This window comes from Lacerta agilis, chromosome 10 (genome assembly GCF_009819535.1).
Source record: "Lacerta agilis isolate rLacAgi1 chromosome 10, rLacAgi1.pri, whole genome shotgun sequence".
Lineage (NCBI taxonomy): Eukaryota > Metazoa > Chordata > Lepidosauria > Squamata > Lacertidae > Lacerta > Lacerta agilis.
Window position 1 is genome coordinate 47,334,523 of NC_046321.1, and position 288,358 is coordinate 47,622,880.

Here is a 288,358-nt window from a genome sequence, read left to right on the forward strand (position 1 = left end):
GCTCCCTGTAAAATGTAAATTCTATTTTTCTACAGCTTGAACAAGTTTCCTCTTACCAAACACTAATGAGAGCTACAATTTCCAAGGGATACAAATTCAGTGGTGATTAAAAGTTTCTGCAGATAAAATATTAAATATTCCGTGGGCAAAGGGGGTGCTGGTGCTGGTATTACTGTGATCCTGATGTCTGTGTTTTTTAAAAACCTTCCAAGAACCAATAAAATCTGTGGAATTTCCAACATCCTGATGCCCACACATAGGCGCCAAGCAAAGAAGTGTTAGAAAATGCATCAATTTCATTACTGCAAGGACATCGTGGCAGAAATTCAAGCTTGTGTAATGCTGCAGAGTTTCAGAGTACAGATGAAAAGTAAAAGACACATACTTCAGCGAGGATAGGCTCCAGCCATATGCTGATCAGTTGCTGAGTGTTTATTAAACTTAGCTCTCAAAAGATGGGTAATAAATGCATAGTTCAATTATGCATGCTAATTTTAGCAGGCAGCCAATTTGAAAAGCAGGCAGATCAAAACAAAATGTGCAAGCATCGAGAGACAGCTGATAAACAAGGATTGTTACAGCAGGATTTGGGTCTACATCTGAGGCAGTTTAAGTGCTTGGGAGGATCGGGATGCAGAAGCCCATTTGGAAAAAGGCAACTGACCAACCGGATCAACCTAATGGAGAGGCATTGTGGTGTAGCGGTTAGTGTGTCGGAATCTAGCATTGCCTGAGCTCTGCGAATGAGGCTTTCTCCTGATTGAAGTGCAGAGTGTTTGAGGACTGGGACATTTGCAGGGAAACAAAAATGCTTGTTTACAAAGCTATTGTACTAACAACATTACTGTATGCTTGTGAAACACGAACCACTTACAAACTCCATCTCCAACTCCTCAAAAGATTCCATCAACCATGTCTCTGAAAATTTTTACAAACCACTTGGGAAGACAGGTGAACTAATACCAGTGTACTGGAAGAAGCAAAGATCACCAGTGTGATTCTTCTACACCAGCATCATTGGACTGGTCATGTTGTGCAGATGCCTGATTATCGTCTTCCAAAGCAACTACTGTGTTCCAAACTTAAAAATGGAAAGTGTAATGCTGGTGGTCAACAAAAGAGGTTTAAAGACTGTCTCAAGGCAAATCTTTAAAAAATGTAGTATAAACACCGACAACTGGGAAACACTGGCCTGCAAGTGCTCCAGTTGGAGAACAGTCTTTACCAAAGGCGTCATGGACTTTGAAGACACTCAAACTCAGAACGCAAGGGAGAAACGTGCTAAGAGGAAGGCATGCTTGGCAAATCCACACCGTGATCAACTCCCGCCCGGAAACCAATGTCCCCACTGTGGAAGGATGTGTGGATCCAGAACTGGCCTCCACAGTCACTTACAGACTCATTGTTAAAACCATGTTTATGAAAGACAATCTTACTTGGCTACGAGTGATTGCCAAAGAGGAAGAAGTGGTGTGTCGGACTAGGACTCAGGTTCAAATTCCCATTTGGCCAGGAAGCTCACTGGGTGATCTTGAGTCAATCACTGCCTCTCAGTCTAGCCTACTTCACAGGGTTGTTGTGAGGGATTAAATGTGGAGGGGGAGAGCCAAGGATAACTCCCTTGAGCTCCTTGGAGGAAAAAAGTGGGCATTAAATAAAATAACTAGCAATTTGTTTATTTATTATCTAACAAGGGAAAATAGAAAATACAGTGGTACCTCTGGTTAAGAACTTAATTTGTTCTGGAGGTCCGTTCTTAACCTGAAACTGTTCTTAACCTGAGGTACCACTTTAGCTAATGGGGCCTCCCACTGCTGCCACGCGATTTCTGTTCTCATCCTGAAGCAAAGTTCTTAACCTGAGGTACTATTTCTGGGTTAGCGGAGTCTGTAACCTGAAGCGTCTGTAACATGAAGCGTCTGTAACCCGAGGTACCACTGTAAACACAATTACACCTTGGTTTTGTTTCTCAGTTTTCTTTTTTATTAGCGGACACAGTGTTAATTCCTCAGAGTAACAAAACAACACAGAATTTGCTATTCTATTTCATGCATTCAGTCCTCATACCACAAATGGCCAACAAAGTCTATTCCCTTGGTGGCATTGCCCAAGTTGCCTGCTGGGACACCCAAATGCAGGGGCAACCAGATATCAGGCTTGGTGGATCTATTTTGTTTTCTGCTTGGACTTTGAGATCCACCAACCAGAGCAAGATGCAAAACGATGGCACCAGGCGATGAGGGTTGGGCTTCTGTATACTTAGTATTAAGCACCTGTTCAGCCCAAGGATTTGTGTTCAGGTCCGGAATAGCTTTCACAGTCCTTTCACATGTCAGTCAATCCCTGGTTCCCCACCCCCCCAAGCTTTTTATGTTTCAGCAACCTGATTTGAGGAGGTGGGAAGTCTTTTTGCGAATGATGAACTCTTGCTGATCTACTGCAAATCACCCTGAGATCTACCACCAGATGCTGAGTTACCTTCTGCCCATGCTTGCCCCAGTCCATATTTACACCGGAGTTCATCAACACTGCAAATGCTGCAGCCTGCTAGCTTTAAGAACATTCCCAATATTGGTTCTTTGGCATCGCTTTGGTTTCGGCAAAGATCCTGACTTGTCCCACCAACACTGCATTTTAACCTTTTGCTCCTAAAGGAGAAGGGCAGGATTTTTAATCGAGTGGCAATTCATCTCTAATTATGGAAAACGTAATTAGGTATTATCACCTAACCGCAATTACTTGTGGAGAAAGTCACATGTCCCTAAGCAGTGACCCATGCTACATTATCAGTCTGATGTTATGAATGGGCGTTTGTCTCTGGAAGCTAGCCAGCAAAATTAAAAGGGAATCAACATGCTTCTTTCAAGTCCAGCTGTTGATGTCATTGGCTCTATGCATCAGTAAATAAAAGCCGGGCTTTCATTGCCGTTGCTTATGAGGAACCCTTTCACAAATACATTGACTGTTGACATCAGGCCTGTCTTGTTGACAACACTCATCAAGTGAGGTTCCAAATTGTGGGTAGACCATGTATAATACACTACCCTCCAGATGTCGTGGATTCCAATTACCATCACCCATAGTCAGCATGCCAGTGGCCAGGGAGGAATGGAATTGTAGTTCATATTACCTGGAGGGCACCACATTGGCTACCTGCAGTGGATGGTCTGTAGGATGTAGCAGATCCACAACAGTTTCCCACACCAGTCTGCAAACAGAGGGGTTCCTTTGCTGCCCCACTATCATCCAAGCCTTAGAAGGCACGGAGGAGGATGTTCTGGAGTGAGACTTACCATGTTCAGCTAGTGGATGACACATTCTCTGGCCAATTTCTATATATCAAAGTGCCCTTTCAAAACAGTTGCAAAGGACAACTTCAGCTCTCTTCCACATGCTGGAGTTAGAAGGACCATTTCAAGTTTCAAGGCACCACCAAAGCAGCATTTTAAACCTGCAGGTTGTCATCTAGTACACTATTGCACTTTTGAAAGAAGCAATCTATAAAGGAATGTTTGATATAATACAATAGGCACAAGTCATTATAATACAAGTAGAAAACAAAGCCATAGAAAAAAAAAGCATGTTGAGCACCGTTGGGCTACAGGTTGTATCTCTTGTTCTTTAGACTACGTAAACTGTCACTTACAAAAAAGTTAACAATGAAATCTGACCACAATTGCTTGTTTCGCTCTTTCCCAAAGAGATGTTATTAGGTTAAAGAGTTATTCTTAGGTATGGGAGGATCTCTTATTGGTTGCAGGGGGCTTGGCTGTTCATTTAAATGTGCGCTAAGGTTTTCTGACGTCAGGAGGGAAGAATTAAAGACGATCTCGCTCAAGTCTGACTTGATGGATAAAAAATGTGGATCTTCACAGCTTAAGGGCTCCTCTGCTAAAACCTGGGTGTTCTCTCGCGTCATCGCCACATCGGATGGCGATTTCCTTTTCATGCGTGTGTACGATTTGTCAAGATTTTCCATGCCTTGGTCGGTTTTCTGAAATCGTCCAAAGAACCAGATGAAGAAGCCAAACAGTGCGAAAGCCAGTAGACATGGAATGAAGGCCAGACATTTGACATCTAGGCTTGCACCAATGTACCGGCTATGCAGAAACATGTCGCCTTCGGCGTAGGTCCTGTTGGTCAAAGGGTTAGTGTTGTTTGACCTCCATTCCCAAGACAGTTTGGTTCTGTTGAGGTCCTTCAAGCTTTCTGAGTCTTCTACTGTGTAAATCTTCTGCCCAGGACCAATATATTGACCATATTCATGGGGCTTGTAAAATATTTGATTCTTCCACATGTTCAGATCCAAGATCAAAACAAGGAATATGATTCCATAGTTAAACCACTTGCCTGTAGCAGAAAGAAAAAAGTCACTCAGAAGAATATGAAGAGAGCATTTTCAGTTAATTTGTACAATGAGGTTTGAATTAAATACGCAGTAGAGTCAGATTGGTGACTGAAAAAGTTTTACTGTTTCAGAATAATGCCTCGTTTTATAATAAATCATTTGGGAACGGAAACCCAAAAGTACAACAAATTGAATTCATCTGTAGGTGACCTGTGGGTTTAAAATACTAGGAGATGCAGTGTAGATCAATAAACCTAAAGAGCAGCTGTTTTGGGACACAAAAATCCTTTCAGAAAAATAAAGGCCACATCTAAAGGACCATCTTGCAGGTTACTAAAGTGTTGCTAGGACTGAACACTCATTTGTTCAGAATTAGTGCTGCTGCTACAGTGGTGAATACTAGATTCTATGCAACTTACTTCAAGGAGAGCAGAAGGCATTTATGCAGCAGAAAATTCCAGTAGTCAAGCATTCAAGGCTAGAGATTTGTAGCAACTGGTCTATGGCATGCTTGCCTAACACTGCTGTTGTATCTGATGCTTGCATCTTATTAGGTGATAATAATAATAATAATAATAATAATAATAATAATAATAATAATAATTCTTTCCTGCCCGTAACGATCAGGTCCTGGGGAGGTTACAACAATTTAAAAATACAATATTAAAAATTGTTTACAATATATTATGATCAAGAGAAGAGGATGCGTCTTGAAAATCTAATCTATTTTAAAAATCTAGATTAATAAAATATTGTAAGAGAGGGGGGTGAGGGGTGAGTCCTAAAATATATATCAATGGGCTATTGCAAAGAGGTGCATCTTCAATATACAGCAGAAAGGGTATGATAAAGGTGCCAAGCACACCTGTTTGTGGAAGGAGTGCCAAAATTTAAGAGCTGCTACAGAAATGCTTTCTCCTGGGGCCACCACCCTCAAGTTCTGAGCATGGTGGAACTACCAAGGACTGTGAGGAAAGATTCATCGCCACCAGTGCCACATGGTAGGTGAGATAGTCAGTGGCTGAGCTAGTTGCTCTGGCTCCTGGAGTGATGCACATGCCGTGCACTGAGGGGCGGGGCGATCGTGCCAGGAGGTGCCATCTGGTGCAGCAGCGATTGTGTCTGGGGGGATTTTGTCACCCCCCTCAAGGATGACACCTGGGGCAGACCGTCCCCACCGCCTCCCTTCCTACACCCCTGGTGACAATGTGAGTTCACCACATTTGGTCAGGTTCAGACTGAGATTTACCCCACCAGCACTAGTCACTGACACTCCCATCACATTGCATATAGGTCATTGGACTACCAATGTGACCAACATACTCCATAGCAACCATGAAGGGGAAGGAACCATTGTGTCCATGGCTCTGCTCATCTCATCCTTCCACCAGGTGAGGAGAGCCCTGACAGGAACATGAGACATATCTTTAAGGAGCAGGGGAAAGGGTTAGAGGAGAATTTTTAAGAACCCTGTATTTGTCTTCTCTAAACTTACAAATTGGACAGTATTGCCAAAGCTTAGTGTTACAATTTCCTGATCAAATCTACTCTGACTGCTCTTGCCCTCCTTAAAACGATTGTGTTCTTCAGCGGGGCAGCCTTCGCATATGAAGCAAAGAGCTTCTTTGTTGCTTACTATGTCACCACAAAAACTCCATCTTTACTCCCCAAAGGTGGCAACCACACAATCACAGTGCCTGATCTCCTGCTACGAAGGAAACGACCTCATCATAAATGTGTTCAATTAGCTGCCCCTCAGGTGCTCCAATCTGCTGAATCTATGTGAACTGCTGTTTGGATGCTCACTGGTCAGATGTCCTGGGAATTGCCAGAACATGTGAACACACAAATTGCTCTGCCTTTTTCCCTCTGTCCTACAACGAGCCACCCACCTCTCCTAATAATAGCCAGCTTCCATGGCTCTATCGCTTCTAACTTATGAGGAGGGTTCTCTCCTCCCACCTGGTCAGCATAAACCCTGTGTGGCTGCATTTCAGGAGGAATTTTTTCCCGGATGTCAAAGCCATTTAGGCCTTCTGTTTCCCATCCCCGGAATGGAGCAAAAAGAGCAAATTAAGGACCAGCTCTTTGTGTGGATTTCCAGGAGCTAACGTTTCAAAGCGCTGCTGTTTGTTTAGCTCTCTCATCTCAGTTACAGCCATCGCAAGGAGCATCAAACGCTTCTGCCTGTATCTCCAGAAAGCACTTTGCTGCTATTGAGTGCCTTGCGAGTATGTTTGCAGACACACATACTGTACACAGATGAACAAAACAGGAATCCCTCAGAGACCTTCTGGAACAACCGCTCTGCTTGGATTGCTTCGCTTTGACCTCTGACCTTTCTATTTTTGCCCACAGGGTCCCTGAGGCATCTCTGTGTCTGGAGTGCCTGCAGTCAGTCCAGACACGCATCCTCCGCCTTCACTGTAACCACCAGCCTCCCTATTCTGATAACAACCAGCAGCGAGATTCTTTCAGAGTCTGGCAGATACAATTTGGTTGCTTAAAACACTGGGTTTCCTTTGCTGACCTTTATTTCTAAATCTGCGGGCATTTTCTAGCATGGTACATATTGATCTCCAGCATATCTATTTCAGTTGGAATGACTGTAAGTGTATTGTCAATCTTTATACCACAACGGAAACTCAGAAGCTGTCTTATACCAGCTCAGATTATTCATCCACTGAGCCCCCTGTTTTCTCTTTCAGCGGTAGCTAATGTAGAAACTCTCCATTGTTCCTGATGATTGGCCGTGCTGGCTGGGGCTGCTGGAAATTGGAACCCAACAACTTCTGGAGGGTGTGGTTTTGACTATCTTGGACTTGGATCTGCAGTCCACGGTCTCAGGGAGCAATTACCTTTCCTATCGACTGCTACAAGATTCTTTCTTAACTGTACATGCCTGTCAGGCTTCAGGGAATCGGCTTCCTTCCTCGTGGCAGTAGATAAGCAGAATAAAGGAAAAGGAGTCTTCTTACCAGTTAGAAACTTTAATAATCACAGCAAAAGAACAAAGGACCCATTTCCTAGGAATGGCAGTGTTCCCAATTAAGGATCCCGCCCCCTTAGGTCTTTATTAATCTACATCACTTCTACGTCTTGTAATCTGAGTTTGTACCCTTTGTGCTTTGTGTGCTTTCTGTTCTGCCACTTTCTCAGCTCTTCTTGACCTTGGGGTGGGGATTGGGGTGGAGGAATGCTTTCCAGAGACAGTGAATTTGTTAACCCTCTCTCTCCCAGTGTTTCATCTCCTAGCTGTTCCCCATCCAGTATTTCCCAGTTTCTGCCTTCTGAACTATGTCCCTCTGCAAACCACTGTTTCAAATCTATGCTGTCCTCCTGCTCCTGGGAAGATTCAGGATACAGACACAGAGGAGGGGGAGGGGGAGGGGGAGGGGGAGGTTCCCACCATTCCTCCACAGTGCAGCCCTCCTCCGCACGGACTCTGACAATGCCATGGTTTTAACCTGGGACATTCTGCATGCAATGTGTTTTCCTGGAAGCAAAATGGGAAGTGCCACTCTGCCCTGTTGCTGCTGCCACCAGCACCAGCACCGCCATACCTGGTCCTGCCGCTGCCACATGTACCACCCACTGCCACATCTGCACTGGCAGAGAAGCGGTGCTGGCTCTGGTGTTGATTTAAAGTGAGCTCTCAGCTGAAATCATGCAAGATCTTGTGCACTCTGCAAGTTCTCGTATGATTTTGGTGAGATCTTGACCGAAATCATGGAGATGCTCATTAAAGAGACTGAAATAACACCCCCTTGCTCGATATTGCAAGTGTTTATATATTTGAATCTGAATTACCTGGACCTTTATAGATCCAGACTATGTATCCAATGTGGCTGGATAATAAATTGAATTTTTTTAATTATTATTATAAAGGAACTAGTCTAGCCCCTGAATCTATTTTAACAAGGAGAGTGGATAACCAAACTCACTTCTAAGTCCTACAAATCTCCCAGGGTACCATGGAAACTAGGCTATGCTGTGTATTTACATAAACTGCTGCCTAGGAAAGAAAGCACATGCGTTTGCAATGAGCCATCTGTCAAGGGAAATCCAGATGAGTTAAGCAGATGCAAAAACGCAAGATCTCTCTATGCACACAGAAAGAAGAAATAATGGAAGCAAGACCGAAAAAGATTTAACATGGACTAAAACACACATTTGGAACTCCTCGCTACAAAGGGATTTAAGGATTTAAGGAGAAGTCATAGTGTGGGGGATGTTACCGGAGCATAAAATAATAATGGTGTACATTAGGGCACAGCCATCGGTATTGTTGATGGTCTTGACAGAGACCTGATGAGCAATGTTGGAGAGTAATTGGCACTGACCTTCTCCAGTCTTGTGGTTCCCTCACTTGATAGTTCAATTTGAGGATTAAGGGGACAATTAGTAAAAAGAGGTGTTCCATTCCATGACACACTGACTCCACCGTGCACAATTAACATATGTCGTGCTCAGGGATTTCAAGATATTTTTTCTTGTTTATAGACCACGTGGTTGAGGTGATAGATTTTGTACTGAACACGTTGATTTGATGTCCATTAATGGAGCCAATCTAACAAGAACAACAGCTTGAAGAGAATGAAACGGGCTTCAGACACCGTGCCCCGCCCCACCAGCACATTACAGGCAATTCACACTTATCTGGTCACACACTCACAGCCAATCAGGTATCACATTTATCAACCTGATTTTTACAGAATGCCTGGTAGCTGAAAATGCAAATTTGGCATTCCTTTCGCAAACTGATTATACTCAGCCTGTGTGCTAAAGGTAAAACAAAAGCAAAATAACCCTCGTCCCATAAAATCAAAACCAAAACCAAACCCATAAGAAGTGGGTGGATCTCATACGGTCTGGAAAGATCGAAAGAAAGCTGCTGAAACCAAGACAATTCTTAGAGACTCTGAAGTACAACAGGAAAGGGTGTCCAAAGGGTAAAATTTCAAGCGACAAAGGATGTTTGGTGGGGGGAGGGGAGTGTAAATACTAAAAAGACACATTTCTAAATATTATTCAGAAAATGAAGAAAGATGCATGTCCTTTGACGTTGTTGATCTGGGTTTGGGGCCAAATAATTTCTTTGAGTATCTGGTGTGGTGGCCTAATATCACACCAGGGTCAGGAGCCATTTCAAATTCAGTCAGGATTCCAGAAAATCCAAAGTCTGGACCGAACTAAACTCTAAAATAGCTTCTGAAATGTGACTTAAAATCTGAGCTTGCTGGGAATTCTGTATTTATCCTGGACAGAAATAATCTAATGCAGGGGATAGTCCACGTGATGCCCTTCAGATGTTGTGGGACTCCAACCTCCATCCATTCCAGCCACCATGGACAGGGATGATGGAAGCTGCAACCGAGCAGCATCTGAAAGGAACCATGTTGGCTCCCTAGAACTGTTCTCTCTGTGTTCTGCATGCTAATCCTATGCCAATGATCTGAAAAATACATCACAAGCAACTTCTGGCTTTTCATAGACCTCTACTGAATCATTGCTGGATACCTTTAACCAGCCAGTTCCAGGCCAATTCATCCTCCAAGTGCCACCAATTATTTAGATGTCCTGCCAGCTACAAGCACAGAACCATTTCCAATTCCTCCTGTGAGTTATTGCTGCACAATTGGAGGACACATTCCTGGCAGTGCCAGAATACTGGGTAACAGGCAGGGATGTCCTCCAACAATGCTTTTTTTCAAAGTTTATTTTTAAAAAAAGAGAGAAAGAGAGACCATTTTCATTTGGCTGTTCTTCTATGACAACAAAATGCTTCAGAGAAGGCATGATGTAAAGCCTATTGGCTGGTCCATGTGTGTCATGAACTTCTCCCTTGGAGAAAGAGAGAGGGGAAAATAGAAGAATCATGGGTAAATTGTGTTGCTGTCAGTTTGGTATATTCCCTTCCTGTTTTTATTTTAATCTGCTGAACAATACCCATTTCTTGTTGCCAGCTTCTGTGATCTATGCATGGTCTCAGCAGATTTCATAGCTACGGCATTCATTTTGCACCAAATGGACTGAAAAACAAACATAGCCCCTTCATATACAGAGTACATCATTTCCAAAGAACCTGTTTGATCAGTAATTCACATCACCTGAAATATTTTCAGGTGTTGTATATATTCACCTAGATTTGGACAGGGAATCACAGTGTGTCTGCAAGCAACACAGAAAGCTTAGAAAGTTCCAAAGTTTGAGAACTGAGCTCAAAACCCAGCATTGCTTTAACAACAGATGGGCCTAGCAAAGCCCACCCAAAGGGATTTTCTCATGCCGAGTTGATGTGCTTTATGATTCTCCTAAAAAATGGCACAGAGCTGAGATAAAGCAGGCTCTTGCAACTCAAACGATGTGACATGAATTCAAATAGACTGATTTGTCTAGGAAATCTAATAAATAGAACTTATTAATTCTGAGCTGGAAGAAAAAAAAACCTATTCTACAATCCCTATTCATGTGCTCATTCTCCAATTAAATTATGCCCTTCACAAAAAAATATCCTCATTAGTTTATAGAGGCTGGGAGAGGGAAGAGACATTGGCTAACCACAAACAGCCTACTTTTGAAGAGCACTAGAATGAAAACAAAGAACATCAAATTCCAACTGCCATATTAATGTATCTCATTGCCAGTGGCATTTCCTTAATTCCCAAATAATCAATATTCCAACAGCACCTCCTGTTTCCTCTTGATTGCTGCATTCACTCGAAAATGTTTAATTATCTTTGCTATTTTGACCAACAGTAGATCTTTAAATGCCACAGCCTGCACTATAATTTCTTTACCTGTGGTTTAGATCTGCTACACCTTCTCCCACTAAACATACTGGCAGGTGACCCCCTATGGAGGGGTACAGAGGCAGCAGTGTGTGGAGGAATGACTCATGGTTTCAGTTGTTTTTACAAGAATACACAGAGTATGTGAAACAAGCAAGATGAACTTGAGCTCTAAATACAGGGTGGTAAATATGGCCTAATAGGCATTACTGAAACTTGATGGGATGACTGGAATGTAGAAACTGAGGGGTACAACCTGCTCAAAAGGAACAGATCAAACAGAAAGGGAGGAGTAGCAGCAGTAGTAGGTCCAACAAATTTCTCAATTTCCTCAACTGACAATTTCATTTCCGAGAAGGTGGAAGAAGCAACAAGGGTGTAATCTCTCTTGGACCTGGGACTCATCAACAGGGAGAAACTGATCGATGAAGTGAATATACAGGGAACCTTGGGAGGAAGTGATTATGTCCTCTTGGGTTTCATTAGACACAGGCAAGGGAAAACTGAGCAGTCAGACATGTACTTTAAGAAAGCTGATTTCAAAAGCTTAAGGGTCAGAAATGGTCAGAAATGGTCCCATGGTCAGAAATACTTAAAGAGAATGAAGTCCAAGATGGTTGTCAGTTTCTTGACACAGATATCTATGTTTCCATTCCTTTCTTACAAAATTAGGACAAGCCTTACCAAAAACACACCTCTCTGAAATCTGACACATATTACTCGGCTCTTATAAGATCTGCACTGGTTGCCAATTCGCTACCAAGCTCAGATTAAGTTGTTAACATTGACATATAAAACACACATACAACTTGGCTCCCAAGTATCTGAAGGAACACCTGCTCCTACACTGACCTGCCTTGGGTAAGATAAGTGGGGGTGGCGCTGATGGCAGTGACACTGCCGACTGTGGTTTCAGGGGTAGTGGCATGTGAGAGGGCTTTCTCTGTCATGAAATGACTTGCACCATCCCTGTATGCTTTTCAATGATTAGTCAAGGCCTGCCTCTTTACCCCAGGCCTTTGGGCATATTTCCTTCTCCTTTCTAGCTATGCACTGATGTACATTTCAGCTGTCCTGAAATCTCCTTGCTGCCAACTTGGTGATCACTTGTTTATAACCAGGAAAGATTAGGTTTTTTTATATGGAGTTACCACTGAGGTTTTTTACATTAATATGATTGGATTTATTAGGTCTTTTAATAATGGGTAGCTATAGTTTTATAATCTGATTTATACTTGGCTTTTACTCATTTGTGAACCGCCTTGGTATTTTTCTCAAAATGAGAGGGGGTGTATAAATTCTAAAAACCACAACACTGATCAGGCTCCCTCATGATGGTTGCTAATACATAACAAAGAATGTGCACATTCATTGATGAATATCATGTCATCTAAATGCCATTTTCCCATCCTAAAGCACGACTATTTGGAAATTCAGATTCCTCCTAACATTGGAGACTGTTTCTGCTATCAGAAAGTTCTTCCTGATGTTTAGTTGAAATCTCCTTTTTTGAAACTTGAATCCATTGGTTTGGGTCCTACCCCCATGAGCAGGAGAAAACAAGCTTGTTCCATCATCCACGTCAAACTAGACATGCAAGACTCCGACTCTGAAGTGTTACAGTCCTAGAGGAGCTTTTCCATGACTGTTGATGGAGATTAAGCTCAAGCAAAGCAGAATAAGGTTGGATTCTGGACTATACCTCTTCAGAATCACTGCGGGGGGCGGGCGGGGGGGGGGGACAGACTGCATTCCCAGCCTAGCTTAATATCAAGAAGGGGATAGCAAAGAATGTTACATACCTGTTATATGTATATGATACTCCTCCTTTAAAAACTTCTTGCAATAAGGTAATCTAAACTGAAAGTGCGCAGCAGGCAACCCAGGTAGATTGACATCAACATCACCCATAAAATGTGGAAACTCCCAGTCCTGGTGACAAAGAACAGAAAAGAAAAGAAACCACCCAATTACTATTATTTATCCTCTGAAATATTCATTTAAATTTACTATTTGTACCATCGTGGCTGTGAGTCCTGGAAGAGCTCTTTGACTTTTCCCACCTGGTCTGGGAAGGCAGGGCCCTGACTGACTCCAGCTACAAAAGCTGGGGCTGCTGAACAGACTCTTTGGCTGGGGTATGTATCTTCTGGTCTAAGAACCTGATGGTAGGGAATCACAATCATGCATGCGTCTATTGACGATTCAACCACCAGTATCGTCAAAGGGAAATCTAAATAGGTCCCAATTCAATTTTTTGTGAGAGAATTCATTCACTTTAAATTCACCCAGTACACCCTGTTTATCTCCTCATGCCAAACAGGGAATAGTCTTCTTTGGTCAGTGACCTGAGAGTACCTTTGAGTGCCTTGCAGTCCATTAACTTTCAAACCTTGAGCAGCAGCTGGCGGTACAGAATTAATACAGGCAGATTTCTTCAATTGTTATAAGAAAAGAAAGAAAGGAGCAAAATTGGGCCCCTGCTGAGCTTCATTACAAACTATAATCAGAAATTGATTCTTTTCATTTCCTGTAATAGGTCTTGCTGCCATAATTAAACTGTCAGATCATGGATAGATAATTTAGCAAGCAAGCACCTGACTGCAGAATTCACAGACAAGCATAGCTGCTGCTAAAGGCAGTACAGATTCATAGTCAATACAGAGAGGCTGTGAGTCTAAGACCACACCCCTAGACATTGGATTGGTCTCTTCCTAGTCACATTCATATATTGCCTTCTACGAGGATTCCATTTATTTTGCCGGGTGGCTGTGTGCCTTTTGAACCTGGTAGGGCTGCTAGGAAGTTATGGGGTGTGTGGCCACAGTATTCCAGTGTGCCACATAATATCAGTTTTAGATTTGAACATGGAAGCTGTCTTCTACTGGCCTGGACCAACAGCTAGTTGGTGTTTATACTGAATGGAAGCAGCTCTTAAGGGTTTCAGACAAGGAAGCATTTCCCAGCTCTACCTGGGTGATGCCAGGGATTCAACCCAGCACTTCCTGAATACAAAGCAAATCCTGTACCACTGAACTACGGCCCACACCTCTATTTCTTCCTGATTTGGCTAAGAAGCATTGATAAGCTTAACTTCCAAAGAAGGACATCAACAGAATCTCTCTGTGTGTCGTTGTTGCCTAGATGCTGGGATGCATCCTGGGAATACTTTGTAAAAAGCAAGAGCATAACAAATATTATCCTACGTCACGGCCAGTGAATCATACATACGTATTCCATGCCAATCCTTCTGATGCAGTTATAATAATGTGTTTTCCATTTGCTTCCTCAAAGGATTGGGTGATACTCTCCCCACCTTGTTTCCAGTAAATTGCAGCGGGCTTTTGTCTGTTCCTAACTTCCTGCTGGTCAGCACATCCCAATGTCCCTTAAGACAGTTGTTGTTCAGTCGTTCAGTCGTGTCCGACTCTTTGTGACCCCATGGACCAGAGCACGCCAGGCATGCCTATCCTTCACTGCCTCCCGCAGGTTGGCCAAACTCATGTTAGTAGCTTCGAGAACACTGTCCAACCACCTCATCCTCTGTCGTCCCCTTCTCCTTGTGCCCTCCATCTTTCCCAACATCAGGGTCTTTTCCAGGGAGTCTTCTCTTCTCATGAGGTGGCCAAAGTATTGGAGCCTCAGCTTCAGGATCTGTCCTTCTAGTGAGCACTCAGGGGCGATTTCCTTGAGAATGGATAGGTTTGATCTTCTTGGGACTCTCAAGAGTCTCCTCCAGCACCATAATTCAAAAGCATCAATTCTTCGGCGATCAGCCTTCTTTATGGTCCAGCTCTCACTTCCGTACATTACTACTGGGAAAACCATAGCTTTAACTACTTAAGACAGACTGCTTCCCTAATATCCTTAAGACAGACTGCTTCCCTAATATCCCGCTGAGGTTTCTGCAAGTAGCATGCAGGCATCAGCTCCTGAAATCCTGCAGCCACCCTATCATGTTGCCAGAGTTTAATGGAAAGTCACTTTAATGTTTCTGCTTTGCCGACTGTTTTTTTTAAACTCAGTATTTCACCCCATTTTAAAATACTTCATTTATTTATAAATAAATAAATAGGTGCACAGCATGTTTACATTCATACACATAAAGGTTGGTGGGTAAGGTCTAGGTCAGCGGTCGGCAATTTTTTTTAGCCGTGGGCTGGTCCACTGTCCCTCAGACCTTGTGGCGGGGTGGAGAAGTGGCACTGGGGCGGGGAGAGCTGGAAGAAGAGGGAAGAAGAAGAAGAAGAAGAAGAAGAAGAAGAAGAAGAGGAGGAGGAGGAGGAGGAGGAGGAAGAAGAGTTTGGATTTGATATCCCGCTTTATCACTACCTGAAGGAGTCTCAAAATGGCTAACATTCTCCTTTCCCTTTCTCCCCCACAACAAACACTCTGTAAGGTGAGTGGGGCTGAGAGACTTCAGAGAAGTGTGACTAGCCCAAAGTCACCCAGCAGCTGCATTTGGAGGAGCGGAGACGCGAACCCGGTTCCCCAGATTACGAGACTACCGCTCTTAACCACTACACCACACTGGCTCACACTGCGAGGGGGGCAAGTAGTCCTCCTCCCCACCCCACCCAGCCGCTGCACTTACCTTTCCAGTGGCTGCCACTGCTGCCTCCACCACCACCACCACTGCTGCTGCTTCTTGTTGGTAGGCAGAGCGAGCTCGTCCGTTCCATTCTCTGGTACACAGGAGCACCAGGGCGGTGGCGGCAGTGGCAGAGGGAAGATGAGCGGTGCGAAAGGGCTGGCTGCAGAGAGGGGCTGCTTAAAATGGCGCTCAGCCCAGGCCCCTTCCTCCTCTATACAGGGTGGGGAGAAGCCAGAAGGAGGGAGGGAGGAGGTGCTGCCGTGGTGTGTGTGTGTGGGGGGGGGTGGAGTGGTGCAGGGGGGGGGGAAATGGTGCAGCCCGAATGAACAGAATCCCCACGCCAACCCACAGACAGTCCGCCGGCCGGATCCTGAAGGCAATTGGGCCTGACATCTTGAACCTCAAGAAAGATGCACAAAAGCTTCAAACAGGTGTGGGATGAAACTGACACTGCCCGCAACTGTGCAACAGGCTGTATAATGGAGTCCCTGCGATGCAGTTTCACACAAACACACACACCTCTTCACAAATAAATTTGCCTAACAACAACAACAACAACAACTTATTATTTATACCCCACCCATCTGGCTGGGTTTCCCCAGCCACTCAGGGTGGCTCCCAACAGAATATTAATAATAGTAATAATAAAACCATAAAACATCAAACCATAAAAACTTCCCTAAACAGGGCTGCCTTCAGATGTCTTCTAAACGTCAGATAGTTGTTCATTTCCTTGACATCTGATGGGAGGGTGTTCCACAGGACGGGTGCCACTACCAAGAAGGCCCTCTGCCTGGTTCCCTGTGATCTCACTTCTCACTTCTTGCAGGGAGGGAACTGCCAGAAGGCCCTTGGAGCTGGACCTCCGTGTCCGGGCTGAATGATGGGGGGTGGAGATGCTCCTTCAGGTATACTGGGCTGAGGCATTGCACATTTAATGCTTTTCTATGACTTTCTTATATAGGCAATCCCCCATTTATGTGGGGGTTACATGTGCCAGTAAAATTGTGTATATTTGAAACACCATTGAAAAATCCTGCAAACACCCCATTCTCTCCCTACCTCGTCCCATTTTGCCTCTTTTTGTGATGTTTTAGGGTCACTTCCGGGTTTGTGTAGCCAACTTGGCGACCTCAGGTGTTGTGAAATACAGTGTCCATCAGTCCCATTCTGCACAGCCAACAGCCACGGATGATGGGAGTTGTAGTCCAAAATAACTGGAGCACACTGTTTTGCTTGGCCCTTGCTACATCCTTATTTTATATGGTTATTTGAAACCCCCTTCCGTTGCTCACTTTTTTAAAATTAAAAAGGTGTTTACATTGTGAATCGTTTTGAGTTCATTTGGGTTGTAAGCTTTTAAAATCAATAAAATGAAACAAGTATCTTAGTTAAACTCCCGAGAATTGTTCTCCAAGAGCAGGGAAATGAAACTGACAAGACTTTCAACCCTCAGCTCTGCAGCACGTCCAAAGGCATTTTTACAACAGAAATAAAATTGACAACCTCTCGTCAGGGGAAGTGGCTTCTCACTCCCTGCAGAGGTGAGAGTCTTGTCAGTTTTGCCTCCCTTTGTGCACACATTTTTTGGATCACAAAAGCAACATGGAGCAAAATGTTGTACACTATCTTCTCTGCAGCCAAACAGGTGCCAGTCCAATAACAGGGGAGAGCATAAATGAGACTCTCTCTCTCTCTCTCTCTCTCTCTCTCTCTCTCTCTCTCTCTCTCTCTCATATCAGTCTGTCTGTCTGTCTGTTTATCTATCCATGCATCCCCCTATCTGGCTCAGCTCCTGCACACTGCACTTGCCAACCCTACATACCCCCTTGATAAGGCCCCCTGCCAGCAGTGGCGGAGGAAGCGGGTGCAGGGAGGGCGGTCCGCCCCGGGTGTCTTCGCTAAGGGGGGGGTGACATTTGGGATGGCACGCACCCGCGATCCCCAAGCCTACCCCCACCCGTCATGGTAAGGGGGGAGCTGTGTGAATTGCCGGTGGCATTCCGCCCTTCCCCCTTCGTTTTGACAGCTTGGGAGTCGCAGGCAGGTGGCACACCGAATGTCCACCACAGATGGCTCACTCTGTACCCATGAGCAGCTCGCTCTGCCCCCGTGGGCGGCTTGCTCTGCCCCTGGCTGTAGGGCGCATGCACCGCTCTGTGCATCTGAGGGCCTTTCCCGTGCCTGGGAGGGCACCCTCCGTACCCTGCACCCCTTGGGAGCGTGCCCGCCCTCCACACCCTGAACCCCTTGGGAGCGTGCTCTGCCACTGCCTGCCAGTTCCTCACCTCACCTCACCCCACACAATTCCAGCTGCCCTCTCATTCCCCTCCTTCACTGCTTCTACTCTCTGTGGATAAATTTAACAGAGAATCGTCACTAGCAACACCATCAGTGGCACTGCAAACTGCCAAACATGATTATATTTTACATTGGGTTTTGTATGTGTGTGTGTGTGTGTGTGTGTGTGTGTGTGCATGCGTGCGTGCGTGCGTGCATGCATGCCCCACCTTCTCTATGTATCAATCTTTATGGCCAGGAACAGGGATGGGGGAGAAATTTGATTCAGTTTTGATTCACATTTGATTCACATTTAAAGGCAAACCTATCCAATTTGCACTTTCTTAAACCATCAACCAAACGAAACACAGCTATCCCTCAAAAGCCACCTTTCTCCAAATTATGCAATGCAGTTTTCCAGTCATGTGCATAAAATTGTATATATTAGTAAAAATCAGGGGGGAAATGCATTAGATTGTAGGGATGGCTTTGCAAAAACGTTTATACTGAAATGAGTGTATTAGGAGAAATTTGCACTAAAATGCTAAAGAGTTTTCATTATGGCATTGGAAACCCAAAATGCACATAGAACAGCAATGTGTCTATAATACTAGGGGAAACTGCTTTGCGAAAATGTCTATATTAGGGGAAATTGCATACAAAATGTGTATATGATGAGGATTTTTTGTAAAAGCAAAATGAAGCAGAAATTGGTATAGAATAAATGACAATGGACACAGATATATATTAATATCTACCACAAATCCTGTCGTGGAGGGTGTCACAGAAGGACAGAAAGGTTTTTTCCCAGCCCAGCTGTTGCAATTTTTTCTTTTTTTAAAAGATGTTGTTGGGATATAATTACATGCATTGGATGCAACCTCTAGTTTTCTCCTCCCTATATTTTAAATTGTGCCGAGAGATTAGCGAAGTCCATCATTTTGGGGCATCCTTTTTAAAACTGAAGTTTAAACTGCTTTGATCAAAGGAGGAAGACAACTCAAGTGTGGCATCCAATGAGCGAGTCCACCGAGTTCAATGACAATTTTGCTCCCTAAAAAGTGTCCGTAGGATTGCAAATTAACAACATTTTATCCCTATTTTGAAAAAAAGAGGGGAAGAATTTCTAAAGTCTGATTAAAACCAACGCCATTTTTGACAAGTTCCTCAGTATGAGGAGACGCCACCCTTTTCTGAACGATAAAGGGGAAAAACTCCAAGGAATCATTAATCGAGATACATTAATTCTAACACCAGCAAGCTCCCTATCACACAACAATCATTAACATGCCAGGATACAAATCAAAAGATGCAGGGTAATGAAGATACATCATGCATAGAAGCATTATATAAAAAAACCCAACCCTAATCTAATACAAAAATGCATCACACAAAACATAAATGAGAAAGAAATGTCTGTTAGAAGAGTCTGTTTAATTATTGAGGTTTTAAAAAAGCACAACTTTTTAAAAACTTATACCCATGTCTGAAATTACTCTTATTATTACCCTGAGATTCACTAAGTTTCAAAGGACAACTCTTATAAATGTAGGTTCCTTTCAAGTCCAATTAAAGACCAGGGTTGTTGTCTGATAGCCATCATTTTATACCCAGTGCATTGTAACTCACACCCTTCAGTTTACACTACGTGATTACTATTCAGACAGCAAAGGTTAAATATGATATGTGACGTTCCTGTATTCTTGAATACTCCAGTGTGTAATTATGTAGACTTTTGTTGAGCTGCATGGCCATTCTCTAGGTTAGAGAGCATGCTGTGCAATGCCTAGCTTCACATTAGCTACTGGGCACTGAATTCCTAAGTTAGATTGCACATAAGGTTCTGTAATTGTACAAATAAATGTGCACAGCCACACCAACGGGTCACATTTGTCCCTCTGAAAACACGCACACGAACCATTCATTTGAATTCACTAATAGTCGAAATTTGATTCAGTCTGATTGTGCCTTGTAGCAACAGATCCCAATTAAGACTTAGAGGGATTAATACATTCATAACTTCTACATAAATAATAAGAGGACACGTTCAAAAGTTATGTATTTTTCATTTTGAGATGTATTGGGTCCCTTTGGGGGAATTTTCAAGTTATGGATATATAAATATTCTCAACCTTGACACAAGCAAATTAAACAAATCAATAAAGAAATTTTGAAAGGGTAAATAACAAAACCAGTATGAGTAGCCTACCTGATTATAGAGGAACTTGATGTTCCCAGGGAACTGTTTTGTCCCCAAAATAATTTTCACCTGCAAATGTGCCCCCGCCCCTCAAAAAAGGCTGTTTAAAATAGAAATGTCAGCTGCAGTTCATATTCTTTGGCTCAGAGTATGAAGCTTTTAACTTATAATTTTTGTCTCATATGGGAGGGAAACTTTATGACCCCAACATGAAGTTCTCCTCTGTCTCAGATGTCAAACGAGAGCTGAAGAACTCAGTTGATCCTTCCTACCCTCATCAGAAGCTCCCTCCCATCAGAAGCCCCAGGCACCTCACTCAGTGTTGCAGTATGGAGGGGTTTGAAGGAGGAAGAGCTTGCAAGGAGGAAGAAGGGCATAGGGCTGGAGCAGCTGGAAAGGAGTCAAACCTATCACTGAGAGCATGGTGGGGATTGATTTGACTAGGATCATCTTGGAATAAACCAACTCCAAGATTATAAATCCCTTTTGGCCCACGGGCACCTCTGGAATGTTGAACGAGTACCATAGTTACCACCTCCTCTACAAGCTTCTCCCTCCCTTTCCATCAAACAAACAGAAAGAAAGAAAGAAAGAAAGAAAGAAAGAAACAAAGAGAGAAAGCACATGTTTGCACTTGCACATGAGGACACATAGACATTGGATTTCCAAGGGTCAAAGTCAGATCCAGTTGGATAAAAACAAATCTGATTTTATATGGAGTCATAACCTCCCCAAAGGACCATCAAATTAAAGTTTGTGGTCATAGATTGCATCTATACAGTCTAACCTTGGTTGTCGAACGTAATCCATTCCGGAAGACCGTTCAACTTCCGAAACATCAACCAAGGATCAAAGGGCGGTCAGCAAAGTCAATGGAGAAAAAAAGAAGAAAACTCCCCGGAAGCCGTAGCGCTTCCAAAAATCATTCGAAAACCAGAGCAGATACTTCTGGATTTTCAGCATTCGGGAGCCGAAACATACAATAACAGAGGCGTTCGGGAGCCGAGGTTTGACTATAATAAAATTATAATAACTACAGCACCACAAACGCATTGATACAAGGCCTGGATCCTCAAGGATCTTCATCATTTTTTACATAGGAGAACAATAATAACCTTTGAATCACAGAGCACATCTGGGAACACAGAGTTGACAAGATCTGCTGGAGGCTTTGAGGGTACCCCTTGTAAAAACTGTGATGGCGCATAAGGATCTCTGCTTCAGATTCCAGTGCTGGAAGCCACTTTGTTCACGGTTTTATAGTTTGGTCGCTGGAGATGGATGTGATCTGGGATGGTGGTTGGTGGTATGGGGGACTGGTAAAGAAAAGAATGCCATGGAAGGACGATGGTGATGGGGGCAGGACTAGCAAGTGCCACCATGGCTCGGTGTAGAGCTTCTGCTTGCCGTGAAGAAGTTCCCAGGTTCAAATCGCAGCATCTCCAAGTATGACTGGAAATGTCCCCAGTCTGAAACTCTCGTGTGCTGATGTCAGTCAGTGAAAGCTATGCTTAGCTACTATAGGTAAATCAATGGTTTGACTTGGTACAAGACAGATTCGTATTTTTCATCACGTGATTGTCATTGTATGAGGTCTGAACACCTGAATAAGAGTTTTATTCCCGCTTCCTTCCAAATCTGTTGAAAATCTGTTGCTATTCAAAAAAAAAAACCTCAGATAAACCCCTCTTCATGTTGTTTTGTTCCTTTAACATATTTTAATACAAAACAGAACAGGATCGCCCAGTTGTTCCTTGAGACTAATTTTGGCTTCCTTTTTTTTTTTTTTTTACCTCCAGCCTCAACTGAGCTGAGCACTCGTCAGGTTCTTTCTTCGGTTTACGGACAGTTTTTTTGCAGTTAATTTTGGAGTTAGAGAAAGCAATGAGATGTAATGCTATATTATTTTGCACTCGGGAAATAACTCAGTCCTGTCATGTCCGTTAGGCTTTCCCATAAGTCACCGCCAACTGTAACACACATTTTGTTTTTCCTTTGCTATTTTGTGGGGGGGAATTAATTACTTTAGCAGATTGTGTTATTATGGAGCTTGGGAACTTTTCATGGACATCCCCATGCTGATATGTGCAGTTGCCAATTCTCTTAAACTAAAGCCTCTTGCAAAAGAAATAAGTCACGAAAGGGGATATTTAAAGGGTCCCTGTGAATTACTACTACTACTAATAAATTAGTCACTTGTTACACAGAAAGGTCTCCAAGCAACTTATAAGCAGAAACGCATCATAATATTACCAAAAACAAACAAACCCATATCCCCAGAAATCCCATCTGAAATTCATGAAAACCCCCACAAAGCCAGCTCTACCTGTTTGTATTTGTTAGAAAATATATTTTACAAAAAATAGATTGTATGGAGGGTAAAAACCTATGTACAGTCGAACCTCTGTTTATGTTACTCTCTAGTTATGTAAACTTCAGGATGTGCGTGTGGCAAATCCAGAAGTATTTTACTGGTTTTTGCCATGCGCACATGCGCAGAAGAGGTTCTCAGGTTGCAGAAACCTCTGGATCTGACCGGACCTCTGGAACGCATCCTGTCTGCATCCCGTCTGCAATGCAATGTAACAGCTGCAAAATATTGTGACTCCAATTAAGGTCACAACAATGCTGGACCATTGCCTTGTCAATTTGATAACTTCCTTTAAAAGTGAGCGTGAGTGTGTCTTAGGTAGCGGCTGGAGGTTGGCTGGTTGTTTCACCGTTGTTTTGCTGAGCATGGAAACTTCAAGCAGATGCTGTCCAGAGGAGCTGGTGAGGACAGACAAGCTGTAATTTATGGACTGCCTCAAAGGAATTTTAGAAGCATGAAGATCCTCTCTTGGGCTCAAGAGAGTGAAACACACTGCATTTGACTTGATATTATGCATAAATAATACGGCTTGTAACAGTTGCCACCCTGCAAGTAAAGAGTCATTTTCAAAGACGTGTGTGGAGTCTGGGCTTCGATGGTGAAACCACTGCATCACTTTGCACGACTCAGAAAAACAGCCATGCCCATTACATCAGCAGGAAGCTTCGGCAGCCCATTAACAGCAACCCTTTCTCGTGTTGCCACCCTCTGGACCTCTTCTGAGGAGGCCCACAAATACGAACTCTTAGCTAGAATATCAGAATGGTGATCAGAGATTGCCAAATTCAATATAGTTACTAATCAGCCTTATTATTTACTCAGCGCTAGGCAAAGGGGAGGGGGTATTCCACAAAGATCCCTTTTAACAGCCAAATGCATAGAATTTTTCAGTAACTGGAATTACAGTCGATCTAGCTTTAAGGCACAGCTTTTGTAGTTTATAACAACCATGAGAAAGATCTTCCCCACAATATCTCAGTGGGAAAATTCCTTTCATAAACTCTTCCCCACAAGCAAAATATTTTCTTTGTTCATATCAAAGACTGAATACATTGGCAGGCCATTGATTGGTGCCATAAATGTTATGGGCTTACTGACGAACAGTCTTTAATCATTTGGCAGCAATTAGCCTCTGGCCCAGGTTTTACACTCAACTAAAGGTTATAGGTTTTTCCTCCACAGGCCCCTCTATGTGAGTTAAAAGATATGACAGTCAAAGTTCGCAACAGAATATTACAAGATCAAGGCAAAGAATGTGTAGCTGTGACAGTTTTCAGAGCACTGCAGTGCACTAATGTCATTTTATTAATTACAACAAGGCTCGCTGCTTAATTAATTTTTAGGATTATATTTATCCTGCATCATTTCACTTAGAAAACAAGCAAGTTATCTCCTAGATGTTTCCCCTAGACAGCACAATGCAGTGCAGATTTACTCAGAAATAAGTCCCATTGCTTTCAGTGGGGCTTGCTCCCAGATTAAGTCCCAAGCAGGACTGGGGAAATCTCTTGTCTGAAGCCTGGACGAATCACTGCAAGTCAGTGCAGATAGCACTGGTGCCTGACATGGTACGAGGCAGCTTCCTCCTCTTCTTCTTCCGGTGGGCCACTGAGAAAAGCCCTCCCATTGGCACCAATGAGTAGTCCCATCCCCGCCGCTCATTGGCGTTGGGGGAGGCTGTTTTAAAATTAAGATCACATCTCAGAAAGGAAGGCTTAATCCTCCCCAGATGTTGCCGTCCATGCCAAATGCCAATCATCCACACATACACCTGGTCTTTTTTTTTAAAAAAAACAACAACACCTTGATTGCTAATTATGTTGTTAATGTAACACAATTAGGCCCCAAGAAAAAGAATGACATATAGCTAGCAATCACTTTTCTTGAGCCCTCAATCATTATATTCTGGATAAAGGTAGGGGGTATTTAGTTTGAAATCCGCGATCCCTAGGATTGTCATGGATCCAAAGCTATTTTTCTACCTGTGTGGTAAAGGAAAGGGGACCACAGCTCCCTCTTTTTGTGGGTTCCACATAGGGATTTTGTGGAACCACATAAAGATTGTTCAGGAACTGGTCTGCAAACTGTTTGAGGTGGGGTTGCTGTCTCCCTACAAAAGCAAATATGTAGCTTGGGGGTACACTTACCTGAAACCCAGGGGCCAAGCCAATGTGACTGTTACTGTGCCCACACTGTGCTGACCTCCCTGCTGCCTCACCCCTCTCCCTGTTGGTTAGCTGGTAGAAAGCTCTGCACTGGAAAGCCAGGTAAGCAATGCTACCCCAACTTGCTGGCTGCTACTGGCAAAAAAGCAAAAAAGCATTTTCTGTGGGTGGTGTCCCAATGATGGTATACCCCACTGCCAGTACAGATTGTGTAGGGCAGATTAAATTGGTTTTTAATAAATACAGATTTAATAAATTAATCCATAATAGGAAGATGTCATGGACTAGCTGGATGCAGAAGAGTCGTGAGAGGCACCAGCTGGGGAAACCCACAAGGGAACCCCCAGAGAAAGAAGGTTCAGAGCCAAGGGTTTGGCACTGTGATGAGGATGAATGGTCAGAGGAAGACTTCTGGGGGAGAAGGTGTCAGAATCTGAAGAGGCAACAGGGTTTATTGGGCAAGAAGAGGCTGTGGCAGAGGGCAGCCCAGAATCAGAGGCTGAAGCAGAGGCTGGAGAGGAGTGGGGGCAGGCTGCTGAAGAATCCAGGGGGTCTCCCCCTCCTGCTGCAACCAGCTCCCCTCCCTTCTGGTCTCCAAGAACACACAGAGAAATGAAGAGGGTGGAGCGACAAGACAATGGAGCCTTAGAGAGTGGTGGGAAGGTGGGACTTTCAGCCGTCACAACTGCCTCACTGGGACAAGAGCTACTGGGAAGAGTTGCTGTGACCACTAGGACATTGAGTGCTTTATTATTTTATTGCTGACCTATGCCTGTCTCCAGCTCCTGACAGAAGAAGGCCAATGGGTTGAGCTGACCCTGCGTCCTATTCAGAGTAGACCTCCTGAAACTAAAGGATCCAAGTCAGTCATGTCCATTTCAATGAGTTTACAACCCTGGCTCTGTACCACCCCTACCCCCAATTTCACCATAGCCTCTTCTTCTGATCATTGATCCTTTACAAGAGGTCTTGGCTCAGTTAATGGCAGCTTGCCAGTTCTACTGGTACCACAATCTTTCATTACACCGAGATTCTGAAATCCAGAATGATTTTAGAATTTCAGGTGGGGATACTTTTTTGGGCATCCTAGTTAACCACTAAGATCCTGAAGTTGAGGCTCCAGTACTTTGGCCACCTCATGAGAAGAGAAGACTCCCTGGAAAAGACCCTGATGTTGGGAAAGATGGAGGGCACAAGGAGAAGGGGACGACAGAGGATGAGATGGTTGGACAGTGTTCTCGAAGTGACTGGCATGAGTTTGGCCAAACTGTGGGAGGCAGTGAAAGATAGGCATGCCTGCATACCGACAACTTGGGAAAAATTAGGGCATTTGAATCAACCCACCCAAGGACTTTCTGCTTAACTGTCGGATTGGCCGAATCTGCTGGATCAAAGAGAAGGGATGCAATGGGTGTTTATGTGAACATACATCTTAGATCAGCAGCCTGCAACCTCTTAACCTCATTAATGCCAAGCGGAGCTGGCAATTTGGCTACCTCCAGCCAAGCTGTCCATGGCTTAGCTGATTCAAATAAAACAGATTTCAATGCCCAACACAACCATAGTTCTTGTATCTCCACCACAGGGGTATCCTTCGACATCTGTGATAAGGAACACTTTTCAATTTATTGTGCGTCATTTACTCAAAGTTTTGTCGTGAGAGCAATAAGGACACAGTAGCCTCCCACCATTAATGCAGGGTCTACCAGTTTTATTGTTTCTAGCAATAACACGCAGCTTCATAAAACGAGCACACTGCCTGGGTTATTACACTGCACCTTCCGCACAACTATTACATTGCTCATTCATGGCAATTCAAGGAAATGAAATAAGCTCCTTTTACTGAAAGCCTGGGAAGCTTATTTTCCAAATAAAAACAAACAGATCATTCTTCTCCCCCTTTTATTCCGAAGCAAAATGTTTCAGGCGTAGCCGGGATTTATACTGCACACATAAATCAACCTCCTTAACCAATGAACGGGATCATAAAAGCAAATATAGGGCTTCAAATGGGAGTTTAAAAATCCAAAAGGGAGGGGAGAATAAATCTGTTCAACATTATTCCCTCTGACCCCAGTGCTGAAGCTTCCTTACTGAACGGGAGAGCAGAGAAATGCAATTTCAGCTCTTTTGATACCAGCGCAATATATCTGCCTCTGCCAAATCCATGCAGAAAACATAGATTTCATCCTAAAAGGCTTTCTGTGTTTAAAAATCACACACACACACACACACACACACACACCCCAACAAGAACACATAGCCATCCTGGTTCTAATTGCAGTAACTCAAGCTGGTTTCGACAAACAAAGCAATGTAGTTTGAATATCAAAACTTTTCTTCTCAGAATGCTCCAGTCCTTTGGCAGGGGGGGTGGGGAGGCATGATGTGGAATCTGAGAGATGGCATTGGAATCCGGTTGCGAGCCTTGAATGAATTAAAGGCCTCCTGCCAGTCAGATGAAAGCCTATTTATAGCTCTCAAAAGCAACGACTCCGGTATAATTTTAGAAAATGACGTGAGTGGGATGATGGGCAAACCTTCAGAGGGTTCAGTAATTTGGTTTAGATAAGGATTCATCCTTTAAATGCATTCCTGAAGCACAGCCAAGCTTTTGATGGACGACTTCTTGTGACCCCTCCTTCCTCATCGTCTAGATCCCTGTCCTGCTTGATTGCTGATGCAGCACCTTATTAAAAGAATTCTTGGGGAAACTCCCATTGACAGTCTTCTATTTTTGAGATCTCTCTCCCTCCCTCCCTCTTACAGAATCATAGAATTGTAGAGTCTTTTCCCAGCTCAATCCACAGCTTCTCTCCTGTATACATTAGATCTGCAGCTTAGAAAAGGGGGAATACCACGACATACATACATACATACATACATACATACATACATAGTGACTGACACGTAGTCAGGAGCTGGTTGCAGGTGAGCTGTGCCAGAAGCAAGCTGAGGGCAAGCTTGGCAGTGGCACTTTATTGGCAGAAAATGCAGAACCAGGGACTTCCGGCGAGGACGCCATGCTGGGCGGTCGTGGGTTGCTTCGGTAGCGAGGCAACCCAGGCCAGCCCGGGGGTTGGAGCCCTGCTACCGCACAGCGGGGCTCCGATAAGCCGTGGGAAGAGCGTCCCACGGCTTGGGCTCTCCAGCGAGCCCACTATGGCGCTGAACTCTTCTCCCGATCCCCTTGTAAAAGGGGAAAAGGAGTGAAGAGTCCACAGCGTCGGGCTGTGGAGGCATTGCCCCAACCGGGCGGGGATGCGGCGGCTGCCGCCTGCATGAGCGCGTCGTTCTACCTGTTTTGCATTTAAAAGAAGGAAACTGGAGGCCGTGAGTACGAAGTTAATTGGCTTTAAAATTTATGGCATTTGGCACTCCAGGAGGATCGTAAAAAAGGAGCCCGTTCCTCCTCCCTTTGCTGATCGGAGAAGATAACATTGTTGTGAGCTGCTGCTGCAGTAGTGGATACAAAGTTTCTATGGAACTTTTAACAAGTGAGACTGGTTGAATCCCCGTTGGGGGAATTAAGAGTTCGGAAATATCTCTTTTTGGAAAATGATGGACTGCATTCTTTTTACCCTGACCTGGGGGAAAATGGCGGCTGAAAATTATAGTTGAAGATGGAAAAGTACTGAAACTTGATACCCTATGCCTACTTCTACCATGCTTGGTTTCGTTTTTAAACTGGCGTTAGACTCTGAATTGACTCATGAACAAAGGATTATTCTTTTGAAATTAGAACTGTTAAGCCAGAAATTAATTTTGCTGAACCAGGATCTTGAGGAAAAGTTATATATTACAGGAAAGACCTTTGCTAAATTGGAAAAAAATCTTGCTGGGGAACTTGAGGAAATTTTTGAGAAACAAAGTACAGTGACTGCGCAACTCCAAGAAGCTGAAAGACCCTATTGGTGTGAGAGACCTAGGGTTGGAATACAATTTATATCCAATTTCTGGGGTGGGAGCCCGGAAATGATGGGCAAAAGACTTGTGAAACTACAATTTCAAGATGAATGCAACTGTGAAATGGAGATGCTGGAAGATGAAGATATGAGTTTCCTGGAGCCCCCTGCAAGGATATTTATGGACTGTGTCTGGTCTGTTGGTTTCAAAGGAAAAGAGGACATTCTGGGTAATGTTGTGGTAAAAAGATGGAGAAATGTCGGGGAAGCGACCCCGAGATTGCGAAGGAAAATGGTTAGAAGAGGGATAGGGTGAGATTATTTAAAATATAAACAGGACGGCTCACCATGGTACCCTGAAGTCAGTGTGTTAAGAGTTTAAGATTTTGAACTAGGGAAGAGATATTGGACATGTTTATTAGCAGCAGTTTAAGAAAATAAGATGTAAGATTGGAGCTAAGAAGTAATAGGTTATATCATGAAGTTAAAAATAAAAATTAAGAAGTTTGTTTGTTATTATGAACATTATATGTAATAATTGAACATTAAGAAGTTTGTTTAGACAATTTTGATGATTTTAAATTTATATATGAGAAGTTAGATGTAAGATTGGAGCTAAGAAGTAATAGGTTATATCATGAAGTTAAAAATAAATATTAAGAAGTTTGTTTGTTATTGTGAACATTATATGTAATAATTGAATATTAAGAAGTTTGTTTAGATAATTTTGATGATTCTAAATTTAAAGATGAGAAGTTATCAAAGTGGATTGGAATTGGAAACAAAGGAGAGAGGACGGGGGAAGTCATTTAGTAAGATTTGAAACAAGAATTTTTTTTTTTAAGATGAATAAGAAATATTGGTGTTTGTTTTGTTGTATTTGTTGTTGTATTGTTGTTTTGTTTTGTTTGTATTATGTGGAAAACTAATAAATTCTTTGTAAAAAAAAAGAAAAGAAAAGAAAAGAAAATGCAGAACCAGTCAGATACATTTTGGACTGCGCCCTTTACACATCCTCCAACCACGTGGTCGTGGGATGACACCACGTTATTTTGGTACCTGTTTCCATAGCATCACTTTCCCCATGAACAAGGCTTAATCAAAAGCAGACAAAGGTCACAGAAACAGGGCACCGGCAGGCTGCTAAGGAAGCAAAAGGTGAAACCGAGGGCATGGTGTCCAGACTGCCGCAGCTTGTACATGGGTGGTGGTTTGCCTCGTGCCCATGGCCAATTCCTACACATACATACATACATACATTTAGATAGATAGATGTAGATGATAGATAGATAGATAGATAGATAGATATACAGTAAACAGCCGACTCATATAAAATATTGAGGTGGTGCATACACCAATGTATGCAAATAGAACATAAAATATCCTAAAAGGAGTTCACTCAGCACATAGTTAAACTATGGAATTCCCCCTCCCCCAAGAAGTAGCGATCAGCACTACCTTGGATGGCTTTAAAAGTTGGGACAAATTTATGAAGAAGAGTGTCATCAACAGCTACCAATCACAATGGCTATGTTCTACCTCCACTGTCAAAGGCAATATGCCCCTGAATACCAGTTGCCAGGAGTCACAAATAGATTGTGTGCTGTTGCACTCAGGTCCTGCTTGTGAGCTTCCCATAGGCATCTGCATGGCCACCATAAGAACAGGAGGCTGGGCTAGATAGGCCATTGTTTGGAATATGTCGCCGAACTATGAAAACGCCTATTGTCTGTCTGGATCGATGATAGAGAAAGAGGTGTGTGTGTGTGTGTCTGCGTGTAGAGACCTCTCACTCTTGTGTAGTTGAAATGAAAACCGGCTGTAGAAATTAAGTGTCACTTTCACTGGCCTTCCCACTTTCCCCTCTGGCCCTGCCCACCATTGGGATGTGGTCACCAAAAGACCTTTCTTGGGCTGAAAAAAGGCCCCCCAAGGCTGGTACAAAGCATTGGCAAAAAGGGGTGGGAGCCAGGGAAAGGTAGTCCGCTTCCTATGGGAGAAGACATAATAGACATAAAAACATTTATATGGACATAGAAATAACATGATCAGCAAGAGGAATTTAAGAAGGTGTAGAGCCATCAAAGCTGAGATGGCGGGCGATAGAGCATTCCCTAGTTCAGGGGTGGCCAACTCCCAAGAGACTGCGATCTACTCACAGAGTTAAAGACTGGCAGTGATCTACCCCCTTTTGGGGGGTTCAGGTCAAAGTTTTTGAGCTTCTTTTAGGAAGGAGGGAAGGCCGTTTTCTTAGGGGAGCCAAAGTTGTTCAGCTTTTTGGGGGGAGCCTCTGATCTACCAGTGATCTACCTGTTGGACATGGCTTCTCTAGGTCAAGTAGCCCACAAATTTGGGCTACATATCTGTTGTCTAGCAGCAGTGAAGGCTTGGCTGTGGTCTAAACCACTGAGCTTCTTGGGCTTGCTGATCAGAAGGTTGGCAATTCAAATCCCCACAACTGAGTGAGCTCCCATTGCTCTGTCCCAGCTCCTGCCAACCTAGCAGTTTGAAAGCAGTGCAAGTAGATAAATAGGTACCACTGTGGTGGGAAGGTAAACGGCATTTCTGTGCTCTCTGTTGCACCAGAAGCGGTTTAGTCCTGCTGGTCACATGACCCAGAAAGCTGTCTGTAGACAAACACCGGCTCCCTTGGCCTAAAGCAAGATGAGCGCCGTAACCCCATAGTCACCTTTGACTGGACTTAACCATCCAGGTGTCTTTTACCTTTTTATCAGTAGGCTTGGACAAGTGGAGAACCACCCCACCCACATCTCTCCCAGCAAGGGGCAAATGGAAAACATCAAGTGAAGTTTCAATAGGAGGTCAATTCAGGTTGATCTGCTGGGGCACAGCTGGCTATGTCAGTCTCCCTGGGAATCACAATGGGATAGGAACCTGGCAAGCTACTCCTGCAAGGAGTGTGTTATTCTGATATCTTTTAATAAACTTGTGGTCTATTAAAACCTACCAACTGATACCTGTTCATTTATTCCTTTTCCCATGCAAGGGTGTTTGTGTTTGTTTGTTTGTTTGTTTGTTTGTGTGTTACAGTTAAACTCATTTTACCAAAACTAAGCCATTTAAAATGGGCACTCAAGTTAGCAAAACATCTTTGGGAAAGAAGGGATCGTCTGCTTCAAAGCTTTGCACAAATGATAAATCAATTGTCTCATTGGAGGAGCAATTCACCAAGTCAGAATAATGAATGAGCCCTTGTATCATTGTGTTCCTAGTGGAGACATTATGCCAAATGATATGATTACTCCATCTGAACCATTTATAAAAAGTCAATCACAGTGTGGATCATATATTTTACACAGTTTATTTTGACATCCACCTATTTTTTATTCTTTGACACAAAGGTCTGAGCTATAACCTTTCTGTCATGTCTGCAGAATGAACGTTGCTAACTGAAGTTGTTGTGTTCCCTGCATTATGCCATTTGTATTAGCAAACACCATGGGGAATAAAGCTCAGAAATTGCCGCTTTCAAAAACTGACAATAAAACATGACTTTTTAACCTCTTAACTTTCTTTTTTCAACTCGGAAATGGATTGATAAAAAAATGTAGCAAATAAAACAAACATGTCTAATTCCAACTGAAGAAGTGTGCATGCACACGAAAGCTCATACCAAGAACAAACTTAGTTGGTCTCTAAGGTGCCACTGAAAGGAATTTTTTCTTTATTTTTTCTTTTGTTTCGACTACGGCAGACCAACACGGCTACCTGCCTGTAACTATGTCTAATTCCAGTCATAGTGGGCAGCTTTTATAACTGAATGAACAACGAGATGATCTGGAACTTCCCTGCTTCTGTGGATAGGCATAGCTGTACTGATACTTTTTATTTTTATTTGTTTAGTCACTGGGTATCAACTCAAGTATGCAAACGTTATGCATATAGGGCAATATCTGGGCCATCAGCTCTCGCACACTAGAAGATGGAAGACATAGCCTCCAACCTTTCTCCGATGAAAATAGTGATGTCTTATTCCATAACACCATCATCAACAACTATTTTATTATTCATACCCCACCCATCTGACTAGGTTGCCTCAGCTGCTCTGAGCGGCTTCCAACACACACACACACACACACACACACACACACACACACACACACACACAAAATAAAACATTCAGAAAACATCCCCATATAGGCATGCCTTCATATTTCTCCTGAAGGTTGCATAGTTAGTTATCTCATTGGTTGGGGGCTTGCATAACCCCATGCCCGCCAACATTTATCTGATGAAAATAGGGATGTCCTAAGGAAAAGTGGGACTTTCCGAGATCAAATCAGCAACCGGGACAGTTTCTGTAAATCCGGGACTGCTCCTGGAAAATAGACACTTGGAGGGTCTGTGAAGGAAAAGTGCTTTTAAGAACACAAAACACCTGCATTTAAATATGCATTGCTCTGATGACACAGCCAACACACATCAGTGATACAAGGATAAAAGTATTGGGAACTTCTGGTCCTCCCAGTGTTGTTAGGCTGGGGGTCTCATCATCCCTGGCCACTGCTCATGCTGGCTGGGACTGATGGAGTTGGAATCCAGCCACATCCTGAGGGTCTTAGGTTCCCTACCTTGTATTTCCTCTGATATAAAAGCAGTCAGGGTTTCTACTTCCTCAAATAAGCAACAAGGACTTGGTTGCTACTCCCACAGAAGGCAACACTAAAACTCCTCCTGCTTACAGTGACCGATATCAGCCATCAGAACAGAAGTTAATTTTGTGGGAGCGATACATTAGCTATTCTTTATGCCTCCCCTTTTTATCTAATTAGGCTTCAGTGGAGGAGAGCAGTTCATTCTCCAACTGTAATTATATATAGTTTTCAGTCTACGTTTCTCAAGACACTGTTACACACACACACACACACACACACACACACACACACGTAAAATTAAATCTGCCTCGTACTTGACAGCCCCTGAGGTCAAAGTCTTCCAATGGATGTGACAGGTAGAAATCTGCTCCAAAAATACATTTAATTGAATTTTACTCTTCTAATCAGAAAAGGTATTTGTGGTATTACTTGTATATATACTAAGGGAGGAAATGCACTGTTAGAAACATATCTGCTTGCCTGTTGGAATGATCTATCCTATCCATTCCCCATATGCTGTTCTGGAGTTTTCCTGACCACATGGGCCAATTTTGGGATGTAGAGGGGCATGCAGAGAGACCAGGAACTTTTGACTTCTCTCTTTCGACTATTTTTGCTCCAGCTGGTCATAATAAGAACTCTGCAGCTAACAACAAATGCCCAAGTTTGCCTTTCTCCTTCTCCTTCCCAATCATCTTTCCTTTTGTGCCATGTCAAATCCAAGGGTAGGGACAGACCCATTATTGATACCTTTATTCCAGTCGGTTCAGCAGGAGAGCAGCGTAGCAGCGGAAGAGATGTAAAATGCTGTGCACAAACCCATAAATAAGATATAAGCAACACATGCAAATAAAACTTTGAGAACAGATTAATTTTGCGACGTTAAATTTATGTACAGAACGAGGGAGGCAAAGTCTCTTTTCTCTCTTTAGTGTCATTACAGATCATTTCAAGGTGTTTTTGTTCTAATACTATGCAAACTTCAAACATGATCATGCCTTTCAGAAGCCATAGAGGCTGGATCAATTCTGTAGTATCTTCAACAAAAAGTAAGTGATTGTGTGTGTTGACATTACCACAAGGAGACATCCTTGTCCATTTGCACCTTAGAGTCATAGAATTGTAGAATTGGAAGGGACTTCAGGGGTTATCTAGTTCAACCCCCTGCAATGCAGGTAATCTCAATATGCGGTCTCCCATCCAGTTTGAAACCATACCGGACCCTGCTTAGCTTTGCAAATGTGCTAGCAGAAGATAAAATACCGCCACAGCTCCCATGGCTTTATAAGATAAATGTTGTTTGGCATGCTTACTTAGCTAAGATTAATCCATTACCACGCAAGCCAAATTCCATAATATAATTGTAACACAATCCAGTGAGAACGCAGTACTGTAATAGCTAAGGTGGAAACTTTACAAACATGTTTTGATTCTGACCAGTGGGATGCCAGAAGCCATGCTTGCATTAAAACTGTTATTGTTCATTTTTATTATTTTAAAACAAGTTGAAAATGTATTATATATTTTTTAAAAAAATTCAAGTGTACAGTTTTGGAAGAGTTTAAGCATTTTTGGGAAGGAACTGTAACATTCAATTGCTATGTAAATGAAGTGGGCAATTTTTATTTTTATTTTTTAAATCCCTACCTCTGTATGGTGAAGAGAAGCAAAATTACCCATTAATGGCAACAATAAAGTATTATTATAACAGATGCTAATATACCTAACGTAGTCATTATTGCAAGGCACCTAGTGATTAAGCATGCATATCCCTTTTGTTATGCAAAAATGGCAACAGCTTTATGGTACATTGCAGGCGCTCAAAGGCAATAAAAATAAGTGTGCCTTTCAACTAAGGTACTCTCCAGTAGCCATCAAACTTCCTGAGGAAGCACAAACAACTGCCATTTAATCGGCTATGCAGAAAAGAAGCAATCAGACACACAACGTTACTCATATTTTATCCTGCTGTTTCTGTATATGCTAGCGCTAACAGCAAACAATTTCTTTACTCTGGTGTGCACTGTGCATGCAGTTGCTAATATGCATCGGTGTGCCCAAGGAGGATTATGTCTATGAGATCCCATGGTCCCTGCGACAAGCCTGAAAGGTGCATTTCAAACAAGAGCTTAACATGTAATTATTTTAAGGTAGCGTTCAGAGAATGGGAATAAATGGAGTAACAGGGCAGTTCGGAAGATGAATGTAACAGTGTGACATGAGCTAGACAAAGAGAAGCGAATGCTTACAATCCACTTTTTGAACCCCAACGCACGTCATTCAGGTCTCCTGCAAATTGTGCCCTTTCAGACTGCGGGTGACGAATTACATATTTGAATGTTGAAATTTCATCGTGCCAGAAAACTAGCATATCAGGAAGATAGGGAAGCTAAAACCCTTTCAGTGACATGCACTTTTCTGTAGGGGATTTTTTTGATAGGAACGAGAGCCTTCAAACCAATAAACATGACTGATTTGATATGCGTTCTGTAGTGGTCCAGATTCAAGAGGATTGAGTGGATGAAGGATGGAGAGAGATGTGCGTTTTGCTTGGTTGGAATGTAACCTTCTGCAAAAAGCTAGGAGTAACACCCATTTCTCTGCCTGTTTTTGGCTCTCTCTCTCTCTTTCTCTCTCTCCCCCCACCCTTGTTGGTCTGTGGCCCCTGGAACTGCAGCCTTCAAGCTGAGAAATGTTCCCCACCCCTGAATTAGATAACAAAGGGGAGGCGCAGAAATCTTAGTACCTGCAGTTTGCTTCCTAAAAAGGTAACATTAACCTTTATCGTTGTTAAAGCATAACAAATTCTAGTATATATTCACGGGCAAATTAAGACATTTCTGAGCATTTGTTCTTGAGAAAGAAACTCTTGACAACCAATCCACCTACTGTCGTTGTAATACAGGCAACAATGAGGAAGCACGAAGCACGAAAGGCACATCTTAGAACAATGGAGTCAATCAGAGAAAAATTACAGCAGATGGATATTCTCTGCAGAGGCCAATCACTGTACCAGAATAGCTGCGAGAAAACGGGGAGGGGAAGACAGAAAGCAAGCAAATTTTGCCATTTCAAGCTTTCTATTATTTTGACACAGTTGTATTATCAACCTTGAAATATCCATCCCCTCCCGAGCTGCAAATAATGTGTGTAACAGCAATGACTGGTGGGAACGCTTCATTAAGGCATTCATTAATGCTTTAATGAAAAGCATTAAATAGCCATGACTGCTGACCAATGGCCAGAAGGAGAGAACCCCCTCTCCCCTCCTTGGGGAGAGCACTCCACAAATGAGGAGCCATCGCTGAAAAGGCTTGTTCTCATGTTCCCACCCTCCTGACATCTCATGGAGGAGGCACATAAAGAACATCTTCAGGTGATGATTCCAGGGTCTGGGTCAGTTCCTATAATGACTGGGGCAAGTTCACATGACCATTTGATGTTTGCCCAGATGCTTGTTATCTCATCTTTCAAACGTACTATGCCTCACTAGCTGTTAAGTCCCCATCACGCTTCATAAAGCTGTACTGGACAACTAGGTTATTTTCATGTCACAATCTTGATGCTGGAAAAGCAATACCCTAGGACCGTACTTGGAATGCTTACGTTGACTTTGTCTCTTGGCATGGCAGTGAGCCACAGATTCAGCTATGTTCTGAAAACAACATGGCTGTTAACCTTCATTACAGTGGTACGGGATCCCAACTAAAACGTAAGTAGCTGCCATTTCAATGTATTCTCTTGTTTGCTTTTTCAGTGCTTGCGGGTATGTGGGTATAGCAAGAGAGGCAAAGCTGTAGGCCTCCAGATGTTATTGAACTACAACTTCTCCCTGATCATTGGCCATACTAGCAGGGGCTGATGGGAGTTGGAGTCCAGCTGGAGGTCCATAGGGTAGCCACCCCTGTGGGGTTGTAACCTTAGAGACCATGTGTTTCATACTAATGGCACAGAAGCAGCAGTTCCGGAGGGCAAGTTTAGATCTGTTTCAGAAGTTGTGAGTTGAGTTTGGACAATGTTGACCTGATGCTTGGGAGATGCTTGGGCTATGAGCAGGGCATACCTGCTTTAAACCCCCCCCCCAGCATGAAACAGATACTTTGGATATTAGATTCAAGAGATGGCATTGCTTTTCTGTCTCCTCTCTGTGCCCCCTTTGTAAAATGAGCTCCGATCTAAGGCACAAGGTCACCGCTTTCACTTTTTGTTGCAGGTCTGGCCATGTCCAAACCTGAAAATATTCCGAGCCCTTGAATTTAATGTGCTTCTTCTGGTGCAATTGTTCTGAGGGCTTAAGCAATAATGAATTATTTCTCTACAAGATAACTTCAGTTACACCTCTAACTGATCTGCTATTACAGTAAGGTCAGACATGTCACACTGCCTGATTAATGGAACGGACTTACTGAAACTGTTCAGAGTTAAGATCCCAATTACAATACAGGTCATAAATCCCTGTATTTTTCTCAGTACAGAATCCCACTTACTTCTAATGTGTGCTTGAAATGATCTAACTTTAGATTGTTCTCTGTTTCACAGAAATGTTGATGCAGATGTTAGAAACGGGACAGAAACTAAGACTTTCCCCCGTGGCATTACAGTTACTTTCATTACCGATATTGTTACCTTTACCAATAAACTATCAATACATGCTTAGCAGGAAAGTGTGATCTGATGGGCACATCTTAATTTGAAGAAAACTGATTTCAAGATACTTTAGCCCAATTTTGCTACACTTAAGTTACAAGTAAACTTCAGTGTTACTGAAAAGTAACAATTTTCAGTGTTACTGAAAAGTAACAAAAGTAATAATTCTTTGTTGTATTCTCAGAATGATGAAGGAAGCAAGGATGGAAGTGTAAGGTGCACATGGACTTGATAGATGCCATCCATCATGTGAAACCTTGATAGGAAGGTCAAGGTACATATGAAAGCAAGTGGAGAAGTGAAAAGACATAGGAAACACAAATCTGATTGATATGAGGTCAACAATTAACCTTGATTCCCTGCACCAAATTAATTAAATCCAGATGGGAAAAGTCGGATAATTTGATGAGGTGGGTCAGATAGACTAATGCGTGTCAGGATAGGTCAAAGAGAATGTCGTCCTTGGAGGTAGTCAAAGAAATAAATTTTGAAGCACTGAATGGAAGGCTGAGTGTATCAGCCCATAAGGGTATCTCATAAAGAAGGAGCTGAGGGTTTCATTGATTTGTTGTTGTGCTCATTATTACTGGGCATCCATATCTGTGCCCTGTTTTCTGAAGAAGTTACACAGAATGCCATTTTATGTAAAAAGGTTATCAAGCACCTGGGCTTGCCAAAGCCTCAGGGTCAAACTGCACATGGCACTAGATGCATCATTAAAAACTATGGGTTGCATGCAATGTTAGTGTTGTAATCGCCATGCCAAAGTGGGTCTACTCTGAATATAACTAACATTGGATAAATAGCATTGGATGCAACCCTGTGACAGGGGTGTTTTTTATTGAATAAAAGGCACAAGAGCAGGGAGGAGTTCTATTGGGACCATACTACACAGCTGCATTTTCTGTCTCCTGTTTGTGACCAATGCTACCGGTATTTTTCTAGAAAAAGAGGTGCCAGAACTCATCATGAATTATTATTATTATTATTATTATTATTATTATTATTATTATTATTATTATTATTTATACCCCGCACATCTGGCTGGGTTTCCCCAGCCACTCTGAGCGGCTTTCAACAGAGCATTAAAAACAGAATAAAACTTTAAACATTAAATACTTCCCAAACAGGGCTGCCTTCAGATGTCTTCTAAAAGTCAGATAGTTGTTTATTTCCTTGACATCTGGTGGGAGGGCGTTCCACAGGGCGGGCGCCACTACCGAGAAGACCCTTTGCCTGGTTCCCTGTAACTTTGCTTTTTGCAGTTAGGGAACCACCAGAAGGCCCTCAGAGCTGGACCTCAGTGTCCGAACAGAATGATGGGGGTGGAGATGCTCCTTCAGGTATACAGGTATAGGTCACATGAGAGGTGCCAAAGCTGAGTTCTGGTGAGTTCCGGCTGAAAAAAAAATCTATGGTTGTGACCAGTTTCCCCCTCTGTTGCATCCAAACTGCAAAGGACAATTTCTCATCATCATCATCAACAACAACAACAAAAACCATGAACAATCCATCTGTTTCAAGTAAATATGTGCCTGAGACCACAGCCGAAATTTCTATCGGCTGTTCATTTAGATTCCTAAGCTTTGTTGTCCCAGTTCTCACTATGGCTTCTGCCCACACACAAATTCCAGAAGTTTATTTGCCGCTACATCAATTTGCATCAAGCAGAATTGACATAGTATTGCCTACATATTGGTAAAGCTGTTTTCTCTCCCACCCCCTCTCGGAGTGTACAGTGGCACATATGGAACGTAGTATATTTGCACTTAAATTGGCTCCATCAGCTTGAGGCCAATAATTCTTGTAAAGTGAGATGAGCAAACAGCAGTTAAAAATATAAGCGCAGCTACAAAAATCCGTGAAGCCTTCTTCGCAAACTGCACATTCACTTGTTTAGTATCATGAAAAGTACTTCGCTGTCTGGTGTGGCCCCATGGCACAGAGGAAAGTATGAGAATATCACAACTATACAGGAGGGTGCTGACTAACTTGGAAAGATTCATACAGTTGAACCCTCAGGTGGATGCAATATTCACATACACTGCCTGGTGTAGTGATATTGCACAAGTGGAAAACAGGTCCTATATGTGTGTACATGCTGGGGGCTCGGTATCACGCTGGCCTCCAAAACCCCACCCCCCAACTTTTGGTCCATTGCCTTGCATGACGGGATATGATGCATTTCAAAAATGTTGCTGCGATGGCGCCAGTCACAGTTGCATTGTATTGAGTTGAAAAGGGACATGAATATTGGGCTGAAATAAACACCAAATCCTAACCATTCCAGCAGGGATTCAATATAACAATTTCTGCCGCCGCCCCAACGTTGAGAATGACTTTTGCACACTAGGGGTTGGATTCAAACTTAGTCATCTTTAGAGTAGACCCACTGACTTAAATCTTGTTTCAATTCTAGATGATTGGTACTTACAGCTGAGTGAAAATGGCCTCCCAGAATCCCCCATTCTATTTTGGGCAGTGAAATTGGGTTGAGGACAATTCGCCAAACATGATCCAGGGGAGAACTGAAATTGTCCAATAGTTTAGGAACAGCTTAACAAAAGAAATTTTCAAGATATATTGAGAGGATATGGCTCACTTTAATGTTGAATTAAACTCTGGGTGACAGCCAACACGTATGCCAAGGAGACCCACTGAAATCAATTGACTTAAATATTTAGATTCTGTTACTTAATTGCCTTAAGTAACTGTATTCTGAGAGTGGCTAATGCTGAATATCACCCTCTATGATTATTAGTTCATGTTGGCAGATTAAGGAAGCAGAGGACTGAGAGGAATAGGGACCAAGCACATGGCTTCTGCTAGTAATATTAAACTAATATTAAGCAATATTAAGACTGGATCTACAGCTTCATTCAGGAGTTCAAAAATATTGTTTTTCAAAAAAAAAATCTGTTCGAAAATTATTTACTGAGAAACTGTGGCTCATTACCGTGGCTCATTCTGTTTCTATTACTAAAGTTAGTTGCAGATAAAGTGGTAACAATTTAGAGGAAATCACAGGAAATGGTGTGCAGCATGAGTAGCCAATACGGTGCCCTCCAGATGTTGGACTACAACTCCCTTCAGCCCTGGCAGGATGATGATTATTCAGGGATGATGGGAGTTGTAGTCCATATGATAGCCGCCACATTGTCTTCTCCTGTTATATAAGATTAAATAATCCAGAAGTGGAAACTAACATTCTCAGTACAACTGAACCAAATTTATATGAGCATTTAGGGCACTTCTGGTTGGTCCCTAGTTTGGTTAGAAGGCCTTTACTGCAATTATTATTATTTCAACCTGTAATTTAATACCAGCCTGAGTCGGCCTAACTTTATTGCAATGGCAATTTGAGGGTGCTGGAGACACCTTGTAAATAAGATGAGTCACCTCCTTTGTGTGCATCCTGGATAAATATCTTTAAATAAATAACAACTCTGCTGTGCAAACATCATTCAAAAATGCAATTAAACTTAAGACTTACTCTGCACAGTAATATATATATATATATATATATATATATATATATAGGAGCACTGAAGCCAAGGATTTTCAAATGAAGTTTCCCTCTTAGCTCGATACCCTCAAGGTCATATTGTGGTGACTTCATTTTTCATAGTCAAAGGAATGATTTAGTAATAATGGTGGCAGCATCCTGTGCCTTCACTATAATGATATTCAGTGTTGCATAGGATAATGTAGGGGCTATTCGTATTCATGTTTCTCATTGCGGCCACACAAAGTGGATCCATTTGTTAGAAGCTCTCTTGCATCTTATTAAACACAATGTGAAGTGGGGGTTGGGGAAGCAAAACAAAAGTGGAAGGAAAACTGCATCACATTTTAAAAGAGCCAGTAACACTTTCATAGTTTTCTCCATTAAACCAAAGTTCAGAGGTAAACTATTAAGCCAGGTTTCTGCCCACTGGAACCAACCATTACATCACATATTGCTTTGCCATTCTCAGTAGAACTGCACTGAAGGATAGAAGCGCAGGGTGGTTGGGAGAAAAATGGCCAGCGATACCAACTCAGTCTTTGCCCTCAAGATGTTGGACCAGCCAGCAGGTGCTGGGAGTCGTAGTTCAAAACATTTGAAGGGAAACCACATTGGCAAGGGCTGGTCTAACTAGTGGTGTAGCATGGGTGGGGGCACAGAGCTGGGCTCCATAGAAAACGACTTCTCCATGTCAACTAGGAAGTGACATCTCCGAACAACCAAACAACTCTTTTCTTATCTCTGCAGCTGCGATCTCTTGGGTGATATGGAGACTGCTGGGCAGTTGAATGCGCATGAGTACTCTATCAATCTCCCTTCCTCTCAACCTCCTCCACATGGCCCTGGGCACTGGCAACATACGCTATGCCACTGGGTCTAACCCTTTGAATCATCCACACAGCTGCCACCTACAGAACATCCTACTCAATCCAGACAACAAATGGTGAATAGAAAGAGACTGGAGATGGCTTAGACATATTCTTCTTCTATGTTTCCCCACCAGTTTTCCTGGCTACAAGACCCCAAGGTTAATGAGAGAAGACCTTATGGCTGGCAGTTGTTCTGATGCACTGCCAGCAGCAGCTGCCACACCCACACTATGCTAAGCTCCCTGTGCCTTGCCCCTTCTCCCCTTGGCAGCAATGCTCACCATCAGGAAGCCAAGTGAGCAACACCATCCTGCCTTCACCAACCTAGCAATCTCTGCCAACTACATTGACTCTAAGGCCACCATGGTTAGAAACTAAGTGATAGATACTGTACACTGTGGGCCTCCTCGTGTGGTTGACTCCATCCCCCGTAAGCACCAGTCAGCATGGCCAATGATCAGGGATGATGGGAGATGTTGTCCGACAACATCCTAAGGCACTACATTGGCAAACTCTGCTCTAAATAGAGTCAGTGACCAAAAAAAAGTCAACCAAAACCAAATAAAATTCTTACTTTGTCTGCCACAGCCCTGTGTGTGTGTGTGTGTGTGTGTGTGAATATTCCAATGGTGGCATAGTTGAAAGACCACATGAAGACATTTTTGCTCTTCTCTTGTGCAGGACTCCCAATGCAGCAGTGAAATTTGAAAGAGCAAAGTCTGGATGGTCTACAAGAAAATATCTCCTTGGAAACACTGGTTGGTAGGAAGAAATCTGACACAACAAGCTGCCGCTAGACTGGGTGAGAATTTGCTGGCACAAAGAGGGGGAAGACTGCCTGTTGAGAATGGTTGTTAATTCCTTTTCACTGTGGTGCGTAACCACAGATTGTACATTGATAGTTTTGTAAACCTTGCTCGGTATGTTATTGCACCCTTACAATGGAGGCCTTTTATCACAAAACAAAATTTCCTCCGTTCCTTCACTTCCATTTTGGCAAATGGCAACTGCCCATTTCTACAGTCACAAAACCCTGGCAAAACAAAGCTGGCAATAATAAGAGGTTGTGGTTTTTTAAAAAACCAAGTAGCTTTTAAAACCTCCCCCCCCCCCGAGAACACTGATGTAATGCAAACCTATTAATAGCGGCTGTGAAACAAACATTTATTTGACTTTTTAAAGCCTTGGCAGAACAGCAGAAGCTGGAGTGGGGGGACTCTAGCAAGAAAGCAACTTCAGCACTCCCTGGAAGAAATATTGAGACAATGTACCTGCATGACAATCAGAAGGTCAAACACTAAGATGAAGGAAGCCAAGAAGGCCCGCGAAACCTCGTCGCTTGGCAGGAATCCACGGTTCAGCTTGTCCCAGCTGATCCAGTCAGTTGTGATGATGAGCACAACCACTGAGGTCAAAGTAAACAGAACCGTCCTGAATGGGGAGAGCAGAAAAGAGGTCATCAAATCACACAGAGGATGGGTGGAATTACAAGGTTGCTTTTATCTATCTTGCAAATGCTTTTAAAGGATGGTGTTTTTATCCACTTGAAATTGCTGGATGACCTTCTTTTAAAACAGGGGCAGGGAATCTCTCATATCCACACACACACACACAAAATTAAATTTTCTGTTTTACAATTTAGAATATTCATTTAAACATCCTTATAAAATATCAATGACTTCCCTTCTTCTCTTTCCATGGTTCATTTTGCATAATATAAATCGCTGCATATTTTACATAAACTAAACCATTCAGTATTCCATTGTTACATCCATCAAAACGTATTTACACTGTTGAATTAATGCTGCCAATGTTTTCAAGTGTATGCAATTTCCTCCCATACATTCAATAAACACTTTCCAATTTTCTTTAAATGTATGTTCTTCTTGTTCTCTTATTGTATATGTTAGGTCTGCATGCTGCACATATTCCATCAGTTTAAGTTGCCATTCTTCTTTAGTTGGGGCCTTTCTTGTTTTCCATTTTTGGGCTAATGAAACATGGGCTGCAGTGGTGGCATACATAAATAACCTTTTTTGACACCTGGGAATTTCCATCTGAATTATCCCCAACAAAAAGGACTCTGATGGTTTTTTAAAGTGCTTTTAAACAATTTTTTTCCCAATTCATTATGGATTATTTCCCAATATCCATTTACAGGTCCACCACATATGAAAGAAAGGGGCAGGGAATCTCAAGCCCAGGCCTGGGCAAACTCTGCCCTCCAGATGTTTTGGGACTACAACTCCCATGATCCCTAGCTAACAGGACCAATGGTCAGGGATGATGGGAATTGTAGTCCCAAAACATCTGGAGGGCTGAGTTTGCCTATGCCTGCTCAAGCCTGTGGGCCAAATGTGGCCCTCCAGGCATCTCTGCCTGGCCCTTGGAGCTGTGTCCAAGCCACACTCCCTCTATCAACCTCATACTATCAACCCTTCACATCCACTATCCTGGGAATCTTGGGAGCTTTAGTTTACCCCCACAGAGCTACAATTCTCAGCACCCTCAACCAACTACAGTTTCCATGATTCTTTGGGGGAAGGTTGTTGTTGCTGCTGCTGCTGCAGCAGCTGTTGTTGTTGTTTCAATTTACATCCCCACCCTTTCTCAAAAGATCCCTGGGTGGTGTACAACATTAAAGACACATTGCAGAATATTGATGATAAAACATAATGGAAAGCATAATGAAAAGCATACTGACATGCGCTTTCAAAATACAGTGTGCATGTGAAGATCACCAACTTTCCTCGAAGAAAAGCTGGAAAATATGCCACAACCCTTTGGAGCTTCAACTATTTACGGAGTCCAAAAAAACTTACAAAGTTATAGGCATTAAAGGCTAAAACCACTGCGCTACTACTTCCTCCACACTATTAATCAGTTGTAAACATATTCATTTAAAAAAAAATCAAATTACAGAAATACTTGATTTAACAAATGAAACCCAGGGTTATTTGGTAGGGAACACAATATTATTTATGCAGTTCAGTTCACATCATTTTGCCATGCAATGGCTTGCTTTGGGCTGTCTCTGCATAATAGCTGTGAATCCCTCTTCACAATGCACTTTAGAATGTTTGAGACAGTAGAAGAGAAAACAATAATTCTGGATGTCAATGCACATGTGCAATTACAGAGCAGATAAATGCCTGGGCATATGCATAAATAGCATGTCAGCAAGTCAATATTTGCTTCTGCTTCCGATTGGCGCTCTCGCAATTGTTCCAAGGCATCCCCCCCCCCCCGTTAATTTTTTTCTCTGAGAGAGGAAAAGGAGAAAACACCAAGAATGCTTTCTTCGATGTTTGCACAGGTGACCAGTGCTCAGTGCTCCTGAAAATCAATGTGCCAAAGAACCCACACAAGTGCGGATGCTGACAGAGGCTAAACAAAGCAAACAGCAATATGGTCATGTATGCCTAGAGACTACTTTTGGACTGTGCGCAGGAATCAAATACAAAACAAAGCAGAATGATATAAAGCACCACTACAGCATTTGTCATATCCTCTAATATTTCTCCGGTGAAAATAGGTACGTCCTAAGGAAAAGCGGGACATCCCAGGATCAAATAGGAAACCGGGAGAAGCTTATGTAAATCTGGGACTGTCGTTAGAGAATAGGCAAACTTGGAGGGTCTGCTTGCCTGAGAAAAGTCACCCAGGTTCAATTCCTGGCAGCTTGAGGTAGGAATGGAAATTGAAAACTTGAAGAGGACAGTTAATGTACACAATGCTAAGCTCATGGACTAAAGGCTTCACTTGATCTAAGGCAAATTGATATGGGCAGTATCCGATGAAGTACTTCTGCTAGCGCAGGATTTGCACTTGTGCAACGGAACCTCTTCCTTTCTTCTTCTGGTGCACCTCCATGTCCTACCCAAATCTGATCCTGACACACAAGGAGAGGGAAAAGAGGGGAATTTCCACTGTGCAGCCAATAATCCTTGCATCAGCAGAAGTACTTGGTTGGAGTCCACTCTCTATGTTTGAGTCATGATATGCATGTTTTCTACTAACACCTGGAAGCTCTAATCACCTGGGGTCACTCTGACCACTTCGTTACTTTTCATTCAAAAGATATATGCCAAGTTTGAAGGAAGGTTGCTGGCAAATCATCCATGCAGAACTATTCATTCTTTTATGTACATCTCACTTAAATCTTTGGAGATTCTCCACTTACTGTTCTGATATGAATGCATGATATACACAGAGTCGATAATGTTGTTGCTTGAACTGTCTTTTGAAATTTAAAATAGAAATAGAAATTATCCAGCAAAAATGTACAGGAAAGGGTTACAATAGGAGACAAACAATATAGCGCTTATGCAAATAATGCCGCCATGTAGATATTTCATTGAATATATAAAAATGTCACTGTATTGTTGGAAGGCAATTTGTCTGTTTTTTCAAAGAATGCAAAGAGATTGAGATTGGCTCTGAGAATTTTGTCTAGAAAACTGGATAAAGGAGGCTGGAGACTCTCAAATGTTGACAGGTACCATGATGCATTTCAGCCTTGCCAATTACGCAATATTATCTGGGAAGCTAAAAAGTACTCAATTAAAATAGAGCATCTAACGTTGAATAAGAACTCTGTGGTCTTTACCATTTGAAGATATACCAACTTCTTTTCTTAAAAACAACAACCACCATAATCCATTTAAGCTCTCCACATTTCAGTTTTGGCATAAATGGCAGTGGAGGCTATCACTAGTATGTTCTCCTTTGATTCCTAGTGACAGGAGTCTTATTGATGGGCCAGAGAGCTGGGTCTCCCAGGCTGATTATAAAGCTCCCTCAGGCTCAGACAGGTGCAGGAGGACCTCCAGGTAACACGGTCCCAAACCACTTAAGAGATTTAAAAGTGAGGTCCAGCACTTTAAACTGGGCTCAACAACAAATTGGCAGCCAATGTAAATAGAACATAATTTGTGCAATATCCTCTTATCATTTGAGCACTCTTGTTGCCATCTGGAGGAGCTAGCAAACAGCACAGATGTCATTGAAAGACCTTTGAAGAAGGCAGATATCACCCTATCTCCTGCTTACAAGAATTTTTATCCAGCATTTGCAGCTAAATTTAGCATTTTCTCCAAAGCCTAATGCAACCCTCCTGTCTCTGCCAAAATCTTCGTACTAGAGCTTTGATTATCTGTTCAAATCAAGAGACAAGATGAAAGCCCCAGTTTGACTAGTTTCCTCATTTTAAGTATGACGTCTCAGTTTTGTTTTTAGCCATAGGAACTGAGTGTATGCTGTATTATCTTTTTTCATACCGCCAAAACTTGGAAATGTAAGTTTCCCCCTCATAGTATGGTGGCTAAACTTTATTATTGGGGAAAAATTGAAGGAGCAGAAATGGCCATCTAATCCAAAAATAGATGTGCCTATAGAAGGTTTTCTTGTTGTTGTCTGCACAATGCCTACATGTATTTGACCTTATTGAGCTATGTATACTTATTTATATAAGAAAATCTAAATAATTGCTCTGCTAACCATACATATCACATTTAAAACAGAGAAACATAATTAGGGTTATTACAAAAAGTGAAAATCTGGGCACAAAAGTTGTTAAGGTGTTTTTGAGAGAGAGAGGTGTGGTTTTTTGCAACCCCCCCCTTTAAAATCACCAAAAATCAACACTTCCGATATTTCTCCCAATTTTTGGAATTTCCGATCAGATGCTATTTCCTATGGACGAATCCTGCATATGTCCAGGGAATTCCAGATGTATGGCCCTAAACATATTCAACTTTCCATCTGAATATATGTGCATGGACATAGATGCATTCACACAGATGTCTGGTTCGTGTGGCATGGTAAGCAAAACTACCGGGATTGTGCAAAAAATCTGTCTCCTGGGTGTTAGTCTTGTGGTCCAATCAACATCAGCGATCACCTTGCAAAATCCTGGCCAATGCACTAACACCCATTGGTTCCCAATCCTGGTTCTAATTTTGCTCAGTAACTTCTCAGTGGTCTAGGGAGTAAAGCTGACACAATAAAAAACAAAGACTCCCAATTTTAACAAAAAACGAAGCACTCAGTTTATTAATATACAAAGCTTAATAGAATTAAATGACATGAACATGATAGTAATTCACTCCCACTTTGCTCCTCCCTTTAATTCAGTGAGGCACAGCAGCTAAGCCAATGTATGTCTTAGTGTGCTGTCTGAATCTGGACTCATGGTTAGGTTCTCTTCTCCTTAAGCACAAGTTCTAACCAAGAGCAAACCTTGGCTTGGTTCATGTTAAGGAGGAGACAGATTAACCATGAGCCTGGGTTAGGATTACAAGCTAAGACATCACAGCTACAAAGAGAATTTGTGAGTTCACACTAAACTATGGCTTGACTTAGCAATACGTGCAAACGTGGTCACCCACGGAAACAAGCTCCAAAGAATTACGTGTTTATGGATTAATAAGGAAACATAGGCAAATAAGTTTACAATGCCACTGAGAATTTTAATACGAAAACTATAGAATTAGTTTAGGGCTGTACACTTGATTAAATATTTTTCATTGGATTAACTATCAAGCAAAGGTGATGTTCAGTGAAGCAAACTTTGTCACATACTTCCTTTTCTAAACCAGAACCCAAGCAACCAGGGGCGTTGCTAGGGGGTGCGGTGGGGGCGGCATGCCCCGAGTGGCAGGTGTGACAAGCGGCGGGTGGGGGTGACAAGCGGCGGGTGGGGGTGACAAGCGGCGGCCCCTCCCACCACTCCCCACGGAATGCCGGTCACCCTGGGAGCAGCAGCGCTGCACGGACGGGGTGCTCCCTCGGCCGTGCGCTGTTGCTCCCGGGGCGACGGAGCAAGCGGCGGCGCATGGGGGTGACAAGCGGCAGCCCCTCCCGCCATTCCCAAGCGCTGCCGCTCCCTCCGTCACCCCAGGAGCAACAGTGCACGGCCGAGGGAGCACCCCATCCATGCAGCGCTGCTGCTCCCAGGGTGACCAGCAGCGTGGGGAGTGGCAGGAGGGGCCGGCGCTTGTCAACCCCATGCGCTGCCGCTCGCTCAGTCGCCCTGGGAGAAGCAGAGTCGGACCGCCGCTTCCACAGCCTCCTTTTGAGCCGCAGAGCTTAAAAGCGGGCTCTTCGGCTTAAAAGCGGGCTGCAGAAGCGGCGGCGGCACTCCCGGAAACACCCCGGTGGCGGGGCATCGTGACGTCACAATGTGGCGTCACGACGTCCCGCCCCCGGGGCGTTTCCTTTGCCGCCCCGGGTGCCGCGGAGCCTAGCTCCGCCACTGCAAGCAACCGTGGGTTGCTGTACACCTCATTCCTATTGTGGGATCTTTGCTTGCCCTTCGTGGAACCATTTCCCAGGCCCTGGGTTAGGAAAGGGGTACACAGAGTTCAACTGTTAGCTCCTTCTGACATCAATTACCTGCTGGGGACCTGAGGAGCTTATCCAGTCTTACTTCTTCTCTGTTGGGAGAAGCAGAAGAAGAAGGGACTTCAGTTTAATTTCCCCCATGTTCCTGAAACAGTTGAAGGATGCTATCGAAGGACCAAACGTCAGAAGGACAGCTAGGTATGCCCAGAGTGTGGACTACAGTGGAATCTCAGGTTACGTACCGTATGAACACTTTGGGTAACGAGCTCCACTAACCCGGAAGTAGGGGCTCCTGGTAGCAAACTTTCCCCAGAATGCGAGCGGAAGTCATGCAGCGGCGATGCAGTGGCAGTGGGAGGCCCCGTTAGCAAAAGCGCGCCTCGGGTGAAGGTCAGTTTTGGGTTAAGAATGGGCCTCTGGAACACAGTGGTGGAGCTTCATGCTCCGGCACCGGTGGGCGGAGAGCAGGCGGGGCAGGGCTGGCGCGTGTCCTGGGGGCATGGCATGCCGCCTGCAGGGGCGTGACGCACATCCTGGGGGCGTGATGCACTGCCCGCAGGGGCATGGTGCACGTCCTGGGGGCGTGGCGCCCAGCATGGGCGGGGGGACAGTTGCGATGGCACCCCACTGGGATCGTGTTGCCAGGGGCGGTGCACTCTGCCAGTGTCGGAATGAATTAAGTTCGTAACTGGAGGTACCACTGTACTTGAATTCAGAGCCATGGTTATCAATATCCAGCCTTTTCTGGATAACATTGAAGTAAGGATAAAAAGAATTCATTTAATCAGGCTGCAATCCTAATCCCCAATTCATACTGCCGGAGGGTTTAGGATTAAGCAGACATCCCCACCCACCAGCCACTGCTTATCTCCATTGGCATGGGGTTCTGTCACTGCAGAGGCCTATGCTTCCAACAGGGGAAGCGTGGGAGGAGGAATGTAATGGAAATGTCTTACCATTACGAAGGAGCAATAGAGAGGAGGAGCAGAGTTGGCTATGGTACTATAGGCTACAAGGGCACTCTATTCCCAGGAAAGGAGCCTGTCTGTTGAGCTGCTGCAGCAATAAAAATGGAAGGGTTGCCCTCACCTTTGGCCTTGGCGAGAGGCCAGAAAGAGCCAGCAGGACTGCTGACGTAGTGGAGAATCTCCTACTGCATGCCTCCCTAGACCCTCTTAGGACTTCTCAGCCCACAAAGCAAAGCCATTTTTAAAATAATTTCTGTTTCATTCCCTATGACACTAACGCACCACAGCCCAAATAGCTTTTGAAGATAAACAAATGTGCCCTTCAAGCTCATCCCCATCAATTAATCAAAGTCAGCTCACCAACCAATTAAACACATTAAAGTCAACAGCCCCCAAATTAATATATCACACACTTCTGTCTCACTGGAAAAAAATACACATTATACATTCATGCTGAATACAATATCTGCATGGTAGCAATTTATCATGCACAGTCCTTCACAACCACGTTGGAAGCTTTAAATAGTGCACCGTGGAAATAAAAGCTTAGGTAAGGGCAGGTTTGATGTTGCTTTTCTCGATACTTAGAAAACGTTTTGCAAGACGGAGAAAAGAATTTTTGCCTTTCATGTTTTCATTCCAGAACTAGAACCGACTCCGATGAACAGCAAACAATAACCAGTGAGCACAATGTGCTATAACGTCTCGTGTCCAAATGCCACTGTCTTTTATTCTGCCCGTTTTATCCCTCGTTCCTTTGACACATTTTTTCACCTTCATTGGATGATCTGTTCTCTCGGTGAAAACTCAGATGCATACAAATCTCTCCTGATCCGAGTGGCTTCTTTTCAATTAAAAAAGCCAAGGTGTGTACATTTATCTGCATGCGTGGGTTGGCTCTCTTCATTGGAATGAAAGTAGACCCCTGTAGGCACATCTGAGTGCACATTGATTTCTGGATTACACTGTTTGCTTGGTAGCAAAACTACTGACTGTACAGAGTAAGCCTGAACATATTTACTAAGAATGCGAGTCCCACTGAGTTCAGTATAACTTGGTTAAACGTGTTTAGGAGGCTGCAACCCTATGTCCACTTACCTGCATCCAATGGGACACACACCTGAGTACACATATATATCAAATTACAACATGGACTGGGGGCTGTGAACAGATATATTTTGAGAAGAAAGCCTTATAGCAGATCTCTACTCGTGGTCTTTGGTCAGAGTTCATTCTGCCTCAACCTGGTGCCCTACATATTGGATGCTTCTCACACGCATCTGGTTGGTACAGGATGCTGGAGTAGATGGACCATTGGTACAGGATGTGAGTCCAGGATGCTAGGCTAGATGGCCATTGGCCTGATCCAGTAGGCTCTTCTTGTGTTCTTATGCTCTTAAATGTTGCTACAGGACCCGTCCGCCTTAGCCTGCCTGCATGGCCAATGCCAGGGGGTGATGGGAGTTGTAGACCTAAACATCTGGATGGCATCAGGGCAGAGAAGGCTCTGTTAGAAGTATACAGAGAACTAGGCTCAGTAACAACCACTTCTTCCTGTTCCCCATTGAAATTGGCTGTGCAGAGTGAGAAATGGGTTGGTCCCACATGTCTTTTCCCCCACTCTTCCCCTCTGTTCAGAAGCAATGAAAATAAATAAATAATAAAAAAACAGAATGGAAAAGGAAAAAAAAAACCTTTAAAAAATCTATCTGGGGCTCCCTTAGCCACAGGCACTCTGCTGTAAGGCAGCAGGTTTTAATTGCCTTCTAAGATTAGATGGTCTCAAAGAAAGACAATGATTAGTGTTGCCCATTCCAATGAATAGTTTCTCCATTAACTTTTCACAAGCATTCTGTATCCATGGAAGCAACAACTCATTCCTTTCTCTTCTGCTAGATTGAGGGGAATGCATTTTAATTAATTAATTAATCAATTAATGAATTAATTTCAGACTTGTATAAATTGCATATATAAATACCCCATCCAACGCACAACCATTCAATTACAATCTATTCATCTTAATCACATATATCCATTTACTATCCTTATTATAAATTACCCATAAAAAATAATTATCCTTTATTCTTACCTCTTTATATAACTCGATAATTGAAGGAACTTTGCATCAAATGAGCTCACAATAAATACTTCAGTTTTAATTATTTGGAAATGTAGTCTAATTCATTGCTCCTAGAACAGAGCCTTTACTACAATAATTAAAGAAATTCTCCATGTATTCTAATAATGTGGTGCAGAATGAGGAAAGACATTGTTAAGAATATAACCTTAGATCGGAAGGGGGGCGGGTACAGAGGCCAGTATAGTGGTGCCAGTTTTCAAAAATTATTTATTAATTTCATTTATTCTCGTACTCTTGGTCATCCAAGATGCACATGCTCTGTACAGATCTCTAACTCGATAGCTAGTCTAAAAGCAGAGAGGGTTGGTGGAACAGGGTAATATTGAATGGCTTTCAGGGACTGGCTGGATGAGAAGTGCTGGAAGCTGCTTAACCAATAGCCTCCCAGGTAAGCCCAGAGGGAGAGGATTTCGATCCTGGCTCCTGGCAGTGGGAAACCAGCCACACCCCAGAGGAAGGGAAGAGCTGGGAAGTACTGGAGTCTGGGAGCTTGGAGGATGATGAAGAGGAGGAAACTGGCAGACTGCAAGCCTTCCCTCCATCCACTCCCAGAACGAGGCGTCTGTTGCATGTTGCTGACCACAGAGCCAGGCAGACACAGAGAGGGTCCCTTGAGGCTTGCTGTAGACAGAGGGAGGGGCCGGACATAGAGGGCAAGGGATTGAAGAGAGAGTTATAAGCCAGTCCAGGCAACTGCTTCATCTAGATAGGAGCAACCCTTAGAAGTCTCCATGCGTTCTCTGTTCTGCTTCCTTAATAAACCAACTGTATGTTAGCCAAATGGGATTGTCCTCAGAAGGCGGTCCTTCTTGCGACTGGGCCCCTGGACACACCCCTGACTAAGTAGGTTTCGAATCTAGGTCTAAGTTTCATTTCTCTAAATTGGCATCACGGGTCACAGCCAATCAGGAAAGGAGTGGATGGGGGTCGTTGAGGAATTGTTTAAGCATCAGCGCAAGAGCGCCCTAGGCACCTGATTGGCGCTGCTGAACACCCGCCCTCCCACCCTTAGTGTAGGTTCTCAGCCTTGCTTTAGGCTATGTGTGAGTCACCTGCCTTGGGACACGGGGCGGGTGGGAATTTTTATTCATTTGGCAAATTGGCACTGGCCACTTGGTTTTTTGCCTACAGAAGAAGAAGAAGAAGAGGAGGAGGAGTTTGGATTTGATATCCCGCTTTTCACTACCCGAAGGAGTCTCAAAGCGGCTAACATTCTCCTTTCCCTTCCTCCCCCACAACAAACACTCTCTGAGGTGAGTGGGGCTGAGAGACTTCAAAGAAGTGTGACTAGCCCAAGGTCACCCAGCAGCTGCATGTGGAGGAGCGGAGACGCGAACCCGGTTCCCCAGATTACGAGTCTAATGCTCTTAATCACTACACCACACTGGCTCTCTTAGCAATCACCACAACTTTCCAGGTATGGCGGTTAGGCATTGGCTTAATTTTGTGTGTGGAGGGGAGGTGTGGCCATCACCTGCCCCTCAATGATCAAAAAGTATTCCGTTAAAGGAATCTGGGGGTCCCGGATCTCGTCCGAAGTCCACTTGATGGGCTAGGGCCATGCCGGGATCACAGGAACCTCGCGGTAAGCTTCTGTCAGGCAAAACCCCGATGTTGCTGCCCCAATGGGATTACCTATATAGGCTCTGTCAACTGGGGCAGTAGTCCATTATAGTATTCAGCCCATGCCTATGCCAATACCATTCACATTTAATTTGCAATAAATAAAGTTGTGGCCTTAATGTTACCCATCAACCTTAATTCTGTGTCCGTGTGTAATTATTTCATGGGGAGCTGGCTTGGGGCCTTAAGACGCAAGTGTTTGGCTCTCTTTCTCTGATCTGCGAATGACCTGCCCTCCTTGTCGGCTCCCTGACAATGGCTTCTTGAGGTGCTGCAGAGTGTTTTTTTTTGTCCCAAAATATCTCTTTTTATCTTACTTTACTTTTCACACCATTCCTTCATGCTCTACACGATGTACAGCAAATTAGAAAAACAAACAAAAATATTATCTCTTCAATGGAAAACCCCAATGCCTGTAACTAAGCATAAGCATGTGCAACATACTTTTCCTGTTTATTTTTGTTTCCATTTCCTTTCCTATGTTCTTTCCCCAAGGTTGACTTTCAGATGGTAAGACCCTCAGGAGGACAGGGACCTGTCACTTTGTTTGTTTGTTTTTATATTTTTTTATTTTCTACAATAAACAACAATATACAAATAACCAACAACAATTAACAAAAAACAAGAAAACACATCAAACACATTAAAGTAACATAAGAAATAACAAAAGAAACTTATACAAACCTAAACAGGAACATTAAAATATCATTGTTTAAATCTAATTCCAAATCTTCTTTGGGGGGACTTCCCCCACTCTCTCGACTGCGTTCAATATTAATATACTTTGGTAACTTTGAGGGACCTGTCACTTTGCACTCTGTAAAGCGACGCAGGTGAAGACTGTTCAAGTTGGACAGCCCCCAACTCAGGGCCACATCCTCTGTCCTGTGGGGAAGAACATCAGAAGCAAACTCCTGCTTCAGCAAAGCTGGTTGTTTTTGTTTCAAGTGTTCAGTTTTTAGGGGCTCTGTTTTAAGTTCGTAAATGTTGTCAGCCGCTTTGAGGACTGTCCTTGAAATGCTGCATATGAATCTGCTCAATAAACAAATCACTCCTTCATTCACATAGATGCACATCTAAACGTCTCATTGCCCGGCTTTGATACTCAGCTAAGAAAATTGCATCTGCGTGGCAAATTACATCTTAAATCCTGAAAACACAATATAATTTGGTGCAGTTTTTGTAAATGATGGTGTGATGGTGGAAGAAGTCTCTCACGAGAACCGCTGAATAAAATGTAAATAAAAATAAAAAGAGCAGAGGCTACTGCAGACTGATGCATTATGTTTTAATTTTAAAACCATACATGTACATTTAGTTATTTATTTTAATTATTGCATTTATTTCTCACCTTTCATTGTTCTTCCCCTCCTCATTTAATCCCCTGGGAAGTAGGTTAGGCTGAGAAGCAATAGCTTTAATATACAGTGGTACCTTGCTACTCGAACAGCTTGGCTCCCAAACAAATTGGCTCCTGAACGTTGCAAACCTAGAAGTGAGTGTTCCGGTTTGCTAACGTTTTTCGGAAGCCGAACTTCCGACGCAGCTTCTGTGGCTTCTGGTTGAGTGCAGGAAGCTCCTGCAGCCAATTGGAAGCCGTGCCTTGGTTTCTGAACCGTTTCAGGAGTCGAATGGACTCCCGGAATGGATTAAGTTCGAAAACCAAGGCACCACTGTGCATATATTTGCACCTGATATACATTTATTGCATTTTCTCTCCTCTTCCATCTACTTTCAGGGAATAAATCAAATGCTGTAGCCCAATTAATGACCCATGTTCTGTGTGACAGATTTCATTTCCTAAGGTTCATACCTTTAACATGGAGAGAGTCCATTAATTCAGAGTCAATAGTCAAACACACTAGTAGAAAGATTAGATCTTTACTTGTGGTCTTCTCCCCTTTTATGAACCCTAATATGTGTGAATTCATTTCATTTTCATTTTTATTTGTTAATTGAACTTGAAAATCACTTTGGCACTAAATGACATTCCAATGAATCTTTGAGGTCTGCTGCATAGTTACTGAAATTAGAAGTTTTGCTGCTGATTTCAAAAGGTTCCCAAAGCTTACAAAAAAAAATGAAATGAGTAGGTAATGAGGCATAAAGTAACACATTTTATATCATCAGGTACTATGAAGTACTAAGTTGCATGTCACTTGAGATTAAAATTATAAGCAACCGAACTAGAGCACTGGGTTTTTGGTGCTGTTAGTTATTACTCAAAATACCAAATGTCACTTGATCTTATTTTCATTAATATTCATATTAAATTCTAAAAATGATATTTATGTTAATTCAATGGAGAAACACTTAAGAGTATGCATAAAACATAGGTTTATGCAGGGGGGGAAATCAGATTAGGTAAATACATTACATGGTGATACATTAGATTTTAGAGAGCACCGTATTTTTTTAAGTGTCCTTGAACTTGCATTGGCCATCATTTGCCCAAATGAAAAGTGTTTATCTATTTCAAACACCAGCTGATTTAAATTAAACTCCTCAGCCTTAAGCTTTAACTTGCAAATACCAGCATTTCCTATCTATGACATAGAGAAACAGCCTATGAAAAGTTCATGGTTCTCCTTGTGAAAAATATCCTCTGTCCTTACCCTAGCATGTGTGGAATGATAACCTGAGCTTTCTGTGAATTATAGGCTTTCCCCTGTTCAGCTGCCAAAATGAAACTTAATGACTAAACTCCAGCAAAAAGCAATTTGAAAAATGATTCACGGAGAGAAATATTCAGATTATATTTTAGTAGCCTAGATGAATGATGACTCGAAAGTATGGAGCAGTTCACCCTAGGAAGGCGTGGTGAACATTACACTGAGGAACTGTGGGATACTTTTGACCCATCCTACGCTGTCTATCGTTTGCAGAAAATACTGTTTCTTTCTAATCAGTTTAATACAATAAGATGTGAGTTCTACTTCTTTGTTCAGCATCAACTGCAGGAAATGGTGGAGCTGATTTTTACAGCCATTTGCTTCAAAAGAGTGGCTAAGTTCTTAAAAACAGTTTGTGTCCACTTTCTCTTTCTCTTTCCCTTTAACAAAAAGAATGAACATCACCAAGCAAACTGTCCAAATTTGTTTTTATCTTAATTATACCTGGAGAGGCTGGAATGATTGTTTCCTGATCCAGACCATTTCATTAGGACAAAATGTAACATCTCTAAGCTTAGATCATATGTTTTCAGGAGGAACTCTACTCAGAGGTCACAAAGTTGAAAATCAGGATTCCGGGTTGCGTCAAAAGTAAGTCACTATCCTGTTCAAATGACCAAGCAATCTGTTATGGATGGGGTCAACTTCAGCATGTATTTGGGCGCAACTGGGGCCCACATCTTTTAGCCCCATTCTTTTTCTTGCTTATAGCCTCACCTCCACAAATGGCTACTTATATTTGATGAAGAAAATGTTTGGGGACTATTCCCCAAATATCAGAAGCTTTCCTTACAGCAGTGGTTTTTAACCAGTGTGCCATGGCACCCTGGGGTGCCTTGAACGGTGGTCATGGGAGCTGTGGGCAACACTGGCCTCTGTTCCTCCTTCCTTCCCTCTCTCCTCTGATGTCCTCTTGCGTCTCTGCCTCCCAAAGGCTTGCGCAGCTGTTTGTTGCAGCAGCCCTAGCTACAAGCTCCCGAAGCAAATGGTGCCTCTGGGGCTGGCCAGAGGGTGCTTTCCAGGCCCCTGTGGGGCAGTGTGAGGGAGCACCTTTCTTTGGGGCAGGGGGCAGCTCAGAGACCAGGGGCAGCAGCAGTGGCTGCCCGGAGGACTCCCAAGGAGAGGGAAGAGGAGAGGAGGCTGAGGGAACACTCCACAAGGAAGGGTGTTTGAAAAAGGGTGAGAGGCTACCAGCTCTGTAGGCAAGGGGTGACATAACTGGACTCCTGATTCCCACAAGGGTGCTGCAGAAAGAATGTAGTTGGTCAAGAGAGCCGTGGACTCAAAAAGGTCGAAAATCTCTCCCTTGCAGGCATAATAGGGACAGAGGTTCCAAAGAAGACAACAGCAGCTAGAATATTATATACACAGAAATGGAAAGAGCAGGTCCCAACAAAGGAAGAGTGGCTTTTGGAAAGTAACGGGCTACACAGAAATGGCAAAGATGGCAGCAAAATTAAGAGATCAAAATGAACTTTTTACAGGAGAATAGAGGCCTTTTGTGGCCTGTTAAAAAAAATTACTAAAGTCAAATGAAAGAGTGGAAATCCTTTCCTTTGCAATACTCCAAAACCTGCCAAAAAGCTTACTAGGTTTTTATTGCTAATTTTCTGAAAGTTTTAATAAAACACAGTTAATTAAAGTGCTTTTCACATTCAAATATATTTCATGATATATTAATGGCAGCAGCTGACATTGCCTTCTGGGTCACAGCCTGCAAGAAAGATCTTAGTTCAATGAGATCCGATAGGAATGCCTTGTAAAAGTTCCACTCCCACTGCCAATAACCACCTCTAATGCAGTGTTTTTCAACCACTGTTCCGCGGCACACTAGTGTGCCGCGAGATGTTGCCTGGTGTGCCGTGGGCAAAATTGAAAAGGTTGCAGGCGCGGATGCCGAAGCGGCACTCGCAGCCGCCCAAAGGCTGGCTGCGCCCAAAGGGCTCCCACCACATGAGGACGGTCACCGGCTCGTCACCCTCGTCGTTGCCGCGGCCCCACGCGGGCGGCAGCTCCCGCAGGCTGCTGGCGGTAGAAGGCCAGCACGGTGCAGCAGGACAGCCCGACCGCCAGCAGACGCCGCTTCAGCCCCAGCACCCCCGGGTATGAGAAGCCGTGGTACGGCCAGGGCGCGCAGCGCGCAAGCCGGCCTCTCAGCCGACACAACAAGCCCGGCTCCGGGGGATCCATCGCGGGCCGCCGTCCCCGCCGCCGCCGGCTGAGGGGATGAAGAAGGTGCCGAGGGCGCATCGTGGTCTTTTGGCGGCGTTTGCCACCGCCTCCTGCCCAGCCCCGCCTGCGAGGGCGCCGAGAGGTGCATCCCGATGGGTCCGGGGTTGCAGGCCCGCCTTCCCCAGAGGGGGCCGCGGGCTCTCCGGCCTCCTCCAAGCCCTGCTTCTAGCGGGAGGGTGGCCACTCCAAGGATCCGAACTCCTTGGAAAGCCGCCGGACACGACCTGGTTGCTCCTTGTCCCTTTGTTTGTTTGTTTGTCTGTCTGTCTGTTTGTATATGCCAATTTCCTTGGGACGGGCAGAGATTCAGCCAGGACAGCTTCCCCCTCCGCCAGCACAGCGGGAGAAGGGATGGCACGCACCTGTTGGATTTTTGCCTGCTGTAAGAGGTGGAAGGTGTGAGCCCGCGAAATCATTTTCCTCCATATATTCAATAAACATTTCCCAATCTTCTTTAAACGTATGTTCTTCTTGTCTTTTATTCCAGTCAGTTCCAAATGCATACCATACATGCTCAAAGGCATTGTATAGATCAGGCATAAGCAAACTCAGCCCTCCAGATGTTTTGGGACTACAACTCCCATCATCCCTAGCTAACAGGACCAGTTGTCAGGGATGATGGGAATTGTAGTCTCAAAACATCCAGCCAGAATATCAGCTTTGTGTTCAGCCAAACAGACCCAGGTTGCGCACTGAATAAAGTATTTTATAATTTTTCATATTTCTGTTTACTTACTATTTCATAATAAAGTAATTATAAAATACTTTCTTCGTGTTTATTTGATTCCTATTCAAGAGAATTACTTTATATATAGTCAATATAGGCACAGAGTTAAATTTTTTAACATTTTCTAATGGTGGTGTGCCTCGTGATTTTTTTCATGAAACAAGTGTGCCTTTGCCCAAAAAAGGTTGAAAAACACTGCTCTAATGAACTGATTGCACAGATGTCCCATTATGCTTAATGTGCTTCCAAAACTAGTTTAATTTAAACTCTGGATTATGGCCTCTTTTCTACAGCCAGTAGAACCTGTTGGCTACAGACAAGATATTAGAGTTTTTTCTCCAATGGGAGAGAGATGTGTTGGAATGTAATGATAAAGTGCTGTCTAAAATGTATAAGATATTACTGGAATGAGGGACAAAGGATGAGCAAGTAAAATCTTCGATGATACATTGGGCAATAGATATTGGATATAATATAGGTATGGAAGCATGGGAACGATTGTGGAATACAGATATAAAATTTACAGCATGCTATGGTTTAAGAGAAAGCTACATGAAAATGTTATATAGATGGTATCTAACACCGAGTAAACGTAGGGGGGTGTATAAATCAAAACTGAATAAGTGTAGGAAATGCAAAGAGAAAGAAGGTACTTTCAATCATGTGTGGTGGTCTTGTTGTAAGGTTAAAACTTGCTGGGAATGATATATAATGAATTGAAAAAGATGTTTAAAATAACATTTGTAAAAAAACAAAAACAAAAAAACCAGAAACTTTTCTTCTGGGAATTATAGGGGTAGAACTACCTAAAAAGTATAGAAATTTATTCATGTATGTGACTACAGTGGTGATAATGTTATTTGCCCAAAAATGGAAAGAAAAAGTCCCAATGAAAGAAGAATGGATACAAAAACTTATGGACTTTGGTCCATAAGGACCCACAAAGGGGAGGAAGAAGTCCATGGGAATTTATGGAATTCTGATTTTGTTTTGGTTGTTTGATAACTGTTTGTAAATTTCAAAATCTGAAAATTAAATAAATTTTTATAAAACAAAAACCTATGGACTATGCAAAAATGGTAAAACTTACTGGAAAAATAAGAAATCAAGATAACAAACTTTTTTATATAAAAGAATGGAAATGGTTTATTGAATATTTACAAACAAATTGTAAACAGATAAGGACATTAGCAGGATTATTGCAATAACCTGCAGTTTCATAAGAGTATATAATTAATGTAGATGAATAAAAGAATAAGTTAAGTTAATTCAGAATATGCAGGAAAACAATAAAAATAAATTTAAGGAAACACAGAAAGAGGAGGAAGGAAGTCGAGTTTTGAAATGTTAAAATGACTGTTAAACTAGTGAAATGTATATAACTTAAAATAATAAATACTTCTTAAAAGATATTGGAGTTTCTTTGTCGTATTGGGCATATCAGTCACAAAATGAATGGGATTTGTTGTATTTTGCCTTTTCTGCACTTTGGAGAAAATAGAATTGCCTGGAATATTATTGCTGTCATCATCATCATGTGTGGGCAGGTCCATACATTACCAGAAGGCCCCTTAAGAGATGTAATGCTTTACAATATTAAATTCAAAGCACCCTTTTTAGAAACTATCAGGGTGTGTTGGGGTAGTGTTTATGGGCTTTTGTTGGGGCCAAGATTTGGTATTGGTGAAGCAATATTTTTGCTGCTTTTGTGGTTATGTTTTTGTATATTGTTGCTGGAATTTATTGTGAATTGTAAGGGGGGTGTTACATTTTACTGAATATCCTTAATGATATGCTTTCATTAACTTATTGGTTATTTTGTTATATTTTATAACAGGGGTAGGCAACCTAAGGCCCGGGGTCCAGATCCGGCCCAATTGCCTTCTAAATCTGGCTCGTGGATGGTCCGGGAATCAGCGTGTTTTTACATGAGTAGAATGTGTCCTTTTATTTAAAATGCATCTTTGGGTTATTTGTGGGGCATAGGAATTTGTTCCCCCCCCCCAAAAAAAATAGTCCGGCCCCCCAAAAAGGTCTGAGGGACAGTAGACTGGCCCATGGCTGAAAAAGGTTGCTGAAAAAAGTCTAGGTTATCAAGAAAAATGTCTAGGTTATCAAGTCTAGGTTATCAAGAGTTTGAGCACACCTGAGAAAGGTGAGTCACTTTTCAGTGAGACAACCGAATGCAGTGAGGAAACCCTCTCTAGATGCAAAGGGTCGAGTGTATTGTCTCCCTCTCCAACTGGCCAAGGACTGCAAAACACAGAGACCTGCTGCGCCAGCAAATTTTGAGTTTCAGCTTTTGCTACAGGGGACCTAACCATCATCAATCATCATTGGGACGGAGCTATGAAGGCAAAACAGCCTTTACAAAATTGGACCCAGGAGTTTAAATCATGTTGGCGAGCTTCCTCCCACATCTTTTTTCTCAGGGACAGACCCTTCAGAGTTGGACTCTCAGCCCTTTATCATGACATGCAAGGTACAGGTTTTAATATAACAACACAAGGATCGTTATTTTGTACATAGGGTGTGTTTAGGACATCGGTGCAAGCAGAGCATAAATGTTTTTACCCATTGTAGACACAAGAGAAGGAATCGTTTGGAGCCATTTACAAGAAAGAAACGAATGAAACCACTGGCAATAACAGAACGTTAAATCTACTCCAGGATTGCTAGCGTTTGGGTTTTGCTTTAACGGGAGCCTGAAACTGAGTTTTCAACCACACTTGGCTTTGCTTTACTGTTTACTTTAGATAAATTGCCTTTGCTTCTCCGTGCCACTATCAGTCAGTGGTGCATGTCATTACTGGAGCAGAAACTGTCATTCTGCTAATGGTATCACTAAAATAACACATTAGGATGATATTGTTTTCATATGGGGGATATCCATACATCTCCCACAAGTAATTACATTACCAGCAATCCTCTTAAACTATTGGTTTTGCTCAGATGCTTTGCCAGTAGTACTAAGTCTAATTATTGGAAAATCCCATTACTAGAGGTGTATGAATCAACAATAAAGGAACCATCTGAACTAACAGGAGTGCCTGAAAGTGTTATTTCCAAGTGGCAAAAATTCCTAATAGTTGGGAGCCTTGTGGGTTTGAGCCATGGACAGGAAAGGGTTGTAAGGTAGGGAGAACAATAAGTGATTTCTAATAAAGGAAAAAGTCTGTGGGCGAGTTCCCTTAGTAACATTTGGAACTATTATCTGATATCGGTGACGTGCTGGAGCCACAGTGTTCTAAACCAAAAATCTATTTCAAGTATCTTTAACATCTGAAATGAAAGGTGCAGAAAAGGAACTGCTGACCTTCAGAATAATAGCTGACCCTATTATATTGCTCTGCAAAGAATGGCAATTATCTGGAAATATTATCACTAAAGTTCTGAAGAACTCGTTTCATTTCTGAGGTCTTTTTCTACTGGAGCCTCTGAACTGGATGCTGGTACAAATGCCACTTTGTGAATCACAAATGCAGCGCTCTGGAAATCATATGCAGTTCTATGCTGATGGCCCAGGACATCAAGCAGGATGAAGGCTTGTTTGCCTTACCACTGACAGCAGTACCAAAGGTTATTTCTGAATCTTCTGGTGGAGAATCCACAGTGTTTCTGAGCATGTTTATGAGCTGCATGCAGGTCAATCAATTAATCCAAAGAAGCTTAACCCAGAAAAGATGTATTGATGGTAGGTCACCCAGAAATGAGAGAGGAACATAGGGTGCTGCCTTCGACCAGATAGATGGACTATTTGATCACCTCAACAGTATCATCTTCAGGCTCTCAGGCAAAGGTTTTTACTATCACTGGTTAACGTAGGAAGCTGCCTTATACTGAATCAGTACATTACACCATCAAGTCCTATATCTATATTGATCAGCAGTGATTCTCCAGGGCATCAGGCAAAAAGTCCTTTCCAGACCTACCTGAAGATGATGGGGATCGGACAAGGGACTTTGTTCATGTAACAAATGTGCTCTACACTACTGAGTTATTATGACCAATCCTAGTTCGGGACTGTGGCATTGCCTTTGCTGGATGAGCTCACAGTGTCCTGGAAGGATAAGACATATGACACACATGAGATACAGTATGGCTCCCCCAAAAACGTGGTTTTTCGGTGCCATGCCCTTAAAAAGTGCTGCCCAAAATCACGTGAGATCATGGTAGTCATTTGGGCTGCTGTCCTCCCGCAAGAAAAAACAGGATGTCCCTTTTTTCACAGGGCAGTTGGTGGGTACAGGGTTTGTCACTGTTAGGAGTAGGACAGGAAACTAGATGAGCCCTTTCTCTGATCCAGCAGGGTTCTTCTTGTCTTCTTATGCCTGAACTGATTTATGAAATTCATCCATTTTTGTGTACCAGCTCTCCAAGCTGTTGCTTTCTGCAGTCATTCCAAAACAAAGTCAAATCAGAAGACCCTAATTATTCTAGGGATTTCCCCTCCTCCTTCTCCTTCAGCTTGACTCAGTTATCTAACACATCGGTTGCATAAACTAATGTGAGACAAACAAACTGATGGCATTCATTCAAGCAGCTCTTCAACTCCAGGCAGGTATTATTTTGACTCTGCTTAATTCACTTCTTACTTGAAAGGGGGTGGATGGGATGTGACCAGCTTGTGATACGTTTCTTCTCTTTCTTCAAGCTATCACTTGAGTGGTTCTATTTCATGCGCCAAACCCATCGAAAAAGTATCGGTAAACTGGTATGTTATTATTACTTTGCTTGTTGATGCTGATTGTGTTACATTCTTGTGGCATTGTGATTTTTTTTTCACTAAAAGGGCAAGATGCAAATATTTTAATAAATTTTAAATAAATCAATGAACAGCTAACCATATAAATAAATTTCTGATCCATGTTACATAAGCACAAGGGCTAAAAAAACAACAGCATAGGACATGATCCACTCAATGCCTGTATATGTGCAACACTTGCACTGCTCTCTTTACAGATGAGAGATGAGAGTATGATATGGAGGTGTTTGAGAAAGGGAAGGGGGGATTAACCAACTCTGAGTTTAAATGTTTCATCAATAGATGAATGGCCTCCTTTACTTTACTTCCTTTATTTGAAATGTAAGTCTTCCTCCTTCTTGCAGCTGTATTCATGTGTATTCAACAACAACAACAACTCATTGGTGCAATAATTGCTGAAGACATTGCCAAAAACATGAAGGCCAACAACAATGAAATATTCAAGACATTAGTAGCAGAACTCTTGGATGACAAGAGAGTCAATGGTGTGCTAAAGGAAGATAAGGATCTTGCAGAGAAGCTTTACCAATTTCAGGATCTATTTCTGTTTCCTGAAACAATGATGTAGAAAAAAATAACTGCAGCTTTATGAGTCAGTCAGAATTTGTACATATATACTGTATGTGATGTAGCTGCCACAGATCTCCAAAATGTTTTTGGATCATTCAGTAGTTGCATGGGGCGGGGGCAGGAACGGTGAATAAATTAAAACCCAAAATAAAAGCCTCCGGCTGATGTGTTTGAACTTCACTGCAAACATTATTCATACATATTTAATTGTTCCATTGAGACTTTGACGGTTCTGGAGAAGTTCCAGGCATTATTTCCATTCCATTAGTAAGCCTGTAGCCTGCATACTCCTTAACCCAAAATGATTGATTCCATAAACGTCTTACCACTTACTGACCTGAACACTAATTGAAGTTGTGTATAGATTAAAACAAAGTGTATGGGTTTTTTTCCTGAAGCCAGCCAAAATATGTTGAAATCTCTGGAATTCTGTGTGGCAGATGACAAAAGTGGAATTTCTATAGTGTCTCAAACACACACACACATGCTTCCTGTCTATGAAGAAAGCTTTTCGAGAAATAACTGCTAAAACTAAAATGATGGGTTGCAAAGGAATAACCCACTCACATCCCTTTCATAAACAGAAGTTGAAAGAGAAAGGCATAGCTAACCCTTCTTTGAAACATTAATATCATGTTACATATTCTTTCATCTGCACTTGCATCTTCTCAATTACTTTGTTTTGGAAAATGCTATACATTCTTCATCTCAAAATGAAACTAAATAATTGGAGATAAGTTTATCGTCTAGGGTTCATTCAAACAAACATGCAAAACACTATTTACTAAGGTTCTGTTTAAACAGAGAGTGCACGAAATGTACAAATTATTTTAGCACTAAGCTAAAAGAAATCCCTTAGAAAAAGAATTCTGAGAAGAATGAGAGTGATGCCAACTCAGTTTCAACCTTGGTTGGACTCCAGTCTCACAAACTGACTTCACTTGACTAACTAAAATGAATGCAGTAGAAGAATAACAGAAAATGTGAACAAAACAACACACAAGCCAGGAGCGCACAACAATGTGGGGGTGGGGGTGGTGCAGATCTCCTGGCAGCTGAGACTGCTGCTTGCACTGGTGGGGAGAATGGGAAGGGTGATGAAGTGGGAAGGTCAGTGCAGTGCAAACATACCAGCAAAGTACAATCCAGCCAATGCATTTGTCCCATTATGAGGTAGAGGGACCTCCCTACCACCTTATCCTTCTACCTCCTAGTAAGCAGCAAGACTCAGCTGTCGGGAGGTCATGTAAGCATTGCTGCCACAACATGCTGTACACTACTAATATAACCACCATCAGCACAGAGAATTTTGCTTCCCAGAAAAAGTATACAAAGCTGCAGCTTGGAAGAGATTTTGGGGGAAGCTGTTACAACATGTGGGCACCACCACTGGCAAGGTCCTGATCCACATATTAACAAATTACACCCAATCTCACACAGAAAAATAAATATATGCCAAAGATATTGCTAAACTAAAATACATTGTGGTTTTATGTTATTATATCAACATAAATTACTCTTGTTTTCATTATGACATTTTTGCAATCCACCTTTGGACCATTTGGTGAAGAACCATTTGGCTGTAAGTAGAAATGATAAATAAAAAAGCACACACTTTTGATTCCTTTAACAGCTTTTGCAGCTAAGCTGACTTACGCATGGTTACTTCTTTCTATAATATCTATTTGATATGACTGCATGTCAATCTGCAGCAGCTGATCAATGGGCATTTGGCAGTCAGATGACAAATGTCTAAAAACCCTACAGAGATCTGGTTGTGAGAAGCTGGCAAAGTGATTCAGATTCAGTTTTCAGCATGCCATGACTACAGTCTGTAAAGTTACTTTCTGCTGCCAACTTCTCTTTTTAGAGGATTTCAGGTGCCCTATAAAAATCTGAGTCATGCTGCTGGTTATTTTTAGGGATGAATGGATTCCCTTCATTTCGTAACTGTTCTGAGGTTCTACCATTCCTTTGATTCTCTTTTAGAAGAATTCCAGTCAGAGATCAGGACTTCAAAACATCCATTGTTAAATTCAGTCTGTGGACAGTGCATGATAGGGTCACATGTCACCCCCACTTCCTCCTCCCTTGACCTTTCCTGTGTTGAGTAGGAAGATTTGAAGGACAGAGGTTTTCTCCCTCTTACACTTGCCAATCCTGAATCCAGTTGGGATGAGGTTCAGATCAGACAACAAGAATCTCTCTCTCTCTCTCTCTCTCTCTCTCTCTCTCTCTCTCTCTCTCTCTCTCTCTCCACAGAAAGTAATTAAAGTACAGCATTTGCTAACATAAGTCTGTGATGGCCACTAGTGACTTTGAGAAGGAGATTAAAAGGAAAATGTGGCTTTCAATAGCTGCTCATCATGTATTACCTCCAGGATCAGAGGCAACCACCTTTGAATGCCAGTTGCTGGAGGGCAACAACAGGAGGCAGGCATTGTCCTCACATTCTGCTTGTGGGCTTTCCAGAGGCTTGGCTACTGCAGGGCACAAGGTGGTGTATCAGAAGGACCTTAACCCCACAGCCTCTTCTTCAGAAAGAAGCAGCTGCTTCTCTCCATGCCTCCAGCAACCTTCCCTTGCCCTCAGGCTTCACCATGGACAAAGTGGAATTCCTGACAAATAATCAAGGTTTGTCTCCTCTTGCCAGCTTTATGATCAACTGTTCTAAGCCTCAGACATCTAGCTTACAATGTCCCTAGGAGTATATATATAGGATCGTATTTTTCTGCACTTTATTCCACCAATACAATATAACCATGCTTCATTTCCCCACAAAAGTGATTATAAAGCTGCCATGTATATTCCCTTTTTTGTTGGCCCGATCTCTCTACCTATAATTATTATGTGGCTGGATTTGTTATTCCCATGATTTCTAATGAATTCTGCTCAATGAGCTATCTGATGAATGAATAAACACCAGTGTATCCCATCCTTACGTCTTCTTTAGACAGAAATATATTCTACTGATTGTCATTGTTCTACCAGATTTTCCTGTTATAAACATTCTCTTCCAATATCAGGCACTTTTTCAGTTCTTTCTCCTTGGCTTTGAGATTTCTAGAACTACATATGAGCACCTCTATATTTTGTCTCCCTTTAGATGTCATTTTTGGAAGTGATTTTGCTATGTTACCTTTGACTGGTTGAATCTCCCCAGTCTCTGGGCTCCTGCAGGTGCCCTGCTTATTCCACATTGATTCTGATTTGCTTGCACAAAGTTTATGAGGAGGTTAGACTATGTCCAGTCTGCATTGGATGCAATCATTATGATTAGTTTGTGGTGAGGTTATACAGCAATGAGCATTCATGCTGATTTGCTTGTGCAGTGGTTATGCCTGTACATATTCCAGTTAATCGTTCACTCTCTCCACACTTTTCTATGCATTTCCCTGTCACTTTCCTAACCTCAGAAAGCCAGCTTTTTTAAAAACACTGGTTTTATTATGCCAGAGCAACAGAGCACTTTTAATCCACTTTAACTATGCAAACCTAGATTTCTGGTGTGCTCTGGATCCCCCACACTCAAACTGCTGATAGTCAGGAGATGACCTGTGTATACAGCTGCTTCCTACCAATTCTTGCTCGCTAAGGAATGCTGGCGGCAGAAGCACCATCTGCCTTGGTGTAGGAATGCCATCGTCTGGAGCAAAGGGATTAGGCTGGTAGAGGAAGAAGCTGTAGATATCTGCCAACAGTCAGATGGCTTGCCTGGAACAAGAATTCCTCCAGAGCCAGGTCAGAGGAGCAGTGTTCTTTTAGAACTATGAAAAATAAATCTCCAAGAAAACACAAACCCAAAACCAACCCATGAAATATTGCAAGGATTTTTCTTTTAAGCCAGAGATTATATCGTAGCAGTTCCAAGAGTATGCTTAAGTCTCTCTCTCTCTCTCTCTTTCTTCAATCAATCAAAGAAAGATGTTTGTTTCACACACAGTTGTCTTAAGGAAAGAAAGGAATCACTTGTGATACATAGCATTTGTTTTGACTCAAGGACATAAGATGGGAATTGGCTTCTGATGATATCATGCCTGCATAGTTTTAAGACTATCTGGAAAGCTATATATGCTTGTATTGAGCTCCGGTGACAGTACAGCATTCATAGGTCACTGCAACTCCACCTGTTCCAATCACTGACTACTCTGATAACTTTGTAGACCGGAATTTAGCAGCAATGCTAGTCCAATGGAACAAGAACAGGGCAAAATTACTAGGTGCAAGAATTAATTAGTAGGTGCAATAAAGGTATTGCAGTATGTGCTCTGCTCTACTTTAAATCAGATCAGATTTAGCCATCCAGAAGTCTGTAAAACAAGGAAGAAATTGTGTCATCAAGATCTTGTGCAATGTCGAGAGACTGAAATTTCTCCTAAGTAGGCACAACAATAATATGATGATGATGATCACTGGTGCCAGCTCCCACAAGAAACCAGAAGTAGCGTTGAGATCACGTGAGGCCTTGGATGCAACCTCTCAGGCCCTCTGAGGCCTCAGAAGTGCATCGGAAGCCACCCAGTCACCACTGTGGCCCCCACAATGTAACATGATGTCATGGTGAGGGATGTTGTGCACCCATTGTCTGGGGTCCAAGTCGGCGCCTCTGATGGTAATCAGGGCAGTAGTAGTAGTAGTAGCATGAGGAGGGTTTCTTAGCTGCCCTTCACCATGTTTTAAATAAATAAAATGTTTAAGATTACCTTGGAACTCAAACCCCTTTCCCCCAGGTCATGAGGCATGCTTTGCCTCACACAGGATGCCATGTTGGGGGAACACCATCACTATGTCGAGGGACACAACAGCAGGCCATGCCCCTTCCATGCTAGCAAGCCTGCTGGCCACACCATCCCAATCATACATGTAGCATTCATGCAAAGAGATGTTAGCATTGTTACAAAAGTTGGCCACCCCACCCCCAATCTTTGCTGAGCTGTGGCAAGATCCCAGGAGGGTTCCCGGCACTCACCCTGGGTCTGTATTCCTTTGAGAATCAAGACCTGCCAAAGACTGACATAGCTTTAAGAAATATGCTTCATTCACATATTTACACCTGACTTTGGATGGAGGGAGTCCAGATCTTACAGCATGGTCATCTCAAGAGGGGGTTTGTTTCCCACAGCAGTGCAGCCCTGAAGGTCCAAGGCATCTCAACAGAAGTGTTGCTGAAACTAAGCTCTAGGCACAGCCTTTCTCCTCTGGTCTCTCACTCTAAATCCCTAATCAAGCAGATTGAGGTGAGCTCCTCCTCTGGGCCTGTATGACGCATTGCTCAGTGTGGCGTTTGCCCACTCATTATGGTGATGTCATATGGGGGAGATAGTGAAAGGGTTAATAGGCTGACCAATAAAAACCCAGGGACAGAGTCTAGCTGTGGTTAAGACTCAGCACAGGGGTTTTGGCAGTTAGTTTCAGTTGGAAATCAAGGGAGTTCGGTTGGGAACTGGGAGGTGGTTGGTTCAGTTGGATTCTTGCGGGTGGAAGGTATAGGAAGGTATAGGAGTTAGAGTGAGATAAAGACAGTAGTGAGACTGAGTGGATAAAGTGCAACAGTGTATTTAATATTGAAAGCTTGTTGATGTGTGTTAAATAAACTCTTGTTATTCTTTATTTAACCTAATCCTGACTCAGACTCAGTGTTTACCAGACAGAACCTGGTTGGTGGCAGTGGTATAGTGGTGGCACAGGGTCAATAGTCTGTGGAACAACTGGGGGCCCTGTGTGATCACCACACTCAGCAATAGAAGAGCCAGCAGGAGCTTCTCCTTCCTTCCTTCCTTCCTTCCTTCCTTCCTTCCTTCCTTCCTTCCTTCCTTCCTTCCTTCCTCCTCCTCCTCCTCCTCCTCCTCCTCCTTCTTCTTCTTCTTCATCTCCTCCTCCTCCTCCTCCTCCTCCTCTCTCTCTCCGATCACTCAGGTTTCCTGCTTCTATCATCTCCCTTCTGTTGACCGCTCCTCAGTGTCCCACCTTCATCCAGCCAGTTTGAGCCCTCACAGGAGAGCTCTCTCCCTCCTCCAACCAGGCCCTGACATCTATCCTGTACTAACTGCCAGTCATCAAACTGCTCATGAAAATCTCTTGAGATCTGGAGGTGGTGGTCAGCACAGTCACCCACATTCAAGAGGAGAACCTCCAAAGGCCCTTGGCACCCACAGAAGCTCCCTCCAGCCTAATCCATTAACCTAGTATCAAAAACGTCTCAGTAAAAAAAAAAGTGCCGTTTATCAAAGTCATCTCTCATTCTATTTATTTCAGATGCGTTGAGAATTCAAATGAGTAGCTCAGTTCAATCCACCTAAGGGCAAAGCAATCCTACCAAGCAACAGTAAAACAAACACACATCAAAAAAAATCTTGTTTCTTAAAAGCCGGGAAAAGAGGCGGACTCTGGAGGTCAACCAATTAGAATTATTTCAAGGAGAAAGTTTAATCAAAAGGAAGGAGGGGAAAGATTTAGTAATATTCTCCACCTCAGCCACATGTATCCAGCTAAGCTAATGCAGCTCGAGCAACTAATGCAATTTAAATGTACACTAGATCCATTTTAATGCAGTCTTCGGGCAGCCCCTCTTCCCTGACTGCCTTTGTCGTTAATGCAATCAAATTTATGTTACGTTGTGGCAGAGGAAAGTGGTTCCTGATGGGAAGCAGGAATGCTCAAAAATATTTTTCTGTGTTCAGATGTGGGGTTTGTCATTTGAAAGCCCCCCCTTCCATCTTTCCCTCACTCCCTTTCAAAAGTCAGGTGTCACTCTGTGGGAACACATGGGGATTTGCCCATTAGCAACGAGAAAGGCTTACACTTGTGTCGCGGGAAGCACTGCCGTAAATTAGAGTCAAGGTTCATCACAAGGCAAGCTAATCCAATTCCAAAGGAGAGGGCTGTGAATGTGCCATAGCACAAAAGGATGAGAGGCACTTACCAGGCTACTGACAACACCATTATTTTAAAGGCTCTTTAAGCTGGGCCTTTGAGTGCATTCGTCGGTACAATAAATAGATTGTATAATCTTCAGCATAAAGACGCGGTATGAGCAAGGTAGCTCAAATCCATGGATGTGAAAGGTTTGCATCATATTTGTTGTTCTAATAATTTTTGGGCATCCATTCAACTATGTCTTTGTGTGATGGGGTTTTAAAGCAAAATGAGGGTGGGAGAGAACAAAGGGAATAAAAAGGAGGTGCATTAGACAGCAAGGAGACCCTTCTGAGTAATACCCCTCCTCACTCTCTCACTATATATAAAGGTCTGGTGACTTCTGTTTCAGTTCCACGTGTCTTTAAGGGGTCACAATATTTGGTTACAATTTTTAATGTTACTTATCTGCCCATCTTTCTTTTTCACTCTGCTTATTAAGAAGGCTGTTATTGAATGCCTGGCATGTATCCCATAAATAATGTCTTTATTTAATGAGTGGTGTTGCCTAAGGCAATTTTATTTCATTGCCCACAGCAAGAAATGAAGGCACTTATGTCACCCTTTATATTTTAAAAATCCCCATTAGATCAGCTTATTTTTGAAGATGAAATGATGCCTTGCTTACACTTAATCCAATTTAACATTCAAGACATTTGTGGCAAATTATTTCAAGGTAAAAATAGGTAAAGAAAACTTTATATCATGATAAAATCGATCATTGATTCGATTCTGATAAGAAAAGACATGCTGGATCAGACCAAGGATCTAGCTCAGCTTTCCTCAACTTGAAACCCTCCAGATGTTTTGCGCTACAACCCTCGGAAGTGGTTCAGAATTATATATTTACATGGTATATTCTGTACAAGTACACAGACAACCAACCGTTTGCAATAATTGAACTGTGGTTATTTCCTACCAGAATAAAATGATCCTGGTGTTGCCCCTCTTCCAGAAAGCTCTGGCAGACTTTCCCCAGTCTGGATAAGGCTTGTCCTGAAGCATCATATCTGTGACCTGGAGGGAAGAAAGAGACAGAGACTAGTTCAAGCTGAGGTAGTTCACTTCAGTCTCTCATATATATATATATATATATATATATAGAGAGAGAGAGAGAGAGAGAGTGTTTGTAATGTATTCCCCAAGCCAGGGGACAAAGTTGCACAAGCAATTATGCAGCCCAATGCTATGTGTGTTCACTCATAGATAAGTCCCAGAGAGGTGGTGGTGGTGGTTGTTCAGTCGTGTCCGACTCTTCGTGACCCCATGGACCAGAGCACACCAGGCATGCCTATCTTTCACTGCCTCCCACAGTTTGGCCAAACTCATGCTAGTTGCTTCGAGAACACTGTCCAACCATCTCATCCTCTGTCGTCCCCTTCTCCTTGTGCCCTCCATCTTTCCCAACACCAGGTTCTTTTCTAGGGAGTCTTCTCTTCTCATGAGGTGGCCAAAGTACTGGAGCCTCAACTTCAGGATCTGTCCTTCCAGTGAGCACGCAGGGCTGATTCCCCCCCCCCCCAATTTTTTAAATTGATTTTATGATATTAAGCACTTTACAATATCGTTAATTTTTATCCTCCCCCCCCCCCCACTGGGGAAAGCAAATTTTCACTCCCCTCTCTCACCGGGAAAGTCAATAAATATTTCGCATTTAACAACAATTAACATACTTAATATCATTCTATAGGCCAGATATTCTTCCTTTCCTCAAATTCATTTTCCCGTTGACTTCCTCAGCCCACCCCCTTTGAATTCATTATCTATCCTCTTTACAGTTTTCCAAATTCATAGACATATCTATTTTTACCCCAACATTACACTTTTCTTTCCATTTCCTTACCTTTTTTTAACAAAATCATATAAAACAAAAACCATTTTCCTCCTTGTTTTACCAATCCTATTTCCATTTAAACTAACTCCTTTTATATTCTATACCTCAGCTCCTAGCTTCTTCTGAAACTTTCCTAAATCCTTAGCAATTTCCCTTACTCCAACCTAATTTTATACTCCTAAATTTCTTCTTTTTGCACCCTTCCCTTCCTCCAGTCTCAATTTTTTTTGCTATTCTTCCCACCTCTATCCTCCTAATATTTTAACACACTTCATTAACGCCAAAATCCAGATCCAACCGTATTAACCACATATAGAGGGGGAAACAATCAAAGTATATCCTTTTTATCCCACTCCAACCCTCACAAGCTCCTGAACCCGACAATCAGTCAATGCTCTTTGCCGTTTTCTTCTCTTCTTTTGCAGTATGCTGTTTCTCAGATCATCATCTTTACTTGATACAATCCAAACTGTTTGCAATTCTCTTCCCCTCTTTTGCAATTTGCTGTTCTTTACATCCTCGTCTTTACAGATTCCTTCATCTGTGTCTTCATCTTTGCAAAACAGTCCTTCTGGGTTAGATTCCACACCACTCCTTCCTATTATTTGTTGTACACTGCTTAACGAAAAGTCTATAGCTGGTTTTATTTCTTTCACTTTTCCCTCCAATTCCTTAAGTTCCTCTGGGGCTGGCACTGTCATCTCCAAAGTCCGATTCGAGGCTCTCATAGTCTGTTCCATCTCTTATAGCAATTCCAAAGTCTTTTTTTAAAAAAAAGTATCAGACCATCTTTCCTTTGTCATTTTCAAGGTCAAAAAACAACTTTGTAGTCAAAACAATCCATTACACTGTAACACCAACCACCATAATGTCCAGATTTCTTGCTAAATCTTTCAAGACCTCAGAAAAAGGGTAACTCTTTTCCAAATCCAAATTTGCAGCAATTAAATCTTAGCTCTCTTCCCCCCTTTTTGGGGAAACAGTCACAGAAGTTTTTCTTCTTTTACGCAATTTTTGGCAACAGTCTTGGTTACACTGTTACACTGTTCCTTCTGTTTCAACTGTAAGGGACCAACCTCTGTAATTTTAAATCCCTTACTTCTTCCAAATTGTTTTCAATTGCTTTTTTTACTCACAGTTTGAATGGTTCCAGTCCAAATTTAACGGAGAAATTGAGTGCTCCTGGCAATCAGCAGTCACAGCTTCATGCAGCAAGGGTAGCTACTGGATCCACAGTGCTCCATCTCCCGCCTCCCTCACTCTCAGCAGCTCTTATTAGAGCTTACTGGGGAGCAGGGGAGACATAATGAGCACCCGCCGGATCACCATGCCCCCAGGATGCTCTTCCTGGGGTTCTTTGGGGGTCCGCAGCGCGGTTGCAGATTCCCCTCCCCCTTGCTGCGTCGGGGAATCTCGGAGCAAAATTCCCCTGACTGATCGCTATGGTGCCCAACCAGAAGTCTCAGGGCTGATTTCTTTAAGGATGGATAAGTTTGATCTTAATGTGAACCCCTTGTGCCTCCTTTAATTCCTCCTTGTCCATGCACCATTCTCCTCCAACTGCTGCCATCTCACACTTTCTTTTAAAAAAATATTTTAATTGATTTTCCAATATCGTTCCAATAACAGCCTCATTATAACAATGCAAATTAATTTTATCCAATTAATACAATTATTAAAACCAATTATTAATATACCAAATTATACAACTTAGCTATAAAGTGCTTGTTGTGACCTAGCGCTGTTGTCCAATTTTGAATGGATTACCGCTAGAGAAAGGGTTACTAGCCGCTGACCAATGAACTGGCAGAGTGAGCAGGCTTGATTACCATTTGACTGTCTGTGTCCACCAAGCACAGCGGCACAACAGAGGGGTGGCACCTAATCAACCGAGATCAAAAGGAATAGAAGCAATGGCTGAAAAATGGAATTCATTGAAAATGTGGGGTTTCCTTTCATGGTGCACCTATCGATTCCCTTGCTTTTGATCTCTGTAGAGATCAACATGGGTCCACTGTTGTAATTCTCTGAGAATGCTTCTCTGTGGAGAGAGGACTTTTTAAGTTCCCTGTTCTGCAGTCCTTTGAATTTTCCTACCACTGAGAGAATAATCCCTGTGCCTCTTTCACAAGAAAACTTTGGCCACATTTGCTTTCGCAGTGAAACTATAAAGCCCGCCATCCAGCTTAGAATGAGCAACTGCCGCTGCCTCCACATTTCTGCAGCTGTGTTATTTGGTTCCACCAGCATATTTCAGGGCCCGCTAAGTCTTGCCATGGAGGTTATATGCCATTGATCCTCATGTATGAACCAGATCTCTGTCTCTAAGGACAGGTTTTCAAAAAGCGTTTTAAAGTGCCTTTGACACGCAGGAAATTATGGAGCCATGTGTGTCCATGGAGTTGTGAATGCTTTCATGTCTTGCAACAGTAGTGTAAACTCAAACAGGAAACGGTGTAATGTGACACGAATACCAGTACGCCAATGTTTGCTCAAATTCTTGTTTATTGTTGTAACAGAAAAAGAATACAAAATACTTTTTAAAATGCTATACCATACTTTAGTTTCGTGGATTGCAGGGGGCTGGACCAGACGACCCTTGGGTCCCTTCCAACTCTACAGTTCTATGGTGAATGCACAATGAGATGTGACTTAAAAGGTTTGCTGCAACAGGCCCTAAGGAATGGCAAAATTCTTTGGATGTCATAGTGACTATAGTTCTATTGTTCTTCTCCTTAATTGCATGAACAAAGAAAGCAGAGAAGGGTGTTAAAGATTGATTCAAATGATCTGAAATATTCATAAAAACCCATCTAAAAATATAAAGATCTATGATACCACAATTCTAGGCAGTTACTATGGAAAAGAAGCCTAAGAAATCCAGATTCTGGATCCATCATTTAGGAAGAGAATAGCCCTCTTACAATCAATGTGCTAGTAGTACATGCAGTGTTATAGTAACTCAAAACCTCAAAGTGGGCTTTGATTCCCAACCACAGACTGCAACAGAAATGTCACAATTGGAGTTTGCATTGCTTCAGACTTTTGGAAGTCCATCTAAATTCAAGATGACTGATTTGCCGCATATGACCATGAAGACACACACAATTCTGTTCCAATCTAACTAGGAAGTGGCATCTAGAGAAATCTTGGCTTGGTACTCAAGACTGCAGTCCAAGCAAGTGAAGCCTGAGAGTCCTCCATACAGAAGACCATATGCCACCTGTGATCTACTTTCCATTATTAATGCCAGTGAAAATTAAGCAGAGCAAAAAAGAAACCCACACAATGTTTTCTTCTTAAAAAAAAATGTGGGGGATGAAAAAAGCTAGTATTAATTTTTAATCTGTATATTTAAACAGACCATCTGTTAATCAGCTCCCAATTTATGGTTATTTAAGAAAAAGGGGGAGAGGAATTAGAAACAAGAATCAATATTAGCCAATCCTATTTGATTGCCTCATCCTTAGAATGCTCAAAAGCCATAAGGTGAGAGAGAACTTGTTTTGAAATTGTAAATGAATGAGCATGAAATAGCCCACTCTTCTGGGCCAGAGTTCAGGGTTATAAACATGATGCTATGGCTGCAATCTGCTACATACTTCCTGGGAGTAAATCCTATTGAACTCAGTGAGACTTGTTTCTTATTTGACACGCATAGGATTGCATTCTTAAGTGTAAATGTTGAAAGCAACTCCTTTTGCAAAAAGAAGAAAGTGGAATTAACCTGCAGATAAATACGTCCATCTTTTCAGTTTTGAAATTCCAGTTGCTGGGTGATTATAAGGACTCCATGTTCTGTTGGACGTGGGGAAAACGTGTTCAAGTATCTGTAGCATTTAAGCATATATTAATAATGTAATGAACCAGGCATCTGTAGCTCATAAAGCACTCACTGTGTTATGAGATCTAAAGAGGCACGTCTGCTTTTATCTCAGATTGTCTGAGTCTAACTTCAGCTGACAGTGAACCTTAAACAATTTACACTGCCTTGATTCTCCTGTAGTCTCCCGCTGCCCTTAAGCTTAAAGAACAGTTTGGGGATAGGTTTCCACCATAACTGTCTGCCATCCAAAGCAATGCCCACTTGAATCTTCCCCACCAAGAACAATGCTGATAGGCAAGTTCAATGGCACTATCATTGCTGACTGAACTTAATTATAAAACATGGCAGGGGAAGAAAACTGAGTTAATGATGGTGGGCAAACCATGTAGCTGAAGAGTAAGGCTATTACCATGCCTGAAAGTTGAAGCTAACCATGGTTGCATGTATTTGGTAGCTATGGTATAACTTCTAGCTCACCATCTCCCAGAAATGTTCAGTGGCATACAGGGATGGTCAATCTGTCAGTTTTGGTTTCTCTAGGTTTCTCATCCCCCCCCCCCAGTCTCAAGTTCCATTCTCCACACCTCCACCTCACATTGCAATTTTTAAAATGTGTTTCAAATAAAATCACCAGCAAATTTTGAATATGCACCTTTGTCTGTGTGTGTGTGTGTGTGTGTGTGTGTGTGTGTTTCATTTTTCTACTATACACCTTTTTGCAAAATGCTTATCTCTAATACGATGCATTTTTTAGTCAATTCATGCATTTGCTATGCACCCTTCCCCCTAATATATGCATTCTTGTACACATGGCTGGCAAACTGCCCTGCAAAAATGGAAGAAGTGGAAATATCTAAGAATGGCTGTTTTTGTTCACATAGTGTTTTGGAAAGTGCAAATTAGGGAGGTGTGGCATTAAGTACAAACCTAATTGAATATCCCCTCCATCCATAGCAGCATATGAACATAGGAAGCTGCCTTAGGGACCATTAGTCCATCTACCCCAGTGCTGTCAACACTGACTGGCAGTGCCTTGCACAAAGCCTGCAACGTTCACTGAAGCCATTACTGCTTATTACCGGACGGCTACACGGGAAGTCCATGCAGCAAACTTTCAGTAGACCGCAAGATTATTGAGCTCCCTCTTTCCAAAAGCACCCCATTGTGCTGCCTAAGGAGATACCTCCACAACTTGGAGCAACTTCAGACGCAACAACCACTGCTGCGGCATGAGAAATAGCTATCAGAAAACAAAGCCCAAGTTCTGGTGCATGCTTGCAAGTCCTTGCACAGACCTGAAGGAGTCCTTGAGAGCATGACTTATTTCTACAGTGAAGGCATGACTAATAAATGCCACTGTCAAATACAGAACTGTGTGCACTGAGAACAAAGAATCCAGAAGTAGGAATGTCTCTATGCTTTCCCTTTGCTCTAAGAACACTTAGTATCAGCTGGATGGCTAGACCATTCAACAGCAATCAGTTAACCAAATTTCTTATTAATCCATACCATGCTTTGGAAGTTAATATTTCTGGCCTACGAGGAAGTATTTATAGCATTAAATAGCTCCTGGCACTTGAGAACACAGCTCTAGTTGACAGTCATACAGAAGCATCCCTTGATCTGCAGACCCTTTTGCAAAGTCCTCTGGGCCCAGGCAGCTAATGATATAGTTCACTCTGGGACAGAGAGAGAGAGAGTGTGTGTGTGTGTGTGTGTGTGTGAGAGAGAGAGAGAGAGAGAGAGAGAGAGAGAGAGAGAGAGAGAGAGAGCGCTGGCAGAAAAGGCTACAGATAGATTCAGATAATAAAACAGCCAGGCCACAGAAAATGCCCCTCCAACAATCAGCAGTATGTAATTTCTACTTCTACAGTGGTACCTTGGGTTTTCAAACACAATTCATTCTGGAAGACTGTTAGAGTTCTGAAACATTCGAAAACCAAAGAGTGGTCTGCAAATTTAATAGAGACAATTGAGAAAAATAACATACACACTCAGTGGAAGCTGTTCAACTTCTGAGGCACATTCAAAAACGGAATCATTTACTTCCGGGTTTACAGCGTTCAGGTTCCAAAACGTTTGTCAACGGAGACGTTCGAAAACCGAGGTACCTCTGTATTTGCATTTAGCAACTGAAAATCCCAGGAATAGACAATGTTTAAAATCCAGTAAGGCAATGTTGCTCTCTTGGATAGAGACACATGACTGTCCAAGACTTCCTAACCTAACACCCTCTCTCCCTCTTCAGCCACCAGGTTCTCTCTCAAAATTATACTCCCTCACAGTATTAGGGATTCACAGTGAAGGGAAGTGCTGTCTATGGTGCTGATGCCGTGACCTATGGAGAAGAAACCCATGTGCGTGTAAAATGTGGCAAGTGTCGGTATTCCAAAGTGCTTTTTAATTTTTAGAACAGCTTCGGTGTACTTCCATCAATGATGAACTAGAGGTCAGCAATGTTTTGCTTTGAAATTGCCTGGACATTTGATGTTTATCTCTTTGGGAAGAAATAAATTAATGCTTTGATTCAATGAGTGTAGCATTATAAAATCAGCTACAATTGGCAAGCTGAGAACTACAACCTGGAGCTGGGGTGGCAGGCCAGATCTGATCAGAGGGCTGGATCCAGAATTGCCTAACCCTTTGTGGGCTCACCTGCCCCTCAACCTCCTGACATGGTTTAGAGTTCAAATAGAAAAAGGCTTCCTTTGCATCCACAGCTTGAATTCAAGTCATTCTTCCTTTGCAGCCCCAGCCTGAATTGATTGAATCCAAGCTGCAGCTGCAAGGGAAACATTCCCCCCCCTTGCAGCTGGTGCTTTCTAAATTTAATGCATCTTACTGTCGTCATGCAGAGCAACAGAAAAAGGTGCCCATTTTTTTAAAAAAAAAATGTTAAATTTTGGCTGCAAAGAAAGAATCAGTGCGTTCCTGATCTTTCCTTTGCAAGCATCCTGAACCTTCCCAGGGCTGATGTCTTATAATGTCAGGCATGCGACTGGTGGGAATGGTCCACTCCATATGGCCAGGAGTTTCCCCAATTACTGCCCTAGAGAATGAGTGGTCTACAAACATTCATGACATTGTGCATTGGTACTATTTTGAATGGGGTGACTGAAGGTCATTGAAGAGAACTTGCACGATGGAACAACCACCCAGAAGTAAACCTGAATTCTCAAGAATTTACTTACGATTTTTGTTGTTGCTATTATATATTTAATTATACCCAGCCTTTTCCCCTGACGGGACTCAAGGCAGCTTACAGATTAAAACTTACTTACCAATTTATAATTAGATCCCACCTAGATCTAGGAACCCAAGGTTGCACAGATGTAGTTCTGAGATGGTCCACACGCAGTGTGCTCCTGATCTAGAACCCTTGTAAACTGCTTTGAGGTTCATGGAACAAGGTGAATTAGATGTCTTAGCTATCCAAAATACCTGTGGTCCTCCAAAGGTTGTTGTAGTACAATGCCTATTGTCCTTGGTCTTTGATCATGGTGGCTGAAGCTAATAAGAACTGGAGTCCAATAACATCTGGAGAGCCATAAGTTTCCCACTGGTATCTCAAAAGATGACAGTAGTGACTTGCCTTGAGCGTATTTCTGCAGTACAGCAGTGAAGACATTGATATTTTCCACTGGCACTGCCCAACTCAGTCTATGGTACACTGGCATAAGTGTAATACTCTTACAAATGAGCAAATCTCATCATGCGACATTTTTAGACACAAGTCACTGGTGATTGTACTCTCATAAAAAACAAGGCTGTGAAGTGATGCTAAAGGCATTCCATTTCTGGATGAAAAGTTTATATAAGCAGGCAGGTCCTGAAAAATAATTTTTAAAAATAAAATCTGACCCATAGCCTTAGTAGGACAGATGATGTTATATACTGAAATATTTACGTAAGGTTGTTCTCAAGTTGTTTGACACTGGGCTATTGTTAGCATATATATTTTGGGGGGGGGGACAACACTTAACAACAGAGGTGTAGCCTTTAAAAAATTAACTCACTCCTCTTAGTATTATTGATCCCTATGCAAGCTCTACTGATATAATTACAGTCTACAAAAGCAGCAGGGCTTGCTTGGTGGATTGTGCCCTCAGTTCCAGGAATACACTGAATTGTAATAAGCATTTGCAAGAAGCAAGTTTATTGCTGGTTGAATTTTATTCAATTTTCAAAGTGTTGTCTCCAAGGCACTTTCTGGAAATTACTTATTATACATGCTAGAAGGATGCAATCTGCTACTGAATGATCAATTATTTCAATTGTATGCTTTAAAAGAATGATATTCAAGTAGGGGATATTATTCAAGAGTAGAAAAAGATAGGGAATATTCTGCCCACACACCCAAACTATCAAACAGCTGATCTTTTTCATCTCGGAGCTCAAGCATTTATTTTAAGTCCTATCATCAGATCAATGTCAGGTCACTCGCAGTTAAATTGGCTGACACCGTGGTAGTCATTAAAGAGATGCATTCAGTAAAGAAAAAAATCCAATTACCTTTTGCATTACAGGAATCAAATTCATTTTCTGATGTTCATGAAGGACAGTCATTTGTGGATGCTGGTACATCAAAGGAAGTACTTGACATTGTCACAACATACCTAACAATAACATGGTCTTGTTTGGACTAAAAGGATGTGATCATTGTCATTCCAACAATTCGTTCTGGCTTCTACCACTATGTGCGTTTTGGGGGACGGGTGAAACCACACTTTTAAACGTGGTAATTTAGTTAATTAGCAATAAGTAGGCACCTATAACAGAAACTTTTTGTTCAACCTACAACTGCTATTCACATAATATTCTTTATCATTATATTCCTTCACAATGAAATATATTATCCTTTACTCTTCTCATTCTGCTTGTTCAGGTTTTTCCCCACAGTGCATAGGGCAGTATCCAACTTTCTTGTTCTGTCAGCACAAGGATTTATGCTTGTGCAATGGGACTCCCCCCCATCTTCTCTCCCCATGCCCTCCCAATATCGCCAGAACAGATTTAGGAGGTGCACAGAGGGAGGGGGGGAGTTTTATTTAACAAGAGCAAACTCTTGTACAGATGGGACCATTACTTAACACTACCTTGAATACTAGCCAAAAGCTAGCACTTCATTGGACCTCTTCTTCGCCTTTGTCCTGCTCAGCTTTCATCATCAAAAAAGTAAACAAATTCTGTTTTGTTTTTTCATGTGAATTTGTTCAATTGCACCCATTAATCTAGAGACGTGTGTGTGCGTTCGTGCGCATGCTAAATTATTTTAGAAAACAAATGTAAAACAACCTCTCTGTACCAGGATCAAGTTCATCATCAAATCCTTTACCCTCTTTTGCAGCACAAAGAACCTATTCTTTTTACAGTACAGTTAGGTGTGATTGTGCAGGATCAGTACTTGATGGTTTTTAAAAATAACATTAAAAAATCCTTGATGGCAGGAAAAGGTAAAAAGCAGATATATAATGCAGGAAATGTGGAAATTAGCTCCAAAGCAGTGAGAGACACGGCACAGGGTGAATGAACTGGGTCAAGATTGCTGGTTCAGATGTACCCCAGTCATATATCTCAGAAATCTTGTGATCTGTTTAGTAAACAGTCTTCTGTGTTTGATCTGACTAGGAAACGGTGGAGCCTATAACGCAGGGGGTTTGCAATCTGATGTACAAGATAATACTTTCAACTGGCAGGAATAATCGTTACATATATGGCATGATCAAGAGAGAGAAAAGAGGAGATCAGATATTGTTTTCTCGTAAAGCTTGGAAATGTCACTGCACTAATTGTGTTAGCTTATAATGGCTCAATGCCATATATATATATTCTTAGGCTCCCTTTGTGCATAACTATGATCTATCAGAGGAAACAGAGTACTTCAAAATTACACAGCGCACGTTGATTCATGTTTGTTGTTCTTGAAAGGCACAAAGGGCACAGTCAAATCTGTACTCAGTGAAAATAGAAAATTAGCATTTCATGCACTTCCACGAAGGACCACAACATCTATTTTTCAAAACACACTCTACAAAGGCAATCTAAAATTCTTCAACAGGTCATTGCTCTTTCTCGTTAGGAAAAGCTTAAAATACAGTAATTTGTTATCAGTACAGGTTTTGTAGGAGGTCCCACATAATCAACTATTTCCTAGGAAGTGGATTCTAGTATACATTACAGAGTCTGTTCTCTCCGTGGTTATGATGGAGTATGTATTATCGAATGCTCCAGCTTTGTAGGATTATAAAAGATATCATAGGATAACACCATAATATTATGAAGCTGTTTTTGTAGTGGTTGATCATAGGTTGTATGACAAAAGTCATACATTGCGTTGACAAATGTCTCCTTGATCCAGCTTCTGTCAGTGGAACAGCGAGGGAGGAAATTCCAGAAATCCCCCCTTCTCTCTGTGCTCTTCCCAAATAGAGGGTTAGGAAGCCCTTCAGAACACTATGGGAAGTTCACAGGGTCTGCTAGCGATAGGGAAACTGGTCTCTCTTCCTATTCTAGTGGGATCAAATAGGTTTTTAACAGCAGAGAGCCACTGTGTTCTATGTACCAGTGTATTATATACAATTCCCTGAATTCCCACTTGTGATGGATTTCAGGAAGTGGGAATTCTGTAACCACGCAGCAAACTGGATGTCAGGTTGTGAATAACTATACTCCCAAAGACAACTTATATTGGCAATCCAACCACGACTCTTTACTGAGCACCCCCTTCTTATGATAGCAGCCCAAGTTGTTCAGGTTGAGAACCAATCTGGTCGGATGGGATGAATGTTAGATTTCAACATGGGAAACACTGGATTAAAACCCACCTCATCTGAGTTGCGTTATAAACACTCCTACAAATTTCTTGCCTACAATGTTAGTCACAATGCCTTTTTGTTGCCTGCTTACATGAATTAAGTTGCTGGCTACTCATTAAAATGTGCCTTTGCCTTATAGATAGATATTCACAGAATGACCTACAATTAAGCTATGTATTTAAAGAAGTCCAGCTTCTCAGAAAAAAGAAACAGGGTTTTCTTCCCCCAGACTGCCACGCAGTCAGATTTTTATTAGATTTGCTGCTTGTAATTTCTAGACAGTTATTACTATTCCTGTGTTCATAGCAGATATGTACAATCTTTGCTTTACAGCTGCTCTTGTTTGTCATCTCAGCTTACTTGATTAAGTTTTTTTAATCAGTGTTTTGCATAGGATTGTGCACCTTCTGTTGGAAATCATGCTTGGCTGGTATTTAGTAAAACCAATTGACTGATGTTTTATCTAGGCATGCCCTTTCCTGATCCTACCTCTTAGAATCAACAGTCTTTAACACTGACTTTTCTTTATTTACTGTGCTATAATATAGACCTGACAGTCATTTTTAAATCTTTCCATAATGATGTTGGTAAGCAGCTCCTGATGATGCCATTAAGCTGTTTACATCTAGCATTTAGCTTAATGCCTTAGAGAATTGCAGGATTTGACTGCCTTTTTAAAAACTTGTCTTTCAGCCTGATTCAATGAGCGCAGGGATATTTAGGTTTGGGTAGAAAATTGCCTGCAAAGCAAGGCAAAGTCACGTGTGGCACTGAATTGCCATTATAATGTTGACACATCCATTTTGGGACATTATGATGGGTTAGCACAATGCAGTGGTGCTCTCATGTTGAGTGTGTGGTAGCACACAACACTGTTACTTAGAGGGAAAATATTGCCATAAATATTTTCAAAGTGCCTTTAATTTATCATTGCAGGGTGGTGTGCAACAACATTAAAATCACATACAATATAGAAAGGAGTGGATAACTTTTTGTGGACACACTGTCCCACAGCAATCTCCAAGCTTCACGTGCATCAAAGTGTTTGTGGTGGAAATATAAAAGTGCTCATGGCTAGGACTGGGTGATTGTCAGGCGCCAGAGAATCCAACCTCCCAGGGTAGGTTGCCAGGAATGGATAAGACAAGAAAAGTTCTTACCAATGCTTTTTATTCAATATTCACAGAGAGAGGCTTGGAAATCTATCTATCTATCTATCTATCTCTCTCTATCTATCTATCATCTATCCTGCTTTATATTTTTAATAAAAACCTCAAAGCGGTGTACAGCAGCTTAGAAATGCTTAGAAATACAGCCTCTTGTAACAATGGGGTTGCTCCAAGTGAAACCCCACCCCTTCCATCTCTCCCACTTCCTCATGAGTCATCGCTACGGGTGCTGGAAAGTGCCTTTTGCCTTTGAGATCTCTGCTCTCCTATTTTCAATGCCAGCCGTGTTCTGGGAGGGGGTGGGTCTGGAATGCTTTCTAAAGACACTGAGTCTGTCAGCTGTCTTCCCCCTGGTGCTTCTTCTGCTTCTGCTTCTTCCTCCTCCTCCTCTCCCATTATTTCCCAGCTTTTCTCCTCATCTGCCTCTGATCTGTAACCTCCCTCAACCCCCTGTTGTAATTCTGAACTGTCTCCTTCTTCTCTGGAAGGGTCAGGCTGGGGAGGCGGTTCCTTTGCCCATTCCTCCTCTGCCCAGTCCCTGACAGCAATGTATCGATACATCGTCCAGAACCAGTCTGAGGGTCAGATTGCAATGGCATTTTGACCCAGCAGTATATCATAGGTGGGCCTTGCTGGCCAGCCGCACCTTAGTGACTGGCTGCTTCCTTCCTCCTTGCACCGGGCACTGGTGGCTGCAGGGGCGCCTACACCCCGGTGCCTTGTGGGGCCAGAGCCATTGCTCCTTCCTTTTTGACACCTTTAGGCACCAGGCAAAAATGTTCCATTTTAGCTAGACTTTTGGTTCAGATGTTATTGGGTTGTTGTTTTTATTTTGATTATATATATATATTGTGGTTTTAGATTTAGATTTTGTTCTGTGAACTGCCCTGAGACCTCCAAGTATAGGGCGGAATATAAATTGTAATAATAATAATAATAATAATAATAATAATGTATCACTATATTGCAATGTTTAGCCGATGATGAATCACAGTGTTGAAAACCTGATATCACCCAGCCCTACTCATGGCCAGAGTGCAAAAGTGGATGCGACCAAAATGTTATTTCCCCCCTCCCAAAGGATAACTGAGGGCTCTTGGGGGCACAAAACCTTTTTGGAATCACCAAATTTCATCAGCAAAGCTTCGTGAGTCACAAAAAACCCAATGGCACCATGGGGGGAGAGTTATAGAAGCAATCCATAAATGTATCTATGCTATTTAAAAAAAAAAGCATTGGAAGGGGCTCGATGGGGAACTACACTTCATGGAGAGCCAGCGTGGTGTAGTGGTTAAGAGTGGTAGACTCGTAATCTGGGGGACCGGGTTCGTGTCTCCGCTCCTCCATGTGCAGCTGCTGGGTGACCTTGGGCGAGTCACACTTCTTTGAAGTCTCTCAGCCCCACTCACCTCACAGAGTGTTTGTTGTGGGGGAGGAAGGGAAAGGAGAATGTTAGCCGCTTTGAGACTCCTTTGGGTAGTGAAAAGCGGGATATCAAATCCAAACTCTTCTTCTTCTTCTTCTTCATATAAAACCACAAACAGTAGTGTGCCTGTCACGGAGACAAGCCTGGATCGGGAAGGGAGTGTGGGAGGAGGAACAGTGAGGGAAACGGGCTATCGAGAACCGATCCCATTAATCTCAACAGATACGTCCGATGACGACAGCCCTCTCTTAGAATTATCGCCAGAAGAAAGGGGGAGTGCTGATGTCAGTAATAAGCAGGGGGGGGAAAGCAAAAGAGGGCGGAAGAAGTTTTCTCGTCACTTCCGAAACACCCGGAGATTATTGTGCTGGAAAAGGCGGGAACCGGAAGAAAGCAGTTGAGATGTTTGTAGCCAAAGTATGCAGACACGCTTTGTAGCTCTGTAAATAATTAGGGCAATAAAATGCTTTGAAAACCGAGAAACGTCCCGGCTGCTGCCTCATAGCAACTCCAAAGGCAAGGTTGCCATGACAACACATCTCAACTCTTCTGCGTTGCTGTGAGGCGTTTGAAAGGGAGAGAGATGGATGCAGTCCAACAGCAGTTGCAAGCGGCGAGAGCCAGCTGGGAGATTGAAGCCAAGAAGGCGATTGAGAAGGTTCGGGAGGAACAGGGAGCCAGGATTGCTGATTTGCAAGAGATAAATAAGCGTTCTGAGCTTAGAGCTGCCAAACTGGAGGAAGATTTACGAGACCTTAGTATTCGGCGGGACGAAGCGCGCAAAACAGGTGGAGGAGGGGCCACAGCAGTCGTGACTCAGAGGCAACAGCTTGCATCCGTGAGTAAGTTTGATGGGGACCCCAGGGGATATTTGGGGTTCAGGACTGAGGTGGACTATGCCCTGAGGATGCGAGGGAAGGACTTTGAGACTGATGCGGAGAAGGTGGCCTTTATTATTTCGCACTTGACGGGGTCAGCGAGAGAATGGGTACGCCCACTTTTGGCAAGTAACAACCCAGCGCTGGGGAATCTTCAGGATTTCTTGGATGCCATGGCGGCTCATTACACAAGTGACATTGATCAAGAGATTACTAAGCAGGAACTCATGAGCCTCAGGCAAGGGAAAGGGACTGTGAGAGATTATGTGGCGAAATTCACCCTTCTCTGCCATAAACTGGGATGGGAGATTTTAGCCCCTCAAACTGAAGCGCTTTTCCAGCAGGGGCTGAACCCGGAAATTCTGGATGAAATAAGCAGGGGGCCGAGGCCTAAAGACACGGATGCCTATATTAAACTGGCTCTGCAAGTGGGGGTTCGGCAGGAACTAAGGGCATGGGAAGGGCGGAGTGTGCCCGGCAGTAAGACATTCAATGCTTACAGGCAGACTTCCCAGGGTGTTCAGCCGGTTCAGGGCAACAAGCAGCACCTGCCCCCCGAAGAGCCAATGGAAATCGGTCGTTTGGACACGAGGGAAGGCCCCAAAGAAAAGCCTCGCAGGGAGCTGCTGGGCAGGGGGGAGAAAGAGACGCGCAAATGCTTTGTGTGTGACAAGCCGGGGCACCTAGCGCGGAATTGTACGCAAAAGCGAGTGTGGCAAGGCATGGCAGCGGCGGCGGGGCAAGAGGCAAGAGGGGGGGCACAGGAGCAGGGAAACGCCAACGCCTGGTTGGAAACAAGAGAGGGGAAGACCAACCAGGCGGAACGCAAGTAAACCCCCCACAACGGCAGAGTGCAGTGGTTCCAAGGGAGCCCAGGCCGGGAATTGTGCTGATGGTACGGCTGGAATTGCCAAATGGGTATCCCCTCGAGGTAGAAGCGTTACTAGATTCGGGCAGCTCTGCCTCTTTCATGTCCGAAAGTTTCGCCAAAGCCCACCAGATCCATTTGTTGCCTCTGGACTTTCCGCTGATGGTGACCACAATTGATGGGAGAGAGCTGCTGGGGGGCCAAGTGAGGCTTCAGACACCGCCCATGAGGATGAGCGTCTCGAGGCATCAGGAAGTGATTGCTTTCAATGTCACACACCTGTCGGGGGCGCCGATCATATTGGGCATGAGTTGGTTAGATCTTCACGATCCGGTCGTGGCCTGGCACCAGAGGTCGCTCACCTTTGGATCTTCGCATTGCACGGAGAATTGTCTGATGGAGGAGGGATCGTCGGAGACAGGGGGCAGGATCGCCACAGTACGGTTGGAAGATTCCAGGGGAATTCCGCCACAGTACGAAGAATTCAAGGACGTGTTCAGTGAAAAGGAAGCTAACAAACTGCCCCCCCATAGGCCGTATGATTGTCAAATTGAGTTGCTGCCGGGGGCAAAGTTGCCTGCAGGAAAGTTGTATTCCATGTCGGAGCAGGAGTTGCAGGAGCTGCAGGAATTCCTCACACTGAACTTGCAAAGGGGGTTCATACGAGAATCCAAAGCGGTAGGAGGGAGCCCCAACTTCTTCGTGGACAAGAAAGGCACGGCGCAAAAACGCCTTATATGTGACTACAGGATTTTGAATTCGCGAACGAAACCAACTGCCTTTCCGATGCCCAGGATCGACGACTTGTTGGCGGCAGTGCGAAAAGGGAAGATTTTTACGAAGTTGGACTTACGAGGAGCTTACAACCTCATAAGAATCAGAGAAGGAGATGAGTGGAAAACAGCCATGTTTACCCCGTTTGGCACCTACGAATACACAGTGATGCCATTTGGATTACAGGCCGGCTCCCACACCTTTCAAGCCTTTATGCACTATGTGCTGGGGCCTTTGTTGTACCGGAGCTGTGTATGTTTTTTGGACGATATCTTGATTTATTCGGACAATGAGCAGCAGCATGAGCAGCATGTCAGACAGGTGTTGCAGAAATTGAAACAGCATCATCTGTATGCGAAGCTGGAGAAATGCCAATTTCATGTCCAGCAAGTGGACTTTCTGGGGTACAGGGTGTCGGACAAAGGCCTGGCAATGGACGGGGAGAAGGTCAAGGCAGTGTTGGATTGGAAAACACCCAAGACCAGAAAAGATGTACAACGCTTCATTGGGTTCAGCAATTTCTACCGCAAGTTCATCAGGAATTTTGCGCAGCTTACTAGCCCGATAACCGCCACGTTGAGTACTAAGAAGAAATTTCAGTGGACTCCAGAGGCGCAGGAGGCTTTTGAGCAGTTACGCAAGGTATTCGCCTCGGAGGAACAGCTGTTGCACCTCGACACGGAGCGGCCCATACGCATGGAGACTGATGTGTCGGACAGGGCGGTAGGAGCGGTACTGCTGCAACAGGATGCAGCAGGCGACTGGCGACCCTGTGCGTTCTTCTCGAGAAAGCTCAGTAAATCGGAACGCAACTACACCATCTGGGACAAGGAGCTGTTGGCCATTGTAGCGGCGCTCAAAAAATGGAGGCATTTCCTTATCGGAGCCAGTCACCAGATCCAGATCTACACGGATCACAAGAATCTGGAGTACTGGAGAACCGCCAGAGTGCTCAACCAGAGACAGCTAAGATGGGCGGAATTTTTTGCAGACTTTGATTTCAGGATACATTATGTCCCGGGGGGCAAGAATGCGAGGGCGGACGCCTTGTCTCGCAAGCCGCAGTACCTAGAGGACGAAGGAGTGCCGGAGGAGAAACATGTGATGCCACCCAGCCGATGGCAGTGCGCTGGAGCCAGGGATCAAGAGTCTCTCATACGACGTCTAACTAGGGAAGATGCGTTTGCGCAGCAGAAATTCAGAGACCTTCAACAAGGTACAGGGGTGGAAGACGGCTTCTTAGCCAAGGATGAACTGTTGTTCTACAAGGGAGCATTATATGTCCCGGGAGATCAGTTGAGGGCGAAGGTTCTCAAGCAACTGCACGATAGTCATTCGGCAGGGCACCCGGGACAGCGAAAGACCTTGCAGTTGGTCACCAGGGATTTCTGGTGGCCAGGGGTGCAGGAGGACGTCAAAGGCTACGTGCAAGCTTGTGATTTGTGTCAACGGGTCAAAAGTGACAATAGACCTCCTGCAGGACTGCTGCATCCCATGCCCACCCCGGGGAGGCCATGGGAGATGGTGTCTATTGACTTTCTCACAGATCTGCCGGCGTCTAAAGGCAAGACGGCAGTGCTGATCGTAGTGGACATGCTCACCAAGATGTGCCATTTTGTGGCTTGTCCAAGGGCGGTGTCGGCAGAGGAGACCGCCAGGTTGTTTGTAGACCATGTCTTCAAGCTGCATGGAGTACCCTCGAGGGTCGTGAGCGACAGAGGCCGCCAATTTACGTCGCGGTTCTGGCGCAAGCTCATGGAGCTCCTGGGCGTGGAACTCAACTTGTCGACGGCCAGGCACCCGCAAACGAATGGACAGGCAGAGAGGGCCAACGCTATTCTGCAGCAGTACCTACGTTGCTACGTTAGCCAACGACAGACGGACTGGCCAAAGTTCCTAGCCTTAGCGGAATTTGCCTATAATAACTCAGTTAATGTTTCCACAGGGATGACACCCTTTCTTGTGAACTATGGAGGACATCCGAAGTCGTTCCCGAGGGGAGAGGATCGGGGCCCGAGCGTGCCAGCGGCAGAAAATTTTGCGGAGGAGATGCTCCACCTGCACGAGCAACTCAAGAACACGCTGGACAGGGCCAAAGAAGCCTATAAGAGGGCTTCGGATCAGCATCGGAGGGAGGGGGAGGTCATCAGGGTGGGGGACAGGGTATGGTTGTCATCCAGGGGGCTGCCCACCAGAAGCAGGTGCAAGAAGTTAGAGCACAGACGTTTGGGACCCTTCGAGGTAGTGGGCCAGGTCAATCCCGTAGCCTTCAAGCTGAGGTTGCCCGACGACATGAGAATTCACCCCGTGTTTCACAGAGCGCTGTTAACACCATACAGGGAAGGGCATCCGTATCAGGGGGAAGGGGGGGTGACAATAGGGCATTCAGTGGAGGAGGTGGGGACAGGCAATGAGGCCACTGAGATCCTCGATTCCAGGTGGAGGGAAGGGCAGGTGGAGTACTTGGTGGATTGGGAAGGGGAGGACCCAGAGAGCAACACATGGATGCACCATGATAATATTCAGGAGGAGTATCTCAAGGCTGAATTCCATGCGTTATTCCCACAAAAGCCGGCCCCACCGGGGTATGAATGTTGGCAGGGTCATCAGGAGGAGGGGCTGGGGGACCAAGGGTACAGCAGAGGGGAGGAGACAGAGGAACCCCATTCGGAATGGTCAGAGGAGGAGGTTGACGAGGTAGTGTCATTCGCACCTTTTACGACGGAACAGTGGAAGACGGTTTTTGAGTCGGATGACAATGAGGATACAGACTTCCTGGGGTTTGTCACTCCACCGTGCACGCAACAGTGGCAGCATGGGAGCGGGGAGGTGGAGACTGTTAGCACGAATATACACCCTCCGCTAGAGTCCAGGGAATCCGGGGAGGAAGGGGGCCTGGAGGAGGGAGTGGATGTCACGGAGACAAGCCTGGATCGGGAAGGGAGTGTGGGAGGAGGAACAGTGAGGGAAACGGGCTATCGAGAACCGATCCCATTAATCTCAACAGATACGTCCGATGACGACAGCCCTCTCTTAGAATTATCGCCAGAAGAAAGGGGGAGTGCTGATGTCAGTAATAAGCAGGGGGGGGAAAGCAAAAGAGGGCGGAAGAAGTTTTCTCGTCACTTCCGAAACACCCGGAGATTATTGTGCTGGAAAAGGCGGGAACCGGAAGAAAGCAGTTGAGATGTTTGTAGCCAAAGTATGCAGACACGCTTTGTAGCTCTGTAAATAATTAGGGCAATAAAATGCTTTGAAAACCGAGAAACGTCCCGGCTGCTGCCTCATAGCAACTCCAAAGGCAAGGTTGCCATGACAGTGCCCAAACCAACCAAGATTTAAAACCAACAAAGGTTGGAGAGCGGGGGAATCTCAACACAACTGGAAGTCAAGACCAAAGCAAATTGGATCCCAGCACCTGATTCAGCAAAAGTGGCTGCTATGAGAATTAGACGATAATAGGGAAGGAATGGGGGACAACCTATCGATCAGATAAGGATTCCGAAAGCAGCGCAGCCAATTACATCTATGCAGTCCTACATGTCTAATATGCATCACAAAAGTTTTAAAATGAAACCATAGCCATTGGGCAGTTTGGGACATAGATTCCCCCCACTGGTGCAACACTCTGTGCTGTCACGGTCACCCCTATCTGTAGGGCCAGAGGCATTAAGCTTTTGAGCCGCTCCCTCTTTCAAGAATAAACACTGGCATTTAAGTGCATTCTCAGGTTCCCTTGCAACCACTGCCTTCCTTCAGGAAATTCATGAGGCAGGGATAGTATGACCTTTAAATGGCCCCTTGAAACTTTTATGTATACCCAAGCTTCCCTGGGCTTTGGGTCTTAATTTTTAATGTTTTTGTTTTGTACACTGCACGGTTTTATTTGTGCTACACAGCTGCATTAGGGTTTTATCTCATTTATATCTAGTTTTTCCAGGACGTTTTCCTAAATGTTGCTGTTGTATTTTTATTTTTATGTAAACATCTTGGGGGTTTTTTATATCATATTTAATAAAATAAATACATAAATAATTAATCCTCTGCTACTGCCTTCTCCCCATTATTGTCCTGGCCAGCATGAGCGGATAGAACTTCATAGATAGATAGATAGATGGATAGATAGATAGATATTTGCATCAGCCACTAGCTTTTGAAATTTTACTATAAAATACAAACATGCATAAACAACTAAGCAGGTAAAATTACACTGGCTCCAACCACCAATCTTTCCAGGCCCTGGTTTAGGATTGCATACCCTCCAATGCTTCTCTGCTGAAAATAGAGACATCCTATTCCATTACTACTACTACTACTACTACTACTACCACTTTCACTATTATTTTATTTATTTATACCCTACTCATCCTGTCTGGGTTGCCTCAGCCACTCTGGGTGGGCAGCTTTCAGCATATATAAAAACATAATAAAAAATTGAAAAAACTTCCCTATACAGGGCTGCTTTCATATGTCTTCTAAAGGTTGGCTCGGGGGTCACATAACTCCATTATGGGCATCCTACCAGACCCTCCAACATTTCTCTGATGAAAACAGGGACATCCTAAGGACATTCCATGGGACCCAGGTGGCGCTGTGGGTTAAACCACAGAGTCTAGGGCTTGCTGATCAGAAGGTCGGCGGTTTGAATCCCTGCCACAGGGTGAGCTCCCATTGCTCGGTCCCAGCTCCTGCCCACCTAGCAGTTCGAAAGCACATCAGAGTGCAAGTAGATAAATAGGGACCACTCCGGCGGGAAGGTAAATGGCGTTTCCGTGCGCTGCTCTGGTTTGCCAGAAGCAGCTTTGTCATGCTGGCCACATGACCCGGAGGCTGTCTGCGGACAAACACCGGCTCCCTCGGCCTATAGAGTGAAATGAGCGCCACAACCCCAGAGTCGGACACAACTGGACCAGATGGTCAGGGGTCCCTTTACCTTTACCTTTAAAGACATTCCATGATCAAATCAGAAACTGGGGTGGCTTCTGTAAATCCAGGACTGTCCCTGGCAAATAGGGACACTTGGAGGGTCTGGGATTGCTTTGCCTGACTACATCTACAGTTGGCATTCACACAATCCAATAATAAATCATCAAAAACTGTGTCTATAAGCAAAAACCAGCACTGTTTAAGACCACATATACTGGTCGCAGCATCTTCTATATTCTTAAAAACGAATTCATAACAATAAATTGCCTGAAACTGTTTACTTATTTTCCATGGAATTTACTTCAAAGTAGAAATGCTTCATATTTCAGTGCCAGCTTGAAATATTAAAAGCACTACTGGTATATAACAAGACCGTCACACTTTAATTTGGTATTAACTGACAACAGAAAGTTTGTTTTATAATGGCTAGGAAACAATCAAATACCGGTATTAAGAGGGGGGGAAACTTGTCATGAATTACTTTTCTTCGTATCAGTAATATTCATCAGCAGATTTCCTGTTGCCATCTGTGCCTACAAAGAACCAAAAAACCCAACAACAACAAAAACCCAACAACAGAGGAACTAACACCTAATTACATTTTTTGAAGGTACTACTGCAGCACAGATTAGATTCAAACTCTCTCTTACAAATATTTTAAATAGCTGATTAAAAAACACACAAATATATTATTTGTGTTGTCTTGTCAAATGCACACACACAGTGTCAAAACTATATTTTTAGCCGTGGAATCTGCTAAAGCCCACACCAATTTGCTTTTTATTTATGATGGCAAATGAAAGAGAAGAAATCTCGGGGAGCTGAGCTTCTCTCACAGTGCTTCAAAGCCTCTGTTCCTACACAGCTGTTCCTTCTATCATGAGGTTTTGGGGTTTTTTAATGTTTATTCTACTGGGTTTATATTGATCCCCTCAGTAGCTGAACCTTAATTGTCTCGGGTTTTACTCTTATAAACAAGCCATCGAATTTTGTGGAAATGCAATTTAAAGACTAGAGCAGAGATAGTTGAGAACAGAAGAACCATCATTTTTGATAAGACCAAAGGACGATCTAATCCTGCATCCTAAAGTGGCCAACTAGATGTTTTCAGGAAGCTCACAAGAAGAACATGAAGATAATAGCCCTCTTTCACTGTTGACACCCAGCAACTGCAAGTAGAATGTAACCATAGTTACTAATAGCCACTGATATGCATTTATCGAATCCTCCTTTAAAACTATCTAAGATATGTTTGAGTCTTACAGTGAAGTTTGACTTTTCTAGCACCAATTAAGGGCAATCCAATTGCATGTCACACAAGCTATCACAGGTCAGAACCCCAGTGGACTCTGGCCTATGAACACTTATAGCACAGGAAATGTACAAGAGTATTTATTTTCTTCTCCAGCAGATAGCCCTTCTGGAATCTAAATTTCAGCCCAAATTAGTAGGAAGGAAGAAACAACCAAATAAACTTGCAGAGGATTCTGCATCCCTAACAAGAGGTTGACTCTTTAACCCTACAGCAGAAGCAGGCTTTGGTCTTCCAAATTTCAGCAGCGCTCTGTGCAAAGCCAAAATTTGGTGCCCTCCTGTCTCTTGCCTTGCACTCTGCTCAATTCACTACACCATAGTTGCAATGCCTGGCAGCACCCCCTAGGCTCAGCACCCAGTGCAGCAGAAGCAGTCATGCTGCCCTAAATCTGCTTCTGCCCACAGCAATCAGAAACAAGACCAGGAGTTTGACTGTAGGTGAACTAAATAATCCCAACGAAAGCAGGCTGCAAAATACTTGCCATAATAAGAAGTGAAACAACCTACCGTATTTTTCTGTGTATAAGACGCCCCCATGTATAAGACGCCCCCTATTTTGGGGGACTCCAATTTAAGAAAACACACCTCAGCACTACCCATGTATAAGACGAGTCCCAATTTTAAACCTTATTTTTTGGTTTTTTTAAAAAATCCTAGTCTTATACACAGAAAAATACGGTATTTACTGGTCAACAGTAATGGAATGGGCAGGAGCCTTGGGACCTCTCAGGAATCTAGACTGAGGGCTTATCCCATGCATTACAAAATGTATACAAAGTTAAGGCATTTGTTTCAATGTAGCAATTGGATTTTAAACATTTGCAGATTCTAGACCGTATGGGATTATGTGGCGCACTTGGTTGGCAATGTAGTATGGTTCTATGTTGGGGGTTCCCCGTCCTCCTACTGAGGAGGGGAGGTGTAGGTATTGGGGGATTATTCTTGGTTTTTTGTGTGAGAAGATAAACAAGTGGTTCCCCCCCCCTGCCATTTGTGGAGTTGGGTTGGTGGAATCCAGATTGGAAGGGTTTGGAATAGGTAGGCTAATTTTGGAAGGGTGACCCTCTAGTTATGGTTGAACTACAACTCCCATCATCCCTGACCACAGACTGGGGCAGATGAAGTCCAACAACATCTGGAGCCCACCAGATTTAACATCCCTGTTCTAAATGCACGTATGGGTTAGGAAGCCACACTTATCTTGGTACAGGTAACAGTGGGGCTTCAGGATGGCTCACTCACAAAGGTTGTGCCTACTTCCCATTGATTCATCTTAGTCTAACATCCACAACAACAAACAATAAAATTCTTCAAACTATAGTACCTATGTTAGCAGCAGAATTATAAATACCACCTTAATACGTTTTAATGCTAAATTTAACTCACTGTGGATTTTGGTGGCACTATTTTCATCACACAGAATGCAAAAGGTCTTCCATCTCTATTATTTCCCCCCTCAAACCAAAAATAGTGCAGAACAAATCAGGATTATTCATTGTGTGCTATTAAATTCAATTGCAGACATTCCCAGTTATTTAGAGCTTTTTTAAAAAAAATGTTTTAAAGCCTTTCGTAATCTCTCAGTTTTGAGTTAAAATTGCCTCAGAATTACCCCCTCAGAATTTCCATTTTTGAAGACTTTTATTATATGCTAAACAAACTATCTACAGATCTGCTTATTGCATAGTTGGAAAGTGGAAGGCCGCAAACAAATGTATTGCCACAAATGTATTTGCACACTTGAATGCTTTCTGCTGTACTCTAAAATACTTTTATAACCGTTTATGACTTTAAAGTGGAGTGCGTAAGTTTATATTGTAGACCTGGCAACTGATTCAAACTCTTCAATTGATAGGTCATCAGCCTTTCAGCTGGGCTAATTGTAATGCACTAGTCAAAGTTAATTCTGCCATTTGCCGTCCTGATATAGTTATTGGTTGAATTGTGGGAGAAAAGCTCATGCAGTCCCTTTAATTTACGGCTATGCTTTCCATCCAGCATATGGCAGTCACTACGCTTAAAAGCAACCAATTCTGCTAATTCAAAGGACTAAAGATCAGTCTGCAACAAAGAGAAAATTCAAAGGAAGCTACATCTGGCAGTACAATGAAGGCATCATCCGATTACTCCTTTATTGCAGGCCCATTTTCATGTGTGCACTAAAGTGAACTGGGGGGAAAAATAGATGGATCCCTGTCAATCGCTACAAATTGCTTCCCCCTGCTGCCAAATCAATCAGATGGTTAGTTCACAGAATTCTTCGTAGGCTGGAGATGGCATTTGGCCATGCGAATTACACCTTTATAAGGTCCGTGCCCTTGTCTCTTTAAAAGCAAAAGGAAGAAAACAGTGCCTAATCATAAAATAAGGAGGGGTATGAGACACCTGATGGTCAAGTGATTATTTTTAACAAAGCCCCTCCCCTTGTTGACTCCTAATTAAGATTCCTCCTCTTCCCCCATTTCAATTAAAAAAATAAAAAGCTCTCCCTCTGTCTCTCTCACATACTTAGCAACACTGAGGCATCGTGGGGAAATTAATGGGTGCCTAGACCTACTAAACCACAGAGCCTAGGGCTTGCTGATCAGAAGGTCAGCGGTTTGAATCCCCGTGACAGGGTGAGCTCCCGTTGTTCAGTCCCTGTTCCTTCCAACCTAGTAGTTCGGAAGCACATCAAAGTACAAGTGGATAAATAGGTACCGCTCCGGCGGGAAGGTAAACGGTGTTTCTGTGCGCTGCTCTGGTTCACCAGAAGCAGCTTTGTCATGCTGGCCACATGACCCAGAAGCTGCCGGCTCCCTCGGCCAGTAAAGCAAGATGAGCGCCGCAACCCCAGAGTCGTCCTCGACTGGACCTAATGGTCAGGGGTCCCTTTACCCTTTACCTTTAGACCTACTAAAGCACTGCCACCACAGCCAGGTAAGTCTGCTAGGGCCAGCTGACAGAGGCAAGCATCCATCATAGGTGAGGGCCCCTCAAACCTTGAGCCAGCCCTGACTGCCACACCCAAAGGGAGGGCAGGAGAGAACTGCACCAGCTCACTTGCTTATGTACATAATGCCAAACCATCTTAACCCTACCAAAGTCTTGTACAGAAGTGAATGGTGAGGAGGAGTGGTGACACATACCTGTTATTACTGCCTCCAGCGGCGGAGGCAGAGGCTAGCCATCATGAATAGTAGCCATTGAAATAGCTTTGTCCTCCATTAATTTATCCATCCCTAGCCATCCATTAGCTATCTATATGCTGCGTGAATGAGTCATTTCTTTTATCTGTCCTGAATCTTCCAACATTCACCTGCACTGGAGATCTGCAAGTTCTAGTGTTATGGGAGAGCAATAAACTAAGAAACTTTTCTCTATCTGCTTTTCTTTCTTTCTTTCTTTTTTGTATGCCATGCATAATTTTATCAATTTCTATCATATCACCTCTTACTGGCTTTTCCGCTAAACTAAAACGTCCCAAACTCTGTAAATTCCGCTCCATTCCCTTGATCATTTTGTCTGCCCTTTCCTGAACCTTTCCTGAACCTTTTCCAGTTCTACAGCATAGAGATAGATAGGAGATCCGGAGCTATTTTGCTCTTGCAAAAGCAAACTGAAATGTAACAACTGAAACTATTCTTAACCATTATTATTATTATTATTATTATTATTATTATTAGGTTTTTTGTACATGTTGGGAAATTAAGTGCAATTGTGAATGCTCAGTATATATTAAAACCAGTTTTGTGTGGGTTTTTTAAAGGAAACTCCAACTTTCCTTTCCTTCACAAGGCAAGCATTTATATAGCAATGGGATATTTCATTTTTTTATTTTTATTTTTACTATAAAGATTTTGTTAGCCAAGTTGCAGGAAACGTTTTATGGGGGAAGCATACAATTGGAAATGTGAGTTTTCAGACAAAACGTCAGTCATTCTAATGAGTACAAAAAAATCTTGCTATTTGGCATGTGGAAGGAGGAAAGGAGGGAAGTCAACTTCTCCCTTTTCTGTTCCCTTTCCCCCCCTCTTTTTAAAGCATGGATTATTTGATTCTGTGTGAAGAAAGGGTCTGGCCAAGATGACACCTTCTGCTTTCAAGTAATTTTACATTTTATACTAAGCAAAAAGAGAGAGAAAGAATAATCTATGGTCTGACCTGGCAGCAATGCATCCATTAGCTAGAACAGAATGCATAACAACCATGTTACCATAGGGTCATTACTCTGGATTTTACAAAGCTGAACAATAGGAGGTAAATTGTGGGCCTTCCATCTCAGCTCTGTCTAGGAGGAGGGGCAGAAAGACAAATGCCCTTCTGGAAACACTGTGCATTATGTGGGGGTGAGCAGTGCCAACCCTCTCTGAGAGGAAATGTAGGACTTTGACATATACTTACACCACACACACACACACACACACAGAGAGAGAGAGAGAGAGAGAGAGAGAGAGTGTTAGAAACACATAATTACATTTCCAAAGAATGCTAAAGCAAACCCTGTTGCGGGATTCAAAACCGCATTCATACCTATGGAACCACGGAAGATTATACAGAAACCAAGGATGCGCTTGCTCTGAGGAAATCCCCAAACCACTTTAAAATATTCCTGGGTTCAGAAAACAGTTTGAGGGGTTTGCATGGGAAACGTGTGAGAAGAAATCTGCTGCAAATATTTTCACCGATACATGCATTGTATTGTATACATACTTGATCCTATTTTCTGCATTTTTGTACTGCAGGGTTGCATTGCAAAATTCAGAGATGTGCGAATTTCTTGGGATGGCTGTGTTTTAGTTTGCATGTTTGTTTCAAACAGTGAAAATCAGATGGGTTCGCCTTAAAATGTGAACTGGATTGACTTTCTGCTCGATCCCTGCTCCCTAGTAAGTGAGGTTAGGACTAGAGATGGGAAGGCCTGGGAAAAAACCGGAAAAATTGGGGAGGGAATCCATTTCCTTCTGCTTTTTTCCAAAGTGCTTTGGGAAAAAAACCTGGATTTCCCCCCCAATTTTTCCAGGTTTTTCCCAGGCCTTACCATCTCTAGTTAGGACTGAAGGTTTATTCAGGATGCAATCCTAAATATGTCTACTCTGACATAAGTCCGATTGAATTCCAAAGGGCTTACTCCCAGGTAAGTGAGGTTAAGGTCTGCAGCCTTACATCCTTATTGTAAATATGGATGTTCTGCCTTTCATCAGCAGAGCTCAAGGTGTCCAACAAACAAAATGAAAGCATTAATATAATAAAAGCAAAACACTAAAAAGACAAGTAGGTTTGTTTTTTTTCAATGGAGAGTAAAATCTGTTAACAAATCCACTGAACTTCCAGCCAAGTTAAATACAGTTTGGTTTTAAAAATCTATGACCCTAAGTCTTCCTAAGAAGAAAGGCCTTAAAAAAATATGGCAGAAAGTCATTGAGGAAGGGCACACAACCACGAAGGCCTCATCTCACTGGTCCCAGTCAGATTTATCTCAAGGAATGTCTGGACATGCACTGAGGTGTATGGTGTGTTACAACAGGGGTGGCCAACCTTGTACCCTCCAGATGTTGTTGGACTCCCCTCAGTCCCAGCTAGCATGGCCAATGGTACAAAATATGGCCAGTGTGGTGTAATGAAATACAACATGAGAGACCAGGGTTTGAGTCCCCACTTGGCCATGAAGCTCACTGGGTGACCTTGGGCCAGTCATTGTCTCTCAGTAAAACGTACGTCACAGGGAGGGGAAACGATGTACACTGCATTGAGCTTCTTAGAGGGAAAGGTGATATGTAAATAGAGTAAGTCTACAGTATAGGCAAACAAATAAATAAAACATCCGTTTTGTATTGTAGCATCAAACTAGCTTATCACATTTCCTCGAAAGGCAAATGTGGCAAAATTCCCTGGCCCATTACATTACCCAATTATGCCCATATCAACTGTTTTCTATCAAAACATTCTTGGAGAGAGCTCAGATCCAACCACAACTTTCAAACACTCATGGGAGCTGGACACAACAAGTTCTTATCTTGGTCCATCCATTTCCTTTTCACTTTGGGGAAGAAAACAACACACACTCCATCTGCAAGGCAATATGGAAAACAAGCATTCTGCCTGCCTCATAACTCGGGACTCTGCCAAGCTGTAAAGCTTAATCACAGAGAACTGCCCAGCCAAGACACCCACTTCCATATGCTGCTAGTTCTTAGCAGGTTACCCATGGTGATTGGATACATTTGTGGCATGCTGCTAGATGGTGTGTGTCTGCGTGGGGCGGGCAGATTGTGAAGCAAAACCTGATATTTAGGGAAAGGGGGGAGGGGACCGACAAAACCGCAGAGGCTAGCCTTGCTTAGCAATGCAGGTCAGCTGGAATGTATCACCCCAGTGCTGTCTAATGCTAACAGTTAATTTAAACTACCCAGTTGCTGCATTGGATGTTCCTCAATGGGCTAGTATGTATTATAAAATGACAAGTGTGATCCTATAACAAAATGTTGCAGGTCGTCTCCGGCATGTAATAGGAATGCTTCAGACAGGCAGGAAAAGGAAACTTGTGCTGCTATTCAGGACTCAGAAAGGGGGTGAAGGGAGGAAGACGGACATTTCACCCCCTATCCTTCTGAAACCTTCTTCTGGTGTGCTGCATGCCCTCCCTGGTCTTCATAGTTATGCAGCACAGCCAAATGGTGGTTCTGTTGCCCTTTTTCATATCACCACACAGGTGCATTTCTGATAGTCACAGCCACACAGGAGCTCCTTTCTTGTGAACTCACCTGAGGCCTGGCTCCAGAGAATGACAAGGCTAAGACATGGTAGGCCATGCCGAAGTGTACCCACTGTTTTGTCTCATCTTCTAGACCAGGTGTGGCCAACTCCCAAGAGACTGCGATCTACTCACAGAGTTAAAAACTGGCAGTGATCTACCCCCTTTTGGGGGGGTTCAGGTCAAAGTTATTGAGCTTTTTAGGGGGGCCACAGTTATTCAGCTTCTTTGGGGGGAGCCAATGATCTGCCAGTGATCTACCGCAGACGTCCAGTGATCTACCGGTAAATCACAATCTACCTATTGGACATGCCTGTTCTAGACCATATGGGATTATGTGGCGCACTTGGTTGGCAATGTAGTATGGTTCTGTGTTGGGGGTTCCCCATCCTCCTACTGAGGAGAGGAGGTGTAGGTATTTGGGGTTTATTCTTGTTTTTTGTGAGTGAGAAGATAAACAAGTGTATTCCCCCCCCCCTGCCATTTGTGGAGTTGGCTTGGTGGAATCCAGATTGGAAGGGTTTGGAATAGGTAGGTTAATTTTGGAAGGGTGATCATTTTGATCGTGGCTATTTTATCTGAGAGAGTGAAGTTAGTATCACTCCATCTCTACAGGTCTTTGTTAATTTGTCACCATACGGGTTTGGAATTTGTGATGGTATGGTTTGTTGAGGTTGTACTCTCAGGTATCTGAACTTGGTGCCGCAGAGTTTTATATTTATGAGTCTGAAATCGATGGAGGGGATTGGAGTCTTAATACTTCTCTCATCATTCTTTATACCATCAAAAATTAAAAGCCCGAGACACTTCCGTAGGCTCTGATGGAACATTTTAGGACAAAGGGCTTTCAAACCAAAACACCAGTTGCTGTTCAAATTGTACTATAATGGGTGTCCAGGAGTAAATGAAAATAAACTATACAGAAAATGGTTAGATTTTGAATGAGCAGCAGCAGAATGCATGCAAATAGAAAAATGAAAGAATTCCGCCCTCTGAACTATTAATCTTCTAAATGGGCCATTTATGAGCAATGCAATATCTGAACCTTTAAATATGCAATAAATAAATGGCTTGCTGCTTTCCTTCGGCAGGCTTGACGAAGGGATGTTGTCGTCAGATCAATAGTGAAGTGACTCGAGCGCAAAGGGAAATTCTTGCTGCGCAGGGAGGGGGTGGGCTTTTTAATGTCAGGGCAGATTCACTTGAATAGCTTTTCCACAGCCATCTCACCATCCCTATGCCCACATAATCTCAGCATTAGCATCCTAGATTAACCCATGTTTCTAGACTCCGCAGGGAAAGAGAGGAAAATATGACAATAGTATCCATATTATCCTGACTTCTCCACACCATCTGTCTTATTCCTTCTCTCTGACTCACTGGTATTTCATCTTAGGTGACCCGTTAGTCCCTCAAAAGGAACATGTTTTGCACTCAGATCCTCCTGCCTCCCACTGTTTTGGTCATTGCATGGGATAGGGTTATCTTTCAACACCTCCGAAGCTGACAGCGATGGGGGGGTCATGTTTCATGCCTCACTTTGCTTCTCTTCCTACATTCAAGCTGTTCCCGTGTTTTCTGTTTTTATCTTTAGAAGTATCCTCTCCATAAAAGCACTTCTCCAAGCACCGCTCATATCCCATCGAGCCTCCTTTTCGCTGGCTTTTCGTACTGCGATTGTTGAGTCAAAATAGCCCTGGGTAAACTCATATTTTCTCTCTCATCACTCTGCTCCTTGCCTCTGTACACAGGCATTTCCGAACTCCAGCTTCTGATGTTCTCTGACACTTTACCCTTGAAATCTTATTCTCCCTTACTTCTTACTACCATTTTTATCTTGCTTCTGGGCAGAGGTTTGTCTACCACCATCTTCTTTCAACTAGTCCCCTGCCTCCAACTTCTGCCAGGTTTCTCGGTATATTTGTGACAACCACCAAGCCAATTCCATTTATCTCCTCAGTCCCCATTCAAAGCTTTTCAATGTCTGCCGTGCCACTGCCACGTGATCTTTGCATGCTCTGTTAGTGGCTGTTCATCCACTGCATCTTGCATACATATATTATTATACCATGATGCAATGGAGAGAGAAATGAGCAACCTTTCTTAAAACCAATGATACCTATTGAAAAGGGTATCTCAACACTGAGTATGGTAAGTCTCTCATGCCAATTATACCTTAATAATTATGAGAGAATTATTCATTTAAAACGACAACAGCACCCTGAGCTTTACGTAGTTGGGATCCAGGTCAAAATACTATATTAAAAAATGCTATAAGCACATTTTTGACAGGTGGAAGTGTTCACATTTCATTTGACAAAAATGTCTGGATGTATATTTAGCATGTACAAAAGCACAATAACAGGCTAGCGGCTCCCCCAACCCCCGGGGAATTTCAGTCAAAGTTAATGGACTTACAGCAGCCAGCGATTTGGCCCACCATGCACTTTGTAATTTGCTCTAATAGCCTGGCGAAATTATAGTCTTCATGACTGACTAGGCGGCAAGTGTGGTCATGTCCCTGCTGTGCTTCCTGTCAATCTTTCAGCCTCTGCTAGGCTCCACTATGTTCTTTGGGGTGGCTCTGAGGGAAAGCTCGATACAATTTAGTCAACCATTTAAATTTTATTGACAGTTTTGACACACAGATCTCTCTGGGCCGCCTAGACTAGGAGACCAGCAGACCGCAAGGCGGCTCCAGAAGGGCTGAGGAGATAGCGACACTCACAGGCACCTGGGGCCTATGAGGATTCTAACCTCAGGAGGGGCCTGGCTGTGAATGACAAAACGCAATATGTAACAGGCAGGATGCTTACACCACTGGTACTGTTATCCTTGGCACAAAGACACACACAAAAAGCACACTGAGTTACGAAAGCGACACTGACCCACCTGCCAGAAAGCCGGCACAGCAGCTGCGTCCCACCCAATGAGCTTTTCTACCAAGCATGTGTGTAGGTATAATAATTATGGGGAAAGCTAAACAGCTAAGTATGTTTGGGAAGAAGAAGAAAAAAAATTGGACTGCACCAACAATAACCTATAAGCCCACAGATGCCTCCTAGTTACAGGACTTGGTTTTCTCCATCTGAATGTTCAAAGAAGGGCTGTGCCAATTTCAAAGCCTTGTTGCGCAGTTCAATTCTATATCATCCCTGATGAAATGCAAACCCATTTTTATTTCCACAAGTGTAGGAGGGTAGCAATACATTCCATGATTTGCAGAGGTGGATTGCTGTAAAGAAAATGCACAAATAGCTTTTTAATGGAGATTTCAGAAGGTACTCTGGGAAACTTGTGAGGGAACTCGGCAGCCTTTCTATCAGTTTAAGTGTTTGAAATCCCCATTCTAAGCCGTGTAAAACAATAATAAAGAAAACTCAGCAAAGACAAGATTAGATTGCTCTGTTTCGAGACCGTTTTACCAAATGCAATATTCAAATGAATTTCAGTATGAATCCATTTACACTTGCCAACATTCGTCTCAGTCATATTAAGTAATTTATGGAGGATTTCCCCCCCTTGGTACCTCTGTAAGAACAGAATGGGGGAGGGGGGAACCCTGACTGCTTTTATTCTGGAGAAAAAGCAGTTGCTGAGTGCCAATATGGATTGATGTTTGTGCCATATTTTTGCTGAAACTGAACTCCTACCTGCACCCAAAGGTGTTTATTTGGAGCCAAAATGCAACCAGGAGAGAAAAAATATTGTGTACTGTCCCAGTTAGGACTGCGATCACATTTTGAACCGGGGCACCATGGCTGTTTTTTCTCCAAATAAAAGCAACCATCTTGAGCCTGCATGTTTAGACATGTCCCTCCCCTCCCCGTTTCCAGGCAAAGCAGGTGATTTTGTCTAAGCAACTAAGGGACCAAATTCAGTGCTGCTTCCTGCCATAGGCTAAGTTGCAAGAGGGTAGTATCATAATGAAATACAGTCACTCTTATCTCAGCATCGAAATTAAAAAAAACGAAACGAAAAAGGATGTTGCACTTAGCTGCAAGCCCCATTTTCACACTTTCTATTTCCAGAAATATTCTCCCCTCCTCTCCCTGTAACAATTAAATCTTACCATTTAACATCCCCATATATTCTTTTACTTTCTCAGGTCTCACCAAGCCGAGGCAGAATTTAAGGATTAAGCAAGCCTTTTGCTGTGTGTCCCTGCCATCTGCTGCTAATCCTTCCCTCTGGGGGATGCAGAGGGTTTTGTTTGATCATCTATTTAAGCCATTCAAGTTCTTCTGCTCAATTTGCATGGTCAATTGAATCCTTCTCTGATGATAACATCAGCCTTACTACTGTAATGTTGGGCACAGGCCCCTTCCATACGCCCCCCGTTTGTCACATTTGTTGAGGAGGCTGGTGAGCAAGAAGATATAAATACTTGCCAGGTAGAATTGAAGGGTTATACTTCTTCCGAGCAAAATTTTAGGAAACAGGGCAAATCCCTGCATCTGCCTGCCCTGTTCTTTATAAAACGACTCCATGTTATAAAGAAGGGATAGGCAAAACCTTCCAGACATTGTTGGAAGCCATTAACTCCTATCAGTTCAACTTAGTGTAGCCAGCGGTGAGGGAGCTGGAGTCCACAAGATTTGGAGACCCCACAAGCTGTTCTCCACTGTCACAGCATGCTGCCACAGCTTCCTGTGGCTATTATGGGGTGGGTGTGGGTGTGTGCTTTTTGCATATGTGCATATAAATATATAACATATGAATTGTTGCTGTTTGTGTGAGATAATGTGTTGTATGCGCTTTTAATAGAATAATGTCTTTATAATTTTTGAATGTAAGTCACTGGGAGATATTGGTATCATGGGATATATTAATAATGCATCGCCGTATGCGGCCTCAGGAACATGTTTGAGTCTAAAGCAGATCACTGATGAACTAACATGAGGCACAATGAATTCTGGGGAGAATATGAGGCAGAAGAAAAGCGTTTGGAAATGGAACGGTCAAAGTAGTCAGAGTAGCTTCCTGGTGATGTGATTTGCTGACACAGAAAAAGCAAATGTCGGTTGGAACATCAGTTGTGAAAAGGCCATAGCTTCTGAGAGGAATTGTAAAAAGCAGATTAGAAATCTGTTCTCAAATGCTCCAAGTTGAAAACTATTATTATTATTATTCCTTAAATTTGTATACCACCCTTCATTAAATTTGTATTTTGCTTTTCTTCATTGGCCAATACATACTTCACAGCACCCTGCCGTCTTCCAGGAGCTACAGCAAGATGTTCTGCATTTGAACTAAGAATAATGTACACCTTGACGGACCACTCCAATGTAGGGAGCTATTTACAGATATACAGAACTTGCGTTCTTTGACTCAGATGTGCTGGCCACTTCAGTTTCAGTTGATGCTGAAACCTGTTCGCTTGTTTGACTATGACCACTGAATGATTCACACAGGTTGACTAGTTGGCACAAGTGGCTTCCTGGTTGTAACCATGGGTCCTTTCCATCTCCAGATGTGCACTAACAAAGCAGCTGGGACACTGGATACCCAGAAGAGCTCCCTGTAAGAAGAAATGCCAACAATGGAACAGGAATTCAGTCTGTCCTGGATGAGGTTGTACTTCCCTTAGAGAAGAGATGCTGGACTACATAGGCCATTGCCCTGATCCAACAGGCTATTCTTATGTTCTTCAGATCCAGTGATGTTTAGTGTGTGATTTCACAGAGTTTGGGAAACACTGTGTTAGTATATTGAACAGTTGGCTAAGCAGAAATCCCTTTGGAGATGGAGAAAGAAAGAGAGAGAGAGAGAGAGAGAGAGAGAGAGAGAGAGAGAGAAACTGTACAAGAAATCCCCACCCCCAAGAACAGGGTCCCAAGCATTGTGCTTGCTGCTATGAATAGCACCTCACTACCCCTAACGAGGTCATTCGTTACATCCCTGAGCAGCGATGCTTGCACCAGGCGACTTTAGCTATATATCTTATCCGTTTCATTTTTTCCATTTCACGCTTCACAGTTTAATTTCATTTCCACCTCTGAAGTACAGAGTTGTTAGCTGCACTGTACTTCAGATGCTGCTGCAAATTCAATTATATCTCAGAGGAAGAAAAACAATCAGAAAGATGGACTTTGATCGTAACCGGAATTGTCATGCCCAATTTCTTGACACAACAGTGACTCACTGACGACGTCAGTTGGAGACTTTGGGGCTTCCCCAACTGCTGTCCTGAGCCTGCATGGAATATGGAATCCTCAGGAAATGGGTAGCAATTTCATATATATTTGCTGCCCTATGAACATGGCAACTTGAAGCTGGTTGTAAAAGAAATTGTTCCACTTGTCCTTTACTAAATGGTAAGAAAGGAATGGCATTTTGTAGAAGAGGAGATCTTCCTCCATTTTTGACATGACTTAGCATGATACTGCTAGTAGCTATTGTCCTTCTCCCATGATCCCTTGGGTCCTACCATTAGGAACTCCAGGCCCCTGTCTCTCAGGACTCTTTCAGGCAACCCCTCAAACCCAGATCCAGCTCTCTTTCCCTGGGCCACACATCTCAGTGGCCCTGCTCTGGATATCCTTTGAGTGCTTGAAAATTATAATAGTGTGTTTTTGCATTGCAATCATGCCTCTTGCTTGCCTGGATGGAGTGATGTGTGAGTTTAGAAACATCTGACTTTTGCATGGCTGGAATGTCGCCTATCTGCACAAAAGACTGACATCCATTGTCTGGCTCCTGGAAGGTTCCCAATGAAGAAATATACCCTTGGGGCTGAAAAACGTTTTTTGTTCCCCACCTCACCCACTATGGAGGCCAAACTCAAAGTACATTCTACTCACGCATCCTCAAATTAACAGAACAGATTAATGAGAAAAGAAAATCTGGAATGGACAGAAGAGCCAGGGAAGGAACTGGCAATTATTGGATGAAGTTGTTGTTAGCTTTCAGGACACTAAGGAAAAAGTTGTTCTAAAGGCATAGTGTGGTGTAGTGGTTAGGGCAATGGCTTGTATCCAGTTGTGCCCCTCCATGGACAAAAGCCTGTTTGATCGGGCAGAAGCTTCTGCGATTGGCAGAGGGGGGTGATTATTGCAAATTCCCCCACTTTCCTGTAGTCCCCCTTTCCTGTAGTCCCCCTTACTAACAGAAGCCTCTGCTGGGTCACATAGCATAGAAGAACACAATTACAGTAGATAAAATGCAATGGGTCTGCAGTTAAGAAGTTGGGTCCAAATTTCTGCTCTGTCATGAAGCTCCCTCGGCATTGTTGAGCCAGTCATTTCAGCTTAACCCATCTTGTATACGCTAGTTAGATGGATTAAAGGAGATCAACCCATAGATCATGCTACCCTGACGCCCTTGGATGCAGGCTGTATAACACAATTATAAGAGGAAAAAGGAAATGACAGAGAAAAGCGAAAAAATGTAGGTATCAATGATATACAGCACATGATTACACATTGAGACATACAAAGAATATGTTACTGTTGGTTTAATGTGATTATTTGGCATTCCATTAGTTTGCAGGTTTCTTTCTTTGCACTGCAGAAACTCCAACGGATACCAAGATAGTGGAAAGGGGTATGGTAAACACATGCATTAAAAATTATACATTTCAAGTTCAAATATTAACTCAGTCCTCAGGTCTGCTTTCAATTGGAGAATAAAATGCAAAATCTATTACAACATGGTACCTGACTTGAAGACGGAGGTCTTTAAATCAAAATCAATGTGCACATTCAGGACATCATTGTTCATTTCATGTTCAAACCCCTTCTCCATCCTTATTTCCTTTCCAGGAGCATTCACTGAACATGCACACCAGCTTTGATCCTGATATATCTGTCTTTGAGGCAGAGATTACATTACAAACAAACAGAAACTTACAAATGAAGCCTCTTGTCTTCCAGGTGTCTTCTCATTATCCCTAAGCCAGTGACTTCATTTAGACATGGCCCTAGAATAATGCCAAACAAGCCACCTGATTCCATTACTACAGATTGCCCAATCAATCTCTTTCTAGGAATAAATGAACAAAACAAAAAGGATAAACACAAATCAACGTGCATTCAGCTGTTAAACACACAATGTGAGCTTTGGCCCTTTCATGTAAATACAGATGTGCTTTGAACATCTGCTTGGGAAATTTCTGTTTATATTTCATGTGTTCTTCAAAAAAAAAAAGTGCAATTCAAGAATGCCATTATCATGGCTTTGCTTCATTTTATACCACAAACATCTGAAGAGTTAACTTGCTTCAGAAACTTTGACAAAATGCCATGCAATAAACGAAACCTATTGCGGAAACAAAGGTTCTTAACTGTCTCTTGTGTAGCTTCACCTTGATTGGAGGACACCACAGAATATAAAGCACCACCTCAATAGATCTTCATTACTGAGGTTACCACCCACAAAATTGTTGACAAGCCACTGGAAAGTGAGACGCAGCACCAGTAAAATGCTAAAATGGCTTGCTTGGGAGCGACAGGAGGTTGGAGGGCTAAGAGGCCAGACAGATAAGGTTGCGGAGATTAATGAGCAAAAGTTTCATGAACACCTTTCTTCAAAGACATCCATGCACTCATGGTAACCTTCATTCAAAAACACATACAATCCTTCGATCAGATTTAACTCCATTTTACTACCTGACTATGCAACTTACAAGGAACCCACGTGGTGCTATGGGTTAAACCACAGAGTCTAGGGCTTGCTGATCAGAAGGTCGGCGGTTCGAATCCCTGCCATGGGGTGAGCTCCCGTTGCTCGGTCCCAGCTCCTGCCCACCTAGCAGTTCAAAAGCATGTCAAAGTGCAAGTAGATAAATAGAGACCACTCCGGTGGGAAGGTAAACGGCGTTTCCGTGTGCTGCTCTGGTTTGCCAGAAGCGGCTTAGTCATGCTGGCCACATGACCCGGAAGCTGTCTGCGGACAAACGCTGGCTCCCTCGGCCTATAGAGCAAGATGAGCGCCGCAACCCCAGAGTCGGACACAACTGGACCTGATGGTCAGGGGTCCCTTTACCTTTGTTGTTGTTGTTCAGTCGTTCAGTCGTGTCCGACTCTTCGTGACCCCATGGACCAGAGCACGCCAGGCACGCCTATCCTTCACTGCCTCTCGCAGTTTGGCCAAACTCATGTTAGTAGCTTCGAGAACACTGTCCAACCATCTCATCCTCTGTCATCCCCTTCTCCTAGTGCCCTCCATCTTTCCCAACATCAGGGTCTTTTCTAGGGAGTCTTCTCTTCTCATGAGGTGGCCAAAGTACTGGAGCCTCAACTTCAGGATCTGTCCTTCTAGTGAGCATTCAGGGCTGATTTCTTTGACAATGGATAGGTTTGATCTTCTTGCAGTCCATGGGACTCTCAAGAGTCTCCTCCAGCACCATAATTCAAAAGCATCAATTCTTCGGCGATCAGCCTTCTTGATGGTCCAGCTCTCACTTCCGTACGTTACTACTGGGAAGACCATAGCTTTAACTATACGGATCTTTGTCGGCAAGGTGATGTCTTTGCTTTTTAAGATGCTGTCTAGGTTTGTCATTGCTTTTCTCCCAAGAAGCAGGCGTCTTCTAATTTCGTGACTGCTGTCACCATCTGCAGTGATCATGGAACCCAAGAAAGTGAAATCTCTCACTGCCTCCATTTCTTCCCCTTCTATTTGCCAGGAGGTGATGGGACCAGTGGCCATGATCTTAGTTTTTTTGGATGTTGAGCTTCAGACCATATTTTGCGCTCTCCTCTTTCACCCTCATTAAAAGGTTCTTTAATTCCTCCTCACTTTCTGCCATCAAGGTAGTATCATCAGCATATCTGAGGTTGTTGATATTTTTTCCGGCAATCTTAATTCCGGTTTGGGATTCATCCAGTCCAGCCTTTCGCATGATGAATTCTGCATATAAGTTAAATAAGCAGAGAGACAATATACAGCCTTGTCGTACTCCTTTCCCAATTTTGAACCAATCAGTTGTTCCATATCCAGTTCTAACTGTAGCTTCTTGTCCCACATAGAGATTTCTCAGGAGACAAATGAGGTGATCTGGCACTCCCATTTCTTTAAGAACTTGCCATAGTTTGCTGTGGTCGACACAGTCAAATGCTTTTGCGTAGTCAATGAAGCAGAAGTAGATGTTTTTCTGGAACTCTCTAGCTTTCTCCATAATCCAGCGCATGTTTGCAATTTGGTCTCTGGTTCCTCTGCCCCTTTGAAATCCAGCTTGCACTTCTGGGAGTTCTCAGTCCACATACTGCTTAAGCCTGCCTTGTAGAATTTTAAGCATAACCTTGCTAGCGTGTGAAATGAGTGCAATTGTGCGGTAGTTGGAGCATTCTTTGGCACTGCCCTTCTTTGGGATTGGGATGTAGACTGATCTTCTCCAATCCTCTGGCCACTGCTGAGTTTTCCAAACTTGCTGGCATATTGAGTGTAGCACCTTAACAGCATCATCTTTTAGGATTTTAAATAGTTCAGCTGGAATATCATCACTTCCACTGGCCTTGTTGTTAGCGAGGCTTTCTAAGGCCCATTTGACTTCACTCTCCAGGATGTCTGGCTCAAGGTCAGCAACCACATTACCTGGGGTGTATGAGACCTCCATATCTTTCTGGTATAATTCTTCTGTGTATTCTTGCCACCTCTTCTTGATGTCTTCTGCTTCTGTTAGGTCCTTTCCACTTTTGTCCTTAATTGTGGTAATCTTTGTACGAAATGTTCCTTTCATATCTCCAATTTTCTTGAACAAATCTCTGGTTTTTCCCATTCTGTTATTTTCCTCTATTTCTTTGCATTGCTCGTTTAGAAAGGCCCTCTTGTCTCTCCTTGCTATTCTTTGGAAATCTGCATTCAGTTTCCTGTATCTTTCACGATCTCCCTCGCATTTTGCTTGCCTTCTCTCCCCCGCTATTTGTAAGGCCTCATTGGACAGCCACTGTGCTTTCTTGCATTTCTTTTTCATTGGGGTGGTTTTCATTGCTGTCTCCTGTATAATGTTACGAGCTTCCATCCACAGTTCTTCAGGCACTCTATCCACCAAATCTAAATCCTTAAACCTGTTCTTCACTTCAATTGTGTATTCATAAGGAATTTGATTTAGATTGTATCTTACTGGCCCAGTGGTTTTTCCTACTTTCTTCAGTTTAAGCTGGAATTTTGCTATAAGAAGCTGATGATCTGAGCCACAGTCAGCTCCAGGTCTTGTTTTTGCTGAGTGTATAGAGCTTCTCCATCTTTGGCTGCAGAGAATATAATCAATCTGATTTCGATGTTGCCTATCTGGTGATGTCCATGTGTAGAGTCGTCTCTTGTGTTGTTGGAAAAGAGTGTTTGTGATGACCAGCTTGTTCTCTTGACATAACTCTATTAGCCTTTGCCCTGCTTCATTTTGAACTCCAAGGCCAAACTTGCCAGTTGTTCCTTTTATCTCTTGACTCCCTACTTTAGCATTCCAATCCCCTATAATGAGAAGAACATCCTTCTTTGGTGTCATTTCTATAAGGTGTTGTAAGTCTTCATAGAATTGATCAATTTCAGTTTCTTCAGCACTGGTAGTTGGTGCATAAACTTGGATTACTGTGATGTTAAAAGGTCTGCCTTGGATTCGTATCGAGATCATTCTATCATTTTTGAAATTGCATCCCAGTACAGCTTTCGCCACTCTTTTGTTGACTATGAGGGCCACTCCATTTCTTTTACGGGATTCCTGCCCACAGTAGTAGATATGATAGTCATCCGAACTGAATTCGCCCATTCCTGTCCATTTTAGTTCACTGATGCCTAGGATGTCAATGTTTATTCTTGCCATCTCACTTTTTACCACATCCAGCTTTCCAAGGTTCATGGTTCTTACATTCCAGGTTCCTATGCAATACTTTTCTTTACAGCATTGGACTTTCCTTTCGCTTCCAGGCATATCCGCAACCGAGCGTCCTATCGGCTTTGGCCCAGCCTCTTCATCAGCTCTGGATCTACTTGTACTTGTCCTCCGCTCTTCCCCAGTAGCATGTTGGACGCCTTCCGACCTGAGGGGCTCATCTTCCAGCGTCATATCTTTTATATGCCTGTTGTCTTTGTCCATGGAGTTTTCTTGGCAGGGATACTGGAGTGGCTTGCCAGTTCCTACTCCAGGTGGATCACGTTTGGTCCAAACTCTCCACTATGACCTGTCCATCTTGACCTGTCCATAGCTTCCCTGAGTAATTCAAGCCCCTTCGCCACGACAAGGCAGTGATCCCTTTACCTTTACCTTTATGCAACTTTCACACACCTTCTTTCTCCGCGTAGAGATTTGCTTTATTACTGAAGGCAAATAGAAGCACAAAGGTTTGGATTCCAAGCTAAGTGAATGGAAGTAAATGAAAGGAAAGTGTTTCACTCCTTCCTTCCCCCATGTGCCCTCTGAAAAACCTCTCCAAGAGGGTTGGGGCCCTCTTCAACTGGGGGTAGTGTCATGGGGCTTCTAAAGGACAGGTAAAGGTAAAGGTAAAGGGACCCCTGACCATTAGGTCCAGTCGTGTCCGACTCTGGGGTTGTGGCGCTCATCTTGCGTTACTGGATGAGGGAGCCGGCATACAGCTTTCGGGTCATGTGGCCAGCATGACAAAGCCGCTTCTGGCGAACCAGAGCAGTGCACGGAAATGCCGTTTACCTTCCCACCGGAGCGTTACCTATTTATCTACTTGCACTTTGACATGCTTTTGAACTGCTAGGTTGGCAGTAGCTGGGACCGAGCAACGGGAGCTCACCCCGTCACGGGGATTCGAACCGCCAACCTTCTGATCAGCAAGCCCTAGGCTCTGTGGTTTAACCCACAGCGCCACCCGCACTGACAGGTACATTGACCCAAATCATCCTTCTGTTCAATTATCTTGGTATCCGAGCCTATATCAGCATAGATCCAGTAAATACTCCCCAGAGACAAATGTATGGATTCTTTAACAGAAATGTGTAAATAAGAAATGCACCATTTGTAAAAGTGAAGCCAAAAATCCAGGAATTTGCTATTCCATAAGAATATAGCCATGGGGGGATTTTCTTTAAGAAGAGTTTGGATTTGATATCCCGCTTTATCACTACCCGAAGGAGTCTCAAAGCGGCTAACATTCTCCTTTCCCTTCCTCCCCCACAACAAACACTCTGTGAGGTGAGTGGGGCTGAGAGACTTCAGAGAAGTGTGACTGGCCCAAGGTCACCCAGCAGCTGCATGTGGAGTTTACTTAATATTCTTAGAAGGGTTAGAAAAAAGAGAGAGGCTCAGTTTGAGGGCAGTCTGGGACCTCCAAACACACTGCCGAGATTTGTGCCCCATGGAGGTCACGTCGACACTTGTTAACACAGCGGTTTGACTTCATTCTTGTAGGTGCACTCCATTGTCTGTTGACAGATGCCAACAAAAACTAGGTTTTGGATTAAGTTAATTAGCTATTATGATTATGTAGTGCTGTTTGTCACAGACATTTTATTAGCTGTTTCCTAATCACCAGCGTGGGTGCACTGCCTGTTGCACTTTGGTTGAAAACTGAACTTCTTGAAAGGCAACCATGATCAAACAATGTCTGTTAACCACTAAATCATGCAACAACTTTCTTCCAAAAAAATATTTAAAAATTAACACATAGAGGACAAGATGGGAAGAGACTACACTCATAGTCAGCTGAATGATAAATGGTTTTCTGGAAACTCTGAGATGCCAACATCCATCCCTGCAGCAACTCTGTTCTTGTTCTTCGAAATCAGTCCCAGGCGATGATTTGTTGTGTGCTTGTTTTTCATGGTCACCAAATCAAAATACTGTAATTTGTTTTGGACACTCTGCTGTAGACCACAACGTCTGAAAGCAAATGTATCCTTGATCCTTTTTTCCCCTCCACAGTTTTGATTTGCTCCAGATAGATAGAAGATAGATGACAAAAATTTAGATCATTTCCCCACAGACATGGAAATCAACAAATCTGGTACTGCTTGCTTTTAATTCTTACATCATTCCTGTCAAGGGTGCTTCCCAGTCAAAGAAATGCACACAGCAGAGAACTCTTTATTCTGAAAGTGGCTTCTGCAGCTGTGGGTACTTATGCACACCAATTTAATGCCCAGGCAGCTATTCAAGGGTCCACATTCTATGGAGCAGTTGCAGCAACTGGGAACCACTCCCCCTCCCCCAGTTAATGCACCTTAGCCCAATGGGCTGTGCGCATGTAGCTGGAGACTCTATCCACTTCATTTCTCTCCTGGTTCTGGGAGAGAGTGGTCCAGGAGAGGGTGGGGAAGCACCCAGCCCTTCACTTGCCTGGCCTGCCTCTTTCTCCAGCTCTGAAGCTTTCCCATCTTTGATTCTTGCCTGCTGGCTGGTACAGGTTGCCACAGACCCCTGCCCCCCTCTCCCAAATCAGACTCCAGCTCCACTTCCACTGGTGAACACTCATCAGTGCCCGGCCAGTCCCTGACAATTCACTTAAAGGTAAAGGGACCCCTGACCATTAGGGCCAGTCAGTGACGACTCTGGGGTTGTGGCGCTCATCTCGTGTTACTGGCTGAGGGAGCTGGCGTACAGCTTCCACGTCATGTGGCCAGCATGACTAAGCCGCTTCTGGCAAACTAGAGCAGTGCACAGAAACGCCATTTGCCTTCCCGCTAGAGTGGTACCTATTTATCTACTTGCACTTTGACGTGCTTTCGAACTGCTAGGTGGGCAGGAGCAGGGACCGAGCAACAGGAGCTCACCCCGTTGCGGGGATTCGAACCGCCAACCTTCTGATTGGCAAGCCCTAGGCTCTGTGGTTTAACCCGCAGCACCACCCGTGTCCCTGACAATTCATTTACACACACACACCAAAAAAGGCCAGCATTTAGGTAACGGTAAAGCTAAAGGACCCCTGGATGGTTAAGTCCAGTCAAAGGAAACTATGGGGTTGCACTGCTCATCTCGCTTTCACACCGAGGGAGACAGCATTCGTCCACAGACAGCTTTCTGGGTCATGTGGCCAGCATGACTAAAGCACTTCAGCCACAATGGAAACCAGAGCACCGGAAACAGCATTTACCTTCCTACAGCAGTGGTACCTATTTAGCTACATGCACTGGCATGCTTTCAAACTGCTAAGTTGGCAGGAGCTGGAACAGAGCAACAGGAGCTCATCCCATCACAGGGATTTGAACCGCTGACCTTCTGATCGGCAAGCCCAAGAGGCTCAATGGTTTAGACCATAGCGCCACCCGGGTCCATTTATGTGAATAATGTCTATCACAAGGCCCAAGGATTGCTAGATAAACATTCCAGCATTGGTTTTTCCTCCTTGCTCATCTTTTGCAGTCATATGGTTTTCAAGCTAAGTGGCAGGTGTGCATGTTCGGCCTGTTCAGACAACCGTTTTCTAAAGGTTTGGATCAGGGGTGGGAAACCTGCAGATATTTTAGGACTACAGCTCCCATCGTTCTTGACAGCTGGCCATGCTATATGTGTCTGATAGGAGCTGGGGTCTTTATTCATCATATTACTGCGATGCATTTCTACAGCAAAATAGGTATATTATAAAGGCCAAAAAGATATTTTACTTAAATAAATAAAAAATCATGGAAATAAATAAGAGAAACAGAAGTAGAATGTCAGCACTGAATTACCTATTGAATCTGAACAATCTAGGTTTTCATCCAATGCAGCAGTGAGTAACTGTTCAATCAATACAAGGATTTCTACTTATAAGCAGGACCTTCCCCACCCCACCCACTCCAAAACGTGTCCTGCGCCCTTCCCAAATCTGTTCTGCAGTGTTGGGGGCAAACCCAGAACAGTTGTAGGGAGTGCACAGCAGGAGGAGGAGAGTGGCGAAAGCCCCATTATCCTTGCACTGACAGAAAAGTTCCTTACCACTGCATTGGATACAAGTCTCAGTACCGAGCCTGCCACTAAAACGTTAAGCCACGTAAAAATGTCAACACTTTCTAGAGGCAAGTAAGGAAATGAGACTTTTTTTTTATTTTCAGGTGGAAGATTGCATTACCTCCCTTTCCCCCATCAAATATATGTATAAAAAATACCCAGTCACTGACAACAGTTAATATTTATTCCATTATTCCATTTCACAGCAACAATGAAATCGGCTTCTGCATTCCTAGCCAGGACTCATATTGACATCAAGGGAACAATTCAGCACCTAAGTCATTCTGACTACAGCAGCTTTGTATTTCCAATGCACAAAAACATCCAGCTGTTATTCATCATGCCACTGTGACCTTGGGGCTTATTTGGTTCGAATTGCGCTTTTAAGGCCTTCTGACTATTCTGGATTTCAATCACCAATTACACTTTTCTGGTTCAACTTTCCCTCCCCCCCCCCCCCCCCGCTTACCATCCAAGCTGTGACAAAGTCTCCCATCCAGGTCCCCACGGCTGCCACCTTCATAAAACTTTCGTTCCTGATTCCCATGAAGTCTGTTACCACGTACGCCCTGTAAATGCAAGCACATATACGGTTACGTTACAAACATTCAGGCACAGCAGAATTAAGGATGATTCGCCTTTACTGGCACAGAGAAGAAAGGAAAATAATTTGTCTATCAAAAAGTGCTTTGTTTTGCAGTCTAGATATATGTTTGCTCATTTGCCTTCATATCCTTTCTTACTTCATGCTAGCATACAAGCAGTTCCATGTGCACTTACCTTCAAGTCCCATTGAAGTCAATGGAACACAGTTTTGAATGTTGAAAAGAAAAAGCAGAGGTTCATATTCAGAAAAATCTAGAAGTGGTATTCACAAAATGATATATATATGACCTTTGTTTAGATTAATTCTATTGTGTTTTATATAGTGTATATATATATATATATATATATATATATATATATATATATATATATATATATAAACATATATACTATATAAAACACAATAGAATTAATCTAAACAAAGGTCATTGGCAACCTTACCCATCATCAATATTCTGGAATTGCCTATGTAAACAGAAAAGTTTTGAGCTGGCGTCAAAAACACAGAACAGTTAGCACATGTCTAATTTCAAGAGGCAGAGCAGGCACCCAAAACATTAAGCTCTACTCCAAGTAGCTACTGAATATGTGGAACATGCAGAGGTTCCCATCTGAAGAACTCAATAATCATATAGGTCAGAAGGGGGTTTCTTAGGTATCCTGGTTTCACGAGCTTTGTGAACTATTAATGAAGGGTTGGTTATATCTGCACCTGAGGAGATTCAGTTAAAAATGTGATATAATGTTAAACCACATGTGAGGTGAAAAGTGTTAACCAGCTGAGGGTGGAGTCATGTTTGAGCTGTGTCCAGAATCGTTCTGGTAACCTAGCTGAATGAATGGCATGGTTTCTTCTTGCATTAGAATTGTCCCAAAACCTAGCAGGAGAAGGAATCACATTAATTCCCAACCCACTTGGTTCTTCATAACAGCAAGAAGCTTCCTAATGGAAAAAAATAATGCACAACTGTGTTAGAGGTATTTTGACAAAGGAAAGCGGTACCTGAAAGATTCCTGCATTGAACAGGGTTTTGAATTAGATCGGGATGGGAAACCTATGGCCCTTCCAACTACTGTGCCCCCCGCATGCATGGCCAATAACAGAAATGATGGAAACTGTAGCCTGACAATACCTGGAGGTCCTTTTCAAGGTCCTTTCCAACTATGATTCTATGGTTTCTAACAAATGGAGTCACCCTTGGGACATATGAGTTTCCCAAATCTGTATAAACTGCTTTTAACTTGAGAACCAAATTTTGCAGGATTTTTATTTTTTAATTTTTTGCTGCAAATTTTGAGGGCTACTTTTGCAGCTAAAAGCCAAAATGGGATCAAAGTGACTGGATTGCCTATTATATTTTGTCTTGCACAAAGGAAGCTGTAGGAGTTCACAGTTTGGACTGGAGTTTGTAGTTCTTCAAAGTCTATGAATTGTCCTCTTTTAGAGTCAGAATATGAATGGGCAATGCAGGGGGTAGGTAACAAAATCGGACCCATTCCCCATGGGTCACATTTCAGAAGCTGCTGGGGCCAACCACCTGCCAATCACCTGATGCCACAAGGACAATGATGTTAGGTGACCCATTTTACTTTTCCCAACTGGTTTGAAAGACATGGGGCTTTGCGGGTACAACTGCATCAGGTGGGTGCAGATTGGCAAAATATGTCTTGCTGGTCAAAATGTGACACTGACAGGCTTCAGCCCTCAAGACAGATGTTCCCCACAGCTGGGTTAATGGAAACTGTTTAAGGAAAACCCATAAAGCACTGTGTGTTGGGCCACAATCAGTCATTGAAAGTTCTATGACACCACTGTAGACAGTCATGGCTTCCCCCAAAGAATTATGGGAAATGTAGTTTGTTGCGGATGCTGAACGTTGTTAAGAAGAAGAAGAAGAGTTTGGATTTGATATCCCGCTTTTCACTATCCAAAGGAGTCTCAAAGCAGCTAACATTCTCCTTTCCCTTCCTCCCCCACAACAAACACTCTGTGAGGGAAGTGGGGCTGAGAGACTTCAAAGAAGTGTGACTAGCCCAAGGTCACCCAGCAGCTGCATGTGGAGGAGTGGAGACACGAACCCGGTTCCCCAGATTACAAGTCTACCGTTAAGAGAGCCCTATTCTCCCAACAGAGCTACATTGAAATTCTCCATGAAGAGCGATTGATGGTTAAACCATTCCGGTAATTATATCTGTGTAAGAGAGATAAGGATCCAGCTTGTTGTCCAGATTCAGTTTCTTACCTCTGAGACAAATTACTCCTATATTAGGCTAATGTAGAGTCAACTGTAGACATAGAAATACTGTACCCTTAGGGCAAGAATTTCATTACAAATATTCTCATTTTAACTAACTAATTTATTCATAATGCTAACACATTTACAATTTGTTTTCTTTTTTCTTTTTCTTTTTAATTTACCCTAACCACACATTAAGGGACGCGGGTGGTGCTGTGGTTTAAACCACTGTGCCACTTGCACCTGCTGATCAGAAGGTTTGAGGCCCCTTGACGGGGTGAACTCCCATTGTTTGGTCCCAGCTCCTGCCTACCTAGCAGTTCAAAAGCACACAGTGCAAGTAGATAAATAGGTGCCGCTCCGGCTGGAAAGTAAACGGCATTTCCATGCATTTCTCTGGTTTCGCCAGAAGCGGCTTAGTCATGCTGGCCACATGACTCGGAAAAACTGTCTGTGGAGGCAGACAAACGCCGGCTCCCTTGGCCTGTAAAGTGAGATGAGTGCTGCAACCCCAGAGTCGTTCGTGACTGGACTTAACTGTCAGGGGTCCCTTTACCTTTACCTTTACCTTTAACCATAGATTAGGTCATTTCCCCACTTCCCAGTACATCTATGCTAGCTGCTGTACTCATTATTTAACAGCATATTTGGCCTAGTCAAGTCACTGGGTGTGTAGGAGGGAAAAAAAGTAGACTGCAAAGCTCTCATTTTGATCCATTCCAAAATAAAATATATATAAAACAGGGGATTATTTAGCTGCCTTGGCAATATATAGGTTGCCAAATTAACTTCAAAAGCTGTTTTGGAAAACATGCAACTTTTTCACATTTTTATCTAAACTTTAATAGCATTCATTTTTTAGCAACAAGTTATTTCACACCAGCTGCTTTTGAACAAAAAAGGCACCCCAAGTAAGGTTTGTTTCTTTTCTGGAAATATAATGGGCATAGATGCTACTCTATTTATATGCCCTTGCCACTTGCAAAGCATAAGGAACCTCTGTTATAAGACATGCCATTAACAGGTATACTTGCTGCTAAATTCAGTGTATTTTGGTTAGATAGAAAATGCTTTCCTCCCCTTACTAAAAGTACATTTAAGACCAAACAATACAGCTGAACTCAATGTTTTCTAGACTTTTTGGATTAGAAGAAGAGTTGGGCAGTGGACAGGGGTTCACACCTCCTATCTGAAAAAGTCCTTAAGCTCATATTTTTGTATGGCTACTTATAGACATGCCTTCCTTTGCTGCTGCTTTGGAAATCTCTTCCCCCCCCTTTCATTATTCTCAAGTAATTCAAGTAAACCAAGGATCACTTACTGAATAGGAGAATATCGAGATGCAAGACAGTTATTTTCAATTTCACTATGGTCAAATGAAGCCCACTGAGAGTTGAGGGCAAATCTATATCTATTTAAGTTACAGTGATCCTAGTCAGTCAGGGATCCCAAAATGACCACTCCTACAACATTTTTGCAATGACACAACGGTCCTAGTCAATCAGGGGTCCCAAACACAACTCTCACAACACTTTTGCAATGATAACTAAAAGCTAATAAATTGCAATTTGTTACTGGCCGCCTCATTAGGTTACAAATTTTAATTGATCTGTTCCTTCCCTGCCCCAATGATAGAACTGTGATAACTGTGATAACAGCAAGAAGCAGGGGCTGCCAAGTAGCCCTGCCCCCAAAGTTGTTTATTCCCTGCACACAAATGTCTGCGTAAACAGCACCAACACCTGTAGGGAGAGATTGTTGAAGCATATAGAGGTTTCTCAAGAATCTGGGACATCCATCACTTAGGATTCCAGATTCTGGGTAAGTCTTCACATGTACAGTACAACAATATGTACAAAGACACACTTCCTATAGACATTTGTACTGTTTACACATATGGGGGGGACATATAGAGCTACTCATTGTGGCCCCACTCCCCTGCTCTTAAGATGTTGACTGTCTGAATAGGGCTAGCACTGAGACTGATTTGGTAGGAAAGATTTGTATTCAAACCATCATATCAAATCTCTTTTGTTTAGGAGAGAGGGTTCAAGTTTTTACTGTGGGCTACGGCCTGTTTTGCCCTTATGTCCTATGAAAGGTAAGATAAAGGTCCTCTGGACGGTTAAGTTCAGTCAAAGGCAACTATGGGGTTGTGGCACTCATTTCACTTTCAGGGCGAGGGAGCTGGCGTTTGTCCACAGACAGCTTTCTAGGTCATGTGGCCAGCATGACTAAACTGCTTCTGGCACAATGGGACACCATGATGGAAACCAGAGTGCACAGAAATGCCGTTTACCTTCCCGCCACAGCGGTACCTATTTATCTACTTGCACTGGCGTGCGAACTGCTGGGTTGGCAGGAGCTGAGACAGAGCAATGGGAGTTCACCCCATTGCGGGGATTTGAACCGCCAACCTTCTGATCGGCAAGCCCAAGAGGCTCAGTGGTTTAGACCACAGTGCCACCCATGTCCCATGCATTTAACTTTATGTTCTATGTCTATCCAGAAGTAGACTGAGTTCACTGAAGATTAATCTCAAGTAAGTTTGTACGTAGACTGGTTCATGCACATAGAATCATACAAGGGAAGGGACCCTGAGGATCACCTAGTCCAACCCCCCCCTCCCGCAATGCAGGAATATGCAGCTGTCCCATATAAGGATCAAATCTGCAACCACGGCGTTATCAGCACCATGTGATATCCAGGCTGAATAGGACTTTTCATGTGATAAAGCCAAATAGCATTACAGAATGGTGACTGGCTCAGATAGATCACCATTGTTATCATTTGTGTAGGTTGGAGAGTCCACTTAGGTTGCTTATCATTATATGAACACAAGGGGAAACACAGGAAGTTGTACACCCATGATGTGGACTTCAAACCAATTTTGGATGATGTATTGATACATCACCCAGCCCTACTGGTTTGTCCCATAGTTTCTAGTCTCAGGCTCCAGGCTCACCTCAAAAAACTGCCCCCAATATAGGCTCATGTCGATGTGCTGCTTGGCTTCTCCACGTGAGACTCATTGGTTCCCAGCATAGCATGATTCAAGAAAGTACTGCTACTGCCATCAGAGCACTGTGTATAAACCACCAAAACGAAGGGACCAGTTCACACAAACACACACACACACACACACACACACACACACACACGGCTTTTGCATGAGGCCACATCTAAAATAGCTCCTACTAAAAAGAAGCTATGGACCAGACTCTCCTACATCCACATTCAACAAGCTGTCTGCCACCCACTCTGACCCACAATCGGATCATTTTAACCTGATCTTTGTTTAGCTTGCAATACGCATAGGGAAGCTGTGGCAGCAAATGCAAGACAATTTGAGAAAGGATACAACCGTGGACTGGAGAGAACAAAATAAAGAGATGTCGTACCAGAACCACAGAGTTCTCTCAAATCAGAGAAATTTTCTATTTGAGAGATCACAAGATTAAATGAATGAACCACAGACATGAACAATTTAAATCATTTCAGCGGTTCAGTCTACTTTGATTCAGTTTATAGTCTAACTCCTGTAGCTCTTTATAAATAAACAAAACAAAACAAAAAGCCAGAGCCTCACGAGGGACGGGTTACTGAATGTTGCTTCCATTCCAGTATATGTGACAGTTCACATCCTGCACCATTCTCTTTCCTGTGCCTACACGGTATATCCAGTTATGACACATACAATGTGCTTTTATTAAAGGATGAAGTGTTTTACAAGAAGAAACATCAGTGGCGCAGAACTCATAATTCCATGGATTAGCTTGCTGCCAGGTCTATAAGAACAGCTTTATAAAAAGCCTTCAGGACAGGCTTAAAATTATATGTATTTAAAATAAATACAAAACAGACAAAGTTTCCTTGTTTGTTTGATGTGTGAAATCACAGCTAGGGTGTATTTTCCCCCCTTTGGTTACATAGGCTTAGAATTGTGTTTGCTGTCCACATTAAGTCCCCAAGGTGTTAATTAGCCAGATACATTTCTCCATCTAAGTACACAAAACAACCCAAAAACAATCCTGTGAACCAGTTCAGACACAGGAATTTCAAAGAGTACAGAAGGATATTCTAAATCCCAGTCTCCTGAGGCAGTGGAAGCAAACTGCTGTTTAGTTTTTGCTTAGATCTTTAACTTTAACATGCTGTACAAAAAGTTTATTTTTTTGCTTAAGCCTACTCTTTAAACAAGAAGCTGCTAAACAAGGTGTTTGGGGAGATGCAAAGTCTCTTTCTAACCAAAAGATCTAGGATATATGGGACGCTGATCATTCCATAAATGCTATGATTCGCGCACAGCAGCACCTCTCTTTATAAGACAGTCAAATGGCCAGCATTAGGTCATTTCAGCATTTGGAAAAATGCCCTGTCAATTTCTTTCCTGTATTAACTGCAACTGGGGGGGGGGGATATGCAGGGTGGGATAGACAAAGGGAATGCTAACTCTGCTAAGTATCTCAAGATGCATTGTTGAAACACTTCAGGGCTGCCATTTTGTCAGGTTACCTAATCGAGTGCATTGTAATTTCACACTTTACAAGAAGACAACTCCATTGTGCAAGACTGTGAATAATGAAGAGTGTGGGTATAAGAGCATTCCTAACCATCAGCCCATATGCAAAGTCGCTGGGACTGTACAGCACTAAGGGATAGCTGCAAAATGATGCCAACCCCAGAAAGTTAAATAACAGCTGGTACTACACAGAAATAAGTCCCATTGTGTTCATTGGCACTTACTATAGGTAAGCCTGCGGCATTACAAAAATAAAAATAAAAATGGAAAGCATTCCTTTCTGTTTATGGGACAATTCACACACTCACATTCATTATAGTCCGACTCAGAGCTCTGCTGGTGCAAGGGCATAGAAACTTTTGTTTCTTCTCCTTTCCACTCCAGCCCCACTCCCTCTCAAAATCAGCTCTGGCGGGGGCGGGGTGGGTCAGGGGACACTCTGGTGCGGGTTGCAGAGTGTACTTCGGAGCAGCAGGAGGGCAGCCATGTATTCTCCCCTGAAAGGATTCTACATCATGACATAACATCGCTGAAAAGGAGCACTATGGGTGAGAAATGACCCCAGAGCAACAAGGAGGCCTATAGGTATCTTGTTGTGCAGCATATATGGCAATGAAGCCTTTGCTACTGGGCATTAAATACAAGTGCTTCACCCCGGGGTATTTTAAAGAAATGTCTCCAGCCCGTGAAACTGCAGGGATTTTCTCACTTCATTTCCTCCCCCTCCAGAAATATGTCAATATAGGCAAAGATAAAGGGACCCCTGACTATTAGGTCCAGTCGCAGATGACTCTGAGGTTGCGGCGCTCATCTCGCTTTACTGGCCGAGGGAGCCGTCATACAACTTCCAGGTCATGTGGCCAGCATGACTAAGCTGCTTCTGGTGAACCAGAGCAGCGCACGGAAATGCCGTTTACCTTCCTGCCAGAGCGGTTCCTATTTATCTACTTGCACTTTGACGTGCTTTTGAACTGCTAGGTTGCCAGGAGCAGGGACCGAGCAATGGGAGCTCACCCCGTTGTGGGGATTCAAACCACCGACCTTCCGATCAGCAAGTCCTAGGCTCTGTGGTTTAACCCACAGCACCACCCGCCAATAAATGTTAGGAACATAAGGAGCTTCAGGAGGCGAGAGGGTTCTTGTGCTTGAATTCTGCTTGCGGGTTTCCCACAGGCACCTGGTTGGCCACTGTGCAAACAGAAGGCTGGACTAGATGGGCCATTGGCCTGACCCGACAGGCTCTTCCTCTTAGATCATTGGTCTATCTCTCTCTTTTTTTTTTTAAAGATTTTTTATTATTTTCCAATAAGACAAAGAATAAACACAACATAAACATAAACATAAACACAATAAAAACACAATACATAAACACAATAAAAACAATAACAATATCAATAAACATAAAGAAAACCATACAAACCTTAACTAACACCTATCTTTGTACTTTTCCTGTTTTCAACTTTTCTACTAGGGGACTCCCCCTGTTCCCTCCACTGCCTTCAAAATCATATATACGTTGTAGGTAGCTTTATATCTTTTTCCATTAACATTTACATTATTTCTTAATACTCTTAAGTATACTTACTCCAATATAAATCAATATAGATCATAGCTTAAACACAATATCTTAAAAGATTCTTTAACAATTGAATCATTGACAAAAAATTTTTTTCTTCTAAACAATTTTATCTAACATTCACCTATTAAAGCCGATCCTTTGCTTAATTCTGCTCAAATATTCAATTTTACAGATTTAACTAAATAGTCTTTAAATTTTTTCCAATCCTGCGACACCTTCTCCTCCCTCTGGTCTCGGATTCTGGCGGTCAGTTCTGCGAGTTCCATATAATCCATCAGCTTTAACTGCCATTCTTCCACTGTTGGGATCTCTTCACCTTTCCAGGTTCTTGCCAATAGAATTCTAGCTGCTGTTGTGGCATACATAAAAAATACTCTGTCCTGACTGGGTATCTCTTCATTGGTCATGCTCAGGAGAAATGCCTCTGGTTTCTTACTAAAGGTAATTTTCATTACCTTTTTAAGCTCATTATATATCTTATCCCAGAAAGCATTTACCCCTGGACACGACCACCACATATGAAAAAAGGTACCTTTCGCATGTTTACATTTCCAACACACATCTGACATTTTAATATTCATCTTAGCTATCTTAACTGGTGTCAGATACCATCTATATACCATTTTCATTATGTTTTCTCTTAAACTATTGCAAGCAGTAAAATTGATACCTTTCTGCCACAATCTCTCCCAGTCATCCATCATAATATTATGTCCCACATCTTTCGCCCAATCTATCATTGTCGATTTAACCAGTTCATCTTTCGTATGCCACTCTAGCAATAAATTATACATTTTGGAAAGGTTTTTAGAGTTCGATTCAATCAGTTCTGTTTCCAGTTTTGATTTTTCCACTTGAAAACCAATTTTTTTATCTAATTTAAATGTTTCATGTATTCATGTGATATTGCAGCCAGTCGGGGACTTGACTTTTGACTTGATCATAGCTTTTCAGCTTAAATGAGTCCCCTTCCTGCTGCAATATGTCCATATATCGTAACCAACTTGCCGACATATTCAGTCTCTTGTAGGCCTTGGCCTCCACTGGTGAGATCCATCTAGGCGTCTTTCTCTCCAATAAGTCTTTATATCTTATCCAAACCTGATACAAGGATTTTCTAACTATGTGGCTCTTAAAAGCTCTGTGGATTTTAACCTTATCGTACCAAAGGTATGCGTGCCACCCAAACATATTATCGTGTCCTTCCAAGTCCAACACGTCCACATTCTCTAGTTTAAACCAATCCTTCAACCAGCAAAAGGCCGCTGCTTCAAAATAAAGCCTTAAATCCGGCAGGGCAAAGCCTCCTCTCTCTTTAGAGTCCGTCAAGATCTTAAATTTGATTCTAGGCTTTTTGCCCTGCCATATAAACTTCGATAGGTCCTTTTGCCATCTTTTAAAACAATCCAATTTATCCAGAATTGGTATGGCTTGGAATAAAAACAGCATCCTTGGTAGAACATTCATTTTAACCACTGCTATTCTACCCATTAGCGACAGTTTTAATCTCGTCCATATCTCCAAGTCTTTCTTTATCTCTGTCCACAGTTTTTCATAATTGTCCTTGTACAGGTTCAAATTTTTTGTTGTGAGATTGATACCTAGATATTTTACAGTTTTTACAAAGTTAAGGCCAGTGCCCTCTTGTAATCTTTGTATCTGTTCTGCGTTCATATTTTTACCTAAAACTTTGGTTTTCTGTTTATTTAGTTTGAAGCCAGCTACACGTCCAAATTGTTCAATTAGTTCCAGGGCTTTGGGGACACTGCTTTCCGGTTCCTGTAGGGATAGCATCAAATCATCTGCAAAGGCGCGTAGTTTGTATTCTTTCTCTCCCACCCTGATTCCTTTTATCTGTTTATTTTTTCGTAGCATATTTAGGAGGACTTCCAGGACCGTAATGAATAATAAGGGGGAGATAGGGCACCCTTGTCTTGTTCCCTTCTCGACCTCTATTTCCTCCGATATCACACTGTTTACTATTACTTTTGCTCTTTGTTCTGTATAAATGGCCTTAATGCCATTTAAAAATCTTTCTCCAACTCCCATCTTTTCCAAATTCTTTTTCATGAATGTCCAAGATACTTTGTCAAAGGCTTTCTCTGCATCTATAAACAATAGTGCTGCATCCGTGTTTATGTTTCTCTCCAGTTTTTCTAAGATATCCACGATAATTCTTGTATTGTTACTTATTTGTCTTCCTGGTAAGAAACCTGCTTGGTCTTTATGTATAAAATCTTTCAGCACTCTTTTCAATCTTGTAGCCAAAACATTTGCAAAAATTTTGTAATCCACATTCAAAAGAGAAATTGGACGATAATTTTTCATTGATGTCTTATCCATATCCGGTTTTGGAATCAGTGTGATAAAGGTTTCTTTCCACGTCTCTGGTGCCCTATCTCCTTCTAGTATTTTATTGCAAATTTCTTTCAACGGCTGCGATAGCCAATCTTTCAGAATCTTATAGTACTTTGCTGTTAGTCCATCTGGTCCTGGGGCCTTCCCCAGTTGCATGTTGCTAATTGCATCCTCTATTTCTTGGGTCGATATTGGGTGGTTGAGGGTTACTAGTTTTTCCTCTGGGACTTTTTGCAATCCATTTTTTCCAGAAATCGGTCTATTTCTGCTTCTTCTATCTTCTCCTCCTTGTACAGTTGCTTATAAAATTTTTGAAAACACCATCTGATTTCCTCCGGGTTCTCCACAGTTCTTCCATTTACTACCAAGTTACTGATGACATTTGCCTTCTGTCTTTTCTTTAGTTGCCAAGCTAGTAGTTTCCCACATTTATTGGCAGATTCAAATGTTCTTTGCTTCATCATTTTCACTTTCCATTCAATATCCTGATTCACAATTTTTGCATACTGGGATTGCAAGTATTTGATTTCTTTTTGAATTTTAACACATTTGGGATGTCCTCTTAATTCTTTTTCCTTCGCTTTAATTAGTTTCAACAACCTTTCCATTTCCGCATTTTGTAGTTTCTTCTTTTTTGCTTTTTCACTTATGAGGAATCCTCTCATTACCGCTTTACTTGCATCCCAAATAATCCTCTTCTCCACTTCGGAATTCCAATTAATTTGAAAATACTCTTTCATCTTTTTCACAGCTCTTTCTACTAGCTTGGTGTCTCTCATCAAAGCGTCATCCATTCTCCACCTAAAAGAATCCTTGGAAATCATTTTTAAAGTTAACTGTACCGGATTGTGGTCCGAATAAGTCTTTGGGCCGATTTCTGCTTTTTGTATTTTTGGTGCCAATTCATTCGAGATCCAAATGTAGTCTATCCTCGACCATGACTGCTGAGGTTCACTGAAATAAGTTGCCTCTGTTTCGGTGGGATTTTTTAACCTCCAAGAGTCCACCAAATTCAAGTTGTCCACCATTTCGAAAAGAGTCCTTGGGAGTTTCCCATCATTTGTTAATTTAGTTCTTTGGGATCTGTCCATTAATGTGGAAACTGCACCATTAAAATCTCCAAGGCAAACTAATTTGTACTCCAAATAGTCCAGCAGCAGATCATGTATTTTCTTATAAAAAATTGACTTTCCATCATTTGGTGCATAAAGTCCCAGAATCAAAAATTTTTCGCCTTGTACTTTAATTTCGATTGCGATGTATCTCCCTTCTTCATCTTTGAATAGCTGTCTTGGGCTATATTTCTCCTTTGCGTATATTACTACTCCTCTCTTCTTGACCTTATCCGATGATATGAACTCTTGGCCTAGTTTTTTATTCTGTAGTAATCTTCTGTGTCGTCGAACTATGTGGGTCTCCTGTAAACATATTATATCTAAATTTTTCTTTTCCAAACTGTAAAACACTCTGCGTCTCTTTGGTCTCTGATTCAATCCCCGAACATTCCAAGTCATTAGTTTGAGCGCCATTTTCCTTTATTTTAGTCTCCTCCTCCAGATGCCTCTGGCTTCTTGCCTTCTTCTGGATCCTTTTGACTTGGTCCTGGTACCCCCGGCGGTGGAAATACTTCTGGAAATTTGTAAAGAAGTGCTGGGTCGAGTGGTGTGCCTTTAAATTGTTCCAGGTGTTTGTCCAAAAAATTTTGCTTTTCCGCCAGGGATTTTATCCTTATCTTTTCCCCTTCAAACGTAAATGCAAGGCCTTCTGGAAATTCCCAACTGAAGGGGATATTTCTTCTTCTTAGCTCAGTAACCAAGTCGTTGTAAGGAATTCTTTTGTCCAGGAAAAATTTGGGGATGTCCTTATAAAAAATGACTTTATTTTGCTGTACCACCAGGTTGTTTCTGTAATGTAAGTCCAGAAAGTAATCTCTGTCATGTCTATCATGCAGCACAATCAAACAGTCACTGACTGTTTTAGTGCTTTTCTTTCCTCTGGATCCTCTAGGCCCAAATCTGAAGGCCTTCACTATGCGTGCTGAGACGTTTACTTCTTCTAACTCCCAATATGTTGAGAATTGCTCCACAATATAAGCTTTCAGGTCTTCCCCTTCCAATTCTGGAAGACCCCTCAAACGGATGTTCCCCTCTCTTTGGTGGAGTTGAAGAAAGGCAAGAGATTCTTCTACAGTTCTCTGTCGTGTTCCAATTTGCTCTATTTGCTCCAAATCTATATTGTCCAATTTCTCCTCCACCTTTTTTATTTTTTCTCTGACCACTTTAATTTCCTCAGAATCCTTTTTCAGAGTTGTCACCTCCTGCCCAATTTTATTGATTTCTTCTCTGTTCCTCCTTACATTTTCCTCAATTTGGCCAATTGATTTCTCCAGAGTCTGGGTGGAGTTTTTTATATCAGCCTTTATGTCAACTTGGAGTTTTTCTATTGCAGCATTAACTGTTGTGTTAACTGATGCACCAATTGTATTCACTGAGTCTTGCGTCTGCTTCAACCCCTCAGTCACACTTTTAAGTCCTTGTGCAATTTCTGCCACACTGGCAACTAATTTCTCCATTTGTTCCTGTAAAGTTAGGGAAACAGAGCCTTTCCTTTGTGCAGAGCTACTTGTTTTAGATCTAGTGCTCTCATGCATTTCCTGTGGGCTCTGCAATTGTATTCTCAAGGTCACTCCAGTTGCTGTGGTAACAATCTCAGACATTCACAGCCGAAGGCCAACAGTCCCAAAAGTAAACACCAGGTGGCCAGCAACTCACTTCTGAGAACAAAGAGCCTGCTGAGCCAGGAGTCCCACACAAGTCCAATAATCCAACTTTTAGGCAAAGAGTTCAGACTTTCAAAGTTCTAAACTTTCTTACAGCCAAGAAGAGTTATTTTTAAATAGCCCAAGTTTGTAGCTATTTTCCACTTGCAGTGTTGCCACCAAGTCCATATAGTTACTTGTATCTGGCTGCAAAGTAGTTAAAATGTCTCCACTGGTAAACAGTCACTGAAACAGTAGCAAAGAAAAAATGGCAACAATATAATGCAGCCCGCTTCCGACCCCGAATCCTAATCCAGAGGGTGAGCGGTGTCTTCTTTTGCCATATCAACTATTTTTAAGTCTCTAAACATCCTTAAAACAACTTTTAATCCACTTTTAAAAAGTTTGGCAGAGTTCGCAAAACTTTTCCGTTAGTCGCGGCTTTGATCTTTTAGCGCTACCAAGCTCGTGCAAACAGTTCAAAGGGAACAGGCTTCCTTTTGGAGTTTTCTCTGTAAGCAGTGTTCTCCAAAGTTGTTAAATAGTTCAAAACTTTTACTTACAGAGTTTCTTTTGCTGTTTCTATGTCGGAAGTGCCGGGTGCTCAAGTCTGGCGGGATCGCTGCTTTGTCCAGAGGAGGCAGCCGTCTCTTCAGTCCCGTGCCGGAGCTCCGCTCGCCTGATTTTCCCCCTTACGAGGGTCAACCAGGAGCGGAGACGGCATGTCTGGGACCCACAAGACACACGGTCCACGGGACGCTCTTCCCGTGGCTCTAAGGGACCCGCGGCGCAGGCACGGTAGTCCCTATAGCCTCACGGTGGACGGAGCTATTCGGCTCCCGTCCGCCATTGACCGGCACCTAACCGGAAGTCAGATCATTGGTCTATCTCACTCATCATTGTCCATACTGAGTGGCAGCAGTTGCCTGGTGTTTCGGGGCGGGGACGACGACACATTCTCAGTCACTTTACTTGTGACCTTCTGCATGGGGCCACTGAGCTACAGGCCTTCTCCACTGTGCTACATTAGCACTAGCTGGAGGCACTATTCAAGCTGGAATGGCTGCCTCAGCTATACAGGTTACCCCAAATCCATGCAGAAGCCAAACCTGTTGTTGTATCTTTTTACAACTGAGTATCCATGCCCTCCAACATTTCTCAGATGAAAATAGTGGCATCCTATTCTATTATTCCTGCCAACCTAGCAGTTCGGAAGGACGTCAAAGTGCAAGTAGATAAATAGGTACCGCTCCTGCGGGAAGGTAAATGGTGTTTCCGTGTGCTGCTCTGGTTCGCCAGAAGCGGCTTAGTCATGCTGGCCACATGACCCAGAAGCTATATGCCAACTCCCTCGGCCAATAAATCGAGATGAGCGCCGCAACCCAGAGTCATCCGCGACTGGACCTAACGGTCAGGGGTCCCTTTACCTTTTTATTCTATTATTATTATTATTATTATTAACAACTATTTATATCCCACCCATCTGACTCATACCAAGAACAAACTTAGTTGGTCTCTAAGGTGCTACTGGAAGGAATTTTTGTTTGTTTGTTTGTTTCGACTACGGCAAACCAACACGGCTACCTACCTGTAACTAAATCATTTCTGACTTATTTAAAGTGGGTCCCCCCCACCCCAATGTTTAGATCCACCCTAGGTGTCTGTTACACAGACAGGAAATGTTCAAGGGGAGATCACATATTCCTCTTTCAGCCATTTGAGCGGTAAACACACAGTGATGAAAACAGCATTCGAGACCAGGATGCTATGGTGTGATGTTGTGTGACCTGACCTGAGGTCGGTTCTTAACCTTTGCAAAACAGCACCATTCTTATCCAACTCACTGCATGGCCCATGAGAAGAACACCAGCAGATGCTCAGCATGTCTGATATGGATTTCAGAAATCAAATACACCGAAGGATCACATCTTTACACCCTCTATCAGATCCTCGTCTCTCACTGATACCAGCCATTGGGCAAACCAAACAACAATCACAGGGCTTTGGCCATGTGTCTATGCATTTAAAGCCTCTGGATATTTAACAGAATGGAAAGAAGGCAAGTGTAATTATATTAATTAGGGTTAAGCTATGCAATTAGATTAATTAGACATGGGGGTTAGCCACTTTACTGAGTAACAGCCAATTAGATGCACACACTGAGTTAAACAACTCTTTTTGCCTGGCAAAAATCCGAAAGCAAAACCGTGGGTTAAAGAGACCAATGAGATTTACAAAGCAGCACTGTAGTGTAGACACTTACTGAACACTTCCGCACCATGACATAACTGTATGCCCTGATGCAAAGGGGTCACTATATAATAACAGCAAACACATGCTCTGAGTACCGATGCTCATGTATGCCACATGGGGCACACCAAAGGGAGGTAGCAGCAGGATCTGCATAGTCCTAGGGTTCAAAAAGCAGAACTTCGAAGTGTCCCTATTTTCCAGGGACAGTTCCGGATTTACACAAGCTGTCCCAGTTTCTGATTTGATCCCAAAATGTCCTGCTTTTCCTTAAAGGTAAAGGTACCCCTGACCGTTAGGTCCAGTCACAGATGACTCTGGGGTTGCGGCGCTCATCTCGCTCTATAGTCCATGGGAGCCGGTGTTTGTCCACAGACAGCTTCCAGGTCATGTGGCCAGCATGACTAAGCTGCTTCTGGCAAACCAGAGGAGCGCACGGGAACACCGTTTACCTTCCCGCCAGAGCGGTACTTATTTATCTACTTGCACTTTGACGTGCTTTCGAACTGCTAGGTGGGCAGGAGCTGGGACCGAGCAACGGGAGCTCACCCGGTCACGGGAATTCGAACCGCCGACCTTCCAATCGGCAAGCCCTAGGCTCTGTGGTTTAGACCACTGCGCCACTCATGTCCCTTAGGGTGCCCCTATTTACATTGGAGAAATGTTGGAGGGTATGAGAAAGTGCAAACTTTAGAGAGAGGAAATTAGGGGGAAGGGGCTGTCCCTATAAAGCTCAATGAGGATGGTGCAGAGGGGTGGAACAGAATGGCAGGGGGTGGAACAGAAAACACTGGAAAAGGTTGGCTGGCTTGCAGACACCCAAAATGGAAACATTCTACACTACAGCATTTTCCCCTCTCAGCCCCACTTGTTTTCTTTTACAGTATTTGAAATCTGGATGCCTGGCACAAAACCCAAGTATGTTTTTATTGGATATATTCTGGCACAGCTATGACCAACTTTTGCAGGACCCGGGGTCACTTCGGAGATATATCCACACAAGTGCATACCTGCAAAAATCCACAGGTGCATTTTGTTTGTAAGTACTGCTCAAAAAGCTGCTTGTAATACAAAAGTAAGTCAATAAATCTGCTCTGTGGCAACCTCAGCATGCGGGATCAGTGTTCAGACAGTTTGCATGGCAAAACCCAGGAGCACAGCTGAAAATGGACACCAGAAGAGCTCTGCAGGATCAGGCCAAAGCCCCATCGAGTCCAGCATCCTGTTCTCTCAGTGTCCAACCAGATGCCCATGAGAAACCCAGAAGCAGAGCCCACAATAATCACATATTCTTCTACAGTTCTTTGTAAGGTGGCATGCACATGGATGCCAGATATATAAATAAAAAGGTGAACTGATAAGACACCATACAAATCCAGCTATGATAGCATTCCCAACACAAAGGAAATCTGTGTTTCTTGTTAGCAGTGGATGGGGGTAGGGTGGGGTGGGGAAATTAACTAGTATTTTACAAGAACGTTTCATTCCATTACAGTCTAGTTCCAAGTGTGCAATTGGCTAAAGTTTTGTAACATATTTACTGTTCACAATAAGATAATCTGCAGAATCAAAGAAAACAGAATGGCCAGTGACTCTGCAGGGGTGTAGGAAGGGGGGGGGGGTCCGCCCCAGGTGCCATCCTGGAGGGGGGTTTTGACCAATTATCAAGGAACAATGAAGCACAGCCAAAAGTGTCAGTAGATAAATAGGTACCGCTCTGGTGGGAAGGTAAACGGCGTTTCCGTGCGCTGCTCTGATTTCGCCAGAAGCGGCTTAGTCATGCTGGCCACATGACCCGGAAAAACTGTCTGCAGACAAACACCGGCTCCCTCGGCCAGTAAAGCGATATGAGCACCGCAACCCCAGAATCATCTGCGACAGGACTTAACTGTCAGGGGTCCCTTTACCTTTACCTAGGGCAGTTCAATAAAAAAAAACTTTAAAAAAAATGCCTGCTCCATAGGTCATATCTTACTACAGTTAATATCTTGACCCTCCTCCACAAAAATAGCTGTCTACATGGCCATTTTCATATGTCATGAAGGCTGAAATTTCAAGTCAGTGGAGCCAAAACACAATCCATCCTGTAGATTTAATTATCTGTCCACATTCAGCTACTTGTTATCAGGAGCCCAGAATCCACATTCCTTTGTAAGAAAATATGAAATAATGTAAAAACCATTTCTGCAGGCCAAAAAAAAAAAAAAAATTGTGTGTGGGGGGGGGCGTAACAAGAAATTTTCTGCACCGGGTACCACCTGACCTTCCTATGCCTCTGTGTGACCTTGATGCCTTTGATCTACTGGCTTGTGAAAGTGTGCTGCACATCACAGCGAGTTGTCAACTTTTGAATTTCGCAAAGGTTAAAAACTCAAAGCCAACTGGAGATGAGCCCCTTCCAGCATCCTGGTTTTTCTAAGTAAACATGCCTTCTCTTATTATTATAAGTTGGCTGTTCCTCAAGGTTTCATATAAAACAGATTTAGGATTTACAGTGGTACCTCGGGTTAAGAACGTAATTTGTTCTGGAGGTCCGTTCTCAACCTGAAACTGTTCTTAACCTGAGGTACCACTTTAGCTAATGGTGCCTCCCACTGCCGCCATGCGATTTCTGTTCTCATCCTGAAGCAAAGTTCTTAACCTGAAGCGTTATTTCTGGGTTAGTGGAGTCTGTAACCTGAAGCGTATGTAACCTGAGGTACCATGTACTCACCTTTTGTTTGGACTAGATTTTGGTAGTGGCTTTGCCATAAACACATTCTCTCTCTTCTCTCTCTCTCTCTCTCTCAATCTCTCTCTCTCTCTCTCTCTCTCTCTCTCTCTCTCTCTCACACACACACACACACACACAAAATCCCAAACTTCTAGAAAGCAAATATCAGAAGCACCTGGGCAGAGCAAATCATGCATCTTTCACCAGATCAATTCTCTCCAGCTTCAGATTACAATTTTATCTCAGAGATCCCCCCCCCCCGCAGCAGTACAGAGCAATGGGTACTAAAATGCTAGCAAGCTGCTCAGGAGCCAGTTTTCTGTCATGAAATCAAAAGCTCAGTGATTGCCATGAAGCAGGGAGGGTGACTGGCTCGTTAAGCAAATCAGAATTCACTTGCCATTTCAGATTAAAGGGGGGGGGCGGATCCTGATGTAGAAGAGAGGCACATGGTCCAGGGCTTTGATCAGTATTTGTGAAGCCCATCAGTGAAGTTTCAGGAAGCCAGAAACAAGACAGTATCCCTTTTTGGAAGAGATGAAACAACAATGAGGTATAGCTCTCAGGTCACTTACCTGGGAGCAAACCCATTGAACTAAGTGGAACTTACTTGAGAGTTATCACACATGTGCTCCAATTTAACATATATTTTATACTGGCCTGCCTGGAACTGTGTGACTATTTTGCTATGAATCGCACAGCTTTGGGATAATGAGAATGGACTTTTAAGAAACAAATCTAAAGCCTCACTTTCCATCTTTTTATTTTCAGTTTCAATGCTAAAGTATTATTTATTATACTACTAAGTTCCAAGGAAATCAGTGAGCTCTACTCCCAAATAAATATACTTTAGTCTTACTGCCCAGTTAATGTCCTATATAAAACATGCAGCCCAAATTGGGCTGCATCACAATGTCGTTCAAATGGAATGTGTGTTAGAAAGTAACGAAGCATACTGAATAATTTTAATCATGAGAAAAACTTGCACAGATTTAGACAACAAGCTGATAAACATCTACATTCTTGTGTGTTTGGTCTCTAAAAGCCATAAAGCATCCACTGTGGTTCATTAATTCATTCCAGCAGGATTTCATTAATGGAATTGTGAAGCATCACATTACTAATCTGGTCCGTTTCCCTAAAATAACCTATTTGATGAGATTAGGGATTTGCGTGCGCACTCACAGTCAGCAAACTTTATGTTGGACTTTCTATGGCATCCAGAGAGAGGTCTCAGGGGGGGGGGAGTTATTTACTTTCATACTAATTATAATCAATAATTTCACTACCCCCCTGTTGTGCTGCTTCAGGCCAACTTAATCTAACAGATGGGTCAAGCGCCAAGAGACGTTTTTAAATACAGAAAACGTTGTGTTGCGGGATTCAGATATAAACCACATGCCAAGTTCTAATTTCTCAAGGCTTTTACAAGGAAACTTTGCATGTCTAAATGACTACTAACGATGTGTGCTTTGCTACAGTAATTAAACAGCCAGCCAAACATGCCCGTTTTGTGCTTCACATGAGATTTCTTACAGACTAGGCTGCAGAATATTCCGTATTCCACACTTGAACCTGCTATTTTCCTTTGTCAGTTTTCTTTGCAGAAAAAGCAGTTGAGGCAATGTGGCTAACTACAGGGGGCCATATTCACAGGACTGTCCAAATCAGAGATCCTGTATTTTAAAAAACACTTATGCAGGTTTCAAACTTCACATCCTTTAATATATCTTCTACATACAATATATAAATACTGTTCAGCTGACATATCCAGGGTCAGGGTATATATGTGGGGAGAGCAGAAGTACGAAAACAGATGCCATCCCCCAAACTACATGTGAAGGAATCTCCATGTGCACAATATTTGAACTCACGGAACTGGAACTGTATTCCTTTTTATTTCAAAAACAGCATGCACTGTTCTTCCATTAAAATATTCAAAACAGGAGCTTCCGGCGACGAGCGCCATCTCCAGCAGTTGGGAGTTGTTTCAGTTCTGAGACAGCTCCGGTTTCCTCGGGGGTAGGAGCTTTCGCAACCGTGCTGCGGGCTCCGGTAAACCACGGGAAGAGCGTCCCGTGGTCCAGGGTTTCTTGCGGGCCTCAAGGTGCTGACCCCTTCTCAGGTTTCGCTTGTAAAAGGGAGGCTTGAGTGAAGGGGCCTCGGTACGGGGCTGAAGAAGCCGTCTCCAACCGTGGAAACGAAGCGGCGGCCGGCTGCTGGATTTTGAGCGCTCCGTCTTTCCTCAAATTTGGACATAAAAGAAGTACTCTGTAAGTACGGAGAATAATTGGGACCCTAAAAGTTTAAAATTAGGCTTGCAGAGAGAGATTAAAATGAGGAAGTCACTTTCTCTCTGATAGCGAAAATTAGCACAGTAACACCAAGAAACTGTTGCCATTAAACATTTGCTTTGAAGCTAAGAGCTGTTTTCAGAGACTGTGGAAACCCCGGCTGGGGGAAGATTGAGATTAAGATTGATTGCTTTTTTATGGATTTACAACTCTTTTAACCTTCTGGCAAAGAATCTGGGCCAGGCTGAAAATGGCGGATTTTAATGCGCAGATGGAAAAGTACTGACACCCTGTGGTTCTCTGCCTACTCAGATCCCACAGCCCCCCTAGACTCAACAATGGAAAGTTTTTGGTTTCAAATGAACTTATTTCAACAGAATGTGCTGGAAAAGTTTGTTCAGATCGAAACAACATTGAAAGACTCTGAAATAACTTTGATAGACTGCATTAAAGACCCACTTGCTACAAAAGAGGAAAAGAATGTTTCTCCAGTTGAAATCTTAGAAGCGGATTGCGTACAAGCTCATAAACAAGAACAGCCTCCTAAGCGTGAGAGGCGGGGGGCTTTTACTCTTCAAAGAACAAAGAACTTCTGGAGTGGCAGTTCAGGAGTTTTGGAACTGGATTGGAGCATGCAACAAGAGGAAAGTGGAGAAGAGATATTTTGTGAACTTATAATTATTTGTCAGGAAGATGACCACATTCTGAAGAAGAAGAAGACACAAAGAATGTTCAGTGTTGAACTTGTGATGGTACAAACAACGGAATTTTTAGAAGGAGTTGGAAAGGATGGACTCTGGGGGGGGGAACAGTGGGGGAAGGGAAGGGAAAAAGGAAGATTAGAAATGCATAGAAGAGGGGTGGGGTAAAGAAGGAAGGTCTAAAGGGAATGGATTTAAAAAGGCTGACCACGGATTTCTGAAACCAGAGGGAAAAAGATGTGTATGTAATAGAAGGGTTATATTGATTTTGGTTAAGATAAGATTTAATAATAATAGATGTGCTGGAATCAGAGGATATATCGGCTTCAGCATTAGAGGTTAAATAAAGAGAGGATATAAGAGGTTGTTTAGGTAATATGTTATATAGTTTGTTAGAATAGGTTAAAAATTGAGGTATGGATGTAAGATTTAGTTTATGTGTGTTAAACAAGATTTTACAATGTTACAAAGTTACTGAAAGAAGATTAGAAATAAAAACGCAGAAGAGAGGAGGTGAGGAAGTCCATTAACTAAGTTCAGAAATAAGTTTAAGACAGTTAAGTTGATGTTTTTATTGTAGCTGTATTGTCAGGTAATGTATCTGGTTTTTTTCTGTTTTGTTTGTATTTCATATTTTGATTTGTAGTTTATATGTATGTTTGTAGTATGTGTTTTTCTTTGTTATCTGTCAAAATACCAATAAAATCCCTAAAAAAATAAAATAAAATAAAATATTCAAAACAGGTCTAAATTTTTTATCTCCTAATAAAAACACAAGAGAACAAATTTGCACAGCAGTGCCAGCGAGAAGCAATCAAATCAAACTAAATGCAGCAACCATCAATCATCCATTTAAAAGCTTTTCATTTTGGTTAACATTTCCTTCTTTCCTTCCTTCCTTCCTTCCTTCCCCACTTTTGAAAAGCAGCTTTGTAGCCTGGAAAAATAAGACGCTCCTCCAAATGTTAGTGCCTGCTGAACTTGCTCAGGAAGTGAGGTGCAGCCACTGAAAAGACCCTGCACAGAGAGTGACCTTTGACCTGAGTAACGCTGGCTAGCCAAACCCAATGCGGAAATTAGGATTTTGGGTCAAAGGGTGTCAGAAGGCTTGAAGGCATCACTCGTTTTAGAAATTAAGCACTTCTTGTGAGTTGTGGTTGTTCAGAGAAACAAAATGTAATCAACAAAGTTATCCATTCTCTCAATTTTATATGCACCCTACATATCTTAACTGCATGGATAGCTCTGTCAGTTAGAGCGTGGTTCTAATAATGCCAGGGTTGCAGGTTTGAATCCCCATAAGGGGCAGCTGCGTATTCCCGCATTGCAGGGGGTTGGACTAGATCAGTGGTGGTGAACCTTTCGGAGACCGAGTGCCCAAACTGCTACCCAAAACCTACTAATTTATTGCAAAGTGCCAACATGGTAATTTAATATGGGATAATAATTAATATAACATAATAAAATGAGCTGGGGGGCTGCCCTGCGTTGTTGAGCTTTTGGGGGGGCATTGCCAAGAGTCTTTTGGGGGGATTGCCAAGACTTGCAGAGCTTTGGGGGGGGGGGGCTTGGATCACAGTTGTTTTTTGGGGGGAGGAAAACGCCCATGCGCATTATAAACGTTTCCTCTGGCGCACGGAGCAGAAACAACACATAGTCTCAAGGATCGCAGGCAGCAACCAATCAACGAAAACCCTTCACAAAACCACCAATCACACAAACTACAGCCTGCTGGCTGCAAAAAACAAAACAAAAAAACAACCCACCTGCTTGGGGGGGGCAGGAATACAGCTGCTTTGCGGAGATAAACTGCCTCTAAGCTGCTGCCGGCGGAGTGGGAGCAGTTTACTCATGAGGAGGCATGGGGGGGGGAAGCTGCTGCCCAATTTGAAAACCCCAAAAATGGCACTGCTGGAGTGATGGCACCTGTGCCATAGGTTCGCCACCACTGGACTAGATGATCCTCGGGGTCTCTTCCAATTCTATTAGTCCACGAAATGTACACACACCTTCTGAAAACAGATTCACAAAACTAAGAAAGATTCTCACTTCCACCCTTAGCTTGGCTTCATCTCCAGCTCTTAATAATACTGGGGGCGGGGGGGTCATTTCTTCACTGAGATTTACAGCTTCCAACATGAAAAAGGGATCGATGTCCAAAGTTTGCTGAATTTTTGGATGTGCTTCTTTAGGATTCTTAGCCTAACTTCCAGGAAGAATGCTCACAGGGAAGAGGAGAAAAAGGATGCCTGCCTGAAACCATATTGGACTTTGGAGGCCTGAGCATAGTACAACATGGACATATACACATTTTCTTCATACTTTTTCTGTTCATGATGCTTTAGGCTGCGACCGTAACCCCACTTGCCTGGTAGTAAGCCCAATGAAATTCAGTAAGACTTATGGTACTTTTCCGTGTATAAGACGAGGTTTTTTGTTTTTTACTTTAAAATAAGCTTAGAAATTGGGAGGCATGGATAGTTCATATGCGGGATGGGCGACTGGTTGCAGCCTCGAGCAGGAGCTTTCCAGCGGCGATTGGGTGCAGCAAGGGCTGCTGTGGATTGGCTGTCGCTGTGGCAATTGCGCTTGTGATTGGCTGCTGGTGGTGGCGAGCCGGCAGACGCTTGTTCTGCAACACGTGTGAATGGCAGCTTTTTTGAGTTGGGCGAGTGATTTTTGGCATTCACCTCCAAAAAACGCTCAACTCCTCTGGGCAATCCTTCCCCCAAAAAGTAGGGTGTGTCTTATACACGGGGGCATCTTCTACACTGAAAAATGCGGTCATTCTGAGAAGGCATGGTTAGGATGGTGCTGTTTGCCCCTAAAGTACTGTACTTAATCTAGAATACAGGAAGCAACTGGAAAATCTGCTGCTTTTAGAGGAGAAATAGGCAGTGCCATATGTTCTGTGTCGTTGCAACACTCTACCCAAAACAGAATACAGGCAAAAAAGCAGTAAGTTGCCTCCCCTTCTAAAAGACCACCCCTCCCAAACAAACCACCTCAAACAGCAATTTCATTTTAAAAGGAATTGCAAACTGGGAGTGGGCACCTGTTGTGGGTTCCAAGGTGTTCACAGATGTTACATCAGGGCATGTCATGTTTGGCAAGACAACTTCCATAAATATCACAGGTTTTGATATAAAAGAGAAACTAAACACCACACTGCGCTGAGTGACAACTTCCCATGGCACGCCACACTGGCTCATGCCGCAAGTTCTCTTTGCTGCCGCTTCAAACAGCCTTTTGATAATCTGCTCTGTCGTCTATATACATAGTATTAAGAATCCACCATGCTTTGACATCGGGTTGGGTGCCTTCTCGGAAATAAATATTCCAAAGAACGGGGGGGTGGGGAGAAAAAAGTCAAGGTATAATAATTACGACAGGCCTTCGATCTTTTCACCATAGAAAACCAGAGGCCCAATGAATAATTTGACAGAGGGGGGAAGAGATAACTGCACATCTTCATGGATTTGCCCTTCTTTGGTGTAGAGTTTGACTTCATTCAGGATTATAAGAATACAGGTTTGCTTGTGCTGATTAAAATATATGACTCCAAGGCAGCATTAAGGGTCTGATTTAATCCAATTAAAAGCAAGGAGCTTCACCCCCCCCCAAAGTAATGAGCGTGAATATGCCAGACCCTCTGCTTGTACATACTGAAATTTTTGCAAGCAACAAAGGTACATAAATGTATACCAGATGAAGATATGCCTCCATATTATTAATTTATTCTTCTGTGTCTAGGTTCTGGTGACCATATGGTAAACAGCAAAATATGTCTCGTGTCATCTTACAGGATGTCAATCCCTGTCTTCCAGAATGCATGAATGATATTGATAGTGACTTTATAGGTAAAGGGAAAAAAAGACCATTACCATGCAGATTAATTGTCCTGTACTTTCATCTTAGGCTATTTATTTAAATCTATCCTCCCCCAAATCAAACGTAAATATCTACGGCATTTAGTTAAGAAGCAAAATTGCCACAGAACATGTTCAGCAGCGCCAGGGAACCTGGTGCCAAAGGCGTTCTATATTGGAAAACGAGATGAAATTTCTCCACACCCGGTCTTTTAGTCAGCAAAATGCATAAGCAAATGCCAAGGTTTTACTGTGATTGTTAAGGCTGCTTCAAACACAATAGGAAAGATGTCATGTGAGCAGTGAAGATTCTGAACTTATCTTCCATCCAGCCATGGTGATAATAACCAAGGAGGCATGCAGTGGAATGATGAAATGGTAATGTAATGTGAGGCTTCACAACACACATTTAACGCATGTAGCTTTCCCGCAAGGATGATGGGAACTTTAGCTCTGTGAGGGGTAAACTACAGTTCCTGGGTTTATTTTGGGGAGGCCATAGGCTTTTAAAGTGCTTTAAATACATGGGGTGTACACAGCCATGCATTTGTGAGACTACAAATGCTGCAAAAGAAAACTTGGTCAAGAGGGTGAGATAACATGGGAGATAAAGTGGCAATAAAACATAAACATCAGAGTTAGTAGCCACTAATACTATGCACAGCAACATAGGGATTGGCACTAACTTCTCTGTAAATTGCTGCAGCATCAGGGGGGTTAGAACCAGCTTTCAAAAGGAAGGAGGGGGAATTACAATGCAGGCCTCCGACCCACTTGAAACGTAAGTTGTGCTTCACAGACTACTGTGTGTTTCAGGAAAATATGTCCCAATTCTCACAGCGACCTAGGAGGCATGATCAAGGACAGCTCACTCCAAACTGTGGAGCAAACAATTTCCTTCCCCATCTTTTGTTCAGAGAAAATGAAAAACCAAAGGTCACGAGATCTAAACATCTGGAAACTATCAATAGAATTAAAATAGCAGTTTGCCACATTACATAGCCACATGAGCGATAAGACCTCTCCTCCTTGCAGAGGGGAGGAGTTGCAAGCGGAAGCCGGTTCCCATGCTTGCAGGGGGCCATGTTTGGCCCCCTGAATCAGCCCCTATCCGCTGCCATGCCAAGCCCCTCTGCCGGACAAGAAAGACAGAGATTGAAAGCATCTTTATCCAATCATAGTAAAGCAAAACAAAAAAGTTCATAGAATCACTTGTGAAGTGAGCCTAAATCCAATCCTGGCTTTCTGAAAATCACAAATACTGACATTTCAACAAATAGTTCAAGGTTAGGCTCTTAAATCAAATTAACTTTATGACTATAAAATAATTCCTAGTAGACAGGAAACATCAATTGCACAAAATAGAGTGCATAGCCAAGCAATTTAACAGATGGCACTTTAAATCAGAATTAGAGCTGCAAAAATATACAAATCCCTTCAGATTAACGAATAGGGGCTGTGCGCTCGTCAAAACCTACAGTCTACCCAAATGTGTCCATTGGCTTCCTACATAGCCATCAAGAATCCTGAGGAAAACTTTTCAAATATTCCCTTGGCTGTTTGCTTCTTGGTAGTACCCTTGGAAGTTTGTTATTCCTTCTACCTCTGATGTTCAGGGGTAGCTGCCAATCCTTATGTATTTGATTGATTGATTGATTGATTGATTGATTGACTGGAGTTCTTCCAAGCCCCTGACCATAAGCTCCCAGAGCAGGTTACAACAATAAAACACACAACTGCAAAAGCCATTAAAACCATTACCATTCTAGAGCAAGTGAAATCATTCAACACGGAACAGAACAAGGTAGGAACATAAGAAGGGGCTGCAGGATCAGGCCAGCAGCCCATCTAGTCAATGTCCTCACAGAATCCACCTGAGAAACCCTCAACGCAGACCCAAGCCCAAGAGCACTCTCCCTTCCTGTGGTTTCCAGCAACAAACATCTGGAAAAGACAAGAATTTATGCAGCTTCACCTGCACAAATACTAGGCCACTTCTCAGAAAAACCAAAAGGGACTCAGCACAAGGAACACAACACAGATGTGGCTCAGTGAAGTAGCTGTTTCGATGGACAGTTCCCACTGCTTTCAGCAGGTTAAGAATATTAAGCCTGGGCTCCTGCTGAGCCCGGAGGGAAGCTACTATTTTTTGACTCCCGTGGAATTTCCTGTACTGTCTCCCAATGACAGTAAGACGCCGCCATGTTCCAAACCAACCAGCTGGTAAGAGGGAAAACACCTGAGTGACGTCCCCAACAGATTATATATCTCATCTCTATCTGCTGCCCCTGACAGCTTTGAAAAAGAGACCCAGGGTATTGGTCTGCAACTTATATGCTGATTCCCCCCCCCCTTATCATTTCCTTCTATAAAACAAAAAAAAAGCTCTTTAGAGAAAATGATAAAATAAAGTAAAAATTAAAAATAACCATGTCAAAATTAGATTATAAATAGGTAGATAGATAGATCTCCATTCCCTAATAATGAATAAGGACTAGTTCAGGCATCCTCAAACTCAGCCCTCTAGATGTTTTGGGACTACAACTCCCATCATCCCTAGCTAACAGGACCAGTGGTCAGGGATGATGGAAGTTGTAGTCCCAAAACATCTGGAGGGCCAAGTTTGGGGATGCCTGGACTAGTTGTATTTTGCCCTTTATCATTCCAGTAAGGGGTGGGTAAGAAACCTCAGGCCTAGGGACCATACACAACCCTCCAGCTGCAATTCCTTCTCAGCCACCTGGTTCTTCCATGGGTCATACCCCTCATGCTGGGCAGTGTTTCTATTTGAGAACCCCCAAACAAAAGAGATGTAATTTTTTTATTTTTTAAAAAGGAGGATTTTATATATGAAGCTGTTTTTCAATTTGAGTTAAGTATACATCGTTAATTTGTATATAATCAAGTTAGTTTGTTTTCAGAAGTTGAATATTCCCCAACCCCACCCCACCCCTTTCTTTTCTTCTTCTTCCTAATTGTTTAAACCAATTCTTAAACCAAGAACTTATACATTGACCACTAATAATGAAACATGTTGTAGATATTTTTCCACATTCATTATGCTATTTTTGTGGTATACAAATGACACGACAAAACTTGTTTGTATAACATTATTCTTGTTAATTTTTTTAACGAAGTTGAATATTCACGTAACGTATTACCTTTGTTTTTACAGCCACCGAAGAAGGCCTTGAAACATTATGAACATAATATCAGCATCTTGTGATTACATTTCCTTTGTTTCTGGGTTTTTGCATTTGAGAACTGCAAATGCTATTGGGAGTGAGTCACCCACATATCTCCAGTTTCACTCAACTGGACTTTCCACTCTTTGCCTTACATGGGATGTGAAGTTGAAACATTTGTAACTCTGAAGTAGCAAAGAGACCGTGATTTCTGCCTCCCCATGGCGCCCTGCTGGCTTGGTGGTAGTGTGGCATTCTGCTTCCCTTCTACCATTCAAAGTGCACTCAATCCAGAAAGGAAAAGGGGGAATCACCTAGGTAGAACCTCAAGACTGAAATTCTGGAACACCAATGGTATGGTACAGTCTAGTATAATTCGTGGAATGTTATGTTTGAAAATCTTAGTGCAGCCTTGCAAATAAGCCCATATAAATCACTAGCCTGCAAAATGTTTACTGCTGGTGGCTGGCGGAGGAGGCATGGAGAGCTTTGCCCCTCTTTTAGAAGTCTGTTGCATTTCTTTGCTGGGTGCAGAGGGGAAACAAAGCAAATCAATCCCAAGACTGCTCACTCAACTTATATACAATTCCTAGTCAACTAAGGCTAAAGCCTAGTGCTTAAACACAAGATGGACTTTAGTGGTTGATCACAGATTACATTTAATCAAGCATTCATCCTTAAACATATGTTTCTAATACTTAGGGGTGTTTTCTTTTATTTTTACCATGCTCCCTGCCCTTTAGGGCAAAGACAGATTAAATTTCCAAAGGAAATTATTAAAAGTTGCTCTTCAGCTAATTGACACTGGTTCTATCTAGAGGGTAAACATGGTGTGTAACAGTGCATGCTTACTCAGCAGTAAATTCCATTCTGTTCTGTGGGTCTTACTTCCAGGAAAGAGTGCATAGGATAGCACTGCAGCCCCAGGGGGAGTGGGTGGCGTGTGGGGATAACCAACTTCTGGGATAAGCCAGTAATTCTGGAGTGCCTGCTCCCACTGGTTATGATTGGGTCCGTTGGTTATGAAGCTGAAGGTCGTGAGAAGTTGTTTGGAGTTCTGAAGGTTTCTCTGGAGTTACGAAGGTCGTTACGAAGGCTTTTAAGGTTCCAAAGAGGAAAGGATAGGCAGCGAAAAGAACAGCAGAAAGTGTGGCCAAAAATAAGAAGGCAGCCAAATAAAATAAAGAAATAAGAGACTAAGAGACTGCAGTCAATGGTGGAGTTGCGCTCTCCCGACTACTACTCTGTGCGGCTTAGTGTCTCTTTCGCTTTCTCTCTTGCTTGTCTCGCACGGTTTTTCTCTCTTGGCTTGTCTCGCGCACTCTACACACCACTACAGAGAGCAGGGGCCATTTATTGATAAACTGAACAACGTCATAGTATTTACATAAACCAATCACAACATTGCATTTGGCTGTGTTTCCGGGCGGGAAACTGCTTTCGGCCGTTACTAAAAGCTTCCTGGCGCGCTTTGTTTGCAAGCGCAGAGTAATCCAGGCAGCAAACCTTGGCCGGATCTCTTTGCCTTCCGTGCGGGAAGCCCACAAAAATGTATTCCCACAGTGGCGCTGTGGTCTAAGCCACTGAGCCTCTTGGGCTTGCCAATCCGAATCCGCATGACGGGGTGAGCTCCCGTTGCTCTGTCCAAGCTTCTGCCAACCTAGCAGTTTGAAAGCATGCCAGTGCAATTAGATAGATACCGCTGCGGCGGGAAGGTAAATGGCGTTTCTGTGCGCTCTGGTTTCTGTCACGATGTTCTCTTGCACCAGAAGCAGTTTAGTCATGCTGGCCACATGATCTGGAAAGCTTTCGGTGGACAAATGCCAGCTCCCTTGGCCTGAAGCAAGATGAGTGCTGCAACCTTATAGTCGCCTTTGACTGGACTTAACCTTCCAGGGGTCCTTTACCTTTACCTTTTTACTGCAGCCCCAAAAGTGTTTTTTTGTTTTTCTTAGTCTGTATATAAAATCTACGGTAGCAAAAGGTACATTGATTTCCAAAAGAAAAAGAAAAAAAACCCTCTGTTCTATAGAAGTAAAGAGTAGCACTAAGGTATTTGAAGTGTTGTGGGTGAATATGTGTCCTTCGTTTCCAGTCCCTATGTATTTCCTTCCCTTCTCTTAATTCACGATGCTACATTGTGCGGAGTACAAATGTTGTTGAAAATCCTCACCAAGGCCATGGATTTTTCAGCAAATTGGTCATCTCGAATGCCCGAGCTAATCATCTGCAAGAGCAGGAACGCACTGGGCCTTGACACCACACCGCTTTGAAGCATTTCCTTGTTCAGCAAGGTCACAGCAGCTGGAGCAGCATAACAATGGCTGTGGAAATTATGCCCTTGAGTTTTGCAGAGGCCCAATGAGTTTGCAGCATAGCTTTACAGGTCACTCACCCATCAAGGTCAGCTCTGCCCATCTCCAGTTGCCTCAAACAGCAGGTAGCATGACTGAATTTCCAATAGACTATCATCCAAGGAGACAAGCAGAGAGGGGGGAAGTTTTTTTTAGTTCATGACTCCACAATTACACAGTCTCTAATTCACATGTTGACCTGTTGGCTTTCAAAGCATCCTTTTAAGCGATGACAGATACAGATGGACAAAATCATTCTTTTTCCCCTTGTTGTTAAAAAGAAATGGCAAGGCAGTGTAATATTTCCTTGCTTCTTACCTAGCTGGAATAATAAATGCTCTTATAAGAAATAGATCGAGCGACAAACACAGCGGAGAGTTGCATTTACAATCCCTTCCTCTAAGCTCAAGGTGATAAAGGAGCAAATGACGATCTGTCTGGAAAACATTACTATTATTTCTACAGCACTTTGTTGTGCTGTGTAATGTTTTAGCTCATTTATCCTCACAGCAACCTAGAGAGATCTGTTAGGCAGCCTGAGAGTGGTTTGCCCAAGGCCACCCCCATGAGTGCCATCACTCTGCGCTGCGTTGAGTCTGGATCCCCCAGATACAAACTCAACATTCCATCTGTTTCACCAACTAAAAGGAGAATGGAAGAATGGATTTGTCAGATGCTTCGCTGATACTGGATCCTGCTAAACGGCTCCATAAGCTAGGCTAGAAATAAAGGGTAGTCCTGGAGCCAATTTAAGCAAGGTGGGTCACCCATGTTGACATTCGTAAGTGATCATTATCACTAGTTTTTGAAGCCTCCCATGGCAATTGTCACATTTAACAGGCAGTCATAAAGAAAGCCAGCCAACACTGACAGTTTTATACTGGTCTAATATGAGGATTCAGATCAGGGGTGGGGAACCTTTGTCCCCAGAGACTGAATGTGGCCTCCTAGGCCTCTCTGCTTGGCCCTCAGAACTCCCACCAGACTCCTCATTGGCTCTGCCTCCTGTCCCAAGTATTCCCACTTGGTTTGAACGTTCCTTTGAACTCTGGCAATACCTCTTGCTTGTCCAGATGGAGGATGGAGAGGGGTGTGTGTAGAAACTAGCCTATTTTTTGTTGTCGTTGTCTCAAGAGAAAATGTAGTGTGCCTCCAGGGGTGAAGTCAAGCTACTGCTTTACCAGCACCGAAGTGATGTCACTAGGGTGCAAGCCTGGGCAGAATGTATGGAGGTCCCGGGCTGCCCACATGGTTAAGACTCGCTGATGTGGTCCAAAGGAAAGCAGAGCAATATGTTTGGCACCAGGATGGCTGCAGGAGTTGCCAGAAGGAGATGTGCAAGGAGCCATCCACTCCATCTTAGGGTCTCTACACTGGATTTGTTTAGGGTTTACTCCTTATCCTTTTCTTCTCCTCCTGAAGATATCCCACAGGGCAGCGAAGGTTTAGGATCAAAGTTTTCCTTCTTCTAGATGGGCTACCTTCCCAGGCTGATGAACCCCATCTGCGCCTCACTTTCTTCTGCAGTATGTGCAATAACTGCCTTCTTCACCATTGGACTCACTATTGGTCTTGTCTGCTCAATCCACCAGAGCCTGTCTTCACATGCAGAGGAAGTCCCTAGCTTACTGAGGTTTTTAGACCCTCGTCTGGTTTAGCCTACTATACAATGGCAAAATTTACATTCATTGCTACTCCCACTTTTGATACTTGTCCCACACATCACCGACATGTGGTCCTCAGAAGACTGCCCAGATGGGAAAGTAGGCCTCTGCTTGATAAACTTCACCACCCTTGATTCAGAAATTGTGGAATGAATCTTACCTAGAAAACTTGGGATGCAGTTAGGACAGGTGGAAAGGATTCCATGGCTCTCTTTTTGTGCATGCAAAGCTCTTCTGCCTGTTGTCTGGAAATAGGAGAGGCTCAGGATTTTGTGGCCACAGTTAGTTAGACAGAATGCAGTTGTTTCTATCCCACACCCCTGAAATGCAGCTTTAGAATTATTCTTATGGGCATGTGGGAAAGGGGATTCCTTGGACTTCCAATTGATGTCTACTGTTTAAAAACACAACTCTGATAACATAGAATTAAAGGTTTGCCGACTACTCCAAAACACTTCCAACAGTCAAAACAGAAAGCAGAAGTGACTTTCTAATTCTTTGAGCTCATCCTATGGCAAGGCAAGACTAAACTGTCATCTGCAAGGCACAGGCTGAATACTATGGGAGACCCGAACTCTGGTGTTACTTCAGCAACAGTCAGCCTAGGATAGACTCCTACTGTACTGTATTTAGGAGCAGCAGTTTCTCCCAGTTCTCTCCATATGCACAACCCAAAAACAGGTGAACAATGAATCACAGCTTAAGACACTGAAATAGCCACGTAAGAAAATAAAATTCACTACCAAAGATATTTTTTTTAAAAAAAAAAAAATGTTAGCTGGAGGTATCCTTTGCACACAACAAGGGCAAATACAGTTAGCCCATTGTCTCTGAAGTAATGCATTCTTCATTTTCTTTGACTTCAAGATACAAGAACGGAATGGAACTTTCATTTCCGCCCATCAAATATTTCTAGACAATCCTTCACTGAAAAGAACAGCATCTCCAAAACTGCTGAAATTCACCAGGGATCCTCTTCCTTCAGGCAGATTTATAGAGCTTCACTGACTTATCAGTGAGATAAACTCCATTTTTTCACTTACTGCAAAACAGATACTTTAAAAAAATGATGAAGGGGAGATAATTAAAAATGAAATTGACAGAGAAAAGTCTGGGATTCATAAAATGTTGAGCACGGGAAATGCCAGGCTAGGCAAACTAAAACTATGATGCAAGGGGGCCGGCTAGAGGGCTTTGCTTATATGTGGGTTCAGTTGATATTTGTTCAGTTTGCAGAATCTAGGTTCTTGTGATCCAGGTTACCAGTAGAGGACGGCTTGGTGGGAAGGTTGATGGGGTGCAAATGCACCCATGCCTCTATCCCACAACTCCATCCACGACTGCAGATTACACCTCCATGCTGCCAGAAGAGTTGGTAACGTGGATTTGCCACAGAGTCACTGAGCAATAATCCACACAGAATGTAACACCTCTGACCTGGCAGCAGCATACAGAAGATCTGGATTTAATCACAAACATGCCCCTGTCAGTGGTGGAGGAAGCCGCTCAGGTGCCTGCGGCGGCATGCCCAGAGACAGGGCGACTGGGCGAACCACCCATAGGGGCGGGGTGCACCGCCGGGCCTCAGTCTGCCTGCCTCCTCCCACTTAGCCACCCTACAGCTGGGGGGAAGGCAGCAGGCAAACCATTTGGGCTGCGCAGAGCCTGCATGTGCCCAAGCCACCACATCTCTCCCAGGAGAGATGCATGGCTCGGGCATGCTGCAGGCCCCACAGTGAGTGCCGCCCAGCATTTTGTCACCCCCTCAGTGGTGACACCCAGGGCGGCCCACACCCACTGCACCCCCCTTCCTCCGCCCCTGGCCCCCTTCTCCAAGATAGGCCTGCTATACCCCATCATATCCCTGACAACCCAATAGCACCTAAACGTGCTTTCAAATTCCTCTGCACAATTTGCATCCAGTTGTGCTTTCGTGGAACAAGCCATGAAGATAAAGGCAGCAATCTTGCACTTGAGATTCCTTAAGTTTGCCTTCCCATTATGCCTTCTGCTGTAGGCATGAGCCCTAACTCCTGGGAGGTGGATGGTCCTGGAATATTCATAGCCTGACTGAATCAATCAACAATTAAAAAAAAACCCAGTTGGGTAACACTTAAAATTCCTGCTCTCACCTCTTTGTGCCTGCATGCTATGAAATGAGCTAATTGCTCTCAATTAACTGACAGCAACCACCTACTACATTATCCGAGGATTACAAATTAAATTCTCATCATGCCTCTTTGTGAAGAGGAAACTACATATAAACAGCATAATGGGCTTTGATTAACTAAAGCCTGTTTGGTTTTTTTTTTTTAATGGTTTACTAGAGCCGGGACAAGTGTCCATGAGTTTCCATTACCATGTTGAAATGTGCATGTTTTGGGAGGGGAAGAGAACCATTCATCAAACTTCTAAGCAAATCACATGAAAATTCCAAACTTTTGCTTTGTTTTTCATTCAAGTCATATGCTAATCACAGTTCAAACAAAGCTGTGGGGCAAAGTGGCTTTTCAGGCACTGGGGTATTGAGTTAAACCAACAAGAACACAGCCCAAGGCATCTCTTGGGTCCTGGGAGAAATGACGCTTTGCAAACCCCCCCCCCCCAATGGAGCTAATATTTGGGCAGTGTCTTTTTGATGTAAGCCCCCTCCAGGGGTGTAGGAAGGGGGGCGGTGGGGTGGTTTGCCCCGGGTGTCATCCCTGAGGGCAGGGGTGACAAAATCCTCCCTGGGCAGATCATCGCGCCGCCCCCCTGGGCGCCGATCGCCACACCAATTGCCCCCCTTGACGCTGATCGCCACTTTGATTACCCCCATGGGCACCCATCGTGGCACTGATCACCCCACCAATCACCCCCAATGGGCGCCAATTGCCACACCAATCTCCCCCCTGGGCGACTGCAGCAGGGCTGGGAGGCAGGAATAGGACCATCCTATGGACAGGAGGAAGGGTTATATAAAATGAAATCTGGCTACATAAGAAAGTTGCCTCGTGTTAAATCTGGCCCATCCAGTTCAGTATTGCCTTTACTGACTTGGCAGTGGCTTTCCAGGGCTTCATGCTGAAGTATGTCCCAGTCCTAGCTGGAGATGCTGGGAGCTGAACCTGGGACTTTGTATATGAAAAGCAGGTGGTTTGCCACTGAGCTATGGCCTTTCTGGTTTAATTTATTTGGATACTACCATTTAAGACTATACGGCCCTCCTGTACAAAACATATAGGGTTGTCTCCAACTCCAATCATGGAATCATAGAATCTTAGAGTTGGAAGGGACCCCAAGGATCATCCAGTCCAACCCCCTGTGATGCAGAAATCTCAGCTAAAGTATCCATGACAGATGGCCATCCAAACTCAGTTTAAAAACCTCCAAGGAAGGAGAGTCCACTACCTCTCGTGGGAGTCTGTTCCACTGCTGAACAGCTCTTACTGTCAGAAAGTTCCCCCCCCCAAAAAAAATGTTTAGTCAGAATCTCCTTTCTTGCAACTTGAAGCCATTGGTTCGATTCCTACCCTCCAGAGCAGGAGAAAACAGAGTAGATCCACCAGTGGCAATGGTCTGAAGTTAGCCATGTCCATTAACATGAATGGGTCTACTTGGAGCAGAACTTAGTTGGATACAGTTGGCAACACACAATGAAGTCAATAACAACAAAACCAAATAACCTTAAACTACACATTATACACAGCTGTAAATAAGGCCAGCAAGGGCAGGCTACAGGCTCTCCATCCAATTTAATGAAAAGCCTGGGTGAACAGATCGTTTGTTGAACTAGCTTGGTAAGATCAGCCAAGGTTGGTCAGAGAAGCTCAGGGGTAGTCTGGCTCCTCTATTAAACCTTAAGTTCCCAGTATTTTACTTCTAACTAGGCATAATACAGAGGCGTAAGCCCCATCCAGAGACTCCTTACATGTATAGACACTTCCATATACTCTAAGACTTTCCCCATTCTCAAAAATTGGGGTGGTGGACAGATCTCTGTCGCCTTATTCATATAGTGGCACAATTTATGCATATGGGTAATACAAACATCAGGAAAATTTGAAAGGGCACAGGGTATACCAATTGCTGAGAAGGGTTTTGAAATGTTCTCATGATTCAGAGTCCCATGACCGGGAATCTACAAAGTCACTTGAAGAAAAGCAAGGTACTCGCACCCTCATTCTATTCATGACCCCCCTAATGCCACCATTATGCTGAGTAGATAGACGACGGTAGCAAGCCAGTCATCTAATGGATGCCCATAAAAAAACAGCATCACTTTGATAGTTATGGACAATTTACAGTGGCTTGCCTATGGGTGCCTCGAGACAAAACACATATAAGTGCCATGGATAAATGCTTGGCAGCAATTTATTCTAGCTATTTGTCATCTGTAATTTTAATGAGTGCACTGCCAGTTCTGAAATGGATCTGTAGCCTGTTACAAGGTATTGTTTCACACATGCTGTAGGTTCCTGTCATCTACCATCATGCCGGCAAAAAGAAAAGGAAGGAGCTGTGCACCCACACAATGGAACACAATGACATGGTGAGACATTCCAAACAAGCTATATATAGAAGAAACTAACACATTCAATTTTGGGAGGAAAACTACATGCAAATGTGGCATGTGCGAGAAAATCCGTAGTAGTTAAACTGTATTCTGCCTTTGCCCCTTGTGCAGAAGTTCCCAAGCGCCTGGCAAAATAGCTTGGCTGTTGGGTGATTTGGAGCTGCTGCACAATGCTCGATGCTTGGGAGATACTGAACACAGGGGGGACTTGCAAAGCACATTGTGCAGCATTTCCCAAATGGCCAGCAGCCAGTGGGTTGTCAGGTGACTAGAAAGCAAAGCAAGCCCTGTGCTTGGTGATTCCCAAGCGGAGCAGTTCTCTAGTGCCCAACAGCCAACTGCACAAGGAACTTTGACAGATGTCACTTTGTTTGGCTGCTGTGAAAATAGGGTGTTGGACTAGATGGGCCTTGGGACTTAGCCAGCAGGGTTCTTAATTACACTAAGTAGCTTCCGGAAAGAAACCTACAGTCCTCATTGCATTTATGATGATAACACTTGTTTGAGGGATTCATGCCCAGCCCTCAGAAATTCCAGAGCAACTCACACCATTTCAAAACACAATATTATGATTTGAAAGTACACAGATGAAGACATACAAAAATATACCAACCCTTCCCCCCCCAAAAAAAAACCAAAAATATTTGCCATGAACAAAATAATGAGATGCCTGTAGCCTGTACATTTACTATAAACCTTCGCAGAATATTCACTGGGCTATGATGGGTTCATGTGCTAGCATATTTCAAGGCTAAGCAGGGTCCCGTATGGTTTCAAGCTGGGTGAGGGGACTGCATGTTGGGATTCCTGCATTTCAGGAGGATGGACCTGATTACACTTGGGGCCCCTTCCAACTCTACAGTTCTATGATTATAATGAGTATATCTCAACCTGTTCTTCCTCTTCAATATCCAACCAATAACAAAACCTTCTACCCACTTTTTTTCTCCTTATTCATCTTTAAATTCTTAGCAGCTTTCCAATGGAAGCTGAATAGAACCTTTCAATGGCCTTAGGCCAATTTAATATACTGGGTCCCAGCTCCTGCCAACCTAGCAGTTTGAAAGCACCACAAGTAGAAAAATAGGTACCACTCTGGCGGGAAGGTTAACGGCGTTTCCGTGCGCTGCTCTGGTTCACCAGAAGTGGCTTAGTCATGCTGACCACATGACCCGGAAAAACTGTCTGCGGACCAACGTCAGCTCTCTCGGCCAGTAAAGCGAGATGAGCGCCGCAACTCCAGTGTCATCCGTGACTGGACCTAACAGTCAGGGGTACCTTTACCTTTAATGTTCATACAAGTAATACCTATAAGGCACATCATGCCTATGAACAGCGACCACATCTTACCAAGCGTTGGTCTTTGTGCAGGCAAAACAACACCATCCCCAATCACAAGGGAAATGTCTCAGTAGGGTTGGTGGAAAACCCCAAGATTGCAGAAGATCACTTTTTTGTTGTTTGTTTAGGGGGGGGATGAATCCTCCCTCCCTTGTTGATGACCGAGCATGGTGAATGGTCATAGAATGCTGACCTTTAGAGGGTGGAGAACTGGGAAACTGGGGAGGGGACAGAATGGCTGAAATCCTGAACAAGGAGCACTCCAGACTAAAACATTTATTTGCAGATCAAGTTTGCTACTAATTTATTCCCAGGTGGTTGGTTGGTTTGCTATTGCTAGTATAGTTTACAGCAGATGAGGGGGCAGACTGGGGTCCAATACTATTCTCAGTTATAATGTGTCTCATTAGAGTCCATCAACATCAGTACTTGTTATTGTTGTGGTTGTTGCTGAAAGCATATGAACAAATGGAATGGAGAGTTACTTCTGCATCCATGCTGTTAACAAACAGCCAAATCTGCAGTAGAGTGTCAATATTATTATGGGAATCAAGTTTGACTTTTGTACATAAGGGATTATCAACTGATGAAAATAGAAGTAGCTGTCAGGTTCCATTAGAAATGTACATGATGCACTTAGCTTCAGCATGCTACAAAAGACTGGTGCAGAGCAGAACTTCTACAATGTTACATCAGTCTTCCTTGAATAATAAATGAAACTCTATTCTCCACAGACCTCCGAGATTATAGAAAATTGCATTTACCCCTATTAATACACCATTTTCTGTTTAAAATGTTTAATGTTCGGTACACTCCATAGATTCCTTGGCTGCCAAGCAGGAAAAGCACAAATTTGATGTATAACACAATGACTAAAAAAGTACTCAAACAACTGTCCCATGAGAATGAAGTTGGTAGGTCTGAAGAATTCAATCTTTGAGAATTCCAGTACGAACTGATCTGATTTACACCTCTCAGACTAAAGACTAATGCATAAGAAGCACCTGCTGGATCAGGCCAATGGCCCATTTAGTCCAGCATCCTGTTCTCACAGTGACCAACCAGATGCCTGAAGGAAACCTGCAACCAGGAACCGAATTCAAGAACACTCTCCGCTCTTGTGGCTTCTAACAACTGGTCTTCAGAAGCATTGCTGCTTCTCACCATGCAGGCAAAAAACAGCCATTGTTGCTAGTAGCCACTGAGGCAGTATTAGACCACTTTAAACACTCATGGCTTCCCCCCCCCAAAGGATCCTGGAAACTTTCAATTTGTAATTCCCCTCGCAGAGCTTCCCAGAGTTCCACAAGAAGAGGGAAGTTGTAGCTCCATGAGGGGAATGGGGGCCTCTTAACAACTCCTAGTACCCATAACAAACTACAGTTCCCATGATTCTTTGGGGGAAGCCATGACTGTTTAAAGTGATATGATACTGCTTTAAATCTATAGTGGAGATCTGGCCTAACTAACATAAAGGTCAGAAAATAGACGTTTTTGCATTTATTCGCAACCAGCACAGTTTTGGGCTAGAATTCTATATGCACAGAAATGGAAAGAAAGAGAAATTGCAACCAAGGAAGAATGGATATTAAAATTGATGGAGTACGCAGAGATGGTAAAGCTGACAGCAACAATAAGAGATCAAAGTGATGAACTTCTTATTAAAGAGTGGAGATCCTTTTTGGACCATTTGAGAAAACATCCCCGTCAAATGGAATCGCAAGCAGAATTCAAAGTATGAGCAGAGGAGACAAAATGATAATAAATGCATAGATAATAGATGCATAATAAATGCACATTGGATAAATGTATGATGTATAATGCAGCAGGAATAAGGGTGGGAACGAAACACCATGGAGGTAAGGGTGGGAAGTCAAAATGTCACTGGGAATTAACATCAAAGTTGAAGTTAATATGTAAAAGCTTTTGAAATGCAATAAAAATCTAAATGGGGGGAAATGGGTTGCATTCAGAAATGTGTATTCTGAAAGAAAAAAGATTTGGAAAGTTTGTGTTTTTAAGAGGCAATGTGTTTAAAAATGTGTATTTTTTATATAAAAACAAAACAAAATCCACAAATTTAATCTGATTTTTGATGGGAGGGTTGTAATCACAGATTAATGCAGAAAGAGAACAGAACAGACTTTGTGGTGGGCACATTCAGAAGTTGCTCTGACCAGAAGAAAACTGACTTGTCCATCCCTGGAATGAAAGAAGGCAGGATTACAAAAAAGATAAAATTAGAATCAGTTGTATGTTAGGCTGACTCAGGTGTCTAGAACTGTATAGTGCAAAGGAGCATAAATGGACAATGGGAATAAGCCTGTACTCACATCAAAGGGGTGTGCAATTAGGTGAGCTGAATCAAGGGTCGATAAACAGGGCTCTGCTGCCCACTAAAGTTTTGTAACGCCTTGTTTAATATACTTATTGTACTGTTAACTCTCCTTGAAAGCTAAGGAGAACTTAACAGATACAATCGACTGCTTTAATTAAAAGCACTGGAGGTTGAGCGGGTAACAAATCTCTAAAAAAAATTAAAAAAAATACCAGGAAGCTGAAAAAGCTTTGAAAATGGCAATTCGTTTTAAAGCCTTGCGACAGGTTTTCCAATTAACGGTCTTTAAAAATGTACCTTACAGATTCCTAACAACAACAAAAAAAGGCCCAAAAGTGGCAGGGCAATGAGAATCCAACAATTACTGTGTGCAAACCCTGCACTCAGTCGCTTTTTAGCAAATGCTTTCGCGGTGATTTCAATTAGGTTAGAAAATAAGTACATCAAAGCGATGTCCCTCGAGTATTCTGTGCAGGCAAATCCCCACCTGCTTAACACAGAAAGCATTTTCATCTCCCTCCTGCTCTGGAGTTTGGTCCATCACCAAATTGATAACCATTAACGAGATTGTTACCGTCCTGTGTAGAGGCAAACGGCAGGCAGAGCTGTTGGACCCAGGGTACAGCTGCAGAACACAGCGGGCCGATGATGCCAGCTGAGCTGCACAATCTTCACCAACAGCCGGCAACTACCAAATTGAGTGTGATTAATGAAGGATTCGCCAAATAGATGGCCTAATTAAATAAGAGTGACTAATTAGTAATTAGCACACGATTTAGGCAGATAAAAGCATTTAGACACATCAGATGTAAATCTCGCCATTAAAAGAGGCACGTTTTATGCTTATTATAGATGGATCCTCTCCCCCTCCCCCCCGAACCCCCCCATTTCTATTTGCATGGCTTTCTTCCATGATACATCAAGCCAAACACTTCTCCAGGTTTTACAAACTTTTACCTAACTATCAGGAAAATGATGGAGAATGCATGGGGTATTGTTGTAAACAAAACTTTTTGTGGGGGTGGGGGTTGACCGGATGCTTGGGTTCATTTTGATTAGGGGCTAGGGGTGACAGTCAACGATGCCCGCTCACTTTTGCGATGGAAGTCCACTTGCACAATGGGACTTTGGGTTTCTCTTCTCCTGCCTTCAGTTCTCTGTGTGCCCCTAAAATCTGCTCCAGAGGGTCTCCCAAGCCTCCAAAGCAGATGGGGGGAGGGCATGCAAGGAGCTGCAGGAAGGAGGGAAGAAAGTGGAAGCCCTGCTGCATGAGCAGAAAACCACTCTCGCTATGTTGGATCTCATCCCATATATTTCACATATGTTTACATAATCTATGACAGGGGTTGCCAACATGATATTCATGGGTATAACAGCATCCTTGAGGGCTTCTGTGGGTACCCAGGAAATCTTTCATTCACCTCCCCCACCCATTCTCCTCTTGGTCACGGGGTGGCAAGTGTGGATATCATTTTCTCCCTTGAAAAGTGCAAAGACTTGCAGGAGGAACTTGGCGTTCTCTCCCACTTCCTCTTTTGGATCGCTGGGGAAAGTGAAGAGTATGGACTGCCAATCAGCTGGAAGATTTAGATACTCCACAGTGAGATTATTTCATTCTTAGCTGTACACATACAATTATTAAAAACCCTTTAACACGTTGTTTACTTTCAAGGGAACCAGAGAGACTCTCAAAAGTCATGTAAGAACCATCACCAAACCCCTAACTGTTGACAGCTCATCTATATTTTTCAGAAATCATCTCTTTTAAAAAATGCATACAATGTCTACAAGTCATGAGGCACTGGGATAGAAATCTGAAAAATGTTTAGATTTCACACCCTTTGGTTGTCCTGAAAAACTGCCTTCAACTTTTTGGCAGATGCAATCAAGAAATCCCATCTGTTTCCCACACTTAACATTTCCAAAACGCCTGCTCAAACCATATGGGGGCCGTTGTTTCTGATCAATTATTTATTATATATGGAAAAATAATTAGACAAATATGATTAATGGATGGGAGCAATGAGCACTTGCAGATGGCGGAGCTAAATATTCATTTGTTGCAGAGGTAGGTAGAAAAATATTGTTCCATGTGTGATTTTTGAATCTCCTTTTCAGAGAGAGAGAGAGAGAGAAGGCAAGTTAAATTTTTGACTTCCTCATCATTATCCACCCCCCACCCCCATGGTAACAATAGATCAGATGGTTCAAACTTAACAAATACAGTTTCACACTAGGGCTGATTCCAAGTTGCTGAAAAATTCTGGCCAGAACAGGAGTGTTAAATAAAAGACTCCAAAATGCTTAGCCACAGTGCCCTCTAGCAGTCTCCCGCCTGATTTCAGAATATTCATTGCAAGTTCTAATGTAAATTCTTTTATGAAAATTGAGCTGTAACGCGACCAAAAGAACACAGAGAAAAATTATTTATCCTATAGTAATGCAGACATTCCCAATAGCCTCTGTGTATGTGTCATATAAAGTCAACCAAAATATTTCTTCCCAACAGCTCCTTCTTTTTGCAGTTCCCAATACAAAGCCAACAGCAGGCAATCTAAGAATAGAAAGATAAGCAGATTTATTTGGAGATGCCTGACCAATAGGGAGGGGTCAACCTGTCAATTCTGGCTTCTCTTGGTTTTTCATTTTCCAGTCTTGCTTCTTCACATTTTCACATTAGTTTGTGCGTGTGCGCGCACACACACACACACACATATGGTCCTCATAAAAATTCGCCAGCAATTTAAGTGTGAATTGCATGTAATTTATCTAAATACAATGCATTTTTTGTAAGTCATTTTCACCAATATATATATATATACTTGTCTTCATGTTTTACCCCAAACAGATGCCTTTTCGGGGTTGTCCACATTACTTGGCTGGAGAACTGCACTGCAAATCTTGATAGATAGCTGTGTTTTGGTTCTCAGGTTGTTTCAGAAAGTGCAGTTTAGGTACGGTAGATTCGCCTTTAAATGTGAACTGAATCAAATTTCTCTCCCTTCTTTACAGACCACTAACCTGAAATTCACAGTTTTCACTTGATTATTAGTTCCCTTTTGCTTTTTCTCATCAGCAACAGAAATACACGCTTAAACTGGCTTCCTGGGATCCTTCATTACATATCTTTAGGCACCAAGCAAGAACCTTCCACTTCTCCCAGGCCTTTGGATAATTAAGTAGGACTGCTATATGTCCTGGTTTTCCTAGACACATCCTGAAATCGCTCAGGAAAATGGCATCCAGGCAGATTTTTGCTGAATCAGCAAAATGTCCAGGAAAACCCCAACATATGGCAAGTTGGGCTATTTTTTAAAAAAATAATTTAAAAAAAATCTAAGAAAAGCCCCCAAATGAATGTTTTTTGGGAAGATGTTTTTGACCAAAAAAACCCCCCCACAGCTCTGTCCAGATTTTCACTTTGGGGAATATGGCAACCCTAAATTAAATAATCTACAGCCTTTTAAAACTTGGACTGGGGAGTATTGTTTTTGTTTGTTACTAGGCTGTGTATTTTTGTGTTTTTATATCGGGAACTGCCCTGTCACCCTTGCATGAATGGTGCTATAGACGTTTAATAAATAAAATAAAATAAAATAAAATAAAATAAAATAAAATAAAATAAAATAAAATAAAATAAAATAAAATAAAATAAACAAATGCATTCTAATTGCATAGATCAGTGAGTGAATTGGGCTTTCATCAGAAGCAAATCAGACTCATCTCATTGGGACACACTTTTTTGTGTATGTGATACCCCTATGCTGGGATCCTGCTTGCAAGTTTCCCACAGGCATCTCAGTGGTCTCTAGATGGACTACTGGGCTGGGCTCGACAGGTCTGATGCAGCAAATTTTTCTTATGTTCTCCTGATTCATGACACCTGAAGAAGGCTCATTTATTCTGGCCATCTTTTCTGGATTTGCTAAACCCTCCTAGAAACCTAATAGGATTGCTGAAGGTGCAGGATAAAAACTATACAAGCAAATGCAGATAAATAAGGGCATTTAACTGTTCAACGACAAAAGCCAAAAATATCCCACTGGGCATGCCCAGGCCCTTGGGCCCACCTAAAAGAGCTCTTTGGATCCCGGCCAAAGCATTTAGGAAGTAAGTGCGTGGATAATAAGAATTAATGACTACAAGATTAAATGTAAGCGAGTGCCTAATTAAGCTCAACTCACTGGTGTCAGTGGAACTAATGGCCTGATCCTAAGAGCAGCTGTGTGGCAAATTAATGGGGCCAGCAAGTAAAATGGCTGAGGGTGCCATAGAGAGGCAGCTATGCCAGGACGTCACTAGCATGCACAGGTTTTGTGGTGCCAGGGTTGCAATGTTGCAGCTACCACTGCTCCACCAGCCACGCATTCCCCCCCCCTTGCCCTGTGCATTGGAACTGTGCTGAGTAACGTTCTTGTTGACACCAAGATGGCTATGCAGAAAGGACAAAGCCTTTTAAGGAAGCCACATACCAGTACATTGTGCCTTGACTGCCTTTAGGGTGATAATTTTCAGAAGGGGGAAATTGTATGGCAGAACACCTTTCCACTAAGCATGGTATAGGGCAGGGTTTCCCAAACATGGGGTTCTCCAGCTGGTTTTGGACTACAGTTCCCATCATCCCTGAGCACTGGTCCTGCTAGCTAGGGACAATGGGAGTTGTAGTTCAAAAAAATTGCTGGAGATCCAGGTTTGGGAAACCCTGACATATGGGAAGGGCCACTGTTCAGTGGTAGTGCTTCTGAGTTACATGCAGAAGGTTCAGCAGCTGAATCAGCCCTGACATAGGGGTTGCCCACATGGTATCCTCCAGATGTTGTTAGACTACAGCTCATAGAATCATAGAGTTGGGAGAGACCACAAGGGCCATCCAGTCCAACCCCCTGCCAAGCAGGAAACACCATCAAAGCATTCCTGACAGATGGCTGTCAAGCCTCCGCTTAAAGACCTCCAAAGAAGGAGACTCCACCACACTCCTTGGCAGCAAATTCCACTGTCAAACAGCTCTTACTGTCAGGAAGTTCTTCCTAGGTGGAATCTTCTTTCTTGTAGTTTGAATCCATTTCTCTGTGTCCGCTACTATGGAGCAGCAGAAAACAACCTTTCTCCCTCCTCTATATGACATCCTTTTATATATTTGAACATGGCTATCCTGTCACCCCTTAACCTTCTCTTCTCCAGGATAAACATACCGAGCTCCCTAAGCCGTTCCTCATAAGACATCGTTTCCAGACCTTTGACCATTTTGGTTGCCCTCCTCAGGACACGTTCCAGCTTGTCAGTATCCTTCTTGAACTTTGGTGCCCAGAACTGGACACAGTATTCCAGGTGAGGTCTGACCAGAGCGGAATACAGTGGTACTATTACTTCCCTTGATCTAGATGCTATACTCCTATTAATACAGCCCAGAATTGCATTGGCTTTTTTAGCTGCTGTATCACACTGTTGACTCATGTTAAGTTTATGGTCTACCAAGACTCCTAGATCCTTTTCACATGTACTGCTCTCAAGCTAGGTGTCACCCATCCTGCATTTGTGCCTTTCATTTTTTTTATTTTTTATTTTATTTTTATTTTTTGCCCAGGTGTAGTACTTTACATTTCTCCCTGTTAAAATTCATCTTGTTTGCTTTGGCCCAGTTCTCTAATCTGTTAAGGTCATTTTGAAGTGTGATCCTGTCCTCTGGGGTATTAGCCACCCCTCCCAATTTGGTGTCATCTGTGATCAGGATGCCCTCAAGCCCATCATCCAAGTCATTGATAAAGATGTTGAATAAGACTGGGCCCAAGACAGAATCCTGTGGCACCCCACTAGTCACTTCTCTCCAGGATGAAGAGGAGCTATTAATGAGCACCCTTTGGGTTTGGTCAGTCAGCCAGTTACAAATCCACTGAATGATAGCATTGTCTAGCCCACATTTTACGAGCTTCTTTACAAGAATACCATGGGGTACTTTGTCAAAGGCCTTGCTGAAATCAAGATAGGCTGCATCCACAGCATTCCCTTCATCTAACTCCCAATAGGCCCAGCAGACATGGCCAATGTTCAAGGTCAATTGGAGTTTTAGTCCATTAATATCTCTGAATTAAAGAGAGGTGGAAGCTGCAACAACTTCCCCTTCTCTTTCTAATTGAGCCCTTTGGTGCAGAGGTTTCTTTGGGAAGCATCTGGAAAATCAGCAAATGGCTACACAAATGAGTTCTTATGTCATGTCCACACACACACACACACACACACACACACTGCCCAGTATTCATCATCTGGTTCACTTTCTGCCATCTCTGTGCAGTGCAAGCTATGCTTTGGTGCAATCTGCCTTCTTGACCAAAAACGGAATACCTTAATTCCATGCATACAAAAAAATGAAACAGATCAGACATGCATTTCTGACACAGTAAATCTCTTCATAAAGGGACTGTCATGGAAAGGAAGCTTAATATGACAAGCTTGTGTCACGCCTAATCGCAGGACTTTGCCACCCCTGTTACCTCAGCACTTTCGGATCGCAGCAACTGTGGCTACCTCCAGACAACTTGTTTATTGAACATTTCGTTCTGATTTGGTTGTGGCGAGGTTCTACAGCACTGCATCAGGAAATCTTACCCCACACTTCCCAGTGCATGGTCCCATCGCTTTCCTAGTTAGAAAAACTCCAAGAGGGTGGTGGAGTTGGTTGTGCAGGAGTGCTAACTGTGAAAACAAGATGTCGGACTCAATGGGCCATTGGCTTGATACAGCAGGGTGATTCCTATATCTGGTGCATATTTCCCCCTCTGGGGAACATTTGTGCTCCTTGTGTCATTTAGCAACGAGGGGGGAGGCTGTGTGGGGCTGCCATAAGGAATGGGGAAAGGGCATCAAAAACCGGCCCAGAGAGTCATCGTGGTCACACGAATTTGAGCAGGGGTGCTCAGCTACATGAGCAGCCCTGGTGCAAATGCTCACAAGACACCGACATGTGACCCATCAAACTGAACTCTTGACTGCCAGTCATGTATTATGGGTGTATCAGTTGCTTGACAGCTTCCCACTGTGGCAGGCAGCAAGAAAAAACAAGGAGCTCTTCCAAACCTCTTAACAGATCTTACATAATTTGACTTGGCAAGCACAAGTTGTGCAGCCTAGCCCTATCACCAGACATCTCTAAAAAGGCGATGCAGATGCAGACCCCAAACCCTACTCCATCTATTTCACAACGAATTTAAGAGGAGCTTCTCCATTACTGCGGGTAATTAGGTACCAATGCTTCATGAGTATTTTTACTGCTAAAACCCTCATTGGAGTCCACCACCACTTATCAATCAATATAGCACTTATTCAGGCTGCTAAAAACTTTCCAACAGCTGCCAATTTTGTTCTAATTTATTCCCATTTAAGCAGCACAAAGGAAGTAAAGGCAGCATTACAATGATTTACCCAATGCCATTGTTCCTGCCTCCCTCTCTCCCTTCCTTCCTCGAGTCTAGCCTGATAAAAATATTTTCAAATGGACCACATAATTCTCTTTTCCCCCCCCTCCCACTAGGTTACTTCAATTTTAATAGGTTCCAACACTGTAATTTTCATTTTTGCTTCCACTTGCGGCAATGGGGCAGAGGCTATAGCAGCAATCAGCTAGAACAATGGTCAAGGTGACATTTGCTAGTTCCCAAGAGTTTCGACGGCAGCTCCTTCATTTGCCCCATCTATTTCTATAACCTCCATTTATTTATTTTTGGTCTTTCATGGATAAAGCATCTGTTCTGCAACATTAGCAAAGAATCTCTGCAACATTTTTATACCTAACGAGTATCAAAAACTAGGAATATATATTAAAATCTGAACACATGTGCACAATGTGTGTGTGTGTGTGTGTGTGTGTATGGGGGGAGAGCTGTCACAAATATACCTGGATAGTATGAATTTGCCACCTCAGAATATATATCAGCCAGCCATTTGTCTGTCCAGCCAGTGGCTGTGCTAATTAGACGCCATTTTGAAATCTGCAGCATGGCCCAGCTTGTTGTCACATGCAGCCAGGCCTGGGTGCAGGAGGAAAGGAATAGTTCTCTAGGTGCCTCTGTCACAAGGACCCAGAACTAGTGTACATTAATAGAAGCATTTTGCATATGGGTTGCTCCTAAGGGCACAAGGCATTTAGAAGCCATCACCAAAATCAAATGTATCCAAACCCAGTCTGTTCCCTTCCCCTTCTTCTCTGCTTTCCAGAGACCCATCTCCCAACTTTCAAGACATGGCTAGCTTGTTCCTCACAAGTGTTTTGACATATTCTATACCCATTGCATTACTGATTGCATTTCACCCTTCCTCCAAGGAGCACAGGATTGCATATTTTAACACTATCCACTGCATTTTAACATATATGGGTTTGTTTGTTTTTACATTATTGTAATTCTGTAGGTGGTTTAACTAGTTTTTAACTCTAGCTTTGTGTGTGTGTGTCTAAGCTATGTGTGTTTTATGTGCATTTGTTTTAGTTTATGTGAGCTGCCTTGAGTTACCAGTTCTGGGGAAGAGGTGGGATAGATAGATAGGTAGACTGACACCTATAAGTAAATGCCAAAGCCTACAGTTAAATCAGATCACTGGACTCAGAGTATGATGCTAACTAGTATGTGCAGGTAAAAAGGTAAAGGACCCCTGGACAGTTAAGTCCACTCAAAGGCAACTATAGGGTTGTGGCACTCATCTTGCTTTCATGCCGAGGGAGCCGGTGTTCGTCCACAGATAGCTTTCCGGGTCATGTAGCCAGCATGACTAAACCGCTTCTGGTGCAATGGAACACCGTGACAGAAACCAGAGCGCACGGAAATGCTGTTTACCTTCCTGCCACAGTGGTACCTATTTATCTACTTGCACCGGCATGGTTTCGAACTGCTAGGTTAGCAGGAGCTGGGACAGAGCAACAGGAGCTCACCCCGTTGCAGGGATTCAAACCGCCGACCTTCTGATCGGCAAGCCCAAGAAGCTCAGTGGTTTAGACCACAGCGCCACCTGTGTCCCAGACCCACATAAGAAAAATGGGGTGAAATCCCCATGGACAAGGATAGTCTGGCTATGGTAATTCATGCATTGGTAACCTCAAGTCTTGATTACTGCAATGCACACCACATGGGGCTACCTTTGTGTCAGGTCTGGAAGCTCCAGCTGGAGCAAAATACTGTGGCCAGACAGCTGATGGGGGACAGACTACCAGCAGCACATAACTTTGATGCTTAAAACTTGCCCCTATATTATTGAGCCAGATTCAAGGTCATTCATTAATCTGGAAGGCCTTACCAACATGGGTCCAAGATACATTGATGCCCAAACAATGAGATCTGTTGGTCATTCCCCATGGTTCAGATGCATAGTTTGTGACCTGTTGGTCTCCCTCCTAGCTGAGATTAGACTGGCATTTTCTTGCTGAACTTCAAGCACATGAGACTTGCACTAAGACTTGTTCCAGCAGACATTTTCAGGAAGTGGTCAGTCTTATGATAACTTTTGATGGTGCTATTGCCTCATTTTCTGCATCCTGTTTTTGTGTACACTGCTTAGAAACGCAAATCATTAATCGGTGTCTAAATGTCGTCAGTGAAACAAACAAATCACTAAAAATTGGGAGATTTAAATGTTCATAATAACCCAGTTAATCTTGGCTGAAACCTCCCGCTACAATTTTAAAATAAGAACAATAATTTCAACCTTGAATATCCAATTTGAGCATAATCACATTATGAAAGCTTCACATTATTTCTCTTTCGGTAATCTTGAATATCGTATTATTGGGGAGGGGGGGAACCTCAAGGTTGCAAGGGATTTGTTGTAGTTAATTAAGAATCTTATTGATTTTTTTTTATGTGTATATACAATTAAATTTGCCTGCTCTAATCTTGAGTGCTGCGTAGAACAATGGCTAAAGCAACAGGAGTGGGTGGCATCATCTGCTGGCTTCAGCTGGGCTCTGACATGCGAGGGAATCAGTTTTTCTGGTCTCTCTCTGCACAAAGGAAACCTTGACTAAATGAGAGTGTAAACGCTTTCAGGGAGCTGCAATGTATCATCTATACTGGCTCTCGAGTTTGAGAAACTGTAAATTTCCTCAGAAAAAGAAAAAAGAAAAGAAAAATCACCTGTGGGGAATGTTGTATTATTGCTTTCATAAAAAGGAGGAAAACCTTGAAAACGCTGTCCATACAATCCAAGTACATTCCAAAAGAAACATGAGGTGTTGCCATGGTAACCCCAGGCAACACCTTGATGTAAATCTGAGGCGGAGGACCCATGAAGTGGCCTGGACACCCTATTTTCTTTTACTGGTATTGGTGAGTGTGGATTCCCTGCTCTTCCTCTAGAGCAATGTTTCCCAATTGGCGGTCCGTAGACCCCAGGTGATCCGTGGCACCATTCACATAAAATTTTTTCAAAAGTAAGGGTCCGTGGCTTGGCTTTTGAAAAACAAGGGGTCTGCAATGCTTAGCTAACTGGGTTCTACTGCTGTAGAGTCATAATTTCCTTAATGGTTTGTTCCTTTCTGCATAACCCCAGAAGGAAGGGGGGGAACCAAAACAGAGCATTGGGGCATCTTAAAAGATGTGCCCAATGTGAGTCCGACTTAAAGCAGACCCAGTGAAGTCAATAAATAGGTCCATTGATTTCAATGGGTTTTGTTCTGGGGGGGAGCACTTGGTTAGCGACTCCTCCTAACAAATTTATCATGGCACATACGCTTTGACAGGCTTTTATCAAATACACACACAAGAGAGAGGGGAGGTAGAAAGAGCAGAAGAAATATTTGAGGTGTGTGTTCTTTTAATAAATAAAGAGAGCCCAAAACATTAAGCAGCACAGGAGGCAAACGGAGACGCATCACGTTAAAATTTCCGAGTGCAAATTTCCAATCCGATCTGACGATTATGATCCAAGCAGGCTGCCAACCAGTAGCTGCTGGTAATGAACCGACATGGCAAGATCAATAGTATAAATAAACTTTCCCCCTGGCAAATACGTTAATGGGTTCTAAATGTGGTAATGGATTCCAGTTGGATGGCTTTACTCTTTGAAACTTTGCGTTGTTAGCTAAGGTCTGCTACAGAGCATCCTATGAGGCTGATATGTCCCCAGCCCCCAGCCCCCCAGCCCGATTTCTGGGTGACTTATTTGAGTTTATTTCTCAAAATGAGCTTAGAGGGGGGTGAGATGCCGCCCAGTTCTTTTCAGCCAGACCTATAACCATCTCCTTTCTTTTCTGGCGGACATGATGAAGTCTGGCCCAACCCCACCACATAGAGGCAATTAGTGATACTGTTTTTAAAAGAAGGAGGAGGAGGAGGAGGAGGAGGAGGAGGAGGAGGAGGAGGAGGAAGAGAGCAACGACTCAGAACCGTAACTGAATTAACAAGCCACATTACCAGCCTGCCTTGAATAATTCTTCAAGAGCAACTCCATTCTAATTAAATTCTTTTTTTAAAAAAGGTAAAAAATAAAGGCAAACACAAAGATCATTATAATTTGGGAGAAGTTCTGTATAGGCTCATATTACTGGATTTCTGACTCTTCACAGTACACGCTGCTATGAATGGTAAGCAACACTGACCACCATTCACAGCTTTCTAAATGTTGGACCCTTTTGAAGTCCCAAAATATACGTCTGCTCTTCTGATTTTTAAAGCCTTTTGCTGCCCTCTTGTGGTTCTTCCCAGAAATATGCTGGTGAGTGGTAACACACCCCTATGATGTGGGAAAGGGAAGGAACGGCGCTGATTTTAGAAGGCAGTTTGGATTCCATCCCAGTGTTTTGCAAGACAGAAAAGTTTTGGATTCCTTGCCCTCTTGTAGATGATGGTGCCTTAACTGCCAACGCATGCTTCTGTGGCAGTGTACAATGTCTCCTGAAATATAATTACAGTATCTGGTATCAATACATTTTGCCTTTCCTCAATAGACGGTGTAGATGGTGTAAATCAGGGGTGCCCAAACTCTTTGGGTCCAATGGCACATTGGGGGGGGGGAGGGAATCCCTGCTGTGTGCACTACAAAATGTGCATTTCACAGAACACTGGGAATTCTCAGGATTATCCTCCCTCTAAACAAACAACAGGCTACAGCACTGTACCACACCATGGGGTGTGGGGGGACAGGCAATGCTTCCCAAGCAGAGAAGCAAAGAGTTTTGTAAAACTCTGGGTTTTTTAAAATTAAAAACCAGAAGGGGCGAGGGGTCTTGGTGAGCATCAAAGGGTATATGTCCATAGGGACCATCTTGGGAATCCCGGGCAATAAATAATAATATCTATCTATCTATCTATCTATCTATCTATCTATCTATCCCCAGCCACTCTGGGCGGCTCCCAACAGAATATTAAAAACAGGATAAAACATCAAACATTAAAAACTTCCCTAAACAGGGCTGCCTTCAGATGTCTTCTAAAGGTCAGATAGTTGTTTACTTCCTTGACATCTGATGGGAGGGTGTTCCACTACTGAGAAGGCCCTCTGCCCTGTAACCTTACTTCTTGCAGGGAGGGAACTGCCAGAAGGACCTCAGAGCTGGACCTCAGTGTCCTGACTGAAAGATGTGGATAGAGTCACTTAGGCAGCCCCCTATCATGGCAGACAGGGAGAAGGCCAAGACCTGCTACAATTCAGCCAGGGTGATGTGTCTTCAGAGAGAGTCTGTTGAGATGCTAGCACCAAGGTCCTTCTGGCGGTTCCCTCATTGCGAGAAGTGAGGTTACAAGGAACCAGACAGAGGGCCTTCTAGGTAGTGGCGCCTGCCCTGTGGAACGCCCTTCCATCAGAGGTCAAGGAAATAAGCAGCTGTCCTATTTTTAAAAGACACCTGAAAGCAGCCCTGTTTAGGGAAGTTTTAATATTTAATGCTGTATTGTTTTTAACTCTCGATTGGGAGCTGCCCAGAGTGGCTGGGGACACTCAGCCAGATGGGTGGGGTACAAATAATAAATTGTTGTTGTTGTTGTTGTTGTTGTTGTTGTTATATAACCAGGGGCATAGCATGGGAGGAGCTAGTGGGGCTGTAGCCCCAGGCACATGGTTTTGAGGGTGCACAACCCCACCGGGATCCCCACCCTGCCTGCCTGTCGCCAGGGGTCTCTGGGCTCCAGAGCCTGGCCTTGCCACTGTGACCCTTGCCCCCTCACCAAGGCCCTCAGTGAACCCTCAGTGCCCCATGCCCACCCAGTGGCAAGGGTTCGGCTGATGTTGCAGGTTTTGTGCACTCTCCACACCCAGCCCCTGGTCCCTCCTGTGTGCCAATAAAGGAAACAACACTGCTGTATATAATGGCTTCTCAAAAAAATGTATTTTGTAAAACACCATGTTTGGTTTGTTGGCTTGTTTGTGTGTTTTTGAGGGGAAAAAGCTCCCCCATTCAGCAGCAGGGATGCTTTAAATAAAATCCCCCTTCAGAAAAGAGCACTTTAAAAAAGAGAGAAAGAAAAAAAGGAAAGACAGCTTCCCCAAAAGCAGCACACACCATGTTTGACCACAAGTAACCTCAACAAAATTCATGCCGTTCATACCAGGTTCTTGACATGTTCCGTTTACTCCTTCCTCCACGCTCCCCATTTTACTGTCCCAGCTAGTAAGCTAAAACAAGGGAACGTAACAAGTTCCTGATGAGCTGCCATACTTGACTGGCTCATGGAAGACAGCTCAGTCATAAAATAGATCACCTGCACAGAGGCACTGCTGTGTTTGAGGTGACCCCAAGTGAGATGTCTTCTGGGGCTGCCCTGGGTAGCCCCTTACTTCCCTGGTGTCCCCCAGTTGCAGGGTCTGGGAGGGTTGTGATGCGGGTTATGTGTGTGAAACATAGAAATAGGGAGAAGACGTGGAGCAGGAGGTGGGGGAATGCAGGTGGGCGCCATCCCCTAGTAAAATTTAAAAGACATGGTAGCCTGAAATCAGCATGCCCATGTCCTTCACTTCTTTTCTAGCCATATGCCAGAAACTGATGAGCATTTAAAACAAAAAACACATACACACACACCTCCAGGAACTCCAGTTGTAGTCACCACTCAAGTTACAATTTTCAGTTATGAAAATATTTGTGCCATATTCAAGGATAGGAATGAATGATTCATTCCACAATGCAGACCTGTCACCCTCAGGATGTTTTCTGGACTGCAGCTGTCATAATCCCTAACTATTGGTCATGCTGGCTGGGACTGGTGGGAGTTGGAGTCCCAGAACATTTGGAGGACCATAGGCTCTCTGTTAGCTATGCAATGACCAATCTGTTACGGTACCCAAAAGAGATAACTAAGAAGATATGGTTTAGGGAAACACAGCTTACCTCATGTAACCCGCCATAAGGAGACACACATTGTATATGTGAGAAAAAATAAAGAGGAAGAGGATTGTGCTGAAGAACATTGTCATCCAAGACCCGTGGTCCTCTCGGAACATTTTCAATCGAAGTAATTGGCCTGCAATGAGAAGATGGTCAGAAATGTGTTAAAACAAATGTTTTCCCAACAGGTTTTCCATTGCTCTAATATGGGAGGGAGAAAACACAGGTGGCAGGTCTCTATTTGCACAGGAGGTTCAATGATTGAATCAAACTCCAATAAACATGCAAATGCGCAGGTCTGGCGAATAATATGGTCGTCGGTCCATTGTAAGGCATCCGTTTACACGGTAAACAGAGATACCCCTTCCCGGCGGTTGTGACGTGGCTTGGAAAACACGTGTCACATTCATGCATGCATTTAACTACAAAACGTTTTTTGGAATAGTACAGTTTTTGTTGATTCTGTGTGAATGAAAGAATTGGCTTGTGGCTCCCACAGAACGAGACATGCAGAATGTTGGCTCCAAAGGGTCCTGCTGTGGCCTGGCACACACTCCTTCCCACATCATAGTATTTTCTTGTTGGGCCTATTGAGATATTATACTAGGAAATAACAAGTGGGGGGGGTCTTTAACATCTGGTGAGGCAGCTTCTGGGTTGCTTGGGACTGCTGACTCCCAAAGGAATAATTTGGATACCTTCCAAGGTTCTGCTGTTCCCTCGGCTAAAGTTCCTCAAGCTAGTATACACATGCTCATGGGTATTTCAGTAAATGTGCAAGTTTACTGAATGCATTGGGGGCTGAAAGTGGCCCTTCCATGTCTCTCCTCAGGGCACAAGCCCTCCCTAGTCACACCTGCTGCTGGCCCTACTTTGAGTGTTTTGGCCTGGCTGGAGTGTGTCCTTCAACTCTGCCATCCCACCCATGACTAGGGCTGGGCAATATCTGGTTTTCAGCATCGTGATATATCACCAGCTAAACAGAAACCTGCATCTACTCCAGTAAGCGTAAAGAAGGCTACCTTACATTCGCCTGAATGCCACTCCCTGCTAACAACCAACTGATTAATAAACTTAGATTGTATTATCTGATACCAGGGGCAGTGCAAAATAACATGTGTGATGGATTTGTGTCTGTCCACAAGGGCATAGTCTCTCTACGAGTAATATTTCCTGCACTCTCCTCTGTTGTGTTGCTCAGAGTAGCACATTCAGTCTCGTTGGCATGTAGGTCTTGGGTTGATTTCAAGTTGGTCAAATGGGAGAGATAAGATGCCATTGGCTGCCCACCTTGTCCCACCCCTAGACTTGCAACAGTGCAATCTCATCCGTACCTATTCAGAGGTAAGCCACATTGAATGATACGGAGCTTACTCCTGTGCGAGGAGGAGAAGAAGAAGAAGAAGAGTTTGGATTTGATATCCCGCTTTTCACTACCCGAAGGAGTCTCAAAGCGGCTAACATTCTCCTTTCCCTTCCTCCCCCACAACAAACACTCTGTGAAGTGAGTGGGGCTGAGAGACTTCAGAGAAGTGTGACTAGCCCAAGGTCACCCAGCAGCTGCATGTGGAGGAGCGGAGACGCGAACCCAGTTCCCCAGATTACGAGTCTACCACTCTTAACCACTACACCACACTGGTGAGCAAGTTTAGAACTGCAACCCAAGAGAACTGCTTCACCTCAGTTTGAACTGGCTTTAGAATTCCTGTTAGCAGAGAATGTATTTCATGGGAAACACAGCAAAAGAATGTTTATTGTGGCAACTCAGCCATACACAAGAATAATTAGACCTGCTGACAGCTTTCAGCCAGGTGTATGCTAACAATAAAGTCATTAATCTCCATCCTAACTGGATATCTACACCATATTTTATTCTCTGTGAAAAAGCTAAAGGCTTCTTTTACTGAGTTAGAGCTATAGTTATACTGTATTCCCATCTTAACGATTTCTCCCCCAGCCCCAGCCCAGTTCTGAGATAAATTCTAGCCCTTTCGGTTTCAGATATGGCCATGGTAGAAGTCTCTTCCTGCAATGTGATTACCCTACTTAGAGAGCAACGTTAACCAAAAAAAGAGGGGGGGGGTAGACTGAGTGCTGACATTATTTAATGCTGAAAAGTTAACATACCACTTCTTCCTAATGAGGCAATGTATAAGTAAGTGATGGCTAAGTGCCAGGAGCGATGCTTCGGGAGGCAAGTCAGGGAGAACGAGCATCTAAAATAGAATCATTTCTCACAATGAAAAATACTTAAGAGGGCCTACAAAGCAGCTTACACTAATGGCTTTTGTTGAAACGCTTCTATTTCAGGAGGCTAATTGGGAAACCCAAAAAAGCAGGTGGTTCAAACCATGACCTGTGGTGCTTGAATTTTAATTGATTTTAGTAGGACTAAGGCCAGATTGACACGTGTGGCAGTCCAATGGGGTGGAAGGGTCCTGGGACAGCAAGGTGCACTGTGCCACGTCAGGCAGCAGGTTGAGATACCATTTTTGAAAAACCTTCTCATGTACAGAAGCAACACCTCCCTGCAAGTAGCAAGCTAACACACCAGGAAGAGAATTTCTATTACAGCCTGTTGTGCTAATTGTCTAGATGGAAGCTGTTTATTTGTTTGTTTTTTTAAGAAAAATGTAAGGGACCATTTAAAATAAAAATGGCATACACACTCAACACCTGCTGTTGAAAGTGGTACAAAATCCATTCTTGCTATGTCACAGTTCCCATTATTCTGCTACATGTGTACAATTGAGCAGGATGAGTTAAAACCCAAAAAGTTAGTATTTGAAAGGATGAGACAGGTTATGTGAATATGGCAATTATATGAATATCAATCAGGAACATGGGTGGTGCTGTGGTCTAAACCACTGAGCCTCTTGGGCTTGCCAATTGGAAGGTCATCGGTTCGAATCTCCACGGCGGAGTGAGCTCCTGTTGCTCTGACCCAGCTCCTGCCAACCTAGCAGTTCAAAAGTACGCCAGTGCAAGTAGATAAATAGGTACCACTGTGGCGGGAAGGTAAATGGCATTTTGTGCGCTCTGGTTTCTGTCACGGTGTTCCGCTGCGCCAGAAGCGGTTTAGTCATGCTGGCCACATGACCTGGAAAGCTGTCTGTGGACAAACACCAGCTCCCTCGGCCTGAAAGCGAGTTGAGTGCCACAACCCCATAGTCGCCTTTGACTGGACTTAATCGTCCGGGGGTCCTTTACCTTTTACCTTTTTAAAAATGTGAATATCAAAACACAGAGATTAAATACTAAAAACAACCACAAGAGATATTTGAGAAGTTGGAATGAGTAAACCATTGCAATGCCACTTTGTGATGGAAACAAATGATTCATAAGAACATCAGACAGCCCTGCTGAATGCAGGTGCATTTGGTTGGCCACTGTGAGAACAGGATGCTGGACTGAAAGGGCCTCAGTCCTGGTCCAGTAAGCGCTTTCTATGTTCTTAAAATAAAGGCCGACCACCAGCAGCTCTTCCTTAAGATCGGACTCTCCAAGTGATGCCACCTGCACACCAATAACCACCCCAGCAGGATAAAGAGGAGAAGCCTGGACAAGCAACGGTCATGGGATTTGATGGCAAACATTTTTCAGCTTGGGAAGAGTATTGTTTGTTTATTTAAAGCATTTACATACCAGCTAATATTTTTTTTATAAATCTCTAAGAAGATTGGAGTCCTTGCAAAACCTATTGGCAAGAAAAATCTTGGGCCTCCCTAATGGGACAATGGCGGCTCAACTGAGAATGGAACTGGGCCTACCATCCATCGTAGTAAGAGCCCATATCAGGATAATTACCTTCTTCAAATCGCTTGCTGAAACTCCAAATTCTCTACTAGCCAAACAAGCCTTCTTAGCCTTCACCGGCAGCACCACCTGGTCAAGAGGCATGGAGTCCATTTGTCACCGCTACTCCCTTCCAGACTTCGCCGCCCTATCCTCATGGGACAAGGACAAAATTCGTGACTGGATTCTTGCTAGGGACGCTGCCCTTGATCAAGAACTATCTAATGCGGCCAGACTCTCCACGTGGTTCCCTCGCGTGAAGGCAGTTAGATCTCTGGCCCACTATCTGAGTGATCTGATGGATCCTACGCTGAGAAGGGCCTTTACACTGGCTCGATTTCATGCCATTCCCACAGCATTCTTACAGGGTGTATTTTCCAGTACCCCTCTGGATCTTCGACTCTGCCCATGCAACAATGGAAAGATAGAGGACTTTATTCACTTCTTCCTCTACTACCCACTATATGCCTCAATAAGATCTAGGCTTCTCCCTCTAATCCCACCGACTATTGCCAGGGACGATGACCGCATGAAATATCTACTGGTGGACGCCAACCCCTTGGTTTCACGTGGAGTGGCCATCTACATATTACAGGCCTTGAAACTCAGGACCACCTTTTTGGTCAACTTCCCTTAGCCTTAGTCTTATGTATATTCCCAACATGGACACTGTCGTCACGCCCGCTAGCGCTTTTTATTTTATTTGTTTTATCCAGTACGATTTTACTTCCAGTTGTTTTAACTGTATCTGTTGTATAATCGTGTCAGTCTACTGCCTGGTCTTTTACTATGTGCTATGGCCATAGGGCTAATGCAATAAATAAATTGATTGATTGATTGATTGATTGGTACTATTCACTAAGACTACTACAATGGTACCTCTGGTTATGAACAGGATCTGTTCTGGAGCCCCGTTCATAACCTGAAAGGTCCGCATATGGAAGCACCGCATCTGCGCATGTGCGCGACACAATTTTGCGCTTCTGCACATGCACATGATGTCATTTGGCATGTCTGCACATGCATGAACCGCCAAACCCGGAACTAACCCGTTCCGGTACTTCCGGGTTTGGCGGGTTCGTAACCCGTGACGAACGCAACACACAGTGATCGTAACACGAGGTACAACAGTACGTCCTTCTCAAAATGGGCCTCCAACAAAGGGAAGATTCTCCCTTCCTTGTTACGTTGAACTCTGGCTTTCCCTCCAAGGACCTTACGGTGGCATTCATGGTTCTGCCCCTCGCCATTATAACCTCACAACAACCCAGTGAAGTAGGTTAAGTTGACCGACAGCAACTGGCCCAAGGTCTCCCAGTGAGATGTATGGCTTAGTGGAGATTTGAACCCTGCTCCCTGAGGTCCCAGTCTGACACACTAACCAGTGCACCACAGTGGCAAATTGAGGTCCCTGTGCTGTGAGCAAACAGATCCACAAAGCTAGCTGCTGTTGTGTACTTTGGATTGGTTTCCTAGGATTCCTTAAAAGCATCTACACAAAACAAAACCTGATCGGTTTGGATTTTGTGCAGCGTATTTTTATGATAAGCAGTGAAAACATAGGCGGCAAATTGTTTTCCCGAGATAATATGTGGTATCATTGTAAAAGTGTGGGCAAGCAGAAAAGTGTGACTTAGCCTTTCTCTGCGAAGGGGAGGAGTCTATAGGCCGAAAGAAGTGGCCGTATGTTTCCATTTCTATTATCCACAATATGTGGATTATTAACAAACACAGATGACAACATGGACATTAATGGGATAGCATCCCATTCTGACAAAGCTGGAGATTAATGGGAAAATTCCGAGATGACTTGGAACTGCCAGCCCTGCGCAATGGAGAATGCAACCATTTTAAAACCAGGTAAGAGAATAGTAAAATACCTATTTTCAAGTATTTGTTTGAACAGGATACAGCATTTAGTGTTGTTTTTGGCATCTGTCTGTCTTTAGAAAGAAATGTAGGAACTAACCTGAGTTTTAAGTTATACGTACTCGTGGAATACAGAGCCTGCAGCTGAATATTATATTTTCCATGAATTACTATACTGGAGTGACTTTCAAGCAGTTCTTCTTTAATTCCAATAAATACAGATCTTGACAATTCATTTTACCTTGACTGCATTAAGAATTAAAATGAAATGTTAAATTTCTATTGGCATAGCTCATTACACTTTACTGAAGTGTTAATTGAGCATAAAAGAGGAATTTGCCTCACAATTAATAACCAAAAGGTAAAACATTAATTTTCAGTACTGGATGTCATATTAGCAACTGTTCCATCCAAGACCAATATCTGTTTCTGTTTTTACTAACGCCTAATGCTGCAAAGCGTGAAAGGCTATAATTATGAACCATTGTTTGCAATGTATCCCATAATATAGGATATACATGACTAGGAATGGGTGAATGTGACAGTTTCAGTTTCTCTCAGTCTCTCATTTTTCCAACTGTCAGTTCTCTACATCCACATCAATTTTTGGATTTATTTCTTTTTTTTAAGTCTACATGAAAATTCATCAGCATTCCACGATAAATTTATCTTCATGCACACATGTTTGCAAAGCACTTTTCCCTAATGTAACACACTGGTGTATGCTATAGTCACTGATATATGCATTGTTTACACACTTTACCGTAGTTGCGTGCATTTTCCATGTGCTGGCATAAATGCTGATTTCGGGGGAAATTGTGCAAGAAATCACACAAGCTCTTGCAGGCTCGTGATTCCAGCAACACCAGGCTGGAAATTGACACAATCTCATCCCAAATCAGCACTGCTTCTCTGGCAGTGGTGGGGCACCCAGCGGGGGGCACCTCATGAGGTGATGGCCTCATCCTGCCTAATAGCTGTGCCAGCTCTGGACTGAGACAATGTAATTGTTTGTAGGATGCTTTTGGGGGGGGATTTTGTTATTGATGCCACAGGCATGGGGGAATATAAATTGATTAGAAAAATAAATAATGGGCAGTCTTCATATCTTCCAACAGCACATAGCTCCATGACCCACTCACACATGCTTTGACACATGATGAAGCTAATATACCCACCCCTGACCTTTTCATGTTTCATTTGGTCCTCATTTGGTTTCATTTGGTAATTTTAGACACAGAAAGCAGCATTAACGCACATTATGGGATTGTTGCCTTCATAGTACCTTTGTTTAGCAGGAAGTAATTAAATATTATCATCTTAGCCTGGATAACGTCTCCTTATCATTTTGTGGTTCTAATTACGGGAGTCTTTATAGTAGCCCAGAGATTAAGCAGTGAGAAGTAATTACCAATAGATACTTATAACTACAAAACGAGTTGCATTACCCTGCTGGAACGCCAGGTATCCTCCAAACAAGGAACAGCAGGATTGTGGAAATGAGCATTCTAAGAACACATAAAATAGCAGTCTTAGGTACAGAAAACTAGGGTTTTATGGAATAGGCGTTTTGTAAACATTGCCTGGAGAGGCTCAGTGACAAATTAAATGTGGCATTATTCTCATGGTGGAGCCTTGCTTTGTTGATATATATATATATAGGATGGAGCCGGGGAGGGGGAGCTGGATTGGGACCACGATAAGAGGGATTTAACCCTTTGCAACCCCACCACCACAGTCCTGATCAGAATCCACCCCCCACAATCCCCAAATGCACTTGCTATTCACCATGAGAAGAAAACTTTATATACAGTGGTATCTTGGTTCTCGAGCGGCTTAGTTGTTGAACAAATCGGCTCCCAAATGCCTCAAACCCGGAAGTAAGTGTTCCGCTTTGCGAATGTTTATCAGAAGCTGAACATCTGACACAGCTTTCGCTTGAGTGCAGGAAGCTCCTGCAGCCAATCAGAAGCCGCACCTTGATTTTTGAGCAGTTTCGGGAGTCGAATGGATGCCTGGAATGGATTGAGCTTGAGAACCAAGGTACCAATTGGCTTAACAGAAGTCATGGTAAGGACAGGAAGCTGTCTTTTATCAAGTTAGACCAAAGGTCTATCTAGCTCAGAGTAAGTAACTCCACAAGCTGGCAGCAGCTCTCTCAGGCTGTGGTCTCTCCACTGCCAGGGATAACCTGGGACCTTCTGCATGCAATAAAACATATGGCAAATAAGGGAAGGCAAAGGGCCATCAAGAAGCATCCTTGTTTGCCATATTTTTCCACTGAAACAGTAAATCCAAATTACATGGGGAAACAATATGGGGATGGCATTTGGATGAAGGCAATGTCATACAGACGCTACACAAAAGGTGCATGAATATTCTGCTGTGCAGAAATGCCCACTTTCCCATTTTATTGTACCATACTGTACTATCATTCAGTCCGAGCCAGTGCCAGCTGAGTGGACCACAGAGAATTTATTTACCACTGAAGTCCCATATGCTCGCCGAGATCCTTTTAAGTGTTCTGAAGCAACACCTTGACGTTTTCGTTTACTTTCAGGTAAAATCCACGGAAGGATGTCAAATACTACTTGCATTACCTTCTTCTGCAGCAGCTGCAGCAGGCTGGAATGGTACTGCTACTTTGTGTTTATACTTTGCTTCTTAGTTGTGCTAATAGGATTTCTTGGGAACACGTTCACACTGCTCTATTATATGTACACTGTGAAATCGTGGACCAGTAGTACTGTATTTTTATTCAATTTGGCACTGTGCGACTTCACCTGGATTTTCCTGATTCCCTTTTCAGCGTACTACCTTCTGCTTAATCACACAGCATATTCTACCCAGATATTCTGCCAGGTTAAGCGAATGTTCTTCGACGTTAACGTCTATGGAAGCATCTATTTTCTCACACTGATCAGTTTTGACCGATTTCTAGGTGCCGTCCACCCAATTCGTTCCTTAACGTGGTGGGATAAAAGCAGAGCTACGTATTGCACCATCGCCATATGGGTCCTCATTTTCATAGAGTCCATTCCTGACTTTTACTACACATTCATGGTCCAGAGGAAAAGGGAATCTGCAGCCTGCCTGGATAAAGTGGGAGACCCTCTGCACTTTGCGGTGCCTTTTACCATTTTCAGAGTTCTGTTTGGATTCCTTATTCCAGTCATAGTCATCTTTACATGCTACACGTTGACTGTGAAAGCATTACAGAAAATGAAAAACCGCCAACAGGGAAGACACCGAATTGGAAAGTCCTTGATATTGGTTTTAGCTGCAATGGTTGTTTTTGCGGTGGCATTCATTCCCTATCATGCCATGACAACGGCAGTGATAATTTACAGAATGAATTACCAGCTCCACTCTGACAATATACACCTGATAGTTGTCATTTACAAGTTCACCGAAGTCATCTGTGTTTTGAGCAGCTCACTAAACCCCATCATTTTCGTGCTTGCAAGCAAGAAATTCCAAGATAAGTTCAAAACCATGCAGTGTTCTCCTAAACACAGATGCCATTGCTGTCGGTCACACAAAGTTGAGGACACTGCAGCTTCACTTTGATGCTTCGTCATTTTCAGCTTCTGCTTTGATAATAGTTTTGAGACAAGTGGCACCTTTTTGTTGAATCAAGCTCTGCTGGCGTATCAGCAAGCTTTTCAAGGTCATTGAGTCTTTCTTCGAGCATTACTGTTAGAGTAAAGTAAACCCATAAGGACAGGTGGTGGGGATGAGCATACTGGCTCCAGCTTCCTCCAGCTTCGTTCCCATTGCCCTTCCAGCTCATAGATGGTAACATCTGAAGCTGGGAACCTTCTGTACTCATGGAGGTTACACACACATTTTGGAACCCTGGAAAACCAGGGTTCTAGAATGTAGAGTGAATCTTCAGAAGGAGATTGTTGCTTCCTTCGCAACCTGAAAATCTTGGGGCAAGTGGATTCATCTCCCCTGCTTCCTCGTGTGTTTATTTTTCCCAAATTGTAATGTCTGGAAAGGGCTATGCCTTAAGTGAACTGGACTAAGGGTTCCACGCAGCTCGATAGCTGCTCACACACTGCAGAAAAGTTCCATTCCAACCATTTTCACTGGATTGATCTTGGATCAGGCCATACGTTGGAATCTCACCAAATTCTACCATATCATCAGAGAAGGATATGTGACAGATGTTCACTAATGAAACAGATCTCAGTAATATAATCAGTTCACATTTACCATTCCATATTGAAAAGCAATGACAGCCCTTCAAGTCTTCAAAGCCACGGCCTGGTATTTCCAGATTTAACCATTGCTTATGTGCAGTAAGGTTTCTCCATTGGGGTTTCTTAAGCATGCGGCAGCTAGACTGATGACTGGGAGTTGCCGCCGGGACCACATAACACCGGTCCTGAGATATCTACATTGGCTCCCAGTACGTTTCCGAGCACAATTCAAAGTGTTGGTGTTGACCTTTAAAGCCCTAAACGGCCTCGGTCCCGTATACCTGAAGGAGCGTCTCCACCCCCATTGTTCAGCCCAGACACTGAGATCCAGCAACGAGGGCCTTCTGGTGGTTCCCTCATTGCGAGAGGTGAGGTTACAGGGAACCAGACAGAGGGCCTTTTCGGTAGTGGCGCCCACCCTGTGGAACACGCTTCCATCAGATGTCAAAGAAATAAGCAGCTATCCTATTTTTAAGAGACATCTGAAGGCAGCCCTGTTTAGGGACATTTTTAATATCTAACGCTGTATTGTTTTAACATTCGTTTGGGAGCTGCCCAGAGTGGCTGGGGAAACCCAGCCAGATTGGTGGGGTACAAATAATAAATTATTATTATTATTATTATTATTATTATTATTATTTTACCAAAGTCGTGTGGTATCCCCTCTGCCCTGATTGCCTTCCAGAAGGCTAGGCACCCAAACTGTGGTCTGAGCATCATTCCTGGCATGTCTTTGAATAACACTTCCACTTTGAATTTTATTGAAATCTATGGAATTCAAATTGTAATAAAATATAAGAAATAAAAATGCCAAAAAAATCATATAGTGTTTAGCACAGTGCAAAACAATTGCTACAACAAGCAGCAGGGAGATCATTAAGTAGTATGTTAGGGCCACAGCAATTTTCAAGTGGTCCATTGGGGGAGGGAGTTTGGGATTCACTGGCCAAATGTCCCAACTATGCAGACAAGGGCTGATCCCATAGGCTCAAAACATGGACCTGGCACTCTGCTGGGAGCCATTTGGGAAAGACCTGCATGATTGGCTCCTGGCCAAATGTTATCCCAGTCGTGCAGATGAAAGCAACTCCCATGCGGCTAGTGCAATGTTTCTAGGGCTCCATCTGTCCCTATATTCAACAGCTGGTAAGCAGGTAAATTTAATTCCTGTTTTATGGTGCCGCAAACATAAAATCCCTGATAGAATTTAATACAACCATGAGTTTAGCTCACCTACAAAGAAAGCTCAAAGGGCACTTAAAATACAAAAATGGATGAAGATTCTTGTTTTACCCCAAATGAGTCCATTCCATTCCATTCCCAGGATATCAGTTTTCCCTATGTATTTTCCCTATGTATTTTCAAAAAACCACTATTGTATATCAATATTTTCCATTTTGTCTTTAAATAAAATTGCCTTGAAATAATTTTTTTTTTTTAAGGGCCACATTATCTACCTGGCCCGGGCCTCTGCCTGGCTCTGCAAGGGCCTGCCCCCACGTGGCTCTTTAGATCCCAGCCTTTGTTAATGAGTCACACATTTCAGATCAGTAATTACTTTCATAAATAGCAAGTGATCTTGTTGATAAAATGGCTTTATATTTTTACAGTTTAGCTAACACGGGGTTTACATAGCTACTCCATGGTTCGCTTTTTAAAAAAATAACAACAAAAAACTGGTTTTCTAGAACCAGATTCACTCTACTGTGCAAACACAGCCATAGTTGTTTAGACTATTTTTAGATACTTACTCAGCAAAGAGAGGTGTTTTTAACATGTATTAAAAAAAACAACAACAACAAGCTAGCTAGCTACAGATAAACCTTGCTTTGGTGACTTTGACTTGAGATGGCTTTGACAACTTAAATGAAAGAGAATGGATAATTTAAAGAGAATATATATCACTCACAGATCTTTACAAAAGACATCAGACTTGAAGAGCTAGTGAGCAGTCAAGTGTTATTACAATATGGTTGTGCACCACAGATACTTAGGACTCTCCAAGTCAAAAAAAGTCTGCTGTCAGGATGCTATTAGCATATAAATATGCCCATTTTGGTTTCCCAGTTTCTCATTGTCCTAATCGTACGTTCAGTTTTCCATATTTCTGCATCCATTTGCAAAAGATTTTATTAAAAGTGTTCATGAAAATGTATCAGTATTTTAGCATGTGCATTTTTGTGCAATGTGCACATTTTTGCAAAGTAATTCCCCCCAAGATAATGCATTTCTGTATGTTATTTTCACTAATATGTGTATTTATATGCCCATATTTACCCTAGTATATGCATTTTTGTATTCAATACCCAGCTGAAGAATTGCAAGAAGTGTAAATTGTCTGGGGTGGCTGTGTTTCAGTTCATGCGTTGTTTCAGAAAGCATGGATTCTGTAGGTTCACCTTTAGATATTGACTGAATCAAATTTCTCCCTTATCCCTACTTGGGACCTGCCTGGTGGAGATTTCCCCCCATTACCAGCCAACCCAGTTTGTTGTCATCAGTAGGAGGTACCCTGATCCCATCATCATCAGAAGATGGGATGGTGGTTGACATGAGACAGGGCATTCCCAGTGGTGTCCCCGAGTATGGAACTCCTTCCCAGAGGATTCTGGTCCGCCCCCACAGTTGACATATATAAATATCAATTCTCATCGGGGTAAGTTTCCCCCTTTGGCTATTTTAATTTCTGCTCTACGTGTCTGTGTGTAATATAGTGGTTTTATGGTCATGTTTATTTCAGATGTTTGTTTTAATGATTTGTTATGTGAAGCCACTCTGGAACCAAGAAAGGGGGGGCACAAAAACACCAGATAGATAGATAGATAGATAGATAGATAGATAGATAGATAGATAGATAGACAGATCTTCCTGATCACTGCTTTGTGGCCCACAAATGGCTACCTTTGTTTACATCAGTAATTTCCATGCCTGTTTCAGAAGAATTATTATTATTCATTATTAATAATATTACAATTAATCATCTTCTAAACCACCATCTCATGGTGATTTACACAGAAAATAGTTAAAAACACACTGTGTGTGTGTGTGTGTGTGTGTGTGTGTGTGTGTGTGACACAAGATCAAAACCCTAACAATGGTAAAGACCCGTTCATCCAGCAGCAAAAGCCTAACAATTTCCCAGCTAACCTGTGGCACTTGAGTGAGCAGCTACATGGTCAAACAGGATGATATCCAAAGGTAACTGGCAAACTGTGGCCTCTCTCACAACCCCACAGACAATATTTGGAGGAGTTAAAAATGTACATTTACTCAGCGGCACACAACTGATTCTGATGTCACCCTGATTAACTTGTTTCCCTGCAAACCAAAGGCACCCGACATCTGTTCATATTTACCTAGCCATATTTTAATCTGCAAACAGGGGGCTTTTAAGTGCTTCATTATAATATTACTCATTTCTGTTTGATTTGACACATCCAAATAGTGTGAAATGAGCTCGTTCCCATTTCCCTTCAAGAAAAGAACAATTAGCGGATGTAGTCGAGAGGCAGTGTCAACACAGTCTCCAAATAAGAGATATGTTGCATGGGACCTGCCATTGTTCGCATGACTTTGCAGAATATGGCAACCGTAGAGATTGCCAGGATTGTCTTACAAAGTTGGCAGGTGCTAGTTAAATGTTTCTGGATCTCACTATCAGCTAAAATGCTCTAATTAACTAATACCAAGTTCTTTTTTGGATGGATGCCGAAGAGACCCACACACCATGATTTAAATTAATTTATAGGTCAATCCTACACCTATGGGGAGCAGCAAGGAAAGGGAATTCCTGCTGCAGGGGAAGAAGGAACGCAGATTGCAAAGCGCTGAATGCAACCCAACAGGATTTACTTCTGAATTAATGTGCTGCCAATTTAGTTTAGGGAAAGCAACTGGAATTGTTTATATAGGCAACATTAACCTTTCAATCAAATCAACCATTTTAATCCAGAGTCTATTAGCAGTTTTCAAAGGAAGTCAAAGAGGCGGACATTAATTCCACAGCACCTCCTTTGGGGCGTGCGATCACTTCAGTATCTTTTTGCAAGTATTTGTTTTAGAATGTTTTTTATTACAGCCTGAAAACCCAGTCACAGGTAGGTAGCCGTGTTGGTCTGCCGTAGTCAAAACAAAATAAAAAATAAAAAAAATTCCTTCCAGTAGCACCTTAGAGACCAGCTAAGTTTGTTCTTGGTATGAGCTTTCGTGTGCCTGCACACTTCTTCAAATACCAAGCTCATACCAAGAACAAACGTTGTTGTTGTTCAGTCGTTCAGTCGTGTCCGACTCTTCGTGACCCCATGGACCAGAGCACGCCAGGCACGCCTATCCTTCACTGCCTCTCGCAGTTTGGCCAAACTCATGTTAGTAGCTTCGAGAACACTGTCCAACCATCTCATCCTCTGTCGTCCCCTTCTCCTTGTGCCCTCCATCTTTCCCAACATCAGGTTCTTTTCTAGGGAGTCTTCTCTTCTCATGAGGTGGCCAAAGTACTGGAGCCTCAACTTCAGGATCTGTCCTTCTAGTGAGCACTCAGGGCTGATTTCTTTGAGAATGGATAGGTTTGATCTTCTTGCAGTCCATGGGACTCTCAAGAGTCTCCTCCAGCACCATAATTCAAAAGCATCAATTCTTCGGTGATCAGCCTTCTTTATGGTCCAGCTCGCACTTCCGTACATTACTACAGGGAAAACCATAGCTTTAACTATACGGACCTTTGTCGGCAAGGTGATGTCTTTGCTTTTTAAGATGCTGTCTAGGTTTGTCATTGCTTTTCTCCCAAGAAGCAGGCATCTTCTAATTTCGTGACTGCTGTCACCATCTGCAGTGATCATGGAACCCAAAAAAGTGAAATCTCTCACTGCCTCCATTTCTTCCCCTTCTATTTGCCAGGAGGTGATGGGACCAGTGGCCATGATCTTAGTTTTTTTGATGTTGAGCTTCAGACCATATTTTGCGCTCTCCTCTTTCACCCTCATTAAAAGGTTCTTTAATTCCTCCTCACTTTCTGCCATCAAGGTAGTGTCATCAGCATATCTGAGGTTGTTGATATTTTTTCCGGCAATCTTAATTCCGGTTTGGGATTCATCCAGTCCAGCCTTTCGCATGATGAATTCTGCATATAAGTTAAATAAGCAGGGAGACAATATACAGCCTTGTTGTACTCCTTTCCCAATTTTGAACCAATCAGTTGTTCCATATCCAGTTCTAACTGTAGCTTCTTGTCCCAAATAGAGATTTCTCAGGAGACAAATGAGGTGATCCGGCACTCCCATTTCTTTAAGAACTTTCCATAGTTTGCTGTGGTCGACACAGTCAAATGCTTTTGCGTAGTCAATGAAGCAGAAGTAGATGTTTTTCTGGAACTCTCTAGCTTTCTCCATAATCCAGCGCATAATCCCCCTTCATGGATCACTGCCTTGTCGTGGCGAAGGGGCTTGAATTACTCAGGGAAGCTATGGACAGGTCAAGATGGACAGGTCATAGTGGAGAGTTTGGACCAAACGTGATCCACCTGGAGTAGGAACTGGCAAGCCACTCCAGTATCCCTGCCAAGAAAACTCCATGGACAAAGACAACAGGCATATAAAAGAACAAACTTAGTTGGTCTCTAAGGTGCTACTGGAAGGAATTTTTTATTTTTTTATTTTGTTTTGCAAAACCCAGTAATCAACCACATTTAAAAGAGAAAAGAAAAGAAAAGAAAAATCTAAACATTATATGGAATACGGTGTCTTTATGCTAACAATCACCTTAAAACAATAATGACTCCGGAACCAAGTATCCCTCCCTCAGTTGCTGCTGTTATTAATTTTATTTATATCCCACATTTTTCTCCAAGGAGCTGCTCCTCCTCACTCAATCTTCACAACAACCCTGTGAGGTCGGTGAAGCTGAGAGGCAGTGACTGGCACAAAGTCACCCAGCGAGCTTCATGGCTGAGTGGGGAGTTGAACCCCGGTCTCCCAGGTTCTAGTCTGACACTTTAACCACTATGCCATGTTGTGGGCACAGATCTGTCCAGAAAGATTTCTTGTAGAATCTTAGAATCATAGAGTTGGAAGAGACCACAAGGTCCATCCAGTCCAACCCCCTGCCAAATAGGAAACACCATCAAAGCATTCCTGACAGATGGCTGTCAAGCCTCCACTTAAAGACCTCCAAAGAAGGAGACTCCACCACACTCCTTGGCAGCAAATTCCACTGTCAAACAGCTCTTACTGTCAGGAAGTTCTTCCTAATGTTTAGGTGGAATCTTCTTTCTTGTAGTTTGAATCCCTTGCCCCGTGTCCGCTTCTCTGGAGCATCAGAAAACAACCTTTCTCCCTCCTCTATATGACAACCTTTTATATATTTGAACATGGCTATCATATCACCCCTTAACCTTCTCTTCTCCAGGCTAAACATACCCAGCTCCCTAAGCCGTTCCTCATAAGGCATTGTTTCCAGGCCTTTGACCATTTTGGTTGCCATCCTCTGGACACGTTCCAGCTTGTCAGTATCCTTCTTGAACTGTGGTGCCCAGAACTGGACACAGTATTCCAGGTGAGGTCTGACCAGAGCGGAATACAGTGGTACTATTACTTCCCTTGATCTAGATGCTATACTCCTATTGATGCAGCCCAGAATTGCATTGGCTTTTTTAGCTGAGGAGAGAAATCTGGCAGAGACTCTCCAGGGTTTCAGACAGTAAGTCCTTCCCAGATGTACCTGTAGATTTCAGATAGACTGAACTTGGGACCTTCTGCACGTAAAGCAAACACTATGCCTCCGAACTGTGACCTCTCCCCTCTCCTGATGCTTCTCCTTCCTTTGAATTCCTGGAAAGAGGCCCAAAAGATACATTCCCCTTAGGTGATTTCATGGGGAGGGAAATCCCAAGTGTTTGCAAAAGCAACATTATTTCTACACTTTCTCCTCCTGCAATTTGAACATGAAAGTAAAGCACTGAGATGTCTTTATGGGACCCAAATCTGTCATCAGCCAAGCACTCATAACAGGAGTTATCATACCAATGCTATTCCATAACACTGCAATTTCTACTCCACTTAAAAACAGGTTTGCAACCAGATTTTGGGCATCCTTGTTTCATAGATGCATTTTAAAAAAAAATCACATTCTGTTCCCCCCCCCTCATTCTTTAAAAAAATTAAGCAACAGCTGAGAGCTTGCAAAATATCTAAACAGAATGTCACAAATCCTCTTTTATATCAAAGGCTAGCCAAGCCGTTTCCTTTTAATTTGACAACTGCCAACAACCCAAACTAGATGTGTAGTGCAGTTTTAACACATGCCTGATCTTTCTGGCTTCCTGCACAAGAAAAAAGGCTGGCACAGAAACACGGGGTGGGCGGAATATGGGAAGAGAAAGGAATCTCTGGCAGCACCACAGCAATCTCAGGAAGCAAAACAGAGAATGTTTCCATGGAACTGCAGTTCCGCACACAACCTGACCATTAGCAAGGAATGCCATTTTAATTTCAGAGGAGAGGAGGGCTGAAGGTCCCGGTGTATTGTGGAGAAGAAACAGTTTAAATAAAAAGATTTAGGTTATGCGCGGTAGATACAGCATGCACACTGACACAGAGAGCCCTTAATGGCTTGGGTCCCAAATTTCTGACCGTTATGGCTGGCTGTTATGAGCTGCAAGGGAGGTCTTTTGGGAAGGTCCATTGCTCTGCAAGGTTCAAGGGGCAGCAGTGCAGGAGATGGCCTTTTCGTGGTGCCCACCACCCACTTGTGGAATGCTCCAAGGTACATCTGGCCTCATCACTGTACGCATTTCACCAGGAGGCCACGGTGCATCTTTTTGCACAGGCCTTTACAGGTGGGATATGAATTCAGAATATCACTCCCTGTACAGTTTTGCTGTTGGTTTTGCTTGCCGTTTGATGCTCTAAAAAAGGGGGGTGGTAAAGGACCCCTGGACGGTTAAGTCCAGTCAAAGGCGACTATTAGGTTGCAGCATTCATCTCGCTTTCAGGCCGAGGGAGCTGGCGTTTGTCCACAGACAGCTTTCTGGGTCATGTGGCCAGCATGACTAAACCGTTTCTGGCACAACGGAACACCATGATGGAAACCAGAGCTCACAGAGACGCCATTTACCTTCCCGCCACAGCGGTAACTATTTGTCTACTTGCACTCTCATGCTTTTGAATTGTTAGGTTGGCAGGAGCTGGGACAGAGCAACGGGAGCTCACCCCGTCACTGGGATTTGAACTGCTGACCTTCCAATCAGCAAGCCCAAGAGGCTCAGTGGTTTAGACCACAGTGCCACCCGTGTTTGATGCTCTAACTGCAGGCTTAGTGCTGCGATGCACCATGTGACTTCCTCACTATTTTAAACTGCATGTAACCCGCCTTGAGAAGCAGGATGAAGAGCAGACTATAAGATACATAAATTTAGGTGACTCAGGAACTGTAGCTCTCAACAATCCTATAGTGCACTCCAGCCACATGTTGACTCAGAAATAATGGGACTTACCCCCACTAATGACTGCAACCTTTTACAATATGATCCACAACTGAAGTCCTGACCATTGTAACACTTAAGGTATGTGAAAAGACTCCTTTTTGTCTATTTTTCTCCATGAAATTCAATTCCAGCTCTTTAGGAGAGGCATGAGAATCAAGGCCCGCCTAGGGAATGTTTTTTAGACGTTTGATATTTCAACGTTCAGAGATTATTTCTGAGTTAGAAAAAAACAAAAGTGAGGCCTGCGTTGGATTCACACTGTGTATTCAGTGACCTCTGGTGGGCAGTCCTGTTACTGCCTTCTCGAAGAAGAAGAAGAAGAAGAAGAAGAAGAAGAAGAAGAAGAGGAGGAGGAGAAGAGTTTGGATTTGATATCCCACTTTATCACTACCCAAAGGAGTCTCAAAGCGGCTAACATTCTCCTTTCCCTTCCTCCCCCACAACAAACACTCTGTGAGGTGAGTGGGGCTGAGAGACTTCAAAGAAGTGTGAGTAGCCCAAGGTCACCCAGCAGCTGCATGTGGAGGAGCGGAGACGCGAACCCGGTTCCCCAGATTATGAGTCTACCACTCTTAACCACTACACCACACTGGGTCCAATTAAATTCCATCAATCTGCAACTTGAGTTTTTCCCCAAAGTAACAGAAGCAGTGTTAGCAGCAATTCTTGCGAGGGACAATTTGGACTCAAGTCATGGACAGAAGTGTCCAACCTCTAACCAATGAAGCTATCTACTTGATTCAGATCAGGGCCCTGGAAAGAGGGGAAATGATTAGACTGCTTCCTCCCCCGTATTGCAGTGCTAATTTAAATCAGGATCCTGCTCTGCTGCTTGTGGAAGATGAAGAAAATGTCACCGGGTGATCTAAGTATGGATTTCCCATGTAACATGTCATTTGACACCCCCTCCACACACACACATCCTTATTTACCAGGCAGAGGGCCTTCTCGGTGGTGGCACCCACCCTGTGGAACGCCCTCCCATCAGCAGAGGCGTAAGAAGCCTCTTGGGTGCCTGGGGCGGCGTTGCCTCGCGGAGGCACCCCCTGGGGGTGGGGTGTCATGACGCATGTGTCGCGACGTCACGACGCATGCGTCAGGACAGACTGTCCATCCCACCGAGCAAGCGCCGGCTCCTGGGGCTTCCCCGTCCGTGCTGCTTTGAAGCAGCACGGATGGGGCAGCCCCATAGCAGCGCTGGCGGGCGGACCCCGGACAGGCCATGGGGCAGAGTGGCTTCACTCCGCGGCTAGCTTGGGGCCTGCCAGCAGGGCAGGGCTGGCCCAAGTGTCACCCCCCCTTCCCCTGGAACCCAGGGCAGACCGCCCCCTCCTTGCGACGCCCGTGCCCATCAGATGTCAAGGAAATAAACAATTGACTTTTAGAAGACATCTGAAGGCAGCCCTGGTTAGGTAAGTTTTTAATGTTTGATGTTTCATCGTGCTTTTAATTCTTTTGGGAGCCACCCAGAGTGCCTGGGGAAACCCAGCCAGATGGGTGGGGTATAAATAATAAAATAATGGTGATGATGATGATGATGATAATTAATGCGAACCTGGAAGAGAGGAAGCTGATGGAATTGAAGAGGTCTACAAGGATTCAGTTTTCATGGGAACCCTTTTCAAGCATGTGTTACCACAGGAGCTTTCAAGAACAGACCCAGCTAAACCCATCCCCTCAGCCAGTGGTGGACCTATATTTTGGGGGCCCTGAAGCTTGAAATGTAATGGGAGGCCCTTCTCCAGGTTTGGTACTAAGAATCTATTTTGGTTGCAATTCTGATTGGCTGTCTGCAAGTGCTAAGTCAGATTTATGAGCTGTCATTTCTACCGCACTATCAATGGGACTGTTGGAGTCAAGATTTAATTTTGTGGGAGACCTTTTTTTCTTGTAAGACAGTTCAAAATGTCTAATGGAGCTGCCCATCTCCATGTGAATGGAAAACACAGAAATCTTTCCCAGTTGGCAAAATGTGCAATATGGACTTGCCCAAAAAATCCTGGATCCAGTAAAGGAAGTAACAGCATATCTACATTATTCTGTTGTTAACAAAAATGGGAAAGCATCAAAAGAGCTTATGGAAGGGCTGCTTACTTCTCTATTTTTAGATGCCTACATTTGCATCATCAGTGGTCCATAGTGCCAAGTTTTATTTACAAGGCAACTTTCAATAAACTGGCAATAAACCACAGCTGGAAATTGATGAGCCTGAATCCACATGCAGCCGCTGATTGTCAATTCAAGTATTTATGATTGGGCCAATATTTAAAGCCTTCAGTCACATGCATTCTTCTGAAATGATTGCTATTATTAGGAAATAGTTGAGTTTAGAGCCAAAAGGAACAATATAGCAGGCTACTAATTTTGAACTACAGTGGTACCTCAGGTTAAGTACGCTTCAGGTTACATACTCTGCTAACCCAGAAATAACACTTCAGGTTAAGAACTTTGCTTCAGGATAAGAACAGAAATTGTGCTCTGGCGGCACAGCGGCAGCAGGAGGCCCCATTAGCTAAAGTGGTGCTTCAGGTTAAGAACAGTTTCAGGTTAAGAACGGACCTCCAGAATGAATTAAGTACTTAACCCGAGTTACCACTGTATTGAAAGCACATCGACAGAGATATCCTATACAGTACATGGTTTCTTGGTACCAAGTTCCATTGTATTCAACGGGCTTACTCTCGGGTAGGTAGGTTTTTGTATAGGACTACAAGCTAAAACCACAAGTTTTTCACTGGCATTAAATTCTGGACCAGTTTTACTCCAGACAGAGGTCTGAGACTCAGTGGTAGACAGGGCAAATGCAAAAAAGGGCTTGTATACCGGTAATAACAACCACAACAGCAACAGCAACAGCAACAACAACAACAACAACAACAACAACAACAACAGTCAGGGCTTTTTCTCCAGCCAGAACTTGCTGAAACTCAGTTCCGGCACCTCTCAGGTAGGCACCATTGCCATTCTAAAAGAACAAGGGATCCATTCATAGTGAGTTCCAGGATCTCTTTTTCTAGAAAAATTGCACTGATAGCAACAACAACAACAACAATTTTATTATTTGTACCCTGCCAATCTGTACCCACCACTCTGGGTGGCTTCCAATGCATATAAAAACATAATAGAGCATTAAACATAAAAAACTTCCCTAGACGGTCTCTCTTATACATATATACACACCCATGCAAATAAATATACAGACACGTGAATTCATACACATTTATTTTCACATCCAACACACACTATCTCTATCTCTCTCTCTCTCTCTCTCTCTCTCTCTCACACACACACACACACAGAGTAATTAGATTTGGGGGGGGGTAATTAGACCAAGTAATTAGACCAAGCTTTCTTGTCCCCATGCAGAAACAAGGCTTGAAAACACCCATCAATTGGCTCCATCACTTTTTACACCTAGTTGTTTCTTGGTGGCCAGCGGGGTGGGGTGGGGGAGGCAAACAGAAAAAGGAGTTACTATCATCAGTGTTGGGGCCATCAATTCATCCTGCTTCGATCTGCTTTGCAGTCAGCTGCAAGAAAGTACCATCAACATCCAATGCTGTCTTTGCTGCCTTGGCTAAATTGCCCTCTGCCTACCTAGTGAGGCATCTATTACATTCAAACATCTCTGACATTTATTTCCCAAGCTTATTATGCAGTCTCATAATGCCTTTCAAATAAACGCCACATTTCACCTGGGGGGGGGGGGGGTGACACAATTTAGTTGTAGGCACAATACCCATTTATAAAATAAAAAAAGTAATTGAGAAGCCAGATAAGAAAAAAGTGAAATGCAGGAGAAAAGCATGCTAAAATGTTGATTAATTTTCATGGGAACCTTATTTTATTTTCATTTTTTTTAAATCACAAATTAATGCACAAATGTGGCGAACTGACCTTAAGACTGGGGAGAAATGAGAAAACCAAAATTGACAGATACATTTTATGTTATAGAACATGAGAACCTGATGTATCCATCTGTTGTTGCTTTTTTCTTAAAAAGTATCAAATGTAAAGTGAGTTCATATAACTCACTTCATGGCATTCGTCAAGAAAAGGACATCTCTCCCAATGTTCTGTATCTTCTCTCGAAACAAAGGGGTTACTCTCCTCAATGTTACATTTTTAATTTTTAATTTTGCTTTCAAGGCACTGCTGAACACATCTGACTCTCCTCCTGGCAATGTGGCAAAGAAAATGAGCAGGCTTAAATATGTGCATCCCTTTTTAATGACTCTTTTAAAGATGTTGCTGGATGGAAGTCGTACTGCAGAGTTTTCCTAGGCCCTGATTGTTTATGGTTAGAATCGATTCTTGAGCAACTTCCAATTTTGATTCCAATACGATGACCTCTACTCTCAGATAGAATATCTGTAATAGCTCTGCATCTGTATACTTTAATGACTACGGTTGCAATCTTGCATACACTGTTTGTGTCTCCTCTTTCTTCAGCATCTGATCAACGTGATCAAGGCTTTGTTGCAAACTGGTAGCCTTTATAACACCAGAGCAGGGATGGCCAGTGTGGTGCCCTCGGATAGGGATGGGGGAGAAACTCAATTGAGTTAACAGCTAAAAGGGAACTTAATGAATTTGCACTTTTCAAAGTATCGTGAGAACCAAAACGCAGCCCTCCTTTGAAATTCACACTTCTCCAAGTTTCATAATACACTTCTCCAAGTTCATACAAAAATGCATATGTTAGGGCAAAGTGTGCATAGAAAGGAATATATTAGGACTCAGCTATACAGCTGCAAATATAAATGCTTTAAGTGCATTATACAAATGTGACACTAGATGGCGATGATGGGCTAATGACAAATTCAATATATATATTTAAAAATCAAGCATTTTTCACAGTGTGGGGTTTTTTTTTGGTATAAGTGTAGATTCCACCTTAGTGAAAATAACACACTAACTTGCATTTCATCAGGAGAAACTGCTTGCAAAAATGTGCACAGCATTTTAGACCTCAGTGCAGTTTCATAAACAGGTGGAAAAATAAGCTCAGCGACTGGAAATCCCACCAGTTCCTGTGTCAATGAGGATTTATACTAAAAGCCTTAAACAAAAGCTGTTTACTTTCAAGTCTTAAAAGTCTGCTGCTCACCAGCTGCCTTTTTGAACCCAGGCTTTTTTTCCCCTATTCCAGAGGCCAAATTACATTTCACTGTGATTCCGGTTAGCTTGGTCACCTTCTGAATCTAAAAACATTCTATTTACTTATGGGATATTAGTAGTTTTTAATATATTAAAAAGTGCAACAGAAATCTTTTTTGGCCCAGGTGTGTCTCTACACACACACAGTAGTACATTAAGGCAAATTAGTCAGCAAAGGTGAGGAAAAGCTTACTTAAGCTTTTTCCACCTTTACGCATGTTTACATCTTCCCAGGGATTCAATAGTGCTTCAGCAAAAATGGTGTTAAGTCAGCATTTGCAGGGCTGCGGCTCTCTCTCTCTTAAATTTCTGGCAACAGATAATCCCCATGAACCAGAGGACTGAGCAATAGAAAATCTGAAATTATAGACGTTTTGTTTCAATCGTAAAGAGAGCTATGGAAAACTAAATAAATATAATATTTATTTTCCATATTCCATAATAATTATAATTATAATATGCTGCCCAGCTGGGCGACTCCCCCAAAAATATTAAAAACACTGTTACTAGATATTTAAAGTGGGTATGCGGCACTTTATAAAATAATATAAGCAAAGAAACATAGGTCTCTACCCCCCAAGGAACTTCCAGTCTAATTTGCACAATGGGTAAGACAAGGGGAGGGTAACAAGGGAGTAATATATGCAAATACAGCCTGAGTCCCAGAGGCAGATTGAGGAGTTCTATCCGACACCGTTGTCCCATTTGCACGAAAACTTCCACTTACATAACTGAACTTCCCCTCCTCTCTTTTCCCTACCAACACCCCAAATCTGACCCAGAAATGGGCATTTTCTGCTGTTGCCCCTGCTCTGTGAAATGCACTTCCCTCTGCTTCAGGTGACATCTCCCTTTTGATGCCAACAACGAAACTGAATAGCCATGGGGTCTGGGAAATCAGACTGAGCAGAATATAAATATAGACGGATTCACCATCTGAAACAGACCTGACTTCAACTTTGCCTAGGAATAGGTCATGAACTCAAGCTATGTACTCAGATACACCTGTAATCTGAGAAGTATTTCTGTGCTCCTTACCTTTAAAATATTAAAAAAAACAGGATCTGACCCTTGTTTGTTTGGTAAAGATTATGAGAGTTAGCATGGCCGAAATCCTCTTTCGCCAATGAATATACAGAGAACCTGGAAGCCAATTCAGGGACGGCTCCCACTGATTTCACAAAGGATACACATGTGGGTTGGATATCTGGGTTAGGGGTGGGGAATCAGATGGGCTTGAAAACTGACCACACCCTATGTCACACAACTGGAATGTCAGATGTTGACAGTCTCTGACTTAGCCACATTTGTGGACTGAAAGAGATTATCACTTGTCAAGGGCACCTTATGATGTTCTGCGTATAACTACTCCATAAGCCAGCCTTGAACAACCTGATACCCTCCATACGTTTTGGACCACAACTCCCATCAGCCACAACAATTCTCATCTAAAACATCTGGAGGGTACCAGATTGGCAAAGGCTGCCGTAAACCAGACTCTCAAGTGATGAACAAACTTTTGCCACTCACCAATGCCCAATCAAATATTAAAAGTAGAAGTGAGTGATAAGTCTTTGCCACCACTAGATAGGATGTTATGCATCACCACTTGCTAAGGTGAACATATGTGTTGGTGCCACGCAGTAAATAATCTGATGGGGTGGCCATCTGACAGACATACATACCCCCATGAAGATCAAGGCACCATAAACAGTCCCATGCCATCCCTACATTTTATTCTCACAACAATTCAAATATTTAAGGTAGGTTGAGACAGGGTGACCAGACCAAAGTCAGACAGTGGGCTTTATATTTGAGTGAAGGTGAGAGGTTTGAACCTGGGCCTTCCCAGACTGCCAGGCAAGCTTCCCGATCTCAGAGCAGAGCTTTCAGGATGGTGAAAGGAAGCGGGGTGGTTTCAACTTTTTCCGGGGACGTTTTGTCCAGACATCTACATGAAGCAAATGTAATCTGGTTGAAACATAGGACATTGCTAATCACACTCGTGGTTCCATTAGCCATCTCCCCTGAGTCTTCATTTTTATGTTTTAATTAATGCTTATTGGAATAACATAATGGTTTTTGTGTAACACTGGCTTAGCTTTTATTCCTGAGAACAAGTCATAGAATCGCAAATTCATAGAATTGTAGAGTTGGAAGGGACCACAAGGGTCAACTAGTCCAACCCCCTTTCTGCCCAATGTGGGGCTCCAACCCACAACCCTGAGATTAAGAGTCTCATGCTCTACCAACAGAGCTATCCCAGCTCTTAAGTCAGTGTGGTGTAGTGGTTAAGAGCGGTGGACTTGTAATCTGGTGAACCGGGTTCGCATCTCCGCTCCTCCACATGCAGCTGCTGGGTGACCTTGGGCTAGTCACACTTCTCTGAAGTCTCTCAGCCCCACTCACCTCACAGAGTGTGGGGGAGGAAGGGAAAGGAGAATGTCAGCCTCTTTGAGACTCCTTTGGGTAGTGATAAAGCGGGATATCAAATCCAAACTCTTCTTCTTCATTATCATCCTCATAAGAATGATCTCACTGCAAAGAGTCAGTCCTATCTGGAAAATCTAGCTCAGATCACAACTCCATGGACTGGATGGAATGGGCAACAAAGGCTCCTGGGTACAGATGCATGTTTACAACAAATGCAGAAAGCGCATTAAACAAAGCCATGCTCTTATCATAATATCCAGGCCGTGTTTCACAAATACTTCAAGACAGTGAGGAAAGTGTCCTGAAGCATGTCTTTGGCGAGGAAAGTTAATGCCCTCTTCATTAGACCAAACAGATGTGCCTTCACTGTTTGAAAAATTATTTTGCTTATAGTCATCAAGATTGATGATCTGACTCATCACTGCTGTGCAACACATCCTATTCAGCCATCATCGTTCACTTTGCTTTGCTGCCTTTTCAACCTGAAAGGTGTAAAAACGGTAACACCTCACAGAGAGGGAGAGAGAAAACACAGGCTTTTAGCACATCATGGAACTTACCAAACAAGCGTCGATGGAAGAAGAACTTGCCGGCTATCAGTCCGGTAAGGATGGCAAGCAGCCACAGGAACACTTTTAAAAACCTCCAGCCTCCTCCCTCGGGGTATTTGTTTGCTACAAAAGAAAAGCAGTTCCCCACGACATTGACATTTGCTTCTGTTTGGCTGTGAGAGACTGGATCCTCGGCAAATATCAAGAAGTTACAGAAGATCACCAGGTAGGCCACTATCAAGCGGGACCACGGATGCTGGAAGTAGTAGCGGAAGTCTTTGGCCATCCTCAGAATCTTCAGCCCCTGCATGCAAAAAGCAAAGAAGGCATATGTTCGATTGTGTTACTGGATGTTGCACTATGTCATAGTCTTACAAGGGCTACAACAGAACATTAAAAGTCAGACTATTGTAAGGTTACCAGATTTTTTTCAATGAATCCATGGACACATTAATTAATTAATTAATTAATTGCTACATGTTTGGGAAGTTGATGCTGCAGTGATGGCAGTGGCAGAGGGGTGGCCGCTGCCTTGACCTCAACTGCCACATTTCCCCTTCCTCTGAGGTTTCTACCTCCTTTCTCCATGAGCCTGGGCAGCCCCTGAGTTGTATGTTCTTTGGTTGTTGGTTCATCTGGGAAGGGAGGCTTCCCGTTGCCTAACTGAGAGATCCCTGCCCCCCTCCTGCTTGCATGCAAGCTCTGATAGGCAGCGCGAACCCTCCCTTCACAGCTGAGAGATCCCTGCCCCGCTCCTGCTTGCACGCAAGTAGGAGTTGGGAGGCGGCTCCGATAGGCAGCATGAAGCCTCCCTTCACAGCTTAGTTGCTGGGGTCAGGGAAGGTGGAGGCAGCCCGGAAGCTGCATCTTAGAGCCCCTGCACCACCATCATATGGGGACCTCCGAGCAGCTCCTGAAGCCAGCCAGAGCCAACTGCTCTGGGCTGCTGAGACTGCCACTGCTGCGTTTCCCGGGGACATTAGATGAAATCCGGGGACATTCCGGGGATGGAATTTGTCCAGGGACTTATACACAAATCCGGGGACTGTTCTCGGGAAACGGGGACGTCTGGTAACCCTAGACTATTGGCCCATCTAGGCCAATTTGTTCAACACTGGTAGTGACCATGCAAGGTTTCAGACAGGAAGGCTTTTCCAGCCCTACCTGGAAATGCCAGAGACCTTCCACATGCAAAACAGATGCTCTACCACAGAGCTATGACCCTTCCAACTATACATCACTTCCCCCTGCCACCCCAGCTTCTATCCTCTTTAAATGGGCTCCAGAACTGGCTGCCTGTTTGTGTGACCCTGTTTACCAACTCCAGTGGGGGCACACTGAGCAGCTGGCTAATGCTGACAAGCTGCTTCCCAAACTTAGACCAGCTGCTTCCCAAACTTGGGTCTCCAGCTGTTTCCCACCATTCCTAGCTAGCAGGACCAGTGATGAGGGATGATGGGATTTGTAGTCCAAAAACAGGCCCAAGTTTGCGAAACAATGATTTAGGCAAAGAGCAGCTTTTGCTTCAATTAATAGGGAAGATGGATATGAAACCCACAGAAGCTAGAATGTTCATTTTCATTTCATTGCAGGGCACTGGACTAGATTGGGCATAGGCAAACTCAGCCCTCCAGATGTTTTTCCCTAGCTAACGGGACCAGTGGTCAGGGATGATGGGAGTTGTAGTCCCAAAAAATCTGGAAGGCAAGTTTGCCTAGGCCTGTTCTAGCTCTTTCACTTCTTTTCTGGATTAACGGTGGAAGTCCAAAGGAAGTCAGCAGGACTATAGTTCCACTGGAATCAATGGGTCATAAAATGAGTCACAACTAACCAGTTCTATTGATTTCAATGGGAATTAAGCACAACTAACCTACTCTGGATTTTGGGCCCATGTTTACATAAATAGGGTGGGAGAGGCTTCAAGGCAATGTAAGCCTCATGCATGCAAATGCTTCAACGTTCAAGTAATAGAAAAGTTCCGATGAGCACACAGAAGCAGGATTTTCACCCAAGTCAAGACATCTTGCATGTCTATTCAGAAATAAGTCCTGCTGAGATCACATAACTTACTCCAGGGTGTTTATTTAGGCTGGGAGTGAGCATTATTGAATACAGTGAGCTGATAAATCACAAATATTTTACTTAACTGATGCATCTGTCAATTAAATTTGCATATGGATAAAAACAATGGCTCTGAAGCAAACAGCAGGCTTCCTTTGTTTTAGATCAACGGTGAAGAACATGTTGCCCTCCAGAGCTACAACTGACGGAAGTCATGCAACACCTCAGCTGTGCACACCCTCCTGTGTGTTTTATTTTGAGGTTGGTATTTCAGAAGAATGGGTGGTAAATTGCAATGCTGTGTGCATTGAGCTGTCGCCACTATTGCATGTTGGGCCAGTTGCAATTCAATCACTTTATTTCAGCTTTAAGCTCATATAAAACAAAACTAAGACAAATACATACACACAGTTAAATTTAAAAATTAATGACAATGAAAGCTTTAATAGATACAAGATTAAATATGGAAATTATAAGGAAATTTCACTTTCCAAACAGCAGTCCATTACGTCGTTTATATGTCAGAATGGAAGTTAAAAATTGCGCCATTTGAAGAGTTACATACTGATCTGTATCTTGCAATAAGAAAGCAAGATAAAAGTCTGCCAGATGCCCAGGCCATTTATGGATTAATGGTAACAATAAGTTCTTCCAAACAGCACAATATAAAGGACATATAAGCACTATGTGACCCTTCTGTGTGCTTCACATCCAGTGTGCTCCCACCACAGGTTTGTGAAGCTGTGAACACACAGTGTTAGCCACAACCTACACCTATCCTGTAGTTTCTTGAGAAATGCTGCATTTTCCCTAAAACAGCTTTGATTTGATTTGAAAACATAGGACATATATGAAGTCATCCCTGCCCCCTCTCCATTCACTGGTGCAGACAGACAGAAGGAAACTTGGAAACACATCCAACCATACTAAAGTGTAAAATGGTGGCCATAGGGTCCCCACCCATATTTTAATTGATGCATGTGTCATAGATGGAACGCTGATCATCAACAGGATTTATAGTTACTTGTATTAAAAATAATGGGTTGGATTCAAAGGTGTGCAAGTTGAAGGTGACAAGATCCAACGTGTGTGTGTGTGTGTGTGTGTGTGTGTGTATCTGTCTGTCTATATCTCCTGACTAATCCCTGTAATTGAATGATTTAAAAAGCTATCCTCAATTACATGTTGCAGACTTACCTAGAAGCAAGCATCTCACTATAGTCTAAGAACAGGTTTTCCTGCAAATCACCTTGGACTTCTCTTAATAGCTGCACAGTATGCCAGTAAGTGAATGAGTCGACTGAGATAGACACTAAGACTGTTGGCATCTGCATTCCTTAGTAACATTCACTTTAAATGAATGCAAGGAGCCAAGGTGACAGTATTAAGAATACTCCAGATAGAACCATTCTGGACAGCCCTATTAAGGGTTATACTCACAAGTGAGCAGAATTTACGATGTTTTTGGATGCTGAGAAAGCATTTGATAACGTCTCCTGGAATTTTATGCTTAAAGTAATGGAGTCTATGGGATGTGGGGACACCTTTATAAGGGGAGTGAAGGTGATATATACAGATCAATCAACAAAACTGATGGTGAGTAATTTATTGACGGAAAATCATAAAATAACCAAGGGAACAAGACAAGGCTGCCAGCTATCACTCTTATTGTTCACAGTAGTTTTAGAAGTATTGGCGCAAAGAATAAGAACTAATCAACAAATTAAAGGAATAAAAGTGGGACAAAGAGCATACAAACTAAAGGTATTTTGAAATGATGTGATAATATCAGGAGAAGATCCAATAGAATCAATCCCAAAGGGACTCGATAAAATAAATTTAGAGAAGTAGTGGGTCTCAAAATCAACAAGAATAAAACCAAATTGTTGGTTAAGAACTTAAAAGATGATGTTAAGAATAAATTACAAGAAATATCTAAGTGGAGATCATGGGAATCAGAGTGCTAGTTCTTCCTCCACTCCCCAAATCACTGTCCCACATGCCCTCCACAAGTTGACGGGGTGGGGGGCAATCTGCAGTTGAGTACATGGAGGTTCACACCCATTTGTGTACTTCTCCCTCTATTGTTAACCTCTTCTTGATCCATTGTTGTTAGTTGAAGAAATAGCACTGCTTGCATGTAGCTTAGGAGTAGGAGGTGTGTTGTGGGAAGGCTGCTCCTCAGCCATCCATACTGGAATCTCAACTTTCCTGGATGGGGGCTTCAGCAAGAAAGTAATATAAGAATATTCACAATGCACTGAATCCAACCCTGAACGCTCCCCAATTTTTCAGCTGGAACTCATCAGAGCTGAGTTCCAGCATGTCTCAGGTACTTTCCGGCACCTCTTAGGTGGGCACCCCTGGCATTCTAAGAGAAGGAAGGAGGTGCTCATTGTGAGCTCTGGCACCTCTTTTTCTAGAAAAATAGCACTAGTTACAGGGGAATAGAGAACATTGCTGTGCACTAGTTTGAAAACGTAGCTTCTGCTTTAAATGATGTCATCGCATGATAGTGTGCACCAATGCAAAACCCTGGGTACAAACCACCCCGGTGTTATGTGTGTACACAGCCTCTGTGAGTTGAGCAAGCTTCCAGCTCCCCCTCTCCTTTCTTCTTTTTACTCATGAGTATAATGCTTGAATTGGGATAAAGGATATGCCTTATGCCAAGGAGGCTTTTCCTCCTTAGAAGAGGCACACATTTGAATTTATAGGTGGCTTTTAAGCCACAAGGGCCCTCATAACAGCTTACCATAAAATAATAACAGACCATAAAACCATCAAAAAGCAACTCATAAAAGAAAACGCAAAAGCAGAGCAACAGCTCCATCCCAAATTAAAAGAAAGGGGCGAGCTCAGTTTTCAAGAAAGTTTAAGGGAATGTGTTGTGCATGTGTGTGTATGCAGTCTGACATTTGACACTAAGAAAGCACTGTCTACATAGAAGTGGTCCATCAAGACAGAGGAAGCTGGGACCTCCTTGTAACCATGGGGCCACATACTGGGCAACTATTTGGAAGAGCAGAACACCCTGGAACAGCCCAGAACTTCAGGGCTTTCCTCTGGCTGCACATTGTGGAGCTCTGCAAGGTAAAGGTAAAGGACCCCTGGATGGTTAAGTCCAGTCAAAGGCAACCATGGGGTTGCGGCACCCACCTTACTTTCAGGCCGAGGGAGCCGGCATTTGTCCACAGACAACTTTCCAGGTCATGCGACCAGCATGACTAAACTGCTACTGGCGCAACGGAACACCTTGACGGAAACCAGAGCGCACGAAAATGCCATTTACCTTCCCGCCACAGCGGTACCCATTTATCTACTTGCATTGGCATGCTTTCGAACTGCTGGGTTGGCAGGAGCTGGGACAGAGCAACGGGAGCTCACCCCATCGCAGGGAATCGAACTGCCAACCTTCCAATTGGCAAGCCCGAGAGGCTCAGTGGTTTCACTTCGCAAGTAAAGACCAGCAGGAATGGATGGCCTCTACCCAATCCAGCCCCGCCCCCAGTTGCTTTGCACCCTTAGGCAGGTATAGGACTGTGCCGTGCATTGGTTTAACTTTTACAAACCCTACATTTCTTCTAAGGTTGTTAGCTGCCTTGAGTTCCGCTTTAGTGTGGAAAGGGATGGTGTGGTTTTAAATAAATAAAGATATACACTGAGCACTATGCATGACAACTACACATGCATCAATATGTAATTTCTGTTCCTCACGTCTAGTACTGTTCATACATCACGTCAGACAGCTTAAGGGGGGGGGTATGCCAGGACAGCATGAGTGAGCGCACATGTGCCTGCAGAGGTCTTTCTTGGCACTCCCGGGGTCTCTCTGCCACTGAAATTTGGCTTGAAAAGATCATTCTGCTGTTGCCAATATCAAAGGTCATGGTGTGCTATGCTCTGCCTCCATGTCTGGAGGCAGTAATGCTTCTGAATACCAGTTGCTGGAAACCGCAGGAAGGCAAGAGTGCTCTTGGGTTCAAATCCTGCTTACAGCCCCCCCCCCCCAGGGGATCAGGTCGGCCACTGTGAGAACAAGGTGCTGGATTACGGTAAATAGGCCATTGGCCTGATCCTGCAGGCTCATTTTACATTCTTCTGTGTGTACTTGGTGGCTGGGTGGTTGTGGAACCCACAACACTTCCTCTGGGTTGTAAATGGGCACACGGGCCATTTACAATTTTAATACACAATTCAAATAGAATACAAAAACAACAGCGATATAAATACAAAAATATATACACAACATTAATATACAACTATCGTGAGTTGTATGCACCTATATGCACTATTACTGAAGAAGAAGTGTCTCCCAAGTACAAAACACTGAATAAGGGAAACAGCAATGTTGTGGCTCCAAGCATAGACTATTATGAATAAAGGAACAGGTAAAATACCTGGAAGCTCCAGTTAATTGATCTTAGGTGGCAGGGCTGGAAAAGACATCTGCCAAGCTTGGAAAGCCAAAGTCAGGACCCATTAGATGTTAGTGGACGACTACTTCCTTCAAGCCCATTGCCTGATGAGAACTGGAATCAAACAATATCCAGAGAGCCCCTCTCTCAGTAGTAGACAGTTGACAGGATCAATGGTCTGACAGATTGCTTAACAGAAACTGTGACTCAGTGTTAGCAAGAGGACAATCTCCACTGCTAAACTATGGAGGCTTTCAAACACTTCAATGCTGAAGTGTACCAATCAATTTCTTGTATCCTAAACCTATACTGATTGCAAAGAATACATTCCACAGACATGCATTCCACAGTACTGTTGTTTACGACTCTCTGACCTAAAGATAAAGGTCTTCTGCGAAATCTGAACTTCAGTAAAGGAATTTAAAACTGAGTATACTGTTTGTTCCATCAAAAAATACACAGCCAGTTCACTCTGCAGCTTCATTTTGCATTGATAAAGTGCAATTGGTGATAACAAAGCATCTATTATTGTGTGTTTTTTCCAGAACGGTGTTCCAGTAAATAGACCCATATATCTTTCTAAAAGAATGTAACTGGCAACAATGCGATTGTGTCAAAGTCACAGGAACTAGAAAAGCAAGATTTAAGAAATGCCAGAGATAATTGCAACATTTGTTTGGTGACAAGTGTGAAAGCAAACAGCGCTCTTTATAAATCACTGGATCCAGTATTTGCCATCATTTAAACAACACTAGTGGTTTCTAACATGAGCAATTGGTGACGTTTCAGGCAACAATATAACCAAATGTTATCTAAGTAATTCAGAAAGTTTCCTAGATGTTGTGCAAAAGGTTACTGTCAGGGCAATAAATGAATTTCTGCAGTGTGTATATGATGAGCAAGGGAAGTAGACTCATGGGGCTAAGATCAAAACAAGAAAGCCATAATTTAAAAACCATCATTTTGATCTCTAAAACAACTTTTTAACAAATGCAGTCTCAGGGTATTTTTGTGGGCTTCTAGATATCAAACCACTAGTGAGGAGAAAGATAACTATGCAGAATTTTGTCTTTACAGATGTTGTTGGATTACCGCTCCCATCATCCCTAACCACTGGGCATGCTGACTGATGCCCATCCAGCAATATCCAGAAGGCCATATATTAGCCGCCCCTGATATATAGCACACTTTGTCCCTCACATAGTTGATTTCATATACCTCATACCAGCAATACTTTATAGCTGGATTGTAAAGTAGGACAATAATATCCCCATGTTTCAAATGAGGGACTGAAAGGAAGATCAGATGTCAAGTATTGTTAGATTTGAACTGGGAGCCATGCCGTTTGCCACTATGAGACATCATCTCTATTCCTGTTCCTGCTACACTACAAAAAATAAGCAAATGCAAACCAACTGTGTTTCCTCGTCAGCATTATGCTATGTTTATAGGACAGGGTTTTACAATAGGACACACCAGAAAAAGGCACTTTAAACAAAAGAGGAGGCAGAGCTAATGGACCCGACACAAGTCCGAGCCTTACATTAGCCATATAGGTACCTATTCTCGCTTTAAAGGGGTAAAGGAAAAACAGGGCTTGATTCCATTTCCAACAAGAACTTGTCCAGATTTAGCCCCCAAGCCTGTTCTCAGTTCTGGGTCATGCAAGGCTAATAACAGAGGACCTGTCAATCACAGGCATCTGGGATTAGGGGTAAGTGTCTTCAGGGCTAGGGATGCATTTTGGAAAAGAAACATTGCGCGATACAGAAAAGCCTCTCAACGATGGGGATTTAAAAACAAACCTACTGAGGGACTATAGGAACACGGAAGCGAGCAACCCCAAATGTTGCATTGTAAAGTGGAGGTTCAAAGCCAATGGCGAGGGGCTCATCAACACGCAAGCACCAAAACGTAGGTTTCTTTTGAATTTATTCCAGGAATACTATTTCCACTCACAGGGCTGAGGGGGGGTGTCCGCTCCCCTACCAAACGCCTATTTTTAGAAAGTGTGCATCAACACACACACCCCACTCCACACACACACAAACACCATTTTCACACAAGAGGTGGGATAAAAATATACCAGCGAAAATTACCTTCTGTCACTGTGGTATCACCTTCTTGACGATAACCCCACAACCCAAATTTAAAAAAGCCACTCCTAAGGCTCAATCCGATCTTCAGCGCCGGCCCCTCGGAGCGAGCATGTGCAGAGTGCCTTTCCCGCGGCTACATAACCCCAAACGCTCCCTCGCAGTCTTAAGCCCCGGCCCCTCTCGCGTGGGAAACTCAAACACTGAGTATGGGGCTCCCGTCTGAGCCAAATGCCGCTCCGGGCAGGGCAGGGCCGAGCCGCGGCTCCCCCCCTTTTAACACGCGCGATCGCGGAGTGGGGGTGGGGAAGGGGCGGACGCCCGCGGAGGCAGCGCGCACTTGACTCACCGCGTCCGGCGCAGGAACGCTGCCCTCCAGGACCGGCCTTTCTCCTTCCCCGCGCGGCTCCGGCGGCACGCGCGCCACGCCAGACAGTCGCCTCCTTGGCCGGCTATAAATATCCTGCAGGCGGACGCGGGGGAGCGCAGCCCGCCGGCAGCCCACGCCCTGGGGCCGCCCCGGGGCCGCTGCCCTTAGCGGGCTTTCCCGGAGGACGTCTCCAGGAATCGCTTGGCCAGGAGGAGCCCGCGGACGCCGGATCCGTCGCTCCCTGCTCGCTCCCTGCGACAAGGCCGGCTGCGGCTGCAATCCGGGCTCCCTCGCCTCTATCTCTCCTCTCTTTTTCTCTTTCCCTTTCCAGGCCTCGCTGAAAGAAACTAGCGCGCATCCGCCGGGGGTATCTCGGATTTGGAGACCTGGGCGCGCCGAGGGAACGAGGGCGCAGGCGAGGCCCGGCCGGAGGGGAGATGCTGCTCTGCTCCCCTCCCAAGGTCGCCCGCCTCCCGCTCGTCGCACGCCGGAGCTGGCTGTAAGTCACCCAGAGCCCAGAAGCCCACAGATGGGCTTCTGCGTCTGGCATCTCCTCCACCTCTTCCCACATGGAAGGTTCCTGGGGTAGCATAGACCCTGCAGGGTAGGACAGCTGTAGCAGTGGGACGCCTCTGGGTGAGCATCTGACCTGTGGGTCTAGATCTGGAACAGTATCAGCTTCCTCCTCCTCCTCTCAGTTGACAAGGGTGCCAACTTGTTTAAAAAAGAACTATTTATACTTTTCAGATCTATACATTTAATTGATTTTACAGCCATTTTGACATTTTAAAAGTTGACTTCCTTCCCCCTCTTTCTGCGGTTCCTTAAATTTATTTTTAATATCTTCTGTATATCCAAATTAATATTATTTTTTATTCTTCTTTAAATATATACTCTTACGTAACTGCAGGTTATTACACTAACCCTGCCAGTATTTTTATCTGTGACAAGGGTGCCAATTTGAATAAAATATTGCCAGGGCCCAGATAAGCCCTGGCCAGGAAAATCGATCACAAGATGCAACACACACACACTATTTGAATGGCAGTGCCAGTGTACATTCACTTTGGGTGGGCCTGCCCCCCTAAAATGTTTTTGTGGGGGGGGCAAAGGGACCTCAGCCTTAAGGAGCTGGCTCAGGATCTTGCCTTAATTTAAAAATTATTAACACCTTGCACCACTCTTCATCATTTAAGCTTATCATTTCATGTTTCTTACCGTTTTATGTTCTACATTGTTTTAAATTTCATATTTAATGCATTTATTATATTGTGTTTTATGCATTCTGTTTTCATCCTACCTTCTCTACTAGTCCTTGACCCTGACCGAAATAAATATACGTACCAACTAACCACTTCCTATGTTCCTAATCTGTAATAAAGGTGAATAAATTCATGTAGTGAAGCATATAATCTGAAATTTCGGCAACATCTCTAGTAACTCTTTTTCCTGTTGGTTCTTTGTATTGACTTTTGAAGATGCAAAGTGATTTGCAATTCTTATCTTGGAATGGATGGCCTTTGCAACAAGGCTGTGAGACACACCACTAAGACAAACTCGTGCATCACACGTTTGTTTATGGTGTACCATACAATACAATGCTTGCCTTGTTTGTATAATGGAAATGGTTCTGTATGCTTGTGGCATAAAACAGACACATTAATTGGTTTCTTGACTTTGGCTTCAAGGAAAAGAGTTCTCTGGCACTACAAAATGCATCTGCCCTTTGAGGTACATATTTTATGTTTGCTTGTTTTCAGTGGCTATACTTCTTGCTATTTGTGCCAGCCGAAACATCTCAATTTCTATTTATGTAACTTTTACTGCAACCCTACCTACTTTCGTAGAACTAAATCTAATTGAATTCAGTAGGACGACTTCTGAGTAAACAAGGTTGGGATTGGGGTTTTAAGATGCTTCACTGAAAGTGTGCATGCAAACGAAAGCTCATACCAAGAACAAACTTAGTTGGTCTCTAAGGTGCTACTGCAATGAATTTTTTAATTTATTTTGTTTTGACTATGGTAGACCAACACGGCTACCTACCTGTAACTGAAATCATACTCTTATTTTTTTTTAGAAAAAAGAAAGTTTTTGAGGACTCCAATGGAGACCCAAGTTATTGCTTGCTAAGCAAAATACCAAATCTCTGCCAGAAAGAACAGTTCCTTCTAATCTGACAATACTCTTGTAAAATGTTCACATATATAACAACTATAGGCAGGCATCAATTATCTCAGGTATGACAGAACTTATGGGATTGATGGTTTTCACAAGAAACAGGGCTGGCAAAAGATATTTTGCTGCCTATGGTAAAGGACAAAATGGCACCCTCTCCCATTCCATGTACAGAAGATGAATGGACTGTCAAATCAATATCCTACTTAATTTAACATGGGTGATGAGACAGCATCTTCCAGCACATAAAGGCAGCAGGGCAGCTTGTTAAAGAATGCAATGCAGACTGTGTGGCACATGCCGGTGTGTCCTCACCTCACCTCGCCGCTGCTCCCCGTAGCTCCAGCATCTGCCGTCAGAGGAAGCTGCCTCTGTCTAACAGTAGGGCCAGCTCTTACTAGAACTCTGATCTCCATGGAATAGAGGCTGTTGCAAAAGATGTACACTGAGCTCAGAATTTTCTTTTTAGTTCTAGAATAAACTATAGCTTAGTCTTTCCACATTGAATTGGGCCCAGATACTAATTGGCAGTCAGCGCAGTTGGGCCAGGATTGGTGTTATATGCTCAAACCCAGGTGAGAAACCTGGCTGCTGAATTCTGCACCAGCTATCCGGCCAGCCTTGAACAACGTTGTAATTTAACACCACGATCAGAGTCTTCTATTCATTCCAGCATCCTGGCTTTATCACTAGCTTCTAAATTTGTCAATTCAACTGTACCAACTATGGTGTCATTTACAGGACAGAGAAGAGAAAAGCGAATTGCTGCACAATAGCTTTAGGACATAGTGTTCTATTCAGAAAGGAAAAGTCCATAATATGTATTCACTTCACAAGCCACAGTTCTCTGGAGTAGCAAAGTAACCCACTTTATCAGTCAATGCTAGCCAAGGTTAATATATATATATATATATATATATATATATATATATATATATATATATATATATATATATATATCCCCTTGCGTTAAAATCTATTTAAAATCTGTGTTGTTGTTTTTTAATGTGAAATACTGTCAGGGGCTGGACTGAGAAGGAATGGTGAGGACCGCTGGCCCCCTTCCCCCTGCGCCTGAACCTTCCCAAGAACAGGAGGACAGTATAGATTTAGAACAGTGGTTTGCAGAAGGGCATAGTTCAGAGGCTGCAGTGGGGAGAAGCTGGGAAATATTGGGAGAGGAACAGCAGGAAGAAGCACCAGGGGAGAGATGGCTGACAGATTCAGCGTCTTTGGAAAGCATTATTGACCACCACCACCACCACCACCCGCCTCCCAGGACCAGGTGAGCATTGAGAGTAGTAGAACAGAGAGCTCAGAGGCAGAAAGGTCAGAGTAGCTGGTGCAGGGGTGACGCAGAATAGAAGGGATGGAGGGAGTGGGACTTTATTCGGAGCAACTGCATTCCTTCGTCTCTCTGTGAATATTGAATAAATTACTTGGTGAGCATTCTTCTTGTTTATCTGCTTCTTGGCTGCCACCGTGGGAGGTATCGGATTCCCTGAAGCCTGACAAATACAGGTAAACATCACATTTAGATCACCTTAAAAGTGATGACACGTTACCTTTGCTGATTTCATTTATCCTCACCAAAGCCCAACTAATAAGAGATCCAGAAAACATACCATCAGCATGCTGAGGACACCCAGCTTTCTCCTTTTCATCTAATCCAAATTTGCAGGTTGATGCCCTTCACAGGTGTCTTGAGTCAGTAATGAGCTAGACTGGGCTAATAACTCAGCCCAAGCAGTATAAAGATGCCAATGCCAGCTTACAGAGAAATTGGTATTCAGCTGCTGTATCCCCTTAAGCAGGCGTGGGGAACCTCTGACCCAGAAGTTTAATTTTTCCTGTCACAGGCCCAATTTGCCTGTGAGGTTGTATCCCCCAAATCATGACCACCTGCCTCACACCTGACATCATATCTCAGGTGTGGGGCAGGTGGGGATGCAGCTGCCAGTGCACAACCAGGAGTCTTAAAGTGTTCACAAAATTCTGCCTGGGCAAGGGAGGCTTGTGGTCACCACCAATCAGCTCACCGGCAACGAGAGCAAGCCTGCTGAGATTGGCTGAACTGCAGAGTTCCCGATGGAGCATCATAATGATTGACAAGTCAGTGCTGCCTTTTAAACAGGAGAACCCAGGCTGGAACCAGCCAACCTGATCGGGTTCCCCATCCTCTGCCTCGAAGATCAGCTGCACATCTTGGAGGTGCTGTTAGACATGGCCTGGAAAGTGATTTTAAAACATCTGTGGCCAGAAACACTTTTCACCAACTCTGGTTAGTCCTCTCCTGGCAAAAGGTGCCGTTGCTACAGTGATCCATGCCTTGTTACTGTGTTGTTAGCCTGCCTCTGAAAGGTCTTGATCTTGTTCAAAACACAGCAGCAAGACCTCCTTGCCCAGTACACCTGAAGGAGCGTCACCACCCACATCATTCAGCCCAGACACTGAGGTCCAATTCTGAGGGCCTTCTGGTGGTTCCCTCATTGCGAGAAACAAAGTTACAGGGAACCAGGCAGAGGGCCTTCTCAGTAGTGGAACACCCTCCCTTCAGATGTCAAGGAAATAAACAACTATCTGGTTTTTAGAAGACACCTGAAGGCAGCCCTGTTTAGGGAAGTTTTTAATATTTGCTGAATTATTTATTTTAATCTTTTGTTGGAAGCCACCCAGAGTGGCTCGGGAAACCCAACCAGATGGGTATAAAATTATTATTATTATTATTATTATTATTATTATTATTATTATTCCTTGTTGTTGTTCAGTTGTTCAGTCGTGTCTGACTCTTCCTGACCCCATGGACCAGAGCACGCCAGGCACTCCTATCCTTCACTGCCTCCCGCAGTTTGGCCAATCTCATGCCAGTCGCTTCGAGAACACTGTCCAACCATCTCGTCCTCTGTCGCCCCCTTCTCCTTGTGCCCTCCATCTTTCCCAACATCAGGGTCTTTTCCAGGGAGTCTTCTCTTCTCATGAGGTGGCCAAGGTACAAAGTATTATTCCTAGCTAGGACTAATTAGACTGAACATTTTATACGGGGGCTTAATTGTCCTCACTGGTTTCCAGTTTGTTTCTGGATACAGTTCCATGGTTGTGTTGACCTATAAAACCCTGTAAGCAGCTTAGGTCCTGCCCATCTGAACCTAGGCATCTCCACATAAGCCTGACCATTTCCTGAAGTTGTCATCGGGCATCCCCCCATAGCAGATCCCTCTAGAGCAGTCTTTCTCAACCTTGGGTCCCCAACTGCTATTGGACTACAACTCCCATCATTCCTAACCAGCATGGTTGGCTGCCACGGATGATGGGAGTTGTAGTGCAATAACACCTGAGGGACCAAGGTTGAGAAATGCTGCTCTAGAGATTAGGCAGGAGGTGATTACCAAAAGAAGGTCCTTTTATGTTCTTCCACATGGGATATGGAACTCCTTCCGAGACATTTAGTCAGCGGCTGCTCTCTTCTATTGGGCAAAACCTTTATATACATGAGGTTTTGGCTAGGCATCTCAGTCACTGTAATAAAGATGTGGTTTTATGGATTAACTGCGTGCTTCCGGGATCCAGAGCTGAAAGAGCCGGGGAACAAAATTGTTGAGCTGACCCGTATAATCACGAAAATAAGGTTAATAAAGATGTGATATTCAACCTTTACAAGCCTAAGACAAGACACCTTGCCTGGAATACTACTGCTTCCCTTTGCCTCGGGCAACAAAGCTGATTCTGCTGGCACACTTGAACAGACGAGCAAACACTGTCACAGCTGAGTAGTCCTCCTGAAGGACTGTGGGATGGCATCCAACCAAGTCGTACACAGAATAGACTTCTTGAAACCAATGGACAAGTCAGAACATTTCATAGGCCCTGATTTCCCATTTTCAACAGGGCAGCATTGTGGAGTTCTGTCAGGAAACAGGTAGTGCAGTGGATTTTCCAAACCATCACCTCAAAACAAACTCTGATGAGGTGAAATGCCACCTGCTCCTACATCAACCAGCCTAGTTACTAAATTATTGGTGGCGTTCCGCCTCTGCGCACCTCTCCGTAACTTTGCAGGTGAGACAGGTGACTAAACAGCTTTCTTAGCAGTGGGGCATCTTTTATGTGAAACTTCCTTCATCCACTTTGTAGCTTAATGGCTCCTAGATGCCAAATATAAATGGGGGTGTTTTAATGGCGAGTTTAAATTTCCAGAGAGGTAGCTGTGTTAGCCTCTTGCAGCAAAATCAACAAACAGTAGCCTGGTACCTTAAAGACAAATCTGTTTCTTATAGCACAGCTTTCGTGGGCACTCCATCCGGTGCCTGAGGTGTGATCCTGAATTGCAATGGGTATTCTGACACTGGTAAGCTGAACATGTTGCCAAATTTTGGCCACTGACCAGTAAGACCAGTGAGGCTTTACAATGCACCATGGCTGGACCCAGATCAGATTCTGGATCAGCTTAGCCCCTCCTTGCCTCCAAAATTTGGAGTTTTAGAATTTGCTTTAAGTGGAAATAGTTTCCCATTTGGTTGTGTGTGTTTTTTATGTGGTTTATTTATTGTTTATGATTTTTGTAATCTTGTCGTGTTGTAAGCCACCTTGAGCATGGTTTTTAACTGTGGAAAGGGGGCATACAAATAAAATGGTGGTGTTGGTGACTGTCTGCTTGAGTTTATTAATAACATTTTACATTTAGTTACTGCGGGGGTGGGGGTGGAGGCACTGACTGGTCCGCAACAAACAAACAATCAAGCAACAAACAAAGAAACTTCGTGGCGAGTTCCCCCACCTTTTTCAAACAAAAAAACCCCCCACTGGCGATGATTAATTATGGAAAAGAACGTGCCTATTTTCATCGGAGAAAAGTTGGAGGAGCTAGGGTTGCCATATTTCAAAAAGGGGGCAAATTTGTGGAGCTTTTTAATGCAAAATCTAAAGTTTTCGAGCTACTTTTAGGGGGGAAATCCGCCAAAATCTAGACTTCCGACATGGGTATCCACACGTCAGGAAGCGGTGCAACTTGCACAGGGACCGGGGGCTGCCGGTTTCAATGGATGGGGCTCCTTTCCAGCCGCGCCGGGGTGTAGGAAGAGCACATGGGGGCGGCGGCGACTCTGCCGCTTCCCCGGCGTCTCCAGCCCGAGTCCCGGCGCTGCCGCCTCGCCGGAAGGAGCCTCCGTCGGGGCGAAGGCGAGCTAGGCGCTGAGTGGCGGCGGCGCGTCACGTGCGCGTCCCGGGCCGGTCTGCTCGCTCTTTCCCCGGCGCCGCCTCCTGCCTTTGCCCCCGGCCCGAGAGGCGGCGGTTCCCGGCGGTTTCTCGGCGTCATGTCCCACCAGACCGGCATCCAAGGTACCGATCCTCTTCTCGGGCAGCAGGACCCGCGGCTTCCCCCGGCGCCCCTCCCTGGCCCCTTGGCACTTGCTCCCCGCCTCTCCCCCCCCCCCCACACTCTGCCCTGCACGGAGATCGGGCCAAACTTCCGGCGTCTGAATGCAAAAGTAACTTGGAAGGAGTCGGTTCTCCCTCTCCACCCTCACCCTAAACTTAATTGCATCCTAAAGCCGGTTTCCCACGCGGAGCCGAAAGGGGAAGGGCGACGGCGGCGGCTCAGCCTCTGAGCGCGCGCAGAGTGCCTTTCAGCGTATCCAGAATTGTGCGGCAAGAGGGTCATCTAGCCCAACCCCCAGCACTGTAGGAATCTTGCCCAACGTGGGACTCGAACCCGCGACCCTGAGACTACAGACTGAACCACAGCCGTGATTCACCCCTCACCCACCCACTAGGGGAAGAGGGTCCAAGTCAGTGGGTGTGGATTTCAGACGGTCAAGCTTGGGCATGCACACGCTCCCTCTTTTAAGATACACACCGCATGGGAGCAACTCCTGGGGCCGGTGTCGCTTCGCCTCCCCATAAAATATTTGAAGGGTCAGGTCCGCATACAGTGGTACCTCTGGTTAAGTACTTAATTCGTTCCGGAGGTCCGTTCTTAACCTGAAGCACCACTTTAGCTAATGGGGCATCCCGCTGCTGCTGCGCCGCCAGAGCACAATTTCTGTTCTTATCCTGAAGCAAAGTTCTTAACCTGAAGCCTTATTTCTGGGTTAGCAGAGTTTGTAACCGGAAGCGTATGTAACCGGAGGTACCACTGTAAGTTGATGGGCATTGCCATTCAAATGCGCCGCATCTTGTGATCCATTACGCGGGCGGCGCGGGGCTTACCAGCCCACCCAATATCATATTTAAGTTGGCATCCCTGATTCACTTTAGTTTTTTTAATTGTTTGTTTGCAGACTCAGGTCCAAGGTCCGGGCGCCTGAGTCTGATAGTCTGATCCAAATCTAAGGCGGCCTCCTTAGCTAAAAAATAAGAAGTAAACACACAAGAAGTAAACGCAAAGCGGAGTTTTTGCCCAGTGCAACGTGCTCAGTTGCCCCTGGGGCGAGGGCGCGCTGGCGACGTGAGCAGATGTCTTCTTCCCGTTAAAGCCGGAGGGGGCGGAGCAGGCTGCCGCTGGCCTCCTCCGACCTGCACCTGCCAGCAGAGTCGGAGACTGGCGTTGCAAGAGCCTGTGCTGCTAAGCGAGGAGCAACGGTGCTGCAAAGTTCTTCAACTTTCTCCCGCTTGCTTTGCGCTCCAGAATACCAAATATAGGAATACATAACAGTCTATTCCAGTTTATATGCATATGTCGAACTGGAAGGAAAACCCACTGTGGGGCTTAACTTCCCCCTGAGAGGAGCCTGATGCAAATCCCCTTGAAATCCCGTAATTCCTAACAGGATCAGGGAGTTTCCAGGTGGTGGTGGAGAGATCAAAGCCTAACAGGGTGAGGTGGAGTTTGGATGCGCAGGAGGAAAAAATCAGCAACTGCTTGTTATTAATTGCTGTGTATTGTCTTGCCGCAGCGTGGAGAGAAGCTTTGCCAGTTAAATTGCTCCTTTTTTAGATAGGAAAATTAAATAGTGCCAGGCAGAATTACTGCCGTATAAACGTGCAAAAGATACTAGTGCATCTTTTGAAAGGCTATTGTGTATCGGTGTTCAGATTAAGACGTGTCATTTGGGCTGCGTGATTTGGATTAGGCATGGTTTTTAATGGGTCTACTGAAAATTCCTTCGCTTCCTATAGAATGTTCCACAAAACATTCAAAAGGGAAAGTGGCTTTGTGGAGCTGACACAATTCAGTGCTTTTGCTCTCCATAGGCTAAGGAGGCAAAAGATCAGTTTACAGTGGTTGTAGCTCAGTAACATTCACGTGACTCTTTTTGTATGTTAGTTCCTGTAGGAAAATGTTTTTACGTTGTTATGCATGACTCATCTATTGATTGTCATAGCTGGGCAATTCAAGGCACAATATATATATGTGTGTGTGTGTGTGTGTGTGTGTGTGTGTGTATGTATATATATCTCCTAGGAAATTTGAAGTGGCAGGTTGTTGCATCAGTAACTGAGACTGTAATCCTAACCCTATTTACCTGGGAGTTAGCCCCATTGCATTCACTAGAATTTACTTCCGAATAGACATGGTTAAGATAGTGTTCGTCAGCTGCAATTCTGTGCTTGCTTACCTGGACACAATCCACAGCACACTAGAGAATAAACTGCACTGAAGAGAGTGGGGTTTACTTCTGAGTAAGCATGCAGAGGATTGCACTGTAAGTATAATTTTGCATTGTTTGAAGTTCAGATGAACACTTTACTACAAATTTTAAGGCAGACACCACTTAGTTTGTTGATCAAAAGGATGCTTATTTAAAAAAATGAACAATATATTTTATTGGTCAAACCACTTGGTGTTAAAAATAAATGCAACCTTTTAATTTCATGGAGCTTTTCATCAGGAGAGTTAGTTTACTTGCAGGTATCTCTAACAAAACCATCCTGGGGATATCGGTAAAAATTGCTCATATTTGTGCAGGTCCCCTTGTGACCTTTGTTGATTTGTCTGCTTGATAGAAAGGATTCACCTGTCACCAATGTGCTGTGCATTGTAGATTTACCAGTGTCCACAGCCAATATGCTAAAAAAATACGCCAAAAAAAGTTGTCCAAACACATCAGATATTGTGGTTAAAGCTTTAGCCTGAGAGTAACATCATATGAAAAAATATAACTTTGTTGCATGGCAGCAAAAGAAATTTAGTAACACCAAAGGGAATTTAGGTGGCACAATTCCTTGTATACCACTTTATACTTCAAGAAGATTATATATCTCGAGAAAGAAGTCAATATTTATGATAACCCACTATTCTGCTGATGCCAGTAAAGGTACATAGAACAGCTGAGAGCATTTCGTTCCAAATGTTTGCCGAAAAAGAGTAACATAGATGATGCCCTTACTTTAACATTTCATAATAGTCTTGGTCTGTAGATCTTCTTTCCACCATGTGTCTCAGCTGTGCTCTATCATACCACTTTGTACAAAGCGAATGGGGTCAATCTTCTTTCCTTTTGTATTTTTGCAGCTAGCGACGAAGTCCAAGAAACCTTTGCTAGAGCCAGAAACGGACAATACAGGTTTTTGAAAATAGTTATCGAAAATGGTAAGTGGCTACTTCCCTAACCTCCGGTTTTCATTTACAAAGTTGCACTGAGAAATCAGCATCACTTCCCATCTTGAATATACCATTTCTGCTTGTCAATAGGATTTGCTTAAATGTTCGCCGCCTGAATATTAATTTTGTAGTTACCGTAAATAAAATCATAAACATAATTAAGTGTAAACCTATACTGTACATGTCTACTCGGAAGCAATTCCCCCTGCATTCAGTATGGTTTACTCCAAAGTAAGCGAGCATGGGATTGCAGGCTTAGAGTACTTTTTACAATGGTTCACATAAGATTCATTGTTTTCTGGTAGGATCTTCCCGTCAGAGGCAAGGAAAACCAGCATTCACCAATATCTCCTGGTATACTTGTTGCTTTGGGTTGTATCCAGTGCAAGTTCTATTCAGAGTAGATCCACTGAAATTAAGGACCACCTTAATTAAGGACCACTTACTCCTCTTACCTGAAAGAGGAGGATCTGTAGCTTAGTGGTAGTCATCTGCTCTGCATGAAGATCTCAGGTTCAACCCCCCCAAAATATCTCCAGATCCAGGGCTGAGAGAGAACCCTACCTGAAATTCTGCAGAGCTGCTCAGGTCAATACCTACCGCATAATAAAGAATCCAAATTCATATTAACAATATTATTGAGACCTTATAGGCCTGTGTTTTTTTCAGCTGTCAATCTGAAGTTTGTTTCTTTGATGGGTAACTCTGGCTCAGAATTTAAAGTGCTTCCATGATTATGATCATTGTTTTTAAAAGTTTTATAACGTATCTCCGAGATAAATGGTAAATGCTCGATTTCTTCTTCAATCCCTTGTATCAATTCTCAATTTCTAAATGCAAAATTGCATTTCAAATATCTCTCTTTTTTAAAAAATAAGAATATTCATATGTATTAGAGAAATATACAATCTTGGCCTTCTGTATTTAGACACCTAACATTCCAGAGCAAAACAAGCCCTAGTATTTTTTTTATGAAAAGATTAAACTTCTGCCTTCCTACCATTCTGTTAATCAAGTGAATTACTCTTTGTATTATCCCTTTACCCTCTTGTACTTAAGCATTTACTTAGTGTACATTCAGCAGATTTCAAAACAAAGTACAGTATCAGTTTTTGCCTGTCATGTACCAACTCTGTCTTCACAGAACAGCTGACTGTGGGATCAGCAAGGCAACCTGTTGGATCCTGGGAAGCGGATTACGATTCCTTTGTTCTCCCACTCCTTGAAGAAAAGCAGCCATGTTATATTCTTTACAGATTAGATTCTCAAAATGCTCAAGGATATGAGTGGATCTTTATTGCATGGTCACCAGACCATTCTCCTGTAAGTAATGGAATGAAATACCAAGTGACTTATAAACACAAGTCATTTTCCAAGTCACTATTGACTTCCTTTTAATCCAGGAGTTGGCAACTTAAAAAACCCAACTGGTATCAAAGGTCAGCCAGCAATGTTGACCAAACTCTCTACAGCCATACCTTGGTTTTCGAACAGCTTAGTTCCCGAACAAATTGGCTCCTGAACGTCACAAACCTGGAAGTGTCTGTTCTGATTTGTGAACTATTTTTGGAAGCCAAATGTCCGACGGGGCTTCCGATTGGCTGCAGGAGCTTCCTGCAGCTAATCAGAAGCCACAAATTGGTTTTCGAATGGACTTCCGGAACAGATTCTGTTCAACTTCCAAAGTATGACTGTATTATATTAATACAGAGCTGGGCAATGTGTGCCCCTCCAGATATTGTTAGACTTCCACCTCCCATCAGCCCTAGCCAGTATGATAAATGGTTAGGGATGATGGGAGTTGTAGCCTGGCAACATCTGTAACAGTTATTTGCTCTCACAAGAAGTGTTTGAGCCTCTCCTTCCCCTACACACCCACGTAGCTCTATGGTGCTCTCTCACATGGCTGTGGGCAGTATGGAAATATTTTAACTGTATGGATGAAGCCAGACTTACGAGTCCTGGCTAAGAGACAGCCAATTAGGTTGGAAAACACAGTTGATCCCTTGAATATGATTGTGGCAGTCCACTCTTGCAGTGGAATAACATCCCAGTGCCATGACTTCTTCTATGCCACTATGTGGGGCTGCTGTATTGGGCTAGTGGTTGAAGGAATGAGATCTTAAAGCACGACGAATACATTTAGGGAATGAAGCTGGTAACATTTGCTGTTTGGTTCCTCCAATGATACAGGGTTCAGTGCTCATAGAGCTTTATGAGCAGTAAGAGGGCCAGTACTTTGGTTACAAATGGTGAACTGAGCTTGTTGGTGAAGGTTCACTGGGTTGTACCCAGACCCAGCTTAGCAGTGTCTGCAGTGCACTGACAGGCAGTAGTTCTCCAGGGTTTCGGGTGGGGCAGTCCCAGCTATACCTGGAGATGCCAGGGATTGAACCTGAAACCTTCTACATGCAAAGCAGGTGCTCTGCCTCTGAGCTGTGGCTGTAGCTTGTCATAGCAGAAAGAAAGGCCCAATGGCTTTATGCCTTTGAGGAGTCCCTTTTGCCTGTGACATCCATTTATCTGGCTTCAAAGGCAAAAAATCCATCTTCTCTCGGCAGGTTCGTCAGAAAATGTTGTATGCAGCTACCCGGGCAACCCTGAAGAAAGAATTCGGAGGCGGGCATATTAAAGACGAAGTGTTTGGAACCAACAAGGTGTGTATTCTGCAGAGGGATTTGCTTCTGAGTGACACCTCGGAAGCAATATCTCTTCCATTTCTATGTGGCAACCAAAGTCCACTAAGTCCTGTGCAGGCGTTATAGGCCCCTTGTTGGTTTAACAAGGGAGTAAGAAGTAGGGCTGTGCTGCAGAACTCTGCTCTCAGCATCATGAGCCCCCCCCCCTGACATAGAACATAGAATTGTAGTGTTGGAAGCGACCCTGAGGATCATCTAGTCCAACCCCCTGCAATGCAGGAATATGCAGCTGCCCCTTACTGGGATCAAACCTGCAACCTTGGTGTTATCAGCACTGTGCTCTAACCAACTGAGCTATCAGTGTGTGCAGCATGCACGACCATCAGGAAGGGGTCTTTGCATCTCTAGCTGTACATACAGCTGGTCACACCAAAGCCGCCTCCTTACAGATGTTTGTGCTGCATGCATGGACATCAGGAAAATAGTCTGTTGTGTTGTGTTGTGTTCATCACAGGATAGCTTTAAAAGAGGATTAGACAAATTCACGGAGATCAAGGCTCTCAATGGCTACTAGCCATGACTACTATGTTCTGCCTCCACTTTCAGATGCGTTGGAATGCCAGTTTCTGGGAACCGCAGGTGGGCAAAATGCTGCTCCACTCAGGTCCAGCCTTTAAGCTTCCTGTAGGCATCTGGTTTCCCACTGTAAAAACAGGATGCTGCACTCAGTGGGTCCTTGGCCTGATCCAGCAGGTTTATCCTACATTCTTAACACAGGAGCCAAAAGGCCCACATAGCACTGTCATAAAACTGTGCTTACACAGGTCCCAAGTTGGGAAGCTTCAGAAGAGAATTTGGAAACTCGGGGGAAACGGCTGTTTTGGGTTTCTTTGTGTTCGCAGGACGATGTTTCGCTGAACGGTTACCGAAAGTACTTGGTAACTCAGTCCTCGCCTGCCCCTCTGACCGCAGCCGAAGAAGAACTTCGTCAGATCAAGATTAACGAGGTATTGCACCTAGGCTTGGGAGCCAGGCATTTCTACAACTCTGAAGGAAAGACTGAAGTGTATTGTAGGTCAAATCGCGAAATAGCTTCCGAGTGCCTACCAGGGTGGGTGGGGGCAGTAGCAGAGGAACCCTCTCCGGCATCTGGGGCGGGATGCTGAGGGTGGGGCGAACCGCCCTGCAGTGCACATGCAGCATCCCATATGGACACTCGCATGGATGGCGCACACTCATGGCAGCCTGTATGGATGGCGCACGAGTGGGCTGCTTCCAATCCTAATTACCTTGTGCATAAACATTAGCACAAAGAAAGCATCTCCCAGGTATGGCTTGGCCACGAGCACTAATTTAAGGAATTAAAATTTGCCACACTATATCCTGCATACATTTGTTCAGTTGGGGAAGAAAGCAAAATGAGGATTTTACAGCAGCCCTAGAATCTCTCCTCCAAAAGTTGGGGGGGGGGGAGTTTTTCTGGTGTCTACCAGCCCATCCACTTACTATTCCAAATAAGTTATTGAAACAAATCCCTTATTTTTCTGTCTGTCTCTCACACAGAAAGAGACACAAACATTCCACTCTCCTGTGTGAGCCCTATTTGGCACGCTGCTGTTTCCTTTTTGTGAAGAAAACCCTCTTAAAGCCTCATCTATATATATAAAATGCAAGTGTCTCTGTGTCCAGTCCGTGTGTCTCTGGGTTTGCGCTACTGAGCATGTGCCCCAGGGACACAAGGATTGGATGGAGAGACATCGGGCTGGGAGCAGCGGCGGCAGTTGAAGGGGGTGGTTGAAATGGAACGCTGGGCTCCAAAAGAGAGGGGAGGCCGAAGAGGAAGGTCACGCTGCCGCTGCTAAAACGAGAGCCCCAGGCCTTGCAAAGAGTGGGGGGGGGCAATGGTTTGCCCCGCTGGGAGAGGGAGGCTGGGGGGGTGGGGGGGAAGAAGGCGCCAAAGCCACGCAGCAGCAGCTCGGCAACGACAACGCGCCCTTTCTTCTTCCCCCGCGAGCTTTAACTCTCTCCCTCTCCCCTTCAGCCCGCGATCCTGCGCACTCTCCGGCGCCGCTTCCAAGCCCCCTCCCACGCTTCCTCCGGGGGAAACGCGGCTCCTTTTCCTGTTCCTCCGTCTCTGACGGCGAGCAACAGGGGTCCCTGGCTGGATCTCTCCCCCCCCTCGGAGCCAGTCAGGGCAGGGCTGCCGTGTTTCCCCAACCCCTTTTCCCGTGATTTTTCTTCCTGAGGTAGCAGCACCAGCAGCGGAGGAGCCCGAGGGGCGAACTCGCTTGCTCCCTTTTGCAGGGAGGCATTGCAATGTACCTGTGGCGCCTCCTCTTCGGCCCCCTGGCCGGTCGGGCTCGCGGCTGCAGCCCCCGCGCGGCCTCAAACAACTATTGAGTATTCTTGGAGAAAAGAAGGAAACTTGGAGCAGCTTGACTCACCTGGCGCAATCGCCCCGTTGCCACACCCCCTTCTACCTTCCCGGCACCGCAATCCACAGCACCCCCCCCTGTCTCTTCCTCTAAAAGGCAGGCTGCAAAAACTCTTAAGGAAGCTGCGGAGGCAGCAGCCTCTTCCCCTTCTCCTCCCCACCGTGAAAAGCCTGGGAAAAAAAAGCTGAAAAGCCAGGGCCGGTGCGGTGGAGAGCGGCCTTCTGTTGCTAGGGCCGCGGAGTTGGTTAGCAACGGCAGGGCGCGCGCCCAGTCGTTAGGCACCCGGGTTTTTTAAAAAAGGAACAAAATCCATAGCACCCCCCCTCTGTCTCTTCCTCTAAAAGGCAGGCTGCAAAAACTCTTAAGGAAGCTACGGAGGCAGCAGCCTCTTCCCCTTCTCCTCCCCACCCTGAAAAGCCTGGAAAAAAAAAAAAAGCTGAAAAGCCGGGGCCAGTCCGGAATCCGGCCACTCCGTTCATTCCTGGCTGGAGGGGGTGTGCCGCTGGAGCCAAAGGTGCACAGAGCAGGCTTCTTAACCCTTTCCTAATCATTGCTCAGTTAAGCAGAATGTTGCTGGGGTTGGGGAGCTTTGCTCAACTCTTGGAAGAAGTTGCATTTCGTTTTAGTCGACTCCAGGACTGGGAAACCAGGTTGGTGGATTTTCTAACCCCCCCCCCCCCACACACAAAAAAGAAATATTTTTAAAAAGTGAGGTTTTTTTAAAAAAAATCACCACATATCTTCTAGCGCCCGTTATTTTAACGGGCTGAAACCACTAGTTAAGAAATAAAGGTTTTGATGAGTACGGAACAGTTTAAAGTTCAAGATTAGAAATTCTACCACGAGGATCCTCCTCCCTTTTGCATATGAATTTTCCACGGCTCTGCTTCGTGTGGAGCACAAACAGGATTCTCTAAGCTGTCGCCTTTTTCAAGCTGCTTTGCTCTCTTGTTTTTCTTTTCAGGTACAAACTGACGTCAGTGTTGACACTAAGCACCAGACTCTACAAGGTGTAGCATTCCCAATAGCTAAAGAAGCCCTCCAGGCACTTGAAAAACTGAAAAACAAGCAGCTTAACTATGTGCAGTTGGTGAGTACGCAGTTTCATCCTTCGAACGTAATCCTGAACGTTACACGAGCGTACAGGTTTCTCATTGTTTTTTGTGGCAATAGAAAAGGGACTCTGTTCTTAAAACTCCACATCTTGTTACAAGCCGGATTTCTTATTACAAGTCTGGGTGGCGAACAGTTTGCCTCAATGGTCCATATCCTTATCAGGATCAAATTTCACCGGTGAGTGTCATTTTGCCATCACATGATTGAGGTGGGCGGGGCTGCCCACCTGCCACAACTCCTCTTTGTGGGATTCCCACTTGGGAATCACATTGTGAGACCTATTGTCAACTCAGTGCTGCCACTTCAGGAAGATCTGAGCATCGAGATAGCAAATTGCTTCTCTCCTCCCTCCCATGGAAATGGGGAGGGGGGAACAAGGCTGGAGTTTGCAAGTGACAACAGCGAGCGGGGCTCTTCCATTTTGCTGCTTTTGCATGCAAAATGTAGTTTTATTTCTCTCCTCCGCACCGTGTGACAGGGGTGAGAGAAAAAGCTGTGTTTTGCAAGCAAAAGCAGAGAAGCCCCACTATTGCTGTCACTTGTAAACATCCATACCAAGCAGGTTCAGCCTCTCTCTTCATCAGCTGATGGGAAGGGAGAGAGGAAGGTGGGCAATCCTGCTTAGTGCTGGGTTCAGTTGTGCAAAAAAGCTCTCCCTTCTCATCTGCTGAAGCTGGGGGTAGAATCCTGGCTAGCTGTGGATTCCAAAAGCGCTCTTTGAAGCATTCCCCCCCCTTCTTCTTTCAGTGAAGGAGGTGGTTGCTTCAGAGTGTTGTAGGGCCAAGATGGATATTTCCCCAAACCCCTACTCTAGTAGTATTTTGCTTGAATCAGACCAGATTTTGCTACGCATCTTAATTCCAACCAATATTATGTGTGCTAACAGCAAATTGATATGAAAAATGAAACTATCGAACTGGCTAGTACACTCCCAACGGAGCTGAAGGACTTGCCAAAAAGAATTCCAAAGGACTCGGCACGGTACCATTTTTTCCTCTACAAACATTCCCACGAAGGAGACTACTTGGAATCAATAGGTATGCAAGTATTTCTGTGTATGAACTTGATTAGGTCTATATAGCAGCAATATTGATTTAGGTCCCCTCCCCCAGCATAGTATATATATATGGTCCTCCAGTCTTAGAAAGGAAGTGCTTAATCATTCAACCTTTGTAACAAGTCTTATTAAAGGATTATATTCAGAATAATCTCTCACCACTTGAAACATTCTGCAGTTTTTATCTACTCCATGCCGGGCTATATGTGCAGTATACGAGAACGGATGCTCTACTCTAGCTGCAAGAGTCCTCTTCTAGAAATTGTAGAAAGGCAACTGTGGATGCAGATCATCAGAAAGGTAAGGGGGTTGCTTAATTTTTGTGCTGCGCCAATCCCACAGGTGCAGGTCCCTGTATGCTTGTTCTTCTCGTTTATTTTTACCTGAGAGATGGATGGAACAGGCAGCGGTGAACCCTGTTGCACAAATACTGTACACGTACAGAAGTGCAGGGATGTGGAACGCAAATTTGGATGGCGTGCCAAATCTTGGGTTTCCCCCATTTTTGGCATGTCGTTTCGCCAGCAGGCTGGGCTTGCTCAGCTGTCAATGAGCTGCCATCACTATGATACAAGGCGATCCATTTTTCCTATGGATAACTAGATTCACCAATGTCCATTGATTTCAATAGACTTAGGTGTACCTAATCCTGCAGAGGATTGGACTGCATTTTTTTAATATATATATATTATCCTTTCTATTCTCTGTTAACCTAAAATAACCACTAGTTAACTCTGATCCACCAATAGATGGTTCTGCATGTTATTTCATACAACGCCATCGGAGTGCATGGTGCTTTGTAGCCATGCAGGGGGAAAAAATCAATTATATTTTATTAAATTTGAACACTTTAAACATATACAGTCAAAACACAATTTTGTCTCCTCTCTCATATTTGTTGACTTCCCGCCTCTTTCCCCACAGAGTTGTTGTTTCTCTACTTCTGCTGCACCTTATCTTCCATCTATGAAATCATAACCACAATATTATAATCTAAGTACTTTGGTTGCACATAGCTCAAATCTTGCTTGCCAGTTCATCATACTATAATAATTCTTTAAATAGTCTGAAAAAGGCATCCATTCTTCATAAAACACTCTGCCATGCAAAGATTTTACACTGATGCGGACTCTCATGTGTTTCTTCGGACGAGAGTCATAAGGCGTATGAAAACTGCCAGCAGTGCAGGAACCGAATCCTTAACATTTATCCTTGTGCTTCTTCTCCAAATCACTTAGATTGAAATCGGCGATGGGGAAGAGTTAACTGCCGACTTCCTTTATGAAGAAGTTCATCCCAAGCAGCATGCACACAAGCAGAGTTTTGCCAAGCCGAAAGGACCTGTAGGCAAAAGGGGAATCCGAAGGCTGATTAGGGGCCCGGCAGAAGCCGAAACACCTACTGACTAAATGCAGCACCGGGAACAGAAGCATTACGGTGGGGGGGGGGGTAGGGAACCCACCCTAGCCTTTAGAAATGAACTGAAAGCATTCCACACCCCTCTTTTTCCAGGAGAATAAGGTGACTCGTGATTTTTCACTGCACTTAAGACACCACCTTAGATGTTACAAGGTCCACAGCCTGTGGTTGTAATGAATTGGGTTAAACTAAAACTAGAAGCTTGTATAAGGTTAATTCTAATATGAATTAATATCATAGCCTTACAGTTCAACACTACTCTATATGTAGCATATTTAGGTCTGAAGTCAGTTTAGTGACAACATAAAATGGATCATTAGCTAGATATTGAAATTTTTTCTCTTGCATTATCTACCTTTTTTTGGGGGGGGGCTGCTGCTTTAGAATAAAAATTGGCAGGACTGGGCCCTGTTTTTCTCCATTGTACGTCCCCTGTCCTCCTACAAACTAACAGTGCAATATTTTATTCCACTGCTTTCATACCATGATCCTAAACATTTATTTGGAAGCAAGTTCTGTTGAGATCAATGGGCCTTTATTCCAATTAGATGTTTAAGATCTGGCTGCCACAAGACTGAAACCGGATTCATTTGATACAGGGACCCAAAATTATATTATTTGTAGCCTTCTAACAATACATTTCTGGTTTTCTGAGAGAATAACACTTTTTTTTTTTTTACATAAATCATGTTTGGCAATAAGGTTAAGCACTACATGTTTTAAAAATGTGATACTGTAAGAACACCAAATGCTATGAAGTAAGAGTTTTCACCATCCAAATCATTCTGATCTAATTAAATTATGAAAGCTGCTGTGATGTGATTGACTCTCAGTTCTGGCCTGGTTCACGAGCAAACCATTAAATGTATCCTCATGTGTTTCTTGCATCTAAGTAAAGATGTTCTCCAGGCAACAGGTATGAAATTATTAAATGGTTGCAGTCTGAGAAAAATTTTCCAACAGATAGTTTCTGCTTAGTTCAACAGCCACAGCTGATGCAAACCATGAATAACTGCTTCCCAGTAAGTGAACAGTTAAAGCACACATGGTCACCATCCCAGCTTTCTATGTTAAATAATCTGTGCTTCTTACTGAGGTCCCCAAATGTTTATCTCCCATTCATTTTTAGCAGTTTCTTTTGGAAGTAAATTCTATTGAATTCACTAGGGCTTTATGTAACCGATGTTCCCTGTCTTTAGTTGGCCTTTCTTAACCTTCAGATCACTAAACTGCTTCCGTGACTTTGTCGTCTCTCTCCCCCAGTATAAACGGTAGGCGAGAGCTTGTTTTAAAGGAAACAATTTGGTTTAAATTTAAAAGGTTGCTGAAAAGAAAGCATTTCAACTTTCCATGGAACTTTTGTAGATCACTGTTAATCACAAACGTTTGGCTCTCTTGTAATGCCAGCATATTAATGCCGCTCTACTAGAGCAGTATCTGTCATTGGTGAGATCAGTTCTAAACACTGCCTTACTGGAATAACAAAAGGACTGAGTTGTGTAGCTGATTTGGATGGCAACCTGCCACCACTGCTGTAGATCAAGAATGGTGTTGCTGGGGCTCTTCAAATGTAGGCCTCCCAACTCCCTTATCCCTGACCTATAGCCAAGCTGTCAGGGGCTGAAGGGCACTGGAATCCAATGAAATCTAGAGGACCACAGATTCCCCATCCCTGCTGTAGGTTCAATGCAGGAATAGCCCACCAGATGTTGGGACTACCAGCCCCAGCCAACATGACCAACAGTGAGAGATGATGGGAACTGTACTCCAACAACACATGGAGCATGCCATGTTGGTTACTCCCTGAAATGAAGACACTGCATCTTACTTCGGTTCTGCTAGGGCAGGGGTGGCCAGCTCCCAAGAGACTGCGATCTACTCACAGAGTTAAAAACTGGCAGTGATCAACCCCACTTTTTGGGGCTCAGGTCAAAGTTGTTGAGTTTTTTTCAGGGGAGCCACAGTTGTGCAGCTTCTCTGGGGGGAGCCAGTGATCTACCAGTGATCTACTGCAGACGTCCAGTGATCTACCGGTAGATCACAAGCTACCTGTTGAACATGCCTGTGCTAGGGGAATAGTTCCCCTTTTACAGTAGCAGCATAGCTTGCTTCTCCTCCCTAAATGCACCAATAAATTTGAACCCAGGGGAGCTGGTGGAAGGACTTAAAAACTTCACTTCCCATCCTAGAATGGCATTGGCTGGAACGATGAGATTGCGGCTATGCTCTTTTGGCAACATGGAACTGCTGCAAATAAAAAGCGGCATAGGCTCCTTGTGGTAAAACAGAATGGGGAAAAATCCAAAACGTGCCTTCTGTTGCATGTTTTAACACATGCACCACTAGACGGATTTGCATAGTGAATTGCTGTAGATTATGTGAACGTATTTTAACTGCACAATTATTGCTAAACTTTTCCATGGAACAAATGGCGTACAAAGGGGATGATTTGTAACTAAGTGTCCCACGTCCAACCCTAATACTTCTGCCTTTTGCAGCCAATGACAAATAGCACATTGTTCTTAGTTATCTTCTCAAGATAAGCAGGCGTTGGCATTCGTGCACCAAGAAAACTGCTGTAGAAGGGTAATTCAAGCAATCCTGTTTTAGCAGGAGCACGGAGTGCATGAAATCTGGCCGTTAGGGATACACTATTCTGAAAATAGCCAAGTGTCTTATCACTGGGGTGGGTCAGACCGCAAAGGGCAGGTGACTGCACAATATGATAGGGGTCGGGTGAGGACCTTTCCTCTTTCCTGTCACTGTGACAGTGGAACGAAGAGAACTGCTTTCCAAGCACAACATTCCAGTGGATCCTGACTACTGGAAAAGGATCATCTCTTTGCCCTCCATACCAGAGCCACTTCATGCAGGACTTCTGCCAGGTCCAAATGGGCCCAGATTCCCCACTGATGCGCTACCCCTTGTGACGTGTGTTCTAGGCTAGTCCAGCGATGGAAAAACCCACTTCCCTCTGTGGTCCCAAATACATCATTATTTATTAAATTTGTATACCACACTTCATCTGTAGCTCTCAGGGTGGTGCACAGCACAGAAACACAAGACAAAAATACAAAATACACAATAAGAACAAGAACTCCCCCTCTTCCTTCTCCCAAGCCATAGCTGTCAAGTTTTACCTTTTCTCACGAGGAAGCCTGTTCAGCATAATGGAATTTCCCTTAAAATAAGGGAGAACTTGATAGCTGTGCCCCAAGCATATTTAAAAGGATATAGGATGTTAGTCAGCCAAAGACCTGGATGAAAAGGAATGTTTCCACCTGGCACCTAAAGGTGTATAATGGAAGCACCAGGCAAACCTCCTTGGGGAGATCATTCCACAAACAGGAAGCCACTGCAGAGAAGGCCAGTTCTTGTGTTGCCACCCGCTGGACCTCTTGTGAAGGAGGCACATGAAGAAGGGCCTCAGAAGATGATCTCAGGGTCCAGGCAGGTTCATATGGAGAGTCATTCCTTGAGGTCTTGCGGTTCTGTTTATGAGGCTTCTGCTAGGATGGCTTCTGTTCTTCTCTGTGCTGTTCTCCACTGCCTGCATGTATTTACCTGGCACGATAAGTGCATCATTTCACCCACTGCAATGTTGAGTTTCTGCCCTGTAATTTCTCACCTGATGTATCTTCAGAAGTGGGGTTATACGCAGACACATCATCATGCTATAATCATTGAGTCGCAAGACCAAAATAAAATCTACTAGGAAAGCATGCCAGGGATGAAATTTACTCAGGGTTGATCAATGTAGAATGTCTGTTAATTAAATATTAACATACCAGGAGATGGGCAGTGAATATCTTAGAAAAAATTTGCAAAATAATTTATGGAAAAAACTTGCTTTGAAAAACAGATATATATTCAGTTAGACTAAAGTATTGAATAAACTGATTTTGATTATAGGTACTTAGGTTCATCTTTTAGATGTTATCTTCTGGCTGAATAAATGAATTCTTTCATCACCTACTTTGAATTTATAAAGGCTCTCGAGTCATTGTCTCAGGAATTTACTGTATCTCGAAAGTCATCATATGCATTAAGTAGAAACAAGAACTGAAAAAGAAAATACAGGAACTGAAAAGGAAAATACAATGTCCATGGTGTGTATGGTGTCTTCCATCTTATAAAGGGTAGCAGCATTGTTTGACAGCAGAAAATTGTTGTTTGATAGTCCAAGTTGATGTGCCATCATAAGCAGGATTGATTCTCTAGCACTCTCCAGAAGGCACAATGGTGCAAAAAGAAGAGGGCAATTCACATACTCTATGGTTATCTTTGTATGCCTATGTGGCTATATGCTGACAAAAATACAATTAAAAACTAAAAAAGTTGGAGTTCTTGATAGAGGCGATGCAGAAAATTGTTGAGAAACAAGAACTCAGTCCACAACGATGATATGATTTTCAGTTCTTTACCATCTCTCATCAGTGACCCTGCGTCTAAACCCGATAACGATCAGAACAGTCTGTTAAACACCATGAAGAGAAAAACAAGATACAACTTACATGCTACTATTATGGCCGATTACACAAAAGTACAAAGAGTACCCAGGGGTTTACGTATTCAAAAAACACCTACCTTGTTTCAACAAGATGAAGAATTTAAACACAAATGGATATCTATCTTAAATCGTTACTCCTTTGATTTGATGACATTAATAACGGAATATGCTGTTAAGGAAACCCAGCACTTGCAACAAGAAGTAAGTAAAATTACCGATGACTTACACAACAAATTCAATTCAGAAAGCTTTAGTGCACAATTCAGCAAGATGGAAGCTGAATTAAAAATCTATGAGGAAAAAATTAAAACCGAAAAGATAAGAAAATTCGAACGGGACCGTAAGGACTATGAACAAGACCGTGTATGTCCGTGGACAAGTGCTTCTGAAAAAATCTATGCATCGACCTAAATCTACATATGAATCATCTTCCAGTAGTATGGAGTCTTTGGACCACAGTCTACACATGGAGCATGGTCCCAATCTCGACAATATTCACTAAGATCACATACCTCTACCCAGTCTCGACCTCAGGATTTTCCTTTTTGATGCAAACACCAGCAACATCCTTAGTTGTAAACCTTACCAACCGAGTGCTTAATCATGATGAAGAAAGAGTATTAAATCGCGGCCTGGGTTTTGTCCCGACTCCTAAATACGATGCGTTCCAAACTAGGGTTGACATATTCAAATTGATCCGTTTAATCAAATTGAGGTGTTTTTTCGGCGATAATACATTCCGCAATCAGTACACGTAGACCTTAAAACTTTAAGACTCTATTAGCTCAAGAAGAATCTCCGAAACAGGGCCTTGTCCTGGCACATTAATTTCACCTGGCATTTAAAATTTAAGAAATAAATCTATCCATAAGAGACTTGAAAAACTTGAATCATTCAAATCATCGTTGTGGCCTGAGTTCTTGTTTCTCGACAAAAATACAATGGCAGAACAGGTTCAGAGTTTCATGGTTCCCATGAGAACTGCGAAATATACTTCTTGAATAAGATTGGCTTTGGCTTCACGAGAAAACAGCCGTTTAGGTCACAGCTGGAGCACGTAATCTGGCAAGGAGCTTAGCATTTCCTGAATATTAGCATAGCCTTTTCAAAAACATATTTTAGACCATGAATTCGGTATAGCCTGCATGTTTGCAAGCCTGGTAAAAATCCCCGAACCAGAAGGGAGATAGGTTTGGCTGCCCATAGCACAGGTATATAAAAATCTGGATTGTTCATAGCAGACATGTATCATTGCCACTTCCTCCACTTAACAAGGTTGGCAAAGGCTCAAGCACATTTATGCAGCTTACAAAATGGATTTTTCACTTGGCACAGGATGCCGAGTGTGTTGGACCATGCAGTCCTAGCTCCCTCTAAACTGTTGCTCTAGGCATCCCCCGTTTCACTAGCTTTTATATGGCTTGAGCTATGTGAACGGCAGCCTCATTAGCTGCTGCTTTTTGCCACAGGAGAACAGCTCAGAGATCTACTTGCTAGCGCTATAGGCAGTTTTTGCTTATTCCGTTTCATCTCACCAAGTTTGCTTTGCTACCTTTTAAAGTCAGAATGCAATTGCCATTGGTAGAACTGCTAAAAACGCACGGCCTCGTTTCTGCACCTGGCACAAATCGGAATAAGTTGCCCAATTAAAATAATCAGCAATTGTTTTTATATAGTTTGCAAGTGGGGACGGAGAAGCGACAGGACCATCCCAGCTATTCATTTTTATTATTATTAATTGCTTGCATATGTTAGCTATTATTCAAGAAATCAATTACAGAAGCAGCAAGTACAGTCGTACCTCAGGTTACGTCCGCTTCAGGTTACGTTTTTTCGGGTTACGTACTCCCGTAACCTGGAAGTATTTTTCGCCCTGCGCATGCGCAATATCGTCGTTCGGGTTACAAATGGCACCCCGGAACCAATTAAGTACGTAACCCGAGGTACCACTGTATACCCAATTCCTCTTCGATTCCATTTACTTTTGATTAGGCACACTGGCAAGTCTGGAAGATGGGCTCCAGCCGCTATAGTTTTCAATAGGGGGGAAAAATCAAGTGGGCTTCAGACAACTTTCTTAAGCAGTTTTAGTCAAATAGATGCCAACAGGAAACCAGGAAACTGCTAGCGTGGATTTGCACGTGATAGTGCAGCTCTTGCACCTTCTTGTTATCGGAGTGTCACACACGAGCTTAGAACAAAGTGGATCAGGAAGCTGCTCATAAAGAAACATTTCAGATTTGTAGCAAGAGATGCTTAAGGAATGTATCAACTCCTGGATTTGTGCTATGGGGTATGGCCACTGAGTGAGAAGGAGCCAAACCTACAGCGGTATTCTCCAAGCTGCAGGCAGGCAGAATTGAGGGTGACAAGATTGCAAGGGCAACAGCATACACATAAGGTTGTCAAAAAGGTGTCGCTCTTGTACAGTCCAAGATCCACGACAAAGTAACCGGGCCTCAAAATAACATTCCCTTTTTAAAGAAGTCTATAGAATTGTACGCAACGGCACAGGAACACAAATGTAAAATTAGGCTCTAAGTCTGTTTGCCCCCTTTTCAGGTGGGTGGCTTTGCAGGCAGGCCCTGGGCCTCCCTTGAAAACCGGCTTATCGCAGGCCAGATCGTATCCCTGCCAAATGGACCAATGGTGGTAGGTGTTAATGGGCGTTCCCCTGGGCATGGGACCAACCAACCAACTGTGGCCCTTTGTGCTGCACCCAGGGGAAGTTTAAATGTCTGTCTGGTAGGGCCTTTTAGCCTTTCTCTTGCCACACCGATCCTCCCACCCACCCTCCCTCAGATTAGGGTTTTTCAGGGATGGTTCGACCTTGCTATGGACAATATTGGTGGCCTAATTTTCAAGGGCCAGGCAGGAATTTTCCCCACCTGGCTAACTGGCACCGCCATTTGGGTTTTCGCCTACCTCATAGGAAGCGTCACAACTTTGTAAGGCGGATAGGCATTGACTGAGCCTAGTCTTGGTTGGAGGGGAGGGTTGTAGCCTCTGCCTGCCCCTCCACAGTTTAAGGATATCCTGTTAAAAGGATCTAGGGGGAGTGGCTCCTGCCCGATGCCCAGGTGGGGGCAAGGGTCATACCACTCCTGCAACGGGAACCGCATGGAGGACACCCCGATTTGACGTAGGTCCTAGGGCATTCCCCCCCCCCCCCAGCTTCACCCTTAAAAACACTCCCAGTGGGTGGGAGTGACATGTGCAGTTGTTTATCCCAATGCCTAGGGGCAAACCTGTAACCAATAAAGTTGTGGCCTTATCTGATCCCAAACCAATATCCTGTGTTGCGTCTAGTTTTTTTTACACCTTAGGGAACAGGGTGGTCACAAGGCCTCAATACGTCAATGGACTTGCTTTTAAGTCACAGCACAGGAGAGACCTTACTCAGCCAGCATGTCTTGCAAGTGTTGTCTGACCTGCAAGGGAAGCAGAAATATAAATTCACACTCCCCAAATGTAAACACACTCTCAAAAGCCATACAAAGGACAAGAGCATAAAAATATCCTGGTACCGTCTTAATATCTGGCCTCCTGTTCTTTTTTTCGTGCAGACACTGGCATGCAACTGAATACATCTGTTCAATTGATGCAATATTCCAGCTGCTCATCTTTTCATCAACATAATCTTGAATCGTCTTTTCTTCATCTTCAATTTCCTCTTTGATAGACAGCTGTTTGGAAGCAGAAACAGCGTCAGAGGAAGAGCGGGGCTATGAAGGCTGGGAGGGAAGATAAGTCCAAGGAGGAGGAACCATAAAGTCCCTAGCCCTGCCACACTCACACCAGCCAAGACAGAAAGAGAGGGTAGTCACTTTTTATTCCCCCTGCCCCATATCAATGGTTCCCCTTTATATACTTCTCCTCCCATCAGTTTGATCTGAATGCTGCCCATATTCTGTAACCAACTCTGGCTTGTTGTCCTGTTGCTTAATCCCTCTCCTGGGAAAAAACAAGTGTTTTGCCCTAGTGCAACATGACTTTAGTTAAAGAGATCCCAAGGTGTAGTCCTTGGCTCTAGTTGCATGCTCATGCAGACATTGTGGTAACACACTTTAATTACAACAAGACAATGGTGGTAGATTCACTGACATTCTAGTCAATGTCAACTCCTGCCAGAATTCTTGTTTTAACCTAGTCATGGTCTTTTGATGCTGTAGACTCTTCCAACAGGCTTGACACAGCAGCTAACTTCCAGTTTGCTTAAAAATGCAATGTGTATTTATTCTTAACGTATTTCTAGAAGAAGAAATTACCAATAATTGGGGGTCCCGGTTTTCGTCCACAGGAGTAAGTCCAGTTATTATTTCAAGTAACACCTAAAAGAAAGATAATAAGAAAACAAGAACAAAAAAAGTGAGATGCATGTCATGAACTACTATCAGAAACCAGTGCACGAACCACTCAATGAAACATCTTGCGTAAGGAAAGATTTTAACAAAAGAGTTGTTATGCCTTCCTTCAACAATTGATCCCAAGGCAGCTGATACTCCCTTTGCTAAACCTGCCTTTTATCAGACTACTAGCCTTGCACTACTCTCATATTAGGTTCCAAATAACTTTTCGATGTTTTTTCACTCACCACACCAAAGCTGAAGATATCAGATTTTGGGGTTATCTCCCCACGCAAAGCTTCTGGGGCCATGTAGGCTGCTGTCCCCACTATTCTGTCTGTTAGGATAGTGTGCGTCAACCGTACTGAAGCCCTTGCAAGTCCGAAGTCAGACAGTTTCGCCACAAAGTTCTCAGTGAGTAAAATATTTGCACTGAAAAACAAACAAAAACGGGACTGAATTCTGTTAGGTTCTTCAACACCCCTTCTCAAGGAGATGGCGCTGAAATAATCAAATGAAATGTAAGGTGGAAGCTGTTCTTTTAGCTAATGCTGCATGTTTCATTGTTATTCCATGCTTGTAGTTTGCGGGATAAAAGAGAATTATGCCCACATCCAAAACTCTTTTCTCTACTAAACAATCACACACCCAGCAACAATTATCTTTACACCGTTGCCTTCTTCTATTCAGTGTCAAGAAAAACACAGAACATAAATATTGCCCTTTCTGCAAATCACTATAAATGTTTTTGTTTTTGTTTAATTTAAAAAGCATGTTTGAGGAATACTGACAAAACAAAGATGGAACTATCTGTCCTTAGTGCAATAATTAGTTTTTAGTGCAATAATTAGTTTTTTTAGATTTTACCTTTTAACATCCCGGTGAATGTGATTATTTTCATGTAAAAAACAGATTCCATTGGAAGCCCCGTAAGCAATCTTACATCTTGTTTCCCAAGGAACTGGTGCTGTGTTATCCTTAAAAACAAGTGGAAAGTGGAAGCGTGTCAATATTTCTAGGCAGAGCGGCCCAGAATTTCAAAGTGTCAAAGCAATGATTCTTCAACATCAACTTCATTGGACTGGTCAAGTTGTGCAGATGGCTGATTATCACTTTCCAAAGCAACTAAAAAATGGCAAGCGTAATGCTGGTGGTCAAGAGGTTCAAAGACTCTCTCAAGGCAAGTCTTTAAAAATGTAGTATAAACACCAACAACTGGGAAACACTGGCCTTTACCAAAGGTGTCGTGGGTTTTGAAGACGCTCAAACTCAGGATGAAAGGGAGAAACATGCTAAGAGGAAGGCACACTTGGCAAATCCACACCGTGCTCAACTCCCACCCGGAAACCTATGTCCCCATTGTGGAAGGACACGTGGATCCAGAATTGGTTTTCACAGTCACTTAGGGACTCACTGTTAAGACCGTGTTTATGGAAGACAATCTTACAAGGCTACGAGTGATCGACAAAGAAGAAGAAGAATATCACATTCATCTCCAGGGCCTTTGTATTCATCTATCGCATGAAGGAGCCTAATGGGGCTCCCATGCCCCTCCCTCTCTCATCCTTGTTAAGTATTACTGGAAGGAAATTGGAAACTTTCAAGGTTTGTGTTAAATAAACTAGAATTGTGACCAGACTAGTTAGCACTATGGTTCACTGGGCCATGGCTTTGTTCAACAAACCATGGTTTGAATTGACCAGAGTTCTCCTTAGTTCACTGTGGCCATCTCAGGCCATCAGATGAGAAGGAAGTGCATAAGCCCAAGCAGGCTCATTCACATAACCCTGAACCCAATGCAGTAAAAAACTATCCAAACCAGACCGAAACACAGAAGACAAAGTTTTCCTTCTTTGAAGCTAACACCATAGCCTTATTAAGAAAATGAAGCTGATCACACACACACACACACACACACACACCCCATGGAATAATATTGTGCGAAAGTAAACAATGAAAAGATGACTGACATCATACCAGTGATATACACAGTGATAAGAGGAAAACCAATCAATGCCACCACAGAATATTTGCCTGTTGTTGTTGTTCCAAGTAACTAGTTTTGCAAAATGTGAAATATCATGTGCTCCAGTTTATAAATGGAGCTTCCTTCTACAAAGGCTGCCCTTGCCACTGTATTAAAAGGTAGCTCTGTGCACACATATCTTTGCACATTCAGAGCTATCCTTCATCACTGTCAGGGATTTGCCTTCTCCTTGCGAGGAGAGCCCGAGCGGGAGTACTCCTTGCAGGGAGAGCGGGGAAGGAGATCCAACTAGTGGGAAGGATCAGGGTAGGGAACCTCCTCGAGAGGACAGGGAGCCCCAGTCAACTGCTGTCATCTGACTCCTCTCAAAGCCCATCGCCAGAGCTCTTTCCTGCGGAAGAGGAGCCGCCAAGGGTCAGGGATGCTGGGCAGAGACCCAGCAATGCCAGCCAGAGGCGATCAGAAGGGGAGTTGCAGCTTCCAGCACCAGCACAGCATCGGGGGGTCAGGGGACACAGAAGACATCATTTCAGGGTGCCGAGGCTTTGGTGCTAGGTGGGAAACAGGAGAGGGGCACTTCTGGATTCTGCAAGTGACTGAGCAGTCATGTTTTTAGCTAGCTCTGCACTGTAAATAGTTATGCACAATAAAGTAATCTTTAATGTAAGAGGACTCTGTCGTTACTCATGAGCAACACCATGGTGTACCCTGACAATCACAATCAATAGGAGAGGCCTGCAAGGGAAAGAGGTCCTTGTGATCAGATACTCCACATCTATAACAGATTCCAGATATTTCAGTTTCCCCTTCTCTCGGTTTAGCAGTTTTGAAGAGATACCAACAATAAGCAAGTATTTCACTTACCAGGCAAGCTAGTCTGTCAAGCAATGAGCCATTAGGCATATAATCATAAACTAGGCAAGGCTGATCGGAGTCATTTGAGAATCCAAGCAATTCTACTAGGTTCTCGTGCTGACATCTGTGACAAAAATAAACAAACGGCCTTGTTAGTCTGGATTTTCGTATTTACTGTTCTGAAATGTTAGCAATGAGGGGGCTCCAATGAACCTAGACATAATCTACACGAACTACGTAGGTTTATTTGATGGCAATTGTTTGCTTTCATGCACAATTCAGTGGCAAAGCACATGCATGCAAAAGCTTCTGGGTTTGATCCTTGGAATTTCCACGTAGGGATGGGTAAAATTCCTTTCCAAAATCCTGGAGGGCCACTGCTAAGCAGTGCTCAAAACAGTGAGGATCAAAGTACACAAGGCGCTATTTTTAACCCCAGAATGCATTATTATTTTTTCTGTAAAATAAGCAGGTAGAACTGGGGAATGGTGGGGAGATGGATCTTGTGCTAAGATTTGGGTTGTGGTTGTAAAGAGGAGGGGGGGAAAACTGCTCATGACTTACTCTGCCATAATACTTATTTCTTGTTCGAACTGCTTTTTCAGGTCTTCGATACTTACATCGGTCACCTATAATGACATTTAAAATAAATTAATTAATGGGACACTCAGAAGCTGAAGGGAGGGAGGTTAATGGGAAGCAGACCAGTTCTAAGCCAACCACATAATGAAAGATTTGTACTTAACAGTGGCAAATAGGGTGGTATCGAGCCTGGCCAAGGTTTTCTGTATCTTCTAGGTATTGCTCAGAGATATTCAATGACGTGCATGAATAGAAACACAGCAGTGGGGAAAGCTAGCTCTGAGCCTTTGAAACCCACCTGCAAGTGAACTCATTAGCATCTTTGTATTTGTTAACAAGCAGGCAAGAAGTTAACTCACTGGTGGGAGAATTCCACAAGCAGGAAGCCACAATGGGGGAAAAAATAAAGAAGCAATTTCCTCAGGCTCAAGGATCTAGAGTTTGCTGGGAGCTATTCCACCAACACTTGTTTTACTCAATATTTATTTATTATCCTATTTCTATCGCGCACCTTCCTCCCAAATGAGCCCAGGGCAGAAATGGGCCAAAAAAAGAAAAGAAAAATACTCTAGGGTACAAGGGATAATGACAAGTTTATACGAAGGGGCATGTTTAGACCGCCCCATTGAATTCAATAGGGCTTGCTTGTATGTAGGATTTCACAGTAAAATATTATTCTTTATCAGATTTATTACAAAAAATACATAAGATTCAAAGCCCCCAAATTTCCAACACTTCCTCTGCTCTGCTCTTAAATGATGGATGTGTGTCCATTCTGGCAGTCATTTGTGGCACACAATTTCCTCAAACTATAGGTTGGTACGAAGCAATGGGGTGTTTCATCGCATGGTTTTCTGGCCATTTCCATGCCTCAACTTCGCTTACACTTTGAGAGAGAGAGAAAAGATAATTCACAGTGCAAATGATGATATACATAGTAACAGGAAACCTACAGAAGTAAGCTTTTTCACTGCCACTGTTCTGCCATTAATGCATCCTTTGTACACCATTCCAAAACCTCCTTCGCCAATCTTGTTGCCACCAGCCGACACAGTTCGATCATCAAAGTTATTTGTAAGACTTTTCAGTTTATCAAACGAAAAGCTCTGCAATACTGAAAGAGAAGAAGCGTGAGTGGAGGGCTCAAATTCAAATTTTTTATGGGGGGTGGGACTCTGCAGGGTTTTGTTTTGTTTTTAAAAAAGATTTCAAATCCCAGCACCACAAATCTTGCCATGCTTTGTTTACCTTACAGAGATCTGTCTTTCCTTTTCAGGAGATGCCAGCAAAAGATGGAGAGAAAGCAAGATGGAAGATCAGTTAGCTGTATAAGTTCTGCAAGGCTGTATAAGTCAAAGGAGAGCAATGTGTGACTCAGGGCTTCATGGAACGCTCAGCCAGCCTGGTTTCATGCAGGTAGCAACAAGGGAGAAATATGGGGCAAAGAAAGTAGCAGAGAGAGCACAGGTGCCCTACCTGCTATCAGCATGCAGCCCCAAACAGATTATCCCCAGGGATATGTGATCCTCGACAGAAAAACACTTTCCCACCCCTGAAAAAGTTTGGAACTCGCTAGCAACAAGCAGCGACCAGAGCTTTCTGGATTTTTTGTTTTGTTTTGTTTTTAAATTGGAAACAATTTCTGATGCCCCAGAGAGTGATCTAGTTTAATGTGTTTGTTTTACTTGTATTTAGTAAACAAAAGATAAACACCTGAAAACTGCCATGCAATGCCAACTACTGAATTTGCAACTCGCTTCTGCTTGCTGCTTCTAATTTGCTTCTGAAACAAAAACTTTTCCGTGGGGGGGGGGGGCAATTTGCCACCCAACCTCACTGGCCATGAGTAAATATATCTTTAAGCTAAAAGGCTGGTTAGCAAAGGTTAATCCCATTTTATTTCAGAACGGAAATTTGGCATATTTTGACAGCAGGTTGCTTATAGTAAAACAATGCTATACAGGGTAGTAGTTGTTATAATGTTAAGCTCCAGAAGGTAAAGAGACCACTTGCCCCTTGCCCCTCCTCCTTCGAACTGCCTAGGAGGCAATCATCTTGAGTAAACAACTCTGGATTTATATAACCTGCTAGTCTGTTAGGGTTGCCATATTTACTTACTTCGCCAAACCTTTATTTGGTTTATATAGGCCATCATAAAGGGATGCGGGTGGCGCTGTGGGTTAAAACCACAGAGCCTAGTGCTTGCTGATCAGAAGGTTGGTGGTTCAAATCCCCACGATGGGGTGAGCTTCCCTTGCTTGGTCCCAGCTCCTGCCAACCTAGCAGTTCGAAAGCACGTCAAAGTGCAAGTAGATAAATAGGTACCGCTCCAGCGGGAAGGTAAACGGCGTTTCCGTGCGCTGCTCTGGTTTGCCAGAAGCGGCTTAGTCATGCTGGCCACATGACCCGGAAGCTGTATGCCGGCTCCCTCGGCCAATAAAGCAAGATGAGCGCCACGACCCCAAAGTCGTCCATGACTGGACCTAATGGTCAGGGGTACATTGACCCTTTAAAAAGGTACACTTTGACCATAAAACTAAGAAACGACAGCTGATGAAGAATAAACGAAACAGGGCCTTGTCCTGGAGTTAAAAATCATTGCAACTGGAATTTGGGTCATACTTTAAACAACAAAAATAGAGGAAACCATTGTTTATTTTCATCCTGGCCTGAGTCCTTGCAACCTTTCTATTTGACTTCCTGAATTCCCCAAGGACTTCCAATTTTTTCATCTAGGACACTGTTTCTGGCAAAATCCCGGCTATGTCTGGGAAATTCCGGTCATATGGCAACCCTAATCTCCACCTCAGATTTGTGGCTGATATTATGTCCCCTAGTATCATGTTCTACAATACATAATGGACTGGACTAGAAGGCAGGAGGGGAGTGATAAAAGGAATAATTGCCTACCTGTATCATTAAAATGCAAGCAACTCTCTTTTGTACTTGGGCTGCAAGAAACTGAAGTTAGGCACCCTTTATCTGGAACCAAGAGAGGTGATACAGGTGTCACTTGATTCTCTTTTTCATTCAGACACGTAGTTTCTTGCAAAGATAAGGGCACTGTAGTGTCTGTTGTCCTTATGGAATCTGCCATAAAATACAAAACAGTCAAAACAGGTTTTAGGTGGGAAACAGGTTACCGAAGGTTGTTCTGCACCAACAAACAGAACAGTCATGGCTTAATAGTGCACTGGACTCCATCATCTCCACAATGTCTTAAGGTTGCATCTGTTCACACTTTGGGGCGTAGAGACATCACCAAAAACCACACAGAATCCAATTTCTGTATCAGTTTTGGACTAGTAAGGAGGGCAATACACAATGTGCCAGCTTCAGCTGCAGCAATAATGTTGTGCATCAATATAAAGTGCCTTCCCTTGTGGTGGTTGCTCGTGTGAAACAATCTAGGGTTGTGTTAATATGTAAAAAGTTATAATATTCCAGAAAAACCTTGCATTTCAGGAGTGCAAAGAGACCGAGTTTTTGTGGCATGATTCAACATATTTTAGAATGCCTTTCAGGGCCAAGTCATCACAATGTGGTTTGCATGATATAAATACGTGGGATATACGTTTGTCAGGTTTTTAACATAGTTTTCTGGTGGTGCTACATATCCATAGCTCCAACTCTGTTTCTGGTGCGGCTATAGGCCTACTTGGATTTCTACCATAGTTCCTCCTGACCACTGCTCTAACACGAGTTGAAGATCCTTTTCAGAAAAGAGGAGTGCTTTATAAGTCTTTCTCAGCTACTAACCAAATTAAGGATTTCACAAATGGCTACATGAAAAGATGCTCACCTGAAAGACAATTATTAAAAGCCACCATTTAAAAGAAATAAGAATACCACCATACCTCCCCCTTTGAATACGTGCCAGAGACACCAAAATTACCTGGAAGCAAAAGTTTGGCTGGTGCGAAGAAGTGATTCCTGATCAGCAAGTCTACTAGATCACTAACAGTGCAATTTTGTGTCCCCCAGTCAAAAAGCAATTCACAAGTGGGGCTCTTTCCTACTTGTTTTAATGCTTCAAAACGCCTTTTAAAAAAGAAGGAAAAAAATCAAATTTATTTTGAAAAAAAGATTGCAAAAAAAGATACACAGAATATTAATTTTTAGCCACAAAGTTCAAAAGCTAATATGTCAACAACAATGTAGCTTGCATTATATATTCCACCTCAAATATGGTTTTGGTGCAAGCTTATGATACATAGCTGGATAGCTCAGTGGACAGAACATCCAACTCTTAATGCATGAATGTGTCTAACACCCAAAAGGATGTCTGACAGTATGGGATGAAAAGGGCCACCACATTAAGAACTCAGCTGTGACTGCAACGAAAAACTAACTACAGTGAGGGTGCTGCCCTTAAAAGATGATGGTTACATGTGCCATCAAGTAAGCTGTCAAAGTTAATGGGGGTGGGGAAGTAAGCTGTCAAAGTTATTGGGTTCAAGCTATACAAATAACATATACCAAGTTTCAGTTTAAGATGTGATGCAACAATGATGCTAAATTGTAGCAAAATACATATGAAACAAAGAATGCAAGAACTGGGTGGGAAATATTCCAACAGCAGCCAGAATTGTTCTTCTTCAATGGCAGAAGCACCTATCAATCCTAACTACCAGAGAATGGTTCCTTAAAGCATTAAGGTAAAGGGACCCCTGACTGTTAGGTCCAGTCGTATCTGACTCTGGGGTTGCGGCGCTCATCTTGCTTTACTGGCCGAGCGAGCCGGCGTACAACTTCCGGGTCATGTGGCCAGCATGACAAAAACGCTTCTGGCAAACCAGAGCAGCGCACAGAAACACTGTTTACCTTCCCGCCGGAGCGGTCCCTATTTATCTACTTGCACTTTGACATGCTTTTGAACTGCTAGGTTGGCAGGAGCAGGGACCGAGCAACGGGAGCTCACCCCGTCGCGGGGATTCGAACCGCCGACCTTCTGATCGGCAAGCCCTAGGCTCTGTGGTTTAGACCACAGCGCCACCCGCGTCCCAATACCTTAAAGCATTAGATATTGCATATATGGACAGATTGATATAGTTGTTTTCTGTAGCTATAGTAATCTATCCTTATGTGGAATATCTAATATTTTTAAGGAGTTGGAACAAGCTACACAAAAATGGCCCTCTTGATAGACACTTGAATCAATTTCTGGTGGGTTAGAAAATCTAAATATGTCAACAGCAAAGTGTGCAATATCACATATTAAAACTTTCCATGTCAAAAGACAACACCCATACAATCACAAAATTTGTAGAGCTGGAAGGAACCTCAAGGATCATGTAGTCCAACCCCCTGCAATGCAGGAATCTCAACACATGGTCCCCCATCCAATTTGAAACCCTACTTAGCTTTGCAAGATAAGGATAAAAAAGCATACACACACCCTTGGCAACAGTACACTACCTTATGTGCAATTGGCTGTACATGTTTGCACCAGAGGGATCTTTTATATCTGCTGCTAGTTGTTTCCATCCATCCTGCGGATCAATAAAATCAGCCAGTTGCCTCATCATGCCGTAGCCAAGGCAACGCACACACATCGAAGGCGTTATAGGGCAGTCGCTCATCTCCGATTCCTAACAAATGTGAAAGAGATTGCTTTCAAATATGACTTAATTGAAGATGTAAAGCTGGCATCATAGTACAGTTTTCATGGGGGTTTAAAACCCACCTGTCATATTTATGCCCAACTTCCGTGGGCACCTATGACGATGAAATTGCACTCTTTCCCCTCAAACGACTTCTCAGCTACTTTTAAAAAAAAGACTCACAGAACTACCATTTTCAGCACCCTTAAATTACAGTTCCCAGGATTCTTTTGTGGGGAAGTGACATGCTTTCCTTCGGCATTTCCCAAAGTTGGGGTTCTCCAGCTGGTTTTTTTTTTCTGGACTGCAATTCCTATAATCCCTGACCACTAGTCTTGCTAGCTAGGGATGATGGGAGTTGTAGTCCAGAAACAGCTGGAGACCCAAGTTTGGGAAAGACTGCTTTAGATGTTCACACATCCATCATAAACTAACCTGTGGAAGTGTGCAGTATGACAGGCAATGGGGGCAGAGGTTGGTAGAATGCAGGCGTTACCAAATTGTGGTGCATTATGAGAAAACATTTCCTGTGCGCAAGTTGTGAGGAGAGGGAAGAACGAGGAAGGTTCCTATTTTTATTTTTGGACGTTTCCAGATCATTGTTTTATAGCTGGCACTGAGACCCAAACAGTGGTAGTTACCCTGCATTGCACCTGACCCAAATAAGCCCAGCACATAAGGACAACAGATACTTTTAAAAAGACTGGGAACTGTATATGTGGTATATACAGAATCACTGTAAAGAAACAGACTCACTTGCAGGGTTTGACTAAGAAAACAAGTATAAAGGTTAAGAGGTAACAATTGGATAAATAAGAAAATGTAAGATGTTATTTGGAAAATAGGGTACAAAAATGATATAAATACAGTAATATTTAGCTAAAAGTTTACAGGAAAAGATTTTTTTCTGTGATAAGGATGGTTGTATTGAATATAAAAATGTAAAATTCAATAAAAACCATTTAAAAAAACAAAAACAAAAACAAATAAGCCCAGCACTGCTTCAGAAGAAAGAAAGAGAAAAGCGAGAAAACAAGCTAGCTCTCACCCTCCGAGCGCCCCGCCAAAGCCCCTTCCCCGCCGAGCGAGGGCTCTGCTGCTGAGCCCGGAGATGCAGACACGCTCCCTCCCTCGCCCCGCCCACTGACGTCACCCGGGAAATTCCACCGCTCTCGCTTCCTTTGAAGCAAGTCCCGCCCATCTCGTTTTCGGAGTTGTGCGCCTGCGCCCTATTAAACAGGCTCGGCCCCATCGAGAAAGGATCTACAAAACTATGCGGGAGGTACCAAGGAGGCGGGGGGGGAGGGTGGCGTTTCGCCACCCTTAATCGCTTCTCCTACTCAAATGTTTTAATCAGCTACCCTGCGCGGGGTTTTGGTCTATCTTTGGTGAGACAATGATACAATCCTATCTCCTCCTCCTCCTCCTTTACTCTTTCTCCTTCCTTGCTGCTGTCTCCACCCCTACTTTGATGAAAGTGGTATGCTCTGACTTCCTTAGCTCCGCCTCTTTATCCCTCCCCCCCCCTCTACCGCGCGGCTAAATGGAAGATTCCTTTCAGTCGCTCAAGCGCTATTGCCGCCAGGGGTCCTTCCGAGCCGCGCGGGTCGTGCTAAGTGTTGGCCGGGGGAATTTCCGTGCAATTGGATACAATTGCAGTTGGAACGTTGCGCCGGCGGCGGGGATTCGGCGTTGTGCGAGCCCGCAAAAGAGCCTTAACAGCAGGTCAGAGACCGCTGGTCTGCCTACCTCAGTGTTGCCTACTCTGACTGGAAGCGTCTCCCCCAAGGTGGTCAGAAGGGGGCGGGCACTCCCAGCTTTACCTGGATTGAACCTGGTGGGAGCTTCTGCCTGCAAGGTAGAGAGACCTTAGGATCAAGGAGACACGTGGTCCTCCAGATGTTCTCGTGCTGCAAATCCCAACCAGTGTGGCTAATGCCCAGGGGTGATGCGACTTGCCCTCCAGTAGCATTTGGAGGTCTACGCATTAGCCCACAACTGAAGTAGAGCCTGGCTAGAAATAGGAAGCAACAAGCAGCAGCAGCTTCCTGCAACCGTCGCTTTTCCTCCGCGCTCCCCCATCATGCGACTCAGATTTGAGCAACGCGGACCCTGTGGAATGGGGCTGCTCTTGCAAGGATCGCTGAGCCCCCTTCTCTGTCTCTCTTTCTCGGAGAAAGAGAAGTAATGTGGGCCTGGCTTGGTCACTGTGAGATCATAGATTTAGAAGGCACCACAAGGATGTTGTTGTTGTTGTTGATTGAATTTATACAACGCTCCTATACCCAGAGGTCTCAGGGCGGTTCACAGAAAAAAAATCAAAATATAAAACCACAATATATATAATCAAAATAAAAACAAAAACCCAATAACACCCCCTTCCCCATGCAAAACAAAGAGCCACATTTTAAAAGGGCATAGGATATGCAATGCAGGAATATTTTGTCCAATGTGGGGCTTGAACAGTTCCCAGGATTCTTTGGGAGAAGCAGTGTGCTTTAAATGTCTAAAGGGAGCAAAGGAGTGGGAAGAGTACTGCTCTCTTTCTCTCTGGCCAGTCCAGCTCTGCTCCCCAGCATTTCATCCAAAGGGAGAAGGCAAGTGGAAAGAGGAGGCAGAAGCTTCCCTGCCTGTTCACCTCTACTCTCTGGATACAGCGTGATGGACACAATAGCAAATGAGATAGCAAGTGAGCAACCGGAGACAGTGGGAGCTGTTCCATGCAATCACAACTCATTTATGTCTCCCTTTGCAAGCAAAAGGGGCAGCATCTGCTCTGGGGGACCTGCTGTCTAAGGAGGAGGTGATACTGCTGCAGAACTAATGGGTCAGAACTAATGGGTCCTGCTGAGATACTGGTCCATCAGCAGCTGCCCCAAGGTGTTGACCCCTGATGTCAGCCCTGCTCAAAGCACTTCCTTCTATCCATTCATTATATACTTACTGAATTATGGGTATTTTGCAGCAGAGGGCAACAGCGAGCATGAATACTAAGTCTTCGGTGCTAAGCAAAATATCCTGTTTATTCGACCATCCTTTGAAAACTGTTATGTGCTTAAGATTTTGGCCTTTGTACAGTATACAGATGTTAAAATTGTGCTGATTTGTGTAAAGAAAGAAAGAAAAGGAATATAAGCTACTTCCTCCAAATTTAACTTAACAGAGAGTGATTGTGTATGATTTTCTAAGACTTGGCTCCATCTTTTCTTCATTTTTCCAGGCTGTATAATATTGGAATGGAAGAAGATTCTGACAGGGCAGTGGCATTCCACTCTTGCACTTACGTGAATGATCACATTGGCTTCTGCGGCAGCTTAAAAACGTTCCCAAAGGACTTTGTAGTAACAGAAATAAATGCATTTGGGCAGTTAGTTAATGAGACCACAGCAGATTCTCCTGATAAACCCTGTGAGAGCCTGTCGGAACAAGCTGGGATCTGTCAACAGGATCCCAAAAGGCTGAGACTGAGTCGTCAAGAACTGTGCACAGATGAGGAATATTGCAACATTCAGGATGATGATGTTCACTGTTCCCTAGAATGTCTTTCTTTCTCTATTGGAGAAAGTGAAGAATATAAAGCTGATAATGTACCTGAAAACCTCCTTGCCAAAGCTGTTACCCTGGACTCCTTATTAGATAAGCACTCAAGGGAGCAACTTGATCAGTTTGCTTGCCGTGTGAAAGACATGTGGGAACCTAAATCTGAACTAGCGGTTCCTCCAGATGAATTTTCTCTTGGTCCGGTCCTTGACAAGAAGAATCGAGCCAGCTTGCATGGTGCCATCAGACAGGAATACCCTTTCTTAGCCACGGTGACAAAATGTGGCGAGATTATTGTAAAGGCAAATCAAGACTACCAAGATCTTTGCCAGCTGGTGTCTGAAGAGGAAGCATGTGGCTTTATGAAATTTTTAGATGCCAAACTAGAACAATCAAAGTTTGCTTTCAGACCTGATGGAGATAAGGAACACCGGAAGGTGGTTCACCACTTTATCAGTAAAAAATTTGGCAAGCTTGTGGAAACCAAGTCTTTCACCGACGCTCAACAAAAGATGGTCATTATAGTAAGGTTTCGTGAGAAAAGTGGTTCAAGGAAAAGGCCTGCTGCTGACAGTGGGATGAGAAAAGAAATTTACACAGGTAAGTATGCAATAACAATTTTGTCACTTCCTTGGAAGGGTTTATATGTACTTTGAAAATACACCAGCCCATAATAGACTAACGTATCACTGTCTTAATGAAATCTACATGAATTTATTGCAGTCCACAGACCGAAAATAAACAGTACAACAATAGTATATGTCAATAGTTATTAAGGTGTAAGATCGGTCTTGCTTGAATGAAGTCACCACTTGTTAAAAAGAGCCACATCACAATAAGCTGGTTCACTCTTAAGGTTAAACCATTGTTTAAAATAAACTATGGTTTAACAAGCACTTTGCTCCTCCCCTACGCCTGACTCTGCTGCATAGGGGAGGAAACAAGCCGGAGTTTGGTTTTTTGTGATGTGTACAACCAGGAATCGAGTGAGCTCATGCTTGCCTCAGACGCCTCGGCTTCTGCTTGTAGGTTTGTTTGGAGGATAACAAAACAATGAGCCCAGGTTCACATGCCACAAGAAATCAAACCTGCTTGTTCTTGGCTTGCTTCTGCCCCCTAGTGGCAAAGTCATGAACTGGGAGAGGAGCAAAGTCCTTGTTTTTTATTAAACTATGGTTTGTTTTAAACTATGGTTTAATGTTTAATGTTGCATGTGAGCCAGGCTGGAACTGATGAGGGTTGTAGTCTAGCAGCATTGGGAGGGCACTAGGTAGAACCAGTGATGCACAGGCAAGAATATCATTTCTGCAAGTTATTGCCGTGTAGCATAGAGTAAAATATGTTACCGCACTAGTTTATGTGAGAGCTATGGTTACCTACAGGGTGGATTTGATTTAAATCAAATCAGTTTAAATCACTAATCAGTAAGACTTGATTGAAATCTTTTGGTTGTTGTTGTTTTTTACAGAAAGACTCATTCTTGCTGGTATAATCTTAATATTTACAACCAGATGAAGGTTTCATTTTAGGAATAATAACTTTTCAGAGTAGTTTTTACAATTATATCAGAAATTACTGATTTGGATATACTATTAGAAATACCTAGACAGGTAATTATGAAAATATTGTGAGGTTTAATAAGTTACCTATTTATATTTGGACAGCATTTCTGCTGTACTTTATTGGAAGGAGAAAAATAATCATTTCCTTAATAACAATTTAAACAATTTATTTAACTAAAACAATAACATTATGTATCCATGTATCCATATGTATCCATGTTTGTTAACTGATGTGGTTAAATAATTTAAAAAAACAACAACAACACAGACTGAGTTTTAGCAAACATGAAAAAACTTAAAACAAATCCTTATTTCCTGATGTATAGCCTTTGGACTATAATGTAACTTAAAAAGAAAACTTATCTTTAGAAAGATTTTTCCTCCAAAAGCATTTTATTTTCAAAATCCACTTTAAATTTAAAAAGTGATTTAAATTTTAAAATCCTTTTTAAAAAAATTGTTAAAAAAGAATTGATTTTTATCCACCTTGGTTACCTACAGACAGCAGCCATAACTTTGACACTGCGTTTGCTAACATTTAGAAGCTGCTTAAAACGGGGTACTCCAGCTTAGTTTTAGTTTTACTGATTTCCGTAGAAAAAGGATTAATCAGTAAATAACCCATTTTTTCTCAATTGCTTTGCCGATGCCTACACTATCCTATCAAGAGATCTTCCATTAGCTCAGTCATTGGGGGGGGGGACACACCATCCATGTTTTCCGAGCGACGCCATCCACTTGGGTGCACTGAATCTGCAATAATGTGGTTGCAGCTTTTACTCTGCGGAAAGAGAACCTGGAAACGCTTGAAGCAATTAGCTTCTTGTCTGCTGAACTTGGCGTGCTCCCTTCAGACTTCAGTTACACAGGCATTAAAGACAAGAAGGCCATTACGTACCAAGCTATGGTTGTGAAGAAGGTGATGCCTGAAAGGTAATGAAAGATTTGTGGTCGCGCTTTAACATCACGGTTTGAATTAGACTCTAGCTCTCTTTTTAAATTCAGATCTAGTATTTAATTTTGCTGGTTAGAAAGGAGCTCCATTTTGTTTTGGGCTCTTAACGCTTGAAGCAATATGGGAAGTTAAAAGTCATTTGGTGTGCTTCGCATCTAGAGCAGGGATAGGAACCCAGGAGCCAAATGTGATACTCCCAGCTTTTCTCTCCGGCTCTCTGGACTCTTGATTAATAAGCTGTGTTCTTGAGTACCATTAAGATAGAAATAATTTCCCTTCTTTTCAAAGCGTTGCTCATTTAGTACACGAGAAACATGTTGATTTGGGTGCTTGTTTCTACAGCTGCATATGTAGCAAAATGGTGTAATGTTACTTGTCTTAAAGCAATTTTCACGGTTAATCGGCTGAACCTTTCACTTGCGCCTTCATCATTCTGATCCCTGAGAATCTGTTGTTCATCAAAGGGAAACTTTGTCTGCAACGCTCTCTAAAGCATAATGACTCTTTCCTTGTCAGCCTTACAAAAATAAACTCGCAGGACCATTTCTCTCCTTGGGTGTGTAATGTACATGCTTGTAATTGAAAACACAGCTGACAGTTCAAATATCTGACCTTGAAGTGTTCATTTAATCTTTTACTTCTAACACACATGAAATCCCCATTCAAGCCAAGGAAATGTTTTTCCAAGTAGAACTGCCACAGAATTGTGTGTGAGATTGGGGCAACATGTTGAAAATGCAATGTTGATTAAGTCCCTATATATTTTCTCTCTCGCAGAAGTATTCTGTAGAGGCTGTTACTAGTTAGCCCTCCCTTTTTTTCTTAAGCTATTTCTCCTTATATTTTTTTTATTGAATACTGTGCTGTTCTCACTCCCCAACTTTGCCCTGCCAGTCTTTCTTAAATTCTTATTTCTCAGTGCAAAGATACCTTTCTGTTTATCAGTTGCACTACTTTTATTTCGTTATCATGCATATTGCTTATAATGCATGTCCCTATGTAGTGAACAAATAAACAAACAAAACTTGAATACAGTATCTTCTTTAGCTTATCTTCCACAGCTTGAGAAAGTCTTATTCTCTCATTTCCAATAATCTGCACACTGGTTGTTGTTTTTACTTCTTTGTGGTTGTTAGCTGTCCAGGACATTTTGCAAAAATTAAAAATGGGAAAGTAGGATACAACTGTGTAAATATACAACCACAATTAATAAAAACCTGGCAAACCAAAGGCCTATATCGTCTAATAGATATTTTGTCAACCTTTGTCAACACAAGAAATGCAGGACAAACTAGAAGACACCCAAATGCCCTGGTTAGCACAACACCAATTACATGCCCTCTTAAACAATCCAGCAGTAAAATCAGCAGCAACTAGACCCCTGACAGCCTTCGAAAACCTCATCCTAATGACAAAGGGACACGGCAAAGGGATGGTATCTGCAATATACAAAATACTTCTCAAAAATCCCACGAACTCCCTAGACGCAATCAAAAAACAATGGGAAGATGACATAGGATATGAAATCAACCCCACCCAATGGACCAGAATGTGGTTCAAACCCCCCCTTTAAATCCATATCACTGAAAAGAAAAGAACTCGCCCTGAAACTAACCTACAGGTGGTACCTAACGCCAAGAAAATTAGTGCTAATACGCCCAGGAACCTCACCGAAATGCTGGAGAGGGTGCACTTCCACAGGCACATACCTCCACATGTGGTGGGAGTGCCCCAAAATCCAACCATTCTGGACAACAGCCATACGAGAAATATGTAAGATAACTAAGCAAGTGCTAGAAATCTCCCCATAATTGGTCTTCCAAGACAGCAATGCCCACTTACACCACAAAGAACTCATAACCCACCTACTCTCAGCAGCCAGAAACGTAATAACCAGACACTGGAGACACCTGTCAGGAGTAAGCATGGACCAATGGTACCAAGTAGTATGGGAAACAGCCCTACTAGAAAAACTAACCAGTAAGCTGAAACTGACATGGGGACAAATAGAAGGATATGCCTTCACCCTGGTATGGCTCCCCTTTATCACACACACAGCCCAACAAGACAATGACAAAAATCTACCGGCAGCATACAAATCAATATGGCTAACCTGATCAAAAATACTCATCCACCCCACTCACACAGGAAACCAAAGACCACCACAGCCAACCTCAAATGAACAATCACACCCTACGCCAACCCTGACCTCTTTCATCACCAAAGGAGCACAAGTGAACAACAGAGAACCTGCACAAAAAACGCTGACACCAAACCCTACATATATTAAGTAAAACAGAAATATCGTCACCCCACCCCACCCATCTCCCCACCCCGCCCACCTCTTCCCCCCCTTTTCTTCCTAATGTCTCAACAAACGAAACTGATTTGTAAAAATGTTACATGGAAAAAATACGAGAGAGACATTGCACATACCCTTGTAAATAAAATAAAAAACATTTAATAAAAAATACTTTAAAAACAGCAACACAGTTTGAGCTGAGAGACAAAAATAGGTAGTAGAATCAGCCCAAAGAGCAAGAACAGTAATATTTTCAAGTGGCATAGCATAGGAATGTCAACAGGGAGAGAAACCAAATGGAGTTCTGCAGTTTTGGCCACCGCACACAGCCTGCTCCCTGGCTACGCCCATGCTTTGCCTGCTCCTGTCATGCTCCTATGCACTTACCATGTGCTAAGTAATACATGTACAACATTAGCACTCTTAAGAATTGATGGTCCGGTTGCTCATCATCGACACACATATCGTATGTGCATCAAAACGTGGCAAGGTGTGTGTGCAATTCTTTTATCAATAAGTACTTTTTGTTTGGCCTACCTCCTGTAAAAAATCAGGCCACAATCTTAGCACATTGTGGGACTTGAGAGCACATTATTACAGAATTTCTGCTAATGCGTATTTTGCAGCAGTGTTAAGTGGTAGCAACGAAATATCAAAAGTTGAAGGTCCAAGCAAGGGGCATGCTCCCCCCCATCCCCCAGCAAAATCATTGGCAGTAAAATGCTATAGGAGGCTCATTTTTTGAAAACTGCTTTCTTGTTAAAATATTTAGCGTCTAGAAAATGACACGGCATTTCCAACGTTTCCTTTCTGCAGGTTGAAAGAAGTTGGAAACACCATTGGGAAAAAAGGAATTGGTGTGTCTAATGTACACTCTGCTAGTCAGCCGCTGAGACTTGGTCAGTTGCAAGGAAACCGTTTTGATATAATTGTAAGAGATTTAAAACTTCAGAGCAATGACTGTTCTGCGAGCCTAAAGGAGAGAATATATGAAGCAACTGAGAATGTCAAGGTAAAGCAGTAATACATTTCAAAAGATGCTGCCTCTGGCTTTCATGCCCCTATGATTTAAAAATACTACATAGTGTCTGGATCAGCATTGCAAGCTGAAGATGCACCTCTTTGCCTTAGCTTTGGACACTTGAGGTGTGTATTTTTGGATCCACCTTATTTTTGTAAGTCTAAACTGTGTTTAATACTGTGTAACATTGTTGTTGTTGTTGTTCAGTCGTTTAGTCGTGTCCGACTCTTCGTGACCCCATGGACCAGAGCACGCCAGGCACGCCTATCCTTCACTGCCTCCCGCACTGGGGTCAACATCACTGTTTACCAAACTTGGGTCTTTGGACTGTAGTTTTTTGACTACAATTCCAATCATCCTTGACCACTGGTCCTGCAAGCTAGGGATATTGGGAGTTGTAGTCCAAAAAGGGGGGGAAGCGGGTGACCCAAGTTTGGGAAGCTGTGGTCTACATGTCTTTGTCCATGGAGTTTTCTTGGCGGGGATACTGGAGTGGCTTGCCAGTTCCTTCTCCAGGTGGATCACGTTTGGTCCAAACTCTCCACTATGACCTGTCCATCTTGACCTGTCCATAGCTTCCCTGAGCAATTCAAGCCCCTTCGCCACGACAAGGCAGTGATCCAGGGGTAACATTGTATATTAATATTAATGTTGTGTTTTAATAGTCGTAATCTGCCCCAGAACCTTAGGATGAAGGGTGGGAAATAAAATACTTTAGTAGTAGTAGTAGTAGTAATAATAGTAACAACAACAACAACAACAACAACAACATCACAAGAAGTAATCCTCCATGCTATTCTGCATCTGGGGAACACTGTGTACAGTTCTGGGTGCTACATTTTAAGAAGGATATTGACAAATTGGAGTGCATCTAGAGAGGGGTAGCCAAGTGGTCTAGAGAACAAGCCCTATGAGGAATGGTTGAAAGCTGGAGAAGGTTAAAGGGAGCCATGATTAGTTTTCTTCAGATATCTGAAGGGCTGTCTCAGGGTAAGGCCAGAAGGCACATGGGGCCACCATCTTGCTGAAGCTAAGCAGCAATGTTGACATGGTGATGACTAACAGTCATACCCTCTTCAGCAGCAATCTTAAGCGTCAACCTTACGCTTTCAAACTTCACAGTTGGTGAATAGGTTTCATGGTAATGTAACAAGCAATGGGTCTGGTCAGTGCTTGGATAGGAAACCACCTGGGAACTGTATATATGGCAGGAAGAGGTGATATATAAATGTAAGAAAATGAATAGTAATAAATGGGATGGAGCAGACATCTTCTCTGTTGCTCCAGATGGCAGGACCTAGAGCCAAGGGAAAGAAATTGCAGGGAAGCAGATTCCAGCAAAACCTTAGCAGAAACTTCCTAAGAGTAAGAGCCAATGGGTCTCCTTCACTGGAGGTATTCAAGCCAATGCAGAATGGTCAGGTGTAGTTGCAAGATTCTTGTATTGAACACCGGGGTGGGCTACACAGCCACCTAGGTCCCTTCTAACTCAAAAATGCTGCGATTCTTCGTGTGTTAAACTTTTCTCTTCTACTTTGCAGAAAAATGGTTTTATAAATTTCTTTGGACCTCAGCGATTTGGACAAAGGCAGACTATACAGACAGATCAAATTGGATTGGCTCTGCTGAATGAAGAACTGGTATACACACACACACACATACAATTTTATACTTCCCTTCCTCCTAAGAGCTATTGGGTTGGGGTGGGGTTACACATAGTTCTCCTTTACTATTCTAACAATTTTGTGAGCTAGGTTAGTCTGAAAGAGATGCACTGGCCCACGATCACTCAGTGAGCTTTATGGCGGTGTGTGAGAGAACAGGCTCTTTTTTAAAAAATCGGATTATCATTCCCTCGATTTCCAGTGTTTAAACAGTGAGTGTTGTTCCTTTTGTAGCCAAAACAGCACCCACCATGCAGACTTAGGGGAACTCCCAAGGTTTGCAGAAGTACATAAAAATCTTTAGAAAACGCAAAGTGGGAGGGGGTAAAACCCCAAATGGTCCACGAGGACTAAGTTTGTGTGGAGGCCACAGAATACTTTCTAATCAGCAGCAACAGGGACAGAAAACTGGAGGGGTTGGGTAAGACAGAGTATATTGGAGCATCATGGAGCATGGCATGACTGAGTTAACGGGACCACTCTCCCCTTGCCACATTTGGACATAGGTCGCCCTTGTAAAAGTCCAGTCATTCGGAATCAAAGCTGGTGCTAATTTGAGAAACTTTTAAGAAGACATAAAGCAACATGGCATTTGTGTTTACTTGCCTTGAAGGTCAAAGCGGTGAAATTGTTTTTCACACCGGAAGATTCAGATGATCCTGTAAATAGAGCGAAGAGATACTTCCTTCAGACCGGTAAATATGCCATCTCGTATGAAACATATCGCAGGAAGAAAACCTTGCTGCGTAGTGAGGAAAAAACCGTTTGGGTTTTTTAACAGAAGCAATATTAAAATCAGTGGAAGTGAAAATCAGTACCGGTAGTTATGCGCTCACGTGTGGATGTGTGTCTTAAAAGGTTCTCAGTATTTGCTTTTTTAAAGATATAGATATAGATATACTTAATATGCTTAATATTCAGAATTTCATAACAAATATATATATAAAGATACATAAAATATATACAGTCGTACCTTGGAAGTCGGGCGGAATCTGTTCCAGAAGTCTGTTCAATTTCCAAAACATTTGAAAACCAAATCGCGGATTCTGATTGGCTGCAGGAAGCTCCTGTGGCCAATCGGAAGCCCCGTCGGACATTCAGGTTCCTAAAAACGTTTGCAAACCGGAACAGTCACTTCCGGGTTTGCGACGTTCGTGAGCCAAAAGGTACGAATTCCAGGGCATTTGACAACCAAGGTACGACTGTATTTAAAGCCTACAAGGAATAAGAGCATTGCAATTCATTTATTTAAAGGCTGAAAACTCTCTCAAAATGCCTGTTGAAGCAAGAATGTTTTAAACTTTGGAAATTATGTTAAGAAATTTTCTTTTCTTTGATTTTTGTTTTTGTGGGTTTTTCTTGTTACTATTATAACCTTTTGGGGTTTTTTTTGTTTTTCTTCTTGTAACGTGTAGCATCTTTATTTGTTGTTGTGTTTGTTATTTGAGTGAATGTTTTTAAAATAATAAAGTATTTAAAAATTTATTTTAAAAAAATGAAATTTCAGAAGCTTAGGGAGCTGGGGAAGAGAGATTAATTTCTGTTGGTCAGAGGCAAAGCTTCAGTGATCCACGATGAGCAAAACCCGAAGAGGTTGTCCAAAACTATCAAATAGATGCGATTCTGTCAAATCTATACAGGTTGAACGATTTGGTTTTCTGGGCAGTTTCGATGACATTAGTGCAAAAGGGTCAGTTTTCAGTTCAGAGGGCATACCAAGCCCTCGCTAAAATAAAAATTGCCTGCTTTTGGAAAAGAAAAAAAAAGCCTGTTGAAATCGGAAAGCCTTTGTCAGATGCCTGAAGTTCCTTGGAGGTCAGTGTGTTTTGTGTGTCTTTTTCTGCTCTCCGTTGTGAACAATGGGTTAAATTACACAGTACTTGGCCCATGTCTTGAGTTAGCACATCTCCCACGTCTGGATGTGCTCTGTCTCCACCAGACCTTATTTATTTATTTGAACACACAAGCGCAAGTAGTAGAGCTACAGTGACAAGATGTGACTTGGTTGCTTTGACAAGCTGTTATATGGGCATGCTGCCCTTTTACGTGACTGCGGCAATTGCTGTCACTCTACAGTGACCCATTGTGGGAATACACTTCGTGGGTGCACTTGCACCTACGGTCATTTATGTTTATCTACTATCATTTATGCACTATTTTATGTATATCTCCACGCCAAAGTGAAAGTGAAAGGAGGATCGAGTAGGCGACTTGCCGCTGGGATCCCTCCGCCGGGACTTTTAGGCTCCAAGTTTAAATTGTTTAATGGTCAGTTAATCTGTTTCCCGCCCTTTTCAAGGGCAGCAACAGTATTCTGATTGGTAAAAGTGTTGATCATGACGTTGCTTGTTCTTGTGAATAAAAGGCTGCAGCTCCCCGTGCTGGGTGTGGTACTACTGGTGTAAGAAAAGAGAACGAAAGGAAAAGTGTTAGAGCAGGAGAGAGCTAGCTAGCGTGGAAGACGGTGGAACGGACAAGCCCAGAGAGAAGGTAGCATGGCAAGGTACAGAGAGAAGAGACCGCCCGCGCGGGTCAGCCAAAGCCGTCTAAAGAAAACCATGGTCGTCTGTCTTTATTTCATTTTAGTTTAATTTTTACCGTTTACTAGCTTATTATTTGGCCGCCGTTTTGGCCACCTTTACTTTGGTTCCTTGCTTTTGGGAACAACTTAGGAGGTCGCAAGTATTTGCAGATTCATCTACGAGGCACTCATTCATCTGAACGACTCGCTCATCCTTCAGATTCAGCCTGGCGGACAACCCTCTTCATGGCACGGTGTGAGCTGGGCTCTGGAATTACCGGCCGTCCCATCCGCAGGCTTGGCCGGTGCTCCGTGCAAGGGTGCACATGAGGCGCTGGCCGCAGATCCCCCAGCAACTGGTATCCTGTGCACAGTTGACCCTGTCCTGTGCACAGGAAGCTCCAGCCAAAGAATCCCCGCAACCCATCTTAGGTCTTTGCCCACGAAAATCTCTCCTGTAATTTTAAACACTCTTGCTTTCATTTCTGAACGTTTCACTGCAAAGTTTCCTTTCTTTGTTGCCCTTTCCTCCACAGGGCTTTTCTTCTCTGCTTCCAAGTGTAACTGGAGCTCCCTAGAGTGTTGGCTGCTTCAGTGATGTAACTAACCTTTTCTTCAAACTGCCAGGAATTAATTGCTTTCCCATGCCCTAAAGAGCTGCGTAGAAAAAGGGAAGTAATCATCACCTAATTGAGCAGTGAGCTGCAGAATATATACCACAGCATTACATCATTTTCAGCACCTTTTTAATGGGGGGGGCACTGTTTGCAGAAAGGACCCCCCCACCCCCACAAGATTATACATTTGCCCATGTTAGGAGGTTAGCAGAAAGGAAGTGAGTAACTGAGGGGAATGTAAGTGTCTGATAGGATCTGCAGGTGCGACTGTTTTTTTTTCTGAGAAAGGGGCTTTCTGAAAATGTCGTTTCAGATTCTGCTGTAAAGATGCTGTTCTTCAGCAATGAAAATCAAGCAAAATAAGGGAAAACTTTATTGATTTTTTGATACATCATTTCCCCCTTGGAGCTGAGTTGATGGACACATTTAGTATTCCCCTTGCCTCTAACACATTCAGAAAAGTGGACTGGCTCAGCATTGCTTACTTGGAGCAAAAGCACATTTACCTAACATTCCTTGGTTAGAGGAATGAAGGGGTGTGTGGGTGACGAATTGGAAACAAAAAATATTAGTTTTCTCCAAGTTTGAAATCTTAATTACTCCCTCTTTTTCCACCCATGCCCAAAAGAGCACTTCTTTTTCTTGATGGTTTTCCTGCTTTCCTTATGGAAATGCAATTCTTTTCATTCTCGTTGCCTTCTCTTGCTCTCACTTTCAATTGACTTCGCTTGTCCTTAACGATTCCATTGTGTGGTCAAATCGCATGGGCTGCATAGCGCCAGGATGATACCCCATTCCCTGTGTGACCCCAGATCACCTGAAATTGCCAAGGTGGCTAATGGGATAAGAAAAAAAGAAGTAGCAGTCAGGAAGACATAGTGCAGAAAGTGGAAAGCAAACAGCGAGCCAGTTTGCACGTGACACTAAGCCAAACCATGGCTAAGCTAATGTGTCTGCATGCAGGTAGATGCAGCAGAAATCATGGCCGCTTTGCTTCTCACCTGGGTCTCTTGAAGCTAAGCCATGGTTTCTGTTAGTATTGTGTCCAAACCCAGGCACATGGTTTGTCTTCCCCAGACAACCATGAGCAGCATGCCAGGAACAGACCTTGGCTACAACTTACCGTTTGTCTAGAGCAAGGCAGCTAGACTGGTGACAGGGAGCAGCCGCCGAGACCACATAACACCAGTCCTGAAAGACCTACATTGGCTCGCGATACGTTTCTGAGCACAATTCAAAGTGTTGGTGCTGACCTTTAAAGCCAGGCATAGGCAAACTCGGCCCTCCAGATGTTTTGGGACTACAACTCCCATCATCCCTGACCACTGGTCCTGTTAGCTAGGGGTGATGGGAGTTGTAGTCCCAAAACATCTGGAGGGCCGAGTTTGCCTATGCCTGTTTAAAATCCTAAACATCCTCGGCCCAGTATACCTTAAGGAGCATCTCCACCCCCACCGTTCAGCCCGGACACTGAGGTCCAGCTCTGAGGGTCTTCTGGCAGTTCCCTCACTGCGAGAAGTGAGGTTACAGGGAACCAGGCAGAGGGCCTTCTCGGTAGTGGCACCTGCCCTGTGGAACGCGCTCCCATTAGATGTCAAAGAAATAAACAACTATCTTGACTTTTAGAAAACATCTGAAGGCAGCCCTGTTTAGGGAAGCTTTTAATGTTTGATGTACTTAACATGTTTTTAATATTCTGTTGGGAGCCTGCCAGAGTGGCTGGGGAAACCCGGCCAGATGGGCGGGGTAGAAATAATAAGTTGTTGTTGTTGTTGTTGTTGTTGTTGTTGTTGTTAAGTAAACTGGGCCTTGGGGGGGGAAGGAAATGAAACATGTAAAAAAATCATCATAGTAGTAGTTTAGATAAATATTTATCTGCCCCTGAAAGTGCTATTTTTGACGTGGAAAAGTGGAGAACCAATGAATGAATAAATCCGACAGCTTAGAGTTGGGGCTCCTTGAGTTTTGGAAGTCCAAGCATCTCTGCGAAGCCAAGAGGGCACAATCTCAACTGAGGAAAAACACAGAGCATAATGGACATGGTGGAGAGGACTCAAAAGGGGGGGGGGGAATCAGTGAGCAAGAGAAGCAGCCAGCACCATTCAACCACCCACTGCTTCTCATATGATATGTGGAGGAGAAACAGAAGTTGCGCTGCGAAGGTGCACTTTAGAAGCAAAATGTGTAGAAGCTCATTATCGGTTTTCTCTTATTTTTCAGAGGACGCCAAAGGTACCCTCTCAATGCTGCCTGACTTCAAAGTCAGAGAGACAATGCTGCTGCGTGCCTTGAACCGCTATGGTGTAAATCACGAGGGATGTGCGCGAGGGTGGCTCAGCATTCCTCATTCCATGCGTATTTTCTACGTCCATGCATATTGCAGTAAGATTTGGAACGAAGCCGCTTCCTACCGGATTAAGATCTACGGTACAAGAGTTGTGACTGGCGACCTCATCTTTTCGGGAACACGTTCTGAAAGCTCTTCGCTGAATGACAAGGTAAACAGGAGCTTGAAAGGCACGGATAGCAAATCTGATCCTCTCTGTGTCTGTTAAATTTCATTAAAATTCGAATGAGGCCTTTCATCTTCCTGGTACTCCATAAATAAACATGCTGTGTTTACAAAAGGTGCAGCCTGTTTTGGCAGAACCATTCAGATATAGATTATTTTGCTATGCATGTTTATGAGAACCAAGCCTTTTTGTGTGTGTGAAATCTAATGTGGTCCAGGATGTTGCATGCGTGAAATGGGATAGTGCTCCTATTGGAATAAGATGAATGGATGTCAATTCATGATGTCAACATGTTCAGGAAATTGATTGGTGAAGGTTCAGGTAACATACCCACTTATCAATCAGAACATCCTATAATTATTAATTATTTTGCAAAAAATAATAATAAACCAATAAAAACCTTTACCCGTGTGCATAATGTCTTCTGTAGATACTACCAGCTTGCTTTCAAACTCATCATTGATATCATGAGGACTATAACTGTGTATTTCGTTGGGGTTTTTTGTTTTTTGTTTTGCTTAGTTGAATTGGATCTTCTCAAAGATAATGGCTATAGAACCAATGAAATTGTATGTGGATTGCATCTCAGAAGAAACAGCGCTGCCCAGTTAATACAGCTATATTTCACCTGGGCTGAAAGGCAGGGTAGAGATATTTAGATAGGTTAAAAACATAAAATAACCTCTGGGTTGTTCAAAATGCTATTTCAGAAAAATAAAAATCAGAAGACGTCATCCAGTTGGAAGCCTGTGTACTCTTTTAATCATGAAGTTATTTCAGCATGGCTAACATTAATTTCACATTCTTTACCATTTAAAGTGGTGTGTTCTGTGATTTACAAATGGGATAAGTACACAGCCAAGTCAAACAGTTGTTTCTAATTTTGTGTTGGTTGAAGGCAACCATTTGTCTTTGCAATACATAACTTGGAAATGTTTTCTCTTAAAGGATGGCGAGGGTTGCAACCTTACACCAATTCACCTGAAAGTAAAATTGAATTCTGAGTAAGCGTGCATAGAATTGCATTGTAGACGTACAGTAGGTATATAATTGGTTCACATTCTGCAGAAATTCCACTGCCTCTCACTAGTGGCAATGTCCAAGTAGGGAAATTCCACTCAAGAGAAGCTCCTTATCTATAGAACCTTAGTTAGGACTCAGCTACATTAGTATGGAAACACCGTTTTGAATGCATTATAAACATGCAGCACCAGGTGGTGACAGAGGGTAAAATAAATTCTGTGCAATTTTCTGTAGCAGTTTATATGGGCCACATGGCCGAAATAAACCTACCTACCTACCTACCTACCTACCTACCTACCTGTAGCAGTTTCCCCCTTCATTATAACGAGTTAATTTCTGACTTATTTATAGCATTTTTCCCTGTGTGTAGATCCACCCTTAGTCTGTTTATAGACTGCATTTTTCACACGTTGCGCTCAAAGCAGTTTATAAGAAGCAACCTTATAAATACAAAAATGCAACAACCATCTTGTGTAATGAAAACTGCAATCAAAATGATAGCATCGCTGCAGCACTAACAGTCCAACGATTCATTTTTCTTTTGAAATATATCACAAAAAATGAAGCGAGCATGCCAGTTAATATCCCAAAACATCCCTAAAACTAATATAAGATCAAAAGACCAGACACAGTTTTTTGGGCAGCTGTTCCCTCTTGGGGAACAGGTAAGTAGAAGCAGCTATACCTTGATGGCCAACACAGTCTCTTCCCTCCCTCTACTAGTTGAGCTCTAACAGTACAAGCCTAGCCTAGCCATGTCTACTCTGAGCAAGACCTGCTGGGGCTTACTGCCAGGTAACGGGAGCTAGGATTGCAGCCTGAAAACCTAGCATACATGTTTTAAACCTTAAATACTGCATTGCAAACTGGCCTGGGAATTATTTGAAGGGTGGGAATAGAAATCTCTAGAAGAAGTCAAAAAACAACAACATGGTACATACTTTCCCCCCGTTTTTTTTATACCAGGTCCACGTAGTAACAGCTGCAGAAGAAGAGGCCAAAGAATATGCAATAAATCAGGTACGTTTTGGGAAATGCATTTCTTTAAAGTATTAAAGGAGCACTAGGCTTATGACATTGGCATGAGTTTGGCCAAACTGCGGGAGGCAGTGGAGGATAGGCGTGCCTGGCGTGCTCTGGTCCATGGAGTCACGAAGAGTCGGACACGACTGAACGACTGAACAACAACAGGCTTATGACATACACTTTAAGTTGCAGGCATAGCTTGATCACTGGAAAATATAAATACAGTCGTACCTTGGAAGTCGAATGGAATCCGTTCCTGAAGTCCATTCAACTTCCAAAACGTTTGGAAACCAAAGCGTGGCTTCTGATTGGCTGCAGGAAGCTCCTGCAGCCAATCAGAAGCCACGCCGGACGTTCGGCTTCCGAAAATCGTTTGAAAACCAGAACACTCACTTCCGGGTTTCGATCGTTCGGGAGCCAATTTGTTCGGGAGCCAAGGCGTTCAAGATGCAAGGTACAACTGTAGAAGGAAATGACAACCCAAACCAAAAATCCAGATCTGTGTGCATTTTGCAGGGTTCTCTTGCTACCACCCTTCCTCCATCCCCCCCCACCCCCCGCAACCAGCAATTCCTCTGTGTTCCTTTGTTCTGACATCTCCTGGGCACGCATACATGTGCTTTTCTGCAAACCCGCTCCCCTTCCACAGATACGCTCACCTTGCTTTTTTCTTCCCAAAGGTGATTATCCCAATGGCTGGCTACAACGTCCGCTATCCCACTAACCAAGTCGGGGAGTGGTATCGCAAAAGACTTGCCCGTGATGGGCTGCAGATGCGCCATTTCAGGCTTCCTTCATTACAGCTGAACGTGCCCGGGTGCTACCGACATCTCCTGAAGTATCCGCACGATCTGTCGTACAGTTTTTTAAAAAGCGGCGAAGAACCAATAGGAACTGGGGACAATTCCCCGATAGATCCCGAAACTTCTCTTTCAGTGTCGTTTTGGCTCGATCCTTCGTGTTACGCAACTGTTTGTTTGGGGGAAATAATGAAGTGCAGTCTTTAAACGAAACAAAATCAAAAGGCAGAGCTTCGCTGTATAGAAATACGGCACTCTCAACAAAAAAATGGCATGGGGGGCTGCGTAGAAAAAAAAGTGGTGCTGCACCTTGGCTTGGGGGAGGTGGGGGCTGCTCTTCCTCAGGCTGCAAAATGTCTTGGGCCAGATCTCCCACCTTGGACAGTGCAGGAGAACAGCCAACCTGCCAGCCTTAAGCTTCCTGAACAAGTAAACCCAACATCCCTGTGCTCCTAAATTGGACCAGCATCTAATTCTTTGCCTTATCCACACATTAAGTTTCAACTTGTTATTGCTCACCTAGCCTGCATCTGGGTATTCATACCACAGGCCCTGCATTTCATGCAACTCTGTGGAGCTCTCCAATTTCTCTTTGGCACTGGGTGAAAACCTTATGTGCCTGATTTTCGAAATCTGGCTTTCAGGGTTCTTTTAAGACTGATTCCCCCCCCTCCTCCACTCAGCTTTCAAGTTGCTTTGTTTTCATTGGCCATTATAGCAGTTTGGTCTTGGGACTTGTTTGGGGCTGAAGAGCAGGGTGAAAGTGCACATAATGAAATAGAATGAAAAACAGAACCAGGGCTGTTTTAAGCATATGCGGCGCCGGGGTGCAAATATCTGCCCGGTGCGCCGCCCCCCCCCAAGGTTGCCCAGTCCCAGGCATGCAGGAAGGCAGAGCCAGACGGCCGCCTCAGCATCTTGCTGGCTCAGTGGGCCCCCCCCAACTCGTGGCGCAAAGCCGCCCACAGAAGAAGAGCCCGCCCGTTCGACAAGCAGGCTCTTCCCCAAACTGAACTCTCGGGCCCTGGATTCTGGGCCTAGCACCCCTGAGAGTCCGGCACCCGGTTGCCCCACACCCCTAGCGCCTATGGGAAAGACAGCCCTGAACAGAACTGTGTGTGTCACCTGCAAGTTGATGATACTAACTCTGAACTTATTCTGTCCCAGCCACTGCATCCTAGTGCTAGGAAAAAAATATTTGAAGTGCCCTGGACAAATCCCGCATGGTAAATAATAATAATAATAATAATAATAATAATAATAATAATAATAATAATAATAATTGTAAGGTCTGTGTGTCTCACGAGTAACGAGGCAGGAGCCCAACCTGTCTGTTTATTGTGCAAGCTATTTACAGTGCAGAGCTACGAAGTACATGTCCGTCTCAATCACTAGCAGAATCTGGGAGTGGCCCCTTCTGGCTCCTTCCCCAGCATAAGAACTTCGGCACCCCAAGTCTCCTCCTACCCTCTTTGCGTTTCATCCCTCTGCGCAATTGGGGCGGCGGAAATGGCATGTCTCCCTCCTGACCAGCCGAGCGAGGTGAGTGCAGGTTCTCTGTAGCATCCCCAAGCCATCTCCCTGCCAGACTCACTGTTTGCCACTCCTGGCTGGATGAGGCGCTGGGGCTCTCCGTAGCATCCCCAAGCCCTCTCCTCACCCAGCTGGCCCCTTCCTCTTCCTCCACACTGGAGGTGTGTCTGCTTTTCGCACTGGAAGAGGTACTGCTGCTCAGTTGGCGTTGGGGCTCCCTGTATCCCAACAGTCCCTCGGATCCCCTCAGTGGGCCAGGTGGCAGTTCCCTGGCAATAATAATTTATTATTTATACCCCACCCATCTGGCTGGGTTTCCCCAGCCACTCTGGGCAGCTCCCAACAGAATATTAAATACACAATAAAACATCAAATACAAAAAAAACTTCCCTAAACAGGGCTGCCTTCAGATGCCTTCTAAAAGTCAAATAGTTGTTTATTTCCTTGACATCTGATGGGAGGGCATTCCATAGGGTGGGCACCACCACTGAGAAGGCCCTCTGCCTGGTTCCCTGTAACCTCACTTCCCGCAGTGAGGGAACTGCCAGAAGACCCTCGGAGCTGGACCTCAGTGTCTGGGCTGAATGATGGGGGCGGAGTCGCAGTGGTCACCCAGCGCTACCTTCTGACACAGCATCATTAGGTAGGAGCATATTGTCCTCCTGACCCTCTGCCTTTTGTACTTAAGTTCCCTGGTCTTTCTTGCTGCTGCATCCTGACAAAACAAACTATGCTTCATATACCAAGCCCCCTCTTTCCTGTCAAAACCACACTCTCCTTCCTGTTCCCAGCCCCCTTTTCTTTGGCTCCTCTTTTACGTAGCTGCTTGTTTCTCTTCTCTTTCTCTTTTTTAGTTCTTTGGTCCTTCCATCCACATCTAAGGTCTTTGCTCCCCTCACTCCATTGCCTGCTCTGCCCTTCCTTTATACTTCCAGTTCAATTCGACCTTCTGCAAGTCAGGAAAATGGAGCCATTGGGTTTGACCCCAGATCAGGCCATGCAGCTCTCTTTGCATAAGGCACAGGGAACACATGGTTTGAACGGACTACGGTTCAGCATATCGTCCTAAGAGACCTCCTGTGTTTGTTTATCCACAAACTGTTGCTATGCCCTGAGATCCTTCTCGTGTGAGTAAATGAAGAAGCCCTATATGGACTGGAGTAACAGCTATTAAGATAAGACTTTGAGGCCTGGCTCCAGAATGACACACCAGAGAACTGCATTGATCCTAGTGGGCAGTTCTGTTATATTAATAGGCTCTGACGCTCCATTGAGCTCAACACCGGCTGCGCTGCCATGTTAGCCTATGCGAATACTAAACTGTTGTATAATGGAATGAAAATATAATGAAAACCAGGACTGGGTTTTTGTGTTTAAAGGACCTCTAGGTTAGTTCTGCTACTGATAACGAAATTTCTGGGTTGAGATGTATTCTGAGGTTCCCTTTCCCCTTATTCTAAGTATATGTTCACCCCTCTTTCAAAGAGCTGGATAGCTCAGTGGGTTAGAGCATGGTGCTGATAATGCCACTGTTGCAGGTTCGATCCCTGTATGGGACAACTGCATATTCCTGCATTGCAGGGGGTTGGACTAGATGATGCTCGGGGTCCCTTCTAATTCTGCAGTTCCATGAAAGTCACTGTATTGCACTTGGTTCCAGCTGGTAGACGTTAGGGCTGTTGTACGCAAAAATCAAAATAAAACCCACTAGCTTGAAATCCACCCACCTCTGATCTAAACTATAGTGCAGTAGAGTGAATGGAGTTTGCACAACATGATCTCCGGTTACACAACACTACGTAATTTGCCTTATAGCAATCATTAACTCAACCTACCGCATCAGCAGTGGTTTCTCCATTACAGCTTAAGAAGCAACAACAACACTGTGGCCCCCTCTGCGAGCTGCCTTACAGTTATCTTAAATCAACAACCAAAAAGACGAGCCTTTTAAATGGCTTCTCATTGCGAACCTGTTCTTTTATAAACAGTGGGAATACACATCCTGTCCTTAAAAGGCACAACAGTTAGCTGTATTCCCAATGTTTTGAGAGCACATTAGAGAGGGGAAGGATGTCATTGTGCAGTGTGTGAATCCCGGGGGGGGGGGAGATGCAGCCACAAATCACAAGTGGGATGATTTGGAATCTTAACCAGTTGCAAAAAGATTAAAAAATACTGTATGATGCAAGGCAGCATATAGACATTAGTTGCATGCATTCTGCTTCATCTGCAGGTGGTGCTGTAACTTTGCAGGAACTAATGGGGGAGGGAAGCAATGCCAGCCATTTATTCAAATGACGTGTAGAATGCTGTTGGTATTATTTCAGATTTTTCCTGGGGTGATGCATCTTACTCTATGGGGTTCAGCCTCTGATTCTATTTCTAAAGGCTATAAGATTACCTGAGAGCAAGAAGTGAGTTTTTGGAAGCACAGACTTTATCCAATACATCCCCACCACATTTGAGTTACGATACTCGACAATGTGTCAGAGGGGTTCTGGATAGATGATGAATGGAGATGAAGCAGTCTGTATTTTAATGGTCCTTCAGAAATGCAGGTTTGTAACTATCAAATAAAAAACGATGGGTTGACCATTTGCCTTTGGACAATAACCATCCATATACAGATGCTGTTTCGATTTTATCATTTGTGTTAGGCTAAAAGAGTTTGTATGCCACTGTTTGTATTACATAAAAAGCACCCTTTATTCATCATATATCTGAGAATTTAAATCTGTGAAATCACAAAGCTTGCATCCTTTTACCAGCAAGAGAAATTGGTCCAATCAAAGGAATTGCCTTACAGAGGTTTTTGTTTAATTCTTTGGGAATTGCAACATTTTTTGTAGACGAAAAATATATTGCATTAAGTCCTGGAAAATAAATTCTGCTTGTTTTATATACAATCCTAGGCTATTTAATCCTAGATGAGGCAAATCTCCCAGGGCATTGTTATTTGTTCTTGTGCAACTATGAATCCATTCTTGTGCAACTACCGGTATGAATCTACCCTAAACTTGAATTGTCTTGTTCAGCATATAGTAGTGATATGTGAAAGTTGCAATTATTGAGCTTCAGATCAGTCATTATTGAGTTTCAGATCAGGAAATACTAATGCTAAAGCTATGCTAGTCTGAGCCAAAGCTCAATGGGCGCTGATGCACGTTCTGGAGTCTACAAGCTTCTCCATTCCCCATTGTGTGCTCACAACCACAGCTGTGTGGACAGATTGCATGTATGCATGAGCAAAACATAACTTTATTCCGGAAACGACTTCACTTAGTCATTCTAAAAATCAGCTTCAATACACTTTTTCTTAGAAACAGTTCAGCATGTGTATAGATAACGTGTGAACAATCTCATTGCCCAATAGTGGCTTCACTTGTGTGAAGTGGGAATCACACAGAAATCTCCATGTAAACGACATTCTTCCTCGCATGGAATGTAAAATTGTCTCACAGCAGGAGATAGGTGCAGCTCCCTTCTGCACAACAGCCCGAAGCATGGATGCATGTGTGAAGCTCTTGCAATTCTTCTTAATCCTCTGTCCATGAATCTTTCCAGGTTGTGGTGTCGAAGATGACCAAGGGAGATCTAGTCCAACAGCCTGAAATGCAGGAATCTTTTGCCCAACGTGGGGCTCAAACTGATGACCCTGAGATTAAGAGTCTCATGCTCTACTGTCTGAGCTATCCCAGCAGGGTTGGTTATAAATCCACCTAGTGGGTTAAGATCAGCTTGGCTCATTGCAAGTTGAACATAACCCACCAGGGAAATGCTCCTGATGACATGTCTTTAAACCATTGATTTGCTACTCCAGGCTAACCCTGCTTCAATCTCTACCTGCTTTTTCACTTTTGGCCCAGTACCATTTTCACAAACTTTGACTATATAGACCATTCCTTGCTGTGACTGTAACCTCTGTGTTTGGCAACCTCAAGCTTGAAGTTCTGATTACTCCTGCACATGTTGATAGATTTAGTTCAATTTGGTTGTTCCCTGTTCTTCCTATTCCTCTGATCGTGGCATATGGTATGCATTACAGATTTTCAGAGGCTAGGGGTATATGTAATTTACAGCTAGATCCTAAATTAGTGTAACTACATTGCAGTCAGCTTGCATCTAGTGAAGCTTTTCTATACAGATTGCAAATCCAGACTTGCACATGCAGCTAATTATTATCTCCTTGATGAAATAAACATAACATTGGTAATATTGACAAGTAAATGTTATTGCTGTGTAACCTCCGGGTATAGGGCAGTATATAAATTCAAACAACAACAACAACATGTTCAGATTCATGCAGTTCCATCATCTTTAAACAGATACTTTATGCCCATTTAAATATGGAGCACAACTGCCGTGTGGTACTATTTGACTATGATATTCATTGCATATGAAAGATTTGTTCCTAGCAAGTGACTTTGTTCTTAAATTAAATGAATTATGCCTTTACTCCTTATTTCCTTAATGACCATTAAAAAAAGCACTCAAAAATAAAGACAGCAAATAACTCTTTCCCACCCCTACCCCGGCCTCTTTCCTCAGTTCCTTTTGCTGTAGAAACCATTAATAACTTGTGACTTCAAGTTCATAGGTCATATCTGAGAAATTCAGAGCAACCTAGGAAAACTTAATTTGGAATGACATATGTGCCAATGCTCCCCTTCAAAAATGGCAAGAGGAATTCACATCTGAGTATCCATTTTTTATTTTTTATTTAAAAAGAGATGCTTCTATTGACTGTATTGTATTTTAGTCTGAGCCTGGAATGTGAGTAATACAAGCTCTTCCAGTGATTTAGCATAGTGTAAGCATATTGAAAATGCAGACTTCTTTTAAAAGATCCAAAAATAGAGAAGAAAACAGAATGGAAGTGGAAGTTGCGAAGGTTATGTCAGTATAATTTAAAGCAGGTATGGCCATTGGTAGTCTCTGGGCCACTGCCAATAATCTGGTCCTCCACACACACACACACACACAGTGCCGGATTTACGTACAGTATAAGCTAAACAAGCTATAGCTTAGGGCCCCACTCTCTTGGGCCCCCCAAAAAATTTAAAGGGAAAAAAACCTGGATGTACATTTCCAAAATATAAGATACAAAACAAAATAAAACCTACATACAGCAACAGTGTGTTGTGTTGTGTAGGCTCCTATGATGTAAGTAATGGGCCCCAGCTGCTAGCCTGCTCCCTAAAATATCATAGGGTTGCTCATTTCTATATATAGGGTGCCTACATTCTGCATGTGCAAATGGCTTTCGATACCTATTAGATCCATAAATTGCCATGTAGCATATAAGGTAAAGGTAAAGGTACCCCTGACCATCAGGTCCAGTCGTGTCCAACTCTAGGGTTGCGGCGCTCATCTCGCTCTATAGGCCGAGGGAGCCAGTGTTTGTCCACAGAAAGCTTCCGGGTCATGTGGCCAGCATGACAATGCCGCTTCTGGCAAACCAGAGCAGTGCACGGAAACACCGTTTACCTTCCCGCTGGAGCGGTCCCTATTTATCTACTTGAACTTAGACATGCTTTCGAACTGCTAGGTGGGCAGAAGCTGGGACTGAGCAATGGGAGCTCACCCCGTATTCAACACAAAAAACAGTGACAAATTGTTGTTGACAAAGGACAGCTGGACATATAAAGGGCCCCATTACCTTCAGTAGCTTAGGGCCTCATCAAACCTAAATCCGGCCCTACACACACACACACACACACACTGCTATGAGAGATGTCACTTCTCAGGTTGGTGTCAAGGAATGAAAGGTAGTTTCTAATTCCCAATACAAAGGGGGGGAGGGCTAGCACAATACATTCTGGCACCTGAGACGGGTCGCAAAAGAGCACCCCCCCATTCCCCGTCAGTGAAGAAGGGGTCAGGGAAGTTCTACATCAGGAATGGGGTGTCATGCGTCAGGAGTCAGCTTTGCCTGTTGAGCAGCAGCCTGAAGGAGGAGTGACTCCACCTGCAGCTGATCAGGCTCCAAGGACACAGAGGAGAAGGTGCTGATGAGAGCTAGCTGGCTTCCAGCAGCAATTAAGCAGCAATTAAGAAACTAATGACACTGAATTAGGGACGAGCCGACCCAAGTTGAGTTGCACAACTCAAATTGAGTTGTTGTTGTATATATGTCAACGATCCCAAAGTTTGAGAGTCAGTAGCACAGATGTTGTAAAGGGTGTTGTGAACAAGCCCACTGAAGTGGCTACCCAGACCTCGTTGCTGGTTGTGAAGGGCCCCTCACGAACATTCAAGCTTCATGGCCCCCAAATGTAGGTCTGCCACTGACAGAACTCATTCAACTACATATTACGCTGCACTTTTCGAATTACTGTTGCTCTAGTGTGTGAGAGAAATGGCAAATACGTTTTCTTGACTTCGCTGTCTTCATCCTTTTATTTGCATAGGAATTACAAAAAAGGCCATTTAAGTGAAAGGGGCCTCTGTGACAAGTAAGATTTCCACTGTTGTGCAAGATTTCGTAAGTCGCCTACTCAGTTAAATTTCCCCACAAAGTATCTCTTTCTCTTCATTAGTTAAATGTTGTTTAGGAGGAAAAGGGCCTTGACTTAGGAAAAGGTCTCTAAAACCATTCTAGTATTTTATTTTATTTTATTTATCAGGATGCATTTCTGCAGAAATTGAGGTTGCTTTCAGCTTGTGATATTTCATACCTTCCAACATTTCTCCACAGAGACGCAGGCCTGGCCAAGACAGCTTGCCTGTTACAGCTGTAAATTCTGAAATCCGGAGGTCAGGGGTGGTAAGTCCCATTTTGCCACTTGGGGGCAAAGCAGGAAGTGCCACATCACCACCCGTGGGACACTCACCGCCACCTAACAGTGGCACTGGAGCTGTACCATACCCTCCAACATTTCTCCGATGAAAATAGTGACATCCCTTTGGATAATGATAATTTTACTACTTATGCGCACGCATCTTATTGTGTTGCCCCAGCACTCTGGGCACCTTCCAACATATACAAAAACATAATAAAACATTAAACACTTAAAAAAAACAAAAAAAACAACCCCAAAACTTCCCTATACAAGATTGCCTTCAGAAGCTCTGGGGGTCGGAGAACTCCATACCCTCCAACATTTCTCCAATGAAAATAGGGACATCCTAAGGAAAAGTGGGACATTCTGGGATCAAATCAGAAACCAGGATGGCTTCTCTAAATCAGGGACGTCCCTGGAAAATACAAATCTGCTTTAAAAACCCCAAATACACAGAAACAGACTTTTGTGGTTATGGAACTGAAACAGAATTGCATTGAAAAGGGAGGGGGCAATTAATGGGAATTCTTAAAACACTCGGTAAGCAAACCAGGATGAATGCCCATTGTCATATAGCCTCTCCATAAACAAATTGGAACAAAGGGCTCAATAAAGACTGGTCTAACCTCTCCATCGTATAAGCATAAGCTTTGTGCAAGCAAATCAGGACAATGCTCGATAAACAGATCACGCGGAGGAGCCCACAGAAAAAGCTGCCACCAGAGGAAAAGCAAGTGTGGTACAGTAATGGGAGAAGAAGAAAAAAGGGGGCCGGGAAGAATGACCCCACTCTTTGGCTTGTTATTACAAGACCATCTTGTGATGGCATGTCATTCTAGGCCTTTATATACTAGTGTATCGTGGATTTTCAGTTCATACTCTATAAGGAGGAAGGTGGTGGCTTTTTTCCCCCCTTTGGCCTGTTACAGCCAAACAAGTTTTTTCTGAATGAAGCATTAGTTTTTCCTTCTGTTTTGTTTAACTCCAGCTTTGCCCCTTTCCCTCAAAGCCATCTCCTTATACACCCTTCAGTGCCCTCACCTCAGGAGGCTGTAAATAGCACTGTGGTTGCTAGGCAAAAAATGTGACCTTTATTGCTGACTATCCTGCTTCGCGTTCCCTGTCACACTCCTCCATACTGCAGCCGTCTCTGGTTTCAGTGTGAACTTCCCCTGAGTTCCCCTTGCATCTATTAAGCTGTATAGCTCAGGTTGGGGTTCTTTAGCAAAGTATCCACATAAAACAGGGGGGGTGACTTTGTGTTTCTTCTTGCAGTGGCCAAAGGACTATACAGCATAGCTGTCAACTTTCCCCCTTTTTTAAAGGGAAATTCCCTTATTCCGAATAGGATTCCTCGCAAGAAAAGGGAAAAGTTGACAGCTATGCTATACAGCCACATAGACAAGAGCAGCTTTCACTTTGAGACAGAGTATTACGTTTCCTGAGGTCAGTTGTGCAAGCACACCCAGCGTTTGAGGCTTCTTGCTGGTCTGCAAAAAGGTCTGCTGTAGAGTTTACACAGGTCTTGACAATGATAGGAATTGGCAGCTGTGCTGAAAAACCTGTTGAGTATTTGACTGGGGCAAGTCAGCTGGTCCACAGCTGAGACTTAAGGGTGGCTGTTTTTTTTAAAAAAAAATTGGTTCCAATCCTTCTTCCATATTCTAGACCTGTGTACGCAGGGAAAGTGGATTGGATGTGCCCCATGTCTGCAATGTCACCCACATGACATTGTCCTCGTCCAATTGGCAGTCTGCATGCCCTGTCCCCAATTTAGTCCATTCCCCCCCCCCCAATCCATGAATAACACAGTAAGGCTGCATTCACATGGCAGTTCATTCCATTTAAATCTGACATCTCAGCAACAGTTAATCACTGCATTCTGTTTTAGCTTTCACGTGCCATAAAAGCCACTTGTGGAAATATAGTAGAATGTAACAGAGGTTTAGTGCTCATTTCCATGTTAATTGCTTCCAGGTAAAACCCATCGAGTTCAATAGGGCTTGTTCCCAGGAAAGTGGGTATAAGGTTGCAACCATAAGTGTTCAAGGTGCCCTGTTGATGAACACTGGAATTAAATGTCACAGCAGTTTCTTCCCTATCTATTGTTTTGCAGCAGATACTTGGGACAAGTTAGACTGAGCATCTGCCAGATTAATGTTGTGAAACCGGACATGAGAAGGGAGCAAAAAGGTATTGAAAAACACTGGAATTTTCTTTGTCATAGATTGTATTTTGACTAATAGGTTTCAACCCATCCACCTCTATCTCTCATTTTTATCAAATTCAGGAGAGGCAACAGGCTAAATCGGTGTCTGGGCATGGTAATGGTCTGGTCTGGAAGTGGGCCAATAAACCCATTCTCAATCTAGGCAAGACAGAGCTCCTGCTATTAGTGTTTCACCTACCCAGCTGTTATTCAACCTGATTTGGAGGAGGCTGCATTCCCCATAAAGGACCAGGTTCATTGTTTGGAGGTGTTCTTTGAATTCATCCCTGGAAGCACAGGTGGCCTCAGTAGCTCAGTGTGCCTAGGCTGATAAACTGCGACCATGTCTGGACAGAGATAGCATTGCTACAGTTATCCATGTTCTGTGGTAACCTCTCATTTGGATTACTGCAAACTCTTATGCATATGGCCGGAAAATTAAACCGGTCTGCTCTGGGACCAATTCAAGTGCTGTTTAAAACCCTAAACAACTTGGATTCAGTTACCAGAAGGATCGCCACCTCCCACCTGAACCTTAAGATCATGTTCTGAAGGCCTTCTTTGAGTTCCCTGACAAATGGGAAGGTGACCACTAGACACAGGGCCTTCTCAGCGATGGCACCCTGGCTGTGGAATGTCCTCCCCAGAAAGGCTTGCCTAACACCTACACTGTAGCATTTTGGCATGAGATGAAGACCACTTTATTCCCCCAAGATTTTTAATCTTACAATATTTCTTCACATCATTTTACTGATACTGTTCTCTGATGCTGGCTTAATCTGATTCTAGATTTCATATCTATGTTTTATCATCCTATGACGTTAATTTTTCACTGTAAGCCACCCACAGAAACCTTTCTATTTTCTATTTATTAAATCGGTGTACTACCCTATACCCATAGGTCTCAGGGCAGTTCACGACAACAACAAAATTGCAATATACGAAGCACAAAATACATAAATAACCAAAGAGCAAAATACATAATAAAAATTAAAATAATCAAAACAATTAACAGTACTAATGTATGTGCACTAATAAACAATACACTCCCCAATGAAAGCTCCTAAACAGTACATTACTCCAGCCCACAAATACAGAACTCTAAATTAACGTGTTAACATTTATCAATTTAAAACAACCCCACCCTCCTTTGTCATTGGGCAGTATATAAATATGGAAATTAAAATCGAATAAAATGCAGACAGCTTGAATGAATATATATATAAATGAAATGTCTATCTGATACCATTTGTACAGCGATATAGTTTTGCAGTCATGAGGGAGCCTTGTCCACTAAGATGCGCATTAATAAGAAAGGAAGTTCGATACAAAAGACTGGCCTGCACAGCTCTAAGTATTCAACCTCAGGCAGAGAGCTGTCAACCAGGAAATGATCCATGCCTAAATGCCTTTGACAAATGACTGGTACGATGTCAACACACCAAGGGGGAGGGGCCCCGATTCCACCAGAGGTTAAGGAATTCCCCAAGCAGTTTTGAGCAAGAGTGGCGTAAAAGATACAGTATTGGATTTGAAATAGGGAAATTTATATTTAAACCCCTGCTCAGCCATAAAGGTGTGACCTCGGTCTATCTCTCTACCTACCATAATTCATGGATCTGTCCGTTGTTGTGATAATACGATGGGGGAGGAGGGCATTACACTGTGCATGAACTCCTTGAAAAGGGGGGGGGGATGTAAACAATAATGTAATAAATGGCTAACACCCTGTTTTAGTGTCTTGGACCAGCTGACAATACTTGAGGACAAATTCCAAGGATCTTTGTAAAACTGTAACTCAAATATAAAATGCCCCATCCTTTCCATGGAAATTCCCAGGACAATCAGATGCATCTAATGCTTCTTTGCTCCTTTCAGATCAGAATGCATCCACCTTGGATGGAGAAATGTTGGAGGGTGTGGTAGGATGTCCCTGTTTCCATGGGAGAAATGTTGGAGGATAGGGAGTCATGCAACCCCTAAGTCAAGGAGATAAGAAACTACCAGTATACAACATTTAGAAGACATATGAAGGCAGCCTTGTATAGGAAAGGTGTTGTTGTTTTTTTAAAAAAATGTTTAATATTTTATTATGTTTTTAAATGTGTTGGAAGCCACTCAGAGTGGTTGGGGCAACCCAGTCCAATGGGCAGGATATAAAAAAATAAAAAAATAAAATAAAATAATAATAATAATAATAATAATAATAATAATAAGATGTAATTGGGATCTATTTCATCAGAGAAATGTTGGAGGGTATGGACCAGGGGTGGGTTTTTAAACCCAAGACACATGTTACCTTCCAGGCATGTTTCCTGGGACCACAAGCTGCTGGAGGGCAGAGAAAAAAAATGTTGTACCGTAGGCTAGTTTTACACTTACTCTTGCACTCCTCTCTATCTTTCATCCAGGAAAGCAAGAGGCATGATCAGAGTTCCAGAATATGTTCCAGCCAAGCAAAAAGACTCAAAAAGGAGTAGAGTAAAAGTAGAAAATAACAACAGTAGACAGATGAGGGGTGTGACCTGGAGGGAGGGACAGTAGCTAAGGAGGTGGAGCACTGCAGCCGAATCGAGAGAGTCCCAGGTGCCAGACAGAGAGACCTGAGGACAGCAGTTGGCCTTTGACCTGAGGTTCCGCACTCCTCATGGAGAGCAAGTGTGGTGTAGTGGTTAAGAGCGGTAGACTCGTAATCTGGTGAACCGGGTTCGCGTCTCCGCTCCTTCACATGCAGCTGCTGGGTGACCTTGGGCTAGTCACACTTCTTTGAAGTCTCTCAGCCCCACTCACCTCACAGAGTGTTTGTTGTGGGGGAGGAAGGGAAAGGAGAATGTTAGCCGCTTTGAGACTCCTTCGGGTAGTTATAAAGTGGGATATCAAATCCAAACTCTCCTCCTCCTCCTCCTCCTCCTCCTCCTCCTCCTCCTCCTCCTCCTCCTTCATGTGGACAATATTGAGCCAGGTAAACCAATATTCTGGCTCTGAAAATGGACAGTGAGAGGGACTCATTTTTCCGGATGCAATCTCCACCTACTACATAGTGCCTGCTTGAAAAGTCCCATGCCCATGTGAGGAAATATACATGGGCTACAGTTGTACAGCGAGCTATATATGCATCACTTTCACAGAATTGTAGAGCTGGAAGGGACCCCAAGGGTCATCTAGTCCAACTCCCTGCATTGCACTTTGTCCTTTGCCTCCTCAGAATTTGAAGTGGTGCAGAAGTGGGGAACCTGTGGACCACCAGATTTCATTGGACTACAATCAGCCTGGCCAGAAAGGCCAATGGTCAGGATGATGAATCCAGCTGAAGGTCAGGCTGCAGATTCCCCATCCTTGGTTTATTGCATTATGGAGTAAGAACTGCCGCAGAGGCAGTTTTAAAGCACTGTCTAATGTAACGGGTGGTTATATGTATCTTCCATTTCTTGCATATGAAAGCATCCAGCCCACAAGATAGGCATATATATTCCTATCATAAATGTCCACTCTGGCAAATGACAAGTGAAAAGTGGCTAACAGAAGCAATTTTGATTTCAAGGTAACGTTCTCTAGGCCACGGGTTGATTTGTGATCTTCTGAACCAGCACCAATAGGCTGCTCAAGCAGAACCATGAGTAGTAAAAGAAGATCACCTGACCTGTTGAAAGTAGGAGATACTTAATTAAGCAGCAGATGGAGGAAAATCCCTGCTTACGAAAACAATGTTCAATCTTTTTGTCTGCTAGGCCCATGTTGTTTTACTTTTTTTTTTAATGCCAATTAAGGTATTAGTTGACATAAAAGAAGGCCACAGGGATGAAAAGAACTGAGATGGAAAGAAAAATAATAAACAAGGGTAGATTAATCACTTGACAGCACCATGTTTTGTTACGTAATTTTTAAAAACACAGAAGACCACACACTTGTACCACCAATGATGTTAATATGAGTGTGCCTCATGTCAACGACATTAGCACTTTTTATTCCATGTTATCACTTAAGCTTTTAAGGCGAAACCTCGCTACAACCTGATTGTAACATGTTGGGTGCCTTGTTCTTTCCTTCTTCAGTATTAATTTCCTATCAGTCGTTTTATCTTTGAAAAAAGGAAAAGGTTCCATATGGAATTAAAATCATATGGCTGGTTGTTGGGTTTTAGGTTGTTTTGTTTTGTTTTTTTACATAAGTGGGTAGTATGTTTAAGATTACTTTTTAAGGAAATGAAACAATGCCTTTACAAAAATTCTGGACAGTTTACTAATGGTATACAATAATGACATTTCTATTTTAGGATTCAAGAACATAGTAATTAACCATTGCTAGGCCACCACCTAGTAAATCTCTGGGATTATTTTATCAAGCACTAAAGGTAAAGGTAAAGAGACCCCTGACCATTAGGTCCAGTTGTGGACGACTCTGGGGTTGTGGCACTCATCTTGCTTTATTGGCCGAGGGAGCTGGTGTACAGCTTCCATGTCATGTGGCCAGCATGACTAAAGAAAGATGAGCGCCACAACCCCAGAGTCGTCCGCGACTGGACCTAATGGTCAGGGGCCCCTTTAGGTAAAGGGACCCCTGACCATTAGGTCCAGTCGTGTCCGACTCTGGGGTTGCAGTGCTCATCTCGCGTTACTGATCAAGGGAGCCAGCATACAGCTTCCAGGTCGTGGCCAGCATGACTAAGCCGCTTCTGGCAAACCAGAGCAGCACACGGAAACGCCGTTTACCTTCCCGCTGGAGCAGTACCTATTTATCTACTTGCACTTTGACATGCTTCCAAACTGCTAGGTGGGCAGGAGCAGGGACAGAGCAATGGGGAGCTCACCCCGTTGCGGGGTTCAAACCGCCGACCTTCTGATCGGCAAGCCCTAGGCTCAGTGGTTTAACCCACAGCACCACCCTCATCCCAAGCACTAGACTAGACCAAATGGGCCCCTAGCTTCTTTATTTGTCCCTTGGGACTCTCCCCAGGCCATAGAAGCCAACTCCTAGGGACCAAGGTCACTTTGGCCCCCCAATAAAATATTTGAGCCTCCCCCCATTGCTATTCAAATGGTGTGTGTGCACTGCATCTTGTGATCAATTATGTGGGCTGGGTCTTACCTGGGCCCCCTCAATATTTTGTTGAAATTGGTACCCCTGTCCACCCCTTGAGTGTATTTGCTTGGCTGGACCTGTGATCACTACTGCTGGTTGCCTGGAAAGAGGATGGAGAGACGTGGTGTATACAAACCTCTGACTTTTGCATGACTGGAATGAAATATGCGGTACAAAAAAAAGTAAGAGTTACCATTTGCTCCTCCTCTGCCCACTGTTGCATCAGGTCCTGCCCGCCACAGCGGGCCGTTTCAACCATGAGACAGAGTGAGGCACCCACCTTAGGCGGCAGGATCCCAATCCTCACTTTCCTTTCATGAAAGGAACAGCATTTCTTCTTCACATTTATGGAGCAGCAGTGGTATGCAGTCAGTGGACCAGGGAAACTAGGCTAGTTCCCTAAATGTTCCTGGTAAATTAGAGAAAGTTAATAATAATAATAATAATAATAATAATAATAATAATAATAATAATATAGCAATAATAATTTATTTATACCCAGCCTATCTGGCTGGGTTTCACCAGCCACTCTGGGCGGCTCCCAACAGATTATTAAAAACACGATAAAACACCAAACGCTAATAACTTCCCTAAACAAGGGCTGCCTTCAGATAGCGTCTAAAAGTCAGATAGTTGTTTATTTCTTTGACATCTGATAGGAGGGCGTTCCACAGGGTGGGTGGCACTACCGAGAAGGCCCTCTGCCTGGTTCCCTGTAACCTCACTTCTCACAGTCAGGGAACTTTCTGCCTGGCTTAGGGAGGGAGGCGCAATTATCTAACAGGGTCCAAGAGCCCTCCTGCCACCTTCCCAAAGCCTGCCCAGCTTTGGGGAGCAAGCAGGAGGGCTCAAACATCCTGTTAGAGGTCTGACGCCTCCTTCTGAAAGAGGGGCAATGCTCACATGCAACATTGCCCCCACCCCTGCCCTCACATACTGGCGCCTCTGGCCCTAACAATTCCCTTATGAAAAATTTCACCACAATGTGGAGCAGGCTTTCCTGTACTCCATTACCTCTGCAGCCCCTTTGGGAACCACGAGGGATATGGTGCTATGGGTACAGATGTATGTAGGCAATCACCTAGGTAGGGAAGCGGAGGTGCAACTTCACTTCTTAGCCATTGTGTCCATTTATGTGGTTGATGGTAATGTGTGGAGGGCTGAATATTTTAATAGGGCAGCAGATGAGCCGCAGCAAGACAGTGTATAACAGTCAGAAGAAGCCTCTTCTTTCCATTGCATCTAAATTTTCGCACTCGACGGTAATCAAATAAGGAACACCGAACAGAAGCTTGTTCGCATTACAGAGGAGGCGGACTCCAGATCTTCCCCAACAGCCCTTTTTTTTTCCTTCCACTAATCTTGGAGAGTTAATTATAGTTACCAAAGTGCTGTGGAATGAAGTTTATCTCACCATGAAAACAGAGCAGTAGCGGAAGTCTTGGAGGGATTACGAACGTGTAACTGTCAGATGCCAGAGTTTGTGAACAAATACTGAGGGCAACTTGGAGAAAAGGGGCTCTCCGACCCAAAATAAGAGAAGTGGACTTTATTTTTAGTTTAAATTTGACACACAGCAGAAGAGAATTCCAGCCAATTAACCCTTTTGACCCCCACCCCCAATGATTGCATGTGTCCTCCATAAAATACTAAGGCCAGACTCATGACTGGAGTACTCTGCATAGCTATGTATCTCAATATGCCTGTTTATAAAATTTCTGTTCCACTTTCTAGCCCATCCCATGCGCCTCTGCAGCAGCATACAAGCCAATAACAAGGTATCAACCACAATGCAATTCAATGCAATAGAAAATGTTATACATTTAAAGCTGTGTTTCCCAAACTTAAGTCTCCAACTGTTTTTGAACTACAGTTCCCATCATCCCTGACCACTGGTCCTGCTAGCTAGTAATGATGGGAGTTGTAGTCCAAAAACAGCTGGAAATCCAAGTTTGGGAAATACTGATTTAAAGCAACCAAGCAAGCATAGCTACTCAGAGATAAAACAATCTGTGTTCTGATAGAATGCCACCCACCAGCAGTTATTCCTGAAAAAGCCTAACTAAACTTGTTGCCATTTATTGCTGCCACAGAGGCATTCAATATCTTTCCCCCCCCCCGTTCAGAACTGTCTGTTTCCCACTTGAGAATACGATGGAGAAATCTTGAGACAGCACGCACCAGTGTGATGATACTAGGTCATTTTAGTTGTTCTTTAAAAGGCAGGATCCTGTAAGTCACTTGGAGACAGGGCCATGGCTAGGTGATCTTGCGCCCCTGGCAGAACCGTCCAGATTGCGCCCCCTAGTCACTGACAAATTAGCTCTTCTTTCCGCCTCTCCTTCACCCCCACCCCCTCCATCCATTCAATTCACCCTCTATTTAAAACCATTTCTTATGAGGCAATAATCAATATTTATATTTATGGACATATATTTTAGCCTGTTTTGCGCCCCCCCCAATCATCTGTGCCCCTGGCGGGAGCCCACCCCACCACCTCCTAGCTACAGCCCTGCTTGGAGAGCTGCCAATGTGGTGGTGGTGTGCGGAGATGTCCTCATCAATGCTTCTGTATCATGCAGAGAAAACTAGCACATTTTAATAAGATTGCAAATAATTATTTCCCAAGGCTCCAGTGCAAGATATATTAGATGCTTGACTGGCAATGCTAATGCTAACTCTTGTTTTTGGACCTTGTGGTGCAGCAGTCGCTCAGGATATGGAAATGCCACATTCTCTGATCGATGCTCTTAGACAAAAGCTTGCCATTGTGTGCCTACTGCCGCCCCCCCCCCCCAGTTCTAAATGCTCTGATTATTAAACCATTCTTAGAATAAGCTGTTTCATGCTCTTTGTACTATGCTAGACTACATCCCTGGTGATTAGCTGCCTCTTGCCTTTGAAGATTTAAGTGCAAGGAAACTATACTTCTCTGACCTTTCCATTTACATTTCTGAACTCTCGACAGATTATTGTTTGGCACAATAGCAGCAACACACACGCTGGCTGGTAAGAATGCAATAGTTTTTTCTCAAATAGAAGATGCAAGCAGGAAAACAGAGCATTTCTCTCTCTCACCAAACTCACTGCCACAATGAAATCTATTTCTGAGACGTGCAATTTGCACCTAGAATGTGCGTATTTCTTGATTTGAAACGACACTTTTAGTGAATGAATGGGGGTCTTATGGTCAAAGTATTAATCGGGGTTTGCCAGCTGTGTCTTACCATGAAGTCTTGGCCTTCTCTCCTGAACAGTTCATCAAACATAATGTGGATCTCTTGTATATCAAGAAGAATAGACTATTGATGCCAGATCTCTGCAGTGTCCCTATTTTTGAGATGTGGTCTATCAAGCCCATATCCTTGAGTTTTAATTTAATTCTTTGTCATGTGCCTATTAAGTTAATTGTTCACACTTCACCCACAGTAATTACTATATTGTTCCATGATTGTAACTCTTATCTGCACTATTTCATAACTGTTTAGCCTACTTGTATATCAGTATGGAAGTCCAAAATAATAAGACAAAAACTTTCTCATTATATATATATATCCTGACTTGAATTAACAAAGCTCTAGAATAGCTAGGGATTTAGGGAGAAAGAAGAAACCCAGAATTACCATAGCAAATTATTGTAAGTATTCAGAAGGGAGGGGCAGTGTGCTTTGAGGTTTAAAACTCATCTTCCTGACAGTACTGTACACAATTTTGCTTTTCCACTCTTCAGGACTCTTTCCAAGCTGGCCAAAAGTGGTCATGCATGGACTCTTAACCCTTGTCTTTTTTTTATTCATATAGGAAAAATAATTTGAGCTTTAGCACTATGAGCTCTGTGCTTTTCTCTAGCAATTAAACATTTCCTTTTTTAAAAAAAAAGTATTTTCTTGTTGTGGCTCCATTACTGGATGTTGAAAAATGAAGAGGAACTTGGCAGGCCTCTTATCAACGTGTGACTCTTCTCCTCCTCCATCTCACGGTTCAGTGTTTTGCAGATGGCTTTGCCAGTTTCACAATCCATGCACCCCACTTTTGGCAGAAATTAAGTCATGTTTGAATCAATGCTACAAAATAGCAGCTGGTTGTTAGACATAACAAGGGCACAGAAACTCTCTGGGTATTAGACTAAGAGCCTGTGGGAGAGTTTATTTAGCAGCAAAGTGAAGTGAACAGTACAGGCAACAACAACAACAAACTTTATTTGCATAGCCTACAGGCCATTGCATCAAAAAGACACATTACAGATACTGATAAAAACCATATATAACCAATAAAATGAGCTGAATCGGGATTCGGCACAATTAAAACAAGAATAAATGAGATCTTAATTATGAGGGGGGACTGTTATTCAGCTGGCAGCCCTCAATTTCAGTACAGGTGTATGGAATGCTATCAATATTTCATTAAGGGGTTTATGAAATAGAATGTGTCTTCAGGGTTGGGACTCACTGGAAATCAGTTCTGGCACCTCTCAGATGGGTTCCAGCACCTCTTTCTCCTAGAAAAATTATGGAGGGGTGTTCAGTGTAGAAGAGGCTGAGCCATTGCAAACAGGAACTGAGCAGGAAGACCAAACGCTCCCTTATGTATCTATCAATCAATCAATCAATTAAATTTGTATACCGCCCTTCATCTGTAGATCACAAGGTGGCTGACAACCTAAAAATACAAAAGGAAAACATGAAATAGCTAATAAAACAAAAACAACATAAAGGAGAAGTAGAGCTGTGTGTCGTCAGCATATTGCTGTCAACATGCACCAAATCTCCGGATAATCCCATTCAGTGGTTGCATGTAGATGTTAAACGGCATAAGGGATAAAATTGAACCCTGAGGAACCCCACATTGAAGGCTCCATGGGGCTGAAGAATACTCCCCAAGCAACACCCTCTGGAAACATCCATCCAAGTAGGACCAGAACCACCGCAAAGTGGGGCCACCCATGCCCCAACTTGGACATCCGCTCCAGAAGGATACCATGGTTGATGGTATCAAAAGCCGCTGAGAGATCGAGAAGAATTAACAGGGACATATTTTCCCTCTCTCTCTCCTGACAGAGCTATGGTATACCAAAGTAGTGGCTTTTTGAGGATATATTTATTGAGTTCTTTTGTGGGCAATATAGGATGGACTCGTGAATGCACTGGTGCCCAAGGGTGCCACATTGGTGACCCCAATGTAAATTGTTAACATTTAGTTTAGAGCAAGAGACCTCATTTAAGTGTTTGTGGCTTGCATCTGAAATTGCCCCAATTCAGTCTCTTCGGAAACCTTTCTACTTGCTAATCTAATGTCTACATTCCAATTCCACTGGGGCAATTCATGATTTTAAGGTGTGTGTTTTTTTAACATGCCAACCTTTTGGTAGAGCTGGGTTTTTAAAGAAAAATATATTGTACCACACTCATTTGTACGCAACATACTTAATACATTACAACAATTTATTATTTGCAACAAGGCTCTGTATTGATTGTTTGTTTGAGATGGGTATCCGGGAAGGTTATTAGCAAGATCAAATTTCAAAGAAACCACTTCAAAACACATTGAGGGTAAGATGAGTATGTTATATATGTAGAGATTGATCATTTGATCCATTCGCAGGTAAAAATGTGCTGGGTTTTTACCCTGACTGTAGCACAGAATGCTAGGCTCAAACAGCAAGCTTATTTAAAGGAAGCAAGTGAATTCATCACCCAAAGGTAAGTATAATGAGGAAAGTGTGGCTTGCTAAAAGAAAACTGTTTGAAAGTAATGCAGTGTTAAGTCTGCAAGGCCTGATTGTAGGCCTGAGTCGAACCAAACACAGACCAGTCACATTCTGTTCGACAAAGGGCAAAACTTCAGAACCTGATTAACACCAAAATTATGAATTTCATATGATATTTTTGCATTACTGGCTGACATTGCTTATCACTTCTATCAACTCACAGATTAAAGTTATAATTTGGCCATGTGTCAAGCAACAGAAGTAATGGGAAGAACTGTTAAAAACCCGAATGATTTGTGCTAACGTCTGTTCATCTTTCACTCGAAGGTAATCCCTACACTTTCAAAAGTAGTTTGCCATGCTGCATGTCCAAGGCTTAGGCTACTGTTTGGGAAACATAAGCCTTAAATGCTATTGAGCACAGAAAATTAGTTGTATTGCCGGCTGGGCCATGAATTAAAACAGGGTGCTAAATATGAGGAGTATTTTCCCCAGTATTTTCCCAGTAGTAAAGAGTATTTTCCCAGTAGTAAAGT

At 43.3% G+C, this 288,358-nt stretch overlaps 4 protein-coding genes across 8 annotated transcripts; 2 read left to right on the forward strand and 2 right to left on the reverse strand.

Annotated features, from left to right (window-relative positions):
* Positions 1–3,630: 3,630 nt before the first annotated feature.
* TMEM117 (transmembrane protein 117) lies at positions 3,631–209,776 on the reverse strand. Its single transcript, XM_033161796.1, has 8 exons — positions 209,682–209,776; positions 200,767–201,061; positions 174,269–174,401; positions 119,115–119,214; positions 73,170–73,267; positions 43,566–43,725; positions 12,942–13,071; positions 3,631–4,350 (listed from the first exon to the last, which is right to left on the reverse strand). The coding sequence occupies exons 2-8, from the start codon at positions 201,041–201,043 to the stop codon at positions 3,710–3,712; spliced, it is 1,539 nt and encodes a 512-aa protein (XP_033017687.1). The 5' UTR covers positions 201,044–201,061; positions 209,682–209,776; the 3' UTR covers positions 3,631–3,709.
* A 7,321-nt stretch (positions 209,777–217,097) lies between these two features.
* Positions 217,098–229,418, forward strand: TWF1 (twinfilin actin binding protein 1). 2 transcript variants are annotated; one of them, XM_033162340.1, is made up of 9 exons: positions 217,098–217,214; positions 220,330–220,407; positions 221,564–221,742; positions 222,981–223,076; positions 223,961–224,065; positions 226,458–226,583; positions 227,496–227,646; positions 227,845–227,966; positions 228,905–229,418. In XM_033162340.1, the coding sequence occupies exons 1-9, from the start codon at positions 217,190–217,192 to the stop codon at positions 229,073–229,075; spliced, it is 1,053 nt and encodes a 350-aa protein (XP_033018231.1). In that variant the 5' UTR covers positions 217,098–217,189; the 3' UTR covers positions 229,076–229,418. The 2 variants fall into 2 exon arrangements, with proteins under 2 accessions (XP_033018231.1, XP_033018232.1); XM_033162341.1 differs by lacking the exon at positions 217,098–217,214 and having other exon boundaries at positions 221,569–221,742.
* Positions 229,419–236,853: 7,435 nt separating this feature from the next.
* Positions 236,854–248,091, reverse strand: IRAK4 (interleukin 1 receptor associated kinase 4). Of its 3 annotated transcripts, none has more exons than XM_033162972.1 (12): positions 248,046–248,091; positions 246,784–246,956; positions 245,261–245,406; positions 244,276–244,455; positions 242,319–242,479; positions 241,348–241,412; positions 240,793–240,907; positions 238,809–238,918; positions 238,190–238,373; positions 237,864–237,926; positions 237,131–237,281; positions 236,854–237,026 (listed from the first exon to the last, which is right to left on the reverse strand). In XM_033162972.1, the coding sequence occupies exons 2-12, from the start codon at positions 246,945–246,947 to the stop codon at positions 236,995–236,997; spliced, it is 1,371 nt and encodes a 456-aa protein (XP_033018863.1). In that variant the 5' UTR covers positions 246,948–246,956; positions 248,046–248,091; the 3' UTR covers positions 236,854–236,994. The 3 variants fall into 3 exon arrangements, with proteins under 3 accessions (XP_033018863.1, XP_033018861.1, XP_033018862.1); XM_033162970.1 differs by having other exon boundaries at positions 237,123–237,281; XM_033162971.1 differs by having other exon boundaries at positions 237,123–237,281; positions 248,017–248,091.
* A 505-nt stretch (positions 248,092–248,596) lies between these two features.
* Positions 248,597–266,720, forward strand: PUS7L (pseudouridine synthase 7 like). 2 transcript variants are annotated; one of them, XM_033162798.1, is made up of 9 exons: positions 248,597–248,693; positions 250,189–251,108; positions 252,844–253,003; positions 256,144–256,339; positions 257,890–257,988; positions 258,626–258,707; positions 263,371–263,648; positions 265,653–265,706; positions 266,393–266,720. In XM_033162798.1, exons 2-9 carry the CDS (start codon positions 250,205–250,207, stop codon positions 266,717–266,719), a joined length of 2,100 nt encoding a protein of 699 aa, XP_033018689.1. In that variant the 5' UTR covers positions 248,597–248,693; positions 250,189–250,204; the 3' UTR covers position 266,720. The 2 variants fall into 2 exon arrangements, with proteins under 2 accessions (XP_033018689.1, XP_033018691.1); XM_033162800.1 differs by lacking the exon at positions 248,597–248,693 and adding an exon at positions 249,735–249,922.
* The last annotated feature ends 21,638 nt before the right edge of the window (positions 266,721–288,358 follow it).

Bases quoted from the DNA above. Each gene is read 5' to 3' on its own strand.
- TWF1 (XM_033162340.1), top strand. From the start codon at position 217,190: ATGTCCCACCAGACCGGCATCCAAG. The intron at 226,584-227,495 runs GTGAGTACGCAG...GTGTGCTAACAG, and splicing joins AGCTTAACTATGTGCAGTTG to CAAATTGATATGAAAAATGA. The intron at 227,967-228,904 runs GTAAGGGGGTTG...CAAATCACTTAG, and splicing joins GGATGCAGATCATCAGAAAG to ATTGAAATCGGCGATGGGGA.
- TMEM117 (XM_033161796.1), bottom strand. From the start codon at position 201,043: ATGGCCAAAGACTTCCGCTACTACTTCCAGCATCCGTGGTCCCGCTTG. The intron at 174,402-200,766 runs GTAAGTTCCATG...TTCTCATTGCAG, and splicing joins CTTCCATCGACGCTTGTTTG to GCCAATTACTTCGATTGAAA. The intron at 73,268-119,114 runs GTAAGCGGGGGG...TCTTCCCTCCAG, and splicing joins ACTTTGTCACAGCTTGGATG to GTCACAGATATGATGCTTCA.
- IRAK4 (XM_033162970.1), bottom strand. From the start codon at position 246,947: ATGAGCGACTGCCCTATAACGCCTTCGATGTGTGTGCGTTGCCTTGGC. The intron at 240,908-241,347 runs GTAAGTCATGAG...TTTTTGTCACAG, and splicing joins GAAATAAGTATTATGGCAGA to ATGTCAGCACGAGAACCTAG. The intron at 237,927-238,189 runs GTGAGTGAAAAA...TCTTTCTTTTAG, and splicing joins ATATCTTCAGCTTTGGTGTG to GTGTTACTTGAAATAATAAC.
- PUS7L (XM_033162798.1), top strand. From the start codon at position 250,205: ATGGAAGAAGATTCTGACAGGGCAGTGGCATTCCACTCTTGCACTTAC. The intron at 263,649-265,652 runs GTAAACAGGAGC...TTTTTATACCAG, and splicing joins GCTCTTCGCTGAATGACAAG to GTCCACGTAGTAACAGCTGC. The intron at 265,707-266,392 runs GTACGTTTTGGG...TTCTTCCCAAAG, and splicing joins AAGAATATGCAATAAATCAG to GTGATTATCCCAATGGCTGG.